Source organism: Corythoichthys intestinalis, chromosome 18 (genome assembly GCF_030265065.1).
Source record: "Corythoichthys intestinalis isolate RoL2023-P3 chromosome 18, ASM3026506v1, whole genome shotgun sequence".
Lineage (NCBI taxonomy): Eukaryota > Metazoa > Chordata > Actinopteri > Syngnathiformes > Syngnathidae > Corythoichthys > Corythoichthys intestinalis.
The window spans coordinates 34,841,829-35,119,007 of NC_080412.1; the positions used below are offsets into that span (position 1 = coordinate 34,841,829).

The window sequence follows — 277,179 nt, forward strand, 5'->3', positions numbered from 1 at the left end:
ATACAGTACATAAGTACTGTATTTGTTTATTATGACAATAAATCTTCAAGATGGCATTTACATTATTAACATTCTTTCTGTGAGAGGGATCCACGGATAGAAAGACTTGTAATTCTTAAAGGATAAATGTGACTTTGTATATTGTGACTAAATATTGCCATCTAGTGTATTTGTTGAGCTTTCAGTAAATGATACTGCAGCCATTTAACTTCTCCCCAAATGCATGATGGGAAGTGCAACCCTGACTGTGCGTAGGGGCACCAATTGATATATCTTCTCTGCGTTGGGAAAGAACATAGGATATTAAGAAAATGATCAACTACTACCTTTCTTCCCCACATTGCCTCCCACGTTATTTTTAATTGCTGAGAGAGGTATTGTAAGGCTTTAGCCACATGAAAAAAGGCTCCAAAGGCTGTCAAAATTCTCTCTACTCATTATACGCTGCCTTTTAGCGCTATCTGTAGGTAAAACGGCGTTTTTATAGATTGAACGTGACAATGCGTGAGTGGGTCGTGCAGCGAATGCAGTTAATTATTTAACGTGATTAATTTTTAAAAAATTAATTACCGCCGTTAACGCAATAAATTTGATAGCCCTACTTTAAGCCAAAACTATTCTGGATGAGTGTAAGACATTTCGTCTGTAACGTTAAATAGAATTAGAAAACAATTTAAATAAAAAATATATACTTATTAAAAAAGGCATGTCCGATATTTTTTTGCCGATTCCGATACTTTGAAAATAACGTGATCGGACCAGACATCTTTAATTATAATATTAATAATAATTACTGTAATAATGTAACAAATCGGGTTCCAATATGGCGGACATTTTTTGCATGCTGTACCTGAACGCTCCGCGTGGCTGACGTAACAGTGAGATAGAGAGTGCGGTAGAGATTTTACTTTGTTTTTTAATGTTTTGCTGTTGGCGTCAACTGCGGTGGACAGTAGGCATGCTGTGTTGCACAAGTTAAAAGAAATTATTACAAACTTAACGAAGCTGGCAATGAGACTACAATAACAATGTCACCTTAAAGTATAAAGACTGACGAACGTAGGTTGGAGGAAGACCGTCGAGATCTAGACATTCTACGGCTGTATTGTCGAGCCAGTTCATGGATGCGCTCACCGTGCTCAAATTTTTCTAGCATTTCCATCTTCCTTTCAATTCATTACTCTTAAAGATCTGATCAATTTTCCGTTGTCTTGCCCTTTCAATCCAACAAGCTAGTTTTTCCCCCTCTATTTGTTGTTAAAAATAAAGATGCATTTCAACCAATCAGAGCTAACTCTCCAAGCTGATAACATGTCAGTATTTCAGCCAATTGAACAGGCAGCAGAGTCCAGTTTTTTTTGTTTTTTGTGCTCATGCTTTGTGCTCAGTGACCCGATTTGTCAGATACAGAGAGACGCTGGGAAGAACAACTGCAAGTAGTGTACACTACTTTTGTACACTACTTTTGTTCACTATCTTTGTACACTACTTTTATACACTGCAAAGGTAGTCATTTGTAAACTACTTACTTTTGTACATTGCAAAAGTAGTCCTTTGTACACTATCTTTGTACACTACTTACCTTTGTTCACTACCTTTGTACACTACTTACCTTTGTTCACTACCTTTGTACACTACAAAGGTAGCCCTTTGTACACTACAAAAGTGGTCTTTTGTACACTAACTTTGTACACTACTTCTATACACTATTGTAACTACCTGTGTTCACTACTTTTCTTAACTACTTTTGTACACCACTTACTTTTGTACACTACTTTTGTTCACTATCTTTGTACACTACTTTTATACACTGCAAAGGTAGTCATTTGTAAACTACTTACTTTTGTACACTGTAAAAGTAGTACTTTGTACACTCTTTGTACACTACTTACCTTTGTTCACTACCTTTGTACACTACTTACCTTTGTTCACTACCTTTGTACACGACTTTTGTACACTACCTTTGTACACTACAAAGGTAGCCCTTTGTACACTACAAAAGTGGTCTTTTGTACACTACAAAAGTGGCCCTTTGTACACTAACTTTGTACACTACTTCTATACACTATTATAACTACCTTTGTTCACTACTTTTCTTAACTACTTTTGTACACCACTTACCTTTGTACACTACCTTTGTACATTATCTTTATACACTATTTTGTTCACTACCTGTTTACAACTTTTGTTCAATAGTTTGTTCACTACCTATGTACACTACCTTTGTTCACTACTCTTATACACTATTATAACTGCCTTTGTTCACTACTTTTGTTCACTACTTTTGTACACTACAAAAGTAGTCCTTTGTACACTATCTTTGTACACTACTTACTTTTGTTCACTACCTTTGTACACTACTTACTTTTGTTCACTACCTTTGTACACTACTTACTTTTGTTCACTACCTTTGTACACTATCTTTGTACACTACTTACTTTTGTTCACTACCTTTGTACACTAACTGTGTACACTAACTTTGTACACTACTTTTATACACTATTATAACTACCTTTGTTCACTAGTTTTGTACACTACTTCCCTTTGTTAACTACCTTTGTACACGACTTTTGTACACTACCTTTGTACACTGCAAAGGTAGTCCTTTGTACACTGCAAAGGTAGTCCTTTGTACACTGCAAAGGTAGTCCTTTATACATTACTTTTGTACACTACAAAAGTAGTCGTTTGTACACTACTTTTATACACTTATAACTACCTTTGTTCACCACTTTTTTTAACTACTTTGTTCACTACCTTAGCACACTACTTACCTTTGTACACTACTTTTGTTCAGTAGTTTGTTCACTACCTTTGTACACTACTTACCTTTGTACTCTATTTTTACACACTGCTTACCTTTGTTCACTTCTTACCTTTGTACACTAACCTTGAACACTTCTTTTGTACACCCTGTAGAAAGAGTAGGGAGGCGAGAGGGGGAATATCATGGCCGCTCAGGTTGCCAGCGTCATCTCTCTCAACGCGAGCCTGCAGTCCAAACTCAAAAACCCGCATCGGGACTCGCAAGAAGAGTCAGGGCCAGGGTAGAAGCAGCAGCAGCATGAGGACAAGGAAGCGGGCCCTGACAGTGGATCTCCCGGCCTAAAAGAACAGCAGGACGACGGCGACGCTGCTTGGGAAGAGGGAAACCTGACATGAATAACAACAACGGCTACTTACTTTTGTACACGACCTTTGTACACTAGTACTTACCTTTGTTCACTAGCTTTGTACACTACTTTTGTTCCCTACCTTTGTACACGACTTTCGTACACTAGTTTTGTACAATACTTATTTTTGTACACTACCTTTGTACACTGCTTTGTTTGTACATTACTTTTGTTCAGTACCTGTCAGAGGTTGCGCTAGACATTTTCGTTGTCTGTCATTTTGACTGACAGGGTCATAAAAATCCGGTCATAATCTATTTTTACCCGTCACTTAAATTTTCAAAATGATAATGATGACATATTCAATAGTATTTAGTTTTCATTCATTTTTAATTAATATTGTAACGCTTGCTTGGCGGCGAAAAATAAGACACGGAAGTCGTGGTATTTTTCTCTTTTTACTCTGCTTACCGCCAACAACACCAACAAAACAACAACTCCGCCCCCAAAGAAAAAGAGGCAACTATATAGACCCCAATCACCAACGTCACACAATGATCTTAATTGTGGTTGTCAGCCCCAAATCTTCTAAATATATATTAAATGCATCTTACCAGATATAAAATGACTACTACATAGTCTGTGGTGATCGTTTGGTGCCCAGATTTCTTGTCGAATTACAGCAGTCCATCTTGCTCTCCTCTTCTGGTCTCTCAGAATACGGTAGAACTTCAAGTCTCTCCGTCTATCTTCTCTGTTACTGCAACCAACCGCCACACACGCCTTCACCATTTTGATTATTAATGTTAACGAGCAGAAAACACGTCGTAATAGGAGGCATGTACGTAGCGGTAATGTGTAAACACGACGAGCTGACACACAATATGGCGGCTCCAGTCAGGGGAGCGGAGTTGTGACGTCATGTGATTGGGGTCTATACACAGGCGGTAATCTAGTCCACCAATTGGATGACGCGCTGGCACACCGGGTGCAGCAATAAGAACCTCGCGTTGATGTGTCAATCACGGCGCCGCCGCCAGACCCCGGTGACGCTACAATATTCTGACAGAATAGCCAACGACGTCATGCATTAAGAGAGACAATAGCTAATTAATATGCTCATTCGCCACCCTGTGGTCTGGGGTGTGAATTGCAACCTGTCAAAATGACGGACGGGCTTCAGTTTTTTCCGTCACCGTTTTAAAAAACCGGTCAACGACGGAAAATATTTGGTTAACGCGACCCCTGGTACCTGTGTATACTACTTACCTTTGTACATTACCTTTATACACTACCTTTGTTCACTACTGATATACATTACTTACTTTTGTTCACTACCTTTGTTCAGTACTTTGTACACTACCCTTGTACACTTCCGTTGTGCACTACCCTTGTACACTACTTTTGTACACTCTGTAAAAAGAGTAGGGAGGTGAGAGAGGGGGAATATCATGGCCTCTCAAGTTTCTAGCGCCATCTCTCTCAATGCTAGCCTGCCATCCGAAACCAAAAACCCGGATTGGGACTCGCATGAGGAGTCGGCACCTGGAGAGAAAGAAGCAGCAGCAGCATCAGAACAAGGAAGCGAGGCCTGACGGCGGCGACGCTGCTGGGGAGGAGGGAAACCTGATATGAAGAACAGCAACGGGAACTAGGTACTGTTTACGTGAGTAAAAAAAGAGAAAAAAAATTAATGAATAAAATTTTTAAAAAACAGCTGTAGACAAAATGGCGGATGAGACTCCAGCATTGTAAAGTAGAAATTAGGGGTGTGACAAAATATCGAAATGGTGATATATTGTGATACTTTGTATCCCAAAATGTTATCGATATGCTCCTGCCAAGAATCGAGATATCGTTTTAAAAAGGTGTCAATGTCTAAAAAATAAAAAATAAATTAAAAAGGAACCAACAAGTTGCTACCAAAATCTTCCACCATAATAGTGTCTCAGTTAACTCTGAGGCTGCATTGACGGTGCTCGACGCCCAATCCATTTAGACTGGGAACGTTCGTTCATTTAAAACCAGAGCATTAACAGTCATTCGGTCCGATTTTCAGGGCATTTACAGGTCACTTGCTGTCCATTTTAGGGCATTTACAGGTCATTTCCTGTTAAGTTTGAGTCACTGCCTATTCATTTGGATGACTCGCAGGTCATTTCCTGTTCTGTAACGCAAAATAAACAAGAAGTGACCCATTAAATACCCCAAAATCAACAGGAAGTAAGTGAAAATCAACAGGTAAATGACTTTAAATGGCCCAAAATTACCTCATTGCCTGGCGTTGGCTGCCACTGACGGCCATAGACGTTCAATTCGTTTGAAGTGGGAGGGATGGCAGCGAATGAACGAATGTTCATTCACTGCCACCCTCCCAGTTCAAATGGATTGAATGTCTACTAGTGACAAACTCATTCCAATTCTCAGCAGAAGCTTGTTTTTCTGTTTATTAGTTATTTGTAGAATATCCTATTATTATTTCCTGAGCAACGTATCGATAATCGTTGTATTGCCATATCGTCAGATCATCGTTATCGTGAGCTTTGTATCACAAATCGTATTGTATCGTGAGGTACCATGAGGTTCCCACTCCTAGTCGAAATCACGTTAAGTCGGGTACGTCGTAACCCCGCGTACTACCTGTAGTTTGATCTAGTTGCAGTACCATTGTTGGCCATCAATTCTACATCGTGCACCTTTTTAAATCTACATAGAATAATATGAAGGTCACTGGAAAATGTCAGTTTTTTGGGGGGCGAAAAGGGAAGTGAGCGGTCACGCTTATGTAATCACCCAAGTCTAATTAATAAACCTCCAGGTCCTTTATTATCATACAAGTAATAAACAATACTTCTTGCCCAGAGCAAACATTTTTAACTATCAAAATAATTGTTCTTCCTTTACTCTGCAGCTGGGATCAACTTTCACAGGGCATATAATATGTTTCTAAGTAGGTCAGCATCCATTGGGGTCTTTGTTGCAATGAGGACATCCTTTAAACTCAGTTTCTCTCAACCGTAACACATATTACCCGTTCAGAGAGTTTATGAATGGACTTTTTTCCCCCGCTGATGTTTTTGCTCAGACCGTGACGGTGAACATGAAAAGGATTGACTTCTGAGAATATGTCAGTAAAAGGATGATCAATGTTGAAGGGTTTGTGAATGTGTCAGTTTATTATGCGTGTTACATATTTGAATCATACGGAGAGACACCTTTTATATCCGCTTCAAAGACCATCAAACCCCCGCCCTGTTCCTATTATGATCACTAGGGGTCATTACTCTAGAGAGTTTCTAAGCACATTAGGCAAGAACAGCTCGGTTGAAATGAAATCCGTTGATCATCTTATAATATTGAACATGAGTTTGCAGTGGCAGCAGTTTTATTTAATTGCATTTCAAATATGAGGCGTTTAAATGGTGAGTTTGCCATTAAATAGCTTTGTTTTGCTATTTTTTTTTTTTCTCTTTAATTTCAAGTAACCACAACAATGTAGAATTGCACAACATGACTCACAACTTGCTATTAGATGTGATAAGAGCTGGTATTTGTTCACACACACACACAAAAAAAAAGACTAAAAATGACACAGCTCTGATCTACATATTATATACTTGAGGTGGGAACCTCCTGGTACCTCGCGATATCATTTACGATACAAGGCTCACGATAACGATTATCTCACAATTTGGCGACAAAACAATTATCGATACACTGGTCAGGAAATAACTCTACAATGTGTTATTATGCAAGTAATAAACATACAGTGCTACGGTCCCAGGCTTCAACTGGGACCGTGTGCTTTGGTCAGATGAGACCAAGATTGAGCTTTTTGGAACCAAACACTCTAAGTGGGTCTGGCGTGCCACGAAAGATGCGCATGCTGAAAAGCACCTCATACCCACTGTGAAGTATGGGGGTGGGTCATTGATGCTGTGAGGCTGTTTCGCTTCCAAAGGCCCTGGGAACCTTGTTAGGGTGCATGGCATCATGAATGCTTTGAAATACCAGGACATTTTAAATCAAAATCTGTTGCCATCTGCCCGAAAGCTGAAGATGGGTCGTCACTGGGTCTTTCAGCAAGACAATGACCCTAAACATATGGCCAAATCTACACAGAAATGGTTCAACAGACACAAAATCAAGTTCCTCCCATGGCCATCTCTGTCCCCAGACCTTGTTTTGTTGGCAAAAGGGGGTTGTACAAAGTATTAACACCAGGGGTGCTAAAAATTGTGACACACATTATTTGATGTCAAATAATTATTTCTTTAAGTGGGATTTTTTTCCCCACTGAATAAATGCACTTGTATTGAAGGTTGGATTTTTCTCTTTTTTTCCATTAAGGTCCCATATTATCTGAATTAAAAAACATATTAGAAGCTAAAAAACACATCTTAACCAGGGGTGTCAATAATTATGGAGGGCACTGTAACAACAAGCTCTTTTCATACTTCTGCTGCAAATTGAATCGGGTTTATCACTAGTAGATGTCCAATTTATTTGAAATGGGAGGGATGACAGCGAATATTTGTCGCCATCCCTTACACTTCAAACATATTGGACGTCTATGGCGGTCACCGCCAAGCAATGAGTTTAATTTTGGGGCATTTCAGAGTTTTTTGCTGTCGGTTTTCAGTCACTTCTTGCTATTTTGTGGCAGTTCTGGGTCACATCCTGTTGATTTTGGTTAACAGAACAGGTCTCCTCCTGTTTTGTAAACCAAAATCAACAGATGTTGTTAGAATCTCCCCAAATGAATAGGCAGTGACTCAAACGCAATAAGTGACCTGTAAATGCCCTAAAATGAACGGAAAGTCACTTATAAATGCCTAAAAAATCGGAAAGACTGGCCGCGAAATTGAAGTGAAGTAGCAGCAGTTGACAGCGAAGGCATTGAATATTGCACGTTAATATTGCACGTAAATACGTATTGCACATAGAATATGTGTGAATAGAAGTTAAGTAGCAGAAGATGACAGTGAGGCTTTGAATATTGCACTTGGTAAGTATTGCACATAGTATATTGCATGTAAATTAATATTAGACATTGGGTGGTGTGGTGTTACATATGGCTGTTCATGGTGGAGATGGCTTCAGCAAAGAAACTTTTCCTCAGTCTGTTTGGTCTTGCTTTTAAACACCTATAGCGTCTCCCAGAGGGGAGCAGTTCAAACAGCCGGGAACCATGGTGTGAGTTGTCCTTGAGGATGTTTAGAGCTCTGCTCAGGCATCGAGAGGAGTAGATGTCCATTAGGGAGGGGAGAGGACAGCCAATGATCCTCTGTGCCGTCTTGACTGTCCTCTGAAGCCTCTCCCTGTCTGCAGCGGGGCAGCTCCCGTACCAGGTGGAAATGCAGTATGTTAGCAAGCTCTCAATGGATGAGTGGTAGAAGGCCAGCAGCAGCTTCCTATTCAGCTTTTTCATCCTAAGGACATGCAGGAAGTGCAGACGCTGCAGAGCTTTCTTTATGATAGCTCTTATGTTTGCTAAGTATGCATTAAAATGCTACTCTGGAAATGTGTCATTTGTATCATTTGTACACTAAATAATAAATAATTCAAATTAAAGGTCGCATAACTTTGAAATGGTTAATCAGGGTCAAATTTATCTATTGATTTATAGCATGATTCTTACTAGCTCACAAAAACCTGCAATTTGAACATGCGGTGTAAACCTTTCCCACCGTGAACGTCTCCATTGCGGGATTAGTTTGATAACGGGTATAAAAAAATAAATAAAACAGATTAATCTCCTATGCTTCCGAGTGGCAAACAATTGTTTTTCTGTCCATAAAGTTAATAATTTTCCCTCAAGCCCTACAATTAGTGTGATTAAATTAATTGTCTATGATTATAGAATTACTCATTGTTTGGCTGGGAACAAAAACCAACATCCTACCAAACGAGTTGCACGTTAAAGTGCATGTGACACGAAAAAGCATGTTTATTCCATAATACACGCAGTATTTTATGCTCCTGAATGATATGGACCGCTTGGATGTGTGTGGAAGTGATCGCTATATTTATTTAGTTTTTTTAATCCCGCGCCATGAAAATGAGTGACTTCCGGCTTCGGTCTTGCATTGAGGAGGAGGGCGTTGTGACGTGTACGGATGAAGGCGTCCTCTTCACTATACAGCCGTACTGTTGTGTATGAGGACTAAGGATTCAGCTGATTTTGCGGATTAATACGTTTATTTTTCGCATCACGCCAGTCAAACGGCTGCAGAAAAATCTTGCTGTATAAGGGAGAGGCGTGTGCGCCTTTTTGGAGTTTCAAAAGGTTCCCATTCACCGTGAATATTGGCCAAAACAAGCCCTACTACTGTGGGACCATTGGACTTACGAGGAAGTGAGTAAACATCTTGTTTTGTATTATGTCAAACACGAATACAGCGATTACAAAGTAAACACTACAAACTTTCTTTAAATAAAGGACTTCTTACGTTTGATCATTGATAGGCATGTAAAAAGCTCTCCTCATGCACATTAGCTGCACAACAACTGCAGCCGCCCTCCTCCGGGGAACGAGCTGTAAATTGCTCTCCGCCGGGCGGTTTGCCGATCCGCGAAGACAATCGACAACCCAGTCGTCATGTCAAATAATCCGGGCTAGTTATGTGTGATTTTCCACTTCGATGACTTTGAAACATCACTCGTTTCGGGTTAGCATGTCGGCTAGCTTTCACACCTCTTGGTTTGTTTACATTCTCTGAAGCCGGGGAAGGGAAATGACATATGTCCGATCTAGGTGTCATAAAATATCGTTCGGGAGGTGCGACAGTAAAGGTGAAGTCGACAGTTTTGACCATTATGAAGTAATTTTGCCATGTCGTCCTGAATAAGTGCATTTTTATTATTTCATATTCCATTTAGCACAAGACAGTTATTTGTCATGACCATGCCATTTATTTAGCAATTGGGGAAAATACTTGGATAAAAAGAATATCCTGTAAAAATATTGAAGTAAAGAGACAGAAACAATGACATTTTGCAGCTCTCTTCGTCGCGTTTTCCTCATTGTGAATAGTTCCCCCTCGACGGGCTGACTGGTCCTTCTCAAGCCATTTATTTAGCTATTGGGGAAAAATACTTGGATAAAAAGAATATCCTGTAAAAATATTGGAGAGACTGAAACAATTACATTTTGCGGCTCTCTTCGTCACGTTTTCCCTGTTCTGAATAATTCCCCCTCAATGTGCTGAATATTAAAACCGATGAGCCCAGTCTCCCGCTGACGTCATCCACCTATTGGGGGCGCTAGAGCGCTATAATGGTAGGCGTGGCTAACCGGCAGATTAAAAGACTAATTTCTCGTCATCTGCAATTTGCTAAATTGTTGTATATAGTCGAATCATCTCAAAATATGATTCTAATTCACATAATAATGCTATTTAAGACTTTTTTTCTCCTGTCGTATGCTCTTTAATGCTTATTAGTTTTAGTTATTGCTTTGCTATTAGGCTTGATAGCAAAACATTACATGACGGATCGTTACTGAAGTGCAATTGCGTGAGTGCCAAATACAGAAAGGTCCAAGTATACATAAGATGTTAAGTATGTTTTCGATATCTACCTAACTCCTTCACTGCAAGTAAATGTAAAGTTTTCAGAGTATGTGCTGCGGTAGTTAATGTTATATTAAATACACGTTAATGGCGATAGATGTCAATGGTAGCCGATAAGTTAATTAAGTCAAACTTCTACTGCACCCCCAGTATTTTAAAAGGCTTTACATCACTTTGTTCCTTTCTGGTCGCAAGTACAATAATTATTTTACATACTTCAATTGTCTTTGTTGCCTTTTCCAGGACAATGTGCTTCATTTGGTCACAGAAGGACATCAGCTGGCGCCGCCATTTGGATTTTTAACTAGGCGATAAACCTGCAGGGACATGAAACCAGAGTTGTATTTAACCTTGCGAAATCCCTTGGCAAAGCAGCTGTTCAATTTCACAGCGTCAAAGAGAAATCTCACTATTTCAAGCCTGCAAACGACCACTTACTTGACTGACAGTGATGCCAGGATGCGTGGCATTTTAGAGGAGAAAGTTCGCAGGGCCATCAAAGAGTGGAAATAATCTGAAAAGCATCAGAAAGCAAACATCACTGCAATAATGCGGCAATAACATGTCATCAACACAAGCTCCGGGGTATATTATTTATTCTTCTGCATGATGCATGAAAAGGATTATCCGTGAAGAGTCAGTCATGGGATGCTCCAGTTTCAAAGTACAGCACACTTTCCAATTTGGAGGAAACAAGCGATGCGTCAAAACTCTAATCTAGGCCTGAGACATGGCCAGATGTTGAAGAAAAACAAACACCAATTACTCCATTACATTTACTTGAGCAACTTTCTGAAAATGTACTTCTAGTTTACCACACCATACTTTTACTTGAGTAGATTTGTGAAGAAGAAATGCTACTCTTACTCCGTTACTTTAGGCTACACGAGAGTTGTTACATTTTCCCTAAGGATCATCACCAGGCTCATGCAAAACTTGCTGATGAGCTGATAATTTGATTCAGGTGTGTTAAAGGAAGGAGACATGGAAAACAACCTGGAAAGCGGCTCTCGAAGACCGGACTTGCAGACCCCTACATTATACCAATCAGCTATACAGTGGGGCAAATAATTATTTAGTCAACCACCAAAGTTCTCCTACTTGAAAAGATTAGAGAGACCTGTAATTGTCAACATGGGTAAACCTCAACCACGAGAGACAGAATGTGAAAAAAAAAAAAACAGAAAATCACATTGTTTGATTTTTAAAGAATTTATTTCCAAATTAGAGTAGAAAATAAGTATTTGGTCACCTACAAACAAGCAAGATTTCTGGCTGTCAAAGAGGTCTAACTTCTTATGACGAGGTCTAACGAGGCTCCACTCGTTACCTGTATTAATGGCACCTTTTTTTTTAACTCATTATCGGTATAAAAGACACCTGTCCACAACCTCAGTCAGTCACACGCCAAACTCCACTATGGCCGAGACCAAAGAGCTGTCGAAGGACACCAGAGACAAAATTGTAGACTTACACCAGGCTGGGAAGACTGAATCTGCATAGGTAAAACGCTTGGTGTAAAGAAATCAACTGTGGTAGCAATTATTACAAAATGGAAGACATACAAGACCACTGATAATTTCCCTCGATCTGGGGCTTCATGCAAGATCTCACCTCGTGGCATCAAAATGATAACAAGAACGGTGAACAAAAATCCCAGAACCACATGGGGGACCTAGTGAATGACCTACAGAGAGCTGGGACCACAGTAACAAAGGCTACTATCAGTAACACATTGCGCCGCCAGGGACTCAAATCCTGCACTGCCAGACGTGTCCCCCTGCTTAAGCCAGTACATGTCCAGGCCCATCTGCGGTTCGCTAGAGAGCATTTGGATGATCCAGAAGAGGACTGGGAGAATGTGTTATGGTCAGATGAAACCAAAATAGAAATTTTTGGTAGAAACACAGGTTCTCGTGTTTGTAGGAGAAAGAATACTGAATTGCATCCGAAGAACACCATACCCACTGTGAAGCATGGGAGTGGAAACATCATGCTTTGGGGCCGTTTTTCTGCAAAGGGACCAGGATGACTGATCTGTGTAAAGGAAAGAATGAATGGGGCCATGTATCGAGAGATTTTGAGTGAAAATGTCCTTCCATCAGCAAGGGCATTGAAAATGAGACGTGACTGGGTCTTTCAGCACGACAATGATCCCAAACACACAGCCAAGGCAACAAAGGAGTGGCTTGGTAAGCAGCATTTCAAGGTCTTGGAGTGGCCTAGCCAGTCTCCAGATCTCAACCCCATAGAAAATCTGTGGAGGGAGTTGAATGTCAGTGTTGCCCAATGGACAGCCCCAAAACATCACTGCTCTAGAGGAGATCTGCATGGAGGAATGGGCCAAAATACCAGCAACAGTGTGTGAAAAGCCTGTGAAGAGTTACAGAAAACGTTTGGCCTCAGTTATTGCCAACAAAGGGTACATAACAAAGTATTGAGATGAACTTTTGGTATTGACCAAATACTTATTTTCCACCATGATTTGCAAATAAATTTCTTTAAAAATCAAACTCTCTCTCATGGTTGAGGTTTACCCATGTTGACATGCTGAAAGTGTCAGTGAATTTAATCCCGTTAATACACACAGAGCAATCCCTTGGGATTAAGAGCAATTTATTCATACAACAGACTCCAGCTCTGTTCTGAATTAAAGCAATAATGAAAGACAAAAGTGCATGTACCATTTGAAAGAAAATCAAACATGTGAAAAGGCAGTCAGTCAGTAAACCAAATAGTCTGTCAGCAAGTCAGTCTGGGGACCAATGCAATCAAGTCAGTCAGGTGAAGTAGGTCGGCAGCCAGGCTCAGGGTGATGTGATGTGCCATCATATTTCTCCCTGGTCTTAAATTAATGATTTGTGTAAAACTGTCACTCAATAATAACAATATGCAAGGTGGCAATCCCCTTGTCTATACACAAATATGCGCTCCACTGAAGGTAAACAGAATAGAGCTGAAACGAATACTCGAGCAACTCGAGTTTAAAAACTGATACGAGTAATTTTATTCACCTCGAGGAATTGTTTAATTTTGCCAGCTCTAAGCAGCACGTTTTGCCCGGACTACTTTTAATGCGGGACAACGCGCTGACGTCACGTGCGTAGAGGAAGAAGCAATATAAAATTTAAAAAAAAACTTACTGCAGCCAACAGCCGCTACAAACTACGCCGACGCTGCTAAAAACTACGCCCGCATGATGCTAGAGTGTTAGCAGGTAGTGTCCGATGCGTCACATAGATATCGCATGCATTTAGAACTAGATTCGAAATGACACTCGGCCGCGTCTGGGCAGCGTTAGAAAACAGCCGCCATTTTTAAGCAGTAGACTTCTCAGAGCTAATAAATATAACGTTACTGGCACTCGCTCACGTAAGGTTAGCCCTTCGGAGGGCTAGGTTTCTATTTAACCCTTTAACACCGAACGTGTCGGCAGCGACGCGTTTACCCATGTCGTCTTTGAAGCTTCGTCACGCTGTAATTACGTCACCCACGTGCCGCTGGTTGGTCTCATTTGAAAGTACGGAAGTTGATGTCCACACCAGTTTTTATTTGAAGTCAATCAACCAAGAAAAACGGGAGATATTGTCATTTGAGTTTTATAGTTTTATTGCACTCATAAATATGCATTAAAACGCTGCATGGACCATGTATCTATCTCCATATTTCCATCATTTCTTGTCCTTTTTCAAAACCAAAAGAAGCACAAAAGACTACATATCCCAAGAGTCGTTGTAATGTCAAGAAGGACGAACCGAATGTGGACATTTGTTGAAAAAAAAAAATTAAATGCATTTCCGAGCGAGGCGCCAACTAAGGAAAAGGAGGCATGCTGAAGCATACAACGGCCAGTTTGAGCGAGCGACTTTGAAACGTGCAGAATAAATCTAAAACTAAATTTAGCGCAAGCTAATGCATTATTTCATTAACTCAAGGAAGAAGATGAGCCGTATTAGCCGTTGTTTTCCTTGGATGAGTCGGCGTTTCTACGCGTAGAAGTGACATGCTGACAGCAGCGCGCAAACGGGACGGAGTAGGCTGTGTGACGTTGTGTGTGACGCAGCTCCGTGACCTGTTCATGCAGAAGCTTTATTGAGCTCGCAAAAAAAAAAAAAAAAAAACTTTATTGGGTCGTATGCCAGAAAAATTTGAATTGAACTGAACTACTTGTCCATATTTTTTTAAATACTTTTTTTCAATGTTATATACATTTTTCTTCAAGAAAATTTTATAAAGATGAGTGTTCGAGAAGCTTGATTGCATGTACGTAAATACTTTAGATAAGGTGATGGGTATAATAACTAACTTCACAAAGAGACATCCTCCAAACCCTTTTTGTGTTAGATGATATATATATATATATATATATATATTCTTTTCTCACTATTTTGCACTGTATATAACCCGTTTTGACCATAGTATGTGTCAAAAGCGCCTATGACCATACTTGCTGTTTGTGTTGAATTGTCAGACATAAAACTATTCAATCTTATTTTCTTCTATTGAATGTTTATCCTAACAAGTAGAATAAATATTATCAAGCTTCAAAATGTTTGGTCGAGCATGTTTGGTTGTCAATGGGACATCAACATTACAAATTTTGAAAAAATATTTTGGGATTTTTTTGTTTTTTTGGGTCCAAAATGTGGATTATAATTGGTCAGTGAAGAAAACAACAGTTTGGACATGAAGTTCAAGGTGTCCTTAAAAAAGGGACCCAACTTGGCCATTGTGAACAATTTTTTCTTTGAAATATAAAGGCAACATCAAATGCATGCAAATTTGGCCAAAATAGGCTTAGGTGTTAAAGGGTTAATCTGACTACTGTCGATGCGTGGCTAACGTGTTTTACATACAGGCTTTATTTAATCTGTAAAAACACAGCGCTGTAGAGTGATGAGGGTGTAAAATTAAAACATAATAAAGCTAACTGTCAGTTTTAGCTCAATAGTCATTGCTGAATTAAACACCAAGTAGCACTTGTCCCTAATGTGCTCCAATACAGCAGGTATTATACATTTATTCTGAACACTGCAAAAACCTATCAGTACTTACAGTTTAGACCAACTTAAAACTTAACTAGGACTTAAAAATAGCTTGACACAAATGGAAATTCAATAGAAACACGTGGGAAAAACACATAGCTTTCAAGTGATGTGTGTTATCAAGCGTAATTACATTTTTAGGTAAGAATTTTTTTTTTATAAGATGTAAAAATTTTTTGAGTGAAAGCAGTGAATTTTTTTTTCTAGTCACATCTGAGATGCAATTGTTGGCTGTTTTCAACAATGTACATCGGAAATAAAGACATTGACTGAAAATGGTTCAATATTGGATTAAATGTTTCTTCCCATGTATATTTATAACTGCTCTTTACCTAAAAAAAAAATAATAATAATGTTTTATCCGATTACTCGATTAATCAATAGAATTTTCAGTCGATTACTAAAATATTCGATAGCTGTAGCCCTATGACAGAACGATCCCTTAGATTTATGTACACCTCATCTTTACACTAAACACATTTATGGGCCAATGAACAATGATTCATTTTAAATGTAGACCTGTGCATTTTGCAAAAATGTTATTGTATTAAAACAAAAAACATGGCATATTTTTAGTTACTGTAATCTAGTAGCAGCAATCTGACAGGAAATCGAGACAGAGGCACAGGCTCAAACACACACGCATATACTTTCATACTTAAGTATATCATGAGATAATGCACTTACTCATGGCGTTATGCAATTTGTGTCCAGAGATGGCTGGGCAAAAGTAGCAAAATCGCCGGTAGCCGTGGTTGTTGATGTTGTTGTTTTAGTCGGCGCACCCTCATGGAAGGATTCGGAAAAGCAGAGGAAATTATGGCAGCTTAGATACAACAAAATGGTGCGGTTTTGAAAAATCGAATGTACCTATATGAACGTTTTTAACATCATTTTAACCGGAAAAATGTTTTGGTACAAAATCTATTCATCGAACAGCCATACTCGAAAGCACTCATTTCAACCCCTCTCCCAGTTTTGGCACCGACAGATCACGGAAAACCAGATATCTCCACTAGAGGGCACTCATGCTCTTTGGACGGGTGATGTTTCATTTATGTAGATTTTTAGAGTTAGAATTAGAGGCTTTTTGTGTATTCTTTTGGCCTAATATGATCATGTAATAAGTTATAGTACAGTATAATAATAATAAAAGATGACATGGTGCTGAGAAAAAAAGCTACTCATTACTTGAGTATTCTTTTCACCGAAATTTTTTGAATGACTAATTTTACTTTTATTTGAGTAATATTATTTTGAAGTAACACTACTCTTACTTGAGTAATTTTTTTAGGCCACTTTACCCACCTCTGGTTACCACCTCCATTTTACACACATGCACTCTGAAATCCGGCTGCTGTTGGAAGTAAAGATGAAACCGGGCTGGATTATGCAGCACACATTCACAAGGGATCCAGAGTAGAGCACAAAAACTTGACCTATGAATATTAATTAAAGAGGATTAATAAAGACATGTAAACCTTTCTGAGGCGTGTGGGCTTAAATAATGGCTGGCAGCTTTTGATTCAGTGCATAAAAGAAATGAATATGATTATGCAACGAGAGAAACGTCAGGATGCTTTGGCCGTCTGCCATCCGCTGGGATCAATAGCCATTAACACCGCAGCGCACGCAGTCGGAAGACAGTGAGAATCTGCATCTCTGTGGAGCGTTTCATCATGATGGGTGGCGGATCGGGGCTTACAGTAAGAGCCACCGCCATTGCTGTCCCCCTCCCCCTTCTTAGCGCTGCTGCTGAGAAATGCCTCCTGACTGACAATGTCATCAGGGCTCTTGAATGTAAACACACGCAGCAGCCTGGGCAATCTAGGTCACGTTCTGGCAGCGTTAGTGAAGGCACGGCGAGCCAGATGTGTACAAGGATGTACACGCACACACATACACCTCATCGCCTAGTAAAAAGAGGCCACCGTTGGTGATGAAATCCACAGAGAAGCGCAGGTAGTAAGGATGATGAAAAGAGAATGTGACTAAGGAGGACAGTTTTTTTTTTTTTGCTTTCTCTCTTGAGGACGCATTGTTCATTAGAAGACAAGTGCCATCATGCAATATTGACACTGGCTTGCACAAACTTTGGGATTCATGAAACTAACAGACTGTGACTATGCTGTGAGAACTGTCCCAATTCGGTTAGTTGAAAGTGAATAGGGTTTTCTTTGTAAGTCTCCTTACATTCCATCAAAGAAAACTAAAGAACGATGAGCCACACAACTCAAAACTTAAAATCTTTCTATTTTGTATCACACCAGCATGAATGTCCATGGCTAGATTGTAAACATTTGAATTCCTCAGCCCTCAGTGTGAGTGTAACATCACAGGATCAACAGAAGGAAGGTGTGAGGCTACACCGGGCGGGTGGGGGTGTGTGTGGGCGGCGGTGGCGCATCCCCTCATCCCATCATTGAAGGCTAGTTGATGGGGTCGCGGATGGTCCAGGGGGCCACCCTGGATCCCTAGGGCAGGGGTCGGGAACCTATGGCTCGCGAGCCATATCTGGTTCTTTTGACGGCCGCATCTGGCTCGCTTTGCTGTCAAAAAGAGCGGCCGATGTGCACATGTGCGTAGTAATTTTCCCACAGTTTTAGTTTCGTTTTCCCCGCCAATTTTAGAAACCCTTTTGAGATGATGGCAAAAAGAAAAAAAGACGAGTATTGTACTTTTCAGAGGAATTTGCCTTTGCGGAGAGAGCAGGTTCTGCGGTGTGTCTAATATGCAATGATAAAATTGCATCTATGAAAAGGTCAAATAAAAAGCGGCACTTCGACACCCGCCATACTACATTTGCATCGAAAATATCCGGTGGGGGACAACAGGAAGAAAGCATGTCAAGAGCTTCTTACAAGAGTGCAAGCTAGTCAGTAGCAACTCCGTGTTTGGACCAAACAAGGTGACTGGAATTCGGCTAGCTTTGCTGGCGATTTAGCAATTGTGAGGAACTGGAAGCCATTCACCGATGGGGAGTACGCCAAAGCATTCATGCTTGATGTTGCCAATGAACTTTTTGACGACTTTTCGGATAAAGACAAGATTATTAAACGGATAAAAGACATGCCCCTGTCAGCAAGAACTGTTCACGAACGTACCATCATGATGTCAAATCAAATTGAGGCAACGCATGAAGGACATAAATTCTGCTCCATTTTTTTCACTCACTTTGGATGAGTCAATGGACGTCAGTAATTTATCACAGTTCAGCGTGATCGCAAGGTATGTTGTCGTTTACACACTACGTGAGTAAAGTCTGGCAGTTTTGGCTATGCAAGGGACAAGGGGGGAAAGATTTATTCAAGTCCTTCATTGAGTTTGCTAAAGAAAAAAAATCTACCAATGGACAAACTTGTGTTCCGTGTATGGTTGGAAAAAACAGGATTTGTGTCGTTTCTTCGTGAACATGAAAAGAGACGTATCCTAAGTTTCTCAATGCCTGCATGACGCTTAACCTCATCAAGTATCAACCAGACTACAAAGCCATCAGCAACACCATGCAGCACCAGAAGTCGCATTAATGGTGAGAAATACTCATCATTGATTAGCAACAGCATAACAATGTTATTAAAAAGAATTCGGAGACTTATTGTACTTTAAAAATGTTGAAATGACATAAAATGCACACATTACTCGTATTTTTAGTTTTAAACATATTGTATGGCTCTCATGGAATTACATTTTTAAAAATGTGGTGATATAACTACATTTAAGTATTTTCTGCAGGCATTTTTTTAGTACGTTATTCTTGTATGCATCTAAACGAAAAGTTTAGAGCGCACGGTAGTACTTTGGGTGTCAAATTCGACTAATGTAGACGTTTTGCCGATGTAGGTAATTTTGTCAGAACACCGGTTACACTGGCTCGCCCCTTGCCTGGTACACCAGACTCACCGCTGTTCCAGCTATTGAGTCTGGCCACCATTCACGCGGATACAATTTCCAGGGCAGAGCAAGCCACGGCAGACAGACAGCGGAGTGGATCAATCAGCGACGGGCAGACGTGACGTTAGTAAAATGACGAGGGCAGGATGAGGGACTTGCGCGCGGAAGTAAACATACGAAGAGAGCGGAGTTTATTCAACATGGCTAGCGCGAGACAGACTGTTGTCAATGACTCGTGTCGATGTGTTTTTGGTCATTTAAAACTGATTTTACCGTGGATCGGAACATATTCTCGGCTCTCCCGTTCACCATCTGTGTTGTGTGGAGACTACTTTCGACGCGCAAGAGTGACGTTGCTCGTTAAGAACACGTCACGCAAATAAACGAATCTGATTTGTCGATTGATTTTGTACCTGCTCGAGAGGCCGTTAATGGGCTGGTTCCCAGACCTTTCTCTCAGTGTTTGAAAAATACAGGGAGAACAGTCTGGCAGAGCCAGGCAAGCTCGCCCCACCCCCGATTAGCCGGGAAAGGTCCGTGGCCCTGGAGCGGCTCCCGTGCGTCATTTCTACTCGCCTGCAGGACTATTACATGTCTGATGGGATTCACGCATGACTCGGTGCAATTAGACGCACTCCAGGAGAGAAACTCAGTGTCAGGATTAGCAATTAGGCAGCACAGAATAGGATGCCAACATATCCACACTCACAAGGGATTCACACAAATACTGGGTTCTACACCTCACATGGCTGATTTGTGTACACTTCACCCCTCCCAATCACTTTTCTTTCTGACCCTCCCCCCCTTTCTCATCAGGCCCCCCACATGGTGTCAACCGGAAATACAACTAGCTAACAATATCACCAACATATTCATAGTTAGTGTAGGCTTTCAATGTATTTCCTGTTGTTGTTAGTACTTCTCTCTCCTATTCTGCTTTTTCTTGTCCCTTTATAACCCCCTCCTGTTCACTGCTTTCTCCTAATAAACAAGGCACTTTGAATGATCACAAGTGAAGTATGTCCAACTCCCATGTGATACATTAAAACTGTTCAGACCAATCGTACACTAACATTCCGATTCTTCGTATCGAGCGACTGAACAGGATACGTTAAAACATTTAAAAAAATAAAACTGAATTGATCATGCAGTTAGCTACGAGAAAAATATACATTGTAAAGGCAGTATTTCAGTGAGTATGCACTCTTATTTTACAGGTGTCACATTCTGCTGCTGTCAGCTGACCTGAGTCAGCTGTGGGAGCGTTCCCGACATCGCACCTGCAGCGAATTCCAGCAACTCAACAGTAGCATATAAACGCCGCGAACCAAGATAGCGGTGCCGAGATATTATCTTGCCGGTCGCCATTCGAAACATACTACTTTCGAGTCTCTTGTTTGTCAGCTGTCTTGTTTTGTGAGCCTCTACCTTGTGCAGGTATTGACTGTAAGCCTGAATGATATATCGTTTAAACATCGCCATCGCAATGTGCGCATGCGCAATACTCCCATCGCAAGGACGTGCGATGGTTTTTTTTTTTTTTTTTTTAATCCCCCAAACTTCATGCGCTCTCACAGCCTTCCTCGCTCCCTCTCCCAGCTCCTTGTTCCTTAGTCACTGTGGCACTCGCTTATTCAAGTTAACGATGTTGATGGTCTTTGATCTTGCCGCAGAAGCCGACTTCACATGCGCCTCATACGTCAATCATCGTTTAATTTGTTAAATAGTTGCCGCGCAACTAGCGCAAGGAAGCTAGCGCTTGAAAGAATGTGTGCGTGTCGAGACGTTCGAGGCAGCCGGACATGTTATGTCGTGGTAATAAACGCTAGAAGAGTTTGTCATTTCTAGATGTTACTCCAGGAGTCATAGCCAAGATAGGTAAAGAGAAGCAAAAACCATTTATTAAAATATATAATATATATATACAAATTTTTAATTACTTTGGGGAAAAAAAGTGAAAAAACATGTCTTATACGCATCCCTTTCCAATGCTAAATCTGAATAAATACATTGAACACACACCAAACCCCCCCCCCCCCCTTTTTTTGGGGTTGCGCTAATTTGCGGTTTTTCACTTATCACGGCGGGTTCTGGTCCCCACCAATCGCGAAGAACGAGGAATCACTGTACACAGTGGTCACGGTGAATCATCCAAAGTCTTTCCAAACACCTACTCAAGTCATCTAGTGAAAATTTCATTTAAAAAAAATTTTAATATCGCAATATAATATCGCAATCCCCCCTAAAAATCGCAACAATAGTTTTTTCCAATATCGTTCAGGCCTATTTTTATTGTCTTTTTGGCTCTCTGCCCACCACTTAGTTTCACGTATTGATCCCTGTCGACCTATTGTCACGGACCCCTTTTGTTTTTACCTCTTTTCGCGATCGCGCGTTTTGTTTTGTTTGTGTGTAATAAATCCTTGAACCCTTTCCCTCGGTTGTCTGATCTTGGGTCCTATCTTGTTTTCCGCACTCGCGGACCGTGACAATAGGCACATCTGGAGCAGAGGCGAAACATAATGATCTGAGGCCAAAGCCCTCAGTGAAATGAGCAAATCAGTAATCTTGTCGTACTAACGTCCCAGGAGGCATTTTCCAATTTTTATTCCGTTGTTTTGAGTTGAACTTTCCTGATCTTTCTAGCGACATCTGCTTTGTTAAAAACGAGCAGTGAAAAATTGCACTTATTTCTGGTGTTTATTCCTATAGTAGCTGCTTGTGTTTGGAGGCTTGACGTCTGACACGCTAGGTTCTTTCCCTACCGAGCAGAGGGTGCCGCTGAGCCTTACTACCATCACAAAGGACTCACATGCGTTAACACTTTGAGCTTGGCCTCATTGAAAGACCAGCATCCGCCACGGATTTGAAGGTACTGCATCAAAGAACAAAAATATGCCTCCGAGCCCCAATCGTTCATCAAAGCAACTTCTCAAAGAGCCCAATACATCTTGAAAGGCTAAAAGTAAATAAGCAGTGCGGTTTCTTCTAAGTAACAAATAATATTAAAAACATCTCGGAGCTGCAATTGCAGTTCCTATTAATTCATTTCTTATGGCATAACTGATTACCCTGCAAGGAACACAGTTGGTAATGACTGTTATAAAAGAACGAAATGGTTACCTGTCAGATATTGTGAAACATTTTCAGTGCCGGCCAAATCTATATTGATTTCTCTCAGAGGGCTGCTGACTGTGAAAACCATATTAATGTTGTAACTTCATCAAATAATTACACAAATTGATCAAAAAATTACTCAGTTCAGTTTATAGTAGAGAGATTTAGTTGGGGGGAAAAAAGGCTTGTAATATACTCATTGGCCGCCAATGACAGTGGCAAAAGACGTCCAATCCATTTGAATCCTCCCTGTTCACTTTTTACCTAAATGGGGGGGAAAACGATACAGCAAGAAACATGACGAACATGTACTTTAATCGCTTTAATGGGCCAAATCTGGCAGCCAAGTTATTTCCACAATATAGTGTAGATGGTTCAGGTGTGTATATGAATAATATTGTGGAAATTTATGCTGAGCATGACAAAGCCCTAATTAAGGTGCATCAGAAACAGTACAGTAATGTGCTGCAATGAGAGTATAATGACATGGACCAAACTCACCTGATGATTACACAAACCTTTTGTACCCTGTAACAGCATGAAGCGCTCGTCTCGGACACCATATGTTGGGTTTAAGGATTTAATCGACTGAGCAGGTGGGCAGACTGGGCTACGCTGCTTTCAGTCCAATGCCAGTGAAAGAGAGAGAGATAGTTTCCAAGTAACCCCGGTCGGCGGATTGTTTACACCAGCAGTAAACAATTTGCAGCCGACATGTGTCACTGGGAATCTCTTCAATCAAACACGGTGTAGAAATCTGACTAACTGAGCAAACCCTGGATGGATAATGCCACGAAAGTCTAATTACTTTGAAAACCATCTTTATTAAATTTAGAAAACACCACTTTAACAGTTTGGTAGCAATCGCAGGAAAGAAGTGAAACCGAAGGAGAGCCGTTTTGACAGGCCGACCCCTGAGCCCGATCAAGCTTCTGCTCGCCGACGCGCCTCGAAACCAACGACAGGTGGCGGAATCGCGTAGAAAAGTTGATTTGCAAAGTCCCTTTTCGAGTCAAGTTCCTTCCTGAAGTGCGCAATATTAAGGTCAAAATCGGATACCGTCACGTTGAGGGGTTGCTGCACAACTCTAGGACTGAGGGACGCAGTACAAACTTAGTCCGAAGAGGAAGGGCAAACAATGTTTATAATTGTTTGTCGGGGAATTCAGGGGTTAAACGGGGGTGTGACCGAAATAGGGCTCCCCCAATCACTCGTCAAGGTGCTGAAAGAGGTGACTCTCTGGACGGCGAGCCTGAGATATCTTCAGGAGGGAACACTGTGAGCGTGCAGGCTCGGATCCCGCCGAGCGACTCGGGTAAGTCAAAGACTTTGTGCCACTCGTCTTTCTCGGGGTCGTACTTCTGAACTATTTCCACCATGCAGCGATTGTTCCATGAATATCCACCCACCACGTAGATCTTATTCTCAAAAACGGCCACGCCCACATCGCTCTGGCCTCGCAACATGGCGGAGATAGGAGTCCATATGTCGAGGGCGGGCGAATAGTACTCGCAGCTGAGCACGTCGTCGTAGTCGCTAGTGCCCCGGAAGTGGTTTCCGCCAATGACGTAGAGGCGGTCGCCCACCGTGCACATGCAGTGGAGGCCGCGCACGGTGGTCATCGGTGCCTTTTGAGTCCATTTGTCTGCATCTGGGTCAAAGCACATCAGCTCCTTCTGAAAGGTGTCGTGAGTGATGCCCCCTGTAGTGAGAAAAGAGAGCTAATTAGCCTCCATGCCAGCTACCGCGGGACCGAAGTGCGGTGTCATCAGCAAACAACTGACTCATTCGCTCTTTACGTGCTGTGCAAGTGGGCCAAGCAGACGAAAAATATCATCCCATTCGGTGGTGTCATTAAAAAACTCTAAATGGTTTGACATTCACTCTATACAATGAACTCTACAAATGTACAAGACGACAATGAGCTCACGCCAGCATGCACAAACAGACTGTAGACGTCGAGACGCACAAAGCTAAGGCAAAGTGGGGAGAAAAGGGAAAAAAACGGGACATGTCTACAGGGAAGGCTTAAAATAAAGAGGAACACAATCCCAGCATGCATTTGGATAGAAGCCAGCCCATCTCCGCCTCACTCGCATCCCCCCAGGCAGAAAGACTAGGAGCGAGAGCAGCAAAGCTTCGCAGCAGAATCTACAGTAGAACCCGCTTCGCATTCTGCCCACAGATCGCGTGCTCGCTTCATTGAAAAAGCTTGCGCCGCCTTTTCAGATCTGAGTGGCGCCTACTCAAGTGATCAGGTCGAGCTTTTTTTTTTTTTTTTAAACAACTGGTCCACACAGTTAAGGCACTGGACCGAATGCATCTATGATAAGCTCTTGATTGCATAAAAACCTGATATGCGATCTTATACAAATATCAAACAGTTTTTAAGCTTTGATAAGAAATATGAAATCCTGACTGACCCATTCCATTCTTTTCAACTCAGTCATATTTAGATTCACCACAACCATATGGACTCTAAATGGAGCAAATCACTTCAATGCCATAACAATTATTCGTACTTAAACTATGATGAATAACGTCAGGGATTTCCTCGTTTTTAGAGTGTGCCCCAGAAAATGTAAGAACCCGATTACAATAACATTTCAAACATGTTTCGTCCTTGATATTATACAGATGAAGGATTACAATATATATACACCGTATTGGCCTGAATATAAGACGGCCCTGATTATAAGACGACCCCCTCTTTTCAAGACTCAAGTTTGAAAAAACATTTTGAACACCAAATTAATTTTTATATTTTTATATATTGAAAATAATTACAGTACATCCGAAACAAATGATTATTACAATATATTTGAGAGAAAAAGCATGTTATTTTGCCTCATTCAAATCTTAATATCTGAACATTTAAACATTCGTAAATGAATGGCTTCTGGTTTTTGAAATGTAAATAAACCAATCTATTGCGATAAAACAACAAAATTGCAATAACTGCATTAACCATCAAAGTGAAGTCTAACTGTAACTGTAGTCTTGAAACAAATCTGAATAAGGAAAAACATTGCAATAAAATAATGCAAACTGGTTAAACTAAAAAGAGCAGCTGAAATCCGTCATGACAGAACATAGCTTCAATGATATCTGGCGCCATCTAGCGTCGCGAATGGGGATAGGAGCTGAGATCTGTCATGACAGAACATCGCTTCAATGATATCTGGCGCCATCTAGCGTCGTGAATGGGTATAATATCTAGACCGCGAATGTAAGATGACCTCTTTTTCAGTGTTATTTCAATGCAAAACACACTGTCTTATATTCGGGCTTTTTAGCTTAGAATCATTAATTGATGTCTAATATTTTATATTCGCATATTTTAAACTTTTAAACAAATTACGTCACAGTGAAAAAAATAGTGTCCGTAAATAGGTCACGTATATCTACCTCATAACTATTGCTTGATTGTATTCTTTTTGTTACTGTCGCATTTTACCCAATATTTTTGATGATAAAAGATCGGAAAGAAAGTAAGAAAAAAAAAAAACAAGGTTTAAAATGGTAAATATTTGAAAAAGAACATCTTGACCACTCCCTTATGTCTGCGATTTTGGCATTGCGACCATTGTTATATTACTGTGTTTCACCCATAAAATCCCCATAAAGTCCGGCTGTGGCCATTCACAGCTATTTCTTGAAACTCTGTGAGACATGCTACACGTAGTTTTTGGACCGAAACACAGTAAGTTTTTTTTTTTTTAATGACCTCCTGTTGAAAAATTTTCTTCCCCCAGAAAATTAAGATTTTAAGCTTTCTAATGATGTCTTTCAAATGATGTATCACACATGCATAGAGGACAATTTCGAAATTTGACCAAATCGTGGGTCTCAGAGCAGAACTTCACGTCACCTCAGTGTTTTCCGCCATATATATAAAATGGAACTTTGTGTGTGTGTTTGTTCCCTATGGACTCCGAAATGGCTAGGCGGATTTTGACGAAATTTTACATACTTATACCTTATGTTTTTGGGAGTGTTCGTAGATGGGTTTGATCTCTGTAGGCCTCTATTTAGTGCAGAAAATTAGTTCAAAATTCCAAAAAGTAGCATAGAAAATCCCTGATTATGGAGACGACAGCGCCGTGTTTTGGACAAAAGACTAGTTTCTTGCAATTGCAATGTCCCACACTTTACGGTTTCATGTACAAATTTTAATATGCTGTGATAAATAACTGTGGCTTTGAGTACTCTACAACAAGATGCCGGATTTAAGGGGGAAAAAAAAAAAAAAAAGTACAATTTTCCGGAATATTACGACGGAATTCCTTTTGGCTGGATACTCATACTGTCGTGGCTGTTATCTATTATGTGTTACGCCCGCAATGGATCATGGGTTGTGGAAATTATGAATGAAAGCGGTGTTTGCCGTTGTTATATTCTGGTGTTTTCTATTCAATAAAGGCACTTCTCTTGGAGTCTTGCAGTGTATGGGGCACAAAAGTAGTGTGAAACATAAAAACTAATAAAATATATATTGTACATAGTGATGGAAAAGCGATTGTGTTTTAACCTATGGTGTCCTTTTACTATTACTACATTACAGCTGCATCTAAAGGGAAACAATGTTTTATTTGCCATTCGGTTGTATTGTGTTCACGCTACACAAACCTGAGCATAGCGGACCAAAGTGCTAGTGACCCACAAAAAAGAAAAAATTATACACAGGTTGGTACCCTGCATACATTTTAAAAATCAATCCGTTTTAAAACTCCAGCAAGGACTTGCGGCTTGTCATTTGTATTCTCCCATGGATGTGTCAATAATGGTTTACCAACCTCTATAACTTCTTGAATCTGACATTTTGACTTTACAAAACTGTCCGGCAACACCACTGACTTGTTTAATTGAAACAAAGTTGGCAAAAAGAGGGCTGAGTCAACACTTGGGGTTAGGTGAGCCAACGTGTCGTGCATATTTAGCCGGCGTTCTTTGTCTTTTGAGTGGACGACACAGCCTGCAACTGAATGGGGAATGGCGTCATTTAACGGGGTCTGTCCTTTCATGATGGCATTCTGGTAATAAGTGATTGGAAAGTAAATAGTTGTACAGTGGTACCTCTACTTACGAACGTCTCTACAAACGGAAATTTCTGGTTACGACACACCTCAATGGGAAAATATTGCCTCTTGTTACAAAATAAATTTCAGGATACGAGAGGCACAAATACAGTACTGTACTGCAAAAGATACGTATGCACTTCCTGCTTTTAAATGACGCGCCATAAGATCCTGCTGCCTTATTGGTCGGAATCTTTCCCATCACGCTTCACTAACGCGATTCTGCTCTCCTCTTGGCTTATTGTTGTTGATGTTTCGATTTAGGTGTCGCAGTATGATGACGTGCACAGGTGCGACGGTGTTGTTGTTGTTATAGTGGACCCGACGTCTTCGCCAAAAGAGCACAAGTCTCCTAGTGTTTTTGTGTCACGAAGAGTAAGATAGGCGATAGGCAACATCTTGAAAGAGTAAGTAAGGTAAGGTAAAATATTTTAATTTTCTATTTTCTAGGGGTGTCAAACGATTAAAATTTTTTATCGAGTTAATTACAGCTTAAAAATTAATTTATCGTAATTAATCACAATTAATCACAATTCAAACCATCTATAAGATATGCCTTATTTTTCTGTAAATGAATGTTGGAATGGAAAGATAAGACACAAGATGGATATATACATTGAACATACGGTACATTAGTACTGTATTTGTTTATTATAACAATAAATCAACAAGATGGCATTACCATTATTAACATTCTGTTAAAGCGATCCATGGATAGAAAGACTTGTAGTTCTTAAAAGATAAATGTTAGTACAAGTTATAGAAATTTTATATTAAAACGCCTCTTAATGTTTTCGTTTTAATGAAATTTATAAAATTTTCTATCAAAAAATAAACTAGTAGCCCGCCATTGTTGATGTCAATAATTACTTACACAATGCTCATGGGTGCTGAAGCCTATAAAATCAGTCGCAACCAAGCGCCAGCAGAGGGCGACGGAACTCCGAAAAACACAACAAGTACACATTTCACTGTGCTGTCATTTTTATCTGTTTGAGCGGGGCATTTGTGTGTTAATTGCGTCAAATATTTTAACGTGATATAAAAAAAAAAAATGACCGCCCGTTAACGCGATAATTTTGACAGCCCTACTATTTTCCTTTGCATTATGTCCCATTATCTACTTCATTACAGGTATTAACGGTTAGGATAGGTATATGTAATGGATTCAAATGTGTTTGGCTGTTGTTTTATCCCAGTTTTTACCACAATTATAACATTTAATGTGGCATTTCAGTAGCGCTTGGAACAGCGTCTTGGAAACGCGTCTTAACTTACAGAATTTTTAGACCGCTTCCAAAACCAATTAATTTTGTAAGTAGATGTACCACTGTAGTTGCAGTGCTTTTTGGATCATGGGGGAAAAAAACATCAAAAGTCATTACTGACGTTTCCCAAAAAAATTCACATGTAAAGTAGAAGAGTTCCCCCAAAAATTAATTATTACATGCATCGCGATTCGACACGTGACGATTCGATTACGATTCATAAAGGCTCAAAAACTATGTTTTTCTCTCATAACTTTATGGCAGCCGCTCGAAGCAGAACAAAATTAAAGACACGTCTGTCGCCGGGCACCGTTAACAGGCGCGCGCACGTTGTGATGGATGCTGCTGGTTATTGAGAGAGAGATTTACTCCTTTTTAAAAGACTGGAAAATAAATTTGTGTATGAGAGAGGCAGAAGCAGAAGCGCAACCCGGCTGTCACACTTTTGTGCGCAAGTTTTTTTTTTTTTTGAGCAAGAGGGGAAGAGAGATAGTTCGTTGCTCCTTGTCATTTAGATGTCCAGCAGTAGTTTTAATGCATTTCAAATGAAAAATGTCTTGAGTGTGTTAATAAGACCCGTATGCATCTAAAAGATGCGAGTACACGAACCCTCTTGTACTGTTTAGCCTTTATTGTTGTTTTTGAGATGTTAATAGATAGTTAAAGCCGAGCACTAAGCTAATTAGCTAATTCGCTAACGTGTATTTCATATGCAGAACGTCTAAAACCACGATTAAGTACAGCGGTAACACTACAAACATGCGAAATAGTACAGAATTCTGTGAAAACAAAGTATATTGGTTAAAAGAAGTCTTATTTCTAAAGACACTTTGTTTTCAGAAAATGTAAATTTTATTGTATTGTTGAGAGAAATAAGTACGTCCTTTAAAATGGTTAAAGTTTTTGCACTTTCTTGTAAAAAAATAAATAAATAAATAAAAGCAGCTTAAGGGCAGCTTTTTGTTGTATGGGCATTTTTCCATCGTTCCTTTTGAATCATTAGGATATTTTAAATAAATAATGGACATAAATTTGTTTGGCTACTGTATTAAGTTGTAATGTATGATGCATCGATAATCGTGATAATCGCGATACCCGCGATCATTGTCAATACCGCGATCATCATTTAATAATCGGATTGTAGCACCCTGAATCGTAATCGAATCGAATAGTGGGGTGCCTAAGATGGCGCACCCCTAATGTAAACACACTCATCAACTTGTCAGGTTCAATTTTCACCTTTCAGATCACGTAATGAGTAGGATTCAAAATATTAAATATTTTGAAAACTGATCATCAAAACTGGTCATCTGAGGTAAATTCGCTCACAGACTAAGCAAAGCCCCGAAATCATCTTGAACCGCAAGAGCTGAAGATGCTCAGGCTGCGGTTCAGAGAAGCTGTGACTCTCGCCGCTCCACTACCCACGTCTTAAACTGCGCCACACCGCTTGGACTGTGACAGTCCGTGGGCTGAGTGCATGTGTCAGGTTCATCCAGCTGACGGAATACCTTCAGACAGTGGAGCAGAGCGGCCATACTACGGGAGCTGATCCGCTGTGACAGACCAACACAGAAGTGCACTTCAGCACGGATCACCTTGCACAGCCACTCTAATCCCCGCCGAGACCCTGGGGTGCTTGAAGGCCTCAGTGCAACAAAATTCCTCTAATTGGCAATTTAGCTGGCTTTAAGCATTTAAAGCCACACACTATACTGCATTTAAGAATTTTACAGATTTGAAATTTAAAAGAATTGACTCTTAAATGACCTTCACATCATCCAATCTAACAATTTGGTGACCAACCTGTCCACAATTAATTACTCTTCCATTTCACATATCTCTACCAAACAGCAATTATGATCTCACCATTAGTTTATTTTTTTATCCAGCTTCACATGTTGGACGGAATTCATGGTATGGTTGGACTTTAGCGTGATATAAATGTTTACGCAACGCAACCCTGTAGGCTCCAGCCAATGAAAGGCATGCTCGCGAACAGTAGATTAGTGGTCCTGTGACCAACGTGTTATCCATCTTGTAATTGTTTGATGAAGTGGAAACTTTAAAAAGGTATTATTTGGATTTCTAAATAGGTTTAGTACGTGTTTTCTATGGGTAGGTACCTTACATTAGGCCTGTCGCGATAATTTTAGTAAGCGATATATTGTCTCATGAACTATTGTCCATATGCGATATTTGTCTTTTTTTTCTTTTTTTTTTACCAATTCAACCACTAATGTAGTAACAAGATATCATAATAAATCACCCTTTCTAATGCATTTGTTATTTTTAAATAAAACTATTTTTAAAAATCATACTTTAAAAAAAAAAAAACAATGCAGTCATTTGAAAGCTAGCTAAGTGCAGATATTGAAGTAATCGAGAAACCCAACGTCATTTTTGTCCTCTGCCAATTAGAGCCAATCAAAAGTGTTTATTTGATCCAAAATGACTCTTAATTTTGTCCTGCAAAGTGTGTATGTAAGCAAATTTAAAGCCAAATTTTTCAAAATTTGAAGACAAATTATTCATTGCCAATCAGATTTTCCATAATGGGTGGAATTTTAAAGTGTAGAAATACTGTTGAATCTGAAGTATGCGAGATTAACTCCAGAAATCTTTATTTACATGTTCAACATGATGTGCTTTTATTTTGAAATGTTTATTGGAAGTATGTTCGCTAAGTCGCTAACCGTAAGCTTTAAACGCAGTTAATAATAATAATAAAATTTAAAAAAAAGTACTATAATAGATTTTTTGCAAATGCTGCAAACCAGCAACTTTTCAAGTTGGAAGTGTCACCTTTTAACCCCAAGTGTGCGTTTTGTTAAAGACAATGTTGTACAGCAGGTTAAAGTGGTTAGTAAACGGTCTTTTTTCCATTGGCCTCAATGTAGCAATTCTAACATTTTACAATGTTTAATACAGATATGTTTCTTTATTTTGTATGTCTGAACTTTATTTCTAAAGTCTGTTGATGACCAATAAACATCTGTGAAAGGAACTGGAGTCTCATATGTAATCATCACGCACATGTGCCGAGTGCATGCAGAATAGGCACGCACGCGGCAAAAATCACTGCCGGGAAAATTAACAACCTAATTTTTAATTACAGTGCGATAAATTAATTTATTGCAAAAAAGACAGGCTGACCTCACCATATGATACAATTTGCAATACAAGGCTCATGATCTCTTGATATGGCAATACACCAATTATCCATACATTGGTTAGGAAATCCTTCTAAAATATTCTACAAAACAACTACTAAACACAAAAACAAGCTCTTTTCATCCTTCTGCTGTGAATTGGAATGAGTATCACAAGTAGAACGAATGTTAATTCGCTGCCAACCTCCCACTTCAAACGGATTGGACGTCTACGGCCATCAGTGACAGCCAATACCAGGCAATGAATCCATTTCGCGGTATTTCACATAATTTTCACATTTTTGGTCACTTACTTTTATCTTTTGTGAAATTTACGTGTCACTTCGTGTTGATTTTGAGTTATTGAAAAGGGAGTGATCGAAGAATGTCCCCAAAGTAATAGGAAGTGAATGAAAATCAACAGAAAGTAAAATGTAAATGCCCTAAAATGAATTAGAAGTGACTGTAAGTGCCCACAAGGCTGATTGTGAATGCTCTGGTTTCAGTGCCATTGTCGGCGCTAGACATCAGAACCAGTCAGAATAAAATGGATGTCTAGCGCAGTCAGTGGCAGCCAGTGAGCAAGCATAGACACTATTCTAATGGAAGATTTTGAATGCAAACGCGTTGCTTCCTTCCCTTTTTTCTTTAAACAGTGACACCTTTTTAAAAAGATATATCGATTCTTGGCAGGAACATATTTATAACCTTTTGGGTTAAAGGGTTTCGCGATATATCAACTGTTTGATACATTGTCATACCCCTAGTGCTTCCACCATTTAAAATGCAATTTTACAAGTAAAAAATACTGTAAAACATTGGAATTATGCCCGATAAATCGAGCATACAGTCATGTGAAAAAATTAGGAGACCCAATGGAAGCCTGTGTGTTTAATATATTTGGTGATATGGATGTTTAATATCAATTTTAAAACTCTTGAGATTCAAGTAAGAGAACCAAACAATTAAAACTGATTAAAAAATCTATTTAATAGGGACAGCGCACATTAATGAACATCTAAAATATCCTTTTGTACTTTTTGTAAAATGTAATTTTAAATAAATCCAACTTCTGTTGAGGAATAAATTAGGACACCCCCCACATTCGATCCCACATAAAATGGCTAAAATCACACACAAGTGTATCACATCAGGTGCACATGAATAGAACATCATTACCCAGTGTTTTGAAGGGGGCATGCCTCATTTTAATCTCACATTTAGTTTGGCGTGCCCCTGACTGTTGAAGTGAGAGAAAACACCATGGTGAGATCAAAAGAGCTGTCTGAGGCCTACAGAAAGAAGATTGTTGACGCTTATGACTCTGGTAAGGGATTTCAAAAGTTCTAAAAAGAAAATAAAATCAGCCATTCCACTGTCCGTAAAATAGTCAAGTGGAGGACATTCAAAACAACTCCCAATATGCCCAGGTGTGGCCGTCCAAGCAAGTTCACCCCGAGAGCAGACCGCAAGATGCTAAAACAAGTCTCCAAAAACCCTAAAATGTCATCACGTGAAAGTGCATGCCTCTACAATCAGAAATAGACTTCACAAGATTAAACTTCATGGGAGGGGTATAAGGAGGAAACCTTTTCTCTCCAAGAACATTAAGGCCGGATTGAAGTTTGCCAGAGTGAATGTAGGCAAAGACCAGGACTTCTGGAATAATGTTCTTTGGAGGGATTAATCTAAAATTTAATTATTTGGACACCAGAACAGAGGAGATGTTTGGCGTAAACCCAATACAGCATTCCAGGGAAAAGAGCCTCATACCAAATGTGAAGCATGGAGGTGGAAGTGTCATGGTTTGGGGATGCTTAGCTACAGCAGGACCTAGTCATCTCACTATCATAGAGTCCACCGTGAATTCTATCGTGTATCAGAGGGTACTTGAGGAACATTTGCCATCATCTGTGAAAAAATTCAAGCTGAAACAAAACTGGACCCTGCAACATGACAAGCACCCAAAACATACCAGTAAATCCACCAAGGACTGGGTGAAAAGGAAGAAATGGAGAGTCCTGGAATGGCTGAGTCAAAGCCCAGATATTAATCCCATTGAGATGCTGTGGGTGGAGTGATTTGAAACGGGCTGTACATGCAAGAAACCCCTCAAACATCTCACAGCTGAAAGTATTCGGCGTTGAGGAGTGGGGCAAACTTTCTTCAGACCGATGTCAAAGACTGGTAGATGGCTACAAAGAGTGTCTCACTTAGGTTATTTCAGACAAAGGGGGTAAAAACTAGGTATTAGGTGATAGGGTGTTCCAACTTTTTCCTCAGTTAGAATATGCATTTTTGTTTATATATTTGGTTAAATGAATAAAACAATGTTAATTTTTGTTTACCTGCAATAAAATCACTTTCTTTTCCAGGGATAAAGAAAAACAAGATCAGGCATTGATATGTGAACATTTCTTAAGAAAGAACTGAATCTTTCACGGGGAGTCCTAATTTTTTCATATGACTGCATAAAAGAATTGCATGACTCCTGTCTTATAAAATCTAAATGGTTAAATGATTATTAAATTCTCCTGGTCGTATTTGTACTGCTAATTATTTTGGCCAACGGCTGAAGTCTATTTCTTTAGGGGAGCTTATAAAGCTTATATAGTCTCTCTAAAACTAATCTTACATATTAAAAGTTAGTCTAAAAATGTGGTTTGAAAAAATAAAGATTGCAAAAAAAAAAAAAAAAAAAAATGTTCGGCTCATCATGTCCTGGATGTTGCTGTAATAACACAGCACCCACAGCCAGGACGGATTAACACACAGGATCTTCCATGTGACACCTCCCACACACGCTTCATCCAGTTATCACCCTCCCCACTTCCGTTGTAAAAATTTGCTCAGGATTAGTCACACAGAGAGAAACTAGGGCTCATCTCCATAGAGCGGGGTATGTTGTTTTCAAGCCGAAGTGAACAACTACGGGTGTGACACGCGAAACGATGCAGGCAAAAAGGCAGATGCTAATGTCCGGCATTACCCAACAAAATCATTTACGGTTCATTAATCAGTTTTAAGAGGTACTCTAATCAGACCAACTGTACCAAGGTGGAAAACTAGAGCTTGATTGAAAGAGACCAAAGAGAGCAAGTCTTTAAGCACCCTTTGGCTGTGTTCAAACTGACTCATTGGTTAAACTGAACTCTGGTACGATTGCTCTGACAGTGTGGTTAATTCAGTCAAGTGTAAATGCTACTATCTTGTGTTTCCGTTTGGTCTTTGAAGGCATTTGGATGTAGCTTTTCTGAACCAATTAAGTGGAATAGGATCATTTTCAGTGGCATACAGAGTGACAATGCACTTTTTCACTATAGGGTACATGTAAAATTGCGATTGGCATCACTGTATTATTGTAAATACAGAATATGCATGCAGGTTGAACGGGAGAAAGCCAATCTTGCAAGACACAACATAGCAGCAAAACGCTTCAGGCTGACCTAAATATAGGATACACGGTATATTACTTTGTCTGTTGGTTGGTTTTGCTGTGTACAGTGTTTCAAATTATTCATCAATATGGGATTTGTTAAACAGTTGTGGATTATTTTTTATACGGCAGCAAATGTTTTAATTTTAAAATTTTAGATGAGCTTAATCATGCTTCCCAAGTGAGACTAATTAAATAAAAACTGCTTTGAGAGGTTGTTCTACAGTAGGCAAGTCCGATTTTTATGCATAATGAGGGAAATTGAGGAACTTTCTAGTGTTTTAAAATAAAAAATACTGTACAGCAATACCTCAAAAAGAATTAAGACACTGAAATTTCAAGAAAGTCATAATACTGTTAATAGAGTAACTTTGATAATGACATATTAAGGAAAGTTTGTGTCAAGCAAATCCACCATAATAAGAGAGCAGCTGTTGAAAAGCCACTGATAAGCAGCGAGCGGGGATTTGAAGCTGCTGTCATCCCTGGAGTTCCAAGAACCTCTCCATGCAGGCTTACAATCATGCTTTCACTCTGCAAAATAACCAATCTCTCAAGGAGAAACATTTGCAGTGGGCTCCAAAATACATTGGCTCATTTTCTTTCAGTTTGTTTCACTGATAAATGCTATGCTATTCTGAATCGTCAAGATGTATCGAGTTCTGGATAGTTGATTAATGGTCATCCTGTCCAAAAAAAGGTTATGACATCAGCAAAGAGGTGGCAGCATGGCATTTTGTGCTGGAAATATATGAAGTGGGATGCTAGGGGCGTGACAATATATCATTAAGGTGATATATCGCGATACTTTGTGGCCCAAAAGGTTATCAAAATGCTCCCACCAAGAATCGATATATCGTTTTAAAAAGTCGTTACGGTTTGAAAATTAAATAAACAATCAACAGGTTGCTACCAAAATCTTCCATTAGAACAGTTAGCTACTTTAGCACACTGGCTGCCTTTGACGGCACTAGACATCAAAATCATATTGACTGGATTGGACGTCTAGCTCGGTCAATGGCACTGAAACCAGAGCATTCACAGCCAGTTTTGATGGGCATTAATTCCTGTTCATTTTAAAGGCTTGTTATGCTTCTGCGTCCAGGCGACTCCTAAGTAGCCTGACATGCGCCTCCCAAAAATCCTGACTACACGTTGCAGTGACGCGTTGCTAGGTAAACGGCAAGGACTGTGATTGTTCCACACAAATTGTCATTGCTTTCATTTTAGCTTCATGGCATGTTCGGCATTTGCTGATGTGATATTAAGGGTTGAATTCGTCGAAGAAGATAGTCAAATCTGGCCAGTGACATCCGAAAATATAGAAAGTTATCTCTTCGTCCACGCTCTTCAGTGGGTGAACAAGTGTGACAAATTCACCTGTTCTCTGCCTCGACTATTTTAGTGGTGGGAACCACCATCTCCGTAAACATTTTCTGCATCTCAACAATTGGAGTAAAAACAATTCCTTTTCGATTTCAATGAGCTCGAGCTCGAGAAACAGCTGCTCTGTGTCTGACATTAAAGAAACCAATGAGTGCTGTGTAAAGCCCACAAAAGCCCGCAAAACCACATAAAGATAAGGATCCATACCCTTTTACTTTGAGATAGCTGGGTTTAAAAAAAAAAAAAAAAAACTTTTCCATTCAACAGGATCTTTATTTTTTAAACATATTAGCAAATTGGAACATAATTATGTCAATTTTTTTTTTTAAAATATTTTTTAAAAAATTAAAATAAATGCAGTCCTGTAGGTGAGCCTAAACCCACAGCTAAACATTATTACCATCAGAACAAAAATAATGTATTTATTTTCCATAAAAAGCACGTGTGTATGACTCGTACCATGTTTCATCATCTCGTAGCTGGTGGGAAGCGTTCATGACAGTGTTTACGACCATTTAATTTTGTATAAATGCGAAATCCTAATGGAGGTATTGTCTCCTCGGCAGCCACTCTCCGAAAATATGTCTGTTAGCCCTCCACCTCTAAGCTGCGGCAGACTTTTATGTACCAGCAATTTCATTTTCTTCGATGGGGGAAAAAGTTCAGGAGTTTCACTTCTTCCACCCATCGTGTAGCACAGCTAACTCACTGACACTGAGCACACTTCACTTCTTCCACCCATCGTGTAGCACAGCTAACTCACTGACACTGAGCAACAACCGGTGGGGAAGGGTTGAGCCTTGCAGCTGCAAGCGAGGAATTTCTCCATGCATTTTCGGAGATAAAAAATAGCTAATACCTTCGGGACGGTATGACGGAAAATTTTCGCGATTTTGAAACCTAGACGTTTTCATACCACGGTGTACCTTGAAACCGGTAATCGGCACATGTCTAATCGACGCAGTTACGCCATCAGCGTCCGACAAAGGAGCATTAACACAGCGTTAGGGCATTTACAGTTTACTTCCTGTTGTTTAGAGTCACTTCCTATTCATTTGGGCATATTCTTGAGTCACCTTTTCAGTAATTCAAAATCAACAGGAAGTTACTTGAAAATGCCGTAAAAAGGAAAAGGAAGTGACCAAAAATCAACGGGAAATTAGTGAAATGCCCCAAAATGAACTAACTGCCTGGCAATTTCTGCCACTGACAACTTTAGACGTCTAATCCGTTTGAAGTGGGAAGAATGGCAGCGAATGAACGTTCATTCGCTGCCACCCTTCCAGTTCAAATGGATTGGACCTCTACTAGTGATATCTATAGTGAATATCAATATCTTATTTATAGCGGATTTTTTAAGGAATATTATTGCAAATATGAAGGCATTTAATACATCCGTCACTCCAATTGGTATGGTCAGCACTTACCTGATATATACATATAGCCGCCATACACCGTCCCGGCATGGCCGTAGTGTGGCTCATTCATTTTGGCAACGTATGTCCATTCATTCGTCCTTGGGTTGTAGCACTCCACAGTAGCTTAAAGACGATCAAGAGGGGGAAAGAAACGTATTAGAAGAAAGTAGGTCATGACACAACTAAAGAGGACAAACAGCAACAAATCAGGCCTTGGAGGGTCTCAGTGTGGGAGCTAAAAGACAACTTTAAAACACGAGTGGCACAACTACATCAGCAGGGAGTGAACAGGAAATTGGAAGATTGTACAATCATTTCTGTCAAAGTTCCCAAGGATGTTTTTACAAAATCTGCAATGATCTGGGAAAGAAATAGCGATGTACGGAATGACGTTTAAAGGTAATTTAGTCGATTTGATACTGAAGCGTGGTTCTTCGGTGAATTTGTGTGCTGCAACAACAGAAGTTTGGAGTAATGCCTTCTTTATTAGCAATGCAACATCTGCATAACAACAACAACAAAAAACAGCAGGGCAAGAGAATGCACTCAATTATTAATATACTGTATTTTCTTTGCAAGAAGCTGGAGGGATGATGAATAGTACTGACTAGCATTAACACAAAACACTTTTACAAACAACAACGTTAATTGAAGCCTCTTTACATACATATCTGTGAAGCAACAAAGCACGGAAAATGAATAAAATTAGTTTAAATTTTAGTGAGTCTTACCCACTCTACAGACAAGCAGGTTTCTCAGTGGGTGGGATGACTTTGCTCACTCATCATTATCATTAGCAGTGCAGGGTTTCCCCTACATATAAAAGATTGTGGAGCACCGCATCACCAAAATAAAAGCCGCCACGCCTTGCAAATTATATATTTTTTAAGGCAGTTTCAAACTAGCGGCAGCCGAGCGTGAAGGGTTCAGCGGCAAACTGTTCATTGTGTATTGCAATGTCCATAACTAAGCGCAACCCCCTTAAGATGCAATTGGACTGGGGAGCTGTGACGTAGGTGGAAGCAAGTACAAAGAATGGGAGAACGGGCGAGATAACGAGAGACATTGGTTGCATGTCGCTGCAGCCCGCAGTTATTTTGTTATTGTTTTTCTTTTTCTTTATTATTGTTGCCACAATAAAGTGGGTAAGCCAATACCGACTCCTCCCCTTCTTCCCCCCATCCGGGGCATTATAGTATTTTGGATTTGACTTTTAGGCGAAAGTGAGCGGTGGACGGCCGTCTTGGACAGAAAGGCAAGTTTGAATGAATTTGCGCCAAGAGGCGTGGCCCAAAATAGAGCTGTGCTCCATTTTCAGAGAGCCGCGGAGCTAACGTCAACAATGCATCCAATAGCAGAGGGGCAGGCATACTTATATCTGTGCTATTAGGCTGTTTTGGTCGAAGGATATACGCAATCACGGCTGACGAAACCTTGATAATCAACCCCCCCCCCCCCCCCCCCCCAAGTTTCGCGAGCTCAGGGACACTCGAAAAATGACTCATATCTTTCCTTGCTAAGCTAAATGGTACCTCGATGTGCGTTTGTGTGGAAATGTAGTTCACGAACAACAAAAACTATTCACCTTCTCACTGAAAATAGTAAAACTCTTTACACGGCTTTTAGAATATCCCCCTACTCCTTGAAATTGGTCCGTTAACGGAAGGACCATTATTGTTATGGTAATGTAGTATGTATTAGGGCCAAATAAAAGGAAAAAGAAGGACGTAAGTCGTACTATTGCTATGAGAAAAAAAGTCGTATAATTACATAGGGTAATGTAGCTGTAATCAGCTAAGCATTTCATGTACATGTACCGTAGCTGAGAAATACATTATCCTGGCTATATTTCAATACATCTTTGTTATGGTTCTTCTTGGGGAAAAAAAAAAATGAAGGGAAAAAAAAGAATCACTTGTCATGATATGACGCAATTTCGCCGTGGCACGCGACTCACCACAGCAAAAAAAAAAAAAACCTGCAGTGCACATAATTGTAAATAAAAAATAATTGTGATTTAAAAACAAAATACAGCGGTACCTAGACGTATGATTTTTTTGACACACGACGTAAAATTTGACTCTTCATGAGATACGACGATTTACGACGGTGTCGCAATTTCTGCGCAACGAATTAATTGAACTATAATGTATTCCTACAGGGAAATCCGTCTCGACATATGACCATTTTGACATACAAAGTCTAGGAATGAATTAAATTCGTATGTCGATTTACTAGTGTATAATAATAATGGGAGGCACAGTGGAAGAGTGGTTAGCACGTCCATCTCACAGTTATGAGATTGTTGGTCCAATCCCGGCCTCGCTGTGTGGAGTTTTCATGTTCGTCTCGTGCCCATGTGGGTTTTTCCGGTTTCCTCCCACATCCCCAAAAACATGCATGGTAGGCTGATTGAGCACTCCAAATTGTGTCTGAAAGACTTGATGGTGGATAAATGGGAAAAATATATGAAATAACGCTAACGTTTAATGCCTAGATGGACCGAACAACGTTTTGTTGACACGGAAGTCAGTAGGGCTTCCTCCTCTTCTATTTTTTTCTGATATATTTAGTCATGCTACCTTCACATGCTGTGGGAAAAATGAACCTTACCACATTGGTAGGGAAAAATGAACCTTACCACATTGGTAATTATGACTATGTCCTGTTCATGTGATTTTGCTGTCGTAGCAAAAAGACAGAGCAGATACGGACTTAACTTTGGTTTGTTGCATGGAGAAAACAATTTTAGACCTATCAATTAATCTATAACAGGGGTCTCCGAACCAGTCCCTGAGGGCCACTGTGGGTCCTGGTTTTTGTTCATACCGATCAAGCATAGACCTTTTAACCAATGTGGATTGAACTAAATGAAGCAGCACCTGACTGCAATCAACTGATTACACTTATAAAACACCAGATTGGTGAAAAGGTGTGGTCTTGTTTTGTTGGAGAGAAATCCTGCACCCACTGTGGCTCTATGTGGAATTGTTTAAAGACCACTGATCTACAACAACAATACGAGAATCCATCAAAATATAAACTGTGTTTTTGTAATTCAACATTTTAGCGAACACTTGAATCAAAAATACATTAAAAAAAAAAATATGTACACTACGTTATTATGATAGGGTAAATCTTTAAAAAACTTCAAAATAATTTGTTCCGACTGATGTTCTGATGCATGAACATGCAAGACCTAATTGGATCAATATTTTTTGTGTCCATGAACACAGTGCATCTGATCATAATTTTAATCTGAACGCTGATCGGATTGAAGAAATTTTGTCCATGTAAACACACCCATTGAGTATGTGCGTGAATGGTTGTCTCTATGTGCCTTGAAACTGGCTGGCAACCAGCTCAGGGTGTACCCTGCCCCCTGCTCGTTGTTAACTGGGATATGCTCCAGCACTCCCGCGACGCTTTGTAACGATAAACAATTCAGAGGATGAACGAATATGATCATAGCTGATATGCTTTCTATTTATAGGATGAAATGCCTTATTGTGAAGCATTACCATAATATTGCCTGTAGGTCCCAACGCATCCCCCATCCCCTCCTTACAAATCATATTTTAACCAGTGGGCATCCAGAGACAACTGGCAAAAGTGAATCAAGCCACAGTACATTTGTGACCTTCATATTTGGCACAGAACACAGGGGACAGAACCCAGTAATTGGATCGGCAAGCGACAAGTGTTCTGTGGAGTCCGATTAGTCCCAATAATCTCAGGGGATTAAGACGCAATAAGAAAAAAAAAGATAAAGTATTATCTTTACACATAGCTTTGTTGGAAAAGACCACAAGCAAGAAAGAGAGATTGAATGAGCACCAATAAAAAAAGAACCTCGCTGACTCGGAACACTCTGCCAGATAGGGAACTATAAGAAGGTCATAAAAAATATTGTAATGCATTATCAGTCACAACAATTTTTTCACTGGTGTCCCCAAGTTTATTGTCAAAATCCAGTTAGACACACACATCTTAATAATGTTGTTCACAAGAAGATACAGAAAATGGATCCAATTACATCGTAAATGCTTTTGTTCTGTTTAAACTCAAATCCACATAATAGTAAGAACACCGGAAAGGAGAGGAAGAGCGATTGAGCTAAAATAAAGCAGAAGCAAGAATTGGCCGTGGGGTGGCCAGGCAATGAATTGGGGCGCTGCTCTTTAATCTAATTATAACCCCGGAAAAGATGATGGCTTTCATGGTGGTCATTTTCTAAAAACGCAATTCAAGTATTGGGTGGTGCAGCACTGCGGTCCGCAATTACTTCAATTCCAGACTTTGCATGACATGAACTAAAACACGGATTCCCATAGGAACACACACTTAATGGCCTATCTCAGGCGAAAGCATCATTATCATCACCATCAGTTACCACAGGTCAAGACCTTAAGATTATTTTACTCTCCTGAAATACAAATGATCGCTCAGTTGTAAATATTTGTACCAGAAATAATTCTGCTCAAAGATTTTTTTCCCAGCTCAGGGTTCTGTTAAAGTGGAATGAACAGTATTGTTCAACAAGTTTTTTTACATGGTTCTTACACCATTTTAAAAGCCAAATTTAATGCTTTTTAAGACCTTAAAAATATAATTTAAAACCAAAACATGTCGCAACTACGTACGTATTTCTGATGAAGAAAAAAAAAACAAATTGTGTTTCACTGTAAACACAGAACTGCTGCTACAGACAATGAGCACCCCTGCTCTAAAACTTACCACATACAGAGGTTGGACAAAATAGTGGAAACACCTTAAAAAAAAAAATTAACAAAAACTAATTTAATATGGTGTAGGTCTGCCTTTTGCGGCAATTACAGACTCTTAGGTATTGATTGATACAACTTGTGAATTGTTTCCAAAAGATATTGAAGCCATTCTTGAGTTATATTACCCTTCAACTCTTTTTGAGACGATGGCGGTGGAAATCGACGTCTTAATTGAATCTCTAAAATTGACCATAAATGCTCAATTATGTTGAGGTCTGGGGATTGTGCCGGCCATCGGAGATGCTCAGCTTCATTAGAAGGTTCCTCATGCCATTCTTTAACAATTATGTTCAATGATTATGATGCCAAAATGTTAGGCATTTCCATTACTTCGTCCAATCCCTGTAGGTCAAGAACCTATTCCTGACAATAAACAAGGCTCCACTGCATTTTCTTAAATGGAATATCTTCACAAAAACCAATATAAAACTATGATAATTATATCTCTGTGTCTTATTAAACCATATTCTTTCCCAGAGGAGTCCTTTGTATTGGAGTTTGCAATTTCTTTCATTTAAATTTTTCTGTTTATTCACCAAAGTGAGAAAAAAATGGGATAAGAAAAAAGAAACTCACCGAGCTCCCCAGCCGCATTTCTTCCACCTACAGCATAAAGGTGTCCCTTGAGTGCACTGAGGTGGAAGAAGGTTCGCTTCTCATTAAGGCATGCCACCTGCATCCATTTGTTATAGCGCGGGTCATAGCGAAACACTGTGTCCACTGCTGTCTTGCCTTTGGTGTCATAGTTGCTTTGGCCTCCCACCACGTAGAGGAAGTTACCAATGACCGCAATGCCGTGTTGGTAGCGAGGCGCGTCCATAGGTGCCAGTGCTTTCCATTCGTGCGCTTTCTCGTCAAACAGACGCAGCTCTTTGCTGACCACAAGCTGCTGCCGCAGGACACCGCCCAACGTGACCAAGTGGGCGCTGTCTGAGCGGATGGCTGTCCGTTCCGACTGCATGACTGGCTGCATATAGGGCATCATTTGGTAGTTGCTAGCTTCCAGGAGAAGGTTGACGCACGTGTTGTCTGTGCGCATGAAGTCCACCGTCTGTACATGATTGATGAGCTCCTGTGGGTTCATGAGGGGAAAGCGGATGTTCTTCATAAGCTTGGAGGCGTAGTCCATGCGGCTGTCCTCGTAGCGAAGCCAGCGACAAGCGGCCTTGAAGAGGTCTAATTCAGTGCAGTGTTTCAAGCTATTGCTGGACAAAACAAATGCCAAGCGCTCGAACGGCAGCTTGACAAACTCGCCTGTGCCCAATAGCGAGGGAAAGTTTTTCAGTATGAAATTGTTGACATATTTGTCCACCTCAGTGAGGTTGTACGCGTTGGCAATGCGGCCCACCTCGACACAGTTGTCAAGGGAAACCTGCAGAGAGAGAGCGAGAGAGCGAAAATTATTACGCTGCAGTTAAGGGTGATTGAATACACAACATGCAGTACAGGATAATAGAATTGGAAAAGCAGCCAAAATAAAAGTGAAATTTTGCATTTTTATCAATAGATCTCATTTAAAATGACATGTTATTTAAGTAATTCATACCAAGATAAATGTATAGCCTTGTTCATGGAAAAAAAAAAACCAAAAATAAATCTGCTTTACTTCCTTAGTGCGCTGAAAACACTTGCTTACCCCAGATATAAGAAAAACCTTGCAAAAATCCAACACCGGAAGGATTTGTAAGAAGCTGGCTGCCTCGAGTGTGTCTTGCAGATTCTCCATGTTGAGTGACAACTTGGCTGTGTAGATGAAGTCGATGATTTTCTTTAGGCCTATTCGGTTTACTCCGTGGAGCTTGATGCACATTAAGTCCTGTTCTTTCATTCCACCTGCATCAGAGTAAAGAAAGGTATAAAGTAAATGTAGAGTAGATGCTGCCACACGACTAATACATAATTTTGTTTGAGTGGCACATCTGAAGGCAGCTACATTCATTAATAAAAAGGACATAAACTGAAATTTAAGAAGAAATCAAATTCCACGCATAGAAACTTAACTATGAAGTGAGAAACACCAACAATCACTGGTCTCCAAACTATTACACATAGGGTCGCTGAGGGTCCTGGTTTTTGTTCATACCGATAACGTACAGACCTTTACACCAATCTGGTGTTTTGTAAGTGTAATTAGTTGATTGCAGTCAGGTGCTGCTTGTTTTAGTACAAACCACATTGGTTAAAAAGTCTGTACTTGATCAGTATGAACAAAAACTAGGACGCACAATGGCCCTCGAGAACCAGTTTGGAGACGCCTGACCTACATTATAAATATTTTAGGAATGCAGCTATCGAATATTTATGTAATTGAGTAATCGATCAATTAGTTCGAATAATCGAGTAATCAGATTATTGACATTTAATTCCTTGCAGAATAAATTTCAGGATATGTAAAAATAAATACAAGTGTTTATGATTTCAAAAATTTTCATTTGCTTGATAAGATAACACTTTCAAAAGAGCATTAAATGCAAATACAAAATAAAATTCATGAGTGTTTCTTTAAACTGCAGAATTGTATTTTCATTTGACAAGAGCAATAAATGCATTAAAAACTACATTAAAATATCCGAGTTTAGCCTCAAACGATATAAAAAATAAATAAATGAGGAGTACAACAAAAGAACAGTTGGCTAACTTGAATAGCAAAAGTCCGTTAGCTTAAATGCTATAAAATGCTTTTTTTTTTTTTTTTTTAAACAAAGCTCTTAACAATTCGTTGAAACATATACTCCCACAAACAAACTGCCAATTATACTTCTAAACCAAATAACGAATGCATAAAAAAACATGAGCTCAAATAAAAACATACCTTATGTTAGTCTTAACAGGGAGCAGCAGGATTCGGCCATGTTAGACGAGTTATTCACTGTTGCCACTAGAGGCATGCAAAACTTCCGATTCTTAGATTATTTGCGATTCGGCCGTGGAAGATTCGAGAACGATTCACAAATATCCAAATTCCGATTATTGAATTATACCAGGTAAAGCTGAAGTAAAACACAGTCAGCGCGGTCTTTAGGACGCAATGAGGAACGGACCGAGAGTAAATATCATGTTCAACTCATGCCGCTAGATAAAAAAATGCAATCATACTTGACTGCGGCTCACAGCCGCTACAAAGAACGCCCAGTTGCTAGTTGCTACAAACATACGGCTACAGTAGATATCGTATATATGTAGAACTAAATGCAAAATGACAGACGACGTCTGTGTTAGACCATGTATTATTGAGAACAGAGATGCGAATGACAGACTTTCCGGCGTAAGTAAACGGCCGCCATCTTAAAGCAGTAGACCTCTCTAGAAGGCTCTGTTGTAGCGAACCTAATTAACTTTTTATCTAAAATACTACTAAATCGGCAGAATCTTGTCTTGAATCTATCTTTAAATGATGAAATAGTGTTAATACTTTGACAAAAGTAGACAGAGGGGAAATTATGGAATAACAGGAGCAATTTTAACAACTGTAACAGTTGATTCACAACATTAATTTAATTGAATGTAGTTGAAAGCTGCTGATACAGAATGGGGACTGGAGTTTTTTATTTACTGTTATTTTTGTAAATTTGTTTACTGTTATATGTTAACTTGACACTGAAATAGTAGTTTGGTTTAGCCTGAGAGGATTTTTGAATAATTTTGGAACTAATGTACAAAACATTAAATTTTATTTATTTTTTTTTTAAAAGGAGGGGGGGTGCATCAATAATCGTTTTATAATCGAATCGGAGTCTCTGAATTGTAATCGTAATCGTTAGTTGCCCAAAGATCCCCAGCTCTAGTTGCCACTATAACTAAACTAAATGCAACACTTTCAAAACAAACCATTACAATGCCACCAATTAAATGGATCATCGAAGCAGCAAAATTTGATTCGAAGCTTTTTCTGATCGCATTACTCGAGTTAATCGATTAATCGTTGCAGCCCTACAATATTTTATGCACAGAAAAAACCCAAGTAATCGATACACGGCCTAACATGGTGCAAGGTAAAATTTCTCATTCTTCGATGATTCGCTCGTGGACGATTCGAGAATGATTCACTAACATCCAAATTCCGATTATTGAAATATGCCAAATAAAACGGAACTAAATCACAGTCAGCGTGGTCTTCGGGATGCAATGAGTAATGGACCGACAACTTATGCCGCTAGATAAACAAAATAATAATATCTGACTACGGCTTCAAACAACGCCCAAACAAAGTTGCTACAAACTACGTCCACATAATGCTACGGTAGATATCACATGTATATAGAACTAGACGCGAAATGACGGACTCTGCGGCGTTAGCAGCACATGTATAGAGAACTAGATGCAAAATGACAGACTTGCCGGCGTTAGTAAACAGCTGCCATTTTAAAGCAGTAGACTTCTCTGAAAGGCTGTTGTAGCAAACCTTCCAAGCGAACCTAATTAACTTTTTATCTAAAATACTCCTAAATCGGCAAAATCTTGACTTGAATCTATCTTTAAATGATTAAACACTTTTATAACTTTCACATATCGAAAGTAGACTGAAGGGAAATTACGGAATAATGGGAGCAATTTTAACAACTTTGACGGTTGATTCACAACATTAAATTGAATGTTGGTTAACGCTACTGATACAGAATGGGGACTTGAGTTTTATATACTGGTTTCAACTGTTAACTTGATAATTTAATAGTAGTTTAGTTAAGCCTGAGATGATTTTTGTACAAGTTTTGTAACTAATCTAGTAAACATTAAAAGCAGCTAATAGCTGGGGGCGGGGGGGCGTTGTGAGGTGCACCAATAATCGAATTATACTCGAATCGTAGCCTCTGTGTCATAATCGTAATCGAATTGTTAAGTGCCCCAAGATTCCCTTCTCGAGTGCAAGGTACGTATGCCTTATGGCCATTCGTTTTTCCTTCTAATTCTGGAAAACAAAAATTTTTGAGGTCCAGAACATGGCTGTAATGACACCCCTATTCATCGGTAAGTAGGATGGAGTCGTACAGTTTGTTTCGTGATGGCAAACGTGTAACCTTATGAGAAGATGTAGGGCCAAATTGGCTAGACAAGTGTGCAGATTATGTCAAGCCATTTGTTGTCATTTTCACGTTTGAATTGGCATAGGCGTCCAAAGCCATTGTTTGAAGAAATGAAGTACCCATGCTGATTTTTAGCACCAGGGGGCGACGAGACCCTGCTGCAGCCGCATATTAATTTATAAGAAGAAGATAGTCTTCCGGGTCATGGCTCGTTATAAAAGCGAAGTTGGTGGAAAGCAAAAGTTTTGTTTTTCCAATTTCAATAAACTGATATTGCAAATACGAATTAAGGCTCGTTTTCTGTTATTGAATTACCAGTTTTTAATCATGAAACATGAGACGATTTATTTGGCGTTTTTTGTTAATACACATAAAAAATTTAAAAAAACGAATTGGGCTCATTTTTCGATTTCAATTCAATTAACTGATATTGGAAATAGGGATTAAGTCTTGTTTTTCGTTATTGAATTACCAACGGTATATTTATAGGTCTTAATCTGATTTTTCTTGATTAAAAATCAGTCAGGAAGCTGCAGCTAGTACAGAATGCTGCAGCCACAGTCCTCACAAATACAAGGAAACTGGACCTATGAAACATCTAGGACCCTAAGGTCAACTGGAACCGGTTTCCTGCATGTTCCAAGAACAAGAACCAAGCAGGGTGAGGCAGCATTTAGTTATTATGCTCCTCAACTCTGGAACAAGTTACCTGAAGGTCTGAAGTATGCTCAAACTGTTAGCTCCTTTAAATCAGGGCTCAAAATGCTTTTGTTTAGAACAGCATATCCATAACTGTCAATATATTTCAATCTATTTGCTTTCTATTCCTCCTGTGCTTCATCTCAATTTCTGATTTCAATTATTATTAGTAGTAGCTGTATTTTTTTTTCGTGATTAAATGCGTTTTTATGTATAATTTTATTTCCTGTTTCGATTATCTTTGTTTTTACGTTCTATTGATTTAACGCGATTTTCATGATCTTCATGTGGTGTAATGCACTTTGAATTTCCTTATGTTGAATTGTGCTATATAAATAATATTGCCTTGCCTTACCAGTTTTTAATCAGGAAACAAGAGGAGAGTAGTTTCTCATTTTTTGTTAATACACATAAAAAAAAACAACAAAAAAAACGAATTGGGCTCGTTTTTCAAAATAAGGAAAACTGAATCGCTGAAAGGTACACGGACCGTGCAAGCCTATTCTTGCCTTTGAATGCAACAAGAATGTTATCACTGCTATTTCTCAAGGCCTTGGCATTCATACTCCCACAAAAGTGTAGGATGTAAGCACAGCTCTTTACGGGTAAAGCAATAGTGATATAACTGCTACTGTGTTAAAGTATGAATGCGTTCATGAATAATTGAAAAAAAAATGCTGTACATATGATGAAAGTAAAGAAAGATTAACGAGCCCATCGTAATCGATGTTGAGGGTGCCATCCTATGAATAATTTATACCAAAAATGAAAAGGAGGAGCAACTATTCCTACTCAATTCTGACCCACCTGTGAACATGGCTTTGAAATAGTCAGAGGACGAGGCCATCATTGCTCGATGTACCGGGAAGGCTTCATCACCGTCACCAGCCACCAGAGTGACATCACATAGGAGTCCCTCTATTCTCAGCTGGTCAAAGCCCTTCAAAGAAGAAAATGATAGTAAAGAATGAAATAGTGGTGGGAACCTCTGGGTACTTCACGATACAATATGCGATACATGGCGATGATCTCACGATATGCCGATACAACAATTATCGATACATGGGTCAGGAAATATTTCTACCATTTTCTACTATACAACTAATATACTGAAAAACAAGCTATTTTCATCTTTCTGCTGTGAATTGGAATTAGTTTATCACTAGTAGATGTCATTCGTTCATTCGTTGCCATCCCTCCCAGTTCAAACACATTGGATGTCTATGGCCGTCAGTGGCTGCGAACGCCAGGCAATGAGTTCTTTCCAGGGCATTTCAGGTCATTTCCTGTTGATTTTTGGTCACCCTCTTTCCCTTCGAGGCATTTGCTGATTATTTCCTGTTGACTTTGCGTTACTGAGTAGGAAGTGACTCAAGAATGTCCCTAACGAATAGGAAGTGACCTAAAATCAACATGAATTAAGCTGTAAATTCCCTAAAATGGACAGAAAGCGATCTCTAAATGCCCACAAAAGACTGGCTGTAAATGCTCAGGTTTCAGTGCCACTGAGTTAACATAGACACTATACCAATGTTCTGTTGGTTCCGTTTCTCTTTTTTTTTTTTTTTAACGGTAACACCTTTTCAAAATGGTGTATCAATTCTTGATGGGAGAATACCAATGACATTTTGGGCAACAAAGTATCAAGATTTGTCACCTTTTCGGTATATTGTCACACGCCTAGAATGAAATGTATTAATATTTCATACGATCCATTTCTCCTATAGAAATGAGGTTTCACCTGAAGAACCACGGAGCTGTGCGTGTTGCTTGTGAAAAATCGTGTGTTTCCAGTCTTTGATGCCTGAAGGTGAGCACAAATGCCCATATCACCGTAGCCCAAAGCCACTTTCATGTGAGTGTCGTCGTCCTCCACGAGGGATCTATGAGGAGAAAGGATTTATTAATGTCGACTGTATTTAAATTTCCATCGTGTTTATTCCAGTGAAACTTGCCACTCCAGCTTTGAATGCCAAAGCCTACATCTGCTTGTGTATTCATCCCATGGAACGCAAGGCCAGATTCTGATGACTATTGTGCGACAGATGAAACTGAATTCAACTCTCATTATGAACATTTTCGATGGAATCCATTTGTAAACGCAAAAAATACATTCAATAAAGAGTATTTAGAAACTAAAGTGCAATTGAATTAACATGATTCAGAGAAAAAAATCTTGGTTAAGAATAGGCACGTTATGTAAGTAGGTTATAACTCCATTTTCACACAACTGTAGCCTGCAGGATTGAGTGGACAATTAAACCAAAAAAATAAATTTCATGACCAATTTATTCAATTAAGACAATTAAGAAAATGATAACAATGCACACCAATCCATTCTTACTGGTGATTACCTTCAGTATACAATGAGGAAAATAAGTACTGTATTTGAACACCCTACGATTTTGCAAGTTCTCCCACTTGACTGGGTGGGCGGGTTTGAAATTGTCATGGTAGGCACTGTGAGAGACAATCTAAAGAAAAAAACAACCAGAAATAAAAGTGCATGATTTCTTAACAATTTATTGTGTTACACTGCTGCAAATAAAGATTTGAACAGGATTTGTCTATTAGCTAGAATTGCGAGCCTCTAAGACCTGCTAGCTGCCTTTAAAAAGTCCAACAAATAAGCGGAGTGGAGGTGGACTTTTTGAATCTTGACTTTTTGACCTGTTTAAGGAGGTTAACCGCATATAAACACCTGCCCACCCCATACAATCAGGATGACTGCAATTCCTAACATGATCAAGCCCAAAGAGCTGTCCAAAGACACCAGAGACAGAATTGTAGACCTCTACAAAGCTGAACAGGGTTACGGGGCATTTGCCAAGCAGCTTGGTGATACCATTGGAGCAATTATTAGAAAATGGAGGAAGCTAATCAAGACTGTCAATCTCGCTCGGACTGGGCTCCATGCAAGATCTACCTCGTAGGGTCTCAATGATCCTAGGAATGGTGAGGAATCAGCCAAGAACTACACAGGAGCTGGTGAATGACCTGAAAGTAGCTGGGACCACCATTTCAAAGGTTACTATTAGTAATACACTAAGGCGTCATGGTTTGAAATCATGCATGGCATGCAAGGTTCCCTTGCTTAAACCAGCACATGTCCAGGCCTGTTTTAAGTTTACCAAATATCATTTGGATGATCCAGAGGAGTCATAGATCAAAGTCATGAGGTCATATGAGATCAAAATGGGACTTTTTGGTCTTAATTCCACACATAGTGTTTGAGAGAAGAAGAATGATGAGTACCATCCCAAGAACACCATCCCTACTGTAAAGCATGGGGATGGCGGCATCATGCTTTGGTGGTGTTTTTCTGCGCATCGGACTGGACGACTGCCCTGTGTTAAGGAGAGGATGACCAGGGCCATGTATTGTGAGATTTTGGGGATTAACCTCCTTCCCTCACTTACAGCATCGAAAATGGGTCATGACTGGGTCTTTCAACAATACAATGGCCCGAAGCAGACAGCCCGAATAACCAAGGAGTAACATCATAAAAAGCATATCAAGGTTCAGGAGGGGCCTATCCAATTTTCAGAACTAAACCAAATAGAAAATCTTTGGAGGAAACTTAAAACTCCATGTTTCTCAGTGACAGCCAGAAACCTGATTGATCTAGAGAAGATATGTGTGGAGCTGTGATGCCAAATCCCTCCTGCAGTCTGCGCAAACCTGGGGAAAAGTTACAGGAAATGTTTGACCTCAGTAATTTTAATCAAAAGCTACTGTACAAAATATTAACATTGATTTTCTCAGGAGTTCAAATACTTATTTGCAGCAGTATAATACAAATAAATTGTTAAAAATTCATACACTGTGATTTCTAGATTTTTCTTTTTTTTAGATTGTCTCACAGCGGACACGCAACTACCATGAAAATTTCAAACCCACCCATCATTTCTAAGTGGGAGAACTTCAAAATCGCAGGGTGTTCAAATACTTATTTTCCTCACTTTAGATAAGAACTGACTATTGTAGATGAAAAACTAGTTGCATTTTGTAAGTCCTTGAATTTCCACTCTGGAATCAATAAAGGTTACCCTTGTGTACAAATACAACCAGATAGGAATATGACATTCTTGGTTATACGATCATGAGGATGACCTTCACTAATGTTATTTGTTCACCTTAATATTTCATGCGGTTCCCTCGGCAGATCAAAAACATTGAAGCTTGAAGAGATTTTTACGTCATCGTGCAAAGAATATGACTCCTGATGGGCTTCTAACCTTTCACTGACCTTTACACTTGAACATAAATGATCACAGCAAAAAGACAGAATGAAGCCAAGACAAACATTTAACATACACGTAATTATTCAGCTGTATATCATTTCCATTTTGGAAATGTGTTAAGCATATTCATGCAGAGCAATGAATTATTGCCCAAAATTTGAACTAAATTGCAGTTTTCCAATTTTACCATTCAAGGCTCCTGCACTGTGATAAACTTGACACCTAAAAGCCATGAGCATAAAGTCAGTCCAAGTAAACATGAGGTGCATTACAGGAAAATAAAGCTTTTGAACTAAATCATTTCCCAAAATAAAAATGCTCAAATGACTTTTGTGCTTTTTCCTTCCTCGGCTTAGTCAACTGCTTTCCAGAGGATTCTTGATTGTGCTTGCTTTTAATGCGAAGTGACATTTTTGTGTCTGGACTCCGGCAAGAAACTAATGAGTGTAAAGCACAGAGCTGTGTGATGCGCAAAGAAAATTATTAAACAACTGGGCCGGACAATTGAACTAGATTTAGAGTTAGGAGCATGTTTCAGGATGCAATTACTTTTCTTGGTCGGTAGTTAGAGTAGGTAGGTAGTAGGGGTGGAAACCTCTGGGTAGCTCATGATATGATACAAGGCTCACAATAACGATAACCTAACAATATGGCGGTATAACGATTATCGATACATGGTTAAGGATTCTATAATATTTTACTGTACAAGTAATAAAATGAAAAAAAGCTTTTCATCCTTCTGCTGTGAATTGTATTGAGTTTATCATTACTAGACGTCCAATCCCTTTGACCTTCAAATGGAATGGACGTCTATGGCCGTCAGCGGCAACCAATGAATTTAATTTTCAGGTCATTTTGGATATTTTGTCACACCTCTAGTAGGTAGCCTGTTAAACTGTTGAACATTCATTTTGTTTTTGTACACCAAGATCAGATGAAAATATTTCATCGACCAACAATCTTTTCTTGACAATGGAGTCACAATGACGAGCTAAAAATGTGGCTTGGGAGACTAGAACAAAACAAAATGAATGCCAATTTTCGTCTGACAAGACAAGACGTGGAGTGCGCCAGGTGTCATGATAGCGGTGTTTGGGTCGTGTCACTCATTAGAGATGTGCTGCACCTCTCCCACCCTCTCCTCACCAGAGTTTGGGATGTGTCTAGAGCTAGGCTGCGCTCCATCTTGCTTGTTTGGAAACACGGTAACTTGGCAAGAGACAATATGCAATGCTGCTTCAGCCTTTAAAGGTCTGTGCCAGGTGATCTTCAGATGCTAAATGTAACTCCTAGCATTAGCATAGCAGTTGATTTAGCACTAGCTTGCGTCCTCTTAAAACACTGGCTAGCCTAACGCAGAGCTACCAGGCTTTTCTGGTCAGTAAATCTAGAGAAGAGCCAGTTGGCGAAACTGCATTTAGCTAATAGCCCACCTTCAGTTATTCTGTTTGGTAAATGAGCAATTACTGGGAAATAATGATTGCCTAGACTCTAAGGTTAGCACATACACATACATGTAGTTCGTGGCTTTCATTGAAAATGATGTACTGCTTTTCCTGTTGAGTGTGTATTATAATCACCAAGTTGGCGTCCTTGTAGACACTAAAATATGTGCTCGTCTGTCTATGTTCATTTCAAATGGTTGGAAACATCTCTGTTTGGACAAAACCTTTTGAATATTACAGACGAAAACGTTTTGAGTAACTGTCAACTGAAAATAAATTTATTAGATTTCGTCGACTAAAATTAGACGACGATGAACACATTTTGACATGACTAAAATACGACTAAGACTAATAAGTACTTTTGTCCAAATTACTAACGCTAAAACAAAAGTTAAAAGGGCTGCCAATAACAACACTGACCAAGATGAAGGGTCACACAGGATGGCGATGCAACTAGCAGGAATTTGACAACACTACTACCACCTAAAAAAACACAGTGATCACAATCACAGGAAGGACAAATTTACATTTACCCTGTCAGGTGGTAAGGTGGACAGGTAGCGAGCAGAGAGTGGTTTGTCCACACCACAAAGGAGTGTTGGTGGCTGCCAGAACGAAACAGAGAGACAACAGCTACAGCATCCAACATGAGAAACGACTCCCTTACAGCAGTGGAACCAAAGTACTGTATGTTTGATCTCTACTGAATTATGCAATCATTGCAGAATAGTGCGAGCCTATTTATTCTCTTATAAAATAGCGAGGGGGTATTTATTTTTCCAACTAAAATTTTTACAACAACGTTTACTGGTCCTAAGCATCATAAAATTAAATACTATTTATTCCAATTTACGTCAGGTGAAGAAATAAACCAGTCAAATGACTAATATACATACAATGAGGCAGATGTCCAAGTATGAGTAATTACAGTTGCTATTCTTTTTCCCTGGAGAAAAACAGGAGGCGGAATTTATTTGTCCTAAGTGGATTACGCACCAAATGACAAATTGGGAAAAAGAATCCTTTAGGGATGGCCATTATTTGAGGAAATACTATAAATATCAAAGTACAACAATTCAGGCCCACTTTAATGCCATCTTCACATGATGCCGCAATTATGGTAAATACCACTTGTCGAGTGGAAAATCGCATGTGAACGTAGAAGTCGTATTTTCGACTGGAAAACTGGAATTTCATTAGTATACCCGAGTTTTCGAGATGGGATGACCGTTTACTTTTCAAAATGACAGAGCGCGAACAGTAAGTTGTGAATGGTAAACTTTTTTAAGATTGCATCAAAACCTAGTGTGCATATTGATAGAACTCTTATTTTTCAACCAAGTGGTTGCTAAAACGTTCAGTTCAAAATAAAAACTTACCGTCTGCTTTTGGATTCAATCTCTTCTTATTCTAGTAGATAAATTAAAAGGTTAAAACCATTTAGCCTACGCACGAAACCAAAATGAAATGTGTTTTTTTGTTTTTTTTTGCTACAACAACAAAAGCACATGAACAGTACGTACTCATAACTACCAATTAGCAAGTGGTAAGGATCATTCTTGCCCACAGCATGTGAAAGCAGCATAATATTTACGTCAGTTTAAAAAAAAAAAAAAAAGGGTTCGAATGAATATGGCACATAATTCTAGGTCTTGGACAGTTTGCTTCTGAAGAAAGTATAATTGTTCAAAGTTAAAAGTGGAAGAAACCGCTAAAAAGTGTCAGGAGGGAATGAAAGTGGCACTCTATCAAATCCTCTTCATGTCAGTGAAAAGCTTAAAAACATCCTTTTACAAGTGACAGTTTAAGAAGCTAAAGTCAACTTGGCTTTTCCATGAGATGACAGTGGGTCTTGAAAGATTTAGAAGAATAGTTTTGCTGCCTTAGCTAGCTCAGAACCAATAATAAAAATAAAAAAGCATTATAGATTCATTTAAGTTGAAGTCGGTAAAATTTGACACTCTTAAGGACATGTATGTAGGTATGAAATTGAAAATGCTTTTGATGAATGGTTGAGATTCCTTTAAAGACACATGCAAACACTACTTTAAAAACATCCTTTTTGTCAGTTAAAAGGTTTGTCAACTACATGACAGGATGAAAAATGGAAAACTAGCGTCAAGCGCAATCCTAGAAACCCTACTGTAATACAACAACATACGTTTTACTTTCACGGAATGTGTTCCGTGTCTCACTCAATTATTCACATGCATCTAAAGTGATTTTTCAGACCATCTGTTGTATTGCTGTACATTTTCATTGCTTACAAGAACTGTTCTAAATAATACAAACCCATACAATCAGACATGCCTTCCGCCATAAAGGAATTCATTCTGTATCAATCCAGATTCAGAATAGCAACAATGCAAAGTCAGTGAAAGAATGAATGATCAATTATTTTCAAAACAAATGGTGACAAAGACTGAATGCAATATAGTATGATAGTATGCTTTTGGAAAAACAGCGATGACATACTTCTTCCTCCTGATAACTGGAAAACCTTTAAGTGAAATTGCAGTTGTGTCTGTCGCGCAGTCAAATGCGGTTGGGCAGAAAAACAACACCGCCTTGCAGTATTGTTGATAAATGTTCTGTCTCACATCTCTATTTCATTAAACAGACTTTCAGGCAGACTGCATTTAGTAATGTACAATACCCAGAGAAAATATACATCATTATCATAATCATCATCATGAATTCAGTCAATTTATTCCACATAGAAACTAAAATGAAGCATAAAATGAAGTCTTCAGGCAAAGTATTTGGTTTGTAACCTTTATGTCCAGAGTGTGATTTCATTATGAGAAAATGCCCAAAACACAACTTACTGATATGAGGATTACATCCAGGAAATTACTAATAAAGTTCAAATTTTACCATTAAAAACCGTTATCGTGGCAATCAAGGCAAAGTTATAACACACAGTTTGATGATTGTAAAATGAGGAAACACAATCGGAGGATGAAATAGAAAATATCTCTGGCTGGAGATATTAGTGACATCACTAGAGCTGTCCCGACTAGTCAACGTAGTCGATGTCATCGATGACGTAAATGCGTCCACAAGCACAACATATTGTCGACGGTTAATGAAGGGTTAAAAAAATATATGCGTTGTAAGTTCAGAATTTCAGACTCTTGGTTTGCAAACAGCTAAAGTGGCACAAAGCAAAAAAAAAATCACACCAGACTGGCCAAAACATAGACTTATTTCAACGAAACAAAAGAGGGTACACTGCTGTGTCCTGTCTCTTCAATGCCAAGCTTGGCTGCACGTCGGCCGTGAATGAACACCTAAGGCGTCGTCACCCAGTTGTAATTTTGGAAGACGACAGGAGACCACAAGCTGGCAGATCGTAAGTCCATCTACCTAACAAAAGACAGGGTTTTTTTTTTAAGTTGCTAAGCCTGTCGCGATATGCAATGAGTCCATTTATCGCACGGTAAATAAAAATGAGGGCGGTACTAATTTTCATGGCTGCGTTTTATTGCCGTGTGCGTGCATACATTTGTACGTGCGTGTTGATGGCATATGAGACTCCAATTTCTTTCACAGATGTTTATTGGTCATCAACATGCCGAAGAATTAAAGTTCAGACATATAAAATAAGGAAACACATCTATATTAAACACTATAAACGTTAGCATTTCTACATTGAGGCTAATGTGGAAAAAAGACAACCTACTGCCTGCTATAAAACATTGGCAATCTCCTCTAAAATGCAAACTTGCGGTTAAAAGTTGACATTTCAAACATTAAAAAAAATCGCTGGTTAACAGCATTTGCAAACGAAAAAAAAAAAAAAAAAATCTATTACTGACATCACATACAATGACGAAAAGTGCTTTTTTTGCGGAGTGTAGAGCTTATGGTTAGCAGTTTAGCGATCGTACTTCCGGTGAACATTTCAAAATAAAATCATGTCATGTACGTCATATAAATAACGATTTCTGGAGTTAATTCCACATACTTTAGAATTCAGATTCTACACTAAGAATAGCTTTGAAATTAGACCCTTTATGAAAAATTTGATTGGTAATGAATAATTATTATAATATTATTATCTATAGTAGTATATTATTAATGATAGATTTTTTTAAGAATTGTTTTGAATCATGTTGGAAAGGCGAAGTCAGTGTTCTAAATCTGTTTACATTCCATTCTTTTTCACTAGTTAATGCGATTAGCATTTTACCTCATTGTTTATTTGATATTTACGTGCTAATTGGTATTTTAATAAATAATTTAAGTGTTCCAAAATGTTTTTGTGAATTAATAAGCGTCAACGAAATTTTCAATGCTGAAATAATTTAATTTTTTTTTTTTTTTTTTAATAACTATAAGATTAGTCGACTAATTGTAAAAATAGTCGGCTGACTAATCGGGAGAAAATTGTGGTTTGGGACAGCCCTAGACATCACCCATAAAAGGTTGTATCACTTCAAGGAACCTATAAAACCAGTAAAGAAAGAACGTTGGCACAACTGTAGACTTCTTGTTCAATGTAAAACTAAGCTAGCATAATAATTCAAGTTGCTTCTTTATCAATTAGCGCAGGAAATTTACAACATCCAAGTTATGTGCACGCTTCAAACGATCATCTCACGATATGGCAATACAACAATTATCCATACGTGGGTCAGGAAATCATTCTAGTATATTCTACACACTAACTAATGAACAGGGAAAAACAAGCTATTTTCATCCTTCTGCCGTGAGTTTATCACTAGTAGACATCCAATCCATTTGAAATGGGAGGGCATTCACTCCCACTTCATTGGTTGCCAATCCCAGGCAATGAGTTCATTTTGGGGCATTTCACGTCATTTCCAGTTGATTTTCGGTCACTTCCTTTTCCTGTTGAGGCATTTACCTGTAACTGTATTTTGAGTAGGGGTGGGAACTTCTGGGTACGTCACGACACGATATGAGATCATTCTACATTATACAGTAAAACAGATTGATTTTTGGTCACTTCCTTTTGATTTTGGGCTTTTGCGGGGTCATTTTTTTCCTCATTTTGGGGCATTTACGGATCTCTTCATGTTGAATTTGTGTTACTGAAAAAGAAATGACTTGGTAACGTCCCTAAAATAATAGGAAGTGACTCAAAATCAACAGGAAGTGACCTATTAATGCCCCCAAAACCAGGAAGACTGGCTGCAAATTCTCTGCGTTAGACGATGAATCAATCAATCATCCAATGCATTTTGCCTGGGAGGGTCAAAATGCATTGGACGTCGAGCACCGTCTATAGCAGCCAATGGGCCAACATAGACACTCTTCTAATGGAAGATTTTGGTTCCAACCTGCTGGTTATTTTTTTCTTCAATCAGTGACACCTTTCTAGAATGGTATATCGATTCTTGGCAGAAGCATATCAATCACCTTTTGGTATACAAAGTATCGTGATACATCATTTCAAATACATTGTCACACCCCTAATTTGGGAGCTTCTAGAGGTCACTTCCTGGTATTTTATCGGTGAGTGAAGAGCAAGTGACTCAAAATCAACAGAAGGTGACCTGTAAATGCCCACAAGACTGGCTGTGAATGCTCTGGCTTCAGTGCCATTGACGGCGCTAGACGTCCAATCCAGTCAAAATGGTGTGGATATCGAGCGCCGTCAATGGGACCCAGGGCGCTAACATAGACACTATTCTAATGGAAGATTATGGTAGCAACAGGTTGGTTCTTTTTTTAAACAGTGACACCTTTTTAAACGATATACCGTTTTTGGTGGGAGTACCGTAATTTCCCGAATATAAGGCGCACCCGTGTATAATGCGCACCCCAAATTTACTTGTAAAATCTAGGTGAAATTATTGTACCCGTTTATAACGCGCACCCTAATTTTAGCACCAATAAATAGAAGAATACACGAAAACAGAGCTCGTGTACAGATACAGAAATTTCATTTTACTGACTGGTGAAACACAGCACAAGCATAGCACATTGGTAGTTCAAAACATTACCATAAACTGACAATATTTACTAGAGCTGGGAATCTTTGGGCACCTAACGATTCGATTACGATTACGATTCAGATGGTCCGATTCGATTCTAAAATGATTATTGATGCACCCCCCCCCCCTTTTTTTTTTTTTTTTAATATTTAGTACATTTGTTCCAAAATTGTTCAAAAATACTCTCAGGCTAAACCAAACTACTATTTCAGTATCAAGTTAACATATAGCAGTAAACAAATATACAAAAATAACAGTAAATAAAAAACTCCAGTCCCCATTCTGTATCAGCAGCTTTAAACTACATTCAATTAATTTAATGTTGTGAATCAACCGTTAAAGTTGTTAAAATTGCTCCCGTTAATCCATAATTTCCCTTTTGTCAACTTTCGACATGTGAAAGTTTTAAAACTATTTTAAAGATAGATTCAAGTCAATATTTTACCGATTTAGGAGTATTTTAGATAAAAAGTTAATTAGGTTTGCTTGGAAGGTTCGCTACAACAGCCTTGCAGAGAAGTGTACTGCTTTAAGATGGCGGCCGTTTACTACGTCTGCATCTAGCTTTTTGTAGATGTGCTGCAAACGCTATCGCTACCGTAGTGCATCTAGTCTTATATAAATGATATCTACCGTAACATTATGTGGATGACGTACTTTTGTAGCAGCTTCAGGTATGTTGTTGTGTTTTTTTATCTCGTGGCATGAGTTGAGCTAGAGCCGTGAGTTGAGCATTGGCATTACCCGAGGGTCCGGGTAATGAGAAGCATGATGTTTAGCTACTCTCGCTCCGTTGCTCATTGACCGCGCGGCGCGCTGAGTGTGTTGTACTTCCGCTTTACTTGGCATATTTCAATAATCGGAATTTGGATGTTTGTGAATCGTTCTCGAATCTTCCACGGCCGAATCGCGAATAATCTAAGAATCGGAAATTTTGCACACCTCTAATATTTACTGTAATAATATGATTTGACAACTTCTCCAACTTACCAGAATCTAGGAGAAAACAAAACAGATGTGACTTTTCTTTTAAAGGCTGCTGTATAACTTGCTCGTTTCATCATGATGAATAAATGTTTCTTCCATGGATTGATACGGTAAAATCAAAGTGAGAATGTAAGTCGGAAATCCGTGAGAGCTCATCGCTGTCAACACGACAGTAACAACAGGAACTATTGTTATTTGGGTTTGAGTTTCCCGAGGGATAAATATAGTTGACGGACACAGGAAGTGTGTGTGCTTACGTTTGTTATGGTCAGAGTTGCGGAGCTGCAATAAACGTTGACTCAAATGAGCACAAGAAACTAAATTCTGTGCTTTATGAAGAGTGAAAAAAGCAGAATTTAACACAGATGAAATCATTCGGCCGATTAGAGTAAAGTATTACCGAAACAAAATGGTGACGTCACGTACTACGGGTCGCCGCATACGTTTCTTCAACACAACGTGGCCGTGTCAATAAAAAAAAAAAAAAAATCGGTTTATATATATATATATTTCTGTCTCCATCCATGTACCCGTTTATAATGCGCACCATGATTTTACAAGTTGATTTTGGGGGGAAAAAAATGCACGTTATATCCAGGAAATTATGATATAACAAACTTTTGGGCCACAAAATATCGCGATATATCACCCTTTCGATATATTGTCACACCCCGATTTGTCATTGTATCGCAAAATAGTGCACCATTCGAGACTTTAGTAGGTTGGATGACTTTCTGCAAAATATGCACAGCTGTCATTGTTCAGTGCAAATACACAAATGATATCCTCACATTACAAAATGACTCTCTCCACTTATTTGTTATGTCCTGAATGTGCTTTTGGTAACAGTGGCTTGTTTTTAATAAATAAATAAATAAATAAATAAATAAAAAATCTTATAAGCAGACTATTGATATTTGGCAACATTTATACATTAAATGAGTCTGTTTCTTAATGTACAATTTATTATTGTACATGTAGCACCTTTAATGAAAAAGGTTTTGTTTTTTTGAAGCACCTAGACTGAAAAATATTCCTACCTGAACCACAATCAGTTAAGTAAGGAAAAAAGGCCTGCATGTGGGTGGTGTCGACAATCTGTCAACATGCACAAAATGCTAAATCAACCTGACGGATACTGCAGAGGGAAAACAACCCAGAACAGGATGTGTACGACTAAAAGCAAAACAAGAAGACCAAAATAGTGCTTGCTTTGAGATACTTTACATTTTTAAGGATTGTCTGTTGTCACTGTACCACAATTACAGTGGCTTTATTACAATGACATGATAATACAATTTTTGACAGTGCTAAGCTGTGGGTCAAAAGTCTCAAAACCAGTGAATTTTTAATTTTACAGTACTGTGTTTCAGTCTTGATACCTGGAATTGTTGCAAAGACAGCTAGGATAGGCTCCAGCCCCCCCACGAATCTTGTGAGGGCAAGCGGCACGGATAATGAATGACATTCACAGAAAATACTGGCATGTCTCAAAACTGAGTTATTTCCTGGTAGATGTGACTACTAGAGATACACCACTGTTGGGACAAAAGTAAAATAACGATGTGTCAAATCCAGAAAGTTAAACAGACAACTGACATTCAGAAAGTGTGTGATGAGTGAGCACAGAGCAACAAAAGGCATGTAAAATAGTGTCTATGACTAAATAAGCGATCCCTTAACAGTACTTTTTCTTTGTTGTGTTGTTCTGTCTGCATTTCTAGCCAGGAAAATTGACTATATTTGTTCAGCAGAAGTAAAAATACGGATTTTTTTTATCGTCATGCTATTTTATAGTCAGATGTTAACTGTCAAACCAACAGAATTGTGATTATATTTGGTGCACACTTAACTTCGATAAACAAATTTTAAAAATTCAACTGTAAAATCTTTCTATACCATACAATAATTTGAAGGCCGGCACTAGCTGGTATGCAGAATAAAATAATTAGTTATGAATTGAAAACCCTCCCAACCATGATGTTAAAAATATCACGGCAGCCTCAAGGGATCCACAGCTAGGAGGCTCGAGACAGCCATGTTTTCTTGACCACATAGTAACCTATAATTGGGTGCCCGATATCAATCTACCCAAAAACACAGCTTACAATAGACACGTTTAAAATAGTGTTTTGGTGAGACTGAGTGAGGTGGAACCTCAGGGTTAGACATGCTTCACTTACCAAGTTACGCGCACCACCTAAGATATGCAAGGATTTGATGAGTCCTTATTCCACTAGGGGTGGGAACTTCTAGGTATGTCACGATACGATACAAGGCTCACGATAACGATGACATCCCGATATAATGAAACAACAATTATCGGGAAATCATTCAAGGATATTCTACAAAACGACTAATTAAGTATTAAAAAAACATCTTGTAAACAAAAAGAATTCTAGTGTGAACATTTATAACAGCTTGTATGACTTGAAAAATGTACAATATTATAAAAATCAATATGACGACTGTGCAAACATGTCATTCTAACACAAATGACTTGCAGCTTTAACAGTACACTTCAGACAACTTATTGGTGATGGCTGCTGTGACATAATTATTCAACACAAGTGTTTACGTCAAGGTTTCGTTTTTTTTTTCCCCCGAAACATTTTTTAATACATGCATCCCCCCACACACACAGACACAACCAGATTAAAGCTGTATTGCTCTGATGCTAATGAAACATTCAAGGTTTTATGATGGCAGAATAAAGCAAACACATACAGAAAAATAGCTGTGGCCATTAAACTGTCATATCATATATAGGCTTCACTGTTGGATTATACTTTATGCCGAGTGCTTTACCATCATTAAAGCTTTCAGAGAAATCACACAGAGATGCCAAATAACGCGACATAATGATTGCTACATGAAGTCCGTGCCCAGTCCACTCATTAATTTCAGCCGTTTCGACAAGGTTAGACCCGCTAGCCGACTCTTTCACGTTCATTTGTAGCCGCTGTTAGCCGCTAGCGTTAGCCTGTGGCTTGGCTACCAGAAGAAAGCACTGAAAGCATCCTCTCCTGAAATCGTGAGAACCAGGGGGACAGCGGGTTAAAGCCCGTCTGGAACCCGCCAAGAGATTACTTAATGTTGGGTGAAAGTTTGGCGAAGCTAACTTAAGCCCGACTCCATCCCGTTTACTTGTAGTGTTAGCCGCTAGCGTTAGCCTACCGGGCTTCTGTTTGTTTGGCTTCCTGAAAACCACATGACTCCATAGGTAAGCACACTGTCTGCTTTCTTAAAGGGGAATGAACATAGCCGAACAACACGGAGTCAAAGCGGGATGAAAAGACTATATTTTCTTGTTTTATTAAATTACCGAATTTACCTACATGGTCAAAATTACGTCGTCATCGTGAAGAATTTCGGTAACGGTAAATTTTCGGTTTACCGCCCTGCTCTAAGCCTAAGTACTCCCATACCAGCGATTTCGTTTTCTTCGATGGGGGAAAAAGTTCACGCGTTTCCCCTCCTCCAGCCATCATGTAGCACAACTGACTCACTGACACTGAGCAACAACTGGTGGGGGAGGGTTTAGCCTTGCAGCTGCAAGCGAGGGATTTCTCCATGCATTTCTGGGACATAAAAAATGACTAATACCATAGGGACGGTATGATAACATGAATTTTTTGGTGGTTTTAAAACCTTGACATTCTCATTCCACAATATACCTTGAAACCGGTAATCGGCTAATGCCTAATTGTCACACCCCCATTATCCACTCATAGACATTTTGACCAAATACCCAATGAAAAGTGTCGATATATATATTTCAGAGAAAGTCAATTAATTGGGTATTAAATGTGTTAAATGATGAAGAACAAAACAAGAAAAAGACATGACATAGGATAGCTATAGGTGAATAGGAGGAATTATGGACATGTAAAAAGAAGCAGGGTGGAGGCCTCAATGATCACGAGCACTGTTGAGAGGTTATGCACAGCCAATTACCCAAACTGTTTCAGTGAGTGCCATTATTGTGGCTTTCCTTGAATGTTTGAACAAGACAATTCAATTGTTTTAAAACCTATCAACATAACTAGTGATATTTATAAAGGATTAATTAACGACTACAAACATTATTCAAGACTCAAGTCCAAATGGGGAATATGCGCAAATCTGTCAAACCTGAATACGCTTCACTACTGATTCTAGGGTGATATTACATACTGAAAAACCCAGTGCTGAGTTTCTTTGACCTTGCAAAATTAGGATAGTAAGTAGCTCAAAAGTAAATCTGCGCAATAATTGACGATTGCATAAATCCACTTAATCAAAAAAGCCAAAACAATTACCCCAGACGAAGCCGAGCTAGTCTTCAAATTATTTAAACCCACACACAAGACTCAAATTCTTACTCTTTGCAAAGTAAACCATGGTGAACAGGACCAATAGTGGAGAACTAATGAAAAGAATGCATAAGAGAGAGGATGGCAAAAGGTTGTGTGAAGACCTTCTGGGCTACCCTCCCCCCTCCAGAACAGTAGCAGATAACAATAGCTTCCAAACCAGGGCAAAGCAGACATCCTGACAAAGGCAGACTCCTCCCAAGCCGGCGAGTCCCCTTTCCCAAATAAACACAGCCGCTAAAGACAGCAAAAGTCGTGGACATGGTGTTTGCCTTGTCCAGACAAGCAGTGAATTGAGTCCTGCAAGACAGCAAATCAGCATCCCAGAGAAGCACCAAATGCATGCTGGACAACTGGCTAATCTCTCCAAATGGTACAAGCCTCGATCACATTTTCGAAACGTAAAGCAGGAACCACAAATCTAGGCGTCACATGTTCAAAACTGACTATCAGTCACCAAAAAGTGAGAAAATTGTATCAAATACACATTAGCGTAGTATGAATGCTATTACTCACATGTAGGCAGGTGAGAGCGGTGAGGAACGGGACGTCTTAAGGACTGGCACTGGGAATTTCCAGCTGACAGGAGAACCGCTTTTCCATTTCAACGGCATGTTGTTGTCACCAGAATGGTGTTAGAGCAAAATCAACAGCAAAGAGCATTTCCATGCGAAGCTTCTCAACGCAGTCTTCCATACCACTCCAGCCCACACCATTTAGGGGGGGGAGCAAGTCGCAGCAAGACCAATGCACGGGCGGAGGCAGTGCGGGCTAAAGGCAGGGTTGTGACATTAGCGGCACCACCAAGAAGCCAATAGATTGCATCCACAGCTACTGCTTGCCTCGCTGCATAAGTGACTGTCTAGTGGTAGGAGGGGGGGTGAAGCCCAGCCTTCCAAGAGTTCAATCAAGTGTAGCTGAGCAACAGTGCCACCTTGTAAGCACAGTTGTGATTACCGCTATGGTCATTCTGTGGCAATAGAGTATTTGAAGAAAGAATAAAAAAAGATTACTGTACAGTTGCTTTAGATTAAACATTACGTGTTCTTTTGCATACAATTATAGATAAATAGTTAATAGGCCATGTATCAACCTTTGTATTTTTGACCCCGTCGACAAGTGCCGAGTGGGGTACAGTGGTACCTCTACATACGAAGTTAATTCGTTCCAGGACCTTGTTCGTAAATCGAAATGGTCGTACGTCGAGCAGGATTTTCCCATAGGAATACATTATAATTCCATTAATTCGTTCCAAAGCCCAAAAATCTACCCTAAATCTTTAATAAATACTGCTGGTACTATTACAAATGACAATCAAACAGCAAAACAAAGTTCTAAATAAAAATCTGAATAATATAATAATAATAATAATTAGTGATGCACGATGATACATTTTTCAACCAATACCGATAACCGATAATATCCTCCTCATTCCAACCGATAACCGATAATGTAAAGCCGGTAATTCTATTAAAAGATTTATGTAAAATTTTTAAGTATACACAAAAGAAAACATTACTGTGCAAAAATATAATTTATTGCTCTTTTTTTCAACATAAAATATGAACAAGTATTCAATTCCAACATCTAAATAATGACAGATTTGCTGACATTGTGCAATGGTAAACTTTTGGCAACAATTACTTACAGAGTAAATAACTAAGTTGCACAAAAACGTCTTTAAAAGTAAGCCATTCCAAACATATATAACATTAATACACTGCAAAACACACCTACTTAAAACTAGTCAGTTTTAAGTGTAAATCTATTGGAAATAAGTGAAATTATCTCCCACCGCTTCAAGTGTATTTCTCTCAGATTTCTTGGAAGAAAAATAGCTAGCTGAAAAAAATCTTAACAGCCCTATTTTAAGCAATACATGATCATACTTAATCCTAAAAAAAAAAAAACTTGGAAGAAGGAAAGATTTTGAATAATATTTGTGGCTACAGAATATTATTGTTATTTCATTACAACAGGAATGTGCATATTTAAATTGATAAGTGTTAATAAGTGCCAATAAGTTTTGATTATCTACTGTGACTGTAATTGAGCACACAAATAAGGTAAATTATTTTGAAAAGTGATTGCTAATGTTATATGCTTTGTTGCACACTGTGAAAATGATTAACTCAAAAGAGCGATATGTCATGTACCCATTCTGCAGCGCTTTGTTTACATTTGCGGCACTCACGACATTTGCTTTACAGCAGCTGAACTGATACACGGCAGTACTTTTTGGACAGAGTTGGAGCTCGCATCCCCGTGCGTATTGTTTTGTGCCTGAGATTTGTTAAGCCGAAAATAAAGGCAGCGTTACAAAGTCATCTGACCGCTCGTCATTTTACATACTGAATGCATTATTGACTGGCTGACTTTGTTTTCTCCATGTTTAAATTACCATCTAACCACTGTGCCGTCATGATAAGCTTGCTTACTATGGACATCACTTTTCCAAATGTCCGTGGTGAAAACGTGATTGGCAAGTTTTTCATGAAGAATGGTGGTCGTATAAACTGCATTATTATTTTATGCAGGGCTTTGGATCTCGGGTCATTTCGGAAAAAAAAAAAAAAAAAGTCTCGTCTCGGCAGCGGCAGCTACGTTCGTACCGGATAATCCGCCTGCACCGGCAGGTTCGCCGCGGCGTATTCGGGGCCTGGCTCTGCTCACACGGCGTGGGGGAACGCTCGAGAAACCGGGGTGTTCGCCGGAGGTTCCGAAGCCGGGGAACCGGGCTCTGCCCGCCTCGTTGTGGCCTGCCAGACCGGCCAGAGTGGCGGGCTCCGCCGGAAGACGGCTACATGCCGACTATCGGTCTCCAGTCGTGCCGGTGTTTAGCCTTAATGGCGAGTTTACCACCCGCCTTGGGCTGCATTCCCAAACAACCCCACTCTGTATCGTCACAAGCCCCGTAGTTTAACTTTGTTTGTGTTTACAATAGCTTTAGCATTCCCGCTAGCAGCAGCCTCGTATTTGTTCCAAAAATATTTGTGATACAGTTTTAAATGGATGCTGGGTTAGTGGTTTTGAATGAGGACGCTTTCTTTCCGCCGAAGTTCATGTTTCGCAGATGGCGATAGCATCATTTATTTAGTAACAGCCGCCATAATATTCAACTACTTCTTGTCGTGTAACTCCGCCTCCTCAACCCCTCCTCCCTCAGGGGCTTCAGAGAGGGGAGGGGTTGAGGAGGCGGCGTGCTGAATTCTTCGGTTGCGCACATTTGGAGGCTAAATCAAGTATATAATTATCGGATTGCATCATCGGTTGAATTTTTTTATTATCTGGATTATCTGTGTGACGTCATAATTGCCATCATCGGCCGATAATTATCGGTGACCGATATTATTGTGTATCTTTAATAGGAATAATTCATAATTATTCCTCTAAACAATGTTCTAATGTGGCGGACACTTTTTGCTGTACCTGAACGCACCGCGGGCGTACGTCACAGTGAGATAGGTCGGTGCGGTAGAGATAATACTTTCGGTTTTTTTGAGAGCACAGTCAACTTCGGAGGACAATGAGCATTTTGTGTTGGTTAAGTTTTTAAATAAATGATGAAAACGTGACGAAGCTGGCGAATTCCTTGGCGATGTTACCACAATAATAATTGTCACCTTAACTTATAAAGACTGGTGAACGGTGGTCGGAAGAGGACCGTGGAGCTGTATTGTTGAGCTAGTTCACGGATGCGCACCCCACGCTCATATTTTTCTATAATTTACATCTTCATTTCAAAGGTAAGCATCACTTTTTTCTTTGTTTCGCCATCTGTACCAACTTTTTTGAAACCTGTGTTGATTTCTCTCACATAAGAAAATCCGCCGTGCATTCGTTTGCCGTGCTGTCATGTCATCAGATTTCGAGCATGTCGTCGGATGTAGAAACAAATGACGTGTCAAATTTTACGTCGAATGTCGAAAAGATCGTGTGTCGAAGCAATTGTATGTCGAGGTACAACTGTATTTGATTTTGTAATGTACAACATTCAGATAAAGCTTAATTGATTGATCGAATGGAGCTGAGTCTTTAAAGGCCATATAATTCAAAATTTTAACCCAAGTTAAAATGTCACTACGTGCAAATGAGTATGTTCCCAAAACCACAATGATTTAAAATAAACATACTTTTTGGCTATGATGACAACACTTTTTGGAAAACACTTCATTTTCTGATGCTACCTCCTGGGTAAAATGATTGACAAGCATATTTATTAGGGCTGCAGCTATCAATTGTTTTAGTAGTCGATTACTCTATGAACTAGTTAGTTTGAATAATTGAGTAATCGGATTAGGAACTAGTGTTGCGCCGATACCAATTTTTGGGTCCAATACCGATACAGATACCTGGCTGTGCAGTATCGGTCGATACCGATACCATTCCGATACCACTGTTTGCAAAAAAAAAAAAAGAAAGAAAGAAAATACAACTGTTATTATTTATTTATTTTTGCTAACAAGCAAAAATAACAGTGCCATCATATAAACAAGCACTTTAGTGCATAATATTTATGTGCCCACTTCTTACTGATGTGAAGAAAGTATATAAGTGCTGAGAACAATCTTAACTGTTTGTAAAGTGGGGCACACTGTTGATTGCTGCAGCTCTCTTAGCAGCTATATTTACCATATAAGCAAAACATCCTATTTGTGGTCTGAGTCCATCTGTAACATGTGCTGAATTAACAGTATTTGCAGCATTATCTATAGTCACTGGTATGGATTGATTTGGCCTGCTTAACTTCCATTCAGTCATGGCGGTTTCTAATTCATCAATGGACAATATGGCGTCGCTCTGGGCTCACGCAGCTAATGGCATGGGATCTAATGTAGCACATCTAGGTTGCTATTTGATGATATCTAGTGTGTGCGCGCAAGAGTTAGCATGGGATCTAACATAGGACATCTAGGTTGCTATCTGATGATATCAAGTGTTCGCGCTGCGCCGCTTGAGTGTTTTCTGGCCACAGAAGTCACTTCTGCTCGTTACTGCACAACACCAGCATATGAGAATCGTCTTTCATAAACAAGACGAGTTTGAAGTACGGCGCTCTTAATTTGCCACTCATAGTTCATCATGAAACCATGAGTTTGCTTAGTCTCTCACGGTCTTAACCTTTCTGATCCCATCGGCCCTCCAACAGCGGGCGTTAGCGTACGCATGCTAATCGTTTGTGAATGCCATGTTAGAAAAGCAGCGCAACATCGCGGATATGCATTGTAGTGAACATCCTGAATATTGATGACGAAAGTATTATCGTGTGGTAATTTTGAGTCAAAAACATTCAGATGTCATGCATCGGGATTTGGGAAGTTAGCTCACGTGGGGAGGATAGTTCATTTCCGCTCAAGTGACGCCAGTTGATGGTATCGGCGCCCTAAATGTTGGTACTCGTCGATACCGATACCTTCAATTCGGGCCGGATCGGCACCCCCTGCCGATACTGGTATCGGTATCGGTGCAACTTTATTAGGAACATAAAAAATTAAAATACCCGAGCTTAGCCTCAAACGGTATAAAAAAATAATAAATGAGGCACTAAGTACAACAAAAGAACAATTGGCTAACTTGCATAGCAAAAGTCCGCTATCTTAAATGCTGTAAAATGCTAACTTTTTTTTAAAACAATGCTCTTAACAAATCGTTCAAATACATGTTCCCACAAAAAACGGCTAAATATACCTACAAACTAAATTACGAATGCATAAAAAAAAAAATAAAAAAAACATTAGTCCACACAAAAACTTATTGCTTATGTTTGTCTTAACAGGGCGCAGCTGGGTTCAGCCATGTAAAATGAGTTATGTCATATTCACTGTTGACACTAGAGGGCAGTGTATCCACCCAAATCAATAAAACTCAATGCAAACACTTTGAACCAAACCATTACAAAGCCACTTTAATTAAAGGAATACTCGAAGAAGCAAATTTTAATTCGAACCGTTTTTATAATCTAATTACTCGAGTTAATCGATTAATCGTTGCAGCACTAATATTTGTTATAATTTCCGAGTTTTTCTGACTTTAGGTCACAGTCCCCCCCCCCCATAGTTCGGCCGGGAGTGCGATTTATAATCTAAAGCGACTTGTATGAAATTATTAACACATTATTATATCATTTCACATGTTATTTTCACACTGATAGTTTGGTAAACTTGTTAGCATGTACTTTATGCTACAGTTCTCTGAATAACTCTTAATAGCTATATTACGTTAACAAACCGGGCACGTTCTCAGTTTGTTGTTTATGCGTCATGTAAAGTTAAAAGTTAGCATACTATTTTTTATTTTAAATTGCCTTTCAAGATGAAATGTCTGTTCTTGGTGTTGGATTTTATCAAATAAATTATCCCCAAAAATGCGACTTATACTCCGGTGCGACTTATATTTTTTGGCCTCTTCATTGTGCATTTTTTTGGCTGGTTTGACTTACAGTCCGAAAAATACGGTATTAATTTTTTGACCGTCAGAACAGTAGGGTTCCTCTTCTTGAACACATCATCCATTCATCGGACCCACACTGCAACTCTAAAACCCAGCCAACACACACATAATTCTGCTAACTATGGAATGAATATTTCATGTGAGCATTTCTAGCTCATCACTAAACTTTCAAGTTTGAGAAACTCATATGCCCTCGTATAAACAAGTCAAATGTACATAGCTGAACACAGCACTGACTGGAGGTCCACAAATATTCCACTGTCGCCGGGTCAAGAAAAACTTTGCTGCCCCATCTGTCATCCCCACTTATACTAGAAGTCATATGCGGAACAAGAGCTAAATATAGCCAGCTGTAATACTACAAAGCTATGAACTTTTCACATACATCCCTGGGATGCCTAAAGGGTTTCACAACAATTGAAAAAAAGTCCATACAAATTTTGCACAACACTATCCACCCTCTACATCTCCACCAAAAATAAACAAACGTGAAGTATATTTACTGAAGAAAAAAAAGACCAACCCAATCATGACAACTTACGTATTACTGTATTGTATGTTATCAATACAAGCTATATGTAAAAAAAAATGACAAACGGGTTGTAATGTAGACGTACTGTTCTAGTTTGATTAACAGAAATGAATTTGTTTAACAATGGTAATTATGACATGAACAGTACATTCAAATTTTTGCTCTTCGCAAACACAAGTATATTAGTCCAGTAACAAAGATCAATTCAAGAAAATATTTACGGGTAAGAATAAATACATAATAAAACCACTTCTCTCAAACTATAATTACATAACATTATGTCACATGTTCATTCAGCAGTGGTTCTAAAGCATGGTTCTCAAGTACAGCAGCTTAAATCCTAATCAGGTATTACCTGATTACCACCTCCGATTCCACATGAAAGCTTTTCTCCAGGTGGTACGACAGATTTACAGCCAAGATACACTGCCAGGTCAAACCAGGCCAGAAAAATGCTGCACTAAAGGTAAAACTTATATTCATCAACTTGATACGAAAAGTTGATTGTACCCATCTTGTAATGAGGGTGCTATCGACACTCTCACAATAAAATGCAAGCACTATCAGTTGTTCCTTATTATTTAACAGCATTGCACATTACCTGTCATGCAGTCCAATGGGCATTGTGTCCCCTCTGTGCACAGGGTGCTCCATACCCTTGCCAGGCAACACCTTTGGAACCAAAATGAATTATTTTCAATATGATATTCAATACGTAATTGACAAACGTTCCAATGTAATATATAATTGGTACAAATTCTAATTCAGAAAGCGTGACCTGATGTCAACTAATTCAGGAGATCTCTTGCACACTATTAATGATCACTTATCCTGACAGACAGCCAAATTCCCATGGCAATCCAAAAAAGCTTTTAGGATGGTTAAATACTACTAATCCTGACATGTCTATGCATATTGTCAGTCCTTCATGATGAAATATGCCCATCTTACTTTTTATTAATCGTAAGACTTGATGCACGCTGATGGAAGCTATATGCCTGGTATCTTACCTCAAAAGCGCAATGTGCATTATCAATGAAATTGGCTCATGTAATTGAAACGCGACAAAGTTGACTCAAAACATAACCTGATCAAAGTTTTAAATCTTTTTGGTGGCGCTTGAAACGTAATATAAACGTGAAGGAAATGACTGTAATACGTGAAAAGAGAAACACATTGCGACGTGATTAGCGATCGTTGGGCTACAATAAAGCTCATTTTCCGGTCATATACGGTAAACGTTGCCACCAGTGAGAGAGAGCTAACGCTAACACCGTAGCTAAGCTAACTCGTCATTTGTTTATTATTAGCTAGCTGAATTTACATGAAAGTTTAGTCGAAAATGATATAGTAGGTGGTGTTTATTGGTAGATACCCTCTTTATATTGCAGTATTTTGATAGTTTAGAACTGCTAAGCATGCTGGGTCTGAACGTGAGTTAGTTGGACGCATAGTTAGTTGCTACTTGGGCTGGTTGATGTGCCTCAACCAATTAAAAGACTGACCGGTTGTCAACATGTTGTCTCTCGGATTCAACATGTTCGTTATTGAAATTCGATTATTGTAGATGTTTTAAGTACACTATACAGTTTAAATCATAAATTCCATACCTTCAACGACGAGGTAACGCTGACTGGTGTCCTTGTTTTCCTTCCAAGCCCACAAATCCACTTACAGCAAAGGATACGCCCAACCAGTTTTATCCAATCGGATTTTCGCTTACTGTTAAAGGGTGACTATCAAAACTTTTCATTGGTAAAATAGTATGGCAACCTTTTCTTATTGGCTCAAAACTTCCGTTACTAAATACAGTTGTTTCTCCTAAAGTGCTCTCATCCATTTTATAACATTAATTCCATTTGAGTTAAAAACAGGGGTGAAAGTGGTTAGAATTTCTTGCCGGAACTCCCCAACGTGAAGGTCGCCACGGAGCCAGAAATTTGAATTATTTATTTATTTATTTTGGTTGGGAGGGGTTCAAAACAGCTGAAATGCAAAGAAAACTGTTTCGGTCAGTTATTTCAATAGCACATACAAAAACAGATTTTCATTCAAAATGTTAGTTTTTCAATGATTTGCAAAATAAAAGTTAACAAAAACAGCTATAACCCCAACCTCCATCTCCTAATTTTTATTTTCCCTCATTTCCTCACATACTAAATGCCAAATCTCAATTTTAACTACTTGAGAACATAGAATGTTTATTAAAATTAAAGATAATGTAAACATGTACTTTTTGTTGTGTTTTTTAATAATAAATATATCAGTAACATACATTCAGAAAAATAAGTACAAATGACTTAGATTATGCAGAGTGAAATGGAACATATTTTGAAGATCGCGCAAACATTGACTATTTTAAATCATAAGGAAATGAATAAGTAGCCTAACATAAATGAACAAATATAAGTCCAAAGTGCACATAGACAGCTAAGATGTTCTGAACCTCCCCATCAGAGCTAATAAAACTAAATATGATGAATAAGCCACCTTAACTCTCTCCTTGCTCTTAAAGATTTGATCCATTTTTTGTTGCATTGCCCTTTTTTTTTTTTCTGTTTCAGAAAATATGCACATTTGAACCAATCAGAGCTAACTATCTCTGGTGATCACATGTCAGTATGTCAGCCAAATGATCGGATAAATGAGTCCAGGCGTTTTGCTTTGCTGCGTGCATTCACACATTGACGTGACTCGTCATCGTCAGACTCAGATAACTGCAGCAGCTGGGGAAACCTCCATGCTGTCTGTGGAATAAAATAAATAATAAATATCGGTGGAAACGGATTACGCTACACAAGCACTTTATTATGCTTGTTGTTAACACTTGTGTATATAAATCTGATGTTGGTAAATTGTTTTTCTTCTTGGAGATGAAACGCATGTGTGGCAGCTTTGTATTATTATTTTTTTTTACATGGCGTTTTGACAGTTGCTGTCATATTTTCGGAATCACAGCACCGTATACCGGCCCTGAATCTTATACCGGAACTGCGTTCCAGCCCTGAATCTTATACCAGAACTGCGTTCCTGACCGTTCCCGCCCACTTTCCCCCCGGTTAAAAACAAAATGCTACCATAAAAATTAGTGATTTCAAATTATCTAATAAAAGAAGAAAGTGCAAAGTTTGTGAATTCTGACAAGGAAAGAGGAAATGTTATTTTGAAAATCAGTTTTGCTTGTTAAAATGTCTGCAGCCTGCAAGACGGAGCAAGACAGGGCAAAGGCGCGGCTTGAAAGATGGGGGCGTTGAACAGAAGGGCAATTTTTTTAAACAGCAAAACCCAAACTGGAGGTGAGAGCATGAGCGAGCATAATTAAAGACACCATGATTTTAACGAGATATTATCACGTACTTACCTGTTTTTGATCCAAAAACTCCATGTAGCATATATCACCGAGTGTCAACTCAAGACACAGCTGTGAATGGCCACAGCCGAATTTGGGGGGGATTTCATGGGTGAAACATGGTCACGGTAGCAGAAGGTAGGTGGCAGAAATAGCAGACATCAAGGAGTGGTCGACATTTTCTTTTTCATATATTTACCCTTTTAAACGTTTTTGTTTTTCAATTTTTCTTTGTTTGGATCAATTATTTATCATCTAAAATATTGGGGGAAACGCGACAGTAACATAAATTTTTTTTTTCCAGTTAAGCGATAGTTATGAGTTAGATATCCGTGACTTATTTACTATGGGGCGCCGTTTGTAAAGCAGCACATGCTGAAAATTATGACAACATTTTCTCAAATTTAGCGCCACACATTATTGAAAACGTGGTGTGACATTATTAGATTCACTTTTTTTTTTTTTTGCACATTTACAACATTATTTAGCAACTTAAATATTCATTTTTAAATCAGAGGTTTTGTACCTGAATGTTTAAATCCAGAACTAAATATGTAATAAATTTATATCCTAAATGCTAAATCTGGAGACAGTTGGAACTAAATATTTAGCTTAATATGCAAATTCACATGCCTGGAGACCGGAAGTAACAAAATAGAAGCTGGCGCACAAAAAATACTCTTTAAATAGGTTCTCCTAAATATGTATTAAACCTATATTTTGTTTTTATCACAATGACTCATGTCTAAGAGCAGACTGCCACCGCTGAGTAGGTTTTATTCATTTTCAAGCAACGTAAGCAGACAGTCTGAGCTGCTCCGCCAGCTTTTATTTTGTAACTTCTGGTCTCCAGTCATGTGAATTTGCATATTAAGCTAAATATTTATTTCCGAACGTTACCTGATTTAACTTTAGGATATAGGATATGAATTTAAGATTTAAAATAAATATTTAGTTCTGGATTAAAAGAATCAGGTCCAAAACTTCTTATTTAAAAATAAATATTTAAGTTGCTAAATAATGTTGTAAATGTGCAAAAAAAAGTGACTCTAAAAATTTCACACCATTTTAAACACTGTGTAGCGCTAATTGCGAGAAAATGTTTTCGTAATTTTCAGCATGTGCTGCTTTACAAACGGCGCCCCATAATTTACAGACACTATTTTTTTCACTGTGACGTAGTTTGTTTAAAAGTTTAAAATATGCGAGTGACTAATTTATTAAAGTCTTTTTTTTTTTTTTTTTAACTAAATAGACAACAATTAATGATCCTAAGCTAAAAATGACAGACATTTTGAATAATAAATAAAATTACTTCTTTTTATGGCTGGGTTGAAACAAAAGCGGTTGCGTGATGTCTGTAAACAGGGGTGTCCAGGGTAAAACGGACAAATTAAAAATAGTTAGGGGGCTTAATGCACCATGAATCGTCTATGGCAGCATATAGACATATTGTTCTATCAAACACAACAGTTCTTTTTGGCTTGAAATACAGCAGTTTATTTTAAAGAAGCGTGCAAGAGCAGAAACTGCTTTTTCAGCCTTGTCTGTGTTTTAGAACTCCAGTGCAGTAGGGGTTGATAAGTAAAATGAATGTTAGTTCTCACCCACCAGATAGACCAAAGAAGAAGAAGAAGAATCACCCAGGCCTGTGCCCCGCCCTTTGGATACTGGTCGTGGGTGACATTTTTTTTTTTATTTAGAAATGGGCTTGTTTATAAGTCAATTCCGTTCCTCCGAATAGCTTGGTAATTGACGTTAAGGCGCAGTTATTATTATTATTGTTTTTTTTTTTTGTTTTGTTTTTTTTTTTTTTTACAAATACCTCGTTGGACGCTCATCTGACTACAAATAAGTAAATTATAGCCGGGCATTTTTTTTTTTTATATAAGTGGTGGTTTTGTAGAAATAATTGCATACTTGTTAGCATTTCGCTAGTATAAATCTATTTATCTAGCTCATAGCAAAGTAACGTAATGTTGTGACGTTGACAGGAAAGTGTTTTTCGAAGAAGCCAACACCGAGCCCTTTTCATTTTACCCTACAACCCAAAAGGAACGAACCAGACAGAGGTGACGTCTCGCTTCAGTCGTTCGCATGTTGTTGTTTTAGTGAGAAGGCTAGCGAGTAGCTGCCTGGTCTTGAAACTGGCTCGCTAGGGAGCTCATTTCATGTTAGCATGGCGTCAGACACGAGCGACACGGAGGAGTTCTACGATGCTCCGGAGGACGTACATTTCAGCCCTTCTCCCAAAGTGTAAGAAAACACATTTCGGTATTATACTTGGAATATAAGTTGCTAAAACACACATGTACGGTTGGTTGTGTAGACAAAGTATTAATGTTGCAAAGCTGTTGAATGTTCGAAAGTAGCCTACTGCTAGTTAGTCATCACATTAAAAATGGCAACACCGTGTTGTATGACAATTTGGAAAAACGTGATATTTACTCATGTGATTAAGATTTATAAGCATGTGCCTGTGTCTTTTAGGTCTCCTGCGAAGTTTGTCATTCCTTTGCTTCAGGTACGAAAGTACGGGGTAGGGCTGCAACTAACGATTAGTTTTTTTTTGTTTGTTTTTGTTTTTACGTTCGAATAACCGGATAAATGTCACTTTTTTCAATTACCTTCACAATTTAAATTGAAGTAGTATTGCGCATATTGTAAGTAACAATGAAGGCAAAATGGATAACTATTTCCTTCAAAAGTAATATTTTATTACATCTTCCTGACTTAACTGTAGTCTACAACTGTGCTGATTTAGGTAAGGGTGTGACAAAATATCGAAATGGTGATATATCGTGACACTTTGTATCTCAAAAGGTTATCGATATGCTCCTGCCAAGAATCGAGATATCGTTTTAAAAAGGTGTCAGTGTTTGGGGGGAAAAAAAAGGGACCAACAAGTTATTACCAAAATCTTCCACAATAGTAGTGTCTCAGGTAACTCTAAGACTGCAATTGACGGTGCTCGATGCCCAGTCCATTTAGACTGGAAACGTTCGTTCATCCGAAATAGGGCTGCAGCTATCAATTATTTTAGTACCCGATTAATCGATGAACTATTTATTTCGAATAATTGAGTAATCGTATAAGGGACATAAAAAATCAAAATACCTGAGCTGTGCCTCACACGGTATATACATACATATATATATATAAAGAGGATCTATGTACAACACAAGAACAATTGGCTAACTTTCATAGCAAAAGTCTGCCAGCTAAAATGCTATAAAATGCTAACGCTTTTTTACAATGCTCTTAACGAATGGCTCAGACACATATTCCCACAAAAAAGGACTAAATATACCTTTAAACTAAATTACGAATGCATTCAAAAAATAGCTAGCTAAAACAAAAGCTTAGCTTATGTTGGTCTTAACAGGGAGCAAATGGATTCAGCCATGTGAAATGAGGTAGACTAGAGGGCCGTGTATCCACCCAAATCAATGAAAATAAATGCAAACACTTTCAAAACAAACCATTACACCGCCACTTTAATTAAACGAATACTCGAAGCTGTAAAATTTAATTTGAATCTTTTTTTCTAATCGAATACTCGAGTTAATCGATGAATCATTGCAGCACTAATTCGACACCAGAGCATTCGCAGTCATTCTGTCCGATTTTTCGGGGCATTTACAGGTCACTTGCTGTTCATTTACAGGTTGAGTTTGAGTTTGAACATTCACCAATGCAAATACAGGTAGTCCCAGGTTTACGAACCACTTCCGTTCCTGAGCTGGCGATGTAACCCGGATTTCCGCATAAGCTGGAATTCACCCTTTAAATACAACAAAACACTGTCTAAATTAAAAAAAAAAAAAAAAAAACTATCCAAAAACATGTATTATCCGTCATTTTACTGTTCTCGCCAAGTCCTACCTAGACAGTGAGCTAAGCTCCGAAATGACGAGGTCAGACGTCTGTGTTGTTTGCTGACTTTATTCAGCTGCTCAAGACATCCAAACTTGCAGACTGAAACTAAAATGAAATGAAATGAAATCAATCTCATCTTCAATAACAGCAATTCAAATTTGCGTTTACAAGAAAAATAAAGAAAAAATACATCACAAAACAAAAGTCAACATTAAAAAAAAAAACACAAAAAAAAACCGACGAGACGCAGGTGTCGTAAATTTGAAATCGCTTAAGTCGGGTCCGTCATAATTCAGGAACTATTTGTATTTGAGAACATTCAGAACAATTAAAGCAATCGTCTACAGTATTATATAGTTTTTAAGTTAAGCAAAATCTTTTCAATCTTGCAGAAATCTGACGAAGATGGAGAGGCTGCCGCTGAGACTACGCAAGATGATTCCCTACATGTGTGGTTTTCTACTTTATTATCCGATAACACACACATATGGCTTGAGTCTGTTATATTTTGTAATTTTACTGAGGGCTTTAATAAATATAATAGCTTGTATGGGGCAGGGTGAATAAATTGAATAACTCAGGCAATTTAAAATATTGAGGTCACCATACGCTAACCCGCATGCCAAACACCAAAACAAACGTGGGATGTGAAAACAGGACAATACACTACGCAAAATACAAATCACATGCATACTTATTTTATAATTGAATGCTATATGGCATAATGACCTGTTTTGATTCTCATAGATCATTGACAGCATCATCGAGGAGAGTCAAAAGGAAAATTGTGCTGTTGCTGAGCTACTCGATCAACTCCACGTAGATGTGACTGTGGACGCGGAGTCAAGGGATAAGAGAAACACTCAGGAAATTCCTGTTGCAACCGATGCACCGCAGCTTATCGAGAGGCCTGAGGAGCAACCGGAATGTTCGGCGACAAACGGAGCGTACTCTTTGCCTGCCCCCGCCCCCTTGGATCTCCCCAGACCTTCAGTTGGGATGCAGGAAGGTGTTCAGCCACCAGATATTACCAGCACTATAGGGCAAAGTCGTCCTGATGGGGAGCTTTTGGTCGCGGAAGGAGAGCAGGAGCCCATATCTGCTGACATTTTGGAGCAGGTGTCTTTCACAGACAGACCAACTGACTCTATGGACTCATCCGGGCCTACGAAACCACCGCGGCAGTTCACGGTTGAACCAGACATTGTAGCTAGCACCAAGAAGCCTCCGCCTTCACGACCGCGCCCTCCCAGCGGAGCTCCCCCACCTAGACCGCCTCCACCTTCTTTGCAGGGCATACCTTCCAAGAAGTCTCTGGAATGTCTCAAGCCTAGTGGGCTTGAAGGTAAACAATACCTCAGCATTGATAGTGAGTGATAAATCTTGATGATCTTTGTGTTTCAATACAGCCTTTGTGGCAACACAATGATCCAAGATGTGTTTAGCTGTTACATTTTTATGCAAACTGTAAGTAAATTAATAACTTGAAACCTTCAGTGTTTCAGGTTAATCATAGTTGGACAGTTTGGTGAGAATTGAACAAAGTGGCGAAGGTTCTACATCGGGGTGGGAACCTCTGGGTACCTCACGATATGATAAGATTTGCGATAAAAGGCCCACAGTAACAATCTCACGATATGGCGACACAACAATGGCATACCGCACGCAGGCTATTTTTAGACCGTGACGTCGCATCGTAAAGCGGAAGTAAAGCCGAAGTGGGACATTATAGACCCGCCCTCGCATAGACTTAACGTAATTTGTGCTACTTTTCGCCGATAATCTTTCAAAAACGAACATGCCGATCACGCATTGCTTTTTTGGAACTTGTAGAAACGACTCTAGACATTACGACACATGAAGGATGTTTCTTCTTACGTTTCCGGAAACCAAAAACTCGGGAGGAAAAAAATGTGAAGACCGAATCAACTTGCGCGGACTTTAACACCAGCTCGGTGAATCCATTCACATTTCATATGCAGTAAACATTATGTTGGGTTGGCATGGTCTTTCAGGGGACAAAGAGGTAAGCCATTTTTATATTTTTAACTTATTCTTTTAGCGTAACGTACTGCTTCTGTCTGACAATGAATGACCTGAAAAGAATTACAATGGTATCTGACTGCCACTGTTACCGTTTCTGTTATATATATGAACAACTTTAGTAAGGGGGAAGTATAAATAAATTATATAATTAAGATGTGTTATCAATGAAAAAATTGAAGTGTTCGTTGGCTGTCACTGAGTAGCATTTGCGATCGCTACACAAAGCTAACTAAATTACCCCCAAGAACGGTAAGAGACGTAGGACAACCAGAGGATATATAAGAAAGACAGGGCTGATGGTAAAGGATAGCTTGTTGAAACAGCAGAATGTCATTGTCAGTCGCGTCGATAAAAAAGCTAAAGCTATGCTTAGGTCAGTTCGTTTTTTTAATCTTTTTAAGCTTTCGACACTCAAGCCATCTCTTTAACTGAACATTTTTATGTTCTTCCACATCTTTGCCAGTGAATTTGGCACCAGGCACATCATTGGGATGATGACGAGAGAATTGGTAGGTTTAGCTCTGTAAACATCTCCTTCGTACACGATTTCCATTCATTTCTTATTAGGGACAAACGGTGGCTTGTCCCTACTTAGCAACAGTAGCTAACGTCATGAATATTAATGAGCGGAAGTGACGTGTTGCTTGCGGTACGCCATTATAGATAACAAAAAACAAGCTCTTGTCATCCTTCTGCTATGAATTGTGTTTAGTAGGCACCTTGTGTGTAGTAGACATTTTGGGACAAAAAAATACCTAATACTTTAGGGACGGTAAGTCGGAAAATTTCTACTGTTTTGAAACCATGACGTTTTCATACCACGGTACACCTTGAAACCGGTAATCGTTACATATCTAGTCCTACAGTTTATCTGTCATTGTAAAGCTGTAATAAATGCTAACCTAAATGCACATTATTTAATTGGAATAGATGGAGTTTGAACCAAAAACTCTTCTGGCACATATTGACCACATTTTGCTTTTTGTGCAGTATCTGCAATGAGACGAGTTAGCAGCGACCCTCTGGAACCATCTGGCTTGGTGTCTCCAAGTAGCACTGTGAGGAGTTTAACCAGAGAGTTGCAGCACTCCTTGGATTTGGCCAGTGCTACCAGTGGGGACAAGGTGGTCACCGCACAGGTCAGTTGTGCTTGAGATGTTAAAATTCACATTTTGTAGTTCCAGTATTGTCTTTTTGCAAGAGTTGTGGAGTTGAAAGAATGACCATTTTGTGGATTTTAGGAGAACGAGGGTGAGGAGGCCTTGTCTCCGGGTGAGGGACATGTTCCAGGCCCTCAGCGTCCACGCTCCAACTCTGGAAGAGAACTTACTGACGAAGAAATCCTGGCCAGTGTGATGATCAAGAACCTAGACACTGGCGAAGAGATCCCCTTAATCCAGGCAGAGGAGAAACTTCCTGCTGGGATTAACCCCCTCACATTGCACATCATGAGGAGGACCAAAGAGTATATCACGTAAGTACAATGTTGTGGTTGGGTTGGATTACTTTATATAAATGTTTTAATGAAAAAAAAAAAAAAAGTTTATCACTAGTAGGCATCCAATTCATTTCAACTGGGAGGGTGGCAGCAAATGGCAACCAAAGAGTCTAATTTTGAGGCCTTTCAGGTCACTTCCTTTCGATTTTGGGGCATTTATGGTTCACGTCCCGTTCATTCTGGGTTACTGAACAGGAAGTGACCTTGGAATGAATAGGCATTGACTCAAACTCAACAGGAAGTGACCTGTAAATGCCCTAAAATGAACAGAAAGTGACCTGTAATTGCCCTGAAAATCAGGAAGGCTGGTTGTGAATGCTCTGGTTCAGCGCTGCAACAATGTAAAACCAAGGCTTCCTATGATTGCACTTTCAAAAATGCATTAAATGTGCATAAAAAATAACTGAGTGTTTCTTCAAACTATGCAAAATTGCATTTTCATTTAAAAATAAATAAATACCTGAGTTTAAAATAAATAAATCAGGATCGAAGTACAACAAAAGAACAATTGGATAACTTGCATAGCAAAAGTCCGCTAGGTTATACGCTATAAAATGCTAGCATGGTTTTACAATGCTCTTAACAAATCGTTCAAATACATAATTCCCTCCAAAATGGCTAAATATACTGATAAACTAAATTACGAATGCATAAAAAAAACGCATTAACTCAAACAAAAACTTACCTTATGTTGGTCTAATCCAGTGCTTCTCAATTATTTTCTGTTACGCCCCCCCAAGGAAGACGTAAATGTTTCGCGCCCCCCCCAACTCTCTGCCGCCACTGTAAATAGTATCATTTGTCTATATTACTATTATAAGTACGCCTCAGCCTAACATTGTGTCCTTTTTTTTCTATTAAAGAAAAAAAGTAACATAGATCAACTTATAATAAAGTATAACTTTTTTAACATTGTGTTGCTTGTAACAGAAAAGACTTAACGCGCATCAATTTGCCTGAAGTTAAAAAAAAAAAAAAAAAAAAAAAAAAAAAGTCACATCCAAACTGTAAAAATACACTCAAGGTACATTTTTGACCATTTGATACTGAAAAATAAAATGTAATAAAATCAGTAAATAATAACAAATTCAAATTGATTAGAAACATTTACTCTTCAGGACAACATGCCAAAAAATTTGACCGAAAAAAAAACAAAACTGAATAGAAGGGGGGGGGGGAGTCTTTGGACAGAAGGAAAGTTTTTATTTTCGCTGATTCACCACAGTGCTCACTGGTTTACTGATATAACACTGACAAAGCGGGACGATTGTGAAAATTGGCAGTATTCGGCACATTTTCGCTGAAAAATAGTCAAGCGGCTTATCAATGAGATTGAGGTCTAATGTCTTTAAGTGGCGTCTTAACTGATTTGGCTTCTCCGCTATAATCATTTTTAGACTCAGTAAACAGTGGTCTTTCCTCATTTTCCACTATATTAAAAGTCAAAGGCAAACGGCCCGAAAAAAGCGCATTCTCGGCGGCCGAGGGAGAACCGTAGGTGAGGGCGGTGGTCGTGACGATCCCAAGCCGAAAACGGCACTTCTCGGCCGGACACGTGAGAACCGAAGAAGACAGTGGGTCGCTGCGTGAGTCCAGCTCTGCATGAGTCTCTTCCGTGTGCTCTTGCTTACTTCAAAAATACTGCACGCACTTTGAAAATGAGAGCGCCACTGCCACCCACGGAGTGGATGTGCAAGTACACTTTATTCTAGTACGGCAAAAAAAAAAAAAAAAAAAAAAAAAAAGCATGTTCCCCGAGGTCACTCGCGCCCCCCCTGGCATCGCTCTGCGCCCCCCTGGGGGGGCGCGCCCCACCATTTGAGAAGTACTGGTCTAATCAGAGAGCAGCTGGATCCATCCTTGTTCGATGTTATGTCATATTCACTGTTGCCACTAGAGGGCAGTGTATCCACCCAAATCAATAAAACTAAATGCAAACACTCTCAAAACAAACAATTACAACGTAACTCTAATTTAACAAATACTCGAAGCAGCGAAATTTGATTCGAAAATTGTTTCTAATTGAATTACTCTTCTTAATCGATTAATCGTTGCAGCACTACTCTGGTTAGCATGAACAAACGTCCCAGGCTAAATGTGTTGGGTATCTAGCGCTGATAATGGAACCCATTGATGCTTTTTTTTTTTTTTTTTTTTAAACCCTGACCTTTTCAAAAAGATATATCGATTCTTGACATGAGCATCTAGGTAACTTTTGGGATTAAATGTGTCCCGTTATATCACCATTTTTATGTTTTTGTCACACCCCTATTAACAATGCTATTCTCTATCGTGTGCCAAATTTAAAAGACCTATTTATCTGCTTTTTACAGGGACATAAAAAGTAGAATTTTCAGTGTTTTCTACCAGCACAGACCAATCAAGGCACTATTGTATTGGTCTCAGTTTGAATGATTTGACCACTCGGGGAAAACCAAAGTACTACATTTTAAAGGGAAGTTGTTCAGCAATACTTTTTCCTCTCAGGAATGATGAAGCACAGTCCGATGATGATGACAAGTCACAGACTCCACTGGCTGACACGGATGGAGGAAAACTGAAACAAAGAACGTAAGGATAAGCGTCATATATGATCCTCTGTTGCATTTTCTCTGCTTTTTCCAGCACACGTTCACATTAATTTTACGTCTATTTGAAATTGTCCTTAAATCAAGAACTCAGCTGAAGAAATTTCTGGGCAAGTCTGTGAAGAAGGCCAAGCATCTTGCAGAGGAATATGGAGAGAAGGCTGTAAACAAAGTGAAAAGTGTTCGCGACGAAGGTAAAGACAATCAGACGGTCCTGAGAACAGTTCAATGGACCCATCGCAAAACCACGCCCCCAAACCACAAAAGCCAGACACCTAGCCGTAGAGTTGCATAGGAATAATGTGTGATCGTGCTTTTAAAATCGCAAAAACCTGATGGTTTAATGCTGTGCGTGGGGTACCTGTAGTCATGACACCAGGTACCACGAAAGACAGGGGAAAGGAATTTTTTGTGCCTTTTTAAAAGCCTAAAAGAAGGCTCGCCAAATGCACGGTATGAATAAGTTTCTGCCGTCGACCACATAAACAAGACGGCCATCCAAGAACACTTATGCTTGCTCAAAGGTAAGTTAATGATCGATTTGTTAAAAAAAAAATTTAAAAAATGTATTTGATGGCATGTAGTAAAAAGGTAGACTTGACTATTAATTTTAGTTTGCTAGCATTTGACTGCCTACTTGTATACTACCTTTTCACTACACAAATAGAATAAAATATAACTAAGCTGTTAAGACCCCAGCACTGAAAGTCCAAAGTAAACACCACAAACATTCTAAAAAAAAAAAAAAAAAAAAAAAAAAGGAAGATGTACCTACGTTTGGTCACAGACGCACACGAAGGAAAGTTCTCCCCCCGCACGCATCTGGCTGCGATCAACTCAAATGCACGCCGCTCTCTCAACGTTGAGCATTCATTTACGTCATATTCATGTTGCACATGTATGTTTATAATTAAGTTGTTTATTTAGCACCGCTGGATAATATGAAGAGTCCAACTGAATGTAAGACTGCTTATTCATCGCCACAAAAGCTTTAGTGGAAAAATCTAACTGAACACATGACATAACGTTAGTAGCTAACGTTATAGTTAGATATTCGGCCTGTGAGGTTTCATGTTTTTAAATTGAGAGTGGTAGCATTTCGCCTGGATTATAATAATGGTATCGTCTCTGTAAAGTTTAATAACATGGACATACCGCTTTACTGCATATTGCAACCATTTCTGTCTGCTTCCTGATGAAATTCATTAAAAAAAAAAAAAAAAAATTCTTAGGTAACACTTTATAATAGCTATATGTTTTACTAGTTAATAGATCATTAGTAAACTGTTGATAAATGATTTATTGTTGATATATAGTATTATTAAGATCCATCAACTAGCATGGGCATTTAGAATGGGGTCAACCATATTGGAACACCCTGTGAATGCTTAACAAACTGTTAACAAATACTTCACAAATCAACAATAAATCATTTATCAACAGTTTACTAATGATCTATTAACTAGTAAAACAGATAGTTATTATAAAGTGTTACCAATTCATAAAAAACACATCTATTGCTAGCTGTGGTAGTGCAAATTCAGAAATTTGAACTCCCGCCATCAGCCATAAATCGTTCATTCACTCAATCGCTGTCAGTGAGAGAATTTGACAGAGCCTTGGGTAGACAGTTTTACAAGGGGGCGGGGCTTTGCAATGGGTCCATTCAAGTAGTAGCAACGATTAACTCGAGTAATTTGATTAGAAAAAAAACTTTGAATCGAATTTTGTTGTTTCAAGTATTCGTTTAATTAGAGTTGTTTTAATGGTTTGTTTGGAAAGTGTTTGCATTTAGTTTAATTGATTTGGGTGGATTTACTGCACTTGAGTGGCAACAGTGAATATGACATAAGTCAATTAACATGGCTGAAGCCAGCTGCTCCCTGTTAAGATCAACATAAGGTAAGTTTTGTTTGAGCTAAAATGTTTTTTTATGCATTAGTAATTTAGTTTATAGGTATATTTAGCAGGTTTTTTTTTTTGTGTGGGAATATGCGTTTGAACAATATGTTAAGAGCATTGTGAAAAAAAGTTAGCATGTTATGGCAATTAAGCTAGCGGACTTTTGCTATGCAAGTCAACCAATTCTTTTGTTGTACTTAGATCCAGATTTTTTTTTTTTAAACTGTTTGAGGCTAAGCTCATATATTTTAATTTATTTTTAAAAGTGCAATCCTGCACAGTTTGAAGAAACACTCGGGAATTTTATTTTGTATTCGCATGTAATGCTCTTTTGCAATTGCAATCTTAGCAAGCCTTTGTTTTACATCTCTTAAAATTTATTCTGCAACGCATTAAACGTTCCTCATCTGATTACCCGATTATTAGAAGGAATGAAATCTCGTAGATAGCTGAACACAGAACGTCAACATTTTTTTTCCGTTTGCGTCGATGTAATTATTATGTTAACTCCTCAAAATCTCTTTGCTTCAGTCTTCCACACAGACCAAGATGACCCTTCCTCCAGTGATGACGAGGGGATGCCTTATACCAGGCCGGCCAAGTTTAAAGCAGCACACAGTTTTAAGGGTCCTTTTGACTTTGATCAAATCAAAGTTGTGCAAGATTTAAGTGGTGAGCACATGGTAAGACGATTTGTGCTTTCCTCTTCAATTTTAAAAGGAAACGAGTATGGTGTATCATTGTTCTCTTGTTGCTAGGGGGCCGTGTGGACAATGAAGTTCTCTCACTGCGGTAGGCTACTGGCAACTGCCGGCCAAGATAACGTGGTTCGCATTTGGGTCCTAAAGACTGCCTTTGATTATTTCAACAATATGAGATTGAAATACAACACAGAAGGTATCCTCATCAGCAACTAGACAATTTGAATTAAAAATAGTTGGCTAACTTGAGGTTACTGTGCATGCTTTCCCAGGTCGAGTGTCTCCTTCTCCCTCTCAGGAAAGCTTGTGTTCCTCCAAATCTGACACTGATCCCGGGGTGAGTGAATTCCAAAATATGTTCTGTTTGTATATGTCTTAACAACAATCCAGACCATTCCTGTTTTTTTGCAAAGCAAGAAAAATAATGTCTTATTTAGGAGTGGGAACGTCTTGGTACCCCACGATACGATATGCGATACAAAGCTCACGATAACGATCTGACGATATGGCGATACAACGATTATCGATACATTGCTCAGGAAATCATTCCAGGATATTCTACAAATGAATAATAAACAGAAAAACAAGCTTCTGCTGTGAATTGGAATGAGTTTATCACTAGTAGACGTCCAATCTAGAGCTGAAACGAATACTCGAGCAACTCGAGTAACTCGAGTTTAAAAACTGATCCGAGTAATTTTATTCACCTCGAGTAATCGTTTATTTTGACAGATCTAAGCATCACGTTTTGCTCGGACTACTTTTAATGCGGGACAACGCGCTGCTGTCACGTGCGTGGAGGAAGAAGCAGAAAAAAAAAAAAAAACTTTCTGCAGCCGACATCCGCTACAAACAACGCCGACGTTCCTAAATACTAGCCCGCACGATGCTACATTGGTAGCAGGTAGCGTCTGATGAGTCTCATAGAGATCACATGTATGTTGAACTAGATTCTTAATGACAGACTCGGCCGCATCTGGGCAGCGTTAGTAAACAGCCGCCATCTTAAAGCAGTAGAGCACTAAGCGCTAATAAAGAGCGCTAAGCGCTAATAAATAAGATTAACATTACTGTCACTAGCTCAAGTAACGTTAGCCCTGCGGAGGGCTAGGTTTCTATTAATTATGACCACTTTCGATGCGTGGCAAACGTGTCTTGCATACAGGCTTTAACATAACATAGCGTTGTGAAGTGATGAGGGTGTAAAATAAAAACTCAATAATGCTAACTATCAATTTTAGCTCAGTAGTCATTGCTGGATAAAACAGCACGGGTCCCTAATGTGTTCCAATACAGCCTGTATCATACATTTATTTTGAACACTGCAAAAACTCAAAATCCTATCAGGACTTACAGTTTAGACTAACTTAAAACTTAACTAGAACTTAAAAATGGCTTGACACAAATAGAAATTCAATAGACTAACTTAAAACTTAACTAGAACTTAAAAATGGCTTGACACAAATGGAAATTCAATTGAAACACATGGGGGAAAATCCTAACTTTTAAGTGATGTGTGTTATCAAGCGTAACGGCATTTTTAGGTATATATATATATATATTTTCTTCTTTTTTAATAAGATCTAAAGGTTCTTTGAGTGAAAGCAGTGAATTAGTCTTTTTTTTATTCGAGTTACATCTGAGATGCAATTGTTGGCTGTTTTCAACAATATACATCGAAAATAAAGACATTGATTGACTGAAAATGGTTCAAGATTAGATGAAATGTCTTGTTTTCTCATGTATATTTAGAATTGCTCTTCACCTAAAAATATATTTGTTTTATCCGATTACTCGATTAATCGATAGAATTTTCAGTCGATTACTCGATTACTAAAATATTCGATAGCTGCAGCCCTAGTCCAATCCATTTGAACTGGGAGGGTGGCAGCGAATGAACATTTGTTCATTCGCTGCCATCCCTCCCACTTCGAACGGATTGAACGTCTATGGCCGTCAGTGGCAGCCAACGCCAGGCAATGAAGTAATTTTGGGCCATTTAAGGTCATTTGGCTGTTGATTTTCAGTTGATTTTGGGGTATTTTATGGGACACTTCCTGTTTGTTTTGAGTTACAGAACAGGAAGTGACCTGGGAATCACCCAAATGAATAGGTAGTGACTCAAACTCAACAGGAAATGACGCGTAAATGCCCTAAATGAACAGCAAGTGACCTGTAAATGCCCTGAACATCGGACAGAATGACTGTGAATTCTCTGGCTTAGAACGCATGAACGTTCCCAGTCTAAATGAATTGTGCGTCGAGCACCGTCAGTGCAGCCTTAGAGTTAACTGAGACACTATAATGGTGGAAGATTTTGGTAGCAACTTGTTGAATCCTTTTAATTTGTTTTTTTTAGACATAGACACCTTTTTAAAACGATATCTCGGTTCTCTGCAGGAGCATATCAATAACCTTTTGGGATACAAAGTATCACGATATATCACCATTTTGATATTTTGTCACAGCCCTAGTCCTATTGTTGTTGTGTCGTAGGCAAGTTGTGTTCCAGAAGATCCAGACACAGAAGACAGGAACGCCCCTTTTCGCCAGGTCCCTTTCTGCAAGTACAAAGGCCATACAGCGGATCTATTGGATTTATCATGGTCAAAGGTTTCTTATCCTAAAGCTTTCTGTTCATTCTTAAATCTAATATGGCCTCGTCTTATGTGAACCACTTTCTGGCCCACTAGAACTTTTTCCTGCTTTCATCGTCCATGGATAAAACAGTCAGACTGTGGCACATATCCAGGAGAGAGTGTCTTTGCTGCTTTCAGCACATTGATTTTGTCACGGCAATCACATTCCATCCCAGGGTAAAGCTGATGAAACCTCTCGACAACTCTCCCAATTGACACAAATGCTTGATTAATATCTGATTTTGTCTCTTTACAGGATGACAGGTACTTTTTAAGCGGCTCTCTGGACGGTAAGCTGCGATTGTGGAACATTCCGGACAAGAAGGTGGCACTGTGGAATGAGGTGGATGGCCAAACACGCCTCATCACTGCTGCCAACTTCTGTCAAAATGGCAAGTACGCTGTCATTGGCACCTATGATGGAAGATGCATCTTCTATGACACAGAGGTACAGCATTGTACAGGAGTGCTACAAAGATGGACTGTTCACTGTCTGGTTGTTGTAGTAATGGCATGTGAAATCCTTTTTATGACATTTGCAGCGTTTGAAATATCATACCCAAATACATGTGAGATCTACCAGGGGCAGGAACAAAGTTGGGCGAAAAATTACCGGTATTGAACCATTACCTGGAGAGAATAAGGTAACTAAATCGCCTTTGAGTAACTTAACTTTCTATCAGTGTTATATTCATCAACAATGTCGATAATGAAAATATTTCCTCAACAAATAATTTTTTCGTGACGATGACGAGCTAAAAACATGGCTTGGGAGACTAGAACATAACGAGATGAATGCCAGTTTTCATCTGACGAGACGACAACAAGATGAAAATGCGACATTGTTTCTGTCATATGTTCATAACGCCTGACATTTTCACATCGTACGTGGAGTACGTCAGCTTGCATCGAAGCAGTGTTTGGGTTGTGTCACTCATATGAGATTAGATTCGGATGTGTTTCAAGTTAGGCTTCGCTCCATTTTGCTTGTTTGGAAACAAATGGTAAGATTTGTTTTCTTGTCTTGGCAAGAGAGAATATGCAATGTTGCTTTAGCCTTTAAAGGTCTGTGCTGAGTGATCATCAGACACGAAATGTAACTCGTCGCATTAGCATCAACTTTAGCGTGGCGAGCATCCTCTTAAACGCTCGGACAACATTTTTTTTAATTACAGTTCATGGTGAGTTTAATTGAAAATGTCGTACTGTAATTTTTAGACTATAAGCGCTACTTTTTTCCGTCATTTTGAATCCTGTGGCTTATAGTCCAGTGCGGCTTATTTGTTGATTAATTTGGGCTAATAGGCAACACATGCCTCCTAGCATGCGTTGCAGCGCTACAGATGTAAATAACAATCAAAATTCATGTTCTGTGGCGTCGTAAGACTGTCATAAGATGGTCATATTTATGACATAACACTATCATGGGCATTACTGAATGCTTATGACAGATGTCATTCAGTGTCATCTGATAATTTATGTTCCTAAGTCCATTTATGTCCAGTTTGGATCTTACACATCCATTCAAAAGTGAGATATGTTGCTGGATAACACTAAATGACATCTATTATAAGCATTCATTAATGCTCATGACATTGTCATGTCATAGTTATGATTGTCGAATTAGTCTTATGACGCCACTGTCAAATAATGTGTTACCAAATACCATAACTAGCAATTAATGAAAAAACCGGAAGCGTAACTGAATAAATAATTGGCAGAGAACATGAATTTTGATTGCTATTTCCATCTGTAGCGCTGCAGTGCATGCGAGGAGGCATGTTGGACAACAACAGTGTTGACAGCAGGTGGCAGAAGAGGTTGACTGTCTCCCCCCAAGGGAACAGTGATGGCCAAATGAAGCTTCTTGAAGCAATAAAGCTTTTCAGCCTATTGGTTCAAAGCGGTCCACTTGGTCTTATGACAGTCATATGATGCCGCTATCAAATAAAGCATTACCGGTGAATATCTTTTGGTGTGAATATCCCATAATACAGTGAGGACAGCTGCGGCTTATAGTCCAGTGCTGATTAATTATTAACAAATGCCGTTTTCGTGTCACATTTGGTGGGTAGCGGCTTATAGTCAGATGGGCCTTAAAGTGAGAAAATTAGGGTACTGCTTTTCCTGTTGATTGTGTATTATCATCATAAAGTTGCGGTTGTCCTCGTAGACGCTACAATATGTGCTCATCTGTCTATGTTCATTCGAAATTGTTGGAAAAGTTTGCTTATTTTTTGGACTAAAACTTTTGAATTTTACAGACAATAACATTTTGAGTAACTGGAGTAAAACTACACAAAATTTGTATGCGGTTTCGTCGACTAAAACTAGACGAAGACGAACACATTTTGAAATGACTAAAGTATAAGACTGATAAGCATTTTCATGTAAAAGACTAAGACAAATATTAAAAGGGATGCCAAAAACAACACCGCTTTCAATGTAATTTTGTTTCTCACCAACATTTGAAAAGTTTTAGCTCCCAAAAAGACTTGAATTGTTTGTGCTCTCATAGATTTTGGTGACCTCAAATGATTCCCGCATCCGCCTTTACGACCTGCGGGATTTGTCTCTATCCATGAAGTACAAGGGTTACGTCAATAGCAGCAGTCAGATTAAGGCCAGCTTCAGGTGAACAGCTTTTGGCCGTTGAGACATTATAAACCACTTAGTAATAAACTTCCTTTAATGTGGTCTGGAATCACTTGACTTTTCATGAGTTTGATCTAATGAAATGCTGGCAAGTCACACTCCCTCGGCTTATTTAATCTTTTACACCCTATCTAAAGCCAAATGGATTTTTAATGCGACTGTTGTCCCACAGCCACGACTACTCTTTCATCGTCAGTGGCTCAGAGGACAAATATGTGTACATCTGGAGCACTTACCACGACCTAAGCAAATTCACATCTGTTCGGAGGGACCGCAATGACTTCTGGGAAGGGATTAAAGGTAAAATATTAACAAGTATTTTAACACAAGCACCTGGATAATGTGTTAATGTGAATTTTTTTCCGCAGCACACAACGCTGTGGTCACATCAGCCATTTTCGCTCCTCACCCGGGCCTTATTGTGCCACAAGAGACAGGAGCAGAAAAACCAGACGCTGAGTGCAAGAGTTTGGACTCCAACGAGTCTGAAACTATCCCCTCAGGTAGTGCGCATGAGTTAGTTCCCGTATTTTTCGGACTATAAGTCGAAGTTTTTTTTTTCATAGTTTGGCTTGGGTGCGACTTAAACTCAGGAGCGACTTATGTGTGAAATTATTAGCACATTATTATATCATTCCACATGTTATTTTTGCACCAAACCGCAAGAGAGCACTAAAGGCCAGTGTTTCAACATTGGCAGTATCTTATTAAAACAAAAACAAAACTTGTTAGCATGCTCTTTATGCTATAGTTATAGGAACAACTCTTAATAGGTATGTTACGTTAACATTTCGGTAGGGCTGCAGTTATCGATTATTTAGGTAATCGATCAATCAGTCAATTCAAATAACGGAGCAATCAGATTACGGACATTTAATTCATTGCAGAATAAATTTTACGATATGTAAAAATAAGTGTTTATGCTTGTAATAATATTTTGGATTACTAAAATTACACTTTCAAAAGAGCATTAAATGCGAATACAAAATAAAAATTGTTTCTTTTAACCACAGAATAGTACTTTGATTTCACAAGCGCAATAAGTGCATTAAAAACAAAAAAAAACCCAAGCTAAATTAACCCTTAAAGACCTGCAACATGAAACAATTATCAGAGAATCCCAAAATTTGAAAAATAAGGTCCTAATGAAACTTTTTTTTTTTCAAATTTGTAAAACGAAATGTCAAAATGAATATGTGTAATAAGCGCTCTAATATCTATAACCCTAGCTAAATCCTGTTTTCTTTTTTTCATGGAACCGGCAGATGCATCTGTTGACTTGCATCCATCATTTTTTTTTGTTTTCAAAAAGAAATTTCAAAATTCTGAATTTCTCTCAAAATCATTAAATTTTAGGTGTATCAAATGTAATACATTTGGCAATAAAGGTTTAAAATACCCAAGCTTAGACTAAGTATATTAAAAAAAAAAACAAAAAAAAAATCTAAGTACAACAAAAAACAATTGGCTAACTTGCATAGCAAAAGGCCGCTACCTTAAATGCTATAAAATGCTAACGTTTTTTTGTTAACTCTTTACAAATCGTTCACATACTCCCACTGCTAATTATGCTTCTAAACTAAATAACAAATGCATAAACAAACATATTAGCTCGAACAAAAACAACCTTATGTTGGTCTTAACAGGGAGCAGCTGGTTTCAGCCATGTTAGACGAGTTATTCACTGTTGCCAGTAGAGGGCAGTGTATCCCTCCAAATCAATAAAACTAAATGCAACACTTTCAAAACAAACCATTACAACGTCACTCCAATCAAACAAATCATTGAAGAAGCAAAATTTGATTTGAAGCTTTTTTTTCTAACCTAATTACTTGAGTTAATCGTTGCAGGACTAAATACCTGGCACGTTCTCAGTTCGTTCTTTACAAGTCAATTAACGTTAGCATACCGTACACTTATTCAGCATGTTGTTCTCTATTTTGATTTTAAATTGCTTTTCAAGATGACATCTTTGTTCTTGGTGTTGGATTTTATCAATTACCATAATTTTTGGACTATAAGGGGCAACTGACGATAAGCTGCCACCCACCAAATTTGACATGGAAAAAAAACCCAAAAAAAATTTTTTTTCATAGATAAGCCGCACTGGCCAATAAGCCGCAGCTGCCCTCACTGTAATATGGGATATTTACACCAAAAAATGTTATCCGGTAACGTTTTATTTGACAGCGGCATCATAAGATTGTCATAAAACCAAATGAACCCCCATTGCTTCAAGAAGCTTCATTTGGCCTTCACTGCTCCCTTGGGGTAGACAGTCAACCTCTGCTGCCCCCTGCTGTCAACACTGTTGTCGTCCAACATGCCTCCTAGCATGCATTGCAGTGCTAGAGATGTAAATAACTATTAAATTCATGTTCTGTGATAATTACCTCTTCAGTTCCTCTTACAGTTGTTTCATTAATTTCTAGCTCTGGTATTTTGTAACACTTTATTTGATAGTGGTGCCATGAAACTGTCATAAGACCATCATAATTATGACATGACACTGGCATAGGCATTACTGATGGGTTATGATAGATGTAATTTTATGTCAACCGGCAAATTATCTCACTTTTGAATAGATGTAAAACATCCGAACTGGACATAAATGGAGTTGGTGACATAATTTGCCGGATGATACTTAATTACATCTAGGGCCGTAGCTATCAAATATTTTAGTAATCGAGTAATCGGATAAAACATTTTTTTTAGGTAAAGAGCAATTATAAATATACATGACAAAAAAGACTTTAATCCAATATTGAACCATTTTCAGTCAATCAGTGTCTTTACTTTCGATGTACATTGTTGAAAACAGCCAACAATTGCATCTCAGATGTGACTAGAAAAAAAATTCACTGCCTTCAATCAAAAAAAAGTCTAGATCTTATAAGAAAACAAAACATTTCTTACCTAAAAATGTAATAACGCTAGATAACACACATCACTTGAAAGCTACGTGTTTTTCAATTGAATTTCCATTCGTGTCAAGCTGTTTTTAAGTTCTATTTAAGTTTTAAGTTGGTCTAAACTGTAAGTACTGATAGGATTTTGAGTTTTGTTCAAAATAAATGTATGATACCTGCTTAATTGGAGCACATGAGGGACCAGTGCTACTCCGTGTTTTATTCAGCAATGACTACTGAGCTAAAACTGACAGTTAGCTTTATTATGCTTTAATTTTACACCCTCATCTACTCTACAGCGCTGTTTTTACAGATTAAATAAAGCCTGTATGTAAGACACGTTAGCCACGCATCGACAGTGGTCATAATCAATAGAAGCCTAGCCCTCCGAAGGGCTAACATTACGTGAGCGAGAGACAGTAACGTTATATTTATTAGCACTGAGAAGTCCACTGCTTAAAGATGGCAGCTGTTTACTAACGCTGCCCAGACGTGGACGAGTCTGTCATTTTGCGTCTAGTCCTAAATGCATGCGATATCTATGAGACGCATCGGACACTACCTGCTACCACAGTAGCATCATGTGGGCTAGTTTTTAGCAACGTCGGCTGCAGTAAGGTTTTTAAAAAAAAAAAAATTTAATTGCTTCTTCCGCTACGTACGTGACGTCTGCGCGTTGTCCCGCATTAAAAGTAGTCCGGGCAAAACGTGATGCTTAGAGCTGGCAAAATTAAACGATTCCTTGAGGTGAATAAAATTACTCGGATCAGTTTTTAAACTCGAGTTACTAGAGTTTTTGTTTCAGCTCTACTTACATCTGTCATAAGCATTCATTAATGCCCATGATAGTGTCATGTCACAATTATGATGATTTAATGTCAGTCCAATGACGCCGCTGTCAAATAAAGTGTTAACTATTAACCCAAATAAATCAAGGTTTAAGCCGCGCTGGACTGTAAGCCGCAGGATTCAAAATGGGGGAAAAAAGTAGCGGCTTTAAGTCCGAAAATTTGGGTAATTTCTAGGGTTGTTCCGATCATGTTTTTTTGCTCCCGATCCGATCCCGATCGTTTTAGTTTGAGTATCTGCCGATCCCGATATTTCCCGATCCGATTGCCTTTTTTTTTTTTTTTTGCTCCCGATTCAATTCCAATCATTCCCGATAATTTTTCCCGATCATATACATTTTGGCAATGCATTAAGAAAAAAAATGAATAAAACTCGGACGACTATATACATTCAACATACAGTACATAAGTACTGTATTTGTTTATTATGACAATAAATCCTCAAGATGGCATTTACATTATTAACATTCTTTCTGTGAGAGGGATCCACGGATAGAAAGACTTGTAATTCTTAAAGGATAAATGTGACTTTGTATATTGTGAGTAAATATTGCCATCTAGTGTATTTGTTGAGCTTTCAGTAAATGATACTGTAGCCATTTAACTGTTGTGCCCAAATGCATGATGGGAAGTGCACCCATGACTGTGTGTAGTGGTACCAATTGATATATCTTCTCTGCGTTGGGAAATATCATAGGGTGTTAAGAAAAAGATCAATTACTACCTTTCTTCCCCACGTTGCTTCCCACGATATTTCTAATCGTAGGGAGAGGGATTGTAAAGCTTTAGCCAATTAAAAAATGCTCCAAAGGCTGCCAAAATTCACTACTCATTTTACACTGGCTTTTTAGCTCTATATATTGGTAAAACGGCGCCATTACAGATTGAATGCGACAATGCGTGAGAGAGTCGTGCAGCGTATGCGTTAATTGCGTTAAATATTTTAACGTGATAAATTTTTTTAAAAATTACCGCCGTTAACGGGGTAAATTTGATAACCCTACCTTAAGCCTAAACTAAAGACTGGATGAGTGAACATGTCTGTAACGTTAAATACAATTAGAAAACGATCTAATTCAAAAAAAAATATATATATATATATTAAAAAAAAGCATGTCCAATATTTTTTTGCCGATTCCGATACTTTGAAAATGACGTGATCGGACCAGATCGATCAGGACATCTCTGGTAATTTCCTCAAAAATGCGACTTGTAGTCTGAAAAATATGTTAAACACCCAGAAACAAAATCCAAAAATGCTCATTTTAGACCGTTATGTCTTGCAGGTGCACTAAAGACTGATCACACAGAGGTTCTGCTCTCTGCTGACTTTACAGGAGCCATCAAGGTTTTCATTAACGTGAAGAAGTACTGATACTTCTTTGTAGCTCACCCACAAACAAGTCACACATTTCACTTCAATGCCAAGCAACTGTAAGTAGTTTGGAACTTGTAAAAGCTCCAATCGCCAACGTTACGCAGTTCAAGCAGAGGCCAAAACGTTCGGGTCGTATTCTTTGATTTAGAATATGTGGGTAGCTTCTGTGTTGTGACATTTTTTAGCGGTTAACACTGTCTCTTAGTTTTGAGTCACACATTTCAATGTGTCTTGAAAAGGTGATGTTTATGTAAATGTGCCTAAAAACAAAAAGTTTGCTTTTTTTCTTAAAAATTTCCTTAGCCTATGATAAACATTTTAGATACAGCAAATCTGTTTATTATTTAATAGCATCATGTATCTTAATATACATTTCAGAAACACTAATGGTTCTATATTTATAAAGACTTAAGATTTACATTGCACACTTATTGCTTTTTATAAGCAACTTTCTGCTCTATTGACTTCCTCAATAAAAGTGCTTGTTCATATTTTTAAGTTGATACCTAAAGCTAGCACCTTTTTGCCCAAGAAATGTCACACACACAAATGCATATAATCACGAAACGTGATTTAATGTTTGAACATTGCACATTTCAAATTATTTTATAAACAAATGTAAAACAAAAATACAGTAAGTGTCTAAATATGATACAAAAGAGAGCCGAAATCTTGCGGGGTGGACTGGTTCGGGACCAAGACAACGGAGAACTGTGAGTGGTGGACGCCTGCTTGACTGTTGTAAGCATGGAAGCGAGAGTCAATGTTTACTCTTCTTTGACTTCTTGTGGGATCGATGTGGGGACTGCGATCGGGATCTCTGCCCCTTCCACTCTGGAGATCGGGACCGTTTGGACTGTCGGGAACACCTGAAGTGAGACGGGATAACGTTGAGAACAAAATTTTTGCACATAACAAATGTTGTGAGGCACTTGCTTTAAAGGAGAGTTGCTATTTGATTTTCGGTTGCGCTTGTCAGCGTCTCGACTCCGTTGTCTGTCTCCGTCTTCGCTTTTTTTGCTCTTCTTCTTCTCCTTTTTGTCTTCTGCCGGCCGGTCTTTTGATTTGGGTGTCGATCTCTCAGGTTTATCGTCATCTTTTTCAAATTCCTGCGGTAGAAGGTAAATGTTCAGTGTCAAAAAAATCACACGATTGTTAGTAAGCAGGTTCTCTGGGACCAGTATGTTTTCTCATGACATTAGATTTAACTGAGCTACATTGTTCTTGTGTACTTTTGTCAGTGTTGCCAATACATTTGTTATTAAAGAAATATTTATCTTACTGAGCTATTGTTTTTCTTGTTCAAGAGTTCCAAATACCTTCTGCAGCAGTTTGTTCCTGTAATACTCCACGTGCTGTTGAATGCTCATGCCGGACTTCCGCTCTCTCTTGCCACTTTCAAGCTCATCTTGGACCTTCATAACCTTCAACTGGATTGCAAAGGCTGTGTTAAAACTTGCTCACAAGTATAGTTGAGAGGTGGAAGAGGAAATAATCGAGCAATGATTTGCTTTAGGGATGCAAAACTAAGGGTTTTTGATATATAGTATGTGTGGGAACCTCTGGGTTCCTCACGACAGAGACTTCACAATCAGTTGACAAGACAGCTCCCAATAGTAACATCTGAATTCAACCTAAAGTTCTGGAAACAGAACTTGCATTTTAAGCCAAAACAACGGTTGTGTTTGATAGAACAATATGTCTATATGCTGCCATAGCAGATTCATGGCGCATTCAGCGCCCAAACTATTTTTAATTTGCCCGTTTTACCCTGGAAACCCCCGTTTACGGACGTCGCGCAACAGTTTTTGTTTCAACCCAGCCATGAAAACTAGGTAAGTAATCATGTTTTATATATTATTCAAAATGTCATTTTTAGCTTAGAATTATTAATTGATGTCTAATATTTTGTTTAAAAAAAAACAACTATTCACTTGCATATTTGAAACTTCTAAACGAATTACGTCACAATGAAAAAAAATGCGTCTGTAAAAAACTCCCGGTTATCTACCTAATAACTATTGTTAAATTGTATTTTTTTGTTACGATCACATTTGCCCTGATTTGTTAGATGAAAAATAATCGATCCAAACAAAGAAAAATTGGGGGGGGGGGGGGGGGGGCGTTTAAAAGGTTAAATATACAAAAAAGAAAATCTCGATGACTCCTTGATGTCTGCGATTTCTGCATCGCGACCCTTGTTATATTACCATGTTTCACCCATAAAATAAAAAATAAAAAAAAAATCCAGCTGTGGCCAGTCACGGCTGTGTCATGACACTCAGTGATGTACGCGATATCTCGTTAAAGTCATGGCGTCTGTAATTCTGCTCTCTCTTTCTTTTTTTTTTTTTAATGCCCTCCTGTCGAAAATTTTTCTTCCCCCAGAAAATTGAGATTGTAAGCTTTCCAATGATGTATCACGCATGGATATCGGACCGTTTTGAAGTTTGGCCAAATTGGGTGTCTCAGAGCAGAACGTCAAGTCACCTGAGTGTTTTCCGCCATATAGAAAAATGCCGATTTTGCTTTTGTTGAGTAAAATTAAGATGATTACGCATGCTTTCCTCAAGTATTAAGTTTCTGATGTGAAAATTGAGTGATTTCTTAACCGTTGAAAACTTGCACTAAATAAAAACAAATGAAGTTGCTATTTTGATCAGAGGTTATGTTAAATATCGCTATTGATCCTGAAAATATAGGTGATTTTTGTGCATTTAGCGTAAAATTTGAGAATTTTATAGCCATTTTACGTTTTGTTATACTCGAATAAAAAAATCGGGATATTATTAGGGAACTACTTTGAATTTTTAAATGTCGTTGCTCATGAAGACTCATATATGCCTAAGGGAGCTGCTTGTTTTGGTTTTAGGTCGTTAGCGGCTTTGGTTTTGAAAATAGGCTCCCTACAGATCGGCCCGGTGTCCCGTCAACTGATAGTGAAGTCTATGCTCACGATCTCAACGATCTCTCAAGATGGAGATATAACAATTATCGATACATGGGTCAGGAAATCATTCTAGGATACTCTGCAAAACGACTAAAACAAAAACAAGCTATTCATCCTTCTGCTGTGAGTTTATCACTAGTAGACGTCTAATCCGTTTGAAGTGGGTGGGATGGCAGCGAATATGCAAACGTTTATTCGCTGCCATCGGACGTCTATAACAGTCGGTGGCAGCGAATGCCAAGCAATGACTTTCTAAAAACGATACTTTGAATCTTGGCAGAAGCATATCGATAATCATTTGACATACAAAGTATTGCAATACATCACCATTTTGATGTATTGTTAATGCCGAATTCAAAGAGTCACTTACTTCTAGCTCTCTCAGCTTTTTTCTTTGGGTCTCCGACATTTGAAAACCTTTGAGTGAACTCTGGAAATGTGCACTGTCATGTTTGGGGGAACTGCTGGAGTCATCGCTGCTGTCACCCTCCGATTTGCCTCGAACCAGTGAGTTGACACTGATGAGGATAGAACAAATGCTTTTGAAAAATGTCAACCCGACAAAAACACTGACAGAGGAGGACCTTACCTCACATTCACATCATTGTTATCACACTTGCTTGATGCAGCGGTCCACTTGGACTTGGACAAAGCTGTGAGAGAAACTAAAAATCAGCCTCTTTCCCGAGGAGATTTGTGAGCTGCGTTACCTTCCAAGGAAGTTTCATCGTCTGGCGTCTTCTCCCACTTGGACAAAGGCACTCTAGAGAGAACCCCCTTGCTGTCAACCACTGAGGACAAAGGGTAGCTAGGTCAGGATACTTGACACGCTTCATGCCATGCATACAAATCCGCAACGGGCTGTACTCACGTGGCATTCCGTCAATGTCATCGATGGCACTTCCCAAGGGAACACCGTCTATGTCATCAACGGGAACGCCATCCAGAGCATCCCAGCCCATGGGGCAGCCGTCGAGGTCATCCGCTTGCCCTTTATTCATAGGCACCCCATCTATTAGCTCGCTGGCTAACGGAGCACCATCAAGCTCAGAGGAATCTTCCTAATAGAAGAGTGCCAAGCTATTTGGTTACCGCATACACATATAATGAATGAAAAACACCGGTTTTCCACTCACTTCTTCCACTAATGCCAACTCCTCCCCAGCTTTGACGAAGCCCAGAAAGATGTTTTGAAGGTGGATGAGATAAGGCTGCGGGTATATGGCCCAGTCCTCCCAAGCTCGAAAACAACTCGTCACCTTTTGCTACAGAGTCACATTTTTATACTTCAATTTCCCTGAATAATACATCCTATAAGTTGCAGCAGCTATAAAATGCGCAATGAAGAGGAAAGAAAAACATACACACAGTAAACAGTGATCCCTTGTTTTTCGAAATTTATGGGGACCAGAACCCGCCGCGATAAGTGAAAAACCACGAAGTAGCGCACACCCCAATGTAAGCGATACATGTTTTTTCACTTTTTTTCCCCAAAGTATAATTAAAAAAAATATGTATATACATTTTTTAAAAATGGTAAGTTTTAAACATGTTACTCTCCCACTGAATTTATTTTTAAACAAGAATAAAGTACTGTACTGTAGAAGAAAAATGCTTGGTTTTATTAAATGCTTCTGTTACCTCCCTTGCCTGTGACTCTTGGAGTGACATGAGGAAATTACAAACTGCTCGGGATCACTTTTAACATGTGGCGTTTATTGCCGCAAACACAGCACGTCTGGCTGCCTCGAATGTCGTCTCACACACACATTCATTCCAGCGTTCGCTTCCTTATTCCCCCGCCCGCGCAATACGCACACAGAGCCTGTTAGTTCCAAGACAGCACTTCATTTGAGTGAGTCTACTCAAATCCCTTCACTTACACACAATGAGTTGCCACAGCAACTGTTTAACAAGTTAAACGATGATTGACGCATGTCGCGCTTTTGAAGCACGTGACTCTGGCAAGATCAAACACAAACATCGTTAACTTTAATAAGCAACTTTAGTGCACGTGCACTGCCTGCCTGGGGAACAAAGAGCAGGGAGGGGGATGGAGAGATTGAGACTAAGCGGTAGGCACGGAACAGCTCATCTGTGTATATATATTTTTTTCCCAATTGGAAAAAAAATCCGCAATGGACTAAGGGCGCAAAGTTTGAAACGCTAAGTAGTGAGGGATCACTGTATCCAGATTTAGCATTGGAAAGAGATACATATAAGACATGTTTTTCACTTTTTTTCATCAAATTAAAAAAAAAAAAAATGTATATATTAATAAATGGTTTTGAGCACTTCAAATGTAATAATTATAAGTTTTAAACAAAAATAAAGTACCGTATTGGCCTGAATATAAGACGGTGTTTTTTGCATTGAAATAAGACTCAAAAAGTGGGGGTCGTCTTATATTCGCGGTCTAGACATTATACCCATTCACGATGCTAGATGGCGCTAGATATCATTGAAGCGATGTTCTGTCATGATCAGTGTTGTTAATAACGGCGTTACAATATAACGGCGTTACTAACGGCGTTATTTTTTTCACTAGTGGGTAATCTAATTAATTACTTTTCTCATCTTGGCAACGCCGTTGCCGTTACTGAGGGCGGAAAGGCATGCGTTACTATATTGGTCGAAAAGTCTGAGGGAGACGGACTCACCGAGACGACAGAGCAGAGCAGGAGCGGGGAGGAGGCAAGAAAGTTGTGACGCCGAGCAAACGCGATGCTAGGTAGCTCCAATAATACATGTTGTAGCCGATAGCCGACAAACTACGCCCGCATGTTATGGTAGATATGGTAGACATGGTAGATATCACATGTACTGTATATAGATATAACTAATGCAAAATGACAGACATGGCACTAGATGCGTTAGTAGACAGCCGCCATCTTAAAGCAGTAGGCTTTTTAGGACGGCTCTGTTGTAGAGAACCTTCCTAGCGAACCTAAGTAACTTTTCATCTAAAATACTTCTAAATCGGCAAAATCTTGACTTGAATCTATCTTTAAATGATGAAACAGTTTTAAAACTTTCATACGTCGAAAGTAGAGAGAAGGGAACTAATGCAATAATGGGAGCAATTTTAACAACTTTTTAACAGTTGATTCAGGGTAAAGGGTAAATTAGGGTAAAGAATTGGGCTCGGGCCAATTGTACCAAAAACCTCCACAAAAAATTTCACATAGTGTGGCCAATGTTTTTTTTTTTTTTTTTTTGAGGGAAAAAAAAAAAAGTAATTATCCCCAATTACTTTGCCAAGTAACTAATTACTCTTACATTCAGGTAATTGAGTTACTAACGCAATTACTTTTTGGGAGAAGTAATTTGTAACTATAATTAATTACTTTTTTTCAGTAAGATTAACAACACTGGTCATGATAGATCTCAGCTACTCTCAAGTTTAACCAGTTTGCATTATTTTATTGCAACGTTTTTCCTTATTCAGATTTGTTTCAAGACTACAGTTACAGTTAGACTTCACTTTGAGGGTTAATGCAGTAGTTGGAATTTTGTTGTTTTATCACAATAGATTGGTTTATTTACATTTCAAAAACCAGAAGCTATTCATTTACGAATGTGATTGCACTTTAGTTTACATATTTAAATGTTCAGATATTAAGATTTCAATGAGGCAAAATAACATGCTTTTTCTCTCAAATATATTGTTATTATCATTTGTTTCAGATGTACTGTAATTTTCTGTATTACAATTAATTTGGTGTTCAAAAAGTCTTTTTTCAAACTTAAGTCTTGAAAAAGAGGGGGTCGTCTTATAATTAGGGCAGTCTTATATTCGGGCCAATACGGTAACAGCAAAATGCTTGGCTATATTAAATGCTTCATTTAGTGGGTCCGCTCAAGCTGCTCGCACACAATGAGTTGCCTCAGCACCTGTTTAACAAGTTAAACGATGATTGGCGCATGCAGCGCTTTGAAGTTTGTTTCTCTGGAGAGCTCAAGCCCAAACATCTGCAAATCAACGTTTACTTTAATAAGCAACTCCAGTGTACTGCCTGACGAACCAAGAGCATTGAGAGGGAGGGAGAGTGAGACTACGCAATCGGCTCGGGACAGCTCATTTGTATATATATATTTTTTTCACATTGAAAAAAAAAAATCTACAATGAACTGAGGGTGCAAAGTTTGAAGCGCGAAGTAGCGAGGGATCGCTAAGTCGCACCGGTGTATAAGAGTCGTGGTATAATTTATTTGATGAAATCCAACACAAAGAACAGACATGTCATCTTGAAAGGCAGTTTAAAATAAAAATAGAGAACAACAGCCTGAATAACTGTACAGTACGCTAACATTACATGCATGCATACATACATGTATGCAACAAACTGAGAATGTGCCCTGTATGTTACCGTAACATAGCTATTCAGATAACTAGAGCGTAAAGAACATGCTAACAAGTTTACCAAACCATCAGTGTCACGCCATTAGCGATTAGCTTTTTTTTTCCCATTTACTTCATTTCAGTGAGAGTAACCTCCGCATTTCGCCAGTTCCTAACAAGTTTCTCGCTAACTCTTTCTAAATATCTATCCGCTGCCCGAGTACCGTTTTCAGCTGCATATTTCACTACTTGCAGCTTGTAATCTGCAGAATAAGATTTTCTTTTCCGTGCCATTTTGTTCAGCCCATCTCATTTTTATTTGTTTTTATAAATTACCGCCACTGTTGAAACACAGGGTTTGAGCGCCCTCTTGCTGTTTAGTGTGAAAATAACGTCAAATGATACAATATTATGTTAATAATTTAAGTTATAAATCCTCTAACCTAGAGTATAAATCCCACCCCCGGCCAAAATATGAAAGAAACAAAACAAAACAAAAAACTGCGACTTGTAGTCCGGCAAATACGGTAATAGAGTAAAAAACTTACCTTAAATTGTTCAGCTTGCAGCCTGGCTTGTATGTTTTTGTAGACTTCATGAAGCACTCCAAATATCTGTAACAGCTTTGATTCAAAACTAAAAAAAAAACAAAAAAACATTTAAATTATAGCTATAAATAAAAGGGGACAAAAATAATTAATCAAAAAATGCTTACTGTTTCCGGTAATATGACGCTCCGGCTACTTTGGCGCTGGAGTTGTACAAAATGTCCGATACGAGATACAAATTGGCAATCTAATGGAGCGAGAGTAGAATTTCACAGTCAGCAGAGGAAATGGCCCACCTCTGTATGACAGTTCATCATTTATACTTTTGCTATACCAGTTTTTTATGCCTTCAGTGTACTATGCTGCGCATGCAAGGGAGTCTTAGAAATGAAAACGATTATGTAAGAAAAACTCGCCCTCTTCTGAAGTGAAGCCTGAGGCGAGGAGAAGGATTCCGTGATGATTCCCACGACTTCCTCGGCCGCGTCCGCTCGTTCGAGGCAGAAAAGCATGGCGTCGGCGACGTCTCCTCTGCTAGGAGTGAGCTCTTGAAGCAGTGTGTCCAACTTCTGTCTGTGCCTGCATGTTTCCAAAAAAGTGGAAAAAATAAAAGTTCCTTTATTGGATAAATGGCATTGAAATCATATAAAGAACGGGGCAAAACAAATCAAATTCAGAAATTTGGGGCGGGGGTTTTATTCCAAGGCAATCTTACAGCCTGAGCTTACATCTTTCTAGATTTGCAGAACTTAAAGGAACACTTTTTAACTTTTCAGCTTTGGTCAATTTTAGCGACGTCAATGGACAAAAGCAGTAGTATTTAGCCTTTAGGAAGACTGCATTTTCCATGAGGACCAGCTATGTGTTTCCCATGAGGACCAGCGCACACCCGCACAGTGTCGTAAAATCACGATGGTCGCCTTTAGATGGATTAAACAACATTTCTGTTTCCAGTGGTTGTATGAAGGATGAAAAGTAATAAGGTAATGCATCCAGTTGTGGCTAAACAATAGCATATGACTGTTAGCAACTGTATGACTTAGTGTGGCTAAAAAATTGTCCAGGCAATTTAAGAGGATGCTCGCCATGCTCCAGTTGATGCTAATGCTAACGCGAATGGTATGCTAATACTACGAGTTATATTTAGTGTGTGATGATCAATGTTAATAAAACGGCGTTACTAACGGCATTATTTCTGTCAGTAATGAGTAATCTAACTAATTACTTTTACCATCTTTGCAACGCCGTGCGTTACTATGCATTATTACGTTGGTTAAATGACGCGAGAAATGTCTTGAGATACACGGAGAGAACAGAGCGAGAGAGAGGAGGAGGGGAAGGGGGTTGAGACGCCGTTGCAAATGCGATGCTAGGTGGCTCAGAGCGTTAGCATAGCATTCGCGTTCTCGCAAGCATTAGCATTTAGCGTGGTGAGCGTCATGTTAAACGCTCTGGAATTTTTTTACATACAGTTCGTGGCGTTCAGGTAGGTACAATTAATTGAAAATATTGGACTATTTTCCTGTTCAGTATGCATTATCACCAAGCGGGTGTTGTCCTTGTAGATGCTATAATATAATAATAATAATAGAATAGTCCACTAGCACTCCCTCTGGTTGGACTAAGAGTGTGACAATATCTCGATACAGCGATATATCGCGATATTTTGCAACCCGATCGGTTATCGATATAATCCCGCCAAGTATCGATACTTTTATTAAACATATTGGCCATACAATGGAGTATGGCTGCTGTAAACTGCTCAATGTTTGTTGAGCAATTCCTTAGCGGTCCACTAGGGGCGCTCGGGAGTGACGATCAAGGTAAAGTGCGCACAAGTTGTCTAGAGAAGAAGAGAGGAAGCTCCAAGTGGGTTGAAAAAATAAAAAGGCTTCGTGAGAACGGTGGAGGAAAAAATGAGAAAAATATTGCTACAAATCACACATGGGGACACACTTTAGATTTTACACCAACGAGAAAGAATTGTCAAACAAAAATAAGGTTCACTGGGAGCTGATGACGAAGTGCACCCCGGATTTCTTCACTGCTTCGCTTTCATTGCTTGAGGTAAGAAAGTTTTGCAATGTAATTTATTTTTAATTTACATGTATTATTTTGATGCCATTTGGTGTTGAATGATATAAAATAAACCAGGACCCTAAACTAAATGAAAATGAATATCAAACAAGCCCACATGAATTTACCGATTTATTTGATATTATTTGAGAACCACTTTCCATCTAGTTTACTACACAAACTGTTATTACTGCTATTTTGATACAATAAGCTATAAAAATGGTTTGAATAGGTTCCAAGATACTATATAAAGTGATGTGCATGATAATTAATGTAGCCTACATATTAAAAATATGAAATTATTGCATTTTTAATTTCTGTACATTCAATTCATATTTTTTTTAAATTCAATACTTCCAACACACACACACACACAAAAAAATTCAGGATTTCAACTCAAAAGCTATGAAGTAGCTAATATTTTTTGTTTTATTTTGTTGTTTTTAAGGTGAGGAAGACTGTGACTGACCAAGTCTGACATCTCAAATGCTGAAGCAGATAGTGGAAGGCTCAAACCAACGCTTTTGGCAACAAAGGTCATATATGAAGAAAAGACCCACCAATTTTAGCATTGCCCCACTCCAAGCTCAACTGCTGACTGACACCTACAGCACTGTTTTTTTTGTTTGTTTTTTTTTTAAAAAGATTGAAAACTTTAAAAGAAATTAAGGGTGCCATTCATCATGATTTCTCCAAGAGATATCAGTGGTTGTGGTTTGTTTCCTCTATATGTGCAGGTGCACAATTTGCAGTAGATTTATATTTTACAGCAATGTTGCACAGAAAAGGTGTCACTGTTTAATGAATGACTTAAACAGTATTTTTTCTATTTTGAAATACCTTTTTTTTTTCCGTTTCAACAGTTGTATCGTAGAATATCATGTATCCAATTTCTGACCAATATATCGATAATCGCTGTATCATGATATCGTGAGATAATCGTTATCGTGAGATGCCCTGAGGTTCCCACTCCTAGGTTGGACGGTCCACTCGAGGGGGTCCCGTTAATGCTCATCGCACCTGGGCCCTGTTCCGCCACTGACTCATTAGCTGCCAATGTCCCTGAATGAGTTAACTTCACTGCACATGTTTAGCTTACTCACTCAGCTCGGAGCTGTCCCTTCTTCACCTCCTCCTCGGGAGAAGTGACCTCCTCCACTTGATCCCTTCCCTCATCTCTGTCTATGTAGCTGTTGTGGATGGGTGGCCACCAAAGTGAGCCTCCGCGGAACATGCGGAAATGTGCAGTCCTCCATTTGCTTAGAGACTCTCCCTGACCAAGTAAAGGTTAAATACACCAACATTTAGGGTTTTATGTTCTTGGAGAAATGCCCAAAATATTATCAACTGGCACTTTAGCAATAACAGTGTAAAATCAAGAAATACCTGAAGGATGGAGAATAATTTCCAGCGATAGTAAACATGGTTTTGACTCTTGTTGTCAAAAAGGAAGCTGTGCCAGAAACAAATTTACATTATATACCTCACAGACTTTAAAAACAAAAGCATGTTTTTTTGTACCTGTACTCTGGGTTGCTTTTTTCTTTGTTCATTATCATGGCTTCAAACAAAGGACCTTCACGCACCACAAACTCTATCATTCGATGGATGAGGAATAATACATTTCTGTGGGGTGAGGAACAGAAAGTAATTTATTTACATCAAACATTCAATTTTCTCTCTGTCTCAGTTCCGGTAGGGAGGAAAGATCTCTTAATACCTCTTTTAAACTGAGCCAGTGACCCGTGCAAAATGCAGGCTGGCTTTTTGCTCCAGTCAAACTGCGTGAGTCCTTGTCAAGGCATTTACTCTTTGATAACTTGGAGCGTAAATATTTGCCTGTTCAAAAGGACACCATATTTCCATTCAAGTGGACAATGACTTATTTGTGGCTCAGTTAAAAAGGTAAAAAGAATCCCTCAGCAACAAAGAGCATTAGACGGTCATTCAAATGTGGCTTTTTGACCTTCAATGATGACTTGTTTCGACTACTACTACACTACGGAGCTATAAATTCCCATATGACGTTTTGTTTAAAAAAAATAATAAATTTAAAAAAAAAAGGCCATTACCATTAGGGTTCAGTAAAAGGAACTTTGTATGTGAAATAAGTACAATGGTACCTCTATTTACAAACGTCTCTAATGAAAGAGATGGTACCTTTTCTCGTAGGCACCGTCTGTTTGCATTACTTGTAACACACCCAATATGAAACAAATAGCACTTATACCACAGTTTAAGGAAAACAAGCAGAATATAGGGCATAAAAGATACAGGACGCCTTCTTATCACGGAAGCCCAACGTGTGCGTCATGAGCAAGATTGACGCACCAACTCTCGCAATCAGTTCTCCCGGACAGTCCAGAACAAATGGCGGGATGCTCTGTCGCAACACAAGGAAAACCGGAGAACGCCTGATTTCCAACTGACAAGACTCAAGGGGCCCTTTGACATTGAGGTGGCAACAATCAACAACCCTTGTTGCCCGGACAACAGTAACCCCCGAATCCTCCTGTCTAATCCACAAACAGACAATAATCCAAAACACACCCTTCTTCCTGCCCACATCCTGCCCCGCGAGAGCCTTCAAAAGACTTCAAGATGACATTTTTTCTCGGGACCCTTTTGTTGACTCCTGATATGGTGACCTTGGAACGAGTTTGCCTCCCCGCCTGAGTGTTTCTGTTTCGCCTTGCCGTTTTGATCGCTTTTGACCTGAATAAATTGTCAGCTTGTTGAGCATTATTTAAACCTTTCAAAATGGAGTCAGTACAAAGGGTTAAGACTAAGGTGAAGGCGCAGGGTTTGGCCTTCAGGAGGATTCAGGAGTTACTGTTGTCCCGCCATTTGTTCTGGACTGTCCGGGTGAACTGATTACAAGAGTTGGTGCGTCAATCTTGCTCATGACGCGCACGTTGGGTTTCCGTGATAAGAAGGCATCGAGTATCTTTTATGCCCTATATTCTGCTTGTTAGAGGCGTGTGAAATTTCAGATTCTTAGATTATTCGGCCGTGGAAGAGTCGAGAATGATTCACAAATATCCAAATTCCGATTATTGAATTATACCAGGTAAAGTGGAAATAAAACACAGTCAGCGCGGTCTTTGAGACACAATGAGGAACGGACCGAGAGTAAATATCATGTTCAACTCATGCCGCTAGATATAAAAACAATCATACCTGACTGCGGCTGACAGCCGCTACAAACAATGCCCAGTTGCTAGTTGCTACAAACATACGGCTACAGTAGATATCATATATATGTAGAACTAGATACAAAATGACAGACGACGTCGGTGTTAGAACATGTATTAATGAACAGAGATTCGAAATGACACTTTCCGGCGTAAGTAAACATCTTAAAGCAGTAGACCTCTCTAGAAGGCTCTGTTGTAGCGAACCTAATTAACTTTTTGTCTAAAATACTCCTAAATCGGCAGAATCTTGTCTTGAATCTATCTTTAAATGATGAAATAGTTTTAAAACTTTGACAAACGTAGACAGAAGGGAAATTGTGGAATAACGGGAGTAATTTTAACAACTGTAACAGTTGATTCACAACATTAAATTAATTGAATGTAGTTTAAAGCTGCTGATACAGAATGGGGACTAGAGTTTTTTATTTGCTGTTATTTTTGTATATTTGTTTACTGTTATATGTCAACTTGATACTGAAATAGTAGTTTGGTTTAGCCAGAGAGGATTTTTGAACAATTTTGGAACTAATGTACAAAACATAAAAAAAAAAAAAAAAAAGAGGGGGTGGGGGGTGCATCAATAATCGTATCGGAGCCTCTGAATTGTAACTGTACTCAAATCGTTAGGTGCCCAAAGATTCCCAGCTCTACTGCTTGTTTTCTTTAAACTGTGGTATAAGTGCTATTTATTTCATATTGGGTGTGTCTTTGTATTTTACATGATCTACAACTCTCATTGTTGGTTTGTTATGCAATAATCTAATTGTAACATGTATTTGTTACATGTTTTGATGCACCTTAATGCTTTATAAAATATTTATGTCAGAATTTGGGGGGGCATAGAACAGATTAGGGCATTTATATGGAAAACGCGTCTCTATTTACGGAATTTTCAGTAAGTAGAGGTACCACTGTATAAAAAAAGACTTTGAAATTGATGGGACACCAATTACGCAAGATTATGTGCCCATATTGGGTGTGACCTACTGGTATATAACTGTAAAATTATGGTTTTATCCTGAATTACTACCAAACAATCTGGTTAATTTTATTTAATGGGCATTAGATTAATATGGGTTACATTAATTGCTGTGTGCTGCTTTTCAGATATATTTATTACATATATAAAAAAAACTGTAGTGTATCGATACAAATATTGATATATATTGTATGAATTCATAGATATTCTTGACATTTATATTGCCATAGACGTCATAATGATATTGACGAGTAAGATAAGACCTTCACTGCGCCACGCCTTCAAGAAGGGGGCCATCCCACCATCCGCTTCAGTTATTCGCAGTCGGTCACAGCGACACATGGAGCGATGCAACGGCGGATTTATGTTGAAAAAGTACGAAAGCTGTACCACATACAACAGGATTGTCTCAGGAGTGATTTGTTCGAGGATTCAAGGTAGTTTATTATATTTTTCGTTTTTTCATGAGAATTTTCAAGGTAAAAAGCTCTTTGTTGTAAGGCTGCGGCCACATTGTCTAACAGACTAGCATAATTCTTAGACATTTACGTAAAATAAATGCTAACTGCACGTTTTTTTGTTTTTTGTTTTGCTTTTAACCAAGAATCGAGGCTGTTTTACGTCCATATCTATAAAGAATTCAGGGATTTAAGCATTTATTCACAAGAATTTTCACCGGAAAAGCTCTGTTTACATAAGGCGGCCGCCACTTTGACTACCAGACTAGCACTGTACTTTGACATGTTTACGTAAAATAAATGCTAACTGGACCTTTTTATTTTTTTTACTTTCACCCAAGAATCGAGACTGTGTTGTGTCCATATCTATAAAGAATTCAGGGGTTTAAGCATTTATTCACAAGAATTTTCACAGGAAAATTTATGTTTACATATGCCGGCCGCCACATTGACTAACAGACTAGCATCGTACTTCGACATATTTACGTAAAACAAATGCTAACTGCACATTTTTTTGTTGTTGTTGCTCTTAACCAAGAATCGAGAGTGTTTTACGTCGTCCATATCTATAAAGAATTCAGGGATTTAAGCATTTATTCGCAATAATTTTCACCCGACAAGCTCTGTTTCCATAAGGTGGCTGCCACATTGACTGACAAGCACCGTACTTCGACATATTTATGTAAAATAAATGTTGACTGCACTTTTTTTTTCTTTCTTTTAACCAAGAATCGAGACCGTTTTACGTCCATATCTATAAAGAATTCAGGGATTTAAGCATTTATGCACAAGAATTTTCAACGAAAAAGGCTCTTTGTCTGTGATTCCACTCAGCTTTCACGGCCACGCCAACAATGCAGGCCCCCTATTACTCGGCCCCGCGCCACGTGTCCTGTCAATATCATTATGAAGTCTATGATATTGCACTAAATGTAAAATGAATAACTGAACATTGTTATACTCTGCTGCCCTCTTGCCGTAGTGGTAATGTATTGTCATGTCTAACATTTAATATTACAAGAACTTATTTTTCCTGAGGTGAGGTCTATTTGAGGTGTGGCATTAATATTTATTCAAATTGAAAATACACCCTGCAATTAGAGTGTGGATTTTTGTAAAGTGTAGAGACCACTTTTTAAGGAACTATCCAATAAAAAAAAACAGCATTTAAATTGGAGGCCTTGTGATCTGTGATTTTTTTGTGTTGTAATTTTTATTGACTACTTTTTTCTCAACGTTTGATCTTATTGAATACATTAGAGCACCTGCCTCTGTTCTATCACTTTGTTCTAACAGCTGGTCAGTCGTAGGAGGAAGAGTGTGTGTACCTTTCGGTCGGGATAACCACTTTGACTACGGCTTCGGACAGAGTCTGTTTGTGAAGTCAAACCAAATAGTGAAAATATGACAAATGTGAGTATTTGTACAAATCAAACACTACAGGATAACACATAGCATAGAAACCATTTCATTCAACCAATCATTCTGTAGCAAGAGCAGTGGCTATTGGCTGTCATTGACGGCAATATACGTCAATTGGATGTCTATTGCCGCTAATGAGTATTTTAATATAAATCTTCTAATTCTTGTTTTACAAAGTACCACAACACATATTCTGTGAATAGTATACATATACCTGGGTAGCTTGGTTAAGTACCATAATGTACAGTGAGGAGCAGAAGTATTTGCATCCCCTTGTGATTCTGCAAGTTCACCCACTTACTTGTAGAAAACAGGTAGAGGTTTGAAATTTCAATCATAGATGCATTTCCACTTATAGGGACATAATTAAAAAAAGAATGCAGAGCTCACATTGTATGATTTTTTAATAGTTTATTTGTAATTTACTGAGGTTCATAATTATTTGTACCCCTGAGAAAATCAGTGCTAATATTTGGTACAGAAGCCTTTGTGTGCAATTACAGAACAGGGATTTTGGCCCATTTCTCCACACAAATCTTCTCTAGATCTGTCAGGTTTTGGGGCTGTCGTTGAGAAACACAAAGTTTCAGCTCTATCCAAAGATTTTCTATTGGATTAAGGTCTGGAGACTGGCTAGGCCACTCCAGTACGCTTCTTCACGCTTCAGAATATGCATGTTATGCAGCCACTCCTTGGTCAGCTTGGCTGTGTTCTTCGGATCATTGTCATGTTGGAAGATCCAGCCACGACTCATCTTCAAGTCTCTGAGGTAAGGCGGTTGTGGCTCAGAATCTGGTGATACAGTTCACCATTCAGCCTGTGCTTTATACAGTACAGTCGTTCTGTCTCCTTTGTCCAAAAACAGCCCCAAAGTATGAGAATTCCACTCCCATATTTCACAGTGGGGATGGTGTTCTTGGGATTGTACTCATCCTTCTTTTTCCTCCACACACGACAAGTATAGTTTGCACCAAAAAGTTTTACTTTGGTCTCATTTAACCACATGACTTTCTCTCATGTCCCCTGTGCATCATTCAGATGGTCTCTGGCAAACTTCAGACGGGCCTTCACATGTACTGGCTTCAACAGGGGAACCTTCTGAGCAATGCATGATTTTAAACCATTGCACCGCAGAGTTCTACAGACAGTAGCCCTTGAAACTGTGCATCCAGCTCTCTTCAGGTCATTGACCGACTCCTGCCGTGTAATTCTAGGCCGAGCCCTCACTTTTCTCCTCATGAGTGATGCCCCACAAGGAGAGATTTTACATTGAGCCCCAGTCCGAAGTAGATTATCAGTCATATTTAGCCGTTTCCATTTTCTAACAATTGCTGCAACTGTTGATTTATTCTGACCAAGCTGCTTTCCAATTGTCCAATAGCCTCACCATTTTTTCTCTGGTGTCTTTCGAAAGCTCTCTGGTCTTGCTCATGGTAGCACTTAGATTATGACTGACTGTGGGGTGCACAGGTGACATTATTGAACTCAACCGGGTGGTGGGTGGGTGGTCACTCATGGGGTAAAGGTGGACTTTTTTAAGGTAGACTGACAACTCATTGAGTGTCATCAATATTTCCCGATTCTCAGGGGTACAAATACTTATGAACCCCAGTAAATTACAAATAAATTATTTTAAAAATGCATACAAATTTCAGGATTTTTTTGGATTATGTCTCTATGACTGGAACTGCATCAATGATTGAAATTTCAAACTTACAAAATCGCAATGGGTGCAAATACTTCTGCTCCTCACTGTACATACACACAGGGGGGCCATCTGTTATATAACTGTAATTCGTGAATGTCAGGAGTAAATGATGACAGGCATTTATCCAAAAAGGCTTTTTCCCCCCAAGACTATTTTTTAAACTTTAATTACATTTTATACTTCTACAAACTACAAGAAAAGTCAGCCTATCAGTGATTTATACTGTAAGGCCATCACATTAGGTACACCTTCAAAAACTCAAGCAAAATTTCCCAACCTTTATTAAAGCAAGGCACATATTTAACAAGACTTCTGCCATCTAGTGGAATACAACTATTCTGCCTGTCACCTAATATTACTGGCCTACATGAACACAGATTTAATAATTGTTGTAAATAATTTTGGGATTAATTAGGTGAAATTGCATCAGCACTTAAGTGGTTGTGGATCACTCGACAGTATCAAAATGTCTGAATTCAACGTTTTTTGACTGTTGATGTCACAACATATTAAAATGGCATTTCCTGGAAGTGATGTATAGGTGTGTTCTGTTGGTACAATGCTCTAATATCATCTACATGCATAAAACCAAAGCAGCAAAACATTACCTTTTCGAGTTCTTCTTCGGACATGCCCAAAGGTTTGGTGAAGTCGTTTCGAAAGCGATCCCTTGGCTGAGCGTTGAAAGGAAGACCAGACTTGGGTGGTGGGGCAGCCCTTACCCCCACTGGAGTATAAAGCGGCTGAGGTGGGATTCGAGCTGGTCTGCCCCATCCCAGCTTCATTTCAAACCCCATTATCACTTTACCTAGAAGTCCGAAAAGAACCATCAAATAAGACATAGCAAAGAGAATAATGGAGAATACAAGTATAAGAGTACCATCAAGAGCTGCCAAAGCACGTTCCGCGTCTTTTCGTGTCATAAAAGCCACAAAAGCTCTATTGGACGTCCTGCAACGCTCCTCATCTGTGCGAGGCCACATTATCTTCACGCTGGCCAGAGGACCGTACTTACCAAACTCTTTGCAAAGTATCTCCTCATTCATCTAAAGAACAATAGATCGTGAACTGCCATGGCGTAATGAACTCACACTAGAGTCTACTCAACTTTTAGGCCTACCTTTGGACTAATACAGCTGATGTATAAGTTAGTGGAGGTTGGCACTGTTGGGTCATCGTAAAATGCTGTTGACACAATGATGATGATGAATATACAAATTCACTTTGTCTTGGTGTGAAGTTTAACATCGCAATACTAAAAAGCATGCGACAGGTTTCCTACTTGGTCGTCCTAACAATGGTGATTCCAGAAGTCCTCCACCAGCTGGTTCGTTTTGCTTTCTTTTGTGTCTTACTTCACGCTCTTCCTGAATTCTAGATTTTAGACAACACGGGTAAAAAAATGAAACTTATAAATGACAAGTTTAGTGCAACACTTTTTTGTAGACTTACAGCTTTAGTTCCTCCTTGAAGAGCTCTAGGTTACTCTTCTTCTTTTCATCTACCTTTCTTTTAAACGTCTGTGGAACAAAGAACCCATTGTTCATGCCACTGACGTATTCGTTTTGAATCCATCTGACAGCTGCAGTGGTATGAAAAAGTATCTGAACCTTTTGGAATTTCTCACATTTTTGCATGAAATCACCATCAAATGTGATCTGATCTTTGTCAAAATCACACAGATGAAAAAACAGTGCTTTAACTAAAACAACCCAAAAATTTCTCGGTTTTCATATTTTAATGAGGATAGCATACAAACAATGACAGAAGGAGGAAAAATAAGTAAGTGAACACTCTGCCTAAGGCAGTGCTTCTCAATTATTTTCTGTTACGCCCCCCCCAAGCAAGACGTAAATGTTTCGCGCCCCCCCCAAACTCTCTGCCGCCACTGTAAATAGTATTATTTGTCTATAAAATTACTATTATAAATACGCATCTGCCTAACATTGTGTCCTTTTTTTCTAATAAAGAAAAAAAGTAACAGATCAACTTATAATAAAGTATAACTTTATTAACATTGTTTTGTTTGTAACAGAGAAGACTTGGCGTGCATCAATTTGCCTGAATTAAAAAAAAAAGTCACATTCAAACTGTAAAAATACACTCAAGGTACATTTTTGACCATTTGATACAGAAAAATAAAATGTAATAAAATCCGTAAATAATAACAAATTCAAATTGATTAGAAAAATTTACTCATGAGGACAATATGCCAAAAAATTTGACCGAAAAAACAAAAATGAATAAAGGAAAAAAAGAGTGTCCTTGGACAGAAGGACAGTTTTTATTTTTGCTGCTCGCACTCAGTATTACCTCCTTTGCAATGGTGTGGAGTCATTTTGCAATGAGCATGCTAACAATGCTCACTGGTTTACTGATATAACACTGACAAAGCAGGACTATTGTTGGCAATATTCGGCACATTTTCGCTGAAAAACAATCAAGCGGCTTATCAATGAGATTGGGGTCGAATGTCTTTAAGTGGCGTCTTAATTGATTTGGCTTCTGGCCGTCCGCTATTATTATTTTCAGACACAGTAAACAGTAGTCTTTCCTCATCACCCCACTTTGCTAAAAGTCAAAGCTAAAAGGCAAACGGCACGAAAAAAGCGCATTCTCGGCGGCCGAGGTAGAACCGGAGGTGAGGGCGGTCGTCGTGACGATCCCAAGCCAAACATGGCACTTCTCGGGCGGCGACGTGAGAACCGGACAAGACAGTGGGTCGCTGCGTGAGTGAGTCCGGTCGGAAAACGGCTTTCGAAAACGGCGGCGGCGCACTGCTCTTCGTATCTGTTTTCTGTGTGCTGACTCTGAGTGCTCTTCCTTAGTTCAATAATACTGCACGCACTCTGAAAATGAGAGCGCCACTGCCACCCACTGAGAGGATGTGCAAGTACACTTTATTCCAGTCCGGCAAAAAAAAAAAAAAAAAAAAAAAGCATGTTCCCCGAGGACACATGCGCCCCCCCGGCATTGCTCTGTGCCCCCCCGGGGGGGCGCGCCCCACTATTTGAGAAGTACTGGCCTAAGGAGACTTAGGAGCCGTTTACATGGTGACTGTGCGAAAATACGAAAAATTTCAAATTTGCATTTATGTGGGCCCGTCTCCATTCAAACAATGTCGCAATTCCGCATGAAAACGATGTAGTATTCATGCCAGGCCCTAGGAGGCAGTGCAGATTTACAAGGCGACAGCGAATGATGCCCTTTGACCCCACCAAAGTTCCTCAGCCCGGAAAAAAATATGCCCGCCCACTCGAAGCGATGGCATTTTTCTTTTGTTAAAAAAAAAAAAAGCACAAAAATAGAAACATTCAACATATTTAATTTAAAAATATTATTAAAACAGTAAATTTAAGCCGACTTTCCGCCATATTTGCTGTTTTTACTGTGTAGTGGCACCGTTGCCCACGCCCAGTGTGACGTGTACGAGTGCTGATGTTATCGGCGCGGTGTCGCGCCGCGGGAGCTTTTGATATGCATGCAGAGTAAGCCCCCCTCAATTCCCCGCAATCGAATTCTTTCACTTTGGAGGCAGGATTCAGAATTTTTCGTCTTCATCGACACCAAATGCACGCGAGGCCACTCCGCAACACAGTCATTGCGTCTTCGTGTCGCAGAGTCGCCATGTAAACTGCCCCTTAAAGAGCATTCATTCATTCATTCATTTTCCATGCCGCTTTTCCTCACGAGGGTCGCGGCCCTTAAAGAGCAATTGAAACCAATTTTTACCAAACAATTTAAGTCAAGTGTGTGCCTAATCACTGATGAGTTAGTGGTTTAAAGCTGCCCTGCCCACTATAAAACACACACCTGGGAAGAAATGTCTTGATGAGGAGCATTGTCTGATGTGCATCATGGCTCGGTCAAAAGAGCTGTCTGAAGACCTGCGATCAAGGATTGTTGATTTGTATAAAGCTGGGAAAGGATGGAAAAAAAATCTCAAAGTCTGGATGTTCATTAATCGACAGTGAGAGAAGTTGTCTACGAATGGAGAGTTTGGCACTGTTGCTTCTCTCCCAAGGAGTGGCCGTCCATTATAGATGACACCAAGAGTTCAGCGCAGAATACTCATAGAGGTAAAAAAGAACCCTAAAGTGTCCGCTAAAGACTTACAGAAATCACTGGCACAGTCCAATGCCCCGTGCACACATCAACTATATGTGAAACTATGGCCAAGAATGGTGTTCTGGAAGGACACCACGGAGGAAGCCACAGCTGTCTGAAAAAACATTGTTGCTCATTTAATGTTTGCCAAAAGGCACTTGGACATTCCACAGATGTTTTGGCAAAATATTTTGTGGACTGATGAAACCAAAGTATAATTGTTTGGGAGTAACACACAACATCATGTGTGGAAGAAAAATGCAACAGCTCAGCAACATCAACACCTCATCCCCACCGTGAAGCATAGTGGAGGGAACATCATGATTTGGGGCTGTTTTGCTGTCTCAGGGCCTGGCCACTTGCAATCATTAATGGAAGAATGAATTAAAAAGTTTATCAGGATGTTTTGCAGGAAAACCTGAGGCTGTCTGTCAGACATGTGAAGCTAAAAAGATGATGGATGCTGCAACAAGACAATAATCCAAAACACAGAAGTAAATCAACTTCAGAATGATTTCAGAACAAAATACACTTTCTGAAGTGGCCAAGTAAAAGTCCAGACTTGAACCCCATTGAGATGCTGTGGCATGATCTAAAGACAGCGATTCAGGCCAGACATCCCAGGAATCTGACTGAACTACAGCAGTTTTGTAGAGAAGAGTAGGCCAAGATTTGTCCTGATCGATGAGCCTGACTAATCTGCAGCTACAGGAAGCGTCTGGTTGAAGTTATTGCTGCCAAATGGGGTGGGGGGCAAAATATTAAATGTGATGGTTTAATTACTTATTTTCCCCCTTCTGTCATTGTTTGCATACTATCCTAATTAAAATATGAAAACCTGTAAATGTTTGGATGGTTTTAGTTAAAGTAGACACAGTTTTTTCATCTATGTGATTTTGACAAAGATCAGATCACATTTTATGCAGAAATGTGAGCAATTCCAAAAGGTTCAGATAGTTTTTCATAACGCTGTGCATTTGGAGATTTACATTGGTCCAGACTTACAGACTTTTTGCTCTCTGCAGATTGAGTTGGTGGGAAATCTTCATATTGAGGAACAAACTTTGAGGCAGGTCGATAAAGCCTACTTTTAGTGAGCTCTGCTGCTTCCTCATCTGCAAAAACATAAGTCGCTGTTAAACAATAACAATTATTTCAGTGGCGTTCTATGTGCTTAATGTTTTCTCAGGTATGCATGTTGAAAATCACACATTATTTACGTAGCAATTATTTAGGTAGACATTACACCCGACCTTTAGTTGGATTCACAATGCCTCCGCGGACAAAGGTTTTTACGCCACTCTTCTGGTTGGGCTCGAATGATGCTAAAAATTCTTCAAAAACCACAGCTGCCTTTTCTTGCTCCTAGAACATCAACACACTCACTCAATCCAGTTCATTCCCATAATATCAAATCATTTGAAGCAATTTCAAACAATTTTGATATCCTTACCTTTTTCTTTCGCACTTCTTTTTCCTTCCTTGTTAGTGTTTTGACTGGAAGGGCAGTGGTTCCCTTTTTGTCAGCCATTCTTTAACTGGAATTAGACATTTTAATTTAGACTAATTAGCCTCGAAAAAACAATAAATTTAAGGATTAATCACGTGTTACTTTGAGATATCTGGGTTTAATTTTTTTTTTTTTTTTAATTCCATTGAACAGGAATTTTATTTTTCAAAACACACTTTTGTTCCAATTATGTAATATAAGTTAAATAAATAAATTTAAAATATATACATATTGTATATATATATATATATATATATATATATATATATATGGCAGAATATTCTGAATAAAAAACAAATCCTTCCATTGAACAGGAATTTTATTTTTCAAAATATATTAGCAAATTGGAACAAAAGTATAAATGTTAAAAAATATATATTTATATGTATATACTAAATAAAATTAAAATAAATGCAGTCCTTTAGGTTAGCCTAAACCCACAGCCAAAGCTCAACATTATTACCATCAGAACAAAAATAATTATTTTCCATTAAGAGCACGTGCGTATGACTCGTATCATGTTTAAATTATACACACACACACACTCCTTCTCTCCCCAGACGGTTGCCAGAGAGAAAAAAACCCCACCATGTTTTACCACCTCTAGTACACGCTGGAGTTAACACTCATAGCTGGTGGGAAACGTTCATAAGAGGTTTTACTAACCTTTAATTTTGTATAAATGCGAAATCATATTGGAAGTATTGCCTCCTCGGCAGCCACCCTCTGCAAACATGTTTTACATGTCAGGTGGCTCTCCTCCTCTAAGCCATGGCCTTCTGTAACTTTTCTGTAGCCGAATTATTCCCATACTAGCAATTTCATTTTCTTCGATGGGGGAAAAAGTTAAGGAGTTTGCCCTCCTCTAGCCATCGTGTAGCACAGCTGGCTCACTGACACTGAGCAACAACCGGTGGGGGAAGCTTGAGCCTTATTACTGCAAGCGAGGGATTTCTCCATACATTTTTGGAAAATAAATAGCTAATACCTTAGGGACGTTATGATGGAAAATTTTTGCGATTTTGAAACCTTGGGGTTTTCATACCACGGTATACCTTGAAACTGGTAATCGGTGCATGTCTTCCCGTTAGTCTGTATTTTTCTATGCATCCTTGCTGGTAACTGCTCGTGCACTATTGCCATTGACCTCACACGCACAATATACTGCTAAAAGTACATTTCGGAATGTGATCATGAGATTGTTGGACCATTGTTCCAGAAGCACATTTTTGTAGGACATAGACTACAAGGCCTAGCTCCAATTCACCCCCCCCCCCTAAATAATGCTTTATAATGTTCCTTTTCATCTGTCAGCTATAAACATTACCTGTCCTGTATCCTTCCATGAATCTTTGCCCATTGTCATTAGATGTTTCATGCACCCTTACCTCTAATCATCGTCTCCTCGTTTATAGACGACTGTTTTCATGGGAATGACACTAAATAACAGTCTGGTTTTGCATCACTAAATTTAGACAAGATGTGGTTATTTGAAATGTGAGACAGATGTGTAGTAAATTACAGGTCGTGTGAGCAATAAGAAAACATGACAGCTGTACAGTACAATTACTGGTAATTCTAAAGAACTGAACTATTGAAGGCAGAATAAGCAACACACCTTGATGTGAGTTTACAGCACAAACAATAATGACTGTTAGATGTGATGCAAACAAAGTTTAAACGCTAACACAATGATTTAAAGGGCCTGTTTTCTCACCTTCTACCGATGCTTTACTTTGCTAGCGTCGCAATGCTAACATCAACATAGCCTCGCCGATTGTCTTCCACAGAGATGCAGTGCAAGCCCTAAAGAATTGACCTTTCTACCACAACATATTCCACTTAAAATATCTCACAGACGACAAAAAGCAAGTGTGAAATAACCAAGTCTCCAGCGCCTAACTAACACACATCAGACCGCTACCTGTTAGCAACGCCTAGCAAGCATCTACACACGTCATTAAACACACAATGCATGCACACGGGAGCTTTAAAGCTTCATCCGAAAAGTGCAACTTACAGTGTGTTTAGTTTTACTGCTTCACCATTCTGGCAGCGATGATAGCGGACAATAACAACATGCTACCACATAGCACAATACACTGAGGAGTAGTTCAATCGGTAACCACGAGGGCTCATACATATTCAGGAGGGGGGCATTTCAGTCTTTGTTTGAGTCACTAGGACCGATTCAAGACTCTTCAAAAATATAAGTCGTAGATATTCACTATTCACAATATTTATTGAGTCAAGGCACGTATTTTACTTCAGAAAAATTGCAATGCATCCCATCAAACAGTAATGTGTGCAAAGATTATGGTTTTAGCATGTATGGAAATATTTCATTTTCATAGAAAATATTGTTTGAAAGGCAATATTGAAAATATCCGAACAGAATGATGATATCATATCAGTATGATGCCAGGGAACGTGTGTAGTTGAACTTTTTTTTTTTTTTTTTTTTTTTTTTTTTTTTTTTTTTAACTTTATTCACAACAAATACGATATACAACAAACCCGGGTGAACGATTTACGCACAGTTAGCAAACGCACAGTTAGCAAAATTTCAACGAATAAATGAATAAAAGTTTGTTTTTTTTCGATACAAGCTGTATTATATGCAAACTGTCTTGGTTTTTATAGCCTTGGGGTTCAAAAACAAACTTGAATCGTCCAAGTATAGAGAAAACGTTTTTCCAAAAACATGAAAATTTGGTCTTTGATTTACAAATTTTACACAATGAATGTGGAATTTTGCCCAAATTAAGATATGATTTATAACATCTTTTGTTTATTTTTTGTTCTTCAAGGTTGGACAAACATAGACTTCATAATATATTGACATGAAACGGGGTGCCGGGCCGATGCGTAGGTGGCATATTTTCAAAAACTTCAAATTCAAATATTTTCAGAACCAAAGCTGCTGCCGACCGACCTAAAACCAAAACAGGCACCATATATGAGTCTCCATGAGCAGCGCCATCAAAAAATTCAAAGTTGTTCCCTTTTGAAATCCCGATTAATTATTATGTACGTAAAACAAAACCTAAAATGGCTATAAAATTCTCATATCTTACACTAGATGCACAAAAATCACCAAAGGCAAAGATAATCACCTATATTTTCAGGATCAATAGCAATATTTAACAAATAAGTTTTTTTCCCAAAATAGCAACTTTTTTATTTTTTTTTAAATTCACTGCAAGTTTTCAACAGCTAATAAATCACTCAATTTTCACATCAAAAACTTTATACTTGAGGAAAACATGTAGAATCAATTATAGATAATTTATAAATAGATTAGTAATAAATTTTATATACAACCACAACTTATTATAGAATAGAATAGAATAGAATAGAATAGAATAGAATAGAATAGAATAGAATAGAATAGAATAGAATAGAATAGAATAGCCCTTTACCATTTACCACTTACAGTTGTACAATGAAAATGTGGAGCATCTTCCTTTACAATGCAGGATAAGATAAGTTAAATCTCAAAAATTACTTGCAAGTATGAAATCTAAAAACAAAATAAATATAAAATGCGTATGAGACAGCCCTATCATTCAGGCAGTGCAAATAATCGATGTGGTGTTAACCAGGATTTGAGCCTCATCTTTCAACAATCACATAGCCTTTTTTTATGCCTTACGTGTTCTGGTCAGCTAGATTTTTTAAACCTATGGGACAAGCCAAACAAAATCTGTCTAAAAACTATTTTCAATGAGGGCTCAACTTTGAAGTTGATAAAACTGTTCAGGTCAACCCAAAAGAAGTGGGAGTAAGTACACTCCCAAAACAAATGAGGAAGAGTTTCCTCTGCATTTGCAAAAAAAAAAAAAAAGAACATAATATATCAATAATAATTTAACATTTTTACCATTGTTGTCTTTACAAGATAACACTTGTGTGTGATTTCTTTAACTTTATTTCTTAATAGGTATTTTCTAAGTAAATGCCAATTATGTTTCCATTCAATATCTACTTATAAATTATTCCAATAATTGCTTGTAGGTTTGGAAACTATCCCTTTGCAGAAGTCCTCTCAAATGTGTAGTTGAACATCCACTACAGTAGATGGCAGTGGTGATGTCATTCTCAAAGTGTGCGCAGACCGAAGTGAAGTATTTTTTTTTCTATGCACTGTGCATGCGCGCACATAGCACAGAGCGGGAGATATGAAGAAAAAATATGATGTGATCTCCCCAATTTCATAGCAATTATCTTGTTGATGTCATTTAGTTCACCTTTTATCCGAGGTGGGTAGTAACGCGTTACATGTACGCTGTTACATTTACTTGAGTATCTTTTTGAGAAAAATGTACTTGTAAGAGTAGTTTTACCAAGCCATACTTTTTACTTTTGAGTAGATTTGTGAAGAAAAAAACGCTGCTCTCACACCGCTACTTTTGGCTACACAAGAGTCGTTACATTTTTTCTCTTTATTCTACATTTTACTTTTTTTTTTTGTTTGCCACCGATGCCTAGAGTAGCTTTAGCAATTACACCAATGAGACGTCGCAACAATAATCACGACTACATTACACCAATCAGACACAAGCTTGCCGTTCTATTATCACGTCAGACTGTTCAATCACATGGCGTCTTTACAGGCCCGTAAAAAACGAAGTATTTGACATAGAGCGCTGTCCTCAACATGACTCGAAAGTACGGGTTTAAACCTCTCTCCCAGTTTTTATTTGGTCTCGACTGACCACGGAAAACCGGAGATATGTTCCTTTTAATTTCATAATAGTAACTCTGAAGGAACTATTTACTCCACAAGAGGGCAATCATGCTCTTTGGACGAATAATGCTTAATTTCTTTCATTTTTTTTTTTTTTTGCTCTCGCCGGAATTCAATGATTTTTTTTTTTTGGCTTAATGTGGTTATGTAATGGGTTATTGTACAGTATCATTATGACAAAAGTTCATATCGTTAAGACTGTGCTGAGAAAAAATACAATTGTTTAAAAAAAAAAAAATCAAACAAAAAGGTAAGCAGTTACTCACAATGTTACTCATTACTTGAGTATTCTTTACACCAAATACTTTTTTTACTTGTACTTCAGTACATTGTTTTGGATAACTACTTTTACTTTTACTTAAGTAATATTATTTTGAAGTAACTCTACTCTTACTTGAGTAAAATTTTTGGCTACTCTAGCAGAGTAGCCAGAAATGTTACTTACTTTACAAGAATATTTATAATAATAAGTTGAAATTTAGCGTTTTTGTTTCCAATCATTCTTGAGGGGAATTCCAAATCAGGCTGCTTAGGGTATACTTTTCGCAAAGATTGTCATCCATTGAATATGGTATGCCCACCGGTGTTGTGCCAATGTAGTTACCCCAGTCAAAAATTTTATCCCCAGGGCGGAACCACTGCGCTGCACTGATTTGCTTGTTTTGCGTGTTTTGGTGATGTAGACATCTACAAGGTTTAAAATATGGCACATCCATAATAAATAAATAAATAAATAAATAAATTCCTTTCGTATAACATAACATACATACTGAATGTAAAAAAGGCAATGTTTCACTGTTTTACTCATAGGATGACCTATAACTGTTATTACTGTAATTCAAGTCCTGTATGGAGTTTCTCCAGTTTAATAAACGTCGATTTCCAAAATATATAACAGTGGTTCTTTTCTGGCTTCAATTAAGTGTTTAAGCCGACGTAACTCCTAACTAATGTGTGTGTGTGGGGGCTCCCACGGCCAAGGGACACAATTTTTGACGGGGGTAACTACATTGGCAAGACACCGGTGGTGGTCCTGTTGTACAATTAGCGTCTTAAGTGGGGCAAATTGAAACACAGCTCACCATTTGACGGTGGTCTCTAGCGTTTCATGGTCCACATTTTCAATCTTTGGTTCTTGCTCAGTAGTTGTTGTCCCTTTTGAAAGCTTAGATTTGAAAAAAATTACGTGTAGCCATCTTGCCTCTTCGGTCCTCAGGTGGTTTTGGCCAAGCAGAGCAAATGACTGTCTAAGGCATGGGTGTCCAAACCTGTCCTCAAGGCAGGGCCGGCCCAGGCCATTTGGGGGCCCTAAGCAAAATAATGCAAAGGGGCCCTATTTTTGGCCCACCATTTCGTCACAGTGTACTGTGAAACTCATACATGCAATCCAACCCATACGTCCATATGTTGTATATTAATCAAATTTTGTTGCACTGCATACTTCAAACTTCTCACCCCAAATGATTGTCAGTACTTACAGTAGATAGCGCCAAACCTTTTTCTAAAAGAGGAAAGAAAGAAGTTAAGGAAGAACTTTTATTTTTTTAAGCTTGTAATCAAGTATCAAAACTCACAAAAGTCAAATAAAGCAAAAGGTAGTAAACAAAATAGAATATAAATTAAACAATTGCCAGATTGGGGGCCCCCTTGTGGTCAGGGACCCTAAGCAGCTGCATAGTCTGCGTATAGGCTGGGCCGGCCCTGCCTCAAGTGCCGCTGTCAGTTCTGGTTTTTGTTCCTACCAATCGAGCACAGACAGTTTAACCAATGAAGTTTGTGCTAAAACAAGCAGCACCTGACTGCAATCAACTGATTAGACTTGTGAGACAGCTGATTAGTGAAAAGATATCGTCTTGTTTTGTAGGAATGAAATCCAGCACCCACTGCGGCCCTATGTCGAATAGTTTGGACACCACTTGTCTAAGGAGTAGTCACATGATCTGTTCGAAAAATATTTTGGCCCATTATAAAAATATCTTCTTTTTTTTTCTCGTTCATTTAATTCAATTTTATTGTTTGTTTTACTGCTTTACCACATTTATAGACAATATTTTACTGGAAAATTCTTAATTTTAAAATCATATACTGTATAGGAAAGTCAATTGCATGCAATGACACTTTTCGGCTCCCAGGGGGGGGCCTGGCCCCCCCTTGAAAATCCGCTTCTGTCTCTACCCACCTCTGCTTTTTATACTTTTTCTCTCCCTGGCTAAAAAGTTGTTTTTAACAATTAGCCTACAAGAAAAAGGAAATAAATAATCTTAGAGTCTGTAGGTTTTTATTGTTATTTTTATGTGTGTGTGTGTTCATTATAATCATTATTTTATTAAATAAACACATCGAATTTCTATTTCTAATTTTACCCGGGTCTTTTTTTTGTACTGCATCTGTACTTCTGCTTGAGTATATTTAGCCACCTCTAATATAGTTGCTGCTTATGAATCACTGGAGGGAAGGGGTTAATGCCTAAAATGGCCACTATATCCTACACATCACCGCCACAACATCAGCACCTCCACGTCGGTGGCCCACCCTCTCGCCTCTCTTCAGTGATGCACGCCACTGTACGCGCATGGGCGTAGAATCTGCCGCTGTGCGCTGCTGCTACCATTCTAGGACTCAATTCCCCTTTTTCTTTTCTTTTCTTTTTCTTTTTTTTTTTAAAACGAAAATGGCGTCCAGTCAAGGAGGTGTTGGAGCTGTCACGGCGCTTCAGAACCATCACCACTACCCGAGCGGACCTCAATGGAGCCCGGGGAACAGCCCGCACCAGCAGCAGTACCACCACCACCAGCAGCAGCAACAGCAACAACAGCAGCAGCAGCACCACACGGCCCGTAGCCTGGAGCGAGCTCTGGAGGATGCCGTGTGCTCCGGGATCCTCAACCTAAGCGGGCGGAAACTGAGGGAGTACCCCGGGGTTAGCTACGATCTCACCGATACAACACAAGCAGGTGGGTGCCGTTAGTGTAAAACGTAATTTGAACGTCCCCTTCAGTTTATCCTACCCAGATGTTACATTGTAAAGAGTGCACGTGAGTCTTATTGTGATCGTCTGTGTACGCGTACATAAAGGGACCGCTCTAATCATTTGGATCATGTAGCCACTTGAGCAAAAAGGGGCTCGGTGACTGCTCAGTTGTTTTGGGCGAAACCAGCCCCCCCCTCAATCCACAGTCCCCCGCCTCCTCTTCAGATCCATGAATGAGACAGCGGTAGGCGCACCCAAATCCAACATAGTGTAGAAACGGAATATGAATGAATAATGTGTAATATATTTGGAGGTACTGTATCTTTTTTTCCCCCCAGTGGTGAATTCATTCCACGGACAAAAGATGGCACTCGGAAATTTGCAGCCTCACCCTCTGCACGCGTGCGTGCATTATGCTTTAAAAAGAGCATGCAGAAAGGAGGAAGACACTCTAGTCTCGTTTCCTATCTCTCAGTCTGATTTTCTATGCAGTCGCTTGGCTTTTTAATGTAAGGTTTTCTCAAAGGTTCACCTCGCATACTAAATCTGCTGGCCTTTTAGATGATGCACACACAAATATGTAGATTCAATCCAAGGGCGTAGGTTTGGTCTTAATATTGGTAGGGACGATATAACAGCATGTACACTTTTTGCTGGGGACGGGACATTAATAAGACCAAACATGTTTGGTGAATGGGGGTCAGGGCTACATTTCTTACCAATGTGAACCTAATTAATTGACAGGCGAAATGATTAATGCAAAAATAAATCTGTATTGACCTATACTAACGTTCACACTGCAAATTTATAACGTCTTAATCGGATAATTATTGTTATATCTAGTCAAATAATTCCATCTTTTTTTGAGTGTTAAAGGCTAGTTAAAAAATTAACGCGTCAGATTCTTCCACTTACTTTAAGTAAATATTACTACAGTATTTGTTCGTATTGAGCCTATACATCTAAAAGTTGGTCATTTTTCACCTAAATCAAGAAAAAAAAAATCATTCAAATAATGTTTTGAAAATATTCTTGAATGAATAACATTTCTTACAAACACGTTTTTAGGATTAAACATACAAACTTTTTGCTTAAAATAAGTCTTAAGCTTATTTTCAGCTTGCTGTTTTTATCTCAGTGAGTAAAATCGACTAGAAGCATTGTAGCGGTAGCAAAATTAGTGGAGTGTTCCCCACCTTTAGAACATTGATGTCTTTTTACATTACTTACAGTGGCTGCTGCTAGCGAAAAAAACAACAACTAATATCCCTAATCTTTGAAGAGGGCAGGGGAGGCGGCATGTTGTATTTCTGTCTGGCTGTGAATTGGTGTGTGTGTGTGTGTGGGGGGGGGGGGGTCAAGTCATCAGCCAATCAAATGTGCGTTTGAGAGGAAAAAAATGGAAATGGACTGGCACATTCCACGAGTGAAAAGGGGTCAGTGCAAGTCTGAACATAATGAAAGTACTGTAATTCCCTTAATAATGGTAGCATCAATTCTATCCTTACAACATATAGGAAGACAATCTAAATGACCTATATAACTGAAGTCATTATATAATGCAAATAAGGTTGCTTAAAAGTTGGTGGGGATCATTTGAGCATCCTGAAAAGTTGGTAGTGTTATGTCCCTACCGTCCCTACACAAACCTACGCCCTTGATTTATTCATATACCAGGGGGTCTTATCTTGTAGGCAGCTTGATCAGTCAGTTATTACTCATTTTGTCAGCGTCTTAAGTCATTATATTTGCCATTTAGAGGGTTTACGTCTCCTGATGACAGTCTTCTTCTCTGATAGGCCCATATACCATATGCTACTTTTTCATGTGCGTCCCAAAGCAGAACAGTGATTTATTAGGGGTTCACACCCCATGGGATTAACTGTGGTAACATTGTAATACAATAGTATATCTGCAATAGTTTGCCCCTTATGTAGAAAAATGGAAGGATACTGAGTTTGCGAACTAGTGATTACCCTTGCGAATATCGTACTCAATATACACATGAATTACTCCATAAATTTTCATATGGTCTTCTTTGGCTTAAAGTTTGTTTCACGGGCGTAGGTTTGCATAGGGACGGTAGGGACATAACACGACCAATTTTTCAGGATGCTTCAATTGTCCCCACCAACTTTTAAGCAACCTCATTATATAATGAGCTCCGTTATATAGCTCATTTAGATTGTCTTCCTATATATTGTAAGGATAGAACTGACCCCACCATTATTAAGTAAATTATTATCATTATGTTCAAACTTACATTTACCCCTTTTCACTTGCTGGATGTGCCCGGTCATCCCCCCACCCCCCTTAAATGCACGTTTGATTGGCTGAAGACATGACCCACCCCTGACACACACACGCACACTCACACAGCCCCGACAGAAATAGATGTCGACAACATGCCGCCTCCTTCGAAGAGGAGGGATATTAGTTTTTTTGGATCAGCAGCAGCCACTGTAAGTAATTTAAAAAGAAGCCAATGTCGTGGAGGTGGGAAACACACCACTAATTTTGATACTGAAAGTCCTACGTGCATCAGAGTTAGCATAACATATAAACTGTGTGAACTTGCTAACCTGCAAAACTCGAGCAGGAGGCTGCTTAGAGAGAAGTGTCCTTCTGTTTGTGTTTTCTACTGTTAACGTTAATTAAACTGTGAGAAATGTAGTGAACTCTGCTGGAAACTGTACTGTAGAACTATAAAAACGTGAGCAAGAAGCTGCTTAGAGAGAGAGGGGTGCTGCATAACCTCATATGTTGCTCACACAACAAAACATACACACAACAGAGTCATAATTAACTGTGTACATTAAAATGCCGCGAGCTACCCACACTTGCGTTGCGATTGACTGGTCGATCATGATCGACGTAATGAGCACCTCTGATTTAGCATATCAATTAATTAGGTTCATATTTGTGAGAAATGTAGGCCTTCCGAGCATAAAATGTACATACAGGTTATGCTGTTATATCGTCCCTACCAATGTTGTGACTAAACCTACGCCCTTGATTTTATTTTATGGTAATTGTTATCATATTTAATAGAACGGATGTAATAGAACGGATATAGAGTTACATTGCACTACCTTTCCCTCACAATCCCATCACGGTGCTGGGTTATGGCTGCCAGCCGGGAACCTGGCAGCCACAGTAATAGGGTGGGGGGTCCCACACTTGTTTTTCTATGGCAAGGCTCCCGAGGCGTGGCCTCCTCTCTGCCTGGGCTGCCGGCCGCGGGAGTGTGGGGAGGTAGGGGCTCCGGTCTCGCGTCGCCCCACGGCGGCTCCTCGGCGTTCTCCTGCCTCCGCCTTCCCCTCTCTTCTCTAACTGGGTATCTGCCCTGTGCTCCGTCGCGGATTGCTGGCTGGGCGGCGGATTATCGGCTGGATGTTGCCTGCTACGGCGGGGGACCCTGCCCTGGGCTTGGTGGGCCGCTGGGGGCCCCGTGGTGTGCTGTGCTGGCTGGGGGCCTGCGGCGGTGGCTCGTGGCCTGGGTGGGTGGACGGGGTTGGGGACAGGCGTGGGGTTGGTGGTGCGTCCCCTCTTGCCATCCCTGAAGGCCGGTAGATGGCCGCGCGGGTGGCCCAGGGGACCACCCTGGATTCCGGGGGGACTAGGGCTCCTTTGCTAGGCAGCGGGAGGAGGGATGGGCTGCGCTGCCCCCCCACCCCGGCCCCGCCCTCCCTCCACTGGCTGGCTGGTTGGGGGCCGTGGCCCTGTGTCTGCGCCCGCGTGGCGTCTCTGCTCGTCTGCGTGGCTGTTGCGTGCCCTTTGGGGCTCGCGTGCGGCTGGATGTGATTGGGCGCGCTCGGGCGGGCGGTCCCGGTGCCGGGATTGGCGATGGGGCGGCGTAGGGTCGGCGGTCGCCAACGGGCTTACACTCACAAGGGATTCACACGATTACTGGGTTCTAGATCACAGAGATGATTTGTGTACACTCTACCCCTTTCTATCACTTAGTTTATAGACTCCCCCACCTCCTTCCCCCTCTTTCCCTGGTCAACAGACACCCCACATGGTGTCAACTGGAAATACATTTAGCTGACGATAGCACCAACATATTAGTAGTTAGTGTAGTTAGGCGTTCATTGTATTTCTTGTTGTTGTTTGTGTTTCTTTTCTTTCTTCTCTTGTGTTTCTTTTCTTCTGTTCCCCCATAACCCCGTCCTGTTCGTTGCTTTGTTATAATAAATGAGGTATGTTGAATGATCACAATGAGAGTATGTCAGACTCTCAATGTGAGACATTAAAACTGTTCAGACTATCCGGGCACTTAGACTTCCATTCTCCATGTCAAACAGCTGAACAGGGCAGGTTTAAAAAATTTTTTTTAAAATGGATATAGAGTTAGTGAATCACAAAGCTTTGGTAAGAAGCGGCACAAGGATACTATTAGATTTTAGTGAGGATTTTGTTAAAGTGTGCTAACTATGAATTTAGTTTCACCCTTTAAATCCCTGTAGCATTAATAAACGGAACAGCTCATTTGTTCTTCTTCCTATATTAACCAGGAAGTGACCTGCTAAATAATAAAAAGATGTGCATGCAAATACAAAAACAATGTGAAGTCACAGATTGTTCAGTTTTGTCACCAAGTTTTGTCACCAGTGGGGAAGGCTGGTTGTTTTAATTTTACATGTGTAAAAACAAAAAAATGGAAGATGGCCTTATTGCAGATTTTTATCCTTTAAAATACTTTTGTTACATGTTTCAACATAGTAGTGATTAGAGTTGTCCGATAATTACTTTTTAACCAATAACCGATATTCTGATAAGGTCCACTCCAAAAAACAATTATCAAACCGATACGCATATATATGCGGTCGTAGACTTAACATACTATGGTTAATTGAATTGTGATGCAACACTGGATGCTTAATAATGATCATGCTCACCAAGCATCTTAGTTTGGAGACAGCAAATAGGGTGACAGTGGTGCAGGTATGGGGCGCCGTTTGTAAAGCAGCTTATGCTGAAAATTACGACAACATTTTCTCACATTTAGCGCCACACAGTGTTTAAAACGTGGTGTAAATTTTTAGAGTCACTTTTATTTTTTGCACATTTACAACATTATTTAGCAACTTAAATATTCATTGTTAAATAATAAGTTTTGGACCTGATTCTTTAAATCCAGAACTAACTATATCCTAAATGCTAAATCTGGAAACGGTTGGTATTTAGCTTAATATGCAAATTCACATGACTGGAGACCGGAAGTAACAAAATAAAAGCTGGAACACACAAAATACTCTTTAAATAGTTTCTCCTGAATATGTATTTTACCTATATATTGCTATTATCACAATAAGTCATGTCTAAGAGCACCACTGCCACTGTTGAGTAGGTTTTATTCATTTTCAAGCAACGTAAACAGACAGTCTGAGCTGCTCCACTAGCTTTTATTTTGTTACTTCCGGTCTCCAGTCATGCAGATTTGCATATTAAGCTAAATATTTAGTTCCGACCGTTTCCTGATTTAACATTTAAGCTATAGGATATAAATTTAAGATTTAAATTAAATATTTAGTTCTGGATTTAAAGAATCACGTCCAAAACTTATTATTTAAAAATGAATATTTAAGTTGCTAAATAATGTTGTAAATGTGCAACAAAAAAGTGACTTTAAAAATTTCAAACCATTTTAAACACTGTGTGGCGCTAAATGTTAGAAAATGTTGTCGCAATTTTCAGCATGTGCTGCTTTACAAACGGCGCCCCATATGCAGGTAGTTCAGGGGATCGTCCACTGATTGAAGAATCGCAGGTTTGATTCCAGCTCCCATGTGCCCATTGTCGTTGGGCAAGATACTTCACCCTACTTGCTTACTAGTGGTCAGAAGGCTATGGCGTTGATTGGCTGCCTCGCTTCTGTTGGACTGCCCCAGAGCAGCTGTGTCTACAGTAGTGGCTTACCACCATCGAGTGCAGAATGAAAGAATAATACAATGTAAAGCATCTTTGAGTGTCCAAAAAAAGTGCTATATACATCTAACACATTGTTATTTGGTAAATGGTCAATAAATAAACTGTTGTGCTAAGCTGTGACGTGCCCTTGTACAAAGGCAGAAGGCTTCTACATTCACTTTGAAGGAAACATAAGGCCCCAAAACTGATAATGAAAAAAATGTCAGTATCATCTGATATCACTTTAAAATGCTTTTATTAGCCCATATTATCAGCTACCCGATAATATCGGACTAATCTAGGAGTAAATTTTTATAAAAAATTGTGCAAGAGTAATAGTCTTGCAAATTAACACCTCTCTGTTTTCAACAAATGAAAGAAAATAGCTTCTCATACAAAAATGTTGTAGGAGAGTTTTCAAAGCTGAATAAGAGGCAAGGTTTTGTGTTGTTGTTTGTACTCATGGTCAGGCTGAGTGCGTGTCATCTGACTAATAAGCGGTGGTGTGCGAAAAAAGCTAAGCGTCTACTCACACAAGGGTGTCTGTTTGCAATGTGCCACTGGCACTTTGTCTCCATTCGGTGTGTTTTCTCATGGGAAAGAGCTTGCAGAAGACTTGGTTAGCCACCTGGGCAGATGTTGAGGTTCATATGTCAGCATTAGCTTACTTTGGAAAGCGGCTTAGCCAGAGTAAGAGTTGGGGTGTGACACTACATCGAAATTGTTATATACCGCGACTTTGTAGCCCCAAAGGTTTTCGATATTCTCCCGCCAAGAATTGATATATCGCTTTGAAAAGGTGTCACTGTTTAAAAAAAAAAAAAAAAGAAAAAATAAGAACCAACTGGTTGCTACCAACATTTTCCACTGGAATAGTGTCTATTTTAACTCATTGGCTGCCATTGACGGCGCTAGATATCTTATTCATTTTGACTGGAGTAGATGTCTAGCGCTGTCAATGGTATTAAAACCACAGCATTTACGGCCGTTTGTGGGCATTTACAGGTTAGTTCCTGTTAATTTTGAGTCACTTCCTATTCATTTGAGGAAATTCTAGAGTCACTTCCTTTTCAGCAGAGGTGGGTAGTAAGTAACGTATTACATTTACTTGAGTAACTTTTTGAGAAAAATTGACTTCAAAGAGTAGTTTTATTATGCCATGCTTTTTACTTTTATTTGGTTAGATTTGTGAACAAGAAACACTACTCTTACTCCACTACTTTTGGGCTACCCTAGTCGTTACATTTTTCCTCTTTAATCTAAGTATTACTGTATTGGCCCGAATATAAGAAAGTGTTTTTTGCATTGAAATAAGACTGAAAAAGAGGGGGTCGTCTTATATTCACGGTCTAGACATTATACCCATTCACGACGCTAGTTGGCGCTAGATATCATTGAAGCGATGTTCTGTCATGACAGATCTCAGCTACTTTCAAGTTTAACCAGTTTGCATTATTTTATAGCAGTGTTTTTCCTTATGCAGATTTGTTTCAAGACTACAGTTACAGTTAGACTTCACTTTGATGGTTAATGCAGTTATTGCAATTTTGTTGTTTTGTCACAATAGATTGGTTTATTTGCATTTCAAAAACCAGAAGCCAGTCATTTACGAATGTGATTGCACTTTAGTTTACATATTTAAATGTTCAGATATTAAGAATTGAATGAGGCAAAATCGCATGCTTTTTCTCTCAAATATATTGTATTAATCATTTGTTTCGGATGTAATGTAATTATTTTCTGTATAAAAATTAATTTGGTGTTCAAAAAGTCTTTTTTCAAACTTGAGTCTTGAAAAAGAGGGGGTCGTCTTATAGTCAGGGTTGTCTTATATTCGGGCCAATACGGTAGATTTTTTTTTTCTTTTTTTTCATGCCAGAGACACCAACAGTGGATCCACCAGTTTCACCAATGAGATGTCGCAGCAATAATCACATGATTCCATAATACCAATCGGACTCAAGCTTGCTGTTCTATGATTACGCCGGCCTTTTCAATCACATGGCGTTTATAAAGTGTTTGGCACAGAGCGCTGCTGTCAACATGACTCAAAAGCACAGATTTTAATCTCTTTCCCAGTTTATCTTATCTCCCAGATATGATCCCTTTTAGTTTATAAGAGGAAATATGTTTTCTCCACTAGAGAGCACTCATGCTCTTTGGACGAATAATGCTTCATTTCTGTAGATTTTTTTTTCTCTCACCAGAACTCAATGATTTTTTTTTGTATTTCTTAAAGTGGCTTAACGTGGTTATGTAATAGGTTATAGTATAGTATGATAATAACAGTTTATATAGATAACTCCGTGCTTGGAAAAAAAATGCAGTACCACTGTTTAAAAAATAAAAAATCAAACAGCGTAAGCAGTTACTCACAATCTTACTCATTACTTGAGTATTCTTCTGACAAAATACTTTTGCACTTGTACTTGAGTACATTTTTTGGATTACTTACTTTTACTTGAGTAATATTATTTTGAAGTAACGCTACTCTTACTTGAGTCAAATTTTTGGCTACTCTACCCACCTCTGCTTTTCAGTAACCAAAAATCAACAGAAAGTGACCTGTAAATGGCCCAGATAGAAGGAAATGACCGAAAATCAACAGTGAATGACGTAAAATGCCCGAAAATGAATTCATTGCTTGACATTGGCTGCCACTGACGGCCACAGACGTCCAATCCATTTGAACTGCGAGGGTGTCAGCGACCTATTCGCTGCCATCCCTCCCACTTCAAAATGATTGGGCGTCTATTAGTGATAAACTAATTCCAATTCATAGCAGAAGGTTGAAAATCACTTGTTTTTCCTGATTATTAGTTGTTTTGTAGCATCTTATCGTGAGATCATCGTCATTGTGAGCCTTGCATCGCAAATCGTATCCAATCGTGAGCTACCAAAAGGTTCCCACCCCTATTTGATAGGTTGAGAATTGGACCATTGTATTTCTCTTATTCCTCAACAGTCTTAGAGAATCTTTTGTGTCTTCTAAAGAAAGGATCAGGTTTGTGTTTAACCACTAACCACACCTCTTCAAAGTGCACAAGGTCACAGAAAAGATAAAGAAGTGCAATGTTTGTTTGTGGGTCACTCCAGCTGCATGCAATAGTAGTCTTACAAGCAGGAAGAAAAAAAGAACGCTGCAACCCATAACACTTATACTTTGATACTTCCAATGCTACAATTATTTTGATCTTAGTACTTGTATATGGCGGAAAACTCGTGACTTGAAGTTCCGCTCTGAGACCCCCAATTTTTCCAAATTTCAAAATTGTCCAATTTGTACGTGTAATACATCATTGGAAAGCTTAAAATGTAAATTTTCAGGGGGAAGAAAATTTTTGAACAGGAGGGCATTTAAAACCAAAAGTTTTTTTTAACAGCAAAACCCTCATTGGAGGCAAGAGCATGCGAGAGCAGAATTAAAGATGCCATGATTTTAACGAGATATTATTGCGAACTTACCTTGTTTCGATCCAAAAACTCCATATAGCATGTATCATCGAATGTCAAGACACAGATGTGAATGGCCACAGCTGGGTTTTTCTGGGATTTTATGGGTGAAACATGGTAATATAACAAGGGTCGCAATGCAGGAATCGCAGACGTCAAGGAGTAATCGAGATTTTCATTTTCATATATTTACCCTCTAAACGTTTTTTTTTTTTTTTTTTCTTTGTTTGGATCGATTATTTATCATCTAAAATATTGGGGGAAATGCAACAGTAACAAAAAAAAATACAATTAAGTGATAGTTATGAGGTAGATATCCGAGACTTTTTTACAGATGCCAATTTTTTCATTGTGACGTAATTTGTTTAAAACTTTAAAATATGCGAGTAAATAATTTTCGTGGTTTTTTTTTTTCTTTTAAAGGAAATATTAGACATCAAGTAATGATTCTAAGCTAAAAATGACAGACATTTTGAATAATAAATATAATTACTTATAGGGTTGTTCCGATCATGTTTTTTTGCTCCCAATCCGATCGTTTTAGTTTGAGTATCTGCCGATCCCGATATTTCCCGATCCGATTGCTTTTTTTTGCTCCCGATTCAAATCCAATCATTCCCGATAATTTTTCCCGATCATATACATTTTGGCAATGCATTAAGAAAAAAAATGAATAAAACTCGGACGAATATATACATTCAACATACAATACATAAGTACTGTATTTGTTTATTATGACAATAAATCCTCAAGATGGCATTTACATTATTAACATTCTTTCTGTGAGAGGGATCCACGGATAGAAAGACTTGTAATTCTTAAAGGATAAATGTGACTTTGTATATTGTGACTAAATATTGCCATCTAGTGTGTTTGTTGAGCTTTCAGTAAATGATACTGTAGCCATCTGTTCTGCCCAAATGCAAGATGGAAAGTGCAACCATGACTGTGCGTAGTGGCACCAATTGATATATCTTCTCTGCGTTGGGTAAAAGATCAACTACTACCTTTCTTCCCCACATTACCTCCCACGATTTTTTAATTGTTGAGAGAGGGATAGTAAGGCCTTAGCCAATTAAATAAAAGCTCCAAAGGCTGCCAAATTTCACTCTACTCATTTTACGCTGCCTTTTAGCTCTATATATAGGTAAAACGGCGCCATTATAGATTGAACGCGACAATGCTTGAGTGGGTCGTGCAGCGCATGCGTTAATTGCGTTAAATATTTTAACGTGATTAATTTGAAAAAAATTATTTACCGCCGCTAACGCGATAAATTTAATAGCCCCTACTTTAGGCCAAAACTAAAGACTCTGGATGAGTGTAAGACATTTTGTCTTTAACATTAAATACAATTAGAAAACGATTTAATTAAAACAAATAAAAAAAATAAAAAAAGGCATGTCCGATACTTTTTTGCCGATTCCGATACTTTGAAAACGATGTGATCGGACCCGATTGATCGGCATCCCGATTGGTCGGGACATCTTTAATTACTTATCTTCTTTTTATGGCTGGGTTGAAAAAAAAAGCGGTTGCGCGACGTCTGTAAACTGGGGTTTTCAGGGTAAAACGGACTAATTAAAAATAGTTCGGGGACTTAATGCGCCATGAATCTGCTATGGCAGCATATAGACATATTGTTCTATGAGACACAACAGTTCTTTTGGCTTAAAATACAGTAGTTTATTTTAGAGAGGGGTGCGAGAGCAGAAACTGCTTTTTCAGCCTTGTCTGTGTTTTCCGCCATATAATAATTTGTGTTAGAGGTTAGAATGCTTGTCCAAAACACGTTCACGCCTTGTGTGACCTGCAAAGTCCTTCTTAGTCATGTGTTATCACATTAATGGCCTTCCCCCAGCTACACACATCTCAACATTCTTCTATTTAATAATCAACCGTTGTTAAAACTATGGATGTCATAACGGTTCAAGCACGCGTAGGGTGACTCACACACAAAAATAATTACCTGGACTCCATGAAAACTAGCGGTTGCTTTGATTTCTAACTTCTTTTGGCATGGTTTGCAGCCACGTGAGCGGAGCTTGAAAATCTGAATTCCTACACTGTGGCTTTCCGGCCTCCGGCTCTTTTTTGATGTTGTAGCGCGTGTTTAGGCACGACATAGTTGTCAGCATAAAAACAAGGCTACGTTAGGTTAACTCAATGTGATTTGAACTACTTGACTTCAGTAATCATGTGTTGGACTTAATCTGTCGTTAAGAGATGTATTTACACTGTATTTAGCACTTAATACATTTTCCAGTACATTAGAAATGCAACATTTCTTTGACACAGCCTACAGTATGTTTGCACTGAAGCAAAATTGTTATTTACTGTATGTAGCCAGTATTTCACACAACATAGGCAAAAACATTCACGATAATCATGCTTCAAATGGTGTTTAAAGGTTGATTGCCTTTCCACTGCCTAAATATTTAAATTGACATTTCAGTAAGGTTGTAATCGTAATAATATAATAATGATAATAAAATGTGATTTAACATCACTGTCATGTGCCATTGTTCTCATCAGAATATCATGAAAATGTATTAGAATAATGAAACTATGAGATTTTATTTTAAGCAGAGGTGGGTGGAGTAGCCAAAAATTGTACTCAAGTAAAAGTAGCGTTACTTAAAAAAAATATTACGTTCTCAAGTACAAAAGTAGTCATTCCAAAAATGTACTCAAGTACAAGTCAGAACGTATTTGATGAAAAAATTACTCAAGTACCGAGTAACTCCTTATAATGTCTGAAAAATGTTTTTGTTTTATGTTTGAACAAAATATGGCCGTAGACTTCATAATGATTGACAGGTCAGATTGCAGCTTCACTGAGCAACGCCTTTAAGTTTGGGGCCGCCTTACAGTCCGCTTCAGTTATTTGCAGTCGGTTGTGGAGTCAGCACACACTATAAAGATTTCAGAGATTTAAGGATTTATTCACAAGAATTTTCAATGGAAAAAGCTCTTTGGTTACATATGGCGGCGCTAATTTCCTTACAGATTAGCCTCATAGCTCGCAATAGTAACGTAAAATAAATGCTACCCGCACGTTTTTTTTTCCTTTTAACCAAGAAGCGAGACTGTTTTACATCCATGTCTACAAAGAATTCAGGGATTTAAGCGTTTATTCACATGAATTTTCAACGGAAAAAGCTCTTTCTTTACATATGGCGGCTGCTAATTTCCTTACAGACTAGCCTCATAGTCCACAATATTTACGTAAAATAAATGCTACCTGCACGTTTTTTTTTTGCTTTTAACAAAGAATCAAGACTGTTTTACGTCCATATCTATAAAGAATTCAGGGATTTAAGCATTTATTCACAAGAATTTTCACCGGAAAAGTTCTGTTTACATATGGCATTCGCCTCATTGAGTAACAGACTAGCATCGTACTTCAACATATTTACGTAAAATAAATGCTAACTGCACGTTTTTTTTGTTTTTGTTTTTTTGGTTTTTAACCATGACCCGAGACTGTTTTACGTCCATATCTATAAAGAATTAAGGGATTTAAGCGTTTATTCACAAGAATTTTCAACGGAAAAATCTCTTTCATTACATATGGCGGCTGCTAATTTCCTTACAGACTAGCCTCATAGTTCGCAATATTTACGTAAAAGAAATGCTACCTGCATGTTTTTTTTGCTTTTAACAAAGAATCAAGACTGTTTTACGTCCATATCTATAAAGAATTCAGGGATTTAAGCATTTATTCACAAGAATTTTCACCGGAAAAGCTCTGTTTACATATGGCATTCGCCTCATTGAGTAACAGACTAGCATCGTACTTCAACATATTTACGTAAAATAAATGCTAACTGCACGTTTTTTTTGTTTTTGTTTTTTTGTTTTTTAACCATGAACCGAGACTGTTTTACGTTCATATCTATAAAGAATTCAGGGATTTAAGCGTTTATTCACAAGAATTTTCAACGGGAAAAGCTCTTTCTTTACATATGGCGGTTGCTAATTTCCTTACAGACTAGCCTCATAGTTCGCAATATTTACGTAAAATAAATGCTACCTGCATGTTTTTTTTGCTTTTAACAAAGAATCAAGACTGTTTTACGTCCATATCTATAAAGAATTCGGGGATTTAAGCATTTATTCACAAGAATTTTCACCGGAAAAGCTCTGTTTTCATATGGCATTCGCCTCATTGAGTAACAGACTAGCATCGTACTTCAACATATTTACGTAAAATAAATGCTAACTGCACGTTTTTTTTGTTTTTGTTTTTTTGGTTCTTAACCATGAACCGAGACTGTTTTACGTCCATATCTATAAAGAATTCAGGGATTTAAGCGTTTATTCACAAGAATTTTCAACGGAAAAAGCTCTTTCTTTACATATGGCGGCTGCTAATTTCCTTACAGACTAGCCTCATAGTTCGCAATATTTACGTAAAATAAATGCTACCTGCACGTTTTTTTTTGCTTTTAACAAAGAATCAAGACTGTTTTACGTCCATATCTATAAAGAATTCGGGGATTTAAACATTTATTCACAAGAATTTTCACCGGAAAAGCTCTGTTTACATATGGCATTTGCCTCATTGAGTAACAGACTAGCATCGTACTTCAACATATTTACGTAAAATAAATGCTAACTGCACGTTTTTTTTGTTTTTGTTTTTTTGGTTTTTAACCATGAACCGAGACTGTTTTACGTCCATATCTATAAAGAATTCAGGGATTTAAGCGTTTATTCACAAGAATTTTCAACGGAAAAAGCTCTTTCTTTACATATGGCGGCTGCTAATTTCCTCACAGACTAGCCTCATAGTTCGGAATATTTACGTAAAATAAATGCTACCTGCATGTTTTTTTTGCTTTTAACAAAGAATCAAGACTGTTTTACGTCCATATCTATAAAGAATTCGGGGATTTAAGCATTTATTCACAAGAATTTTCACCGGAAAAGCTCTGTTTACATTTGGCATCCACCTCATCGGAACGAAATGGAAACATGAAAGTCAGTGGAAATTCTTTTTTTATGGGTGTAGGAGTGTCAAATGAGGTCGGCTTAAAGATACTTTATAGCGATATTGACTCAATTATTCTTATAGCTTGCTGTAATGGAGTTGCTAATATGATCCCCTACAGTATATTTCCATCTCACGGGGTATCAATATACTGATAAACAGTGATATTTTTACATTTGGTTATGAATAAACATATCAGAAAATAGATGTAACAATGCCCATTAATTATACATCTTGAAGAGTTGCATCATGTGTTAAATCCTTTTAGAGCGACAGCAGTGAGAGAAACGGCTCTCAGCATGTTTTCGTCTAGAGTTTGCTGTGTCATTGGCGGAAGTACTCAGAAGTCATTTGCGCCTCCAACACAAATGAATGGATTTGTGTTTTGGCACTGAGGTAGAGAAAAGCGGGGTATTGCTGGGAACGCCTGCCAGCCAGCAGGTGCGCGAGTGGGCCCACTGGGGGCCACAGATGGCGTATGGTCTGGCTTGGAGGAGGGAGAGGGGAATGGACACGCCTTGGCTTCACCCCCACCAATCCTCGGTGATACTGAGGAATTCCCAGTTGTGAAGCCTACGGGGGGAGGATGGAGGAGTGTATTCTCAAAGGTTAGGGCATCGAGCCTCAAGCATTTACTCTTAATGGAAGGTGCTTACGCCCTTTGACCGCAGCTTTGGTCTTCTCAAGGTGATAATTTCTATTTCCTTTAACCCCCAAGGGCCGATTACTCTGCATTGAAGACTCTCATATGCGGTCTACTCACTTCTGCTTTTTGCTCGTGTCTACATCAACGATGCAAAGGGTTGACAGCTTCACTGGGAACAACATTAGTACATCTTATAAATATAATGACATCTAATACTGCTGTTTGAAAAAATTCCTTCAATGCAATAGACATGCAAAATTACTGACGTTTAAATCACATCTCGCCCACTTTGTCTTGCTATTTTATCGCATGCAGTCATTTTTGTATGATAGAACTGATGACAGTTAGGTTTCTTTGGGTTTTTGTGTAGTTGATTTTGTTTTACATTTAAATACTGTAAATGAAAGGCTTTCCTTAATAAAACAGACACTTAAAAATAGGGTTGTTCCGATCATGTTTTTTTGCTCCCGATCCGATCCGGATCGTTTTAGTTTGAGTATCTGCCGATCCCGATATTTCCCGATCCGATTACTTTTTTTTTTGCTCCCGGTTCAATTCCAATCATTCCCGATAATTTTTCCCGATCATATACATTTTGGCAATGCATTAAGAAAAAAATGAAAAAACTCGGACTAATATATACATTCAACATACAGTACATAAGTACTGTATTTGTTTATTATGACAATAAATCCTCAAGATGGCATTTACATTATTAACATTTTTTCTGTCAGAGGGATCCACGGATAGAAAGACTTGCAATTCTTAAAGGATAAATGTGACTTTGTATATTGTGACTAAATATTGCCATCTAGTGTATTTGTTGAGCTTTCAGTAAATGATACTGTAGCCATTTAACTGTTCTGCCCAATTGCATTATGGGAAGTGCAACCATGACTGTGCATAGGGAAGTTGGGAAGTAACAAAGGGTGTTAAGGAAATGATTAACCACTATCATTCTTCCCCACATTGCTTCCCACAATATTTCTAATTGTTGAGGGAGGGATTTTAAGGCTTTAGCCAATTAAATAGAGGCTCCAAAGACTGACAAAATTCTCTCTACTCATTTTACGCTGCCTGTTAGCTCCATTTATAGGTAAAACAGCGCCATTATAGATTGAACGCGACAATGCGTGAGTGGGTCGTGCAGCGCATGCGTTAATTGCATTAAATATTTTAATGTGATTAATTTAAAAAAATTCATTACTGCCGTTTACGCGATAAATTTGATAGCCCTACTTTAAGCCAAAACTAAAGACTCTGGATGAATGTAAGACTTTGTCTGTAACGTTAAATACAATTAGAAAACGATTTAATTTAAAAAAAAAAAAAAAAAATTTAAAAAGGCATGTCCGATATTTTTTTGCCGATTCCGATACTTTGAAAATGACGTAATCGGACCCGGTCGATCGGCATCCCGATCGATCGGGACATCTTTACTTAAAAAATGTACCGTAATTTTCGGACTATATGGCTCACCTGACTGTAAACAGCCACCCACCAAATATGACACGAAAACGGCATTTGTTCATAGATAAGCTGCGCTGGACTTAAAGCCACAGCTGTCCTCACACCTCACTGTATCGTGGGATATTTACACCAAAGGATATTAACCGGTAACTCTTTTAAGACCATCTTAAGACCAAATGAACCCCAAGAAGCTGCAAAGCTTCATTGCTTCAAGAAGCTTCATTTGGCCATCACTGCTCCCTTAGGGGAGACAGTCAACCTCTGCTGCTGCCTGCTGTTAAACTGTTTTCCTCCAACATGCCTCCTAGTATGCATTGCAGCGCCACAGATGTAAAAATAAAAATTAATATTCTGTGCTAACTATTTATTCAGTTACTGTTCTAGTTGGTTTAATTAATTGCTAGTTATGGTATTTGGTAACACTTTATTTGACAGTATCTTACTTTTGAATGGATGTAAAAGATCCCAGCTGGACATAAATGGAGTTAGTGACATAATTTGCCGGATGACACAAATGACAACTGTCGTAAGCATTCATTAATGCCCATGATAGTGTCATGTCATAATTATGACGGTCTTATGGCAGTCTTATAACACAGCAGTCAAATCGAGTGTTACCTATTATCCCAAATGCATTAACAAAAAATAAGCCACACTGGACTATAAGCCGAAGGATTCAAAATGAGGGAAAAAAAGTAGTGGTTTATAGTCCGAAAATTACGGTAAATGATGTCCTCTAGCAACAAATTGCAAAATTTTGTTACCGTATTTTTCGAACTACAAGTCTCACCTGAGTATCAGTCACACCAGCCAAAAAATGCGCAATGTAGAGGAAAAAACATATAAGACACACCGGAGTATAAATTGCATTTTTTGGCGAAATTAAGTTGATAAAATCCAACACCAAGAACAGGCGTGTTATTTTGAAAGGCAATTTAAATAGAATAGAGAACAGGCTGAATAAGTATGCGATGCTAACGTTAGAAGTTATCGCCAATGTTGAAACACAGGCCTCGAGCGCCCTCTTGTAGTTTAGTGTGAAAATAATATGTGAAATGATATAATAATTAGGGCTGCAGTTATCGATTATTTAGGTAATCAATGAATCGATCAATTAGTTAGTTCGAGTAATCGGATTACGAACATTTAAGTCATTGCAGAATACATTTTAAGATATGTGAAAATAAATAAACAAGTGTTTATGCTTGCAATAATAATTTATTTTGGCTTGCTAAGGTTACACTTTCGAAAGAGCATTAAATGCAAATACGAAATAAAATTCCTGAGTGTTTCTTCAAACTATGCAGGATTGCACTTTCATTTCACAAGAGCCATAAATGCATTTCAAAATTAAATAAAAATACCTGAGTTTAATCTCAAACGATTAAAAAAAAAATGAATAAATGAGGATCTAAGTACAACAAAAGAAAAATTGGCTTACTTGCATAGCAAAAGTCCGCTAGTTTAAATGCTATAAAATGCTAACTTTTTTTTTTTACAATGCTCTTTACACATCCTTCAAGAACATACTCCCACAAAAAAACTGCATAATATACTTCTAAACTAAATAACGACTGCATAAACAAACATATAAGCTCAAACAAAACATACCTGATCTTGGTCCTAACAGGGAGCAGCTGGATTCAGCCATATTGGACGAGTTATTCACTGTTGCCACTAGAGGGCAGTATATCCCACCAAATCAATAAAGCTAAATGCAATACTTTCAAAACAAACCATTACAAAGTCACTCTAACTAAACGAATCATCGAAGCAACAAAATTTGATTAAAAGCTTTTTTCTAATTGAATTACTGGACTAAATCGATTAATCGTTGCAGCACTAATGATAATGCCTTTGTAATTTCACACATAAATCGCTCCAGAGTATAAATTGCACCTTCGGCCAAACTATGAAAAAACAGTAGGTTTATTTTTCTATTTTTTTCTAATATATATTTCTTGAATTGTATATAAATAAACTATTGCTTCACAAACTTAACTTCACTTCAACACTTGCGACCTAGAGCTTTTTTTGAGCTAGTTTTGTTAACAGTAGGATCCTAGCTAATCTGAAAGGCGAATTACACTCTGGATCGCTTAACAGTTAACAGCATTCAGGCAAAACTAATTATTGTTATTTTTGTTAAGGCACACTTGATCGTCTATTAACCTGTGCTGGTTCATGTACTTCAAGCCGTATAGGTAATAGCCAGATAATGTCATCTCTAAGTAATTGCGTTCGTTAGATTAGTGGATGGAAGAGCAGTGATATAGACTTTTCAATATGTTTACCCGTGGCGGTGCATCTTCTCATGGTTGCTAATGAACACGTCAGCAAGAGAGAATACAGAAGATAGGATCAGCTAAACACACAGTCACACGCTCATTTGCACAATCAATAGGTGCCCAAACTAGGTAGGCTCCACATTTATCACTTGCCTATGTCCCCATGTGTCCCCTTTGGTTAAAAAAAGACAATGCTCGTGTTTGTTGAGGGATGGAGAGTGAGAGAGAATATGTGGTGATCCAAAAAACACAAACTCAAACCTCAAATCCAATCTAACAATTGTTATTGTTAGGATCTACCAAAGGTCGATCGGTAGATATTAGGTTTAAATGATTTAAATTTCTATATACAGTCCCTGACAAAAGTCTTGTCGCTTATCCATTTTGTGGAAACAATTGCTAATAACCTGACTTTTAATTATTCAATTGGTTTCAGAAATGGCTCATATGAAAGCTAAGACCCTCCCAAATGATGTTGAATGTACAAAAATATATTTGTTTCAATGAAAAAAGATTTATCGTTTAATGAAGACATTAAGGTCAAATTTTAGCAAGATGAAAGTTTTGTCGCCTACAGAAAGTAGTGTGAAAATTGAACAAAAAATGTACTTCAAATACAAAAATATGTTACATAACATAAGCGAATTAAGTAGTGGTTCTGTGAGATTCAAATTTAATATTTTGTTTGACTTCCATGGGCTTCAGCAAGGATTCATACAATTTATTGATGAAGTCATTAGGAACATCAAAGAAAGTAGTCTTGCATGCCTTCCAGAGTTCATCAACATTCTTGGGTTTTGTCTTCTATGCTTACTCTTTCATCCTACCCCAGACATGCTCAATGATGTTTATGTCTGGTAACTGGGCTGGCCAGTCCTGGAGGATCTTGATCTTCTTTGCCTTGAGTAACTTTGAGGTAGAGATTGAAGTATGTGATGGAGCACTATCCTGCTGCAGAATTTGTTCCTTTTTATGGTTAGGAATGTTAGAGGCAGCTAAGATTAGTTGATATTTCAGACTATTTATCTCTCAGGGTGCAGACAATTAAAAAACCGTGTCGCACTTACCAAGGCCCACAGCCTGTCAAAAGGATGGACGCTGGAAAAGTGGCAAAAGGTGGATTTTTCAGATGAATCTTCCATTGAATTACACCACAGTCGCCACAAATATTGCAGGAGACCTACTGGAGCCTGCATGGATCCGAGATACACTCAGAAAACAGTGAAGTTTGGTGGTTACAGTACATCATTACCAAAATCATGGTCTGGGGTTACATCCAGTATGGGGGTGTGCGAGAGATCTGCAGGGTGGAAGGCAACATAAATAGTCCGAAATATCAACAAATCTTAGCTGCCTCTTACATTCCTAACCATAAAAAGGGACAAATTCTGCAGCAGGATGGTGCTCCATCGCATACTTCAATCTCTACCTCAAAGTTCCTCAAGGCAAAGAAGATCAAGATCCTCCAGGACTGGCCAGCCCAGTCACCAGACATGAACATCATTGAGCATGTCTGGGGTAAGATGAAAGAGGAAGCATGGAAGACCAAACCCAAGAATGTTGATGAACCCTGGGAGGCATGCAAGAGTGCTTTCTTTGATGTTTCTGATGACTTCATCAATAAATTGTATGAATCCTTGGCAAAGCCCATGGAAGTCATGCAAAATATTCAATTTGGATCTCACAGCACCTCTATTTAATTCGCTTATGTTATGTAACATATTTTTGTATTTGAAGTACATTTTTTGTTCAATTTCCACACTACTTTCTGTAGGCGACAAAACTTTTGTCTTGCCAACATTTGACCTTTGTCTTCATTAAATGATACATCTTTTTTCAGTGAAACAAATATATTTTTTACATTCAACATAATTTGGGAGGCTCTTAGCTTTCATGTGAGCCATTTCTGAAACCAATTGAATAATTTAAAGTCAGGTTATTAGCAATTGTTTCTACAAAATGGATAAGTGACAAGACTTTTGTCAGGGACTGTAGTTCACATGTAATAGTTGTTGTCTTACGTACAGAGCTAGCAGACTCAGAGAATCATAGTAGGTAGTTCTGCAATGATCAATCGATTACCTCGAGTAATTCGATTAGAAAAAAAGCTTTGAATCAAATTTTGCTGCTTCGAGTATTCGTTTAGAGTGGTGTTGTAATGGTTTGTTTTGAAAGTGTTTGCATTTAGTTTTATTGATTGAGAGGATATACTGCTCTCTAGGAGCAACAGTGAATATGACATAACTAATTTAACATGGCTGAATCCAGCTGCCTCCTGTTAAGACCAACATTAGGCAAGTTTTTGTTTAAGGTAATATGTTTTTTAATGCATTTATACTTTAGTTTATAGGGATATTTAGCCGTTTTTTGTGGGAAATGTGTCTGAACGATTTGTTAAGAGCACTGTAAAACAACGTAAGCATTTTATAGCATTTAGGCTAGCGGACTTTTGCTATGCAAGTTAGCCAATTGTTCTTTTGTTTTACTTAGAGCCTCATTTATTTATTTATTTTTTATGCCGTTTGAAGCTAAGCTCAGGTATTTTAATTTATTTTTAAAACAAAAGTGCAATTCTGCATAGTTTGAAGAAACACTCGGGGAATTATATTTTGCATTCGCATGTAATGCTTTTTTTGAAAGCAAGCCTTTATATTACATCTCCTAAAATCTATTCTACAACGCATTAAATGTTCCAAATCCAAATACTTGATTAATCAAACCAAATAGCTAATAGATTAATCATCTACTAAAATAATCGATAGCTGCAGCCCTAATAGTTACATACACTACCGTTCAAAAGTTTGGGGTCGCCCCAAACTTTTGAATGGTAGTGTATACCATATGTAAAGCATCCATATTTTTAAATATTTTGAATTATTTCTAAAAACTGTCAACTACAATAGTCTTTTTTATGTATTTTTTTTATAACACTGGATGCCTTTTTACCATGTTTTGAATATTAAATATCTAAATGACAACTCTTTGCTCTGATTGGCTGTCAGTGGAGTGGGTGTGTCAATCGGAAGCTGGTGGGCATTGGCAATGTGTTTGATGACTTTGACACATCGTGGAAATGTGTACTACAATTGTTCTTCAATGACATCAAGCGTTGCTATTTCACATTTATACAAAAAATTAAATATTCACAAGTGGCAACCTCCAGACAGCTTTTTTTCAGTGCTCAGTGTTGCCAATATTATTGGGCCGAGAGAAATAATGAGAAAGACAGAAGGTACTTGCATAATAAGGGAGGGTGTGATGTATCACTGTGACAAATTGAATTCACTTGCAAATGAAATTGCAGTCAATTAAAAAAAACTATACATATTTCAACCAACTTCCATCTTATGCATGAAACTGTTGAAAATATTGGTAAATGACTTCAGTGCCTCTTAATGCAATAATGCCCCTTCCAGTGGGATCGATAAAGGGAACACTGCACTGATATACAGTATTCCGTTCAGTAGGACAAAGAGGCTTGTAATTTTAGACCAGTGTTCAATGATGACATGCTCTCACTCACTGAGGTGTATTGATCTGCCTGTCTTGTAGTCAGTCAGTGGCACATCACATACTTACAAGTACAACACAGACAATGTCCTGATCTAGTTCATCTGTGTGTTCTCAGTACACATTTAATTGTACCACATAACCTTAGATGCTCAACTGTGTTTCACCAAGTTTGTTTTTTCTTGGCAGATTTATCTAAGAATCGTCTCTCTGAAGTACCCCCAGAAGTTTGTCTCTTTGCCCCATTGGAGTCCCTTAACCTCTACCACAACTGCATCAAATGCATACCAGAAGCCATCATCAACTTGCAGATACTGACGTATCTTGACATCAGGTGATAATGCTGCATTAAAAATAAATAAATAAATACATGATTGTATTATTTGCGCACCTTCTGAATTATTTTATGTTGTTTCTCTGCAGTCGAAATCAAATTGCTGTTTTGCCAAAACACTTGTTCAACCTTCCACTCAAAGTTCTGCTTGTCAGCAACAACAAGCTAGTGTCCATTCCTGAAGAAATTGGCAAAGCCAAAGAACTGATGGAGCTAGTAAGAGCATGTTCTTTCAGTTTGAAAAAGCAAATCATGCTTGGATACAGTAGTTTGACTTTTTTGTGCAGGACGTGAGCTGTAATGAAATCCAGGCGCTGCCAGCCCAGGTTGGGCGTCTCCATGCCTTACGAGAACTCAACATCAGGAAGAACTGCCTACAGATTCTTCCGGAAGGTCAGAGTGAAAAATTAACACTGACCTGAGTGTAAAAAAAAAGCCTGTGACTGCGTAAAAAAAAATCTTAAATAGCAATAATATGTGAATTAGAATCATATTTTGAGACGATTCGACTATATACAACAATTTGGCAAAGCACAGATGACGAGAAATTAGTGTTTTGATCTGCCGTTGAGCCCTGCCTGTCATTATAGCGCTCTAGCGTCCCCAGCTCGAGGATGACATCGGCAGGGTCACAATTTCATCTGATTTAGAATTCAGCTCATTGAGGGGGAATTATTCAGAACGAGGAACATGCGAAGAAGAGAGCAGCAAAATGTCATTGTTTCAATCTCTCTACTCCAATATTTTTACAGGATATTATTTTTATCTAAATATTATAGCTAATAAATGGTATGGTCATGACAAATAAGTCTTGTGCCAAATGGAATATGAAATATTCGAAATGTGTTTATTCAGTACGACATAGCAAAATAACTCCATAATGGTCAAAACTATCGACGTCTTGCACCTCCCGAACGATATTTTAGCCACCGGAGTTAGTCCGGCTTTTGTCATTTCCCTGCTCCGGTTTAGGAGCGCGTAAACAAACCAGGAGGCGTGACAGCTAGCTGACATGCTAACTCGAACCGAGTTGCGTTTCAAAGTTTTATTCTCGCCTTTCAAAGCGAAAAATCGCACAAAACTACCCCGGATCACATGGCAGCGGGGTTATCGATGTTCGTCACTGATCGGCAACTCCCCTGGCGGCGAGCGAGTTACAGCTCGTCGTTTCCCTGCTGCGGACAAGAGAGCTGGTTTGCCGAGGTGCGTGTAGCTGCCCAAGCCCAAACCGAGGATAGTGGTCTATTGCTGGGCTCATGAAGAGGGCAGTGGGGGCTGGAAGTCTGGATGATATGGAGAATCGCACGAGCATAAGCCGAGTATAGACCCCAATCACCAACGTCACACAATCACGCGATCGCTGTATTGTGCCGCCATATTGTCCGTCATTGTGTGTCGTATTGTCAATGATCGTAGTTTGTAAAGGTGGATTCACTTGCAAATTATGAAAGCCCCGGTGCTTTCAGACGCTGTAAACTCATTGGATGAGTTGCATAAAAGCCGTTATTTGGAAAAACTTTGGTCGATCCAGTCGCCAGATCCATATTTGATGCCCAAACCGATGTTTCCTCCCGTCCGGTCCGGTCCCGTGCGTCAGAGCTCGTCCTGAGACCACAAAATTTCCAATCATACTCCAATTTATGTCACGATGAGGAGTCGGGTACCCAAAATCAGCACCGGCCCGAATATAAACCGACATTTGGTCAGCTGAGCGTCACCGTTGTCACGATTTCGACAACGGGCCGGTGTGTGCCGAAAAATAGCTGCCCCGCGTGAAATGTTCCCCCTGCCGGGAGCGCTTATTTATAACGCTTTATTGATGTGAAAACATGAAATGTTTTTATGGACGCATTACAGTAATGGATTAACGACTGTAAGATCAGTTTTAAATAATTAAATTACACAAAATATTAGTACTTTATTTTAGTAATAAATCGTGGACTGGGCCACATAACCATCTTTGAACAGAAATGTATTAGTCTACAGGTTTTCGCGACCATATCCCAATGACAATCACACAGGTATGACATTTATTAGTTCAAGCAGAGTAAAATAATACATATTCACGGTACAAGAAAGTCGTTTTCTGTGTGGGCGCTCCCGTCAGGGGGCACATTTCACGCAGGGCGGCTATTTTTTGGCACAACACCTGTTGTTGCGCTCACCTTCTTGCTACGCGAATGTGGCGACGAGCTTCGTAGTCTCCGTCTGATGATGTCTGCGATCATGTTGGCATCATAATGATGTTTTCGCCGCTGTCTAACGGCTGTTGACACAAACGCATCATGGACCGAGATAAACAAACCGTGTTGCTTTCGAGATTTGTCCTTTTAACAATGGGCACACAGCAACTCCTAAAATGACCGTTTATATTCTCTGTTACTGCAACCAACCGCCACACATGCCTTCACCATTTTGATTAATCAATGTTAACGATTGTCAAGAAGGTTTTTGGGTTCGTTTACTAGGCGGTGATTCCTTAGACAAGCAGAAAAACACGCAGTAATAGGAGGAATGTATGTAGCGGTAATATGTAAACACGATGAGCTGACGGACAATATAGCGGCACCATTCAGGGGGGCGGAGTTGTGACGTCACGTGATTGGGGTTTATACCGCTGTCCAGACGGGCACACGAAAAGGACCGAGAGGCGTGTGCGACAAGCCGCCAGTCATCGGCCGAGCGTCATTATCGGTGAACAAGAAGCTTTGTCAGCCACAAAATGCAAGCCACCTCCGTATTAAAACGTGTGCCATGATCCCAGTATTTGACATAATACAAAACATGATGTTTACTCACTTCCGCATAAGTCCAATGGTCCAACAATTGTCGGACTTGGTTTGGCCAATCTCAGGGTGGGGGGTTTTGAAACCCAAAAAGGCTCACATGGCCCTCCCTGGTGCAGCAACAAAACCCTGCAGCACATTTGTCTGACGTGATGCGAAAAATCAACGAATTATTTCGCAAAATCGGCTGAGTCCGCAGTCCATCTGCATGCTATAAAGCAATGCTGTCTTGTGAGATGCTGACCTGGGTGACGTGACGTCACATTCGCATTCCTCCTCAAAACAGCAAGTTATTCATTTTCATGGCGCGGGATGTGAAATTAACATGCTTATTGCTGTCATAGGCACTTTAAAGTGCCTGTGACACGAAAAAGCATGTTTATTTGATAATACACGCGGTATTTTATGCTCCTGAATGAAATGGACCTCTTGGATGTGTGAAAAAGCGATCGATATATTTATTCAATTTTTTGAATCCTGCGCTACGAAAATGACAGACTTCCTGCTTCGGTCTTGCATTAAGGCAGGCTGTGACGTGTACGGGAGAAGGAGTCCTCTTCACTATACAGCCGTACTGTTGTATGAGAAGGACTAAGGATTCAGCTGATTTTACGGATTAATTCGTTTATTTTTCGCATCATGCCAGCCAAACGGCTGCAGAAATATCTTGGTGTACGAGGGAGTGGCGTGTGAGCCTTTTCTGGGTTTCGAAAGGTTCCCATTCACTGGTGGATATTGGCCAAAACAAGCCCTACTACTGTGGGACCATGGGACTTGCGAGGAAGTGAGTAAACATCGTGTTTTGTATTTTGTCAAATACTGGGATCATTTTAATATGTAGGTGGCTTCCATTTTGTGGCTGACATGCTCCTTGTCCCCTCGGCCGATGACCAGCGGCTTGTCGCACATCCCCCTGCCGGGAAAGCACTATACTCGGCTTATTTCCCTCTTCATGTGCCCGGTGTTCTGTCAAATTTTCCAACCGATCAGAAATTTCAACTTTGTGTTAAAAATAGCCACGAATACAGCGATTACAAAGTAAACACTACAAACTTTCTTTAAATAAAGGACTACTTACGTTTGATCATAGATGGGCATGTACTGTGTAAAGCTCTCCTCATACACATGTTATCATGTTAGCTGCATAACAACTGCAGCCACCCTCCTCCATTGAGTCTCTCGCTGTTTACGACTTTGCCGTGTAGTAAAGCATTATTTTGCCATATTTGTGTTAACCATGTGTCAGCTACACGCTCCTCCGACGTCGGCCGGTTTGTCCGGCAGTCATTGTCCAGCTGCTTCCCCGCAAACGAGCCCTCTGCCCTCAGCAGGGGAACGACGAGCTCTAACTTGTTCGCCGCCGGGCGGGTTGCCGATCGGCGAAGACAATCGACAACCCAGTCGTCATGTAAAATGATCTGGGCCAGTTATGTGTGATTTTCTGCTTCGAAGACTTTGAAACATCTCTCGGTTCGTGTTAGCATGTCAGCTAGCTGTCACGCCTGTTGGTTTGTTTACATTCTCCGAAGCCGGGGAAGGGAAATGACATAAGCCCGATTTAGGTGGCATATAATATCATTCTGGAGCTGCGACAGTAAAGATGAAGTCGACAGTTTTGACCATTATGGAGTAATTTTGCCATGCTGTTCTGAATAAATGCATTTTTATTATTTCATATTCCATTTAGCACAAGACTGTTATTTGTCATGACAATGCCATTTATTTAGCTATTGGGGAAAATTCTTGGATAAAAAGAATAGCCTGTAAAAATATTGGAGTAGAGCGACTGAAACAATGACATTTTGTGGCTCTCTTCTTCGCGTTTTCCTCGATCGAGCCCATTCTCCCGCTGACGTCATCCACCTGTTGGGGACGCTAGAGCCCTATAACGGTAGGCATGGCTAACCGGCAGATTGAAAGACTAATTTCTCGTCATCTGCGCTTTGCTAACTTATTGTATATAGTCGAATCGTCTCAAAATATGATTCTAATTCACATAATAGTACTATTTAAGACTTTTTTTCTACTGTCGTACGCACTCTAACATTCTTTGTTCTCTGGACACTTCACAGAGTTGGCTGATCTGCCTCTGATTCGACTTGACTTTTCCTGCAATAAAATCACTGAGATTCCAGCAGCCTACAGGAAACTCAGGCAACTGCAGCATATCATCCTCGATAACAATCCTATGCAGTCTCCTTCAGCTCAGGTGAGTGCAAAAGCATCAACACAAGTTACAAGTCACAAAATACTAATCTGGCAAAACTGCACCATCTGGTGGGTAAATCGCTTGTAAACTTTCAGATCTGCCTGAAGGGAAAAGTGCACATTTTCAAGCATTTGAACATGCAAGCATGCAAGTCGGACAAAAAGCCAGACAACCTTGACCTCCCTTCCTTTGGCAAACGCTGTCTTCCACAGCCACTCACAGATAGGTATGTCCATCCAAAACGATTGATTGTTGTTCTATCACAGGCACAGATACGAGAGTTCATCCCTCTCTTTCAGCATGGAAGATTTTTATCCTACTAAAAACCACGGGCCTGACTCTGGAATTGGGAGTGACAATGGCGACAAGAGGCTGTCGACAACAGAGGTCAGACATCCTTTAACCTTATAACGCTTGGCCCTAGAAATAATGAACAGAAAATTTAGATTTTTTTTTTTTAAATTTCAATCTAATTTGTATCATAAATGATACATGAAGCATTACATGCGGTTCTCGTTGTAAACCAAAATTCACTACCGTAATTTTCGGACTGTAAGCCGCTACTTTTTTCTTTTATTTTGAATTCTGCGGCTTATAGCAGTAAGTGTCACCAAGCACATTATGTCACTAACTCCATTTATGTAGGGTGACCAAACGTCCTCTTTTGCCCGGACAAGTCCTACTTTCACGTAGTATCCTCGTCGTCCGGGCAGGTTTTATAAATTCATAAAAATGCCCAGTTTTTATGATTTTTCACGGGACAAATTTGAAGAGAATTTCTCCGGCTGCTGGGTGGCAGCAGTTGACATGGCTCCTACTAGAAGGGAGGGAAGGAGTAGTTCTTCTTGTTTTTATTGGCAGTTTACCCCTATCATGAGGCATTACCGCCATCTACTGGGTTGATGATTTGGCCACAACGCCTGCCCAGTTGTTAAGATTTTAATGATAAATACGTATATAATGGCAACTGTTGACTTCTGTCGGAGCTTTGACTGTAAAATCCCGTTTGGTGTCGGCATCGGTTTTGGCATCGTTGCGCTGCCGATGATTTTAAACTGTTATAGCAAAATTAGATTTTTGCCTCAGCTAGCTATCAGTAAGCTAAACCACACTAGGCATTATGGGAAATGTAGTTTTGAACTGCTATGTTTGGCAACATGCTGGTTGAATAGTTCATCAGTTTACTTCGGTTATTGTTTTTTGTGCAATCTAGAACATTGAATGAGAATATCAATTGAATGGGAATAAGAATTTGTCAAGGACAATTGTCATGATAGTAATTTATACAAATGTTTAGTTGGCACATAGCCTACAGTGTGTATGTGTATTGACTGAAATACATTTCCATGGGTCTGCATTATATATAACATATATATGTATATAAACTTTATACTGTATATATTTTAGTCATTATTTATTTTATTTTTTTTCAAACTGCATTTTTCCATCCAGAGTGCGGGGGCACACTTTAAATATTTTAAAGTGATATAGACATCTTTGAGTGAACTTCGAGTAAAATTCAAGTATCTTGAGGCCGGGCTGAGTGTCCTCTTTTTTGGAAGTCAAAATATGGTCACCCTACATTTATGTTCTGCTCAGATCTTTTAAATCCATTCAAAAGTGAGATAATTTGCTGCATAACACTAAATGTCATCTGTTATAAGCATTTACTAATGCTCCTGACAGTGTCATGTCATAATTATGATTATTTAATGACAGTCTTATGGTGCCACTGTCAAATAAACTGTTACATAATACCATAACTAGCAATTAATGAAACAACTGGAACAGCAACTGACAAATAAACTGTTACCAAATACCATACCTAGCAATTAATGAAACAACTGGAACAGCAACTGAAGAAATAGTTAGCACAGAACCTGAATTTTGATTGTTATTTGTAGCGCTGCAATCAGTGTTGTTAATAACAGCATTAGAACATAACGGCATTACTAACAGCGTTATTTTTTTCAGTAGTTAGTAATCTAATAAATTACTTTTCTCATCTTGGCCACACCGTTACCATTACTGAGGCGGGAAAGGCGTGCGTTACTATGCAATACTATGTTGGTTGAATGGCGCGAGAGAGATGGACTCATGGAGATGAGAGAGCAGAGCAGGAGTGGGGAAGACGCCATTGCAAATGCGATGCTCGGTGGCTCCAATAATACCTGAACATAGCCGATAGCTTACAAACTACGCCCACATGATGCTACCATAGATATCACATATATACTGTATACAACTAGATGCAGATGATAGACACAGCGGCATTAGCAGCATGTAGAAAGAACTGCATGCATTAGTAAACAGCCGCATTGCCTTAAAGCAGTGCTTCTCAATTATTTTCTGTCACGCCCCCCCAAGGAAGACGTAAATGTTTCGCGCCCCCCCAAACTCTCTGCCGCCACTGTAAATGGTATCATTTGTCTATAAAATTACTATTATAAATACGCATCTGCCTAACATTGTGTCCTTTTTTTCTAATAAAGAAAAAAAGTTACATAGATCAACTTATAATAAAGTATAACTTTATTAACATTGTTTTGTTTGTAACAGAGAATACTTGACGTGCATCAATTTGCCTGAATTAAAAAAAAAAAAAAGTCACATCCAAACTAAAAAATACACTCAAGGTACATTTTTGACCATTTGATACAGAAAAATAAAATGTAATAAAATCAGTAAATAATACCAAATTAAAATTGATTAGAAACATTCACTCATGAGGACAATGTGCCAAAAAATTTGACCGAAAAAACAAATCTGAATAAAAGGGGGAAAAAAAGTGTCCTTGGACAGGACAGTTTTTATTTGTGCTGCTCACAGTATTTACCTCCTTTGCAATGGTGTGGAGTTATTTTGCAATTAGCATGCTAACAATGCTCACTGGCTTACTGATATAACACTGACAAAGCAGGACGATTGTTGGCAATATTCGGCGCGTTTTCACTGAAAAAATCAAGCGGCTTAACAATGAGATTGGGGTCTAATGTCTTTAAGTGGCGTCTTAATTGATTTGGCTTCTTGCTGTCTGCTATAATTATTTTTAGACACAGTAAACAGTGGTCTTTCATCATCACCCACTGTATTAAAAGTCAAAGCTAAAAGGCAAACGGCACGAAAAAAGCGCATTCACGGCGGCCGAGGTAGAACCGTAGGTGAGGGCGGTCGTCGTGACGATCCCAAGCCGAAAATGGCACTTCTCGGGCGGCGACGTGAGAACCGGACAAGACAGTGGGTCGCTGCGTGAGTGAGTCCGGTCGGAAAACGGCTTTCGAAAACGGCGGTGGCACACTGCTCTTCATATCTGTTGTCTGTGTGTGCTGAGTGCTCTTCCTTAGTTCAAAAATACTGGGCGCACTCTGAAAATGAGAGCGCCACTGCCACCTACTGAGTGGATGTGCAAGTACACTTTATTCCAGTACGGCAAAAAAAAACAAAAAACAAAAAACATGTTCCCCGAGGTCACATGCGCCCCCCCTGGCATTGCTCTGCGCCCCCCCAGGGGGGCGCGCCCCACTATTTGAGAAGTACTGCCTTAAAGCAATAGACTTCTCAGGAAGGCTGTGTTGTAGAGAACCTTCCTAGCGAACCTACAGTAAGTAACTTTTTATCTAAAATGCTCCTAAATTGGCAAAATCTTGACTTAAATCTATCTTTAAATAATGAAACCGTTTTCAAACTTACACATGTCGAAAGTAGACAAAAGGGAACTAATGCAATAACGGGAGCAATTTTAACAACTTTAATGGTTGATTGACAAAATGAAATGACTTCCACACATAGCAAATGTTACTATCTAGTTATCGCAATATCCGCAATACCCCTGTGTCTAGTTGAGTTTAGGGTAAAGAATTAGACTAGGGCCAATTGTCCCAAAAACCCTTTAAACTTCACATTGTGTCAGCTGTTTTTTTTTTTTTTGGGGGGGTGGGGGGGACATGAAAATGATCACCAGTTACTTTGCCAAGTAACAGACTACTCTTACATTCAGGAAACTGCGTTACTAACGCAATTAATTTTTGGGAGAAGTAATTTGTAACTGTAATTAATTACTTTTAAAAGTAAGATTAACAACACTGGATGCAATGCATGCTAGGAGGCATGTTGGACAACAACAGTGGTACCAGCAGGTGGCAGCAGAGGTTGACTATCTCCCACTAGGAATCAGTGATGGCCAAAGCTTTGCAGCCAATTGGTTCAAAGCTTCATGGTTGTTCATTTGGTCTGTCAAATAAAGTTTTACCGGTTAATATATTTTGATGTAAATATCCCATAATATAGTGAGGACAGTTGCGGCTTATAGTCCAGTGCGGCTTATCTATGAACAAATGCTGTTTTCGTGTCTAATTTGTTGGGTGGCGGCTTATAGTCAGGTGCACCTATAGTGCAAAAATTACGGTAGTGCAATTTTGACATAAGTTGTATACAGTATTTAGTTACGCGCTTTCAAACAAGCACTTTTTGGTCCATTTTAAATGGACCAGAGTTCTGTTTCACAGATAGCCCCCTTTGTTTTGTAAATGCAAACGGGCATTTGAACTCTTGTTCGGACCAAACAAATGAACTCTGGTCCGCTCAAAAATGGTGCGTCTCGGTCCGCTTTAGGCGCACCCTGCTTCGCTTGTGAATGCAAGCAGACCAGGGTGCGCTTATGCTACATTACGTGCAGCTGCCGTGACGCTCCACACTCCCATGAGGGAGGTATTTCCTCTTCTAATTTCCTCTTCTAATTTTGTCCAATCAATGAGTGCGCCTTTATCCACATGATGCTAATCGGAAAGTTCGATTGGGGCAGTGTGAATACTGAACCTTTTCAACAAGTCATTTGCAAGTGTTTTTGTGAGGTAGCTCTCCAACTGGACCCTGGTCTTCTTGTTCTAATGTGAAAGTGCCCTTAGCCTGTTTTAAAAATGAATAGTGGCCCACACACTGACTAGAAAAAGCAATCACAGAGCAAACTGATGAAGAGAATATGATGGTCCTCAACCAATCTTTGTGCTTGCATGTGGTTGTAGTGCAAGCAGGCTGACCAAGCATCTCTTTGCCTCACGCAGCCTTCAGACGACGACACGGTCAGCCTCCACTCTCAGGTGTCTGAGACGGCCCGCGCCGATGCCCTCACAGTCCTTTCCAAAATGGACTCTTGCAAAGGTTACCAACAATAAGTATCCGATTACCCCTTTCGAACGCAATAAGACAGACCAGGGGATTATTGAATCAAGTGCCTAGAAATATATACATAGCAAGCGTTAATATGATCATCGCGGATGCTTCCTCCCTCTATCAGATCAGGATCTGTATGACTTTATAGAACCCAACCCGGATGAGGATCCTGCTCTGTCAGAGTGTGACGGACAGCAGAACTGTCATGTGTCATGTATTAAGGTAAGAAGCCTTCTTTGCACATAACTTTGGCTACTCTGTTCTATTTGTCCATCCCTGCTCTGCATTTCAAGTGACATTATTATCTAGGTCTTTTTTCAAAGACCCAGATAGCGTTATTCTGTTTTTTTTTTTTTTTTTAATGACCGATCGGCACCGTTCAAGTATCGACACGTCCAGAATTTTTGCGCAATGCAGGGAATTTTTCAAACGGCTCTGAAAAATTTGCCATTGCACTGCAAACGGCAAGTTGTCCCCCAACCCAGAGGTTTTGGGTTCAATTCTCCGCCCTGATGAACTCGTCTAAGTGTCCATGAGCAAGACACTGAACCCCACGTTGCTCCTGGTGCTGCGTCACCAGTAGGTGGTTGGCGAGATAGTGTAAAGCGCTTTGAGCGCCTTGAAAGGTGGAAAAGCGCCATATAAGTAAAACACCATTATCATTTACAATTTTTTACCAAATTACATAATTTAGATATAAAAAATTCCGGGACGGTGAGGGGCATAAAAGTGATCTACAGAATTTGGAAAAAATTTACGTTTCCCCGGAAATTGGACAAAAACTTGCCCATTCGTTTTTAATGAAAAAAAAAAAGTTTCAAAATGTATCTAGTCATACAATTTTTGACCAAATCACACAATTTGGGCATCAGAAATTCCAGGACGGTGAGGGGCATAAAATTAATACACAGAATTCGGAAAAAATTTACGGTTCCCCGGAAATTTGCCAAAAACTTAACCATTCATTTTTAAAGGGAAAAAACATGTTTCAAAATGTATCTAGTCCTTCAATTTTTGACCAAAACACACAATTGATGAAGAGAATACATTTGAGAACAATTTGAGAATCAAAAATTCCGGGACGGCGAGGGGCATAAAAGTCACAGAGAATTTTTTTGGGAAAAAATGTAAGGTTTCCCGGAAATTTGACAAAATCTTGCCCATTCATTTTTAATGGGAAACAAAGAAAAGTTTCAAAATTTATCTAGTCCTTCAATTTTTGACCAAATCACACAATTTGGGCATCAAAAATTCCGGTACGGTGAGGGGCATAAAAGTTGTATACAGAATTTTGAAAAAAAATTACAGTCCCTCGGAAATTTGCCAAAAACTTGCCAATTCATTTTTAATGGGAAACTAAAAAAAAGTTTCAAAATGTATGTAGTCCTTCAATCTTTGACCAAAACACACAATTTGAGCCTCAAAAATTCCGGGATGGAGAGGGGCATAAAAGTCACAGGAAAATTTTTTGGGGAAAAATGTACGGTTTCCCGGAAATTTGCCAAAAACTTGCCCATTCATTTTTAATGGGAAACTAAAAAAAAGTTTCAAAATGTATGTAGTCCTTCAGTTTTTGACCAAATCACACAATTTGGGCATAAAAAAATCCGGGAAGGTGAGGGCATAAAAGTTATATACAGAATTTGAAAAAAAATTACGGTTCCTCGGAAATTTGACAAAAACCTGCCTATTCATTTTTAATGGGAAACAAAAAAATTCAAAATGTATCTAGTCCTACAATTTTTTCACCAAATCACAAAATTTAGGCATAAAAATTTCCGGGACCGTGAGGGGCATAAAAGTCCATTGACGTCCATGGACGTCCAAATTTTTTACCATTAATTTTCAATGGCAAAAAAAAAAAAATGTCCCCAAATCAACAGGAAGTGACCTGATATTGTCCCCGAAATGTCCCCAAGCCAACCTGGGCGGGGTTAAGATCTGTATCACCACAGAGCAAAGACCCAGAGTAATTTCTCCAGAAATTGCAGTTTCTAGTTATGACTGCTATATTAACATATTTTCGTTCGCGCCTTAAGAGTTCACTCTTTAAAGGTTTATGTCTGGATAATAAAGTTAAAGCTTTAACTTTGACAGTGCTAATTTCTATGATAGACAGTATGTTGTGGTTTCCACTGTATGTTCCAGGAACTGGAAAAGGTTCTTAACTTGTCTCATCAAAGCAAAGACAAGGAGAGCTGGAAAGAGGAATCAGGGTAAGATTTTCTAATTGTGCTCTTTGGAATTAAACAACTCAAAATGTGCACCTCTGTTGCATCAAACAGGCTTCAGTTACAGTTGTGCTTGTTATTACATAAGGTGGAAAATATTACATTTTTAGATATCATTCTTGGAGCTTGGCACAACTAACTAAACATTAATCGTATAATAATAACAAACTGCCCTTTACTTTGGCTGTTTCTGATATTTTCCAATCCCACGTAGTTAAATAAGGCAACCGAAATATTAGGGATGTACCGATCCGATCATGTGATCCGAGCTCGGGCCGATCGCGCCATTTTTCCTTGGATTGGAACCGGGTTAAAAGGATTGGGTTTTTTATTAAAAAAATATATTTCCGTTTTTCTGCGTCATGCTCATATAGCCTCTTACTTATGGAACCCAAAAATTAAAATCAAAATCAAATAAATAAAAACAATATTTTGAAATAAATACGATTTTGATAAAAAAATAAATAAAATTGTGTAATATGGCCCTTAGATTGTAAAACACGGTAATATTATTATGAAAAAGATAGAAGCATTCTTCACAAAGTAATTTTTAATTTCGTAACGTCTTTTTCCACAATAGCCTTTTTATTTTATAATGTCGTTTTTCAACACACTGAAGCGTGTGCTGTCAATCAAATACATAAGGCGGAGTCAGTTAAGGAATTGGCTGATTCGTAGAGTCTGGCTAGCTGCGCTAGCATTTGTTAGTGTCTGATCATTAGCATTTGGTAGTGTCGACGAACTGTTAGGTAAACTTTCAGAAAGCATCTACTGTAATTTTCCCACTATAAAGCATACCTGACTATAAGCAGCCACCCAAATTTGACACGAAAACGGCATTTGTTGATAGATAAGCCGCACTGGACTATAAGCCGCAGCTGTTCTCACTATTTTATGGGATATTTACACCAAATGATATTAAACGATAACACTTTATTTGACAGCGGCTTCAAACGACTGTCATAAGACTAAATGAACCACCATGAAGCTTTGAACTAAGTGGCTGCAAAGCGTCATTGCTTCAAGAAGCTGCATTTGGCCATCACTGCTCCCTGGGGGGAGACAGTCAGCCTTTGCTGCCACCTGCTGTCAACACTGTTCTTGTCCAACATGCATCCTAGCATGCATTGCAGTGCTACAGATGTAAATAACAATCAAAATTCATGTTCTTGCTAATATTTCTTATTTCTCTGTTTAATTAATTGCTAGGTATGGTATTTAGTAACACTTTATTTGACAGTGGCGCCTTAAGACTGTCATTTGACAATCATACTTATGACATGACACTGTCATTAGCATTAATGAATGCTTATAACAGATGTCATTTAGTGTTATCCAGCAAATTATTTCACTTTTGAATGGATGTAAAAAATCTGAGCTGGACATAAATGGAGTTGGTGACGGTCTTATGACACCGCTGTCTAATAAAGCGTTACTTATTAACCCAAATAAATCAACAAATAAGCTGCACTGGCATATAAGCCGCAGGATTCAAAATGAAGGAAAAAAATAGCGGCTTAAAGTACAAAGATTACAGTAATCAAAAACACACTGCTGCTGAAATCCTCGCTCTGGCTGAGGTAAAGGCAGTTACTATCCAACCGGTTCACATCTTCGTTGAGTAACTCTGAAAGTGACGCTACCAAATGCTAGCGCAGCTAGCCAGACTTCACGATTCAGCCAATCCCTTAGTTGACTCCGCCTTATGCACACGCTTCATTGTGCTGGAAAACGATATTTTGAAATAAATAGGCCATTGTGGAAAAAGACTTTAAATAAAATGACATTGGGAAAACACTTTAGCTCTTGTAAAATCTCATTGTGCTGAAAAACAACATTATTTATATAATTTAGACCCTTTTATGGTTTCATACTTACTCTCCCTCCTGCTGCTTTTCTTGGTCACCAGTGCAGCTGGCGTTTGGTTCTTAAATTTAACGATGATTGACAGGTATGTAGCTTTGATCTGGTGAGTGAAGGCTGGGTAGCTCTACGATCAAAGGCACAAATGTGTTAATCGTCCTTTAGGCAGTCTTCGTTGTCTAGAGGCTGTTCTCAGTAGCGGGAGCATCAAAGCGTGAGTGAATTTGAGTGAATGCACTCATACTGTATAAGTGATTAGAAGTATGGCATTAAAGGTGAGGCAATGAAAAATGTGGGTGCCCCTACATTGCGTGCTGGTGCACCTTAAGTAAATTTACTTCATCTTGTGTACAGTCATCTGTCATTATGTCATTTTGCGTTGCTGGTATAGATTAACAAAAGGTACATGTAATAAATATAGAATACACTTTAGACCAATTAACCTTCTTAAACCTGGCATGCAAGTGTGGTAGGCCACACGTGCATACCAAATGTCAATATTGTGGCCTATATGACCCAAAATGTGATGCCCATGTTTGTTGAAGTTAAAAATTGAAACGGAATCATTTTGGATTATCCCTAGTGATATTCTTAGCTCTCGTAAAATATTACTATTTGATTGCTAAGGAAAGTGGTAACCTTCGTCCTGTCCCCATTACAGCTCCGACAAGGAGCAGCTACTGGAAGAAGAAGATGACGAGCTAAAGGAGGTGCTGGATCTGAGGAAGATTGCCGTCCAGCTTTTGCAGCAAGAGCAGCAGAACAGGTGCGCGACTCATCCGTGATATCCCGCCACACATAGCCTAAGCCCATTTTGTATGCCTGTCCTCTTTAACCTCTGCCCAGCACTAACAATCTTATCGGCTTCACCTTACTTCACATCCGTTTGCCCTTCACTTTCTGTTTCTTATTCTTTTCTTTCTTTGGTGGCCGGGTGGTCTTTTGCTTTTAGACGACGGTCCTTAATTTGCAGAGCGGAAAGTCTTATCCATCGACGCAGAGTGACTGGTCGAGCTCACAGGTAGCGAAAGCGGTTTTCTTTGCAACAATACACCACACCAGCAAGGGCGTAAGTTTGCATAGGGACGGTAGGGACATAACACTACCAACTTTTCAGGATGCTCAAATTGTCCCCACCAACTTTTAAGCAACCTTATTTGCATTATAAAATGAGTTCAGTTATACAGGTAATTCAGATTGTCTTCCCATATGTTGTAAGGATAGGAATGACCTGACCATTATCGAGTGAATTACTTTCATTATGTCCAGACTTACTTTTATCCCTTATCACTTGCTGAATGTGCAAGTCCATTTTTCCCCTCAAACGCACATTTTGATTGGCTGATGACTAGATCCCCCTCATTCACACAATCCCAACAGAAATGCATGTCAACATGCCTCCTTCTCCGCCCCCTTTAAAGAGGAAGGATATTAGAAGTTTTTTTTCGGCCAGCAGTAGCAGCCACTTTAAGTAATGTCAAACGACGTCAATGTTATGGAGGTGGGGAACACGCAACTAATTTTGCTACTGAAAGTCTGACCTGCATCAAAGTTAGCATAACATTAAACTGTGTGAACTTGCTAACCTGTAAAACTCGAGTAGACAGCTGCTTAGAGAGGTGTCTTGCGGTATATTTTTTTTACTGTTAACGTTAATTCAACTGTGCATTTTGTGCATTTATTCATAAATTGAATTGTATTTTCTACATCATTTAAAAAATATATATTTCTATTTGTAGCTTATGGGCATTTTTCTAACCCCCCTCCCCCCAAAAAACACAACCACTGTAAATTTCCTTTATATGAAGCAATCATTTTGAAAAATGACTTTTTCCCATGAAAATAATTTTAACTTTTTTTTCATTTTTACGTAGGAACCAGCTACTTTTTGAGAAATGTACCCAATCTCTTTGGTCTTATTAATGTCCCGTCTCCAGCAAATATTGTACATGCAGGTTATACTGTTATAGCATCCCTACCAATGTTGAGACCAAACCTACGCCCTTGCAGACCAGTATGTTTGCATGCAAAGCGGTCAGTAGGGATTAGGGAAAATGTAGTTGATGTATACTTACAGACTCTTATTTTGAAACTTGTGCTTTTTATTTTGACACAAGCACTGTAGAACTGGAACTTTACTGTGAGATAAAGAGATGTCTATATATATATATATATGTAACATTGCAATTCTTGTTCATGACTGGAATTGTACCTATTCTTGCAGATTCCTAAGTCACTCTGGCAGCTCCAGCAACAAAGCCAGGCCTCTTCCTCAGGCTCGAAGGTGCGTTGCTTTAACACTTGCTTGCTGTTAAGCTAATGAGGCTGCAGTTTTCGATATGTGCTAATGAAACAATTATGTAGGAATGTATCTGCAATTAGCCTCTTTTGTTTGGGGGGGAAACTCTCTGCCGAAATGATACAAAAATGGAAATGAACTGCATGGGACTTAAACTACTTTTTTTGTAGACTTGATTGAAAGTATAATCATTATTAGAGTTGTCCGATATTATCTGGTAGCCGATAATATCGGCTAGGGATGTCCTGATCTGACCATGTGATCAGAAATCTGGCTGATAATTTTTCAGAGGATCGGAATTAGGTGAAAAGGATCAGATTTTTCATTTATGCTATACATAAAAAAAAACATTGTGCATGCTAGAGTTGCCAGTGTTTAGAGCCAGTTAACATTTTACAGTACGTTACTGCCACCTTGTGGTCATAATAGTTCACTGCATTCATCGTGTGATGCAGTTTGAAACACATGTGCATTCACTTATACAGTACACAGCTTGTCGATCGCATGGACGCTGTTGAGTGCTTTCTGTTACGTTTCTGCCCTGGAAGCTATATGTCTGTAAGTACAGTGGTATGAAAAAGTATCTGAACTTTTTGGAATTTCTCACATTTATGCATAAAATCACCATCAAATGTGATCTGATCTTTGTCAAAATCACACAGATGAAAATACAGTGTCTGATTTAACCAAAACCACCCAAACATTTATAGGTTTTCATATTTTAATGAAGATAGCATGCAAACAATGACAGAAGGGGGAAAAATAAGTAAGTGAACCCTCTGCCTAAGGAGACTTAAAGAGCAATTGAAACCTATTTTTACCAAACATTTTAAGTCAGGTGTGTGCCCAATAACTGAGGAGTGGTTTAAAGCTGCCCTGCCCACTATAAAACACACACCTGGCCTCGCCTTGATGAGAAGCATTGTCTGGTCTGCATCATGGCTCGGTCAAAAGAGCTGTCTGAAGACCTACGATCAAGGTTTGTTGATTTGTATAAATCTGAGAAAGGATACAAAACCATCTCTAAAAGTCTGGATGTTCATCAATCGACAGTCAGAGAAGTTGTCTACAAATGGACAGAGTTTGGCACTGTTGCTTCTCTCCCAAGGAGTGGCCGTTCATTAAAGATGACACCAAGAGTTCAGCGCAGAATACTCAGAAGGAGTAAAAAAAGAACCCTAGCGTGTCTGCTAAATACTTACAGAAATGACTGGCACAGTCCAATATCTCTGTGCACACATCAACTATATGTAAAACTATGGCCAAGAATGGTGTTCATGGGAGGACTCCACGGAGGAAGCCACTGCTGTCTAAATGCTCGTTTAATGTTCGCAAAAAGGCACTTAGAGACTCCACAGAAGTTCTGGCAAAATATATTGTGGACTGATGAAACCAAAGTTCAATTGTTTGGGAGTAACACGCAACATCATGTGTGGAGGAAAAATGGAACAGCTCACCAAAATCGAGACCTCATTCCCACCGTGAAGCATGGCGGAGGGAGCATCATGATTTGGGGCTGTTTTGGTGCCTCAGGGCCTGGACAACTTGCAGTCGTTACTGGAAGAATGAATTCAAAAGTTTTCCAGGAAAACCTGAGGCCGTCTGTCAGACAGTTGAAGCTAAAAAGAGGATGGATGCCGCAACAAGATAATGATCCAAAACACAGAAGTAAATCAACTTCATAATGGTTTCAGAAGAACAAAATACACGTTCTGGAGTGGCCAAGTCAAAGTCCAGACATGAACCCCATTGGGATGCTGTGGCATGACCTAAAAACAGCGATTCATGCCAGACATCCCAGGAATCTGACTGAACTACAGCAGTTTTGTCGAGAAGAATGGGCCAAGATTAGTCCTGATCGATGTGCCAGACTGAACTACAGCTACAGGAAGTGTCTGATTGAAGTTATTGCTGCCAAAGGGGGGGGGGGGGGGGGCACAAAATCCTAAATGTGATGGTTCACTTACTTATATTTCCCCCTTCTGTTATTGTTTCCATACTATCCTCATTAAAATACGAAAACCTATGAATGTTTGGGTGGTTTTAGTTAAAGCACAGTTTTTTCACCTGTGCCGTTTTGACAAAATCAACTCACATTTGATGGAGATTTTATACAGAATTGTGAGAAATTCCAAAAGGTTCAGATACTTTTTCATACCACTGTATTTTACTAGGGCTGTCAAACGATTAAAATTTTTTAAATCGAGTTAATTACGGCATAAAAACTAATTAATCGTAATTAATCGCAATTCAAACCATCTATAAAATATGGCATATATTTCTGTAAATTTTTGTTGGAAAGGAAAGACACAAGACGGATATATACACTCAGCATACGGTACATAAGTACTGTATTTGTTTATTATTACAATAAATCAACAAGATGGCATTAACATTAACATTCTGTTAAAGCTATCCATAGATAGAAAGACTTGTAGTTCTTAAAAGATAAATGTTAGTACAAGTTATAGAAATTTTATATTAAAACCCCTCCTAATATTTTCGTTTTAATAAAATTTGTTAAATTTTCAATCAAAAAATAAACTGATAGTTCGCCATTGTTGATGTCAATAATTACACAATGCTCATGTGGTGCTGAAACCCATAAAATCAGTCGCGCCCAAGCACCAGCAGAGGGCGACAAAACACACAAAAAAACCCACAAGTAACAAGTGGACATTACACTGATCTGTCATTCTAATCTGTTTGAGCGGGGCATGTGGGTTAAATGCGTCAAATATTTTAACGTGATTAATTAAAAAAATTAATTACCGCCCGTTAATGCGATAATTTTGACAGCCCTATATTTTACATACATCAATATCAGCCTCTTAATACGCAGTAAATGTGCGTTTATGGGAAAAGGTTATAAGAACGAAATTTGTTGATAAGTCCTGCTGTATGGAAGCTAACCTATGCTTATAGCTTGTAGCTCAAGTGAAGTGTGGTGTCTACATGGTATTTGTATACCAGCGTGTATTGTGCAGTTGTGTTGAATGCATGCGTGTTTCTTTGACACGGTTTCACAAACGTAAATGAATTACTTCATATAAAAACAGGAAAAGTCCAAGCCTTGTGTTTTATAGGAGGATATTCAATGTTAGCTGGCTGTCGGGCAGTGCAGAAGGAAACGCATTGTTTTGGGCAGTACACTTACATATATATTTTGTATTTTTTTAAGCTGAAAAGTAACAAAATAATCCAGAAACACAATGGCATTGCAAAAAAAAACTGATTGGGACTCGGTATCGGCAGATTCTCAAAATCAGGTTACTCAGACTCGGGTGCAAAAATATGCGATCGGGACATCCCTAATATCGGCTGATAAAAGCATTTAAAAATAATATCGGATAATACCGACATCGGTTTCATTAATGGTTTGGGCCAATATGCATGTTGCCTTCAAAGTGAATGTAGAAGCCTTTTGTCTTTGTACAAGGGCCGGTCACAGCTTAGCACAGGAGTTATGCTTATTGACCATTAGATGTCTCCAAATTAAGACTCTTGGGCCTGGTTATGTTAGCGTTATCATTATTATTGCATTAAATGGGGCATCACAACACAATTAGCCGTAACGTGGTAAGTCCACGACCGCATACATTGGTATCGGTTTGATATTGGTATTGGATTTTTGGAGATGGACAATATCGGGATATCAGTTAAAAAGTAATTATCGGACAACTCTAATTATCATATAATCCATTGACGTTCATGGAGGGTGATGCCATTGACAGCCATGGACGTCCAAATTTCCCATTCATTTCCAATGGCATTTGCTTTGTTTATTGCCATTGACGGGCATGTTTGTCCATTCAATTGATGCCAATGTACTTGGATTTTATTGACGCCTATGTAAGTCGATGCCATTGACGGCCATGGGCGTCCAAATTTTTCCCATTCATTTTCAATGGCCAGAAAACAAATGTCCCCAAATCAACAGGAAATGACCAGATATCAATAGGACGTGTCCCTCAAATTTCCCCCAAATGACCTTATATTACTAGGACACGCCCACTAAATGTCCCCAAATGACCTGATATGACCAGGACACGCTCCCCCACATGTCCCCAAATCAACAGGAAATGACCTGATAACAATAGGACGTGTCCCCCAAATTTCCCCAAATGACCTTACGTATATGACTAGGACACGTCCACTAAATGTCCCCAAATGACCTGATATAACCAGGACACGCCCCCCCAAATGTCCCCAAAAGACCTAATATGACCCGAACACGTCCCCCAAATGCCCTAATATGACCAGGACACGCCCCCAAATGTCTCCAAATTACCTGATATGACCAGGACACGCCCCCCTAACATCCCCAAATGACCTGATATGACCAGGACGTTTTCCCCCAAATGTCCCAAAATTAACAGGATGTGACCTGATGTTAGGGTTGTGACAAAATATCGAAATGGTGATATATTGTGATACTTTGTATCTCAAAAGGTATCGATATGCTCCTGCCAAGAATCGAGATATCGTTTTAAAAAGGTGTCAATGTCTAAGACAAAATAAATAAAAAGGAACCAACAAGTTGCTACCAAAATCTTCCACCATAATAGTGTCTCATCAACGGTGCAATGACGCCCAATCCATTTAGAATGGGAACGTTCATTCATTCGAAACCAGAGCATTCACAGTTATTCTGTCCAATTTTCAGGGCATTTACAGGTCACTTGCGGTTCATTTTAGGGCATTTACAGGCCATTTCCGGTTGAGTTTGAGTCACTGCCTATTCATTTGGGTGATTACCAGGTCACTTCCTGTGCTGTAACTCAAAATAAACAGGAAGTGACCCATAAAATACCCCAAAATCAACAGGAAGTAACTGAACATCAACAGGTAAATGACCTTAAATGGCCCAAAATGACCTCATTGCCTGGCATTGGCTGCCAGAGACGGCCCTAGACGTTCGATCCGTTTGAAGTGGGAGGGATGGCAGCGAATGAACGAATGTTCATTCGCTGCCACCCTCCCACTCCAAATGGATCGGACGTCTACTAGTGATAAACTCATTCCAATTCACAGCAGAAGCTTCTTTTTCTGTTTATTAGTTGTTTGTAGTATATCCTAGAATGATTTCCTGAGCAATGTATCGATAATTGTTGTATCGCCATATCGTCAGATCATCGTTATCCTGGGCTTTGTATCGCAAATCGTATCGTATCGTGAGGTACCAAGAGGTTCCCACTCCTCCCTGATATTGTCCCCGAAATGTCCCCAAACCAACCTTGGCGGAGCTAAAATCTGTATCTCCACTCGGCAAAGACCCAGAGTAATTCCTCCAGAAATTGCAGTTTCTAGTATTTTTGTGTTCTTCATTTTAGCGCTTCTTTGGATGAAGGAAGCAGCGGAGCGTCGATGTTATGCGAACAGGTACAATCTACTTAAAATTTTTTGTGTTTGCTACTTGAGGAACGGCTACCATGTGCTATTTGTCTTCATAGCCTCCATCATCCTGCTCCTTTGATGGTAGCCTGAAGTCAGATCAGTCAGATTCAGAGTCCAAATGGCCAGACGTCCCGCCTGTTCTCAATCAAAACGAAGATCGCAAGAGGAATAAATATCTGAGAAAAGATTATCTCAAGGTGTCCTCACGCGCCATCCAAACATTTCCAAAGAAGCTACTGATTTAAAAACAAAAAAATGGAAGGACAAAATACATGTATAAAACCACCAACCTCGTAGAAGCCAAAATCTCTCCAGATATCTGCTTTCAATGTCTTAGGTGCATCAATAATCTTTCTCGCTCCCTCTTTCTCCACTTCAGCCATTGTTATGTTATGTCCTATCTCTTAGAGGTTAATCTTGTGCGCAAACCCGATTAACATTTTGGGCCCGACCCGACCCGAAATGTTAAGCATTCACGTTCGGGTTGGGTCGGGCCGCCGCGGCGGACTAATAAATTATAAAAAAGAAAAAAAAATGGGATAAAACCGAGAGCTAGCTCTCTGTATTGTGCATTTGCTTGTGCACGCACAAGAATGCCGTGGCCCGCATATTTTTTTTTTTATATTAAACTTTCCCAGCGTTATTTCGTTGTGTAAATGCTTTTATAATAATCATAAAAATATGTAGACTATTTAAACATTAAGAAAACTTGCGTTTTTTTTTTCTGCCAACTGAGAATTCGTTACTAAGGACACTTTTATTTATGCACACAAAGGCAACAGAAATGTGATCCTTTTTAATCTTCTCCTCTGTGTGTCTGCGAAACTGCATGTTTTTTTTTTTGTTTTTTTTTATATTAAACTTTCCCGGCGTTATTTGGTTGTGTATATGCTTTTATAATGATCATAAAAATATGTAGACTATTTAAACATTAAGAAAACTTGCGTTTTTTTTCTACCAACTGAGAATTCGTTACGAAGGACACTTTTATTTATGCACACAAAGGCAACAGAAATGTGATCCTTTTGAATCTTCTCCTCTGTGTGTCTGCAAAAACGTTTTTTTTTTTTTATATTAAACTTTTCCAGCGTTATTTCGTTGTGTAAATGCTTTTATAATGATCATAAAAATCCTTTTGATCCTTTTGAATCTTCTCTGTGTGTCTGCAAAACCCAAGTTTAAAAAAAAATTTATATTAAACTTTCCCAGCGTTATTTCGTTGTGTAAATGCTTTTATAATGATCATAAAAATATATAGACTATTTAAACATTAAGAAAACTTGCATTTTTTCTGCCAACTCGAAGAAATGAAAATAAATTGCTGCTGCTGCGTTTTTTTTCTCGCGTCACTCCAAAAAAAAATAAAAAATCAGGTTTTTTGGGCTGGGCCTGCAAATCTAGTTAATTGATCGGGCTCGGGCCGGGTCGGGCTTCAATACCAGCGGGCCGTGTCGGGTCGGGCTGGATTTTTTAGGCCCGATCTAACCTCTATTGCACATATATAGTGGGCTAGGCCTACATTTTACTTTTGTTCTACATTGCAATTTAGTTGATGTTTTTTTTTTGCAACTGAACTGATCCCTGGATTGATATTGCGATAAAGATGCCGCTGCACTACAATATTTTCTTTGTTGTTTTCTTTAATATTTACTTGAATATTTTTATTGATGGGTCGTTGGACTAAAATACAGTGACTGTTATTACTGATTTTGCACAGTACAGAAGTTGCACTGTGTGAAAGGCTGCTACTGTGTGTAAAAAAAGAGAAAGCCCTGGTCTCATTCAAAGCACTAATTAAATGCTTTGATCTGTTTTTTTTTTTTTTTTTTTTTAAATATATACAGTATATCTGAAAGTATTCTCATTTGACTTCAACCAGTGACACAAGAGCCAATAAAAAGTTGTTTAATGTCTGACCGCTTGTGTTGCCTCAGGATTCAGGAAAAATATGCTTTGCTTTAGAAATCTAATGCATCCCAGGTTTTAATGCATCGCGATGTATTGCCTAATCGAACCGAATCGAATCGTGACCCTCTGAATCGAATCGAATCGGATCGAATTGTGAGGGCAGTGCCGATGCACACCTCTATAAAATATATCAGTAATATATATCACAGTATCATGACTTTTTTTGTTTTCTTTCTTGACAGTACAAGTGCCAGAGTGCCCGGAAAAACTGCAGCGGCAATGATGACTGTGAGGTGCGTGAGAATAAGCCCGTGCGGGTAAATACCATCAAACTTGAATCCTGTGAACGACGTTGATTTTGCCTGCAGGAGAGTCTGCGCAACTCTGATTTCAGCACCGCACTCACTGTGTTTGGACTCAAGCCAAGATCAGGTTCTAATTTGCACACTCACACACAAATGTTTCTGTTCAAAGTACAGACATCCCGTTCCAATTATCCAGTCCGATGACGGCCTTGTCAGAGGATCAGAATTGAGTAAAAAAAACAGATGTTTTGCAATGAAATTGTTACGGTCAATCAAAAAAAGCAATCCAATCATCCTTATTTACGAGTCATACAAATAACCCATTAATTGATGTCCATCATCTGTACTTGTGAACTTAGTTGTGGGAAAAAAAAAAAAAAAAGCATTGCTAAGTACTGCTCCTCTTGTTTTCATCTGTATGCCCCTAAGTAAAACTGAAGTGCTGTTCTCTGGAATTGAGGAGACTTCCAGGGAAGTACAAGCAAATAAATCACCTCCCAGTTTATCTCAGCAGGAAACTCCCATGGTAGCAGGGTCACTTTCAATATTGTTCACAACTAAAAGGCCTCATGTAACTATTAATCTGATAGAACTATCACTATCATGACCTTCACCTTTCACTGGAAAAGTCTAAATGTACCTGTGAAACTAATCAGAACTATTCTGTGCATTTTTTTGTTTTTTCCATTGTGTGCTAATTGAGAATTTCCCAAACATAACATTTCAGCCTTCACCAGAGGAAGTCATCAGGAGTTCACCTCAACAGAGCCCAGCTTCACTATGAGGAGAAAGATGGAGCATTTAAGAGAAGAAATTGAGCAAATAGGAATACTACGACAGGTTGTTTTATACTATTTAATGTTGAGTTTTATGATTTGGCATCCTTTCAAACTAGTGTCACAAAGCTAAAGGTCATTTCAAGAGTGTTTAACCTTGCTAGCTTCTTAGTAAATGTCTTGTACTGTAAATTAAAAAAACTTGCAAGTCACCAGTGATGAGCAACGTCTTCTCAAAAACTGAGGCTTGTCGTCATAAAAACTGAGTATTCTCAGTAAAAACGGTGTTTTGCAATGTTCTTTTTTTTTTGCAGAACATTGAGTCCAAACTGAAGGTGTTGCTTCCAGATGATGTCGGAGCTGCTCTAATGGACGGCGTGGTCCTTTGTCATTTAGCCAATCACATTTGTCCTCGCTCTGTGGCCAGCATTCACGTACCCTCACCTGCAGTGGTAGCGCACTTTGATTTATTACACCATTTAACGCAAGGAAGCTTATCATATCGCGGTTATGTCTTTTCAGCCAAAGCTCAGCATGGCTAAATGCCGTCGAAATGTGGAAAACTTCCTGGACGCGTGTAAGAAAATAGGAGTTCCACAGGTAATCATTCAAAACTGTCTATGCTTTTCTATGTTTATATTTATAAATGTTATCTTTGAGCTATTTTTATCAACTTGTTGAAACTAATGCTGCCAAAATGTCTGTTATCTGAATGAAATGAAATAACATTAAAGCCGTTAGAAGAGTGGGGAAGGTTATTTATGCTTAGTTTGAATGTTCTAAGTTTAAATATGGCAAAGTCAGTGTAAAAACAGTTTATTTTTTGTGCCGGACTCACGCCAACCAAACCGCCGGAACTGCGCTAGCGCATTTCCAACGACACGTGCCGGCAGAAAACCGGCAACCCGGCCAAAAGGCCAAACTCCGCGCGTTCAAATTAGTTTTAACCCCTTGTTCTGACTCAATTTTATAAGCAGGAAAAAAGCTTCGAAACACAAGTTGAAAATTTAAATTCATTCCATGTCGACGACAATCAGACAGCAGGGCAAAACAATAATTAGATCCAGACAAGGAGGATGGCTAGCTCCTTGGTCACCATATCACAAGTCAACAACAGATTCCCGAGAAAAATGACAACGATTAGTTAAACATTGTCTTTTAAAGGCTCAGGTGAGACGGGCTGTGGTCCGGAACAAGGGTGTGTTTGGGCGTTGTTTAGTATTATTGTCTGTTGTGGATTGGACAGGAGAATTTGGGCGATACTGTTTTCAGGGCAACAAGAGTTAAGGATTTTGTGATTCTCAGCGCCATGTGAGTGCTGAGTGTTCACTTCTCAATCACGGGTTCTTCTTGTTGTCAGGTGGCAAAACAGGATGTCCCGCCATTCGTTCTGGACTGTCCAGAAGAGCTGATTGCGGGATTGTGTGGTGCAGCCGTGGTCTTGCAAAACTCTTGCCGATCACCTGCTTGTTAGCATCAATCTCACTCAGTCAGCTGCATGATGAATGTGTTGCTCTTCCATGGTTAGAAGGCATCCTTATCTGCTCGTTGTCTTGATGCGGCAAAATCCAATTACTCATACAAGACTCAAGTTTGAAAAACGAGTTTTTGAACACCAAATTAATTTTTATACGGAAAATAATTACAATACATCTGAAACAAATGATTATAACAATATATCTGAGAGCAAAAACATGTTATTTTGCCTCATTCATAACTTAATATCTGAACATTTAAATATGTAAAGTGCAATCACATTCGTAAATGAACGGCTTCTGGTGTTTGAAATGTAAAACCAATCTATTGTGATAAAACAACAAAATTGCAATAACTGCATTAACCATCAAAGTGAAGTTTAACTGTAACTAGTCTTGAAACAAATATGAATAAGGAAAAACATTCAATAAAATAATGCAAACTGGTTAAACTTGAGAGTAACTGAGATCTGTCATGACAGAACATCGCTTCAATGATATCTGGCACCATCTAGCGTCGTGAATGGGTATAACGTCTAGACCGCGAATATAAGACGACCCCCACTTTTTCAGTCTTATTTCAATGCAAAAAACACCGTCTTATATTCGGGCCAATACGGTATATCCTACTGGTTTTTTAAAATTATGATTTGAATGCTTTTTATATTGGGTGCTAGGGTTGTTCCGATCATGTTTTTTTGCTCCCGATCCGATCCCGATCGTTTTAGTTTGAGTATCTGCCGATCCCGATATTTCCCGATCCGATCGTTTTTTTTTTTTGCTCCCGATTCAATTCCAATCATTCCCAATCATTTTTCCCGATCATATACATTTTGGCAATGCATTAAGAAAAAAATGAATAAAACTCGGACGAATATATACATTCAACATACAGTACATAAGTACTGTATTTGTTTATTATGACAATCAATCCTCAAGATGGCATTTACATTATTAACATTCTTTCTGTGAGAGGGATCCACGGATAGATTTGTGACTTTGTATATTGTGACTAAATATTGCCATCTAATGTATTTGTTGAGCTTTCAGTAAATGATACTGTAGCCATGCCCAAATGCATGATGGGAAGTGGAACCATGACTGTGCGTAGTGCTACCAATTGATATATCTTCTCTGCATTGGGAAATAATATAAGGTGTTAAGATAAAGATCATTTGCTACCTTGCTTCCTCACATTGCTACCCATGATATTTCTAATCGTAGTGAGAGGGATTGTAAGGCTTTAGCCAATTAAAAAAAGGCTCCAAAGGATGCCAAAATTCCCTCTACTCATTATACACTGCCTTTTATCTGTCTATATAGGTAAAACGGCGCCACTACAGATTGAGTGCGACAATGCGTGGGTGGGTCGTGCAGCGCATGCATTAATTGTGTTAAAAATTTTAACGGGATACATTTTAAAAAAAATTAATTACCGCCGTTATCGGGATAAATTTGATAATCCTACCTTAAGCCTAAAGACTCTGGATGAGTGTAACATATTATGTTTGTAACGTTACATACAATTAGAAAACGATTTAATTAAAAAAATATATATATTAAAAATAGGCATGGCCGATATTTTTTCGCCGATTCCGATACTTTGAAAATGACGTGATCGGACCCGATCGATCGGGATGCCGATCGATTGGGACATCTCTATTGGGTGTGTTAGAGTAATATGAACAGTCAAACAGCAAATATGGGAGAGGATACTATTCCCTTCACTAGCAAGGAGAAAAGGCCATATTGTTAATGTAGTAGATAGAATATAGTCAGGGGTGCACATAAGTGGTCCGCATGCGTGCATGCGTACTGGACGTAGACAAACGCGCTGGCCCTCAACGGCTTCCATACGCTTTTGCGTACCGATGGCTGACCACTGTATTTGCAGCGGACACGAGAAAATAACTTCTCAAAATGTCGAAGAGGCAGGCCACACTGAGTAATTACTTCCGTGTTCCCCCACCCCCGTCAAAAGACAGACAGACGACAGAAATGTCACCGGAGCTACCGAAAAAAAAGGACTTTTGCTGAAAAGTGGCTACAGGAGGTACCATGGTTAGAAGCAAATGATGCTCGCACGGAAATGCGGTACAAAATGTGCCGTGAGAATCCCAATGTCGCCGATAAGAGCAGGGCATTTTATGTAGGGTCAAAGAATTTCAGCCATCCAAACTTTGAAAAGCACGAAAAAAACAGAGAGCATGTGGCAATTAAGCAAACTATCGATGTCAAACAGGACCCCACTCGCCCTATGGACAAGTGGCAGAATAAAGGTAATGAACAGCGAAATGCACTGACAAACGTGTTTTTGCTCGCATTTTACAAAGCTAAACATGCACGTTCAATGAGGTCTTATGAGGAGGACATCCCACTTTTAAAAAGGCTTGGAGTTAATGTGGGAGCCGCATAATGCCCTTTATTTTGAATTGGTGCTTTTTTTTTTTTTTTACATTTCACTTCAAAGTAATGGCAATTTTGTTGTGCCAGTTGATGTTAATCAAGCATAAATTAATTAAAGTTAATTGGCTCTAAGTAAAGCTTGTCATGAATTTATCGCATCAGGCGGGTCGGCTCTCAAGCTCAATGAGGACCAAGTCACATCTCCAGGTCCTCCTCTGAGAACCTGGGCAAAAAAATTATGTGCACCCCTGAATATAGTCTAACACTATCTCCCAACATTAATATGTGTTTGATGTGGAACCATTAATGCAGGACAAGTTGTGTCTGCCGCATCACATCCTGGAAGAACGTGGCTTGGTGAAGGTGAGCGTGACCGTGCAAGCGCTGCTGGATCTACCCGCCATGAAGCCTACCCAGCTAGCAGATGCTTGACGCAAATCTGTCCTGCGCCAACCAACTCCCACCTCACCCGGGACCAGAAACCTCCTCTTCCCACCCTTATCAGAAGGCGAACACCCGGTGGCTTTTCTTGTGCCTGATTGAAAAAATAGACAAGGAGGTGAACATCCTCCTCTCTATGTGAATGATGTCAGGCACTTCCTGTTCATCTAAGCTTTGACTTGTATCCTGGTTCCAGCACAGGAACTGTTTGGAAACGACAGTAGCTCCAAAGGAAGTCCTGCTGATCCCTCTTTCGATGCTCAGTATTTTTTGAGCCATCTACAAGTGCCGGTTGTGACATGTAACTCATTCAACGACCCCTTCCATGTATTTATATTCAGTTTTTAGTCCATACAGCTAAGTTATCTGCCAGATTGAGCACTCTACTGTTACAAAACTTTGCCTTTCAGATTGCATGATGACTACGTTTGTTGTTCAAGTCATGCCATAGCAAACCTTCTGTAAACTGGTGTACAAATCCTCTGCGGTTCATCTATATGACCACTGTGATGACATGAAGCCTACTGTGGTTTCAGAGAATTGCGTTCATTTTTAATTTAAAGGCATGGATTTTTAAACTTTCTACTTTTTTTAATATACAGAACAACTTTTTATTTTTGCATCGATGAAGCATCCAAACAAGCTGAAGCAACTTCCACAAAGCACAATGTGCGCGCATCATCTCATATGCTCAATCGAGTCAGGGAAAGGAAAAATAATTTATGCATTTATTGGTGTTTTCAGATTTATAGGATGCAGTCATGAAGGAGTGATCGTATCCTCAACCTCATTTGCACCGGAGTGAGTTGACTTTACCTACAATCATGTGAAAAAATTAGGACAGCCTATTAAATATTCAGTTCTTTATTAAGAAATGTTCACATAATAATGTCTGATTTTGTTTTTCTTTATCTCATAAAAATAAAGTGATTTAATAGCAGGTACACAACAAAAATTAAAATTGTTTTACTCATTAAACCAAATTTATCAACAAAAATGCATATTCTAACTGAGGAAAAAGTTAGGACACCCGACCACCTAAGAGCTAGTGTTACCCCCTTTGGCTGAAATAACTTCAGTGAGACGCTTTTTGTAGCTATCTACCAGTCTTTGACATCTGTCTGAAGAAAATTTGCCCTACTCCCAGGCAGGGCCGGCCCAGGCCATTTGGGGGCCCTAAGCAAAATAATGCAAAGGGGCCCATATTTTTGGCCCACCATTTCGTCACAGTGTACTGTGAAACCCATACGTCCATATTTTGTATATTAATCAGATTTTGTTGCACTGCATACTTCAAACTTCTCACCCCAAATGATTGTCAGTACTTACAGTAGATAGCGGCAAACCTTATTCTAAAAGAGGAAAGAAAGAAGTTAAGGAAGAACTTTTATTTTTTTAAGCTTGTAATCAAGTATCGAAACTCATAAAAATCAAATAAAGCAAGCTGTAGTAAACAAAATAGAATATAAATTAAACAAAATAGAATATAAATTAAACAATTACCAGATTGGGGGCCCCTTAGTGGTCTTGCCGGAACTCCCCAACGTGAAGGTCGGCACGGGGCCAGAAATGTTATTTATTTATTTATTTTATTTTTTTTTTTGGGGGGGGGGGGGGGGGTCAAAACTACTGAAATGCAAAGAAAATTGTTTTGGTCAGTTATTTCCATAACACATACAAAAACTGATTTTCATTCAAAATTGTATTTTTTTTCGATGATTTGCAAGATAAAAGTTAACAAAAACAGCTATAACCCCAACCTCCATCTCCTAATTTTTATTTTCCCTAATTTACTTACATACTAAATCCCAAATTTTTAACTACTTAAGAACATAGGATGTATATTAAAATTGAAGATAATGTAAACATTTACTTTTTGTTGTGTTTTTTAATAATAAAGATAAAAGTAACATACATTCAGAAAAATAAGTACGAATGACTTATATTATGCAGGGTGAAATGGAATATATTTTGAAGATCGCGCAAACATTGACTTTTTTAAATCATAAGGAAATGAATAAGTAGCCTAATATAAATGAACGAATACAGGTCCAAAGTGCACATTGACAGCTAAGATGTTCTGAACCTCCTCATCAGAGCAAATAAAACTAAATATGATAAATAAGCCACCTTAACTCTTTCCTTGCTCTTAAAGCTTTGATCCATTTTCTGTTGCATTGCCCTTCATTATTTGTATTTTTTTTTGGGGTGTCAAACGATAAAAAATTTTGATCGAGTTAATTACAGCTTTAAAATTAATGAATTGTAATGAATCGCAATTAATCGCAATTCAAACCATCTATGAAATATGCCATATTTTTCTGTAAATTATTGTTGGAATGGAAAAATAAGACACAAGATGGATATATCCATTCAACATACGGTACATAAGTACTGTATTTCTTTATTATTACAATAAATCAACAAGATGGCATTACCATTATTAACATTCTGTTAAAGCGATCCATGGATAGAAAGACTTGTAGTTCTTAAAAGATAACTGTTAGTACAAGTTATAGAAATTTTATATTAAAACCCCTCTTCATGTTTTCGTTTTAATAAAATTTGTAAAATTTTCAATCAAAAAATAAACTAGTAGCTTGCCATTGTTGATGTCAATAATTACTTACACAATGCTGATGGTTGCTGAAGCCTATAAAATCAGTCGCACCCAAGCGCCAGCAGAGGGAGCCAAAACTCCGAACTCACTGTGCTGTCATTGTAATCTCTTTGAGCAGGGTATTTGTGAGTTAATTGCGTCAAATATTTTAACGTGATTAATTTAAAAAAAAAATTTAACGCCCGTTAACGCGATAATTTTGACAGCCCTAATTTTTTTTTTTTTTTTTGCTGTTTCGGAAAACATGCACATTTGAACCAATCAGAGCTATCTCTGGTGATCACATGTCAGTATGTCAGCCAATTGAATGGATAAATGAGTCCAGGCATTTTGCTTTGTTGCGTGCATTCGCACATTGACGTGACTCGTCAGGAACAGCGTTGCGGCACTGAATCTTATACCGCAACTGCGTTCCGGTCCTGAATCTTATGCCGGAACTGCGTTCCTGACCTTTCCCGCCCACTTTCACCCCTGCCCAATCCTCAATGCAGAATGCTTTAAGCCAAGGGGCTACAAACTATGGCCCATGGGCCTGATACGGCCCACCTCCACATTGGGTCCGGCCCCCTGAACAATACCAGAGAGCATTTTGATTTTTTTTTTTCTCAATAGTGTTATTTATTTCCTGGCCTTTTTCTGTGAAGAGCTCAGAGAGGGTTATTTGATTATTATCGATTTAATTAATAGTGTTATTATAAAAATAATAATATGATAAAATATAATATCATAATTATATTATATTATATTATTATTTTTATTTTATTTACCTTTGTTCCGTGAAGAATCCAGAAAGGGTTCTTTGATTGTGGCTTTCTGAAAAACAATACATTTTTACATTTAGGCACTCCTGCAATCGTCACACTTTTTCTGTTACAAACTGACCCCGGCCCCTCATCAGAGAAGGGAAAAGTTATGTGGCCCTCACAGGAATACGTTTTGGGACCCCTGCTTTAAGCTGTGAGATGTTTGAGGGGTTTCTTGCATGTACAGCCCGTTTCAAATCACCCCACAGCATCTCAATGGGATTAAGTGTCAAGTTCAACTCTGAATCCATAGGTAAACATTTGTAATATTACCCAAAATAAGGAGAGAAGACACTCAATTTAGTTGAAAAGCTTGCAAGGAGAAGGAGGGGAAACTATACAGCTTTCGCAATCGTTCAAAAACAAAAAACAAAAAAACTCCTTCACCTCCCTTTTTATTTGGAATGGCCCAAGCATCAAGAGAGAGTGTCAGCCTTAAAAGTATTGGGGAGCCAAGCGGGTGACACCTCTATGAATTTGTTTGGCTATCTGTATGCATGTAGGTGGGATTAATACATGTGTGTCAGCACATTCCAGCAAAGCAAAACTGTCTCTGTTGTTGTCACTGCCCTTGAGAAGGCAAGAGTCTTCAAGGCTTCTTCAAGAAAAACATTCCTCCTTTGTGAGCAACAATGTGCAAAAGCATTTCTTCACAGTGAGAGGCTTTTTTTAGCCATCTACCAGTCTTTTACATCAACACAGAATACTTTCAATAGCGACTGACTGTTGAAGTGAGTGAAAACACCATGGTGAGATCAAAGGAGCTGTCTGAGACCTTTGGAAAGAAGGTTGTAGATGCTTATAAGTCTGGTAAGGGATTTCAAAAGATCCCAAAAGCAATTTAAAATCAGCCATTCCATTGTCCGGAAAATAGTCTACAAGTGGAGGACATTCAAAACAACTGCCAACATGCCCAGGTCTGGCGTTCCAAGCAAGTTCATCCCGAGAGCAGACCTCAAGATGCTAAGAGAAGTCTCAAAAAAACCCTAATTTGTCAATACAAGACCTAAGGCAGGCTCTTGCAACTGTTGATGTGAAAGTGCATACCTCTAAATTTAGAGACTTCACAAGTTTAACCTTCATGGAAGGTGTGCAAGAAGGAAACCTTTGCCCTCCAAGAAAAACATGAAGGCCAGACTGAAGTTTGTCAGAGTGAATGTAGACCAGGACTCCTGGACTGATGAATCTTAAAATTGAATTATTTGGCCAGAACAGAGGACATGTTTGGCGTAAACCTAATAGAGCATTCCAGGAAAAGAACCTCATACCGACTGTGAAGGATGGAGATGGAAGTGTCATGGTTTGGGGATGCTTTGCTCCAGCAGGGCCTGGCCAGCTCACTATCATAGATTCCACCATGAATTCTCTCGTGTATCAGACAGTGCTTGAGGAACATGTCAGATCATCTGTTAAAAAATTAAAGCTGAAGTAAAACTGGACCCTGCAACATGACGATGACCCAAAACATACCAGTAAATCCAACAAGGACTGGGTGAAAAGGAAGAAATGGAAAGTCCTGGAATGTCTGAGTCAAAGTTCAGATCTTAATCCCATTGAGATGCCGTGGGGTGACTTGATATGGCCTGTAAATACAAGAAACCCTTCAAACATCTCACAGCTGAAAGTATTCTGCGTTGAGGAGTGGGGCAAACTTTCTTCAGACCAATGTCAAAGACTTGTAGATGGGGTAACACTTTATAATAACTATCCGTTTTACTAGGTAATAGATCATTAGTAAACTGTTTTACCGATGGGGTAACACTTTATAATAACTATCCGTTTTACTAGTTAATAGATCATTAGTAAACTGTTGATAAATGATTTATTGTTGATTTGTGAAGTATTTGTTAACAGTTTGTTAAGGATTTACAGGGTGTTCCAATATGGTTGACCCCATTCTAAATGCCCATGCATCACTTTCTTTTCCAGAGATAAAGATACATGAAAATTTTTTAATAAAGAACTGAATATTTAATGGGGTGTCCTAATTTTTTCAGATGACTATTTCTTTTTTTGTTTTGTTTTATTTCAAAATATTTTTTAGCCTTCTTGTACAATGTATTCAGTTCCCTGGATCCTCCAAAGTAACATGATTTGAATAAAAGATGAAAAAAATATGATATGATCTTTACATGTCTTGAAAAGTCACGTTTCCACCTCAAACTGAGTAATTGTTTTGTTAAATACCTAAATTGTGACTTTCTCTCAGCCTTTTAAGTGACGCATATTTCCTGTGCTGTACTATTGTCATATTTTGAATGTAAATCACACCTCATCTTTCAATTCTAAGGTAAAAGACGATACAGAATGAATCATTATACGTTGTTTTTCAAGGGAAACAGGGTTCGTACGGCTCCTTGAAATCCTTGAAAATGCTTGGATTTTACTATTGTGTTTTTAAGGTTTGAAAAATGCTTGAATTGACTTAACGTATTATGGCTAATTGTGTTGTGATGCCTAGGTCAAATGGTCTGCTCACATAACAAATCCCAAGTATCTTAGTTTGGAGACATCTAATGGTCAATAAGCATAACTGCTATGCTAAGCTGTGACCAGCCCTTGTACAAAGGCAGAAGGCTTCTACATTCACTTTGAAGGCAACATGCATGTTGGCCCATCACTGATCATAAAAAACCGACGTCGATATTATCCGATATCCAGTGGTGCCACCAGGGGGTGGCCAGGGGTGGCCACGGCCACCCCACTGGCCACCCCGCTTGCCAATATATCGTTAGATTGTTGTAGCATCAGTTATGCATTTAATCCCAAATGAATGCATTTATTTTGTTTTGTTAAATGTAGGGCTGTCAAATTTATCGCGTTAATGGGCGGTAATTAATTTTTAAAAAATTAATCATGTGAAAATATTTATCGCAATTAACGCATTCGCAGTACAACTCATTCATGCATTGCCGCAAACAGCCTACAATGGCGCCGTTTTACTTCTATACAGAGATAAGAGGCAGTGTCAAGTGAGTGGAGTAGATAAAAGATTTCATTGGGGCCGTGCTTTTAATTGGCAAAAGCTTTGTCATCTCTCCCACAGCAACTATGAAAATTGTGGGAAGCGACGTGGCATATTTTAGAGATGGTTTGAATTGCGATTAATTACGATTAATTCATTTTTAAGCTGTGATTAAATCGATTAAAAATTTTAATCGTTTGACAACCCCAGTTAAATGTACACCTTATGCCTAATATATACATAACACAATAAAACAGAATTGTTGTGGAACTCAAAATGTTGACTGGACAGTTACGGACTATGCACATTAAATCATTAGTAACATCAAATATTACGCAATACACCAAAGTATATCAGTAGCCGTGTCCTTAAGTCTTTCTGATAGTTTTCCCCTGAGCTTTTTACTGCAATAATATAATGAAAACCTGAAATTATGGCTTTTAGTTTTGGCCACCCCAAGATTTTAAGTGGCCCCATCTGGCCACCCCTATGAAAAATTTCTGAAGGTGCCACTGCCGATATCATTTTTAAATGCTTTTATCAGCCGATACTTTGGAGTTTATTCAAGCGAACAACATAGAAATGGAGTAGTATTTAAATGCAGAAATGTACATTGGCAATGGCATAGTACAATACAGTACTTTTATCACAAAAATAATTCTTTTTGTCACATTTTGTTATCGCGAGCTCCACACCACCCCTCCCAGCTTCGTCTCCGCCCAAATTCTTGGCCTACTTGCCTGGTTATCGATCGACAAGAAAACAGCCACTTAGGCTAGGTTCAGACCGTTGGTCAATGCACGAATCCGATTTTTTGTTTTTTTCCCGACTCGAGTGACGCATTAAGCTGACGGTTTGACAAGTCGCATCGAAGTGGACCATTTCAAATCACTTTAGTACGTGGTTTAAATCCGATCTGGGCCACATTTTTCGGAATGTGGCGGCGGTCTGAACTGTCAAGCCTCCCAAATTGGAATTCATGCAGCGATTGCTTGCGTCATCAAAGAGCGAGAGTGACAGGCAGGACGGCAGTGATAGCTGTGCATTAGCGTTAGCGCCTAGCTTGAACTTGGCTTTTTCGCAGGAGGCGGGCTTGACTACAGTCATAAAAAAAAAATAAAATGAAGAAAACGATAAGCCTGATAATGCTCGGTTTTCTTTCTGTGTTCCAAATAAGCAATATTTCAATATTGCTTACATGGCAGAGTCGAGGCAAACTGACGCACACACATAAGGCTTATGTGTGTGCGATCAATCCATATAAACTTTGAACATAAGATATTATTAATGTCTGTTATTTGTGTCCTCTTTTTGGAAATCAAAATATGATCACCCTGGAATGACCGACGTACAGCCAGCATGTGTAGTCATTTGTTTTGATGTTTCTGAGCATGCGGGTCAGTTTGCTCAGTGCGTGTCGGACGGCGAATTAGTGCACTTGCGTAATACTTGAACAGGCTCAATGGATAAGGGCTGTTTGAACAGGCACGCCAAAAAAAGTTATGACAAAAAATGGGAAGTGTGCATTAAGACCTGCAGTATAAACCTAGCCTTATTTTAAGGAGTAGCAGAGCCTTTAAAAAGCTTTACTAGTTTTGGTGATAACGGAAATTTTTTGTTGTTGTCGTGAACTACAGTTCCACACAAATGTAAATCGAGATATTTTAGCATTTGGAGGAGAGAGAGCCATTTATCATGGTTTCCTCGGCCGTGGCTTATGTGTCTCCGTCCACGAACAGCACGATACCATTGCGTTAGAACATGTTTGCCGCCTCCCATTTGGTTTTAGAATCTGCAGCTTTCAAACTAAATCTCTCGAGCCTCCCATGTCTTAGAACATTTTGGTAGACGACCATATTTATTTTTTCCTCATCGTCAAAAAATAAACCGTTGGGATAATGTTTAAAAGGTACAAGAAAATTGGTCTTGAAAGTGCTAAAATTTGGACATAAAAAAAGATGTATGAACCCTGGGGATAGAATGTCAATCATGACCTATATTCATACTGCATGTAGTCATTATGAGTCTTTTTGTCATGTGTCATTTTGTACGCGACGGTCAAATGAGTCATTTGTTTGCAACATCAGAAGCAGTTTGGTTAGTCTTATGAGAGGGTAGCGTTGGAGGTTTTATTTTTGACCGTTGCAAAGAAAAAACTCGAAATGAAACCAACACGTAAGCTACCTCAGGCATCGCATATGATTTCCACACCTTCCTTCGGAATGTGTTTCTTTCATTTTTATTTTAAATACACACAGACAACATGCAAATGAATTAAGTGGAGGCAAAAGTTGCTTGAGAGGGTGAGACTGGAGTCTCAATCGTTTAACACTAATCTGTTCTGAACTGTTTGCTCAATCATTATTCTGGTGCATTATGAAACATACAGTACTTGATCAATGATGTAATCACCTTTGAATGTTTTTATTTTTGTTGCTGGGATTGCAGTGACACATGTGTTTTCAAAATGACCAAATAATGAGACATTCATGTAATTTCCCCCCATTGCTTTGGAAACAAAATTAACTTAGAAAAAAAACAATGACAAGTTGCACAATTTTGTCAATTTTCTTGCTTTGTTGTCCTTTTCTGCACTGATTTTTGTGCGTTTTTTTCAGCAACTGACATACTGTTGTATCATAAAAAAAGCATAACCAAAACAAGCCTTACTAAAGCAGCTACAGTGGGGCAAATAAGTATTTAGTCAACCACTAACTGTGCAAGTTCTTCCACTTGAAAATATTAGAGAGCCCTGTAACTGTCAACATGGGTAAACCTCAACCATGAGAGACAGAATGTGGAAAAAAAAAACAGAAAATCATATTGTTTGATTTTTAAAGAATTTATTTGCAAATCATGGTGGAAAATAAGTACATGGTCAATACCAAAAGTTCATCTCAATACTTTGTTATGTACCCTTTGTTGGCAATAATGGAGGCCAAATGTTTTCTGTAACTCTTCACAAGCTTTTCACACACTGTTGCTGATATTACGGCATATTCATCAATGCAGATCTCCTCTAGAGCAATGATGTTTTTGGGCTGTCGTTGTGCAACACGGACTTCCAAATCCATCCTCACCCCGTGGTGTCAAAATGATAACAAGAACGGTGAGCAAAAATCCCAGAACCACACGGGGGGACCTAGTGAATGACCTACAGAGAGCTGGGACCACAGTAAACAAAGGCTACTATAAGTAACACAATGCGCCGCCAGGGACTCAAATTGTGCACTGCCAGACGTGTCCCCCTGTTGAAGACAGTACATGTCCAGGCCCCTCTGCGGTTCGCTAGAGAGCATTTGGATGATCCAGAAGAAGACTGGGAGAATGTGTTATGGTCAGATGAAACCAAAATAGAAGTTTTTGGTATAAGGACAGGTTCTCGTGTTTGGAGGAAAAAGAATACTGAATTGCACCATACCCACTGGGAAGCATGGGGGTGGAAACATCGTGCTGTGGGGCTGTTCTTCTGCAAAGGGACCAGGACGACTGATCTGTGTAAAGAAAAGAATGAATGGGGCCATCTATCGAGAGATTTTGAGTGAAAATCTCCTTCCGTCAGCAAGGGCATTGAGGATGAGACGTGGCTGGGTCTTTCAGCATGACAATGATCCCAAGCACACAGCCAGGGCAACAAAGGAGTGGCTTCGTAACAAGCATTTCAAGGTCCTGGAGTGGCCTAGCCAGTCTCCAGATCTCAACCCCATAGAAAATCTGTGGAGGGAGTTGAAGGTCCGTGTTGCCCAACGGCAACCCCAAAACATCACTGTTCTAGAGGAGATCTGCATGAGGGAATGGGCCAAAATACCAGCAACAGTGTGTGAAAAGCTTGTGAAGAGTTACAGAAAATGTTTGGCCTCCGTTATTGCCAATAAAGGGTACATAACAAAGTATTGAGATGAACTTTTGGTATTGACTAAAAATAATTCGAGGCCTCTCTAATATTTTCAAGTGGGAGAACTTGAGGACTAAATACTTATTTGCCACACTGTAAATGAAACAAAGGTATTGTCTACATATAAACTGAGGTGGGTAGTAACGTGTTACATTTACTCGGTTACATTTACTTGAGTAACTTTTGAGAACATTTACTTCTTTGAGCAGTTTTACCACGCAATACTTTTTACTTTTACTTGAGTAGTGCAGATATCTGACCTTCTAGCCAGACCGTCGCTGGCGCGGATCCAACAAGCCGGGCCAGTGGGATGCCGGCAACGCAGCCAGAAGGGCAAACTCGGCATGTTCACGTTAGTCTTAACACTTTGTACTGACTCCATTTTGAAAGGTTTAAAGAAGGCTCTCCGAGAACAAGTTGACAATTTGTTCGGGTCGAAAGCGATCAAAACGGCAAGGCGAAACAGAAACACTCAGGCAAGGAGGCAAACTCGTTCCAAGGTCACCATATCAGAAGTCAATAAAAGGTTCCCGAGAATAATGACAATGATTAGTTAAACATTGTCTTTTGAAGACTCTTGCGGGGCAGGACGCGGGCAGGAAGAAGGGTGTGTTTGGGATTATTGTCTCTTTGTGGATTGGACAGGAGTATTTGGGAATTAATGTTGTCCGGTCAACGAGGGTCGTGGATTTTGCCACACTCAGCGTCAAATGGGCTCTTAGAGTCTTGTCAATCGTGTTATCAGTTGGATATCGGGTGTTCCTTGTGTTAGGACACGGAGAACTGATTGCGAGACTTGGTGCGTCAATCATGCTTATGACGCACACATTGGGCTTCTGTGATAAGAAGGTGTTGGGTGTCTTTTATGCCCTATATTCTGCTGGTTTTCCTTCAACTATGGTATAAGTGCTATTTATTTTATATTGGGTGTGTTAGAGTAATACAAAGTTAGACGGTGCCTAAGAGAAAAGGTACTATATCCTTCAGTAGATTTGTGAAGAAACACTACTTTTACTCCATTATTTTGGGCTACACTAGATTCGTTACATTTTTCATCGTTATTCTTCATATTGATTTTATTTTTGCCAGAAATGCTGACATAGACCTTCTCCAGTTTCACCAATGAGACGTCGCAAAAATAACCACATGACTCCATTATACCAATCAGAACTAACGATGTTTTTTTTTTTTCTACTAGCGGGCACTCATGCTTTTGGATGGGTGAATCAAAGTGTTGTTTTGGTTGAATTCAATGATCGTGACATATTTTTTCACCTAATATGGTCATATAACAGGTTATAGTATAATAATAACAACAGTTCATACAGATAAAGTTGTGCAAAAATCCGACATTGTAAGCAGTTATTCACAATGTTACTCTTTCCATGAGTATTCTATTCAACGGAAATCTTTTTTTTATTAGTATTTGAGTAAATTTTTGCCTACTGACTACTTTTACTTGGGTAATATTATTTCGAAGTAACACTACTCTTACTTGAGTAAAACCTTTGGTAAATCTACCCACCTCTGCATTTAAAACCGTAGTAATCTTCTAGTACTTAAAATCCCACTTTAAAATCAGAATCTCAAAAGGCTTCTGAGAACACATTCTCTCTACAGACAGCTAAAAATGTATACATAGGTTTTGAAAAAAAAAGATTTTCCGAGACTCGTAGGAAATTATACAAAAACCGAAATAGTATTCAGTTAGCTTTCTACATTAAAGACAAAATCCAATCCAGGGCTTACTATTGTTATCATCATTCATTCATTCATGCAATTTGTTTAGTTTTCTCTTAATTGTGCTTTACACATTTTGAAATCATAAAATGAAAACAATTCATATCCTCACATGACACGTTTAATGACAAAGGTACAACATGACTCAACGAGACACTGCCAAAAAACCCAAATTATCTCCACTAAGAATTCTCCTGTACTTCAAAGTACTGTATGACAAGCGCATGTAAAAATATTGGACCGAAGCTCTGTACATATCATCTGTATAACTTTCCAAAATGATCAAAGTTTCTTACAAAACAACGTGAATAAATTCTTTCCAATTCAAACCCTTCTGTTCTTTTTGTCCCTACAAATAACCATAGACCTAACCATCAGCTGACAACACAGCTCCCACAAACATTGCACACGCCTTCACTGTGAAAAACTCAAACACACGCTGCATTCAAACAGTGGAAAAAGGACGAATGTTTTGCTGCATACAAGCAGGCAGGAGTGTCGAGTGATTTGGTTGAGGATTCAAGGTAATTATTACTGTATATAAAACATTCCCATGCATACACTTTGAAACGTTGTGAAAAAAATGCATGGAAAAAACTAGCAGAACCTTAGCTTGAGGTATTGACATAAAATGAATTATAGCTGCCCATTTTTTGCTTTTAACCAAGAATCTAGACTGTTGTATGTACATATTGTTTGAGGCAGTCTTTTCAGGTCCTCCACTTGTTCGTTTTCAATTCAGGTGAGACAGCTCGACTGGATTGTTCAATGAAGACTGGAGGCAAGAGATCAATACTGTGCAGTTTTAATTCAGAAATTTCTGGGTGCACTTAGCTACAGGAAAAGCTGTTTAGATAAAGGCACGCTAAACAGATGGCTTGGCCTTCCTTATATTGAAATAAGGAGGCGTGTGTGAAACGTTTGGTGATTAACTCTTCTTGTGGATCGTGCAAAATGGGTCACGAGCAGTGTTGTTAATAACGGCGTTACAATATAACGGCGTTACTAACGGCGTTATTTTTTTCAGTAATGAGTAATCTAATTAATTACTTTTCTCATCTTGGCAACGCCGTTACCGTTACTGAGGCGGGAAAGGCGTGCGTTACTATGCGTTACTAAGTTGGTTGAATAAAAAAAAGTCTGAGAGAAACGGAGTCACGGGGACGAGAGCAGAGCAGGAGTGGGGAAGACGCCGTTGCAACCGCGATGCTAGGTGGCTCCAATAATACCTGACTGCAGCCATAGCCGACAAACTACACCCACATGACACGGTAGATATCATATTATAGAACTAGATTCAAATGACAGACACTGCTGCATTGCCAACATGTTTTAAGGACTACATGCGTTTGTAAACACCCGCCATCTTAAAGCAGTAGACCTCTCAGGAAGGCCCTGATGTAGAGATCCTTCCTAGCGAACCTAAGTAATTTTTTTAAATCTAAAATGCTCCTAAATCGGCAAAATCTTAACTTAAATCTATCTTTAAATGATGAAACAATTTTAAAACTTACACATGTTTAAAGTAGACAGAAGGGAACTAATGCAATAACGGGAGAAATTTTAACAACTTTAACGATTGATTCACAACTTTAAATGACTTCCACACATAGCAAAGGTTACTAGCTAGTTATCGCAATACCCTTGTGTCGAGTTAAGTGGAGGGTAAAGAATTGGGCTAGGGCCAATTGTCCCCCAAACCCTTTAAGCTTCACATTGTGTGACCTGTGTTTTTTTTTTGTTTTTTTTTGAGGAAAAAAAAAATATCACTAGTTACTTTGCCAAGTAACTAATTACTCTTACATTCAGGTAACTGAGTTACTAACGCAATTACTTTTTAGGAGAAGTAATTGGTAACTGTAATTAATTACTTTTTTAAAGTAAAATTAACAACACTGCATGGCACTAAATGCGTTAGTAGACAGCCGCCATCTTAAAGCAGTAGACTTTTTAGGACGGCTCTGTTGTAGAGAACCTTCCTAGCGAACCTAAGTAACTTTTTATCTAAAATACTTCTAAATCGGCAAAATCTTGACTTGAATCTATCTTTAAATGATGAAACAGTTTTAAAACTTTCATATGTCGAAAGTAGAGAGACGGGAACAAATGCAATAATGGGAGCAATTTTAACAACTTTTAAGAGTTGATTCAGGGTAAAGGGTAAATTAGGGTAAAGAATTGGGCTCGGGCCAATTGTACCAAAAACCTTCACAAAAAACTTCACATAGTGTGGCCAATGTTTTTTTTTTTGTTTTTTTTTTTTTTTTTTGAGGGAAAAAAAAAAAGTAATTATCACCAATTACTTTGCCAAGTAACTAATTACTCTTACATTCAGGTAATTGAGTTACTAACGCAATTACTTTTTGGGAGAAGTAATTTGTAACTATAATTAATTACTTTTTTTCAGTAAGATTAACAACACTGGTCACGAGCCTTGCTGAGTTGGCAGTTAAAAGTAAATGATTATCTGAGGCGAAACTATCAGCAGTTTTCTGTAAAAAAAAAAACAAAAAAAAACAACTTTATTTGTGGTCATGCTTGCAAGCATATCAGAAGATTGTATTAGGCGAAATGCACACAGACTTCAATATCTATAGAAATTCTGGGATGTACACATTTATTTACAAGAACTTTCAACTTAAAAGCTCTTGGTTATGTGACGGCTGCCATGTTGGATTACACAATAGCGTAATTTTACCTTGAAATACTTACATAAAATGAACCAAGAATTTAGACTGTTCTATGTTTATATCTATAGAATTTACGGGATGTACGCATTAATTTACAAGAATTTTCAACTTAAAAAGCTCTTTGTTTTGTGATAGCCGTCATGTGGTATCCATACAGAGTAGTGTAACTTTACAGTAAAATGAGCAGGTCATTTTCAGCCAACTGCCAGTTTTTTGGTCAAAAAGTAGTAATTTAGACATTTCTGCGTCCATACTAATTTTTTTTTCACCTTTTACGTGTTTTATTTTATGTAACATTTCAATCTAAAAACGGCGAAGGCCATATAGCCGGCCAGACTTGCTGAGGCAATAGGAACATCAAAATTCAACCTAAATAATTTGTGATGGATAAGCGGCCCCCCTGGTGGTCGAAAAGTGTCATTGCATCTAATTGACTTTCCTATATATATATATATATATATATATATATATATATATATATATATATATATATATATATATATATATATATATATATTAGGGCTGTCAAAATTAACGCGTTAACGCGCGGTAATTAATTTTTTTAATTAATCACGTCAAAATATTTGACGCAATTAACGCACATGTCCCATTCAGACAGTATTCTGCCTTTTGGTAAGGTTTCCAGCAAGGCTTTTTATGCTGTCTAACAGCGAACTCTTGTGGTCGCTTTGCGACATGGTTAATTTTTTTCGTGCCAATTCTATATGGCTGCACGACGTCTCTGTTGTGCTTATATGATCCTTGGACAAGATTTGTCCGTAAGTATGGTTGTTGTAAAGAATGTACATATTATGTTAATAAGCGAAATGTTATATTTTTTGTATGAGACGCTTTTTGTTTATGTTTAGTTAACCTGTATAGCGTGCTAAGCTAACGTTGTTGCTAATGCAATGCTTGTGTACTTTTTTTTGTAGCTTTACGACGGTCTAAAGAGGACAATGGTTTGAGGCCATTTTATTATTAAATCAGATGAAAAAGGAAGAAGTCTGATTATTAAGGCGTCCTTCACTAGCTGTCTAGCTTTGGAAAAAGTAGACGCTTCGGCGTGAGGACAGCATAGACTTAGAGAGAGATTTAAATGACAGTAGAGTGAAATGCCCACTACAGTCCTTATGTACCGTATGTTGAATGTATATATCAATCTTGTGTCTTATCTTTCCATTCCAACAATTTATTTTACAGAATATATATATATAATTCACAGAAAATATGGCATATTCTATAGATGGTTTGAATTGCGATTAATTGCGATTAATTACGATTAATTAATAAGCTGTAATTAACTCGATTAAAAATTTTAATCGTTTGACAGCCCTAATATATATATATATATATATACACATATATATATATATATATATATATATACACACACACACACACACACACACACACACACACACACACACACATATATATATATATATATATATATATATATATATATATATATATAAACGTTGTAAAGCACTAAACTGCTACAAAAATGAATGAAATGGACAAAAAAAAATATTTTTATAGTGGGTCAAAATTATTTTTCAAACAGATCATGTGATTAGCACCTTAGACGGTCATTTGCTTTGCATAGAATTTTCAGAAGAAAAAAAAAATTAGGTGAGGGCAATTTTATTTTTCAAATAATTTTTTTCCTTCGATTGAAAATATATATATATATTTTTTTGATTGAAGCAACTTTTTTTGGGATTGAATGATTTAGACACAAATGTCCTACCCATAATATGGTCCAAACACAAAAAGGATTGCTTCAATCAAAAAAAACTTTTTTGATGAAAAATTAAGTGTTCAAATGCAAATTTTTCAATTTCAAATATTTTTTCGCATTCAAAAACTCTTTCTATGATTGAATTTTTTCTTTTTTTTTTGATTGAAGTGATTTTTCTTTTTGAAAAATACATGTTTTTTGAAGCAACTTATTTTTTGATTGAATAATAAAGACAAAAATATCCTAGCCAAAATGTGGCTCAAACACAAATCAACATTACTTCAAAGTTGCTTCAGTCAAAATAATAATAAAAAATTTAAAAAAAATTAAAAATAAAAGAAAAATAGCTTTCACATGCATTTTCTTTTTTCCGTTTTCTGAGTTTCAAATTCATTTTTGCATTCAAACACATTTTGTTTTATTGGAGTGACTTTTTTTTTGGTTGAAAATATATATTTTGATTGAAGCAAGTTTTTTTTGATTGAATACTAAAGATACAAATCTGCCTCCATTTGGCTCCACCCAGGGGATACCATTTTTGACTGGGGTAACTACATTGGCACGACACCGGCGGGCGTACCATATTCAAAGGATGACGATCTTGTCGAAAAGTATTTCCTAAGCAGCCTGATTTAGAATTCCCCTCAAGAATGATGGGAAACAAAAAACACTCATTGTCAACTTATTATTATAAATATTATTGTAAGTTAATTTTATTGCTGATACTACGTTTCGGGTCATCAACATGTTGTGCCCACCCTGCCCCAAAAGTCCAACTCCGCCTATGTGTGATTGCATATAGAAAAATGCAAATTTTCCTTTTGTGAAGTAAAATTACGATGAATGATTCTGCAAGCTTTCCTTAAGTATTAAGTTTCTGATGTAAAAATCTCGTGATTTGTTAGTTGTTGAAAACTTGCACTAAATAAAAAAAAGTCTAAGTTGCTATTTCGGGCAAAAACAAACAAAATTCTATTGATCCTGAAAATATACAGTGGGGCAAATAAGTATTTAGTTAACCACTAATTGTGCAAGTTCTCCCACTTGAAAATATTAGAGAGGCCCTAATCTGTCACTCAATGTGGCGGCCGCCATGTGTAAACAGAGCTTTTCTGGTGAAAATTCTTGTGAATAAATGCTTAAATCCCTGAATTCTTTATAGATATGGACGTGAAACAGTCTTGATTCTTGGTTAAAAGCAAAAAAAAAAAAAAAAAAAAAAACGTGCCGTTAGCATTTATTTTACGTAAATACGTCAAAGTACGATGCTAGTCTGTCAGTCAATGTGGCGGCTACCATATGTGAAAATAGCTTTTCCGGTGAAAGTTTTTGTGAATAAATGCTTAAATCCCTGAATTCTTTATAGATATGGATGTAAAACAGTCTAGATTCTTGGTTAAAAGCAAAAAAAAACAAAAACAAAAAAAACGTGCAGTTAGCATTTATTTTACATAAATAATATGTCGAAGTACGATGCAAATCTGTCAGTCAATGTGGCAGCCACCATATGTAAACAGAGCTTTTCTGGTGAAAATTCTTGTTAATAAATGCTTAAATCATTGAATTCTTTATAGTTATGGATGTAAAACAGTCTCGATTCTTGGTTAAAAGCAAAAAAAGAAAAAAAAAAAAAAACATGCAGATAACATTTATTTTACATAAATAATATGACGAAGTACGATGCTAGTCTGTCAGTCAATGTGGCGGCTACCATATGTAAACAGAGCTTTTCCGGTGAAAAATTTTCCGGTGAAAATTTTTGTGAATAAATGCTTAAATCCCTGAATTCTTATAGATATGGACGTAAGACAGTCCCGATTCTTGATTAAAAGCAAAAAAAAAAAAAAAAAAAAAACCAACCAAAAACGCGCAGTTAGCATTTATTTTACGTAAATATGTCGAAGAATGATGCTAGTTGGTTAGACAATGTTGCGGCAGCCTTACAGCAGAGAGCTTTTTACGTTGAAAATTCTTGTGAAAAAACGGAAAATATAATAATTACCTTGAATCCTCGAACAAATCACTCCTTAGACAATCCTTTCTGTTTGAATGCGATACAGATTTCGCACTTTTTGAACATAAATTCAGCATTGGATCGCTGCATGTGTCACTGCGACCGACTGCGAATAAGTGAAGCGGATTGTGAGATGGCCCCCTACTTGAAGGCGTGGCGCAGTGAAGGTCGAATCTGACCTGTCAGTATCATTATGAAGTCTATGGCTTATCTATGAACAAATGCTGTTTTTGTGTCAAGTTTGGTTGGGGCGGCTTATAGTCCCAAATTTTTGGTAATGCCTTCAACAGTAGTTTTCCAATCAGTCTCTGCAGACATGCTGTAACCTATTCCGGCTAAATTAAGCTTTTAAGTGCTTGCAAGTTGCCACCCAATTAAATAGTTGCTACAAAACAGAAGCAAAACAGGTGTGATGAAAAAAAAAAAAAAGTGTTTTTCCATCCCTTCGTTTTCCCATAGTGCCTCATTAATGTCAAAATTAATGTCAAGTAAATAAGGGGACTCTCATAGGCTTTAGTCTACATATACCAGGTACTGTACTATCTTGTCTTTTCAAAAATAGCCCCTCCCCTTTGCCTTTTAAGAAGCCTCAAATGCTACCGAGCAGGCAAGCATCCTTCACTAACTTGACACCCTTCTGGAACACAGACATGTAAGTATTTTCTGCCTTATTTCCACTTGTTATCATGTCGTTAGTGATGTTTTCTGCCAATCTGATGTCTGTTACTATTGCATTTGTACACTTTTTGTTTTGCAGAGTTTGTCATAAAAATGATGATGACATTTAAACCGGCAAATAGAGCTTCCCTCCTGGTGTTTTTAGTAATCTGCACAAAGCAATGGCATTCCAATGGGATTCAAGGTTGGTCAGGGAACTACTTGCCAAAGTATTATGTTAGCTGTGGCATCTTAATTTTAATCTGAATCTGAAGCTTTTTTTCTGATTCACTGCATCAAACTTAAAATAATGTGGTTTTCTTTGAAGTGGATCCTCCTAAAGAGATTAAAATCATAGATCCCGGTCATTTTGGATATCTGGAGATTACATGGACTCCCCCTGCTAGATTAAATAACATCCAAGAATGTCCTAAACTCTACCAATTGGAATACTTCAATGCATATGCGCAGAGATGGGAAGTGAGTACCGCCTGTGGGCATGTAGGAATTTCTGTAATTACTCAAATGCAAGAATTGTGACAGAGACTGTTTTTTTCCCAGGGTATTCAGACGCCTCAGAGGACATACAGCGCTCAGTTTGATCTGATGAAGGACATCCACGTAAGAGTGTATACCCTTCTTGGTGGGCACTGCACAAACAACACTTGGGTCAAGAGCCTGAACTACACAGAAGTGGTTCAGAAACCTGGCACGGGTAAGTCAGACATAGAAAGCAGTGAGAAAAGTTTGTGTTGATATGAATTGACATTTTATTGCATCATTTCGACAGGTCATCTGGGTAATATAGTGGAAAATTTTACATGCGTGTTTGAAAACATGGAGCACCTGACCTGCAAGTGGCATAAAAACCCTAAATATCCGACAAACTCACACCTATATATGTACTACTGGTGAGTTGAATACTTTCTTTTCCTATTTATGGACCTCAATTACACATCAGTGGAGTTGATTGCAACTATTTCATGACAGAGTTGTGCGATAATGACTTTTTAACCGATAGCTCGATATTATCCAACTCCAAAAATCCGATACCGATATCAAACCGATTCCGATATATGTGGTTGGTTGTGCACTTAATGTGTTATTGCCGATTTTATGCCCCACTAGATTCCTTTAATAATGAGAAATGTAACAACTTCAAGGTTTTCCAAATAAAATAAACATTCTGTGGAAAATAAGAGAACTTCAACTAAAGTTTTAGAAAGTACCGTATTGGCCCGAATATAAGACGGCCCTGATTGTAAGACGACCCCCTCTTTTTCAAGACTCGTTTGAAAGAAGACTTTTCGACCGCCAAATTAATTTTTATACAGAAAATAATTACAGTACATCTGAAACAAATGATTATAATAACATATTTGAGAGAAAAAGCATGTTACTTTGCCTCATTCTAATCTTAATATCTGAACATTTTAATATGTAAACTAAATTGCAATCACATTCGTAAATGAATGACTTCTGGTTTTTGATACGTAAATAAACCAATCTATTGTGATAAAACCACAAAATTGCAATCACTGCATTAACCATCAAAGTGAAGTCTAACTGTAACTGCAGTCTTGAAACAAATCTGAATAAGGAAAAATATTGCAAAAAATAATGCAAACTGGTTAAACTTGAGAGTAGCTGAAATCTGTCACGACAGAACATCACTTCAATGATATCTGGCGCCATCTAGCGTCGTGAATGGGTATAACGTCTAGACCGCGAATATAAGACGACCCCCACTTTTTCAGTCTTATTTCAATGCAAAAAACACTGTCTTATATTCGGGCCAATACTGTAACTGTCTCATAAAAATAATGTGAATTGAAATGAGCAAGAATGTTCATAATTAAACAAAAGGAATCATTTACAATTAAATCACATTTACATTAGTTACCCCAAAGAGCCACTAGGGGGCGACCAAAGCATTACAAATACATACAGGCAGGGCATCATCGGACATGGCAATGCAATGACATAACCAAGATGCATTTTGCTGGGCTTTGGCACAGATTTTTGTATTTAATTACTTTTCTAGTTTTCTTAGTGACAATTTCTTTCTGGTAACACATTAGTTATATGTAATGGGTTTATCATTCATTATTTTTTATTTATTGTTGATTTAAATTTTGCATCATGAATGCAAATGGCCTGCTCACATATCAACTCCCAAGCATCTTGAATTCGAGACATGTAGAGGTCAATAAGTATAACTGCAGTGTTAAACTCTAAACAGCCCATGAACAAAGGCAAAATGATTCTGCAATCATTTTGAAGGCAACAATTGATACAATCTCGAAATAATCTGACATTATTTAAAAATGCTGTTACAGGCCGATTATATCAGACAACTCTAGTTGTAGATTTCTTTTGTGTAAGTGATAGATTTGTTATTCTAGTGTCACTTCAGCCTTTATTAGAGTTGTCACAAGGTGGGACTAGACATGTGCCGATTATCGGTTTCAAGGTATACCGTGATATGAAAGCTACGGAGCCCCTAAGGTGACATGGAAGAAGAAAAAAAAAAACAGAGAGGAAAAAAAAAAGTTGAATATTTTTTTCTGTCAAAGCAAAAAAAAAAAAAAAAAAAAAAGGTCAAAGCAAAAAAAAAAAAATGCCCCGGGAAAAAAAAGACCCGGAAGTAAAAAAAAGTTGAGGTTGAAAAAAAAAAAATGCCCGGGGGAAAAAAAAACACAAAAGTGAAAAAAAAAAAAAAAAAATGCCCTGGAAAAAAAATCATGAAAGTAAAAAAAATAATAATAATTGCCCCGAAAAAAAAAAGACCCGGAAGTAAAAAAAATAAATGAAAAAACACATAATTCCACTTTTTATACGTGCGTTTTGCAGGTAAACAATGGCAACAATGGGGCGTGATCACCCGTGGAGCAGGTTAATTGAGTTTTCCTTTGAAATAGGCCTAAAATATGATGACATAAGATCAATTCTTGATATTAAGCACGGTTTCCAAATAAGCAGAAGACATTTGAAGCGAGTTTTAACCTCAACCGGACATTTTCGTCAGAAAACGTTCTGTGATTTGGCGGTCCTCGTTGACTTCATTCGCAACCAATTGCTATACTTCGGACAGCTACATGGTTACAGATGGATGTACAGCAAATGCAGAGAACACGGGCTCCACGTAAGAAAAGAGGACGTTCGCCTGGTGCGATAACGCCACTCCTCTCGGGTCCAACTCTTTCAGCACTAGTTTGATCACGCCCCATTGTTGCCATTGTTTACCTGCAAAACGCATGTATAAAAAAGTGGAATTATGTATTTTTTCATTGTTTTATTTTTACTTCCGGGTCTTTTTTTTTCAGGGCAATTTTTTTTTTTTACTTTCGTGTTTTTTTTTCCGGGCATTTTTTTTTTTTTTTTACTTTCGTGTTTTTTTTTACCCGGGCTTTTTTTTTTCAGGGCTTTTTTTTTTTCAACCTCAACTTTTCTTTTTTACGACGCTTCCGGGTCTTTTTTTTTTTCTGGGGCTTTTTTTTTTTTTTTTTTTGCTTCGACTTTTTTTTTTTTTGCTTTGACAGAAAAAAATATTTCGTGTCCCTTTAGGGGCGCTATTTTTTTTTTTTTTAACGTCAACATTTTTTTTTCCTCTTTTTTTTTTTTCTTCTTCCATGTCACCTTAGGGGCTCCGTAGAAAGCATCAAGGTTTCAAAACAGCAACATTTTTCCTTCATACTGTCCCCTAAGGTATTAGCTGTTTTTTATGTCCCAAAAATGCATGAAGAAATCACTCGCTTGCAGCTGCAAGGCTCAACCCTCCCCCACCGGTTGTTGCTCAGTGTCAGTGAGTCAGCTGGCTGGAGGCTGGAGTTGAAACTCCTGAAATTTTTCCCCCATTGAAGAAAATGAAATCCCTGGTACGGGAATACTTTGGTTACAGAAAAGTTACAGACGGGTGCGGCATAGAGGAGGAGGACCAACCGACATGTAAAACATGTTTGCGGAGGGTGGCTGCCGAGGAGGCAATACCTCAGATATGATTTCGCATTTATACAAAATTAAAGGTAGTAAACACTGTCATGAACGTTTCCCACCAGATAGGAGAGTTAACTCCAGCGTGTTTAGTTTGTCTAGCGGTGGTAAGACATGGAGTTTTTTTCTTTCTGGTAACTGTCTGTGTTGAGAAAGAGAGGGTGTGTATATTGTAAACATGATACGAGTCTTACACACGTGCTTTTTATGGAAAATAATTCAATTATTTTTGTTCTGATGGTAATAATGTTGAGCTTTGGCTGTGGGTTTAAGCTCCCCTAAAGGACTGCATTTATTTTAATTCTATTTAGAATATATGTTTTTTTATTTTAACTCAACATTGTACTTATGTTCCAATTTGCTAATATGTTTTAAAAAATAGAAATCCTGTTCAATGGATTAAAAAAAAAAAAAATTTTAAACCTAGATATCTCAAAGTAACACATTTTAGAGCGGTAAATGCAATACTGTGATACCGTGAAATTTTGGCTTAAGGTTATCATGCAATCAGAATATCATATTGGCACATGCCTACCGTGTTTTTCGGACTATAAGTCACAGTTTTTTTTTTTTTTTTTTTTATAGTTTGGCTGGATGAGCGACATGTGTAAAATCATTAACGCATTATTATAATCATTTCACATTATCACAACATGTTATTTTCACACTAAACCGCAAGAGGGCGCTCAAAGTCTGTGTTTCAACATTGGCGGGAACTTAGAAAAACAAACAAAAACAACTGAGATGGGCTGAACAAAATTGCACCAAAAGAAAATCGTATTTTGCGGACAGGCTGCAAGTCGTGAAATATGCAGCCAAGATCAAATGTCTATTCTTGGTGTTGGATTTTATCAAGTTAACCCCAAAAATGAGAGTTATACTCCGGTGCAACTTACAGTGCCCTCCATAATTATTGGCACCCCTGAAAAAGATGTGTTTTTTAGCTTCTAATAATTTTTTAAAAATCAAATAATATGGGACCTTAATGGAAAAAAAGAGAAAAATACAACCAATACAGGTGCATTCATTAAGTGGGGAAAAAATCCCACATAAAAAAAAAAATATTTGACATCAAATAATGTGTGTCACAATTATTAGCACCCCTGGTGTTAATACTTGGTACAACCCCCTTTTGCCAACAAAACAAGGTCTGGGGACTGAGATGGCCGTAGGAGGAGCTTTATTTTGTGTCTGGTGAACCATTTCTGTGTAGATTTGGCCATATGTTTAGGGTCATTGTCTTGATGAAAGACCCAGTGACGACCCATCTTCAGCTTTCGGGCAGAGTGCAACAGATTTTGATTTAAAATGTCCTGGTATTTCAAAGCATTCATGATGCAATGCACCCTAACAAGGTTCCCAGGGCCTTTGGAAACGAAACAGCCCCACAGCATCACTGACCCACCCCCATACTTCACAGTGGGTATGAGGTGCTTTTCAGCATGCGGATCTTTCGTGGCACGCCAGACCCACTTAGAGTGTTTGTTGCCAAAAAGCTCAATCTTGGTCTCATCTGACCAAAGCACACGGTCCCAGTTGAAGCCTGGGACCGTGTGTATATTAGAAGTTTAGTAAATTAGTATATTATATATTAGAAGCTAAAAAACACATCTTTTTCAGGGGTGCCAATAATTATGGAGGGCACTGTATATATGTTTTTTTTTTTCTCTTCATTGTGCATTTTTTGGCTGATGCAACTCATTCTCAGGTGCAACTTATAGTCCAAAAAATACGGTACTTGGGACATTTGCTGAAATGGCAATAATAGAAGCATACACATATTTCAAATGAACACACTACAAAGACAAATTAATGTGTTGGAAAATTTTACAGGTGAACAGGTAATTTGGAAACAAGTGTCATTATAGGTTACAAAAGGAGCATGGAGTGCAATTTCTTCCTTTTTGAACAACTTCAAAACAGCAATCCTCACCTCAATGAATTACATTCACTTAATCTACAAATCTAAGTTAAAACAAGCAAAGGCAAATCCACACATCAATAAAACCCCAAAACGCCGCAGGCTCCTCTTGCCCGGGCTCATAGATCGCTTTAAATCGGTATGATGATTTAATTGTTTTGGGAAATCACGATGCGTCATTTATTGAAAAGACTGTTGTCAGCAAAAATTTCAAATGGTACTCACACATGTAAATTCAATCTGTTTTCATCAAAGTATTAGAAAAATAATAAAACGAAACTGTACTTTAACAGGTACAAAACACTGTCATTCATTAATTTTCCCAAATGTACAGTACTTGCTGGGCTCAGAGAAACTTCAGGTTACCAACCTCATCCTAAGGTTGGCTTTAAAGTGCGTACGACACGAGAAAAAGGTCTTAAATTGGATTATTATGTGAATTACAATCACATTTTGAGACGATTCGACTACGGTATATACAACAATTTAGCAAAGCGCAGATGACGACAAATTAGTCTTTTAATCTGCCGGTTAGCCACGCCTACCATTATAGGGCTCTAGCGTCCCCAACAGGTGGATGACATCAGCGGAGTCACGATTTCATCTGATTTAGTATGCAGCTCATTGAGGCGGAATTATTCACAACGAGGAAAACACGACGAAGAGAGCCGCACAATGTCATTGTTCCAGTCTCTCTACTCCAATATTTTCACGGGATATTATTTTTTTATAAAAGTATTTTTCCCCAATAGCTAAATAAATGGCATGGTCATGACAAATAACAGTCTTGTGCTAAATGGAATATGAAATAATAAAAATGCATTTATTCAAAACGACATGGCAAAATTACTCCATAATGGTCAAAACTGTCGACTTCACCTTTACTGCCGCACCTCCCAAACGATATTTCATGACACCTAAATCGGGCTTATGTCATTTCCCTTCCCCGGCTTCGGAGAATGTAAACAAACCAAGAGGCGTGACAGCTAGCCGACACGCTAACCCGAACCGAGTGATGTTTCAAAGTCTTCGAAGCGGAAAATCACACATAACTAGCCCGGATTATTTCACATGACGACTGGGTTGTCGATTGTCTTCAAACCGCCCGGCGGAGAGCAATTTACAGCTCGTACCCCGAACAGGAGAGCTCGCCTGGGAAGCAGCTGGAGTATGACAATGACCGCTGAACATTTACATGCCAACCCATGACGAAACATGATCAGACATAAGTAGTCCTTTATTTAAAGAAAGTTTGTTGTGTTTACTTTGTAATCGCTGTATTCGCGGCTATTTTTAACTCAAAGTTGCAATTTCTGATCGGTCGGAAAATTTGACAGAACACGGGGCACTTGAAGTGGGGAATAAGCCGAGTATACTAGTGGTGCTCTCCCGGCGGGGGGATGTGCGACAAGCCGCCGCTCGTCGGGACAAGGAGTATGTCACAAAATGAAAGCCACTTACATATTACAATGATCCCAGTATTTGACATAATACAAAACACGATGTTTACTCACTTCCTCGTAAGTCCCTAGGTCCCACAGTAGTAGGGCTTGTTTTCTCCAATATCCACCGGTGAATGGGAACCTTTTGAAACCTCAAAAAGGCACACATGCGGATTAATCTGCAAAATCAGCTGAATCCTTAGTCCATCTCATACAACAGTTCCGCTGTACAGTGAAGAGAACACCAGAGTACACGTCACAGCGCCCTCTTTCTCAACTCGAGACTGTTGCTGGAAGTCACTCATTTTCATGGCGAGGGATTAAAAAAACTAAATAAATATAGTAGGGCTGTCAAACGATTAAAAATTTTAATCGAGGTAATTACAGCTTAAAAATTAATTAATCGTAATTAATCGCAATTAATCGCAATTCAAACCATCTATAAAATATGCCATATTTTTCTGTAAATTATATATATATATTCTGTAAAATAAATTGTTGGAATGGAAAGATAATGCAAGACGGATGTATACATTCAACATACGGTACATTAAGTACTGTATTTGTTTATTATAACAATAAATCAACAAGATGGCATTAACATTATTAACATTCTGTTAAAGTGATCCATGGATAGAAAGACTTGTAGTTCTTAAAAGATAAATGTTAGTACAAGTTATAGAAATTTTATATTAAAACCCCTCTTAATGTTTTCGTTTTAATAAAATTTGTACAATTTTCAATCAAAAAATAAACTAGTAGCCCGCCATTGTTGATGTCAATAATTACTTACACAACGCTCATGGGTGCTGAAGCCTATAAAATCAGTCGCACCCAAGCGCCAGCAGAGGGCGGCAAAACTCCATAAAACACAATTAACAAGTGGGCATTTCACTCTACTGACATTTAAATCTGTCTGAGCGGGATATGTGCGTTAATTGCGTCAAATATTTTAACGTGATTAATTAAAAAATTAATTACCGCCCGTTAACGCGATAATTTTGACAGCCCTAAAATATAGCGATCACTTCCACACACATCCAAGCGGTCCATTTCATTCAGGAGCAAAAAATACCGCTTGTATTATGAAATAACCATGCTTTTTCCTGTCACAGGCACTTTAACTTCATAGTTTTGCATCTTTTCAAACATTTCTTCCTGCTACTGCAGAGGAATGTCTTCTCATTTGAGGTGCATGATGTCATGCAAGCGGCACAGAACATTATGTTCTTCTCCATAGGCACAAAGAACTGGAGAACACAGAAGAGTGTCCTGAGTACCTCTTGGAAAATGGAATAAGAATTGGTTGCAGCTTCACAGGAAAACCTCTCCCCGATTTCACTGACATCAACTTCTGTGTAAATGGCTCTTCTGCAGAAGGCTCCCTAAGGCACACGTACGCCTCTCTTCAAATCCAGGACTGCGGTACATAAAGGCACACTGTTCTAGCATGAAAACACGTGTCATATTCCATTGAGAACCTGCAACCGTCTCGTTAGCCTGTTAGGATCATAAACCATATCTCCTTGTTTGATTGCAGTGAAGCCTGGCCGTGCAAACAAACCCGATCTGAAGAAAGGTCCACAAGCCAAGTTTAAACTTAGCTGGCGGAAACCTGTGGGAAACATTCCTGGACATTGCCTAGAATGGGAGGTGCAGCATATCAAATACGGACTTCGTTGGAAAAAGGAATCGGTACTTTACTCCGAATTTCCAGTATTTTTGCCTTAAAACAACATATATTTCCCAACCTAATTTGCTTGAATGGAGCGCTCTATTTCAAATACTTCATTTTTTTACAGTGCTTTAAGGACACCACGTGATTAAACAGGCTGGCGTGAACGTAGAACGGCAAGCTTGCGTCTGATTGGTGTAATGGAGTCATGGGATTTTTGTTGCGACGTCTCATTGGTGAAATCAGTAGCGCTACTCTTGGCAATAGCATCGTTGGCACAAAAAAAAAAAAAAAAAATATATATATATATATATATATATATATTTTAGGGCTGTCAAACGATTAAAATTTTTGATCGAGTTAATCACAGCTTAAAAATTAATTAATCGTAATTAATCGCAATTCAAACCATCTATAAAATATGCCATATTTTTCTGTAAATTATTGTTGGAATGGAAAGATAAGACACAAGACTGATATATACATTCAACATACTGTACATAAGTACTGTATTTGTTTATTATAACAATAAATCACCAAGATGGCATTAACATTAACATTCTGTTAAAGCGATCCATGGATAGAAAGACTTGAAGTTCTTAAAAGATAAATGTTAGTACAAGTTATAGAAATTTTATATTATGTTAATGTTTTCGTTTTAGTAAAATTTGTGAAATTTTCAATCAAAAAATAAACTAGTAGCTCGCCATTGTTGATGTCAATAATTACACAATTCTCATGGTGCTGAATCCATAAAATCAATCGCACCCAAATGCCAGCAGGGGGGGCCACAAAACTCCAAAAAACACAAGTAACAAGTGCACATGACCCTGAGCTTTGATTTTAATCTGTTTGAGCGGAGCATGTGTGTTAATTGCGTCACATATTTTAACGTGATTAATTTAAAAAATGAATTACCACCCGTTAACGATTGACGCAATTAACGCACATGCCCCGCTTAGACAGTTTTTGTTTTGCCGCCCTCTGCTGGCGCTTGAGTCGGACTGATTTTATAGGCTTCAGCACCCCTGAGCATTGTGTAATTATTGACATCAACAATGACGGGCTTCTAGTGTATTTTTTGATTGAAAATTTTACAAATTTTATTAAAACGAAAACATTGAGGGATTTTAATATAAACATTTCTATAACTTGTACTAACATTTATCTTTCAAGAACTACAAGTCTGTCTATCCATGGATCACTTTAACAGAATTTTAATAATGTTAATGCAATCTTGTTGATTTATTGTTATGATAAACAAATGCAATCCTTATGTACTGTATGTTGAATGTATATATCCATCTTGTATACAGTATATAATTTACAGAAAAATATGGCATATTTTATAGATGGTTTGAATTGCGATTAATTGCGATTAATTAATTTTTAAGCTGTAATTAACTCGATTAAAAATTTGAATCGTTTGACAGCCCTAATATATATATATATATATATATATATATATATATATATATATATATATATATATATATATATATATATATATATATATATATATATATATATATATATATATATATATATATATATATATATATATATATATATATATAAAATGTAGAATAAAGAGGAATAATGGAACCAAGGGCGTAGGTTTGCATAGGGACGGTAGGAACAAAACACTAGCAACTTTTCAGGATGCTCAAATTGTCCCCACCAACTTTAAAGTAACCTTATTTGCGTTATATAATGACTTTAGTTATATGTCCTTTAGATTGTCTTCCGAGTTGTTTTATTTGTTGTAATTGACCCCACCATTATTAAGTTAATTATTTTCATTATGTTCAGACTTACATGTACCTCTTTTCACTTGCTGAATGTGCCGGTCCATTTTTTCCCCCTCCTAAACGCTTATAAGATTGGCTGATGACTTGACTCCCCCAACAAACACACGCACACACATTATATATCAGGGATATGAGATATTTTTTTTCAGCAAGTAGCAGCTACTCTAAGAAATGTAAAAAGACATCAGTGTTGTGGAAGTGGGGAACACACCACTAATTTGACTGAAAGTCTGACCTGCATCAGAGTTAGCATAACATTGAACTGTTTGAACTTGCTAACCTGCAAAACTCGAGTAGGAAGCTGCTTAGAGAGAAGGGTCCTCCTGTATTTGTTTTCTACTGTTAGCATTAAATTACAGTAACTGTGAGAAATGTAGTGAACCAAAGTCTACCCCCTTCTCCCCAATTTTACTTTTTATTTTATTTATGTGGTCTTAAAGCAGCCCACAGGAGCTTTCATTTTTTTGTTGAGTTTGGCTGTGCTTGTGGCCAAAAGCAGTAGTGTTTTACCTGAAGGACAGCTTTATTTATTTATTTTTTGTTATTCCCTGACAAAGAATTTTTTTCAGTTATATTTAATTTTGTTTATTTAGACAATGTTGAGTGGTCTTAAGTAGGGTTGTTCCGATCATGTTTTTTTTTTTGCTCCCGATCCGATCCCGATCGTTTTAATTTGAGTATGTGCCGATCCTGATATTTCCCGATCCGATTGCTTTTTTTTTGTGCTCCCGATTCAGTTCCAATCATTCCCGATAATTTTTCCCGATCATATACATTTTGGCAATGCATTAAGAAAAAAAATGAATAAAACTCGGATTAATATATACATTCAACATACAGTACATAAGTACTGTATTTGTTTATTATGACAATAAATCCTCAAGATGGCATTTACATTATTAACATTCTTTCTGTGAGAGGGATGCACGGATAGAAAGACTTGTAATTCTTAAAGGATAAATGTGACTTTGTATATTGTGACTAAATATTGCCATCTAGTGTATTTGTTGAGCTTTCAGTAAATGATACTGTAGCCATTTAACTGTTCTGTCCAAATGCATGATGGGAAGTGCAACCATGACTGTGCAAAGTGGCACCAATTGATATATCTTCTCTGCGTTGGGAAATAACATAGGGCGTTAAGAAAAAGATCATCTACTACCTTTCTTCCCCACATTGCTTCCCACGATATTTCTAATTGTTGAGAGAGGGATTGAAAGGCTTTAGCCAATTAAAAAAAAAAAGCTCTAAAGGCTGCCAAAATTCACTCTACTCATTTTACGCTGCCTTTTAGCTCTATATATAGGTAAAACGGCGCCATTATAGATTGAACGCGACATTGCGTGAGTGGGTCGTGCAGCGCATGCGTTGATTGCGGTAAATACTTTACCGTGATTAATTTAAACAAAATTAATTACCGCCGTTAACGCGACAAATTTGATAACCCTACTTTAAGCCAAAACTAAAGACTCTGGATGAGTGTAAGACATTTTGTCTGTAACGTTAATACAATTAGAAAACGATTTAGTTAAAAAATATATATATTTAAAAAAGGCATGTCTGATATTTTTTTGCCGATTCCGATACTTTAAAAATGACAAGATCGGACCCGATCATCTTTAGTCTGAAGACAAATGTTTATTTTTGTTTAAATTCCTGGATCGGTAAGAGACGATTAACAAGTTTGTATTCATCTTGAATGTTAATATAATTTAAGTTATGTTGAAATAATGCAATTTAAATTTGCTCTTAAAATCCGGACATTTTTTCTGGAAGTTTTCAAAATGTTTCTTTCGTAGTTTTTGTAAACAAAGGTTTGAATTGATCAGTGTAGGCTGAACCAATACACATGAAAGCATAAATCAATACAGATTTATTTTGCATTTATCATTGAGAATGAATGAATGAATGAATGAATGAATGAATGAAATATTTATTGTCATCACCATCGGTATCATTGACAATCATTGACAATTACAAATGTGATATGATTTGCCCGAAGGAAGGAACTGAAGAAGAAGACAAAGGCAGACGGGAGGAAGCATATGCTTATCAGTTTCCCATGCCCCCATACAGCTAAAGACGCACAATCAGACATGGTACAGTTACATACATCATATAGCCACAAACTGTACAATAACACTATCAACAATCTGGGTTTACAATAACTCAGCGTCCAGTCAAGCAGCTCGATTGCGGTTGGTGACACAGCAGTCTCTTGCACAAGATTAGTGGTCTGAATCCTTAATGTGTTCAAAATTCTTGTTGAGACTCCTGCCGTTAAGTAACAGCTTACCGTCCACATCCACGGAGTTGTTATACTGGTCCGCTGTGTAGTATTTACAGTTATCCAGCTATTTTAGATGTTGTGGTCCAGGAATGCATCTGCACACAGCTTGAGCTGAATCAAGAATGTCCCATCCCCAGCAAAAAGTGTACATGCAGGTTATACTGTTATATCATCCCTACCATTTTTGAGACCAAACCTACGCCCTTGAATGGAACAACTCTTGTGTAGCCCGAAGTAGCGGCGTAAGAGTAGCGTTTTTTTTTCTTAGCAAATCTACTCAAGTGAAAGTAAATAGTATAGCTTGGTAAAACTACTCTTAGAAGTACATTTTTCTCAAAAAGTTACTCAAGTAAATGTAATTGAGTACATCTAATGTGTTACTAGCCACCTCTGGTGACACTCCATGGAAAGAAACTGTTTTCTCTGTAGGTTTTGGATGGTATGGCCCAGTAGTGCATAACAAGGAAAATAGCATGAGAAAATTGCAAATGTTTGCAGTTTTTAAATTCCACAGATTATTTTTTTTAACATGTAAAATCCCTCACATTTTCCACAGACGATAATTCCAACAATGGAAACTGAAATCAGCCTGGCTTTGAACAAGAAGGTGCAAAACTGTTTTAGAATACGCTCCAAGTTGCACAGGTATTGTGCCAAAAGAAGCATCTGGAGTGAATGGAGTCTCAAGAAATGTGATTCAGGTATTAATTCATCGGTACATAACAAAAAACTACGCAATCTTAGAAAAATGCCACATAGCCATAATTGTGCCATGTGCTAATAAACTACTATTTTTATTTTTGTCAATTCTCTTGCCAGGTGCTCCAGTCTTTTGACAGTCGGGACACATTCAACTTGGATGGTCTTCAAAAAAAATAGTCACTTTACATGGGATTATGACAATGTACAGAATCCCACTTGTAATCAGGGATAAAGAGTATTTTTTATTTAACTACATGATCTTGTGCCCACGTGGGCCTATTCATTTGCCTGATGTCTATGTTATACCGTCCCCTGGTGGCCAGAAGGGACACAACAAAATGAGCTGCAACATGAATAACATGAAGATTTTATTCTGCCAATTTGTTGCCGAACACAATTTGCCCGCAACTATTGCTGATCACTTCTCAGAATTAGCAAAAGAAATGTTCCCTGACTCAAAGATTGCATCGGTAAGTTAATTTTATCAATTGACCTTTTTAATTTATAATTGGACACATTAATGAACTATCTTCAAGTCAAACTGGATTGCGAGCTGAAGTGCTATGAAGTGCAGCCATCAAGACATGATAGAAATTGCCAAAAGTGCTACATACAATTATAACAAAAGTCACTGTTAAATTTTAGTAATCATGATGTAGCTAAAGATATTGATTGTTCTTTGATTGTACCAGATTATATGTTACTTATAATTACCAATAAATTCATATTATTTAACAAATTGAGTTTTATTTTTGTTTCATATTGCACGCTATACACGACGTTGTAAGATTAGTCACCAATTTGTAAGGGCATACGTCACTATTTGTAAGATTGCCAACGGCCTCGGGTTGACAGGTATGCACTCACCTTCTCAGTCTCTCTTTCGTTGTCGCTTTCAATGTCTCTCATAATGAGGCAAATTCAATCCTGAGCTTGTGCCGTCCTCTTCGTCACGCAGCAAACTGGCTTTTTCGAAACCCGTTGGCGATGGTGGATTTTTTTCACACAGCTCCACGCTGTCAGGATCCACTTCCAAACTTAAAAAAGTAAAAGTTGCTCTTCGTATGCGGCCAGTTTTGGGAAACAATCTCTCGGTACTGGTCATCCAAACCTCCCATTCAACTCGTTCAACACATTTTCCATGACGCGGATCTGCTAATTTTACTCATGCACAAAGATGAGGGTCTGCTGCTTTTATTCATGCATAAAGTTAAATTACTGGTAATAGAGTAAACTAGCGTCTTCCTTGACACATATATTTTACTCGTGTCTCACTCTTACATTTTATGTTCGAGCACCACTGGCAGCCGTTCGAAAAACCGTTAAATTGAATAAGCATAAGCCGCAGGATTGAAATTGATGGAATAAAGTAGCGGCTTGTAGTCCGGAAGTTACGGTAAGTTTCTGATGTGAAAATTGAGTAATTTATTAGCTGTTGAAAACATGTCAAAATTGCACTACCGTAACTTTCGCACCGTAAGCCACAGCTGACTATAAGCCGCCACCCACTAAATTTGACACGAAAACAGCATTTGATCATAGGTAAGCCGCAGCTGTCCTCACTGTATTATGGGATATAAGACCAAAAAATATCAACCGGTAACACTTTATTTGACAGCGCATCATAAGACCAAATGAACCACCATAAAGGTTTGAACCAATTGGCTACAAAGCTTCATTGCTTCAAGAAGCATCATTTGGCCATCAAAGTTCTCTTGGGGGAGACAGTCAACCTCTGCTGCCACTTGCTGTCAACACTTTTGTCATCCAACTTGCCTCCTAGAATGCATTGCAGCGCTACAGATGTAAATAACAAATCAAAATTCATGTTACGTGCTAATTATTTCTTCAGTTACTGTTCTAGTTGTTTCATTAATTGCTAGTTATGGAATTTCGTAACACTTTATTTGACAGTGGCGCCATAGGAATGTCATAAGTTTGTCATCATAATTATGACATGACGCTGCCATGAGCATTAATGAATGCTCATGACGGACGTCATTTTAGGTTATATGGCAAATAATTCCCTTTTGAATGGACATAAAAGATCCGAGCTGGACATAAATGGAGTTAGTGACATAATTTGCCAGATGACGCTTAATGACATTTGTCATAAGCATTCATTAATGCCCATGATAAAGTCATGTTATACAGTGCCTTGCAAAAGTATTCGGCCCCCTTGAACCTTTCGCCACATTTCAGGCTTCAAACATAAAGATATAAAATTTTAATTTTTTGTCAAGAATCAACAACAAGTGGGACACAATCGTGAAGTGGAACAAAATTTATTGGATAATTTAAACTTTTTTAACAAATAAAAAACTGAAAAGTGGGGCATGCAATATTATTCGGCCCCCTTGCGTTAATACTTTGTAGCGCCACCTTTTGCTCCAATTACAGCTGCAAGTCGCTTGGGGTATGTTTCTATCAGTTTTGCACATCGAGAGACTGACATTCTTGCCAATTCTTCCTTGCAAAACAGCTCGAGCTCAGTGAGGTTGGATGGAGAGTGTTTGTGAACAGCAGTCTTCAGCTCTTTCCACAGATTCTCGATTGAATTCAGGTCTGGACTTTGACTTGGCCATTCTAACACCTGGATACGTTTATTTTTGAACCATTCCATTGTAGATTTGGCTTTATGTTTTGGATCATTGTCCTGTTGGAAGATAAATCTCCGTCCCAGTCTCAGGTCTTGTGCAGATACCAACAGGTTTTCTTCCAGAATGTTCCTGTATTTGGCTGCATCCATCTTCCCGTCAATTTTAACCATCTTCCCTGTCCCTGCTGAAGAAAAGCAGGCCCAAACCATGATGCTGCCACCACCATGTTTGACAGTGGGGATGGTGTGTTCAAGGTGATGAGCTGTGTTGCTTTTATGCCAAACATATCGTTTTGCATTGTGGCCAAAAAGTTCAATTTTGGTTTCATCTGACCAGAGCACCTTCTTCCACATGTTTAGTGTGTCTCCCAGGTAGCTTGTGGCAAACTTTAAACGAGACTTTTTATGGATATCTTTGAGAAATGGCTTTCTTCTTGCCACTCTTCCATAAAGGCCAGATTTGTGCAGTGTACGACTGATTGTTGTCCTATGGACAGACTCTCCCACCTCAGCTGTAGATCTCTGCAGTTCATCCAGAGTGATCATGGGCCTCTTGGCTGCATCTCTGATCAGTTTTCTCCTTGTTTGAGAAGAAAGTTTGGAAGGACGGCCGGGTCTTGGTAGATTTGCAGTGGTCTGATGCTCCTTCCATTTCAATATGATGGCTTGCACAGTGCTCCTTGAGATGTTTAAAGCTTGGGAAATCTTTTTGTATCCAAATCCGGCTTTAAACTTCTCCACAACAGTATCTCGGACCTGCCTGGTGTGTTCCTTGGTTTTCATAATGCTCTCTGCACTTTAAACAGAACCCTGAGACTATCACAGAGCAGGTGCATTTATACGGAGACTTGATTACACACAGGTGGATTCTATTTATCATCATCGGTCATTTAGGACAACATTGGATCATTCAGAGATCCTCACTGAACTTCTGGAGTGAGTTTGCTGCACTGAAAGTAAAGGGGCCGAATAATATTGCACGCCCCACTTTTCAGTTTTTTATTTGTTAAAAAAGTTTAAATTATCCAATAAATGTTGTTCCACTTCACGATTGTGTCCCACTTGTTGTTGATTCTTGACAAAAAAATTAAATTTCATATCTTTATGTTTGAAGCCTGAAATGTGGCGGAAGGTTGCAAGATTCAAGGGGGCCGAATATGTTTGCAAGGCACTGTAACTATGATGGTCTTTTGGCAGTCTTATGACGCCACTGTCAAATAAAGTTTTACCTATTAACACAAATAAATCAACAAATAAGACGTGTTGGACTATATAAGCAACAGGATTCAAAACGAGGGGAAAAAGTAGCTGCTTATCAACCAAAAATTACAGTAAATAAAAAAAAATTAAGTCGCTATATCGGGCAAAAACCTATATGATATGGTAAATATTGCTATTGATCCTGAAAATATTGATGATTATCTTGGCATGTGGAGATTTTTGTGCACCTAGCATAAAATCTGAGAATTTTATAGCCATTTTAAGTTTTGTTATATTTATGTAAAAAAAAAAAAAAAATCGGGATTTTATTAGGGAACAACTTTGAATTTTTTGATGCCACTGTTCATGGAGACTCGTATATGCCTAAGGGAGGTGCCTGTTTTGGTTTTAGATTGCTAGCGGCTTTGGTTTTGATACTACAGTGGGGCAAATAAGTATTTCGTCAACCACCAATTGTGCAAGTTCTCCTACTTGAAAAGATTAGAGAGGCCTGTACTTGTCAACATGGGTAAACCTCAACCATGAGAGACAGAATGTGGGGAAAAAAAACAACAGAAAATTACATTGTTTGATTTTTAAAGAATTTATTTCCAAATTAGAGTGGAAAATAAGTATTTGGTCACCTACAAACAAGTAAGATTTCTGGCTGTCAACTTTTTCTAATGAGGTCTAACAAGGCTCCACTCCTTACCTGCATTAATTGCACCTGTTTTAACTCATTATCGGTATAAAAGATACCTATCCACAAGCTCAGTCAGTCACACTCCTAACTCCACTATGGCCAAGACCAAAGAGCTGTCGAAGGACACCAGAGACAAAATTGAGGTACAATAAGGTCTTGCTTATGCAACTAAAAAGAAAAAGAAAAAAAACACTACAGACAAAATGGCGGCCGAGACTCCAGCGTCATAGAATCAAAATCGCATAAGTCGAGTACGTCATAACCCGGGGACTTCCTGCACCAGTATTTGGTCATTCTACAAATAAGACACTATTTTCTGAGTTTTACAATAATAAGGGACAAAGCGCGTCCCTGGAAAGCTCAACAAGGGACACATACAATGGGGAAAATAAGTATTTAGTCAACCACCAATTGTGCAAGTTCTCCTACTTGAAAAGATCAGAGAGGCATGTAATTGTCAACATGGGTAAACCTCAACCATGAGAGACAGAATGTGGAAAAAAAAAAAATATAGAAAATCACATTGTTTGATTTTTAAAGAATTTCCAAATTACAGTGGAAAATAAGTATTTGGTCACCTACAAACAAGCAAGATTTTATGGCTGTCATAGAGGTCTAACTTCTTCTAACGAGGTCTAACGAGGCTCCACTCGTTACCTGTATTAATGGCACCTGTTTTAACTCATTATCGGGATAAAAGACACCTGTCCACGAGCTCAGTCAGTCACACTCCTAACGCCACTATGGCCAAGACCAAAGAGCTGTCAAAGGACACCAGAGATAAAATTATAGACCTGCACCAGGCTGGGAAGACTGAATCTGCAATAGGTAAAACGCTTGTTGTAAAGAAATCAACTGTGGGAGCAATTATTAGAAAATGGAAGACATACAAGACCACTGATAATCTCCCTTGATCTGGGGCTCCATGCAACATCTCACTCCGTGGCGTAAAAATGATAACAAGAACGGTGAGCAAAAATCCCAGAACCACACGTGGGGACCTAGTGAATGACCTACAGAGAGCTGGGACCACAGTAACAAAGGCTACAATCAGTAACACAATGCGCCGCCAGGGACTCAAATCCTGCACTGCCAGACGTGTCCCCCTGCTGAAACTAGTACATGTCCAGGCCCATCTGCGGTTCGCTAGAGAGCATTTGGATGATCCAGAAGAGGACTGGGAGAATGTGTTATGGTCAGATGAAACCATAATACAACTTTTTGGTAGAAACACAGGTTCTCGTGTTTGGACGAGAAAGAATACTGAACTGCATCCGAAGAACACCATACCCACTGTGAAGCATGGGGGTGGAAACATCATGCTTTGGGGCTATTTTTCTGCAAAGGGACCAGGACGACTGATCTGTGTAAAAGAAAGAATGAACGGGGCCATGTATCGAGAGATTTTGAGTAAAAATCTCCTTCCATCAGCAAGGGCATTGAAGATGAGACGTGACTGGGTCTTTCAGCATGACAATGATCCCAAACACACAGCCAGAGAAACAAAGGAGTGGCTTCGTAAGAAGCATTTCAAGGTCCTGGAGTGGCCAAGCCAGTCTCCAGATCTCAACCCCATAGAAAATCTGTGGAGGGAGTTGAAAGTCTGTGTTGCCCAACGACAGCCCCAAAACATCACTGCTCTAGAGGAGATCTGCATGGAGGAATGGGCCAAAATACCAGCAAAAATGTGTGAAAAGCTACAGTTACAGAAAAAGTTTGGCCTCCGTTATTGCCATCAAAGAGTACATAACACAGTATTGAGATGAACTGTTGGTATTGACCAAATATTTTTTTCCACCATGATTTGCATCAAATTCTTTAAAAATCAAACAATGTGATTTTCTGTTTTTTTTTTCTCCACATTCTGTCTCTCATGGTGGAGGTTTACCCATGTTGACAATTACAGGCCTCTCTAATATTTTCAAGTGGGAGAACTTGTACAATTAGTGGTTGACGAAATGCTTATTTGCCCCACTGTATATGATTTTTTTGAAAATAGGCTCCTGACGAAGCGGCCCGCACCCCGTTTCCTGTCAACTGATCTTGAAGTCTATAATTCAGCCTCGATAAATCATGTGCTCTGCTTAAGTTTGACCCAAACATTGCGAACATAATGAATCTTTTAATTTTGTCGTTTAGAGTTTAAAGTTTGACAATGCGTGATGCGTTACCTTCCGCTTGGGAATAAATACATCTGGGGCCAGAACGACCTCTGCTTCTTGGTTGTTTGATTCCTCGTGCAAATGATACTGACAAGGTCACCTTGGCAGCCATCTGCAGGCTTCCCACTATCAATGCATAATAGTCCAGTTGCACAATTGTGTCTGCGCAAGGGCTAATTTACATTTTCATTAATAGAAAATGTCAAACCTCTGCTTTAATCATAGTTATTCGCACAGTCGCTGCTTTTCATTTTGCTTTCTTTTCGGAATTCATGTTCAGTACGTGGCATATAAAGGGGCCCAAGGAGACGTGATAGCGAGGGAGAGGTGACACGTTTCAAGTTAATGTGTAATTTTGCTGGGGTCACGCTTGATAGAAGACCGGACTGGTGCTAATGTATAGCTCAGGTGTTACCGTTCACTTCATTTTGCTGCCCAGGACTTCCACCAGTGAGGACCGCCAGACCAGCGGCAGCATTTTCAGGTTTGCACGGATTCATTCATATCCTCATCTTATATCAGCTGTCCAACCTTCATGATGTATCATTTCTACGAATCCAGGTTGGCTATTTGGGGAAGTATGTCACCCTGGATTGGTTGGCGGTAAATCACAGGGACATTTTTAACAGGGAAATGAATGGGAATTGAGTCCTCGTCACAGTGAAGATCAGTTATGTGAGCCACCACCATCAATCATTTTGTCTCCTCGTCAGCGTTGAAGATAGTCTGCCTCCGTCCCCCGGGGTCAGTAACTGGAATCTGTCCCTGCGGGGTGAAAGGTCGCAGGGCCCGGCTGGTTACTGTCCCTAGGGGCCGGCCTGCTCTTCAAAATCTTTATTATGTTGGAGCGTTTCCCTATTTGGAATCGGCAGTTGCAGCTTTGTGAATACCATTATAAAGTGTCTTTGGTGTCATCATCTGCATCATGAAAATCCCTGAGGTAATTGATTGTACCGTATTGGCCCGAATAAAAGACGGTGTTTTTTTGCATTGAAATTAGACTGAAAAAGAGGGGGTCGTCTTATATTCGTGGTCTAGACGTTATACCCATTCACGACACTAGATGGCGCCAGATATCATTGAAGCGATGTTCTGTCGTGACAGATCTCAGCTACTAGTTTAACCAGTTTGCATTATTTTCTTGCAATGTTTTTCCTTATTCAGATTTGTTTCAAGACTACAGTTACAGTTAGACTTCACTTTGATGGTTAATGCAATTATTGCAATTTTGTTGTTTTATCACATTGGTTTATTTACATTTCAAAAACCAGAAGCCATTCACTTACGAATGTGATTGCACTTTAATTTACATATTTAAATGTTCAGATATTAAGATTGGAATGAGGCAAAATAAAATGCTTTTTCTCGCAATATATATTTGTATAATCATTTATTTCGGATGTACTGTAATTATTTTCTGTATAAAAATTAATTTGGTGTTCAAAAGGCTTTTTTTTTTTTTTTTTTTTTTTTAAAACTTGAAAAAGAGGGGGTCGTCTTATAATCAGGGCCGTCTTATATTCAGACCAACACGGTATGTGATTTTGGCATGGTCGACACACAGCTTTGTCAACTAATACATTCTATTTTCTATAACACATTATTGGATAGAAAGACTCATTTTGAGCATATTTTCATAAACGTTCTTAACATTTAATACATGTACCTGAAATTGGTGTCAACTCTGTCATTATGGGGTAACTGCCTCATTGATAAATCATGTGATGTTTTAATTGACGATACATCAAGCTTTTTGCCTTTCTTCAATAAAGGCTTTTAAAAATACAGATGTTTTGTTATTTTTTTTACATGATGAGTTGGAAGTTTAACACATTGTTAAATTAACTGATATGAAAATATTTTAGATATTCTAAATCTGTTCTGTCTACAGTCAGCTTTAACTCAAACAGCTCTAACGAGTACTGGACAATCATACTTTTGACCACTGGAGGGTAGAAGAGAGTCAAAAATGACAGAAAGGAAAATTCAATCCGGAATGAAATGAACAGAGAGACGAAAGGACCAACTAAAGTTTTGAAAAATGACATTCCAGGCATTTTCAACTCTTATTGATATGCAACAGGGGCGGAACGACCGCACAAGCACCCGTAGCCTCTAAGGGGCCCGGTTTGCGGGCGTAAAGTGGGCGTGGTTGGGCGAAGGGCGGGTCAAACAGAAAGGTAAGGTTAATCGGAGCAGCTGTAATAAAGTGTTTAAGTGTTAAAATATCTCTGCCAGTCACTTGACCGGTTGTCTGGAGGGGCCTACAAAAAAAAAAAAAAAAAAAGCTTGCACCCACAACACACACACACACACACACACACACCCATGTTTACATTTGTTCCACCACAGATATGCAAAAAATGGCATCTGAGGTTACAAAAAAAAACATGCAAAAAAAAAAGAGAAAAAAACAAGACATACTAACTTTAGTGTTACTTCAAATACACTATATCTAGGGTTGCCAACTCCCTGGAGAAAAAAATCAGAGACCCGATTTAAGTCACCCTTTATTTTTTTTTGTGAGTGAAGTCTTTTTTTCCCTACAATTTAGTTGCGTCCCCTCAGCAATAACATTTTTGCAAATAATCACGCTAAATATAATGAATTTGACAGAGCACAAGAGTATAATACATTAGTGAAAATGAAGTACACAGAGAACAAGAAAAAATGATCATGATTTTGAACATGCCTTTTAATCTCGCTTCACTCAAACCGCTTATCTACAACTCTCTTATGTTTTCTTCCGTTAGCGACAGTACTTCAACCAGTGATATGAGTGGGATTTCGTTTTGTCATTGTTTCGTCAGCTCATTAGTCAAAAAGCAGGCGTAGGAATGCATTTTCCTGCATATTCTTGTAAAGCACTAAACAGGGAGTCCCCGGGTTATGAACGAGTTCCGTTCCTACGCTGGAGACGTAAACCAAATTTCCGCATAAATCGGAATAATCCCTTTAACTACCCCTACAAAATAACTATCCAAAAATTTGAAAAGTATTGTATTTTGTTTAATGATGGAGGATACACTGCCCTCTGGTGGCAGCGTTGGGTCTGGCTGGACTGTCGCCTTGTATGACTGAGAAGCAGAATCATATGTCTGACATGGATTAAGGATAGTTGTGCTCTGGTTTGGCCCACATAAGGCTGTATGTTGTTTCAGCTAATATGTTTGTGAATGCATTTGAAATTACGGCCACAATTTGTGGAGTTACGTGTGAGCGATTTGCTATGAGAATTGTAAATACGTTAGCATTCGTAGCATTTACGATAGCAGACATTCATTCATTCATTCATTTTCCATGCCGCTTATTCCTCACAAATAGGCTAATTTAATCTACTAAATTTACATATTGATCAGACCAAATGGACGTTTGAACACCAATTGTTTTGTGTCAAGTTTTATTGTTAAAATGCATGTTGTTTTGAACTAAGTGTACACATGCGTGTTACAGCTTTGCAGACTGTCAAAAGTGAAGGAAGTAAAAAGCACAATTGCCTTGTTTGCTGTCCGTAAAGATGAACAACTTCACGTTGAGTGAGGACAGGACATGGCATATTAATACAAGGGCGTAGGTTTGGTCACAACATTGGTGGGGACGATGTAGCAGCATAACCTGTGTGACATCATGCGGGGGCATGTAGTGGAGGGCCGTTACATTCTTTTGCCAGAGCTGAAGAATCCAGTCAACATGGCCGCCAGCCCAAAGACTACGCTTCCCAGCATGCCGCACAACGCCTCCAGGTGTGGCTGCTTAAGCCACTTAATTGCAGCCGGCCTGGAGTGTATAAGAGACGACCAGATGGAGAGAAGGTAGGCATGGAAGAAGGACAGAAAGAACTGGAAGAAATTATTTTGAGAACATACCTAAGTTAACTCTTTTGGAGAGCATTTGGATGATCCAGAAGAGGACAGGGAGACTGTGTTATGGTCAGATGAAACCAAAATAGAACTTTTTGGTAGAAACAGAGGTTCTTGTGTTTGGAGGAGAAAGAATATTGAATTGCATCCGAAGAACACCATACCCACTGTGAAGCATGGGGGTGGAAACAGCATGCTTTGGGGCTGTTTTTCTGCAAAGGGACCAGGACGACTGATCTGTGTAAAGCAAGGGTGTCCAAACATTTTGCAAAGGGGGCCAGATTTGGTGTGGAAAAAATGTGGGGGGCCGACCTTGGCTGACGTCCTTTACGTAGAACAATATATTAAAGGACATTTTAGCAAGCCATTTTTTGTGTCACATTTGCTGTATTTTTTTTTTTTTAATGAATAATTCCAACAATCTCGCAACTAGCCTTTGTGGTGTTCTCTTTTACTCTCGGGCTCATGCGAAATACTGCTGCTGTGAAATTAAACTAGCTTCAAGTTGCTTTAATTTCTCGCTGGGTATCATTCTTGTAATCTTGTCGTACATGTCAGCGTTTCTTGTTTGGTAATATCGCCTCACATTGAACTCTTTAAAAACAGCGACTGTCTCTTTGCAAATGAGGCAGACACAGTTGCTGCCTATTTTGGTGTTGGTTGGTGTTGGTGTTATACTTATATAGCGCTTTTCCACCTTTCAAGGCGCTCAAAGCGCTTTACACTATCTCGCCATCTGCCTACTGGTGACGCAGCACCAGGAGCAACGTGGGGCTCAGTATCTTTTTTAGAAGAAATAGTCCAATTTCCACCTATCCTTGAAGCGTTGGTCGTCGCAGTCAACTTTCTTTTTGTTGTTGATAGTCGCCATTTTAGAAAATTGGAAGTAAGGGGTCACATGGGGTAATGTTGCTTAGAGTGCTGCTGTCTTTTAGTTGGTAAATGAGGAGCAGCATTTAGTGTGTAAGCTACTTCATATGCTGGTAGCAGTACAGCTGACCAATTTATTAAGTCTGTGTGCGGGCCAGACGTTACTGATTTTATGACAGAGGCTGGGGGCCGGATGAAATTTGACCACGGGCTGCATTTGGCCCCCGGGCCGGACTTTAGACATGTCTGGTGTAAAGGAAAGAATGAATGGGGCCATGTATCTAGATATTTTGAGTGAAAATCTCCTTCCATCAGCAAGGGCATTGAAGATGAGACATGGCTGGGTCTTTCAGCATGACAATGATCCCAAACACACAGCCAGGGCAACAAAGGAGTGGCTTCATAAGAAGCATTTCAAGGGCCTGGAGTGGCCTAGCCAGTCTCTAGATCTCAACCCTATAGAAAATCTGTGGAGGGAGTTGAAAGTCCCAGTTGCCCAACGACAGCCCAAAATATCAGCAACGGTGTGTGAAAAGCTTTTGATGAGTTACAGAAAACGTTTGGCCTCTGTTATTGCCAACAAAGGGTACATAATAAAGTATTGAGATGAACTTTTGGTATTGACCAAATACTTATTTTCCACCACGATTTGCAAATAAATTACTTAAAAATCAAACTCTCTCTCATGGTTGAGGTTTACCCATGTTGACAATTACAGGCCTCTGTAATATTTTCAAGTGGGAGAACTTGCAGAATTAGTGGTTGACTAAATACTTATTTGCCCCACTGTATGTGTCCTTTGTTGAGCTTTCCAGGGACGCGCTTTTTAAAAAAAAAATTTTTTTTAATGGAATTTTATTGTCATCATCATCGGTATCTTTGACAATCATTGACAGTTACAAAATGTGATATGATTTGCCCGAAGGAACCGAAGAAGACGACAAAGGCGGACGAGATGAAGCATATGCTTATCAGTTAGTTTCCCGTTCCCCATACAACTAAAGACGCACATTCAGGCAAGGAACATACATCAAAACTATAAAATAAAACAGTCAACAATCTGGGTTTAGTAACTAAGCGTCCAATTGGACGCTCCCTGCAGATGGACTTAAAGGAGTCTGTTGACTGTGAACACAGCCAGGGCAGCAGTGTAGGGAGTCGTGAATGAAGTGATCACACTCCACACAAAATACATTTTTGTCCATCAATACTAGAGTGCTTCAGAGTGCGTCTGTACGCGGCGAAGGCTGAGCAGCGAAGCGTTGTCCTTTATTATTGTCAAACTCAGTACGATTCCGTTTTTCAAGGGACAGTTGGCAACCCTAACTGTAACCCACATACTGTACATTACTGTTACACAAAGACTGTATGTGTCTTGTACTGTATATATGATGACTGCAAATAAAGTTCATTAACCCTTCAGTTTAAAAAAAAAAAAGGACTTTCTTTTGAAAATTATATGACACCTCTTTCAGCATGTCTTGCAACTCCACCAAGATCCCATTTCAGCATACTATTATAAGAAAACCACTGAGTGGCGTCTCGCTCACATCTAGCAGACATTTGGGGACTTTCCCCTTAGTTGGTCGATTTATTCCCGTTCGAACATAACATAATCCTCATGTGGTCATTTATCCAGATGCTACAGCTGCTAAATAGTTGACTTGCAAAAGTTCTTCAAGCAGCTGTTTCAGTTTAAAATGCATGGGGTGATAACTTCAACAACAGTCTGCCAATGTTTGGCTTTGCCTTCTGTTTCACACTAAACATGCAACTATTAATCTAATTGCAGCAAATGGGGTGAGTAAAAAAAACACAAGCTGTCGTAAAATATCAACTGCAACCTGTTGCCACCTCCCCATTTGGAATGTACTGGGTGACGAACTAAAACAGGAGGGATGTTTCAATCCCTGGTGACAGGACAACATGAAATCATACTCCTCATACCTCAAAATTACACTTTTTAATTCAGGAAAGTCCTTCATGTACAAACACTTTTTACACATTTACATTTTCAGTGAAAAAAAAAAAACAAGAAATTTGCAAACAAACTATAAATACAGTAGCTCCAGCATATATAAAAGCTGAGTAACTTAAATGAAAAGGCATATTATGATATGCTTCAGGCAGGACACAGGGAAAGTGGTGCTATGAATAAAATGAAAACTAGAGTTGTCCGATAATTTTTGGCCGATAAATGCATTTTAAAATGATAACGGATAATATCGACATCGGTTTTGGCCTAATATGCATGTTGCCTTCAAAGTAGGGCTGTCAAACGATTAAAAAATTGAATCGCGTTAATTACATCTTAAAAACTAATTAATCGTAATTAATCGCAATTAGTCGCAATTCAAACCATCTATAAAATATGCCATATTTTTCTGTAAATTATTGTTGGAATGGAAAGATAAGACACAAGATGGATATATACATTCAACATACGGTACATAGGGACTGTATTTGTTTATTATAACAATAAATCAACAAGATGGCATTAACATTATCAACATTCTGTTAAAGCGATCCATGGATAGAAAGACTTGTAGTTGTTTAAAGATAAATGTTAGTACAAGTTATAGAAATTTTATATTAAAACCCCTCTTAATGTTTTCGTTTTAATAAAATTTGTAAAAATTTCAATCAAAAAATAAACTAGTAGCCCGCCATTGTTGATGTCAATAATTACTTACACAATCCTCATGGGTGCTGAAGCCTATAAAATCAGTCGCACCCAAGCGCCAGCAGAGGGCGGCAAAACTCCATAAAAGACAATTAACAAGTGGGCAAGTGGCTGTACTGCCATTTAAATCTGTCTGAGCGGGCCATGTGCGTTAATTGCGTCAAATATTTTAACGTGATTAATTCATAAAGTTAATTACCGCCCGTTAACGCGATAATTTTGACAGCCCTACTTCAAAGTCAATGTAGAAGCCTTCCGCTGTTGTACAAAGGCTGGTCACAGCTTAGCACAGCTTCTCCTTATTTTTACAGAAGGCTTATTTGGAAAACCTTGAAGTTGTTATATTTATCATTGTTAAAGCTTCACAATACATTTATCCATAATATGTTCAGTCCATGACCGCATATATTTATCGGTATCGGTTTGATATCTGTATTGGATTTTTGGAGTTGAACAATATCAGGATATTGTTTAAAAAGTCACTATAGGACAACTCTGATGAAAAAAAGCTCCTCCTTGTCAAATTCTAAAAAAAAAAAAAAAAAACTAGGCCAAAATAAAAGGCCGAAACATGGAGATGCACTGGTGCTTATAAATGTTTAGACTCGACTGTCCAATTTGTCAAACAACACACACCCAGTTCACCATGCAGTGCAAATGTTCAGCAACCAGCGGCCGTCCTGAAATGTTGCCACCTCACCTCGATACTGGCCAGGCTGAGGGGCAAAGTTGGTGGATGGTTAAAGTACACGGAGTGGGTTCTATTGAAACAAAACCTGTCCTACTTTAGTCCTTCACAACCTGACTAAAAATAAACAAGTGGGCTATGTACTACACACCAGCTATGTTGAGGTGTGCGTGTGGTGTCAATACATGGAATCTTCGTATATATCCGTCCGCAGGCAGAAGAGAATTCCACCACCCAACATGAAGATGGTGGCACCCCAGCCGAGGCCGTAGCCCCAGTTGAATTCGTGATACGTCTGCAGAACCGTCCCGTCGATGAACTTGATCGGGTACAAGACCAGCGCACAGGCCTGCAGCACAACTGGTGGGAAAGACAAAATGAAACAAGTCACAACTAGTGGGGAATCTTTAGTTCATAATAATTCAATTACGCTCACGTGGCAATGATTTGAACGTCAGCCAGTCAGAATTTGCAGCAGGGTTGTTTTCGTCAAAAATGACGATAACGAAAATATTTTGTCGACGAACAATTTTTCCATGACGATGACGAGCTAAAAACGTGGCTCGGCAGACTAGAAGATAACGATACGAATGGCAGTTTTTGTCTGACGAGAAAAAAATGCGACATACAGGTAGTTCCTGGGTTACGATGTATCCGACTTACGTGATTTCGACTTTAATACACCGAAGTCTCGTCCGCCATTTTGTCTCCAGCTATTTTTTTAATGTATTTATTTTAGGGGTATAACGGTAGGCCTGTCGCGATAACAAATTTTAGTGTGCGATAATTTATTTCATAAATTATTGCGATATGCGATATTATTGCACCCCCCAATTAGAAAAAAAAAATTTACAATAACACTGTGAGAATACAGTATATATTAATAGATCATGTACACCCATTTAAATGCAATAAATGTTTACTCTTAAATTCAAAAATACTTTTTAGGAAAAGACAACAATGTTAATACTGCACAGAAACACAGAAGAAATAAAATGTGTTTTTTAAGAAAAATAAAATTCCACTTAATAATTTAAGCACCTAGGCAAATGAAAACGTTTCCCCTCATAGCTTCTGCTATGGCGTTTCATGTGTAATACATTGGTACCTCTACATACGGAGTTAATTCGTTCCAGGAGCTTGTTTGTAAGTCGAAATGGTCGTATGTCAAGCAGGATTTTCCCATAAGAATACATTATAATTCCAATAATTCGTTCCACAGCCCAAAAACCCACACGACATCCTAAATAAATACTGCTGTTACAATTGCAAATAGGAATTACAAAGAGCAAAACAAATAAAATATGAATAAAAATCAGAATAACAATAATATAATAATAGCAATAATAACAATAATACAGTACAGTACCTGTAATTATGTAACGAATCGGCTTCTAATGTGGCGGACTTTTTTTAGTGTACCTGAACCCACCGCGTAATGTGGCGGACTTTTTTTAGTGTACCTGAACGCACCGCGGGGCTGACGGTGAGCAGGGGAGCGCTATTTTACTTTCTGTTTCGATCCTGGCGTCAACAGCAGTGGACACTCGGCGAGTTGATGGAATAAATGATTTGAAACATGACGAAGCTGGCGATTTCTTAGGCGATGTTACCACAATGAGAACTGTCACCTTAACTTATAAAGACTGGCAAACGGAGGGGGACCGCTGCCCGAGATCGCCATTCTACGACCCAGTTCATGGATGCACACTTATATTTTGCTATCATTAATGTCTTCATTTCAATGGTAAGCGTCACCTTTTCTCCACCTGCACTAAACTTAAACTGCACTACACTAAAAACTAAAATGCATTTTGCGTAGTTGGTAACAAGGAAGCCGAACTTTTAACAGCACGTCAGGCGCACGCGCGCACGCAGGTGCACGCGAGGCGATAAATCGCAGCGGAAAAATTATCGCCTTCATTTTTACTTACCGTGCGATAAATGGAATTATTGCATATTGCGACAGGCTTATATAACGGCACACAAAAATCTCGATTCAGTACGTACCTCGGTTTTGAGGTCACGGTTTGGTTCATTTTCGGTACAGTAAGAAAACAATATGCAAAATATAAATGTGCTAGTTGTTAATACACACTTCTGTGCTTTCAACAATAGGAACAGTAGCCTATACAAAGCTAGAATTCTGCTCAAAAAGTAGCAGGTATTTAAAGATAATAATCCAACAACAATTTGCCTTTCAGACCCCGCGTATTGGTTAGCTTTCTTTCTGAAAGAAAGAAGAAAAAACAAGTCCTGTGCTAAAGAGAAAAGCAATCCCAATGACAAAGATTTTAACATGTATTTTACAAATGAAATGCCTCAATGAATCATTTTTTTTTCTTATGAACGGTTTTCAAAAGCTTTATTGGTGGATTTTCTCAAGTTAAAGCGCCACACAGAAATTAATACATTTAATTGTGTAAGCAGGATCTGTGTATTATTCTTATTATTTAATTACATGTATTTTAGCTCATTTCAATTTATTTTATTTAAATGGGCTATTATTTATTTTATTATGTGTTTGTATTTTACAGATGTGATGTAGTATTCATTTATACTGTATATTTTATGTTGTATAACTTTAGTTCCTATGTGAATATTAGTTCCTACTTGTTTTGTTGTGGTAGGAGGGTTTTGTAGTGAACACGGGGCCATGTTGGTTGTTATTATAGCATAGAAGACAACTGTAAATCAACAAAGACTAGTCAACTTTGCCCCGATCTACCACTCAAGAGATCTGATGGACTCAAAAAGCGGGTTACGATTCCATATTAGTTTGAAAATCGACCGGATCCACCGTATTTTTACACGAGTGACTTCCGATCTGCCCGATCCTAGCTACGGGTAGTAGTATTGACGCAGGAGGGCCGTGTCTCGCGTCAAATAATAAACTATGCCGTTCTTTTGGCGTGCATCGCGTTGAGCCGCTTCTGGGACACGTCTAACACACGGCCGCACTGCGAATGGTGTGCTTTGGCTGATTTACTTTAACGGCGGCCGCGTTTCACTTCGTTCTCGTAGCGGCCACGTTGTCGTGCCGTTGACGTTTCTTACTGTCTTACCGTGTTGGTCCTCATTATAGTAGAAAAGACTGAGTAAATATAATCTACACAAAGAAACTGTAACCCGATCGACTCAAAGCCTCGAAAAGTAAGGGTAACATTACGTCAGAAACTCGTTTTTATGCCTGGGTTCCGAACCGAGCACCAAGTACCGAAACGGTTCAATACGAATACATGTACCGTTACACCTTTAATTAATTAATTAATTTATTTTTGTCGCGCAATCAGTACCTAGTTCTTGCCATGTCATGAGCCCATCCTCTACTAGCAGCGTCGCTGGCGCACTGCAGTTAATGACTGCATCAGGTGCCACCTCCTTACTCTCATGCTGCTGCTGCTGCTTCTCCTCTGGCGCAGACTCCTCTTGTAAGTCCTGATCAGTTTTTTTTTTAGTTTGGACGGCGGGCTCACGTTAAGTTTTTTTTTTAAGCCCGAATAGTCATTGAATATAACGGCATTCAACACAATGTACCTCACAATATCTTATTTTTACTTTATCTTATTAATATGAGGTATAATGCATGTTTTTGGGCAGTTATTTTGAGGTTCAGGGGGTATCTTGGGGTACTTAAAGGGTAATTCCGACTTACGTGGAAATTTGGTTACATCGCCAACCAAGGAACGGAACTTATTCGTGACCCGACTACCTGTAGTTTCTGTAATATTGTTAATATGACGTATGATACATGTTTTTGGGCAGTTATTTTGAGGTTCAGGGGGTATCTTGGGGTACTTAAAGGGTAATTCCGACTTACGTGGAAATTTGGTTACATCGCCAATCAAGGACCGGAACTCATTCGTGACCCGACCACCTGTAGTTTCTGTAATATTATTAATATGACGTATGATACATGTTTTTGGGGAGTTATTTTGAGGTTCAGGGGTATCTTGGGGTACTTAAGGGGTAATTCCGACTTACGTGGAAATTTGGTTACATCGCCAACCAAGGAACGGAACTCATTCGTGACCCGACTACCTGTAGTTTCTGCAATATGTTCACAACAAAAAAATGTTTTTTTTTTTTTTTTTTTCTCAATAGTGTTATTTATTTCCTGGCTTTTTTCTGTGAATAACTCAGAGAGGGTTATTTGGTTATTATCTGTTTAATTAATAGTGTTATTATTATATTATATTATATATTATATTATATTATAATTTTTATTTTATTTACTTTTGTTCCGTGAATAATCCAGAAAGGGTTATTTGATTGTGGCTTTCTGAAAACAATACATTTTTACATTTAGGCACTCCTGCAATCGTCACACCTTTTCTGTTACAAACTGACCCGGCCCCACATCAAAGAAGGGAAAGGTTATGTGGCCCTCATAGGAAAAGGTTTGGGGACCCTTGCCAAATGTCGTCGCATTAGCATAGCATTCGCGATAGCATTAGCATCAACAGTTCGTGGCTTCTGTGTGGGTTTCATTGAAAAAATTGTACTGTTTTTCTTGCTGAGTGCAAATCTGTGTTGTTTATGGCAGCCCTTTCAATTTTCACCTTAGTCTTATGGATGATAATACTTAGTTAATTAGTCTTAGAATTTTGTTTTAGTAATCTCAAAATGTATCGTCTTCCTCTAGTTTTTGTTGATGAAAACTCAAGACTAATTTGGTGTAGTTTTAGTCGACGTTTAGTAAAAATTTTTTCGTCTGTAAAATTGAAAAAAAATTACAGGATAAGTAAATAAATAGATAAAAGTTTCCAACTATTTCGAATGAATATTGACAGAAAAGCACAAATTGTAGCGTCTACAAAGAGAACGCTAACTTGGTGATAGCACGGAGCAGGAAAAGAGTACACTATTTTTAATTATTTATACCCATCTGGACGCCATGACCTGTGTGTAAAAAAAGTTGTCCGAGAGTTTAAGAGGATGCTTGCCATTAGCATTAGCCTAATGCTAACGAAAATGCTACGCTAATGCTACATTTAGTGTGAGATAATCACTCAGCACAGACCTTAAAGGCTAAAGCAACATAGCATATTTTTATTTGGCCAGGATAAGAAAACAAATTTTACTGTATGATGAAGCCTGCATGGAGATTGAAGACTACTCACTGGTGAGTTGGCAAGGGGAGGGAGGCACAGCACGTCACATGAGTGACAAAAACAGACACTGCTGATACAGGCTAACTACACATAAAATTTTTGCTTACAATAATTACTGAAACTATTTGCGCATTTTCGTCGTGTTCTCGTCTCGTCAGAAGAAAACTGGCATCCATCTCATTATGTTTCAGTCTGCCAAAAAATGTTTTTAGCTTGTTATCGTCTCGTCGTTGACGAAAACAAAACTGGTGTCTATTATCATCACAAAGTTGGTGTTGCCGTTGTAGACGTTACAATATGTGTTCCTCTATGTTCATTCAAAATTGTTGGAAACCTCTATTTTTGGACTAAAACTATAGAATTTTACTGACAAAAACATCGTAATGGTGAACTAAAAAAAAAAAAATTGGTATAATATTTCGTCGACTGAAACTGGACGAAGACGAAAATATTTTGAAATTACTAAAATATGACTAATACATATTTTTATTCAAAAGACTGACAAATTAAAAGGGCTGCCAAAAAAAATTCTGATTTGCAGTCATCTATTAAGTCTGAATTACAATAAATATTTGTATGAAATCACTTCTAGGTTATTAACATCACACACTTGAAAAAAAAAAAAAAAACTAGTGGTAACTAAATTAGTCTTTTCCTGCTATAACAACACCAAATACCGTGAAACGTTGTTAGTCGAGAATGTCAAAAAGTACACCCTTCTTAATATAAACATCTAATGCAGGCAATGTGGACAAAAAAAGCTCTTCACTTTAGAGACAAACTTTTTAATTAGGGCTGCAGCTATCGAGTAATTTAGTAATTGATTAACCTATCAACTAGTTAGCTCGAATAATTGACAAACAGATTAGGAACATTCAATGTGTTGTGGAATTCATTTTAGCAGATGTAAAACAAAGGCTTGCTAAGTAAATATACAACAAAAGTCGAAGCTAGTTTTTTTGTTTACAACCATCTTATCAATTCGTTCAAACACATATTCGCACAAAAAACTGCTAAATATACTTCAAGACTAAATAACGAATGCATAAACAAACAAAAACTTAAAACATTATGTTGGTCTTAACAGTGAGCAGCTGGATTTAGCCATGTTAGACGAGTCATGTCATATTCACTGTTGCCACTAGAGGGTAGTGTATCCACCAAAATCAATACAACTAAATGCAAACACTTTAAAAACAAACCATTACAATGCCACTCTAATTCAAAAGAATCCTTGAAGCAGCAAAATTTGATTCGAAGCTTGTTTTTAATCAAATTACTCGAGTTAATCGATAAATCATTGCAGCACTATTTCTCAATCTATATACCGTATTTTTCGGACTATAAGTCGCGTTTTTTTTCATATTTTGGCTGGGGGTGCGACTTATACTCAGGACCGACTTATGTGTGGAATTATTAACACATTATGATATAATTTCCTATGTTATTTTGGTGTTTTTTAGTGATACTGATGGTTTTGTAAAGTTGTTAGCATGTTCTTATGCTATAGTTATCTGAATAACTCTTTATAGCTATGGCCACGGTCGCGTTCTGCCTTTGGCAGTGTATGTTCAATTCTATTATTGACTTTTTTATCTTGAAATGGATGCATTTAGTTTGTGGCGCTTTCACGCCCACGTGAGGGCGCACTCGCACTTGTTTACGTGACACGCCAGAAGAAGACGGACAGCTACGTAGCTCTGAGTGAGTGAGTGGGCGAGTTAGCTAGAGAGAATAGACGGATGCGAACCTACTTTCATTGTTTATGCTTTTAAATCATCTCTACAGAGGCAACGCCTGCGTGTATCATCTTTTCTGTTGTTGTTGTGTGTTTTCCACCCCCGATCGGACACTTAGAGCCAGTTGTGTGGTTGTTTGAACGATGTGCTAATGATAGCGAACGCATGCTAACCTGTTACTTATTACTAATAGTACCTAATTATCATTTATTTACGTTGATGCGAACCTGTTTTCTATCGAGGACCAAATTGATTCAGCAAATTATACGGACGTCCAGCATTGTCTTTTTCGAGTTCGCTGTATAGCCAAGACAGGCCGTAGCGTAGGACAGTATATTCACATTTCGTTGTTCATGCACTGTACACTGTACATTTATTTAGCATGTTGTTCTCTATTGTATTTTTATATTAAATTGCCTTTCAAGATGACATGTCTGTTCTATGTGTTGGATTTTATCAAGTAAATTTCCCCCAAAAATTCGACTTATACTCCGGTGCGACTTGTATATGTTTTTTTTCTCTTCGTGGGGCATTTTATGGCTGGATCGACTTATACTCAGGAGCGACTTGTAGTCCGAAAAATACGGTAATAAAAGTTTACAAGGGATTTTTAGGCTTCCGATAAGGATAAAAAAAAATTGTGACAAATTCAGTAAGCAAAGATGAAAGGATTGTGCAATGCGGAAAATTGTCTAAAATGACTCAAATCTTGAAGAGAAGATAAAAGCTAAGATCATGTGAATAGCATGACTCAGTCCTAAACTTTTCCCTTTTTAGTCTTTGCATAATCTGACTGACAAACAAGCTAATTTGCTTAGGGGAGGTACAAAAAAAATTACCGAATGTATTTGCATAGCCACAAGTCTGGTGTACATCGCTCTTAGCGGAAAATAAGGACCTGTGACCTTGACATAAAAGAAACAAGACTTGGATGCTTCTCTCACTGTGAGTCATTTTCCTTTAGCGAAAGCTATGCGGCTCTTTAGGATTTTAGCGTGACATCTTGCCTGCCTTTCCTTCCTCCTGGTAGGAGTGGCGGCTGCCCAAAAGAATGCAGCCGTGTTGATGGAGCCCAGACTGAGCTGAGGTCATATTTCTGGACAGAAAATAAATACCGCAGTGCTGCCAAGGGGCATTTAAAAGGATCCCAAATGCTCCGCCCCTCGTCGTCGGTCCACCCTGCGCAAATGTAACGCGGCCTTATTCTCGCTCTCAAAGCAATTACGCGCACAGGAAAGGATAACACTGGCTTCCCATGCTTTTCAGTAAATGGCTAGCAGGCAGCCGTAGAGGCATTAAGTCGAGTGCACACACTGGCCCTTTATGCCTCGTGTTTTCATACAAAAGGTACTTTTTAAAACCATTCCTTTGAATATAGACATTTCTACTAGACTCCTCAAATGAATACTAGTAGAAGTTAAAATTTTCAACTTTAACTACAGTGGGGCAAATAAGTATTTAGTCAACCACCAATTGTGCAAGTTCTCTTACTTGAAAAGATTAGAGAGGCCGGTAATTAACAACATGGGTAAACCTCAACCATGAGTGACAGAATGTGGAAAAAAAAAAAACAGAAAATCACATTGTTTGATTTTTAAAGAATTTATTTAGAGTGGAAAATAAGTATTTGGTCACCTACAAACGAGCAAGATTTCTGGCTGTCAAAGAGGTCTAACTTCTTCTAACGAGGTCTAACGAGGCTCATTATCATTATCGGTATAAAAGACACCTGTCCACAATCTCAGTCAGTCACACTCCAAACTCCACAATGGCCAAGACCAAAGAGCTGTCGAAGGACACCGGAGACAAAATTGTAGACCGGCACCAGGCTGGGAAGGCTGAATCTGCAATAGGTAAAACGCTTGGTGTAAAGAAATAAACTGTGGGAGCAATTATTAGAAAATTGAAGACATACAAGGCCACTGATAATATCCCTCGATCTGGGGCTCCATGCAAGATCTCACCCCGTGGCATCAAAATGATAACAAGAACGGTGAGCAAAAATCCCAGAACCACAAGGGGGGACCTAGTGAATGACCTACATCGCGCTGGGACCACAGTAACAAAGGCTACAATCAGTAACACAATGCGCCACCAGGGACTCAAATCCTGCACTGCCAGACGTGTCCTCCTGCTGAAGAAAGTCCACGTCCAGGCCCGTCTGCGGTTCGCTAGAGAGCATTTGGATGATCCAGAAGAGGGCTGGGAGAATGTGTTATGGTCAGATGAAAACAAAATAGAACTTTTTGGTAGAAACACAAGTTCTCGTGTTTGAAGGGGAAAGAATACTGAATTGCATCCAAAGAACACCATACCCACTGTGAAGCATGGGGGTGGAAACATCATGCTTTGGGGCTGTTTTTCTGCAAAGGGACCAGGACGACTGATCTGTATAAAGGAAAGAATGAATGGGGTCATGTATCGAGAGATTTTGAGTGAAAATCTCCTTTCATCAGCAAGGGCATTGAAGATGAGACGTGGCTGGGTCTTTCAGCATGACAATGATCCCAACCACACAGCCAGGGCAACAAAGGAGTGGCTTCATAAGAAGCGTTTCACGGTCCTGGAGCGGCCTAGCCAGTCTCCGGATCTCAACCCAATAGAAAAAGGGAGTTGAAAGTCCGTGTTGCCCAACGACAGCCCCAAAACATCACTGCTCTAGAGGACATCTGCATGGAGGAATCGGCCAAAATACCAGCAACAGTGTGTGAAAAGCTTGTGAAGAGTTACAGAAAACATTTGGCCTTCGTTATTGCCAACAAATGGTACATAAAAAAGTATTGTGATGAACTTTTGGTATTGACCAAATATTTATTTTCCACCATGATTTGCAAATAAATTCTTTAAAAATCAAACAATGTGATTTTCTGTCTTTTTTCCACATTCTGTCTCTCATGGTTGAGGTTTACCCATGTTGACAATACAGGCCTCTCTAATATTTTCAAGTGGGAGAACTTGCACAATAGTGGTTGACTAAATACTTATTTGCCCCACTGTATATGTACTAGTGCTGCAACGATTATTGGCTCAACTCGAGTAATTCGATTAGAAAACAGTATATTTAGTTTTATTGATTTGGGTGGATACACTGCTCTGTAGCAGCAACAGTAATATGCTATAGCTCGTCTAACATGGCTGAATCCAGCTGCTCCCTGTTAAGACCAACATAAGGAATGTTTCGTTTGAGCAAATATGCTTGTTTATGCATTCGTTATTTAGTTTAGAAAACTGCTGCAATGATTAATCAACTCAAGTAATTAGAATAGACAACAGCTTTGAATCAAATGATGCTGCTTCGAGGATTCGTTTAATTAGCGTGACGTTTTGATGGTTTGTTTTGAAAGTGTTGCATTTTATTGATTTGGGTGGATACATTGCCATCTAGCAGCAAAAGTGAATATGTGATAGCACGTCTAACATGGCTGAATCCAGCTGCTCCCTGTTAAGACCAACATAAAGTATGTTTCGTTTGAGCTACTTTGCTTGTTGAAGCATTCGTTACTTAGTTTAGAAGTATATTTAGCAGTTTTTGTGGGAATAACTGTTTGAACGATTTGTTAAGAGCAAGAAAACGTTAGCATTTTATAGTATTTAAGATAGCAGACTTTTGCTATGCAAGTTAGCCAATTGTTGTTTTGTTGTACTTAGACCCTCATTTATTTTTTATACCGTTGGAAGCTAAGCTCAGGTATTTTATTTTAGTTTTAAATGCAATTATTGCTCTTGTGAAATAAACGTGCAATTCTTCATATTTTGATGAAACATTCAGGAATTTTATTTTGTACTTGCATTTAATGGTTTTTTGAAAGTGCAATATTAGCAAGCCAAAATAAATGTTCTTGCAGGCATAAACACTAGTTTCTTTGTTTTATTACATCTCCTAAAATGTATTCTGCAATGTATTAAATGTTTGTAATCCGATTACCCCATTATTCGAACAAACTAATCCATAGATTACTGTAATTTTAGAATAGTTTACATGCATTACCGTAACTATATCCAGCTCGGATCTTTTACATCCATTCAGAAGTGAGATAAGTTGCCGAATGACAATAAATGACATGTGTTATAAACATTCATGAATGCTCATGACAGTGTCATGTCATAATTATGATTGTCTTATGACAGTCTTATGGCGCCACTGTCAAATAAAGTGTTACCAAATACCATAACTAGCAATTAATGAAAAAGCTAGAACAGTAACTGAAGTAATAATTAGCGGAGAACATGAATTTTGATTGTCATTTACATCTGTAGCGCTGCAATGCATGCTAGGAGGCATGATGGACGACAACAGTGTTGACAGCAGGTGGCAGCAGAGGTTGACTGTCTCCCAGTGATGGCCAAATGAAGCTCCTTGAAGTAATGAAGCTTTGCAGCCAATTTGTTCAAAACTTTATGGTGGTTCATTCGGTCTTATGACAGTCCAGTGATGCCGCTGTCAAATAAAGTGTTACCGGTTAATATCTATTGGTGAAAATATCCCATAATACAGTGAAGACAGCTGCGGTTTATAATCCAGTGCATTTTTAATTATGAACAAATGTCGTTTTCATGTCAAATTTGGTGGGTGGCGGCTTATAGACAGGTGCGCCTCATCGTGCAAAAATTATGGTAATCGATTACCTAAATAATCGATAGCTGCAGCCCTAATATGTTCAAACGTCAACTACGAATGTATAAATATGGTAAAAAAATCCTACCTTTACGTCACATCATCAGTGTCGCTTTTTCATTTATTACAATAAAAAATAAACCCAGTTTATTTAAATGCAAATGAACCGTGACGTTCATGCTTATGTAATCAAGTTAAGGAATCAAGCACAAGTGAAGGAGCTAAAAAAGCACTAACACTAAGGGGCAGTTTACATGGCGACTCTGCGGCACGAAGACGCAACGACTGTGTTGCGGAGTGGCCTCGCGTTCGAATGGTGTCAGCAAAGAAGAAGGCAAAGACGCAAACCTTGGAATCCTGCCTCCAAAGTGGAAGAATTCGATTGCGGGGGCTTGAGGGGGGCTTGCTCCGTATGCATATCAAAAGCTCCCACGGCGCGGGACCACGCCGATAACGTCAGCACTCATACACATCACATTGGGCGTGCGCAGCGGTGCTACTAAACATTAAAAACAGCAAATATAGCGGAACGTCGGTTTTAATTTACTGTCATATTTTTATCATATTTTGAATGTTTCCATTTGTGTGCCTTTTTCAACAAAAGAAAATGCCATTGCTTGGAGTGGGCGGGCATGTTGTCTTCTGGGCTGAGGAGGTCAAAGTGAATCATTCGCTGTCGCCTTGTAAATCTGCACTGCCCCCAGGGCCTGGCATGAGTACTACATCGTTTTCATGCGGAATTGAGATATTGTTCGAATGGAGACGGAACCATATGAATGCATGAAATCTTCTCGGAGAGTCACCATGTAAACGGCTCCAAAGACTGTTTACAGTAAATTTTCAAAATAAGTCACTATAACAGCAAACTTTTGTCTAATTATATGGTTAAAGAATGGACACTATCCTACTTATGTCAACATTTTTCCTCTCTCAAGTATGCTAGTGAAGCTTTTTTTCCCCTCCCACTTTGTGACTTACTTAGCCGCATATTCTGCGGCTGCTTTTACTTGGCCCGCGAGCCAAGCCAGCCTGTGGGCTGCTCACCACAGAAGAAATGAGCTCAAGCAACGCACCACCTCCTCTCTCCTTTCAGCAGCCTTTATTTCATAGAAACTCTGGAACAAATAAAACCTTGTCTGCCTGGAAACGCCTGTGGTTCGGCGGAGGGTGTACTTTCCGCCTTCCTGCTTTTCGTATTTTTGACCGGTTGGTATCCGGACTTTTAGCAATCGATTTCAGATCTTAACAAAAAAAAAAACAAAAAAAAAAAACTAACAATCCAATAAAACAAGAGTGATGGAAGAAAAAGATATGCTATTCATTAGCAGTGGGAACCTCTTAGTACCTCACGATACGATACGATTTCCGATATAAAGCTTACGATAACGATGATCTGACGATATGGTGAGACAACATTTATCGATACGTTGGTCAGGAAATCATTCTAGGACATTCTGTAGACAACTAATAAACAGAAAAACAAGCTTCTGCTGTGTATTGGAATGAGTTTATCACTTCTAGACGTCCAATCCGCGCAGCTTATATAATAGAGCTAATTTATTTTCTCCTTAAAATAACTCAAAATATAGCCATTAATATCTGAACCCCTGGCAACAAAAGTGAATACAAGCGTGGGAACTACGTACATTCCTAAATGTCCAAATTGAGTACTGCTTGTCATTTTCCCTCCAAAATATCATGTGACTCATTACAGGAGTGCTGTCGGCATTGCTGCAGAAATGGAAGAGGTGGTGGGGGGGGGGGGGGGTCATTCCCACCACCATGCTTGATTGTAGGCATGACACACTTATCTTTGTACTCCTCACCTGGTCGCTGCCACACATGCTTGAGACCATCGGAACCAAACAAATTAATCTTCGTCTCATCAGACCATAGGACATGGTTTCAGTAATCCATGTGCTTTGTTGACATGTCTTCAGCAAACTGTTTGCGGCCTTTCTTGTGTACCGTCTTCAGAAGAGGCTTCCTCCTGGGGTGATAGCCATGCACACCAATTTGATGTAAAGAACAACGTATGGTCTGAGTACTAACATGCTGACTCCCCACCTCTTCAATTTCTGCAGCAATGCTGACAGCACTCCTGTAAAGCCCGAGTTATGCTCCTGCGTTGCGGTGACGGCGCCGCGACTACGGCGTCATTCGACATTCGATGGTTCTCCGGCTAGGTGACGCATTGCTCTGTAATTCACTACCACGCCACTAGAGGGGTGTTGTGTTATGTTTGTACGGTTTTGGGGCATGCTTGTTGACTTCCTCTTCTCTAGTTTAACGGAGAACAAATAAACAATTCAAGATGGAACATTCGATTCGACTCTATTCCGAACACACACGTCTCTGTGGTTCTTCCATTTTTTTATTCAATCGCTGACCTTGCCATTGGGCAAACTTTATGATGTCTTGACGAGGCTTGCTCTTCGATGATACTCCCGTCGGCTTGGTCCATTTTTGCGTCTAGAAAAATAATGTTTTACAATGGCTGTGATTTCACGCTGAACCGGAAACAACAGTCTGAGCGAACCAATCACAGTCTATTTCCGCCACGTCATATGCGTTGACGTGAAGCTAGGGTTTGAAAAATCAATAGGACAGCGTCAGGCTACGGCAAATCGGGTCTTCCTTGACGGCGCAGGTCTGACGTGGAAGTATAACTCGGCCTTAACAAGTCACGTGACAATGGGGTAAAATGACAAGCAGTACTCAATTTGGACATTTAGGGATGTACGTAGTTCCCATGCGGTGTACTCACTTTTGTTGCCAGGGGTTTAGATATTAATGTCTATGTTTTCAGTCATTTTGAGGGGAAAATAAATTAACTCTATTATATAAGCTGCACACAGACTACTTTTCATTGTGTCAAAGTGTCATTTTGTCAGTGTTTTTCCATGAATAGATATACTTAAATATCTGCAGAAATGCGAAGGGTGTACTCACTTTTGTGATACAATGTATATCAAGCAAAAAGAAAGGAGAGGGAGACTGACCTGCTGTAAAGAGAAACACAGCCACCGTTCGGTAGTGTTTCCTCTGGGTGCCGTGACACAGGGAAATGAGCCCCGCCAAAAAGGCCACCAGGGTTGCCACGGCGCCGCCCATTAGCAGCACAAGCGTGGCGATCTGCCAGTCTGCGAGAGGGAACACGTGTAATAATGTTAGAAACATCATCCGAGCGGAACTGGCACAGCGTCAGAGTCACAAGGCAGCTATTGTGAAAGAAAAATCAAAGTGGTGGTCACGGAAATGACCCGACCTTGTGATTATTTTTTGGGAAAAAACAGTATTACTCTCCTTGCGGTTTGTGGTTGCTGAAATCACACTGACTTATAATACACTTTGACGCCACGAATATGTTTGTAAAAGGACAAATTGAGCTGAATCAACAGAGCAGTTTGGTTTTTAGTTTGAGCTCAATTCAAAAATCTTGTGTTTGCATTAGATTATTCATTTTTTATAAGCTAACCTCAATAAGGTTATAAGACGTGATCTTTAGCTGACTTTGAAAGAGGACAAAATTTGGTTTGGATGCCCTTTTTGCATCTTTGATGATTTATAAAAGCTTTACAGTATAATAAAGCAATTTATTGGTAGCAGATGTAGTCCTCTTTAACCACATCCCCCACGGCACATTTTATGTTGACATTGCATTCCCCCCTGCCTGTTTTTTGACACCCACACTACTCACACTGCCCATCCTTTTTTCATTTGTCATTTTTACAATGTGCCGTAAGCCCCTAAAAGATGAATGGCAGATCGCAGTGGTCGCCAGGCCGTCTTTTGGACGGGAAAGTTATAAATAGACACCAACCACTAGAGGTGGGAACTAGAGATGTCCCGATCCGATATTTGGATCGGATCGAACGCCGATATGGGCAAAAAAATGCGCATCGGTATCAGATCGGATCGGCCGACACGGAAAAATTCCAATCCAGACTTTCAATCCAGTTTTTTTTTTTTTAAGTCCGGTCCGGGTTTTCCGGTGCACCGATTTACATAATCCATTCCAGTTTTTGTTTCGGTTTCCCTAAAATCCGGTCCGCATTTTACGGCAAACCTTCAACAAACTACATGACCTTCTCCCAATTTACCGAGAGACTTTATCGGGAAAAATGTCAGCTGTGTTGGATCATTTCACCTTAAAGGACAACAAAGACGAAGAGGCAGAGTGCAACATATGGCACAATAAAGTCAAGCGTGGTGGTAAAGCTGTATGAAGTTTTAATACAACGAACCTAATCAAGCAATTAGCGAAATACCACCACAAACAATATAAGGAGTATGTTAAGAAAACCGAAGACAAAAAGAAAGGTCCAACGCAACTAACACTGGCAGAAACTTTTGCTATGCGTGACAAACTGGCACTCAACAGTCCCAAAGCCCAGGGAATAACAAGAGTCATTGCCAAAGAATTCATTCTGGTGACGAGCCATTATCTCTCGTAAGTAAAGACGCACCATCCAACACTTAGAACCACAGTACAACATGCCCAACCGTCATTACATCCTTGAGCGATTCGGCCGTGGAAGATTCGAGAACGATTCACAAACATCCAAATTCCGATTATTGAAATATGTCAGTTAAAGCGGAACTAATACACAGCGCGGTCTTCGGGACGCAATGAGAAATTGACCGCATTGCTTCCCGAAAGTAAACATCATGCTTGTCATAGATCTGGGTAATGCCAATGCTCAACTCATGGCTTTAGCTCAACTCATGCCGCTGGATAAAAAACACAAGAATACCTGACTGCTGCTGACAGCCGCAACAAACTACGGCAACGTCGATTTACTGGAGATAATAGATATCATATGTATATAGAACTAGATGCAAAACGACAGACTCGACTGCGTTAGCAACATTGAAGTATTGAAAACTAGATGTGTTAGTAAACAGCCGCCATCTTAAAGCAGAAGACTTCCCTAGTAGGCTTTTGTGAACCTTCCAAGCGAACCTAATTAACTTTTTATCTAAAATACTCCTAATTCGGCAAAATCTTGACTTGAATCTATCTTCAAAACAGTTTTAAAACTTTCACATGTTGAAAGTAGACAGAAGGGAAATTATGGAATAACGGGAGCAATTTTAACAACTTTAACAGTTGATTCGCAAAATTAAATGAATTGAATACAGTTTGAAGCTGCTGATACAGAATGGGGACTTGAGTATTTTATTTACTGTTTTAAAATGTTAAAAGCATCTAATAGCTTGGGGGATTTGTGGGATTTTCCATTGAGGTTGTATGTGTGTTTTGCTTTTTTAAGACAGTTTACAATTTTATTTGCACGTTTTACTGACTGACTATGCAATTTCTGTTTGTTATTTATAATGTTTTGTGTTTGTCACTGAATAAACAGGTCAGTTTCTTGTTACCAACTGTTGTGTGTTATTCAAACTCACCTAATTCAGCAGGCTAGTTGTTATCAAGGGTACTAAAACCCTTTTCAAAATGAGTCTGACAACTAAGTAAGGAGGCAAAATAACTTTAAACTTTAATACATGCTCAGAAAGGCCGGTATCGGTATCGGCCAGTATCGGTATCGGATGTGCAAAACAATATCAGTATCGGATCGGAAGTGCAAAAACCTGGATCGGGACAACCCTAGTGGGAACCTCTTGGTACCTCACAATACAATACTATTTGCGATACAAGGCTCACGATCTCACAATAAAACAATTATCTATACATGGGTCAGGAAATCATTCTAGGATATTTTACAAAACAACTAATAAACAGAAAAACAAGCTCTTTTCATCCTTCTGCTGTGAGTTTATCACTAGTAGATGTCCAATCCGTTTGAAATGGGAGGCTGGCAGAGAATGAACATTTTATTCTATGGCCGTCAACGGCAGCAATGCCAGGCAATAAGTTCATTTTAGGACATTTCACGTCATTTCTTGTTGATTTTCGGTGACTTCCTTTTCCTTTTGGGGCATTTACGGGTCACTTCCTGTTGATTTTGGAGCATTTACAGGTCAATTCCTGTTAGTTTTCAAGAATGTCCCCAAATGAATAGGAAGTGACTCAAAATCAATAGGGCGTATCGTATTTTTCGGACTATAAGGGTTGCAAATATCTCATCACATTTCTTACCTGTTCAACAAGGCCAAAAGCGCTAATCGACCACAGCTCACTCGGACACTTCGAAAGGCATGACCCAAAAGCGATACTACTGTTTAGGTTTTGCCTTTACTGAAACGGATGTGACTCAAGAATATCCCGAAATGAAGATGAAGTGACTCAAAATCAACAGGAGGTGACCAGTAAATGCCCACTAAAGACTGGCTGTGAATGCATAACACTGACGGCACTAGACGTTCAATCCAGTCAAAATGAATACAATGTCTAGCAACATCAATGGCGGTCAGTGAGCTAACGTAAACACGATTCTAATTCTAATGATTTTGGTAGCAACCAATTGGTTCCTTTTTTTTTTTAAACGGTGACAGCTTTTTTAAACAATATATCGACTCTTGGTGGGAGCATATCAATAACCTTTGGGGCTACAAAGTATCGCGATATATCACCTTTTCTATATATTGTAACACCCCTACTAACCATTATATAGTAAAATTAAAACACTTAAATTAAAGCTCTGGTTCTTAGTACTGATTAGCTTTTAGGTACTCTTCTTTGGTGCCTTGACAAAAAATAAAGAGACTAATCCAACTAAATAGAAAACCACACTTTTTTAAATTTCTGGACGGTCACAAGATTTGCCGACATTACAAATATTCCCTCTGCCCCTACATAAAAATTTTCATAGAACTGCCGTTTATCCCCAAAAGGTTTCACAGTGTTCTTCCTTGTAAAATGCAGCATGACTTTTACCACTCTAGTTGAGCAAATTAAAAAAAAACTTTATTCTTTCACCCTCCTGGCTGCTTTGTTGTGTGTCCCACTCTTGAAATCCCACTTGTTAGTGTCAGAAGAAAGAAGACGGGCTGGGTTCAAAAGAAAAATTTGCATTGGCTGAGGCGAACAATCGGTGAGTGAGCTTGAATTTTCATCAGGAAAAGGATTTCCCCCCCTACCATGATAACAGCTCAATAGCATTTGAATAAGAATCAAACAAGCAGAAGGCTTATCCTTAAGGAAGGATTTTTTTTCTTCCAGATTTACCGCATCATGTGGTTAGAATTTTGATCAGACGCCTCTCAACAGCAGCAAATATTTCTAAAGCCATAACATTGCATTATTTTGGCGAAAAGGCCCTTTTAATACCACCTCATCCCTTCACTTAACTTTAATGAGATCAGCAGACACGCAAAAGCGGCATACCCACCACCCATTTGGCCCCACACATTCCACAACATGAGAGTTTAGGCCAAAGTCGGGTTTCCGCCACATTCTTTGTGGCATACGTGCATGTGTGAGAGGACAATAGTGAACCCAACATATTTCTGCATACACCCATAATCGTAAAGATTCACTTTTACAGATCTAGAATTCCGATGTCCAAAGTTGTTAAAAGCACTTTTATTTATGGGGGTGGGGGTGGGGGGTGGGGGGGACGTGTATTTCTTCTATGTTTACGTTAGTATCTAAAAATCAGCTTGTGAAGTGGTTTTGTTCAAAGACAATAGCCAGAGAATAGAAAATTGAACTTAAGAGAAGGCTAGTTGTACATATTTCTCTGCTCGGGTTGTTGGTTCAACACAAGGTAGGCGTGTGACAATCAAGGGTGGATATCCCAGGGGGTACTGGGGACACGTGTCCCCCTCCTCAACTAAACTGTCCCCCCCAATAACATGGGGCAAAATAAGTATTTTTGGAGCTGGAGACTTCATTCAAAGTAAAATCTATTCAGTTCTCATTTTAGTCGTGCAATAATGTGCTATTTAAATATTAGAATCTTTCTCTCACCACTTCCTTCCACATGGTAGAGGCTGAACACCGTCTATAGTCTGCCTATAGTCAGGCATGAAAATGGGTCAGGGGTAAAAAAGGTGAGAAGGGTGTGGAGGAAATATGTTACGCTACACTGTACAACTAGGGCTGTCCCAAACGAATAATTTTCTCCCGATTAGTCAGCCGACTATTTTTGCGATTAGTCATCTAATCTAATAATCCCCCCGCCCCCTTTTTTAAATAATTTGGCAATTAAATTTTTGATGACGCTTAATAATTCACAAAAACATTTTGGAACACTTAAATTATTTATTAAAGTATGAATAAACACGTAAATAACAACAATAAATCACAAATAAACAATGAGGTCAAATGCTCATAAGAATGGAATTTAAACAGATTCAGAACACCGACTTCACTTTTCCAACATGATTCAAAACAATTCTTTAAAAAAAAAAAAAAAAAATCTAGCATTTATATTATAGTATACTACCATATAAAATACCGTATTGGCCCGAATATAAGACAGTGGTTTTTGCATTGAAATAAGACTGAAAAAGTGGGGGTCGTCTTATATTCGTGGTCTAGACATTATACCCATTCACGACGCTAGATGGAGCCATATATCAATGATGTGAATGCAGAACTTGAGTAATGTTCTGTCATGACAGATCTCAGCTACTCTCAAGTTAAACCAGTTTGCATTATTTTATTGCAATGTTTTACCTTATTCAGATTTGTTTCAAGACTACAGTTACAGTTAGACCTCACTTTGATGGTTATTGAAGTTATTACAATTTTGTTGTTTTATTACAATAGATTGGTTTATTTACATTTCAAAAACCAGAAGCCATTCATTTACGAATGTGATTGCACTTTAGTTTACATATTTAAAGGTTCAGATATTAAGATTTGAATGAGGCAAAATTACATGCCTTTTCTCTCAAATATATTGTTATCTTTTTTTTTCAGATGTACAGTAATTATTTTCTGTATACAAATTAATTTGGTGTTCAACAAGTCTTTTTTCAAACTTGAGTCTTGAAAAAGAGGGGATCGTCTTATAATCAGGGCCGTCTACGACCATAATAATTATACAAATAATTCTTCATTGCCAATCAAATTTTTCATTTAGAGTGTCATTTTAAAGCTACTCTTAGTGTAGAATCTGAATTCTGAAGTATGTTAGATGAACTCCAGAAATCGTTATTTATATGACGAACATGACGTGCTTTTATTTTGAAATGTTTACCGGATGTACGTTCGCTAAGCCGCTAACAGGAAGCTTTACACTCTTGCAAAAAACAAAAGCTATTTTTATCATTGCATGTGGTGTCAGCAATCATTTTTTTTTCATTTTTTTCATTAGCAAATGGAGTTAAGCAGCGATTTTTCATGTTTGAAGTGCCTTTTAACTGCAAATTTGCGTTTTGCGTAGGTTGTCTTTTTTTCCCCATTAGCCTCAATGTAGCAATGCTAACGTATACAGTGTTTAATATAGATGTTTTTCGTTATTTTTTATGTCTGAACTTTAATTCTACGGCATGTTGATGAGTAATAAACATCTGTGAAAAGAACTTGACTCTCATATGCCATCAACACGCACGCGTACACGCACGCACAAATGTATCCAGGCACGCGCGCGACGATAAAACGCGGCCCTAAATTACCGCCCTCATTTTTATTTACCGTGTGATAAATGGATTCATTGCATATCGTGACAGGCTTAGCAACTTCAATAAAACATGTTGTTAGTCAGTTAGATGGACTTACAATCTGCCAGCCCCTTTCGTCATTCAAAATTACAACTGGGTGACGACGCTTTAGGTATTCATTCACGGCCGACGTGCAGCCAAGCTTGGCATTGAAGAGACAGGCCACAACAATGTCGCCTCCTTCGTTTTGTTTGTTGTTTTTTTTGGCTGTGTGCCACTTTCCCCGCTTGCATACCAAGCGTCCAACATTAAAAAAAAAATCTCCCAATCCACCCCCCCACCACTTAAAAATTTTCTCCTCGGATCTACACAATTCACGTAGGTCACCCTTTTTGACTTCAAAACGGCGAATTTCGCCGAAAGCTGAGAGATTTTCATGCCTGTATAGTGCACCACTGCAGGATTGGGTGAGCCATCTGCTCACAAATACAGATACAGAGTCACATAAGTTCTAAGACATCCCATGAACTAAAATCTTGTGTTTACGACCATCTGCATCATCTCCTGCGTTTTTCAAAGGTCTACTCTCCATTGCTGAGTGCTGTTAAACTATGCTAAAAGCTAATAACAGCTAAGCATAAGGTGAGAGTGGCGTCATATCATGAGATCATTGTAATCGTGAGCCTTGTGCCGCAATTCGCATCATGAGGTACCCAGAGGTGCCCACAGTGGGAACTGCTGGGTGGGAATCCCTAGCCTGGCTCTGCCAGACTATTCTCCCTGTATTTTTCAAACACTGAGAGAAATAGTCTGGAACCCCTCCCATTAACGGCGTTTTCGAGCAGATACAAAATCAATCGACAAATCAGATTCGTTTATTTGCATCACGTGTTCTTCACAAGCAACGTCACTCTTGCGCGTCGACAGTCGTCCCTTCAGCAACACAGACGGTGAACGGCAGAGCCGAGAATATGTTCCAATCCACGGTAAAATCAGTTTTAAATGACCAAAAACACATCGACACGAGTCACTGACAACAATCTGTCTCGCGCTAGCCATGTCGAATAAACTCCGCTCTCTTCGTATGTTTACTTCCGCGCGCAAGTCCGTCATCCTGAAGTCGCCATTTTTCTAACGTCACGTCTGCCCGTCGCTGATTGGTCCACTCCGCTGTCTGTATGCTGTGGCTTGCTCCGCCCTGGAAATTGTTTCCGTGGGAAGGGTGGCCAGACTCAATAGCTGGAACAGCGTTGAGTCTGGTGTACCAGGCTAGGGAATCCCACCCCTAACACAACCGGTTTCGTGTGGAAACGCAGTATTGCAGCCACATGATTACAACCTGGTGGGTCCACGTGTCTGTTCAACCTCACTGAAAGCCTTCGTTGTTCACTCTGTGGTTGCGTGCGTGTGTCATAGCGGGTTAAAAAGAGCTTCAAAACAAGTGATGTATTGCCACGATCTAGACAACTACATCAAAACAAATACTTAAACTTTTGACCTAAAATTCTGTAAAAACAATCGTTGCTCACATGGCCTGATTATGAGTGCATCAGCAATGATTCTATTCAAACTCCTGTCATCCCTGCTCCTGAATCAGCATGGATGTTTGTGATACAACTCAATGGTTAAGCCTCAGGTCAGTAGCAACAACCAAACAAACAGAATATGAAGATGGTTTTGTTGATTCATATATATGGAGATGTTCATATATTACTGTATGTACAGTATGTACTGTGATATAAAGTGATCATAGGTATTGGTAAAAGCATTGAATTTAGATTATATTACTTGACTTGAGTTTAATTGGAACTCCTTGAACTTACAGACTGCCATTGACAGCGCTAGATGTCCAATGCATTTTGGATTTTTGGGCATTTGTTCATTTGCAAAATGGATTTGACGTCTAGCGCCGTCAATGGCACTGAAACATGAGCATTCATAGCCATTTTTCCCGGTTTAAATGAAATGAACGCCTGTCGTCATCAATGGCGTGCAATGAGTTCAATACTATGATGGGAGGGAAAAAATGTGTGGTACTTGTATCACTGTTTTTGTTATTCATTTTGATTTCATTATTTTAGTTTACCTAACATTAGAACATTACATTAAAAAATAAATGAGGATCAAAGTACAACAAAAGAACAATTGGCTACCTTACAAAGCAAAAGTCTGCTAGCTTAAATGTTATCAAATGTTTTTTTTAATTTTAATTTTTTTCACATTAGCTCAAACAAAAACTTATTTTGATCTTAACAGGGAGCAGCTGGATTTAGCCATGTGAAATGAGTTATATCATATTCACTGTTGCCCCTAGAGGGAAGTGTATCCACCCAAATCAATAAAACTGAATGCAAACACTTTCAAAACAAACCATTATAATGACACTTTATTTGAACGAATACTCGGAACAGCGAAATTTAATTCAAATCGTTTTTTTAATCGAATTACTAAGTTAATTGATTAATCGTAGCAGAACTACTTGTTTGTACCACTGTATTTGTTAGTATTCATTTTTAATTTAATTCAGTTTTACTAAAATTGTATTAATGTGTAACTGTTAATGTTGTTTAAATATGAAATGATTAAATAGTTATTAAATAAAAATAAATTAATATTAAATTATTAATAATTGAAAATATATATCATAATTGCTAATATTTGATTTTTTAAATGCCCAAATATAGTCACTTTTCTCAAAAGGTTAAATATTTAAATATAAATAACCAAATATAGTCACTTGCTAGATAAATGGTTAAATGACTTAAATGTAAATGAGAAAAAAGGAAATTCCAAAAATAGACGCTTCTTCTATGACGGGTTAAAAGTCAACTTTTGATAGTTTAAAAAAAAACCCCAAAAACAAATAAACAAGTCTAAAATAATACTAAACATTTTTTCACACGAGAAGAACCTAACGGTTCGGTTGAATATAAAGTTAGTGACACGGATAATTTCAATGAAAGTACATTAAGTGTGTAAATTCTACATAATTCTGACATAATAAGGAAAACTTCTCCATTAGTGTCACATGATTTTTTTTCATGTTTCGGTTGACGAATCGACTAAAGAGTGTTGTTGACTTCATTTAAAAAAACAACGGATAATTTACTAAATTGTGAAAAATAATGAACAGTCTGTAACCAAACACAAAGAATATCTCAGCAGAGATGAAGCAAAAAAGGTTCTGACCAGAATTGAGCGTAGAAAAGCAGCTCCACGAAGCCTCCTCATCCGGCTGCCTCGCTTCGGACTGGGAGCAAGATTCCCACAGGGACAGCGAAAAGTGGTCGGCCGTGACCCAGGCCGGGCTGAGCAGAGCCACCAAGTCCAAGCAGAGCGCCAGGAAGACGCACAGCAACGCGATGAGCTTGAAGGGTCGCAGCACGTACACGTCGTTCACCGACATCGTCCTCTTGTCGTACGCCGCAGTGGGGCCGTCGTTGTGGAAAGAACCCCTGGAGGAGGAGCGGACGTGTTCGCCGTCTACCACCATAAGCACTAACTAACTAACGCACTGACACTGGCTCACTGCATTCGTGTTGTTCCCGCTCGGAAACTTCGCCTCAACACATCCGGTTAAGGGGCTGACCTTCAGATTATGAGGTTTTTAATCATAGATTTATGTTTGTTCGTTTGTTTTTACCAAGTGATATGTTGAAAGTAATTGTTTTTAGGGCGTAAATGTAGATCTAAACATAATACATTAATGCTCTGGTAAAAATGCACCGTAATGTTCGCACAAATTTGACATGAAAATAGCATTCGTTCATAGATAAACCCAGGGGTGAAAGTGGTTAGAATTTCTTGCCGGAACTCCCCAACGTGAAGGTCGTCACGGAGGCAGAAATTGTATTTTTTTAATTTATTTTATTTTATTTTATCTTATTTATTTATTTATTCATTTGTTATGGGGTCAAAACTACTGAAATGCAAAGAAAACGGTTTTGGACAGTTATTTCTATGACACATACAGATTTTCATTCAAAATTGTATTTTTTTCCAATGATTTCCATGATAGAAATTAACAAAAACAGCCATAACCCCAACCTCCATCTCCCCTATTTTTATTTTCCATCATATCCTCACATACTAAATGCCAAATCTCAATTTTAACTACTTAAGAACATAGGATGTATATTAAATTTGAAGATAATGTAAACATTCACTTTTTGTTGTGCTTTTTAATTATAAAGATATAAGTAACATACATTCAGAAAAATAAGTACAAACATATTATGCAGAGTGAAATGGATATTTTGAAGATCGCGCAAACTCCCCATCAGAGCAAATAAAACTAAATATGATAAATAAGCCACCTTAACTCTTTCATTGCTCTTCAAGATTTGATCTACCCATCAGGAACTCGGACTCATTACAAAACTTCAAATCACTCCTAAAAACCCACCTGTTCAAACTAGCTTTTCCCACCTCTTAATTCTTAATTCTGTCTTTGTGTTATGTTATGTAAAGCGTCTTTGAGTGTCCAAAAAAGCGCTATATAAGTTTGAGGTATTATTATTATTATTATCTATTTTCTGTTGCATTGCTTGTTGTTGTTGTTCCATTATTTATCTATTTATTTATTTTATGTTTTGCTGTTTCAGAAAACATGCACATTTGAACCAATCAGAGCTAACTATCTGGTGATCACATGTCAGTATGTCAGCCAATTGAACGGATAAATGAGTCCAGGCGTTTTGCTTTGCTGCTTGCATTCGCACATTGACGTGACTCGGTATCGTCAGACTCAACTGCAGCAGCTGGGGAAACCTCCATGCCGTCCGTGGAATAAAATAAATAATGAATATCGGTGGAAACGGATTACGCTAAGCACTTTATTATGCTTGTAGTTAACACTTGTGCATGTAAATCTGATTTTGGTAGATTGTTTTCTTCTTGGAGATGAAATGCATGTGTGGCAGCTTTGTATTTTTTATTTTTTTACATAGCGTTTTGACAGTTGCTGTCATATTTTCGTAATCAAAGCATCGTATACAGGTACAGCGTTACAGCCCTGAATCTTATACCGGAACTGCGTTCCTGACCGTTCCCGCCCACTTTTAACCCTGGATAAACCGCACTGGACTATAAGCCGCACTGGACTATAAACCGCAGCTGTCCTCACTGTATTATGGGATAGTTACACCAAAAGATATTAACCGGTAACACTTCATTTGACAGTTGCATCATAAGACCAAATGAACGACCATGCAGCTTTGAAGATATCCAAGGACTGATCTAGATCTGAGGCATACTAGACTTCCCCAAGACTCGAACCAAAGTACTCTCATGAAATTCTGATGTGTGATTTCATTTCACAGATGTTTTTCTTGTGTCGGTTAATGTTCATGTTAAATAAAGGGACTTGGACTCTGAAGCCACCGCATTGCATTACCGTAATGCACATAATGCAAACAATGATCCAAATGAGGAACACCTAGCCTGACTTCATTATTCCTTGTGGAGGCTGTCCTGACCGCAGTAGTGTTGCAGGTTAGCATGTCTACACAGTTTAATGTTATGCTAACTCTGATGCAGTTTGGACTTTCAGTAGCAAAATTAGTGGTGTTTCCCCCACCTCCACAACATTGACGTCTTTTTACACTACTTGCAGAAGCTGCTGCTGGCCCAAAAAACTTCTAATATTCCTCCCCTTCGAAAGGGGCAGAGGAGGTGGCATGTTGTCGACATGAATCTGTCGGGGCTGTGTGTGTTTGGGGGGTGGGGGGCGGTGGGGGCAAGTCATCCGCCAACCAAACGTGCATTTTGAGCGGAGGGAAATGGATTGGCACATTCAGCAAGTAAAAAGGGATAAATGTAAGTCTGAACATAATGAAAATAATTAGCTTAATAATGGTAGGGTAAATTCTATCCTTACAACATATGAGAAGACAATCTAAATTACATACAGTGCCTTGCAAAAGTATTCGGCCCCCTTGAACCTTGCAACCTTTTGCCACATTTCAGGCTTCAAACATAAAGATATAAAATTTTAATTTTTTGTCAAGAATCAGCAACAAGTGGGACACAATCGTGAAGTGGAACAAAATTTATTGGATAATTTAAACTTTTTAACAAATAAAAAACAGAAAAGTGGGGCGTGCAATATTATTCGGCTCCCTTGCGTTAATACTTTGTAGCGCCACCTTTTGCTCCAATTACAGCTGCAAGTCGCTTGGGGTATGTTTCTATCAGTTTTGCACATCGAGAGACTGACATTCTTGCCCATTCTTCCTTGCAAAACAGCTCGAGCTCAGTGAGGTTGGATGGAGAGTGTTTGTGAACAGCAGTCTTCAGCTCTTTCCACAGATTCTCGATTGGATTCAGGTCTGGACTTTCACTTGGCCATTCTAACACCTGGATACGTTTATTTTTTAACCATTCCATTGTAGATTTGGCTTTATGTTTTGGATCATTGTCCTGTTGGAAGATAAATCTCCGTCCCAGTCTCAGGTCTTGTGCAGATACCAATAGGTTTTCTTCCAGAATGTTCCTGTATTTGGCTGCATCCATCTTCCCGTCAATTTTAACCATCTTCCCTGTCCCTGCTGAAGAAAAGCAGGCCCAAACCATGATGCTGCCACCACCATGTTTGACAGTGGGGATGGTGTGTTCAGGGTGATGAGCTGTGTTGCTTTTACGCCAAACATATCGTTTTGCATTGTGGCCAAAAAGTTCAATTTTGGTTTCATCTGACCAGAGCACGTTCTTCCACATGTTTGGTGTGTCTCCCAGGTGGCTTGTGGCAAACTTTAAACGAGACTTTTTATGGATATCTTTGAGAAATGGCTTTCTTCTTGCCACTCTTCCATAAAGGCCAGATTTGTGCAGTGTACGACTGATTGTTGTCCTATGGACAGACTCTCCCACCTCAGCTGTAGATCTCTGCAGTTCATCCAGAGTGATCATGGGCCTCTTGGCTGCATCTCTGATCAGTTTTCTCCTTGTTTGAGAAGAAAGTTTGGAAGGACGGCCGGGTCTTGGTAGATTTGCAGTGGTCTGATGCTCCTTCCATTTCAATATGATGGCTTGCACAGTGCTCCTTGAGATGTTTAAAGCTTGGGAAATCTTTTTGTATCCAAATCCGGCTTTAAACTTCTCCACAACAGTATCTCGGACCTGCCTGGTGTGTTCCTTGGTTTTCATAATGCTCTCTGCACTTTAAACAGAACCCTGAGACTATCATAGAGCAGGTACATTTATACGGAGACTTGATTACACACAGGTGGATTCTATTTATCATCATCGGTCATTTAGGACAACATTGGATCATTCAGAGATCCTCACTGAACTTCTGGAGTGAGTTTGCTGCACTGAAAGTAAAGGGGCCGAATAATATTGCACGCCCCACTTTTCAGTTTTTTATTTGTTAAAAAAGTTTAAATTATCCAATAAATGTTGTTCCACTTCACCATTGTGTCCCACTTGTTGTTGATTCTTGACAAAAAAATTAAATTTCATATCTTTATGTTTGAAGCCTGAAATGTGGCGAAAGGTTGCAAGGTTCAAGGGGGCCGAATACTTTTGCAAGGCACTGTATATAACTGAACTCATTACAAAATGCAAACAAGGTTGCTTAAAAGTTGGCGGGGACAATTTGAGCATCCTGAAAAGATGGTAGTGTTATGTCCCTAACGTCTCTATGCAAACCTACACCCTTGTTTGAACCAACTGGCTGCCAAGAAGAGCAAGAAGCTTCATTTGGCCATCACTGTTCTCTTGAAGGAGACAATCAACCTCTGCTGCCACCTGCTGTCAACACTGTTATCATCCAACATGCCTCCTAGCACGCACTACAGCACTACAGATGTAAATAACAATCAAAACTCATGTTCTATGCTAATTATTTCTTCAGTTGCTGTTCTAGTCTTTTCATTAATTAATAGGTATGGAATTAGCTAACACTTTTTTTGACAATGGCGCAATAAGACTGCCATAACACCATCATAATTATGACATAACACTACCATGAGCATGATTGAATGCTTATGACAGACATCATTTTGTGTCATCCTGCACATTATCTCACTTTTGAATTGATGTAAAAGATCCGAGCTGGACGTAAATGGAGTTAGTGACATAAATTGTCGAATGACACTTAATTACATCTGTCATAAGCATTCATTAATGCCCATGATAATATCATGTCATATATGTGACACTCTTATGGCAGTCCTATGACGACTGTAATTATGTCTATATATTTATATGTAGTCATATATGAATTGAAAATCATATAAAGGAAGCCACGTTTTATTAGTATGTTTATTGTCATTTTCTCATAAAACAGTACAAGGATCCCTCAATTATTGCTGTTATTGGGGACCAGAACCGCCCACGTAAAGTGAAAAACTGCGGAGTCAACCCCACATTTTTAACATACATTTTTTTGTGTATATATCATATTAATATGTGTACAGTACTACTTACGAATGTCTCTACAAAAGTAATTTTCAGGTTAAAACACACCTCAACGTGAAGAAATACATTTCAGGATATGAAAGGCAAAAATACAGCATGAGCTGCTACTTGCAGCTCCCAGAGTTTACTGAACCTAACATACTTATAGCTGCTCTGCCATTGGGCATTGCCTGGCTTCTTCCTGGCATCTAACTGGCTAAGTGGGACCTCTACTGTATGTGTATGTGTGTATCCCAGTATCTTCATTCTCCCCTCGTGTTCCAACAGCTTTATGTGAGTGTATTAACTTTTACTTGGTTGTTTTACAGTATGCACAACTCTCATTTTACTGTTATTGTGCAATAATCTATTTGTAACATGTATTTGTTACAGGTTTTGATGCATTTTTATGATTTGTGAAAGATTTGCGTCTGAATTCTGGGGGGCTTGGAACAGATTAGGGCATTTACATGGAAAACGTGTCTCCACTTGTGGAATTTTCCGTTTTCGAAACTACTTCCAGAACCAATTAATTTCTTAAGTAGAGGTACAACTGTATATAAAACCGTATAAATACATGTTATCATTAGAATATCAAATAATCGTTTGAAACATGTCAATAAAATATTATTAATAAAAATAACATACAGAAAATAATGTCGAAATAAATAATACATAGTGTACATTCATTCTCTCTCTCATATGATACGTGTGTGTGTAGGGGTGTACATACATACGTACAGTATATATAAATAAAATGTAAATAAATGTTTTTAGAACTCTTTTATATGGTAATACAGTATAATATTTCTTTAAAAATCTGTGATTCACTGAAAGTTGAGCCGCAACTTATCAAGGGATAACTGTATAGGCTTACTTAAAAACTTTTTCAAAGGTATTTCATAATCAAAAACTATATTTTTGGTCTACATTTAAAAATGATGAAAATATAAGAACAGTACTTAGTATGAATGACACGTCCCTAAAATTTAGTTTGGAACATTGTTGTAATTTTATTGACTATCCACTAGATAGCACTAGTTCTTCGTTGAAGGGCAACTATCATTTATTCTTGTCGGTATTAAACAAAACAGAAAACAAGATGATTTAAATTTGTTGTATTTTATGCAGAAAAAAAAAAAAAAAACATAGAATTTTACTATCTGGGCCTTTAGAATGCTAAGCCCCATTTAATGATGTTCTATAGAAGTAAGTATCTTTAACAAAGATTTGTGGAAATGTATTACCAGTACATATTCTATATCACTTATGGATGAAAATACTGTATGTTTGAACATTGCTACTGGCTGACGAGGACCGTGCCTTTCTGGGACTGGTTCCAGTGAGTTGACCAATTGACCCATATGAGTACAAGTGCTGGAGAAGTCTGATAGATACCAAAACAGAATGCACTAGACCACAAATTTAAGGTGGTAGATATCTAAAATTTTCATGTACATAATCATTATATTATTGCTGCTTCATTTTTTATTGGATGATCGACCAAAAGATGAATTTAAGACTACATGAAATCCTTCTTTCCATGTGATGGGCATTACAATATGAATGTATACTATACCTACACCATCTATGGTTGTATTTGAATATATTGCTGTCGAGTGTCGCTAGTATAAACGGGTTCATTGTCTCAGGCTCAGCACAAACTGCTTATGGCCTATTTTGCTTTCATTGTACCCCTCCCATTTCGGAGTCTAAATTAGAGGTTTTCAATATCTTTGACATAATGACAGTGTCAGGCTTATTTGGTTCCAATGCTGCTGCCAAGATGCCAGCAGGGCATCAGAGGAGGGATGGTGGAAGGAGGGTGTAGTATTAATGGTATCCGCGTAGAACACATTGCTCGTTTCCTTTAAATGCCCCTCCACATGGACAGGACAAGCAGAGCGGCCTGTCATCCTCCTCCAAAAAGCCCCTCATTAGAAAATCCTCCAGGCAGACAAAGCTACTTGCAACGGCACGCGCAGCGACTCCCCACAAAGAGCAGACAGAGAAAAGTCTGCTCATGATTTACTTTTTATATTGGTGAGCCTCAGCTTAAGTCTAATTTATCCATCAGGACAACCACCTACAGTACAATCCTCCTGTTAGCTCTTATCCGTCCGGCATATACGAAAGCCTCCCACACGCGGGATGAGTGACTCACAAGCATTCTCGGAATGATGGAGAACAATAGAGAAGATATAAAAACAAAGAAAAGAGGGTGAGACAGCCAGTGATTCACCAGCAATGTGGATGACGCTACTACAGGTGATCAGGAAGCTTCCTAATAAACTACGGTACTCATCATGACCTCATCCTTTGTTACCGCCATCTTTTCCTGCTGCTGATTAGGCTCCCAATAATCCTCTCAAGGTTTTCCCGGCTGTGAATAAGCATCCATGGTAACTGATGAGGCTTTATTTACTGCTGTCGAAGGAGCTCATCTCTTCACTAGAAATCCGCGGTAATGAATCATCCTGTAACACAGTCATTCATTGTTAGGCTTCCCTGGCCTTAAGTTGACATTCAACTTGTCAGTGGTGGAATGTACAAAAGTACATCTTTGTGTATCTGTACTTTACTTGAGTACAAATATGAAGTGGTACTTTTTACTTTTACAGTGGTACCTCTACATAAGAAGTTAATTCGTTCCAGGACCTTGTTTGTAAGTCAAAATGGTTGTATGTCGAGCAGGATTTTCCCATAACAACACATTATAAATAATTCCATTAATTCGTTCCACAGCCCGAAAACTGACGCTAATTCCTTAATAAATACTGCTGGTACTATTACAAATGGCAACAGGGCCGGCGCTAGCTTTTTTGATGCCCTAGGCATAAATGCTTTGTGGTGCCCCCCACTTGATTTTTTTTTTTTATTGTGCCCCTTCAGGCAGAGTTGGTGCCCTACGCCAATGCGTGTTATGCGTATGGGGAGCGATGTGTCTGAATGGCAATTACACATAGCAAAACAAATAAATTATAAATAAAAATCAGAATAATAATACAGTCCCTGACAAAAGTCTTGTCGCTTATCCATTTTGTAGAAACAATTGCTAATAACCTGACTTTGAATTATTCAACTGGATTCAGAAATGGCTCATATGAAAGCTAAGACCCTCCCAGATGATGTTGAATGTACAAAAATTTATTTCAATCAATCAATTAAATTTATTTATATAGCCCTTTACAAAACCCGAAAGGTCCCCAAAGGGCTTTACAACAAAGACAAACATGGCTCATAGTAAATAAAAGGCAGGAAAGTATTATACAATGACATTAGGAAGAAAAAAAAGAAAAAAGAAACGAAACAACACATCACGATAAAAGTCATACAGCAAATAAAACAATAAAACAGATAAAATCCGAAAACATTAAAAACCCTAAAGAAATAAAACCAGGCTAAACTAATCTTGGGGAAAGGCGAGTCTAAAAACGGTGTGTCTTTAAACGAGATTTAAAAAGGCCCAAATTTGTAGTGGTGCGGATTTCAGGGGGAAGACTATTCCATATTTGTTTCACTGAAAAGATTTATCATTTAATGAAGACAAAAAGGTCAAATTTAGGCAAGACAAAAGTTTTGTCGCCTACAGAAAGTAGTGTGAAAATTGAACAAAAAATGTACTTCAAATACAAAAATGTTTCATAACATAAGCAAATTAAGTAGTGGTGCTGTGAGATCCAAATTTAAGATTTTGTATGACTTCCATGGACTTGAAGGCCTGCATCCATGCGGTTCGGCAAGGATTCATATAATTTATTGATGAAGTCATCAGGAACATGAAAGAAAGCAGTCATGCCTCCCAGAGTTCATCAACATTCTTGAGTTTCGTCTTCCATGCTTTCTCTTTCATCCTACCCCAGACATGCTCAATGATGTTCATGTCTGGTGACTGGGCTGGCCAGTCCTGGAGGATCTTGATCTTTTTCCACTGCAGCAGAGTTCCACGAGACCTGGTCACCTGAAGTCCCTGAGTCTATCAGAACAGTCTGTGGAATTCTGTCTAGATATGGCCTCCATGGTCGAATCAGTGCCCAGAAACCAGCATTAAACAAAAGACAGTTTAAAAAACGTGTGGCATTTGCGAAGGCCCACAGCCTATCAAAAGGATGGACACTGGAAAAGTGGCAAAAGGTGGAATTTTTCAAATGAATCTTCCATTGAAGTACACCACAGTCGCCGCAAATATTACAGGAGACCTACTGGGGCCCGCATGTATCTGAGATTCACTCAGAAAACAGTGAAGTTTGGTGGTGGCAAAATCATGGTCTGGGCTGAAATCCAGTATGGGGGTGTGCGAGAGATCTGCAGGGTGGAAGGCAACATAAATAGTCTGAAATGTCAACAAATCTTAGCTGCCTCTTACATTCCTAACCATAAAAAGGGACAAATTCTGCAGCAGGATGGTGCTCCATCGCATACTTCAATCTCTACCTCAAAGTTCCTCACGGCAAAGATGATCAAGATCATCCAGGACTGGCCAGCCCAGTCACCAGACATGAACATCATTGAGCATGTCTGGGGTAGGATGAAAGAGGAAGCATGGAAGACGAAACCCAAGAATGTTGATGAACTCTGGGAGGCATGCAAGACTGCTTTCTTTGATGTTCCTGATGACTTCATCAATAAATTGTATGAATCCTTGCCGAACCGCATGGATGCAGTCCTTCAAGCCCATTGAAGTCATACAAAATATTAAATTTGCATCTCATAGCACCACTACTTAATTCGCTTATGTTATGAAACATATTTTTGTATTTGAAGTACATTTTTTGTCAATTTTCACACTACTTTTTGTAAGGCAACAAAACTTTTGTCTTGTCAAAATTTGACCTTTATATTTTCATTAAATGATAAATCTTTGTTCAGTGAAACAAATATATTTTTGTACATTCAACATCATTTGGGAGGGTCTTAGCTTTCATATGCCATTTCTGAAACCAATTGAATAATTAAAAGTCAGGTTATTAGCAACTGTTTCTACAAAATGGATAAGTGACAAGACTTTTGTCAGGGATTGTATAGTAGTAATAATAATTCCTGTAATAATGTAATGAATCAGGTTCTAATGTGGCGGACGTGTCTTGTGTGCTGTACCTGAACGCATCGTGTGGCTGACGTGCCAGAGTAAAAAAGGTGCAGCTGAGGTTTTACTTTCTCTTTTAACGTTCTGTTGTTGTTGGTGTCAACTGCGGCGGACAGTAGGCGTGTTGTGTTGTGTTCTGAAATAAAGTTCAGAAATAAATGACTAAAAACCTGACAACGCTGGTGATCTCTTTGGCAATGGTACCACAATAATAATTATCACCTTATAAAGACCTATAAAGACTGGCGAATGGAGGTTGGAGGACTATTGTCGAGCCATTTCACGGATGCGCACACCATGCTCATTTTTTCTATCATTTCCATCTTCATTTCGTGGTAAGTGTCAACTTATCCTTTTTTCACCACCTGCACTAACTTTCTTGGAACCTGTGTTGATTTCTCTCACATGAAAATTCGCCGTGCGTCCGTCTTGCGGCAAAACAAAGAAACGGCGGCGCTCTCATGAATTGCAAGCATGCCGTCAGATGTAGAAACAAATGGCAAGTCAAATTTTACATCGGATTTCGAAAAGACCGTGTGATCATATGTCCAGGTACCACTGTACTTTACTGCATTTTAAAGCATGTATCTGTAGTTTTTACTCCACTACTTTTCAAACTGTCACCTGCGTTACACATTACTTAGGTTTGTTTTCTTTTTTTCTGATTGTGAATTGATAGTTTCCTTTTCCTGCCTCCGGCGCAATCGATAAGCCCCGTGCAACTATACCGTAATTGAGCACTAGAGGCAGCAACACAAGTACAGGCAAGATTAGGCAGGTGAACAAGATGTTGACCAATGAAAACCAACAGTGAGAGCAGTGCGCCTTCAGATGGGTGCTGCACACTCCTTTACAGTAGGTGGCAGTATGCACCAGATAATTCCACCATAAAGCTAAACTTAAGAGTTTTTTTTTCAGCTTGTTAAGCTTCTGTTTGCAGTGCAGTCAATTTTATTGCTTGTTTTTTTTTTTTTTTTTTTTTTTAATTCTGCGCAGTTTTAAATAAAACTGAAGCAGTCAATGAATTTTCTGGTTCTTTCTTTGAATATTGACTCAGATTTCTGTATGTATATTTTTATATTATTTAGGGCTGTCAAACGATTAAAATTTTTAATCGAGTTAATTACAGCTCAAAAATGAATTAATCGTAATTAATTCAAACCATCTATAAAATATGCCATATTTTTCTGTAAATTATTGTTGGAATAGAAAGATAAGACACAAGATGGATATATACATTCAACATACGGTACATAAGTACTGTATTTGTTTATTATAACAATAAATCAACAAGATGGCATTAACATTACTAACATTCTCTTAAAGCGATCCATGGATAGAAAGACTTGTAGTTCTTAAAAGATACATGTTGGTACAAGTTATAGAAATTTTATATTAAAACCCCTCTTAATGTTTTCGTTTTAATAAAATTTGTAAAATTTTCAATCAAAAAATAAACTAGTAGCCCACCATTGTTGATGTCAATAATTACACAATGCTCATGGGTGCTGAAGCCCATAAAATCAGTCGCACCCAAGCGCCAGCAGAGGGCGACAAAACTCCAAAAAACACAAGTAACAAATGGACGTTGCACTGTGCTGTCATTTTAATCTGTTTGAGCGGGGCACGCGCGTTAATTGCGTCAAATATTTTAACGTGATTATTTTTAAAAAATTAATTACCGCCCGTTAACGCGATAATTTTGACAGCCCTAATATTATTATGTATATTATATTTTTTGCATCAGGAGAATACTTTTTACTTGTAAAGTACATTTTAAAGCAAGTCCTTTTGCTTAAGTATTTTTTTTTCTTAGTTTTATTTATGAAATTTATTTGCATCTGTAACTGTACTTTTACTTAAGTGAAAAAAATGTGAGTACTTCATCCGCCACTGCTTAAAGACCTTCGTTTCAGTGAACTAAGATGTCAATCTCCCGAATATCAACTTTGTCACTTGCATGTTTGTCTCTTTCAGCGTGAGTATCTGTACTCGGCGCCAGCGTGAGCAAGAAGCCTCACGGCATCTGGCTCTGGAGTGCTTTCCTCAAGGTTATGCTGACACCAAGTGTTGATGGAAACAACAATACCTCAGTGGCCCTTCCTCCTCATTGTGCCAGTTTGGCAATTTGCTGCCGGATTCAAACCGACGGGACTGCTTTGGTTTGTTTCCTCGAGACTGCTGCGGTGACTCTGCAGAATGCTGAAGTGAGCTTTAAGGGAGACAGTGATGAAATGTGTTGGGACTGCTGAGATGGAAGCTTTCCTAGGACCTCATCCTCACTGTCGCATCATTTCATGAGGTCACGAAAAGCTGAGAAAAGATAACAAAGGACAGCAATTAGGATTGAAAAGTGTTGATTTGATGCCACGACCAAAATAAAAATCTAAATGCATTACAATTAAAAAAATGTTAATAAAAAAAAATCAGATTTGAGTTATTAGACTGTGATCCCACTGGATTAGGGCAAGGGGAAAACCTGGAGTTGGGATTTGAAAGCTCCATCCATTTTCTCCCGCTTATCTGAGGTTGGGCAGCAGCTTCAGCATGGAAGCCCAGACTTCCCTCTCCCCAGCCACTTCATTCAGCTCTTCTTGGAGGATCCCTAGGCATTCGTAGACCAGCCGGGAGACAGTCTCCCCAGCGTGTCCTGGGTCGGCCCAGTGGCCTCTCTCCCAGTGGGACATGCCTGGAACATCTCATCAGGGAGGCGTCCCGAAGGCATCCTAATCAGATGCGCGAGCCACCTCATCTGGCTTCTATCAATGAGGAGGAACTGCGGCCCTCCTGGATGACTGACCTTCTCACCTATTCTCTTAGAGAGAGTCCGGACATTTCATTTCGGCCGCTTTTATCCAGGATCTTGTTCTTTTGGGCATGACCCACAGCTCTTGACCTTATCTGAGGGTAGGAACGTAGATCGATCGGTAAATAGAGAGCTTCGTCTTTCAGCTCAGCCCCCCTTAACCATGACAGACCAATACAGAGTCCGCATCACTGCTGATGCTGCACCGATCCGCCTGTCGATCTCCTCGTCCAAGATCCCGAGATATTTAAACTCTTCCACTTGGGGAAGGACCTCATGCCCTAGAGAGGGCTTTCCACCTTTTACTGACTGAGGACCATGGTCTCAGATTTGGAGGTGCTACTTCTCATCCCGACCGCTTCACATTCAGCTGCGAACCGTTCGAGTCAGAGTTGAAGGTCGCGGCTTGATGAAGCCAACAGATTGGATTGTTCCGATCATGTTTTTTTGCTCCCGATCCGATCCCGATAGTTTTAGTTTGAGTATCTGCCGATCCCGATATTTCCCGATCCGATTGCTTTTTTTTTTTTGCTCCCGATTCAATTCCAATCATTCCCGATAATTTTTCCCGATCATATACATTTCGACAATGCATTAAGAAAAAAATGAATAAAACTCGGACGAATATATACATTCAACATACAGTACATAAGTACTGTATTTGTTTATTATGACAATAAATCCTCAAGATGGCATTTACATTATTAACATTCTTTCTGTGAGAGGGATCCGCGGATAGAAAGACTTGTAATTCTTAAAGGATAAATGTGACTTTGTATATTGTGACTAAATATTGCCATCTAGTGTATTTGTTGAGCTTTCAGTAAATGATACTGTAGCCATTTAACTTCTGCCCAAATGCATGATGGGAAGTGCAACCATGACTGTGCGTCGTGGTACCAATTGATATATCTTCTCTGCGTTGGGAAATAACATAGGGTGTTAAGAAAAAGATCAACTACTACCTTTCTTCCCACATTGCTTCCCACGATTATTCTAATCGTTCGGATAGGGATTGTAAAACTTTAGCCATTTAAAAAAAAATGCTCCAAAGGCTGCCAAAATTCACTCTACTTATTTTACGCTACCTTTTAGCTCCATATACTGTATGGGTAAAACAGCGCCATTATAGATTGAACGCGACAAAGCGTGAGTGGGTCGTGCAGCGCATGCGTTAATTGCGTTAAACATTGTAACGTGATAAATTAATTCTCGCCGTTAACGCAATAAATTTGATAACCCTATCTTAAGCTTAAACTCAAGACTCTGGAAGAGTGTAACACATTATGTATGTAACGTTAAATACAATTAGAAAACGATTTAATTAAAAAATATACAGTATATATATTTAAAAAAGGCAAGTCCGATATTTTTTTGCCGATTCCGTTACTTTGAAAATGACATGATCGGACCCGATCGATCGGCATCATCTCTAAATAGAACTATATCCTCTGCAAAAATCAGTATTGCAATATACTGACACCACCAAACTGGACCCCTTCAATGCCTCAGTTCCACCTAAATCAGGGGTGGGCATAGGCTGTAGTGGATCCTAGTCTTTGTAACAACTCAGGGATCTGCAAGTCCGGTCCCTGAGAGCCGCTATCCAGCTTGTTTTCCATGTCTCCCTCCTTTAACACACCTGAAGACAATATTCAGGATCCCTTATCAGGCTCCTGCAGAGCTTGCTGATGATCTGATCATCAAATAATCAGGATCGCTATCAGGCTCCTCCTCAGATCATTGGATTCAGGTGTCTTAAAGGGGGAGACATGGAAAACAAGCTGGATAGCCGCTCTCGAGGAATGGACCTGCGGACCACTGTTCCAACTGATCCAGCACAGACAGTTTAACCAATGAGGTTTCTGCTGAAACAAGAAGCACCTGACTGTGATCAACTGATAGCCCTTGCAAAAACCTAGATTGGTGTTTAAGTTTCCCCTTGACGGATTGGAACGGAAATCCGCACCCACTGCGGCCCTATGTGGAATAGTTTGCCCAAATCTGACCAAGATATTCTGTCCATAAAAGTTAGGAACAGAACCAGAAACATAGGGCAGCCTTGGCGAAGTCCAACAATTTGAAACATCTTTTGTTAATATTCCTGTATAATGCATAACATTACATACGTATCATCGATATTACTATAAGAGTCTACTTATGTCCCCGGATGTCCAACTGGCTCCCAGTTTTCTCATCACCCTTGTAGACATCCTCCAATACGACCTCCCTACCCCCGCCATCTTCAGCAGACCACGCCCCCGAGCCTTCTCCACCCTTCTCCGCAGACACCAGCTGCGATCCACTTATGCCTCTCATGCCAGTCAGCCTCTTTCAGGATCTCATTGCCTCCACCTGTGCTAAAGTCATTGCTGTGCTCTGCTGCATTTGTCACTAACGTCCTCATGAACACTATACACAATTCAGCCGTTTTTTCATTTTGTTTTATATAAACAAACTAGACTGGGGAAGGATATTCAAATAGAATACTGAATGCTTCCATTATGAGGGGTCACTTTACAACTTTTGTAGGCCGGCTGGGACAAGCGTCATACTCTGACCTCATGCTCCTCACCGCTGGGGGTGATTTGAATTTTATGATCAGCCCTGTTATGTTGTTTCTTTATGATTGGCAGAGTTCAAATGACATTTCATTAGGTACATGGCATTTATACGCTCTGATTATTTTGCATCTAATCATCCATCCATCAGTTTTGGACACACTTCTATGAATATGTGCAATATAAATAATTTGAAAACTTTTTCCATCATTAACTAATTTGCTGCCATTGACAAAACTGTTTGGTATTAGTATTTTCTTTTAGGAAGATTTCAAGTCAGCCATGTTGTCCTCACTCCAATGCTTATTTCATAGCAGAACAGGAAATGGGATTTGGATCCTCCATGTTTACTTGTGTCCACAGGAACTGCACGCTACAAGGCATCCAGCTGAGAGCGGAAAATCCAAATCTGCTGCTCCAGCCAGCCTCCATTACCCCCCCGCCATCTTGTCCTCCCCACTGTCACTGCAGACAGTTGGGTGGGGCAGGGCGGCAGGGAGCTGATCACAGTGTATTAGAGCTATGTGTGATATGCAAAGGAGAGGCACCACAATGATGGACCAGCTGAGTTTAGTGACGCTTGGGTGGAATAGGCCAGGAAGATTAATGAATATCCTTAAGCAACAAGAAATGTAAATACTTGCAATATTTATTTACTTTCAATGTCATAATTTCAACAATATTTGAAAAGAGTTTGTGGTTTGCATTGCTATGGAGTTGGGTAATATTTATAAAACATGCAACACATCACACTCTATCACTGTCACAAAGGTGAGGTCAAAGGTAAATTAGATAAAGGTGACAGTTTGCTGTCAAGAAACCTTTGAATTTTACACTGTGGCCCACTTCAGAAGCACATACGTCATTTCAAATCGTTGACGTTAACAACAGAAGAGATGCTTCCATTATTCACCTTGTTTGGATAGTCGGGCTTCGTCATCGGATTTGGTCAGCCTCTTGGGAGTATCATGTGTTCCCTCTAGAGTCCCCCATCTCTCCTTTTACTCCCTTTGACAAGCTTTAAGTCAAAAATATGTTTCAGCCTTTAATAAGTCTCAGTTAGTATCCCGTACAGCATTCAAACACATTGACCTCCTATCATCTCTTTTAAGACCTCAGACACTGCTTGTATATTATCGTTCCACAATAGGCAGGCATGATTGCGTGGATAAGAATGTACTTTACAACTTCCAGCCTCCCCACCCCCCCGCTGTCATGGATATAAACCGACCACTTGTGCTCAAAGCTCCTAACTCCACGAAGTACTCCCTAGAGTACTTTTATAGTACAGTTCACACTAATGCACCTGGCATTTTAAAATCAGACAAAGCCCACATGACTCCAAAATGTAGCGATGTCCACTAAGGCTGCAACAACTAATTGATTAAAATCAATTAATGAATTAGTTGCCAATGAATTTGATAATCGATATTTGCTAGCAGCTATTATCCGTCCAATTTGAGTCCTTGTTTGTGTGTAATGTGAGGCTACGCGTGCCAGTGATTAGAGCAAGAAAGAGAGAGAGAGAGCTCACTGTTACACTCAGGTTGGGTTGCTGAATCATATAATACTATATTACAAAGTGTCGAGAGTTAGATTGCCTTTTGTGTTTGTAGATCCAGTGCGCCTCTAACAGAGGTGACTAAATGCAGCCAATAGTATTGTTTGTTGATGAGACGTTACTACTTAGTACGGAGCGCTAACCTAGTTAGCGATTATGCTAATCACAGTCTTAAGTCTCCGGTTGTATTGTGTTTTGGAGAAGCTCATTGCCACTTGAGTTATTGTTAGAGAGTAAAGTTGTCTCATTTCTTTTTATCAAGAAACCGCACACACATGCATTCAAATTAGGGCTGTCAAACGATTAAAATTTTCAATCGAGTTAATCACAGCTTAAAAATTAATTAATCATTATTAATCGCAATTCAAAACATCTATAAAATATGCCATATTTTTCTGTAAATTATTGTTGGAATGGAAAGATAAGACTCAAGACGGATATATACATTCAACATACTGTACATAAGTACTGTATTTGTTCATTATAACAATAAATCAACAAGATAGCATTAATATTATTAACATTCTGTTAAAGCGACCCATCAATAGAAAGACTTGTAGCCCTTAAAAGATAAATGTTAGTACAAGTTATAGAAATTTTATATTAAAACCCCTCTTAATGTTTTCGTTTTAATAAAATTTGTACAATTTTCAATCAAAAAATAAACTAGTAGCTCACCATTGTTGATGTCAATAATTACACATTTCTCATGGTGCTGAAACCCATAAAATTAGTTGCACCCAAGCGCCAGCAGAGGGCGACAAAACTCCCCAAAACATAAGTTTGATATTACTACGTTCTAAGTATTTTCTTCAGGCATGTTTAGTTTGTTCTGTCTGTATGCATCGAAACAAAACAAGCTGAAAGCGCACCATTTTTTTTTACCTACTGTTGTCTCGTCCCACCCCGTCTTTCCTGTTCATTTTGCTTTTGGTGCTTGTTTTGTGAGATACCGACAGTGCTGTCATGCTCATTAATGTTCCTCTCGCGTTCAAATTGAAAGGGTTGAACAGATGACATGCTTATGTCACTAGAGTCATACTCTGGAAGCCCGTCAGCGTAACCATGTGATGTCACCACCCTTCGACGTCAACAACAATGGCGACCTTATATTTAAACCTATTTTACAAATTGTATAAAAACAAAAACATCAAGAGGGGTTTTTAATATCAAATTATTTCAACTCATAATAACGTTTGTCTTTTAAGAACTCCAAGTGTTTCTATCCGTGGATCCCTCTAAAGAAAATAAATGAGTCATTGACACAATTTATATCAGCGCTTTGCTAATAAAAAAAATTGTCAATTAGCAGCACTTTTTTTATCTGAAGGAACAGGACCTTTGTCCGATTTTGTACAGGAAAATTCTTTTTATGTTTTATACTCAGAACCTTTATTAAAAACCTTAAGTTTTATGTACAGTACTTAGAACAGTTGTAGACTACAGTACAGTTAAATCAAGTAGCTGTAAAAAAAAATTTAATTTTTAAGAAAATCTATTTTGTCGTCATTGTTACTTACAACATGCTTAAAACAACTTCAAGTTAAATTGTGAAGGTAATTGAAAAGAATGACATTCATCCGATAAATCGATTAATCGTTTAAAGTAGGGCTGTCAAAATTATCGCGTTAACGCGCGGTAATTAATTTTTTAAATTAATCACGTTAAAATATTTGACGCAATTAACACACATGTCCCGCTCAGACAGTATTGTGCCTTTTGGTAAGTTTTACAGCAAGGCTTTTTGTGCTGTAACAGCGAACTCTTGTGGTCGCTTTGCGACATGGTTTATTTTTTTCTTGCCAGTTTAATATGGCTGCACGACGTCTCGGGCTGACGCCTACGTTGTAATGTTGTGCTTATATGATCCTTGGACAAGATTTGTCCGTAAGTATGGTTGTTGTAAAGAATGTACATATTATGTTAGTAAGCGAAATGTTCTATTTTTTGTATGAGACGCTTTTTGTTTATGTTTAGTGAACCTGTATAGCGTGCTAAGCTAACTTTGTTGCTAATGCAATGCTTGTGTACTTTTTTTTTGTGTAGTTCTATGACGGTCTAAAGAGGACAATGGTTTGAGGCTATTTTATTAATAAATCAGATGAAAAAGGAAGAAGTCTGATTATTAAGGCGTCGTTCACTAGATGTCTAGCTTTGGAAAAAGTAGACGCTTCGGAGTGAGGGCAGCATAGACAGATTTAAATGAATGTAGAGTGAAATGCCCACTACAGTCCTTATGTACCGTATGTTGAATGTACAGTGGGGAGAACAAGTATTTGATACACTGCCAATGGGTTTTCCCATTGGCAGTGTATCAAATACTTGTTCTCTCCACTGTATATATCCATCTTGTGTCTTGTCTTTCCATTCCAACAAATTATTTTACAGAATATATATATAACTTACAGAAAAATATGGCATATTTTATAGATGGTTTGAATTGCGATTAATTACGATTAATTAGTTTTTAAGCTGTAATTAACTCGATTAAAAATTTTAATCGTTTGACAGCCCTAGTTTAAAGCATTTGTTGCAACGTTTCAGTTTGGTCGAATTTAGCGATGCCGGTGGACAAAAGCGGTAGTGTTTTGCCTTAAGAAAGACTGCATTTCCCTAAAGGACAAGCGCACACCCAAACAGTGTCGTAAAATCATCATGAATCATAAATCAATCTCCTGGTCACCTGCAGATGGATCAAACAATATTTCTGTTTCCAGCGGCTGTGTGAAGGACGAATAGTAATAAAGTAATGAATCCAATTGTGCCTAAACAATAGAATATGACGGCTAGCAACCGTGTCGCTTTGTGTGGTTAACCCCCCCACGCCACCCGAACTCGTCATCGCCATACGCGGAGTTTGAGGAGGGGCCAGGGCGCATGCCCCTGGTGGTCGAAAAGTGCCATTGCATGTAATTGACTTTCCTATGTATGATTTTAAAACTAAGGGTTTTCCGGTAAAATATTGTCTATAAAAGTTGTAAAGCAATAAAACAAACATCAAAAATGAATGAAATGAACAAAAACCAATTTTTATAATGGGTCAAAATGATTTTTCGAACAGGTCATGTGACTGGCACCTTAGACAGTCATTTGCTTTGGTTAGCCAAAACCACCTGAGGACTGAAGAGGCAAGATGGATATACAGTACGTAATTTTTTCAAACCCAAGCTTTCAAAAGCGAAAACAACTACTGAGCAAGAACCAAGGATTGGAAATGTGGACCATGAAACACCAGAGAGCACCGCCAAAATGGTGAGTGGAGTTTCAATTTGCCCCACTAAAGACGCTAATCGTACAAAAGAGCCAAGCCAACACTGCTGGCTGGCTTACTATATTCAATGGATGACAATCTTCGCGAAAATTATAGCTGTCCTACGCAGTCTAATTCAGAATTCCCCTAAAAAATGATGGGAAACAAAAAACGCTCATTTTCAACTTATTATTACAAATATTCTTGTAAGTTAATTTTCTTGCTGACACTGCGTTTCGGGGTAATCAACTTGTTGTGCCCCTCGTGCTCCAAAAGGCAAACTCCGCCTATGGTCAGCGCAGACGCAGGCGCCACACCAGCGAGTGAAAGCCGAGCCAATGTTCATTCTGTACATCCTGGTAGCCTCTCTTTTTTTCCTCCTCAGGCAAAACTTTTTGTCTCTTGTTGCTCTGCCATCTTTGCAGAATTCGTGTGAAGCGTTAGCATCGACTTCAGTCTTTATAATGAATGGTGAAAGGGGGAAGAGACGTATACCGTAAAGCAGTCAGCACATTTGTAGTTTTTTTTGTGTGTGGCAGGCAGTGTTGTTAATAACGGCGTTAGAATATAACGGCGTTACTAACGGCGTTATTTTTTTCAGTAGTGAGTAATCTAATTAATTACTTTTCTAATTTTGGCAATGCTTTTACCGTTACTGAGGCGGGAAAGGCGTGCGTTACTATGTTGGTTGAATGACGCGAGAAAAGTCGGAGAGATACGGACTCACAGAGACGAGAGAGCTAGAGCAGGAGTGGGGAGGAGGCAACGTAGTTGTGACGACGTTGGAAACGCGATGCTAGGTGGCTCCAATAATACCTGACTGTAGCCGATAGCCTACAAACTACACCCACACGATGCTACGGTAAATATCACATATGTTAGAACTATATGCAAATGACAGACACGGCGGCATTAGCAACATGTATAAAAAACTAGATGAGTTAGTAAACAGCCGCCATCTTAAAACAGTAGACTTCTCAGGAAGGCTATTTTGAAGAGAACGTGCCTAGTGAACCTAATTAACTTTTGATCTAAAATCCTCCTTGATAGGCAAAATCTTGACTTAAATCTATCTTTAAATGATGAAAAGGTTTTAAAACTTACACATGTCGAAAGTAGACGAAAGGGAACTAATGCAATAATGGGAGCAATTTTAACAACTTTAAAGGTTGATTCAGAACATTAAACGACTACCACACATAGCAAAGGTTACTATCTAGTTATCACAATATCTGCAATACCCCTGTGTCTAGTTAAGTTTAAGGCAGGGGCTCCCAAACTATTCCACATCGGGCCGCTGTGGGTGGTGGATTTCTTTCCAACAAAACAGGACGACACGTGTACCAATCTGGTGTTTTACAAGTGTAATCAGTTGATTGTAGTCAGGTGCTGCTTGTTTTAGCAGAAACCTCATTGGTTAAACGGTCTGTGCTCGATCGGTAGGAACAAAAACCAGGACCCACAGAGGTCCTTGAGGACCGGTTTGGGAATCACTGGTTTAAGGTAAAGAATTAGGCTAAGGCCAATTGTCCCAAAAACCCTTTAAATTTCACATTGTGTGACCAGTTTTTTTTGTTTTTTTTGGGGGGGAGAAAAAAAAAACATTAAAATTATCACCAGTTACTTTGCCAAGTAACTAATTACTCTTACATTCAGTTAACTGAGTTACTAACTAAAGATGTCCCGATCGATCGGGTCCGATCACATCATTTTCAAAGTATCGGAATCGGCAAAAATATATCGGACATGCCTTATTTTAAAATATATATATTTTATTTAAATCGTTTTCTAATTGTATTTAACATTACAGACAAAATGTCTTACACTCATCCAGAGTAGTTTTGGCTTAAACCAGTGCAATCAAATTTATTGCGTTAACGGCGGTAATTCATTTTTTAAAATTAATTACGTTAAATGATTAACGCATGCGCTGCACGACCCACTCACGCATTGTCGTGTTCAATCTATAAAGACGGCGTTTTACCTACAGATGGCGCTAAAAGACAGCGTATAATGAGTAGAGAGAATCTTGACAGCCTTTGGAGCCATTTTTTATGTGGCTAAGGCCTTACAATACCTCTTTCAGCAATTAAAAATAACGTGGGAGGCCACGTGGGGAAGAAAGGTAGTAATTGATCATTTTTTTACCAGACTATGTTCTTTCCCAACGCAGAGAAGATATATCAATTGGTGCCCCTACGCACAGTCATGGTTGCACTTCCCATCATGCATTTGGGCAGAAGTTAAATGGCTGCAGTATCATTTACTGAAAGCTCAACAAATACACTAGATGGCAATATTTAGTCACAATATACAAAGTCACATTTATCCTTTAAGAATTACAAGTCTTTCTATCCGTGGATCCCTCTCACAGAAAGAATGTTAATAATGTAAATGCCATCTTGAGGATTTATTGTCATAATAAACAAATACAGTACTTATGTACTGTATGTTGAATGTATATATTCGTCCGAGTTTTATTCATTTTTTTCTTAATGCATTGCCAAAATGTATATGATCGGGAAAAATTATCGGGAATGATTGGAATTGAA

The 277,179-nt window shown here is 38.7% G+C and overlaps 6 protein-coding genes across 14 annotated transcripts; 3 read left to right on the forward strand and 3 right to left on the reverse strand.

The window, feature by feature from the left end:
- Positions 1-23,544: 23,544 nt before the first annotated feature.
- klhl13 (kelch-like family member 13) lies at positions 23,545-74,669 on the reverse strand. 4 transcript variants are annotated; one of them, XM_057820641.1, is made up of 9 exons: positions 74,575-74,622; positions 73,566-73,636; positions 55,208-55,279; positions 50,727-50,868; positions 49,793-49,925; positions 44,902-45,098; positions 43,842-44,637; positions 38,488-38,601; positions 23,545-24,442 (listed from the first exon to the last, which is right to left on the reverse strand). In XM_057820641.1, the coding sequence occupies exons 2-9, from the start codon at positions 73,616-73,618 to the stop codon at positions 23,955-23,957; spliced, it is 1,995 nt and encodes a 664-aa protein (XP_057676624.1). In that variant the 5' UTR covers positions 73,619-73,636; positions 74,575-74,622; the 3' UTR covers positions 23,545-23,954. The 4 variants fall into 4 exon arrangements, with proteins under 4 accessions (XP_057676624.1, XP_057676626.1, XP_057676623.1 ...); XM_057820643.1 differs by lacking the exon at positions 55,208-55,279 and having other exon boundaries at positions 74,575-74,669; XM_057820640.1 differs by lacking the exons at positions 73,566-73,636; positions 74,575-74,622 and adding an exon at positions 66,499-67,337.
- A 3,339-nt stretch (positions 74,670-78,008) lies between these two features.
- wdr44 (WD repeat domain 44) lies at positions 78,009-101,338 on the forward strand. Its single transcript, XM_057820710.1, has 19 exons — positions 78,009-78,569; positions 78,804-78,837; positions 80,585-80,641; positions 80,940-81,537; positions 83,229-83,377; positions 83,480-83,712; positions 86,224-86,307; positions 86,412-86,518; positions 88,758-88,909; positions 88,985-89,123; positions 89,200-89,264; positions 91,424-91,540; positions 91,621-91,743; positions 91,823-92,014; positions 92,109-92,210; positions 94,085-94,200; positions 94,394-94,521; positions 94,590-94,724; positions 99,265-101,338. The coding sequence occupies exons 1-19, from the start codon at positions 78,493-78,495 to the stop codon at positions 99,351-99,353; spliced, it is 2,697 nt and encodes an 898-aa protein (XP_057676693.1). The 5' UTR covers positions 78,009-78,492; the 3' UTR covers positions 99,354-101,338.
- zgc:163098 (uncharacterized protein LOC100037380 homolog) lies at positions 99,911-124,818 on the reverse strand. 3 transcript variants are annotated; one of them, XM_057820714.1, is made up of 24 exons: positions 124,674-124,818; positions 122,597-122,681; positions 122,397-122,508; positions 122,149-122,258; positions 118,489-118,556; positions 118,319-118,410; positions 118,157-118,221; positions 117,917-118,082; positions 117,645-117,844; positions 115,235-115,278; positions 110,794-110,898; positions 110,659-110,725; positions 110,376-110,545; positions 107,613-107,775; positions 107,364-107,443; positions 107,197-107,284; positions 103,443-103,571; positions 103,178-103,367; positions 103,017-103,097; positions 102,896-102,959; positions 102,677-102,824; positions 100,676-100,786; positions 100,293-100,465; positions 99,911-100,225 (listed from the first exon to the last, which is right to left on the reverse strand). In XM_057820714.1, exons 2-24 carry the CDS (start codon positions 122,672-122,674, stop codon positions 100,117-100,119), a joined length of 2,613 nt encoding a protein of 870 aa, XP_057676697.1. In that variant the 5' UTR covers positions 122,675-122,681; positions 124,674-124,818; the 3' UTR covers positions 99,911-100,116. The 3 variants fall into 3 exon arrangements, with proteins under 3 accessions (XP_057676697.1, XP_057676695.1, XP_057676696.1); XM_057820712.1 differs by having other exon boundaries at positions 99,911-100,465; XM_057820713.1 differs by having other exon boundaries at positions 99,911-100,465; positions 124,371-124,797.
- Positions 124,819-129,894: 5,076 nt separating this feature from the next.
- lrch2 (leucine-rich repeats and calponin homology (CH) domain containing 2) lies at positions 129,895-183,823 on the forward strand. 4 transcript variants are annotated; one of them, XM_057821512.1, is made up of 21 exons: positions 129,895-130,357; positions 152,840-152,984; positions 153,074-153,200; positions 153,272-153,377; positions 157,843-157,979; positions 158,075-158,205; positions 158,279-158,366; positions 163,001-163,136; positions 163,273-163,370; positions 165,297-165,364; positions 167,904-168,008; positions 168,195-168,263; positions 169,467-169,526; positions 174,875-174,923; positions 174,995-175,135; positions 177,089-177,139; positions 177,215-177,278; positions 177,879-177,991; positions 178,242-178,379; positions 178,450-178,527; positions 182,121-183,823. In XM_057821512.1, exons 1-21 carry the CDS (start codon positions 129,976-129,978, stop codon positions 182,238-182,240), a joined length of 2,406 nt encoding a protein of 801 aa, XP_057677495.1. In that variant the 5' UTR covers positions 129,895-129,975; the 3' UTR covers positions 182,241-183,823. The 4 variants fall into 4 exon arrangements, with proteins under 4 accessions (XP_057677495.1, XP_057677496.1, XP_057677497.1 ...); XM_057821513.1 differs by having other exon boundaries at positions 163,297-163,370; XM_057821514.1 differs by having other exon boundaries at positions 163,040-163,136.
- Positions 183,824-201,316: 17,493 nt separating this feature from the next.
- On the forward strand, positions 201,317-215,919 carry il13ra2 (interleukin 13 receptor, alpha 2). Its single transcript, XM_057821118.1, has 9 exons — positions 201,317-201,372; positions 201,478-201,582; positions 201,706-201,857; positions 201,939-202,092; positions 202,168-202,288; positions 209,974-210,158; positions 210,274-210,428; positions 215,066-215,210; positions 215,329-215,919. Exons 2-9 carry the CDS (start codon positions 201,492-201,494, stop codon positions 215,343-215,345), a joined length of 1,020 nt encoding a protein of 339 aa, XP_057677101.1. The 5' UTR covers positions 201,317-201,372; positions 201,478-201,491; the 3' UTR covers positions 215,346-215,919.
- A 10,654-nt stretch (positions 215,920-226,573) lies between these two features.
- Positions 226,574-254,524, reverse strand: LOC130907062 (transmembrane protein 47-like). The gene is made up of 3 exons (XM_057821917.1): positions 254,153-254,524; positions 244,447-244,587; positions 226,574-230,336 (listed from the first exon to the last, which is right to left on the reverse strand). The coding sequence occupies exons 1-3, from the start codon at positions 254,454-254,456 to the stop codon at positions 230,155-230,157; spliced, it is 627 nt and encodes a 208-aa protein (XP_057677900.1). The 5' UTR covers positions 254,457-254,524; the 3' UTR covers positions 226,574-230,154.
- Positions 254,525-277,179: the final 22,655 nt, after the last annotated feature.

Excerpts from the sequence above, each read along its gene's own strand:
- klhl13 (XM_057820640.1), bottom strand. The coding sequence starts at position 66,596 with ATGCCGTTGAAATGGAAAAGCGGTTCTCCTGTCAGCTGGAAATTCCCA. Across the intron at positions 38,602-43,841 it reads AAATGCGGCTGGGGAGCTCG|CTACTGTGGAGTGCTACAAC; the intron begins GTGAGTTTCTTT and ends ATCGTCTTTAAG. Across the intron at positions 24,443-38,487 it reads CGGCTATATGTATATATCAG|GGGGCATCACTCACGACACC; the intron begins GTAAGTGCTGAC and ends TTCTCACTACAG.
- wdr44 (XM_057820710.1), top strand. The coding sequence starts at position 78,493 with ATGGCGTCAGACACGAGCGACACGGAGGAGTTCTACGATGCTCCGGAG. Across the intron at positions 89,124-89,199 it reads ATTGAAATACAACACAGAAG|GTCGAGTGTCTCCTTCTCCC; the intron begins GTATCCTCATCA and ends ATGCTTTCCCAG. Across the intron at positions 92,015-92,108 it reads GCATCTTCTATGACACAGAG|CGTTTGAAATATCATACCCA; the intron begins GTACAGCATTGT and ends TGACATTTGCAG.
- zgc:163098 (XM_057820712.1), bottom strand. The coding sequence starts at position 122,674 with ATGGCTGACAAAAAGGGAACCACTGCCCTTCCAGTCAAAACACTAACA. Across the intron at positions 115,279-117,644 it reads CCGAAGAAGAACTCGAAAAG|ACTCTGTCCGAAGCCGTAGT; the intron begins GTAATGTTTTGC and ends CTTCACAAACAG. Across the intron at positions 107,444-107,612 it reads AGGCTTCACTTCAGAAGAGG|ATTGCCAATTTGTATCTCGT; the intron begins GCGAGTTTTTCT and ends TCGCTCCATTAG.
- lrch2 (XM_057821512.1), top strand. The coding sequence starts at position 129,976 with ATGGGCGTAGAATCTGCCGCTGTGCGCTGCTGCTACCATTCTAGGACT. Across the intron at positions 175,136-177,088 it reads TGAGAAAAGATTATCTCAAG|TACAAGTGCCAGAGTGCCCG; the intron begins GTGTCCTCACGC and ends CTTTCTTGACAG. Across the intron at positions 177,279-177,878 it reads TGGACTCAAGCCAAGATCAG|CCTTCACCAGAGGAAGTCAT; the intron begins GTTCTAATTTGC and ends ATAACATTTCAG.
- il13ra2 (XM_057821118.1), top strand. The coding sequence starts at position 201,492 with ATGATGATGACATTTAAACCGGCAAATAGAGCTTCCCTCCTGGTGTTT. Across the intron at positions 202,289-209,973 it reads CACCTATATATGTACTACTG|GCACAAAGAACTGGAGAACA; the intron begins GTGAGTTGAATA and ends TCTTCTCCATAG. Across the intron at positions 210,429-215,065 it reads TTCGTTGGAAAAAGGAATCG|ACGATAATTCCAACAATGGA; the intron begins GTACTTTACTCC and ends CATTTTCCACAG.
- LOC130907062 (XM_057821917.1), bottom strand. The coding sequence starts at position 254,456 with ATGGTGGTAGACGGCGAACACGTCCGCTCCTCCTCCAGGGGTTCTTTC. Across the intron at positions 244,588-254,152 it reads CTTTTCTACGCTCAATTCTG|ACTGGCAGATCGCCACGCTT; the intron begins GTCAGAACCTTT and ends TCCCTCTCGCAG. Across the intron at positions 230,337-244,446 it reads TGTGTTTCTCTTTACAGCAG|TTGTGCTGCAGGCCTGTGCG; the intron begins GTCAGTCTCCCT and ends CTTTCCCACCAG.